The sequence below is a fragment of the Tamandua tetradactyla genome, chromosome 5 (genome assembly GCF_023851605.1).
Source record: "Tamandua tetradactyla isolate mTamTet1 chromosome 5, mTamTet1.pri, whole genome shotgun sequence".
In the NCBI taxonomy this organism is placed as follows: Eukaryota; Metazoa; Chordata; class Mammalia; order Pilosa; family Myrmecophagidae; genus Tamandua; species Tamandua tetradactyla.
Window position 1 is genome coordinate 107,654,133 of NC_135331.1, and position 288,358 is coordinate 107,942,490.

Below are 288,358 nucleotides of genomic sequence, written 5' to 3' on the forward strand. Positions count from 1 at the left end.
TCAAAGGCTTGAACTAGGATACTGATTTGAAATCTTGTCATGTATATCTGGTTTCTCCTATGTCCTGCTGCTAAATATTCTTGAGGCCTAAGCAAAAGCTACTCTTGAACCTGGGTTTGATCTTCTCCAGGAGCAAATCTTCTAAGGAGCATTCAGACTTCAGTTGCTGTGATTTACTTGTCTTATTCTGTAGTTTTAAAACCAAACCTGAATTCTAGACTCTGGAATACCAACTTCTTTAGTTAGCTGTTCCCTGGTAGATATAACAGGGTAAGGGTTACACTTAAACCGTGCTTCAAGGGTATTCTTTTGACTCCAGTTCAAAACAATCTTCCTTCACCAGGCTTCTTTTGTAGGGTATCATTTGTGCTGGTCAAAATTCACATTGGGAAGAGTCACCTGGATTCCACAGAGATTAGTAACCTGTGCTTCTGACTTTTAACCATGCACCTGGTATCATCCTTATCCCTCTGTATAATGGTTTTTCCTCTGGATGCTTTTAAGATTTTCTCTTTATCATTTATTTTGAGCAATTTGACTATAATGTGCCCTGTTTTCCTCCGTGTTTCTTGTGCTTGGAGCTTCTTGAGTTTAGATCTATGGTTTTATAATTTTCATCAAAATTAGGAAATTTTTGGCCACTATTTCTTCAATATTTATTCTGCCTTCTTCTCTTCACTTAAGGAACCCTAATTTCTTCCTGATTATGCTTCTCATTTTAAAAATTCTTTTTCCCTCTGTGTGTTTCATCTTGAATAGTTTTTATTGCTATGTCTTCTAATTCACTATCATTTTCTTCTGCAATGGGTAATCTGCTTTTTGTCCCTTCCAGTTTAGTTTTTCATTTCAGACATCACTAGAAGTTTGATTTGGGTCTTCTTATATCTTCCATGGCTCAACTTTTTGAAAAGATGGAACACTATTATAATAGCTATTTTAAGGTCCTTCTCTGTTAATTTTAACATCTATATCAGTTCTGGGGTAGTTTGGGTTGTTTAATTATCCATTTATTATTGGTTATGTTTTCCTGTTTCTTTTCATGCTTGGTAATCTGATTGGTTGCCAGACACTGTGAATTTTACCTTGTTGGGTGCTGGATATTTTTGCATTCCTGTAAGTATTCTTAAGCTTTTTCCTGGGGTGCAATTAATTTATTTGGGGAAAGTTTGATCTTTTGGAACTTGCTTTATGATTGGTTAGGCATGTCCAGAGCAATCTCAGGTAATGTTAATTATTTTTCCACCTCTGAAGCAGGACGTCCCTGAAAATTTCAACCAATGGCCCAAAAAGTGTGAGTTTTTTCCTCTGGATAGTGGGATTAGGCACTATTTCCAGCCATGTGTAAGCACCAGACACTGTTCTCTCTAGTCCTTTGAGTAATTCTTTCACTGGCAGTTTCCCTGGTACTTTCTTCATGTGCATACACTAATCAGCACTCTGTTGGATATACAAAATGAACCTTATGTAGATCATAATGAGTCCCTTTCTGTGCAGTCTTCTCATTTCTGGTACTAGCTGCCTTATCTTTTTGGATTTTCAGAATGCATCCTCAACTCAGATAGACTGCTGGTCTCCATCTGGGTTTCCTCTCACTATAGTACAGCTTGTAAATTCTGTTAAAGCAGTAAGCTGTGGCAATAGCATGACTCATCTCATAAGTGTCTTATCTTCCAGGAATCATTGTGTTTTGTTGCCTGATGTTCACAATTTTGTCATATTTATTTTTCCATTTGTTTGTTTTGTTCAGGTAAATTTTGAACCTGTTGATCTATCTTAGCCTGGAGTGGAAGTTGGAAGATGTCTAAAATACATTATTAAGTGAAAACATAAACAATATGCAAAAAAATATGTATAGTATGTATAGTATAGTATCATCTCAATTGCACCAAGGGAAAATAAACATAAAAATTATGTAGCTGTATACATTAGTTTTTATGCATAAATGTTTTTGGGTCTGATTACACTATTAGTTGTAGCAACATCTGTGAGGAAGAGCTGGGCATCTGGGTGGTGGTTCAAGAAAGGGAGGCTTTCACTTGTTATTTAAAAAATTATTTAGTACTAATGGATTTTTTTTGCTATATACTATCATACATATGTCTTATTTTTATAATTTAGGAATGGTTAAAATTTTAGAAGTTGCTGTAGAGTTGAGAAAACTGGAAAGGAAACTCTTTAGTTTCTTCTTCTTAATCCAGAATAAGGTAAGAGTTTGCATGTGTGTGTGTGTGTGTGTGTGTGTGTGTACATATGCACATGGGTGATGTGACAATTAGGGATGTGGTATTAACTCTGGAGAAATAGTGTGTGTATGTTACTATGCTTGCAAATTGATGGAGCATGGAAGGTCACCCCTCAAGGCTGATAATTTTGATAACCTGCAGTATGATTGTTTATCATTGCCACAGTAACAATAAGAAGAATAGTAATAATGCTTGTTAACATTTACTGATAGTTTACTATGTGTTTGCCCTATTACTAGGTACTTTTTATATGTTTATAGAGTAAACACAATTAGCCTATGAGAATAGGTATTTGTTTTAGTTTGCTAATGCTGCCAGAATGCAATATACCAGAAAGGGGTTGGCTTTTATAAAGGGGATTTATGAAGTTATAAGTTTAGAGTTCTAAGGCCACAAAAATGTCCAAACTAAGGCAGCCATAAAAAATGCTTTGACCAAGAAAGGCCAGTGGCATCCAGAACACCTCTGTCAGCTAGGAAGGCTTGTGGCTATGTCTGCTGGTTCTTTGGCTTCTGGTTTCAAACAGCTTCCACAGGGGCATTTTCTTTCTGCACCTCCAAATATCTCAGTCTGTGTCAGCTCTGAGCTTTTTTCCAAAAGGGTTCCCTTTTTGGACTCCATTAAGCAGATGAAGACCCACTTTGAATGGGTGGAGACACATCTCCATGGAAAGCACTTAATCAAAAAGATCCCACTCACAGTTGGATGGATCACATCTCCATGGATGCAACCTGATCAAAAGGCCCCACCCTAAACTAAAGCTCTGCCCCCAGAGGACTGGATTAGGAAAAAGAACATGGCTTTTTGGGGGTATATAACAGTTTCAAACCAATATAGTACTGTTATCACCATCCTTGTTTAGCAAATGGGGAAACTGAGAGCCAAAGAAATTAAGGAAACTGCCCAAGGTTATACAACTAATTGGAGACAGAGTTGGCATCCAAACCCAGGAAGTTTGGCTCTAGAACCCACACTTTTTTTCCTTCAAATATATATTTTTTATATATACATATTTTAATTACAGAAGTTGTAGCTTTTCAGAAAAAAAACCCCACACTTTAATCATAACATATTATTCTTCTCCCAATTGTTAAAACATCTTGCCCAGCAATGATTTCATCTTGGATTTAAATAACAATCACCTGGAGTGCTAAAAGTTGGCTTGGGTGTGTGTCAGGATCTAGAGTGGCAGTAACTCTACTTGACCATGAGCTTCAGTATCTGAGAATGAAACCTAAAGTGGCTGGTTCTGGGTTAAAAATGGATTTTTAAGCCATGATTTTACAATGAAGCCATCATCATATAAAATTCCAACCAGATAGGAGGAATCAAGGTAAGAAGCAACAGGATGAAAATGGAATAAATTTGACATGCAAAATTGGAAGCAGAGGTAGGAAGGAGAGCCTGGAGCAATTTCCTGAGCCAGAGCTTGTGGTTGCAAAAAAAATTAAGGCACAGGTAGAAAGTGATTAGGTTTCCAGACTTACCTAGATACAGGCCTCTAAAGTGGAATTTTCTGAGCTGAGGTTGATGAGAAAGATGGTTTATTGTTCTAGTTACCTCTTCTCATATTTTCCTTTTCTTCATCAAAGGAGTGTGTGAAAGGGATATCAAAGCTCTGTTTATACTTTCTTTTTATATTTTAAATCTGTCATGATACTCATTACTATACTATTCTGATTATATGTTTATATAGACAATGACTGATTAGAAACATACCTTAAACTCAGCCACTTTTACAAATTAAAACATTTCAATCATAATCTTGTGTGGATTCTGAAAATATAGCCCCAAATTCTTCTTCCTTAATCCCCAATATTACAGCACAGCAGTGACTTTCTGAACCTAAGGAGGGTCTGATGCAAAGTGAAAAAAGCATAGCGAAGAAAGAGATCAGATCTGAATCTAAATAGTTTAGGTTTGGTTCTGCCTCTTATGATGTCACTTGTAGGAAGCTACTTAAACTCTTTATGGCTCAATAAGTAATATTATTCACATGGGAGATTCATCGAAATTAAAATAAATATATAAAAACAATCTAATTTATTGATAAGCTGTCCATCTTTATTAATGATTTAGGACATATTTTCCGCATTTATAGGTCAGTGGATCATCAGAATTCCACCTTGAGAGCTAGACAATTTGAACCCCAAATATGACCCACATTGGTGGGTTGCTGTGGATATAAATTAAGAAGGTGAATAATTGGTCCTAAAGTTGATAATTAATCTGTGTACCTACCTCTCTCATACATCCATGACTACAAGCCATGTTCTTCTTTTTGTACTTAAGAAGGGACTTCTGTAAACCATCTATAGCACACCAAGATATCAAACATCCTCAAGACTGTTTCTCAGGGGTCAAATACAGTTTGAAGTTAGGTGATCCAATGATCTGTAGATATGAAACGTATACCCAGTTATTTACAAAGGTGGCCACCTGTTCAATAAGTTAGGGCTCTTTTATATATTTATTTTAGTTGTGATAAAATCCCTTAATGAATAGTCTTAACCTTCTCTCTCAGTTATGCAATAAACAGCTGGAAGTCTATTGGTGAAAACAAAGGCTGGTAAAGAGAAAACATTTCAATTTTCATCAAGCTGTCTGTAATTACAGTCAGTAATTATAAATTAATCTCTTAGATTTGAATGTGAACCAAAAACAACAAAAATGTACAGAAACAGACCATCTGAGTAGAGTTTGAGATTTTTAATCAAATCAGCCAACCAAACTAAATAGTATTATTTATCACTTTAAATGATTTTTGGAACAAGTATAAATAATCAACAGCATTGGGTAATTTGTCCTGAGCCAAAGTAAATAAAATAGTCCCTGGTTCCTTGTATAAGGTTAAAAAGACCATTCCAAAGTAAACTAGAGATAATGCCATAATGAAAGTCCAGAAGATAGAGTTTTCTCAGAGTGGAAGGTCACTATTCTATATTCTTCCACCAGAAACTTCAGCTCTTTTTCTTTCTCTTTCCCTCACATTCCTTCTTTTGCTGAACAATAAAGGTCTATAGCCATAATTTGGGGTAGATCAAGGTGGGTGTCCACACCTGACAGTGGGGTGCATGATGGTTCTGAGCAGGATAGGATGTTGGAGCCTGAATATGGTAAAGAGGGTTTCCATGCAAGAAGGCTATTGGCTGGGGAGAATAAGAGCCAAAATAGTGTGGAAGGTGACCACATGGAAGGGTGTCTGGAGTGAATGGCCATAGCCTGGTGCAGGGTGAGATGGTCCATGAAAAGGAATGTGGTGATGGAGCCTGAGTATGGTGAGAAGGTGTCTGAATTGAATGTAGGACAGCAGTAGTGCTGGGAGATTGGTTACACACAAGGGATTGATGATTAAGTAAATATGTCAAGGATAACAGGTGCTAGATTTCTCACTGTTTAAGAAGCAAGATTCATATATAGAAAGGAGAAAACTACAATAAATTCTGTGGTGTTGGAATGAAATTAAAGTGTTTGATTTTGTAGATTTGAATAATCAGTTCTTCTATAAAATACGTATTCTGAAAAATTATTTGGCCAATAGTCATACAATAAAACCACAGGATTTTTGAAAAATTGAGTTTGAGGTACACTTGTATCAGTCAGCGTTCTCTAGAGAAACAGAAAAAATAGGAGATATCTGTAAATATGAGATTTATAAAAGTGTCTCACACAACTGTGGGGGTGCAAGAGTCTGAAATCTGTAGGGCAGGCTGTGAGCTGGCAGCTCCAATGAAGTTCCTCAGTGAAATCCCCAGGAGAGACTGGCTGGCTGAAGCAGAGACAGAAATTTTCTCTTCTGAATTCTCCTTAAAAGCCTTTGGGTGATTAGAATGTGTCATTCATTGTAGAAGACATTCTCCTAAGGTGACTGCAGATGTAATCAACTGTGGATGCAACCAACGTGCTCATTATTTAAGTCCACAAAATGTGCTTACAGCGACAGATAGCCAGTGCTTGCTTGACCAGACAACCAGGCACCATCTCCAGGCCAAACTAACACATGGACCTAACCGTCACAATCCACCCCTTGTCAACTTGGCAGCTATACACATCACTCTAAACCATACTTAATGTCTAAACAGAAAACAATGAGAGACACTTTTATTTTTAGCCTAACAATACTGAACTCTCTTGTGTACAACTGAAAATGCACTAAATCTCTCCAGCATAGGGTGCAAGTCCTTGGGTATTATTCACTCTTAAACTTGACAACCTATAACTTAAATACTATAGTATGAGCAACGTAACTCATGTCACATGATAAAGGGGATAAGACAGAGAGGAAAACAAAGGTATTTGCTTTATGTACAAATACAAACATACTCATTACAAATCAAGGAAGAAATATTCATACCATTACAGTCCTCAGTTCTGTAACTGGTCACATGGTCGTAGTTCATGTTTATCACTACCTTCTTCCACTACCCACTCCATTTCCCTTTACCTTAAAGAAGTACCTCAGCTGGCCATGGTTCTTTGCTTGGTGGGGTGACCCTTCATTCCTGAAGTTTCTGGGCCATTGCAATCCTGCTTGGATTGGGTTGTTGCAGTTTTCCATTGATTTTATCACAGGGCATGGTAATACTAAGATATGCCCTAGGGGATCATTGTATTCCAGGAAAATGCTTCTTTACCTCCATTGTGGAGCTTCAGTTCTATTTCCCCTTGAGAGTGGGGGGGGGTGGAGGTGGGGGGCAAGTGTAGCTCAAAGTGGCCAGGTGGCAGTCTTAGCTTCCAGTTCAATGGAATCATTGTTGTGTTTCCTGGTGGAAGCACTCCTCCTTCTGGAACTAAGACCTGTAGACCAACCAGAGTTCAAGGTTACAGGGATAGGAAACAAAAATTTTCCCCGTGGATCACTAGGGGTAATAGTGAGTGGTGTCACTCCTATTTCCACCCTTAATTCCTGGACCCATGAATCCTGGTATGGTAGAAACAGCACTATAGAGTGGATGCTGATTCAGAGTATACATAGCCTCCTGGAGAACATTGCCCCAGCCCTGCAAGGTACTGTCACCTAGTTGGCACTGTAATTGGGAAAGGTCATTACACTTTTTTTATCAATCCAGCTACTTCAGGATGATGGGAAACATGGTAATACCAGAGAATTCCATGAGGGTGTGCCCATTACAACACTTCATTTGCTGTGAAATGGATTCCTTGATAACAGCAATGCTGTATGGGATACAATGATGGTGAATAAGACATTCTATACGTTCACAGGTGGTAGTTTTGGCAGAAGTACTGTATGCAGGGAAAGCAACCCATATCCAGAATATGTGCGATTCCAGTTAGAACAAATTGCAGTCCCTTCCATGATGGAAGTGGTCCAATGCAATCAACATGCTGCCATATAGCAGGCTGTTTATCTCAGGGAATGGTGCCATATTGGGAGCTGAGTGTGCCCAAGGCAGAGTGTAGCCAGGTTGGCCTTGGTGAGTGGAAGTCCATGTTGCTGAGCCCACACATAGCCTCCACTCCTACCATCATGACCATTTTGTTCATGAGCCCATTGGGCAATGTCAAGAGTTGCTGGGGAAAGAGGCTGAATGTTATCCACAGAATGGGTCATCTTATTCACTTGATTATTAAAACCTTCCTCTGCTAAAGTCACCCTCTGGTGCACATTCACATGGGACTCAAATATCTTCATATTTTTTGCCCATTCAGAAAGGTCTATCCACATACCTCTTCCCCAGAACTGTTTTTCATCAATTTTCCAATCATGCTTCTTTCATGTCACTGACCACCCAGCCAAACCATTAGCAACAGCCCATGAGTCAGTATATTAACACACCTCTGGCCAGTTCTACTTCAAGCAAAATGAACAACCAGGTGCACTACTTGAAGGTCTACCCACTAGGAGGATTTCCCCTCACCACTGCCTTTCAAGTGCATCCTGGAAATGGACTGCAGAGCTGCAGCTGTCTGCCTTTGGTTGGTCCATGCATATCATGAAGAGACATTGGTAAATCAGGCCTGAGTTTTCTCCTACTCAGTCAACTTATTGTAAGGAATTCCCCAAGAGGTCATAGCTTTGTGCTGGAAAAGAGAAGATAATATGGCAGAAGTGGGGACCATGGACATTTGGGCCACTTCTGCATGTAACTTTTGCTTTCAGGACCTGCTCAGGCCCTATCTCACATATACCATTTCCATTTTATGATGGAGTGCTGCTGTGCATCCCCAACATTATGACTTGGTGGTTCAGACAACACTCAGCTCATGATAGGCAACTCAGGTCTCATGGTAACTTGGTGGTCGATGGTTAAGCACTCAGTCTCTACTAAGGCCGAGTATCAGGCCCAACACTGTTTCTCAAAAGGAGAGTAGTTATCTGAGAGGATCCTAAGAGCCTGAACTATGATTCTCCTACAGAGGCCTCAAAGATTCCAGCAGTATCTCTATTTGCCACTGACATTTCTAACACCATTGGATCTGCTGGATCATATGGTCCAAGTGGCATAGCAGCTTGTAGAGCCTGGGTCTGTCACAGAGCCTTCTCTTGTTTAGGTCCCCACTCAAAACAAGCACCTTTGTTGTAAATGGGCCACAGTCTACCCAAATGGTGAATATGCTGTCTCCAAAATCCAAAAAGACCAACTAGGCATTGTACCCTCTTTTTTGGTCATAAGAGGGGCCAGATGCAACAGCTTATCCTCACCTTAGAAGAGATATCTTGACATGCCCCACACCACTGGACATCTAGAAATTTCACTGAGGTAGAAGGCCCTGTATTTTTGTTGTGCTTATCTCCCATCCTCTGACACACAAATGCCTTACCAATGAGTTAAGAATTGTTGCTACTTCTTGATCACTAGGTCCAATCAGCATGATATCATCAATATAATGGACCAGTGTGATGTCTTGGGGGAGGGAGAGATGATCAGGACAAGATTATGACATAGGGCTGGAGAGTTGATATACCCCTGAGGTAGGACAGGGAAGGTATATTACTGGCCTTACCAGCTGAAAGCAAATTGTTTCTGGTGGTCCTTACTAACAACTAATGAGATAAAACATTTGTCAGATCAATAGCTGCATACCAGGTAACAGGGGATATGTTGATTTTCTCAAGGATTGATACCACATCTGGAATAGCAGCTGCAATTGGAGTTAAGACCTGTGTGGTATTTAGGTTCAGGTGTCAACCTGGCCAGGTGAAGTTGCCTAGTTCTCTTGATGTGGACATGAGCCAATGGTATGTGAACCATTGTTGTTCACATCTGTTGTTCATTACATCTGCAGTTGGCTAGGAGGCATGTCTGCTGCAATGAATGAAGTTTATTTAATTGACTGGAAGCTTAAATGAGAGAGCTCAATGTAGCACAACCAAAAGTAGCTCAGCATACCTCATCTGAGCACATGCAACTCAGCCCAGGCCTTTGGAGATGCAGAAAGGAATCACCCTGGGGAAAGTTATTGGAACCCAGAGGCCTGGAGAGAAGTCCAGCAGAGATCGACCTGTGCCTTCCCACATAAGAAAGAACCTCAGCTGAAAGTTAGCTGCCTTTCCTCTGAAGAAGTACACATTAACTAAATAAATCCCCCTTTATTGAAAGCCAATCTGTCTCTGGTGTGTTGCATTACAGCAGCTAGCAAACTGCAACAACCTGGTTAGTTTTACCACAATCCACTATTACCCTCTAAGATTCATCTGTTTACTCCATAGGCTAAATAAGAGAGTTGAATGGGGGAATGGGTTGGGAATCACCACTCCTGCATCTTTCAAGTCTCAAAGAGTGGCACTAATCTCTGCAATCCCTCCAGGAATCTGGTATTGCTTCTGATTTACTATCTTTCTAGATAGGGGCAGTTCTAGTGACTTTTACTTGGCCTTTCCCGACATAATGGTGCTCACTCCATGAATCAGAGAGTGAGTTGGACATGTGCTAAAACTCCATTGATCACTTGACTTCCATAAGCCCCTGTCCGACTGGTGGACCAGTGTGATGTTTGGGTCTCCTGGAATTAATGTCACTTTTGAACCAGTGTCTAATCCCAAAATATCTGATCATTTCCTTTTCCTCAGTGCACAGTTACCCTGGTAAAAGGCTATAGGTTTCTTTGAGGAAAGTTGGGAGGAAGATTAATAGTATAGATTTGTGGCAGTGTAACAGGATCCTTCCTTGAAGGGATCTGGCCTTCCCCTCATTCAAGGGACTCTGTGTCTGTCAACTGTCTCAAGTCTAGGAATTGATTAAGAGGCCATGACTCTCTGTTTTTGCAATTCAAGTTAGACTTTTGTTCACTTGACCTAGAACTCTTCTGCTTATACAGCTCAAATGAAGAATTTAGTAGTCTGCCTATCTATGATATTTCTAGGTCCCATAATCTACTAGCCAATGCCATGGTTCTATGTGACTCAGAGTATTTCGACTGCTGCTTTGAATCTGCTGTCCATTTTGAAAGCCATGCCCTCCTTGTCTCAGGTGATTAAGTGCTGCCATGTGGCTTTTGACAATTTGGGATCCAATCATCCCCATTGTGTTTAAGGATTCCAGCTCAGTAACAGCAGTTTCCTCAGTAATATTTGACCTAAACAGAAGGATGACTACAGAGCTCTTCAGAGATGATGAAGCTAGTCTCACAAATTTATTCCTCACAGTTCTAGTAAAAAGTGTGTCCTCTGAACATTCCTGGGGTGTGTGAGCAGGCCTTCCATAACAAATCCACTCTAACTTTTTAATCTCTCTAAGCCTTTGGATCCCCTCATCTACATTATACCAGGGTAGTTCTGGCATTTCAATCTCAGGTAATGTCAGCCACATTTTGTTCCATATTTCAACTAACCACCCAAAGAAACTGTTAATGCCCATTCTAACTCTTTGAGCTACAACACTGAATCCAGAATACCTGTTTAGTGAGCTCATATCAATAAATTCAGTCTGATCCAACATTATTTTCTTTCCACCATTATCCCACATCCTTAATATCTCCTCCCACACATATCCCCCTGATTTCTGTCTATATATAAATTAGAAAACTCATGCCGTTGTTTTGGAATATAGCATACCTCCTCACGAGTGACACTTTCCATCTCACCTTTCAGGCCTTTTGTGACTTTAGTTTGGTTATAGGTCTTCAAGAAAAAAGGGGTGGTGGGGGTGGGTCATGAAAAAAATTAGAAATGTCTTTCAAACCAGTTACCTCAGGGCATTCCCTTACGATTTCATCTGGTAAAACAATGAATCTGCTGGGGGGAGGTCTAGTAGGCACTGAAGGGTGGACTGGAGGTTGCACAGCTGTTTCCTCAAGGCAGGCTGGATATTGGGTAGCTCTTTTCTCAGAGCAGGCTGGGTGTTGTCAGGTAGCTCTCTCCTCAGAGCAGGCTAGAGATGGGGCAGCTCCTTACTCAGTGCAGGCCATTACAAGCTTATCTAGAAAAGATTCAGGAGAATCTAGGGTTTCAATGTCCCTGCTGCCATCATTATCAATCCATATGTCCCCATCCCAATTATCAGGATCCCATCCCTTTCCAATCAATGCCCTCATTTTAACAGCAGGCACCCTTCAAGGTTGAGATTTCAGTTTACATTGTGTATCTGCTATTTGAACAATGAGATTCTGTGTCTGTTTTTCAGAGTTCTTAAGTCTGTGGCCATAGGAAATAAGATTTTCCTTCAGGAAACACATAGAAACTTTTACATCTTTCATATAGTGCTTAAGCTGTAAATTTGAAGCTGTGTGTGGTGTGTGTTTGTGTGTGCATTTTTTGTATATTATTACAAGGCTTGTTTCAGCTGAGTGTAGTTTTCTGTGTACATCTTGTGTTTATGGAAAATGAAATTGTGCATAAACAGGCATGATATTTGCACTATGCTGAAATGTGTTCAGAAAAATTCATGTTTTCTAAAGAAGCATTAGAGCAGAACTCATTATATAGAGAAATATTTAGACACCAAAATAATTATGGATGCAAATGATATGCACTTTTCTCTAGTTTTGACCACTGAGAGCACCGGGAGAAGTAATGCCCTGATAGCGATGAGCGCAACTGACTCACAGATCTTGCATTTTAAATACCACCGAAAAAAAAAAAAAAAAAAAAAAGCAGGAGTTGCAAAAAACGGCTGATGCCAGGGCTGAAACAGAGAAAGTATGAGACAGGTACATACAAAAAAGACACAGGAATCAGCTTGAATGGGCTACCACTGGCCAAATCTTGGATATTTCAGTCATCACAATAAACTGCAATTATAATGTATTTTAACCAATTGAATTAGGAAATCATGAGTTTATATTGATATGAATTAGTAAATGAAGAAATTGAAAGGTTGAGAAGGAATGGGGTATTTACATATTTTTACACTGCTTTCCCACAAAATAACATTAACTGTAAAAGAAAGAACAAGAAATTTTAAAGTGGAGAAGCTCAGCAAACATAACTTCATGAATGATCAAAGTGAACCTCATCAATAATGAAGGTCAAAGACAAGTTCTGCCTGATATGATGCAGTGAGAAATACATAGGTCCTCTCCTGAGATATTGCTGTTAAAGATGCATAGCCTAAATTTAATCCTGAGGAAATATTAGACAAACCCACATTGGAGGCTGTAGTGGTTTGAAGCTGTATGCACCCTAGAAAACACGTTCATAAATCTAATCCATTCCTGTGTGTGTAAACACATTGCAAGTGGGATGAGGCTACTTCAGTTATGGTGTTACCCACCTCATTAAAGGTGGGATTTATCCTATTATTGGAGTCATTTATAAATGGAAAAAATACAGAGAGAGAGAAAGCCATGGAAGCAAGAAGCTGAAATCAAAGAAACCTGGAAGAGAAGGAAGAGACCAGAAGATGTCTCCATTTTCCTTGCCATGTGGCACAGGAGGCAAGGACCAATGGTAGCCAGTCTTTGGGAAGAAATCATCTCTTAGATAATGCCTTAAATGGATATTTTCCTGGACTCTAACTCTAAAAAATGTATCCGTGTTGTTCAAACCAAACCATTTCATAGTATTTGCTTGGAGCAACTTAGGAAACTAAAATAGAGAACTTTACAAATAACTTGCCTATAATCTTCAAAAGCATCAAGGTTATGAAAGTCAAATGAAGGCTGAAGAACTGCTCTAGAAAGAAGGAGACTAAAGAGACATGACAACTAAACCAAAATATGATTCTGAACTGGATCCTTTTGCTATTAAAGACATAATTGGAACATTTGAAAAAACTTGTGGGGTTTGATGATGATAATTCATCAATGATAATTTTCAGATTTTGATGGTTGTATTGTTTGTAGGAAATATAAACACAAATGTATTCAGAGATGGTAATACCAGAAATTCAAATTGTCCAGCAAGAAATAATTCTTTGTATTGTATTTCAAACTTTTCTCTAAGCTTCAAACTTTTGAATAAAATTATTTTTAAAATTAGCAAAAATTCTTTGTTATTTCAAAGCGGTACTGAGCAAAACATGTGTTTCCTGAGGATATTTGCCCTGCTTTACTATGTTGTACTACAAGAGGAAAATAGCATAATATACACAGATAGATTTACATTTAGATTCATGTTAATCTTTAAAATTCACAAAATTATCAACAACTTTAGAATGAACCTTTTTGTTGAATTTATTGTCTTACATATTTAAATTAACTCTCTGGAGAAAATTGGAGATTTAATCCCTGTAAAGGAAGGGGCGAGATTTTTTCTTTTAGTGCTGATTACATGTGTGCTGAGTATTGCACTAGGCACATCTATATATTAAGCAAGATATAACTCTTTTTATTGGGAGCAGAAATGTGAAAACTTGACCCTGAGAACTGAATTGTCACGTGTTTGTCCTTTGTTTCTATGAGGCAATATTTTTCTGTTCATTGAAACTCTACCTTTTTGTTGAAAAGAGAACTTTTCAAGAATGAATAATTTCCAGAGTCAGTACCGATACCTTTTGTGACCAGAAAAGTAACTCCTACTTCCATCATCATTTATCTAATGCATATGTGGAAATCAGTAATTGGACAAAGTTTGAAGGGTTGCAAATTCAGATTTTTAATTGATAGAAATGGCTATCAGTCCTGCTAAAAAGATATCTATATTTCAAAAATAAATTGTATGTCTTCGGGTTAAAACATCCCGACAAAACTCATGACTCAGACAAAAAGCAGCAGAATGCTCAAGTTTAAGACCTTTTGCTCCAGGTCTGAGGTAATAGAGTAGTTGCTGATTATGCACTGCTGAGTTCACACTCCCACAATCTTTCCACTAACACTTGAAATTCTACCAATCGAGATTCGTTTCTCTTTGTATTTATACACTTATCTATTTAGTTATCTTTACCAGAGTTCTTTATTTCTTCATATGGCTTACAATTATCTTGTGTCTTTTTATTTCAGCCTGAAGGGCTTCCTTTAGCATTTCTGTAGGGCAGATTTACTAGGAATGGCATTCCTTAGCATCTGTTTACCTGAGAATATCTTAATTATTCCTTCATTTTGGAAGGACAGTTTGCTGAATATAGAATTCTTGGATGACAATTTTTTTTTTCTTCTAGCACTTTAAATATATTATTTCACTACTTTTTCACTTCCATAGTTTGAGGTGAAATTTGGCTGTTAGTCTTATTGAGGGCCAATTTTATGTGATGAGTCACTTCTCTCACTGTTTTCTAGATTCTCTCTTTGGCTTTTAGCAGTTTTTATTATAATGTGTCTTATTGTGGATCTCTTTGAATTTATCCTACTTAAAGGTCTTTAAGCTTCTTGGGTGTATAGGTTCATATCTTTTATCAAATTTGAGAAAATTTCAGCCATTGTTTCTTCAAATGCTCTTTTTGGCCTTTTTTCACTCTCTCTTATCCTTCTAGGAATCACATACTGTGTATATCGGCACACTTGATTGTGTCCCACAGGTCCCTTACCCTCTGTATACTTTTCTTCATTCTTTTTTCTTTCTGGTATGCAGACTGGATAATTTCAGTTGTCTTATCTTCAAAGTTGTCGATTCTTTCTCATTTTGTTTGACATCATTTTCCTGGTCTTCTTTAGTTCCTTGTCCATGGTTTCATTGAGCTATTTGAGCACATTTAAGACAGTTGATTAACGGAATTTGTCTAGTAAGTCCAATGTCTGGGCTTCCTGAGGTGTGGTTTCTGCCAATTTATTATTTTACTGTGAATGGGCTATACTTTCCTGTTTCTTTATGTGTCTTGTGATTTTGGGGTGAAAACTGTGCATTTTGGGTGTTATAATGTGGCAATTCTGGAAACCAGATTCTTCCCTATCCCTAGTATATGCTATTGTTGGTTTTTGAGGGCTGTAGTTATTCATTTGCTAGTGACTTCCTCAAACTTTTTTTTTTTTTTTTTTTGCAAAGATTGCATTCCTTACCATGTGTGGTCAATGAAATCTCTGTTATCTTAACTCAGTGGCCAGCCAGGAACCTGACAGAGATTTCCTTAAATGTTGGAGTCCAAGAAAAGTAAACAAAAAAAACATTACTCTTCTGGTCTTTGTACTTTGGCTGTGAGCTGAAGCACTTCTTCAGTGTTAAGGCAAGCCACCTATATCTGGCCTTAGCCTTCACTTCCTGCTTGTGTAGGCCCCAGAGATCTGCCAGAATTGCAAGCCTAGGGTCCTCTCAGGTATTCTCTGAACACGTGTGTGGTCCTGGGCATGTACAATGCACACTGTTTTCCTCCGTATATGTGGTGGCTCTTCCAAACACTTATGCCTCCAAGAAACTTCCTGCTTAGCCTTTACCAGGGATTTTGGATCTACCTACTGCTTCTAATATCCTCCATTCCTTGTCCCAGGTGGGTACAGGCAGTGTGTCTTAAAATCTTTCCCCCAACACTGCTGCCACCCACAAAGCCACTTTACCCAGAGTATGGGTGCAGTGAAAAAATAGTCATCTTTGCGGTGGTCCCCCAAATAAAAATCCACCAGAATATTTAAAGAACACTATCTCTATTAGCCTCCTGGCACCAGAAATATAGGCCAGGAATGTAAGCGGCCAACCCCAAGGTCACCACTATGTTGGGTAATGGGAGGTTGTATACAGGCCAGTGAAAACTGCAGGAAACTCTCTTACCAAAATTCAGCAGCCCTTTTCTTCTTTAAACAGTCACCTGGTCGCTGTGAAAACTTGGCTTACATTCCAGAGTTCTGAAAATGTTGATTCTGTCAGCCTTTGTCAGCTTGTGGTTGCTTCAGCGGAGGGGCTTATTCTCTGAGTGCCCTACTCGACTGTTTTCTGTTATATCACTTCACCATAAATTTAATTTTTAGAAGAAGCATCTTAGGTTGATTGAAAAACAATATTTAAGTAAAGAGACCTGAGTTTGAATCCCAGTTGTCTTTTAATAATCCTTTAAATTAGAACAAATCATTTAACCAGAATCTTAGTTTCTTTATTGATAATATTTTACTCAGACGATCACTGAAAGGATTAAATTGGATAATTCATGAGAAAGCTCCATGTTAATGGTACATGCCTTAAAAATTTAAAGAATCATTAAGAAGATTTAGCTTTACCTTTTTTTTGAATGTTCCTCAAAAAAAAGTTTTCAAAAACTTTACCCTTCATCCTCAAAATAACTCTGCAAAGTAGCTATTATCTTCTTTTATAGGTGAATAAAGACACTCAGAGAGATGTAGGATTTTGCCTAAAATCACTTAAATATTAAAAGACTAAGCAGGGATTAAATTCAATACCTGCCACATTAATTTGCATAAAAGGAAGGGAGAAAGACTTTGTCAATAAGGTGACCAGTTGGACTTATACTTGTTCTCAAATTAAATCTAGGAATTCTCTGTGTCTGGATCACAAGGCCAGAAAGCACTGCTTTCCTTTCAGCTGCTAGCCTTTAAGTTGACTAAGTCTGAATAGGTATTATTCTGAAGGATATCCAATGGGCTCCTATAAAAATAAGGCCAGGATAAAATCTAAGGTTAATAGAAGGATAAGACTGGATTTTGTGTCCTGAAAAAAGGAAAGAACTTAGGATCTAGGTATCTTAGCAGCTGGAACTTAATCTTCAAACAATAGTCAAAAGAAATTGACAATTTATCTTGGATTCACAACACCAAGAGTGCAGCAAATAAAGAGAACACACAAAATATTTGGTTTCTAATAAACAGAACTTTTGGAAAAGTCCTCCGCAAATTATCAGAGCTCTTTTACCTTATGCAATGAACGGCTTAAAACTGTTGGTTAATACAAAGGCTAGCAAAGCCTGAAAATGAGCTCAGCTTTCAAACAAACTTGTCTGGAATTGCGGTTAATAATTATGGGCCAATTTTTCAGATTTAGATGAGAACAAAGAATAACAAAAACTTCCTTAATCAGATCATCTAATTAGAGCTTGGGCTATTTAATCAAATAAAACATCTAACGTAAATAGTATTATTTGCCATCTTAAATGATTTTTTGGAACAGACAGGGTATAAATAATGTTTTTTAGGTGTTGACAGACTGGGCTAGACTTTGAATTTGGACTTGAACAATAACACTGCTTCCCTTTCCCCAAACAGAATTATAAGTCTTTAAGGAGTTTCTAGCATAGCATATACATATGCATGCTCATGAGTGCACACACACATACACAGCTTTGCTGGACCTGCAAAAATGAGCTCTGGTTTGCAAACAAACACAATCAATAGGTTAATTGAAATGGCACATAATTCTGTTCAGACTAATGAAATAAAGATAGGAAAGATACTAGATCTTGGTAACAGTTCCAGCAGACTTTTCCTGTGAATAACAGGAGGGTTAGAAGAAGAAAAAAGGTACAGATAGCAGAAAGGAAATTATTAAATTATAGAAGGCTCTTTACTTGAGCAGAAGAAAGACTCAAATTTATACATTAAAATGCTTCACTAAATCCCAGGTAGGATAGATGAAAACAGATATGTAGTATCGTGGAAAAAGACCACTAGTTCAGAATTTAGAAATAAGACTTTATTCTTTATAAGAACTGCACTGCAGGAAGGCAGAAGGAATGTGTTCACAAGCCAGGAGTTTGTGACAATTAAAACCAGGTTTCTTAGCACATCAAAATAATATGCTTTGATACCTGAATATGTCCAAGGTTGTCTGACGTTTGGCTTATGATCAGCAGGGGAAGTGAGGTGGGGATTGGGGAGTGGGGGTGGGGGCATGCTTAGGACACCCTGGGAATGAAGATGATTTTTTTTTTTTTTTGATGATCAGTGGAAGAGTGGAGAGTGACATTTATGTTTGTAAGTGAGCATACTTAAAAAAGTCTATTTGAAAAAGTTCCCAATGCACATTTGAAAGAAGTTACCTGCTTCTAGTAAAATATTAGGATCTATAAATGAATTATACTATTTTTCTAGGAGGGTAAAATATTAAATAATCTGTTAGTGTAAATCTTAAATTAAATTTTTAAGTTTTAGGGAAAGTTCTATTAATTACAGAAAAAAAGATGATTTCCATCTCAATACTAAGGTACCACCTGGCAAGATTCTAGTACTCAGTGGCAGAAGAAAAATCTTGAATCCTTCAGAGACAAATAAAAGAAAAAATTCATTGATTCCCCTAGAAATGGTTTTATATGATTGTTCCTTGGCTTTTCTGAAAGTGAGTTCTTTAAAAATTATCCTACATCATAAGTGACTTTAACTAGATTTTTCTTAGTAAATATGTGATAAGTAACATGATTTATTTGGATTGAGTTTCAACTATTATGAGGACATTCGTGTGTGTATATGTGCTTGTTACTAAAAGAAGAGCTGGAGACTAATATTTTATTTTATTATAATATTTAATTCATTAAAATTTGTATAAAATAGACTTATCTGAAAGCATTTGAACTCTTCCTGTAAATAGTAAACATGCAAAAGGAATTAAGCATAAGAATATTCAAAGCGAAAACATAATATTAGAGTATTTTAAAAATCAATGAAACCTACCCAGAACATATTACTGCTTTTATACATAGAAACATTAAAATTTTTTTCTTATATAGATTTCTTACAAAGATTGTTGTTTCAGTTTTTTAATATTTGGGATTGAATACTTATCTACATTAAGAAACTGACATGATCAGAAAATGTTAATGTAAAGTATCTCTATTGGCAAAAATACAAAAATATATAGAGAGTATTCAACCCGTACCGACCCTCGGGCAAGGGTGGTCTGGGAGCCCTAGATACAATGCATTTGGTCATGTATTTTATGAGTCACATGTCTTTAAACAAATAATCATTGAAAATCAAGAGATATCACCAAAAGTAAAGATATTTTTACACTGCCTATTTGGGACCTGGGGTCTATTCACTATGGTTCATCTTCTCTTTTGATGCTGCATTTTTGTTCATTTAAACTTATACTAGACAATGGATAAGGAAATTGGAGTACAGAAATGGTATTTAGACTTCAGGTTCCAATTGGTTGTGGTTGTCATGTTCATGGAAGTGATTGTCATGTTCTCTCCACCTAGGAACCTTTAAAGAAAACAAGATTGGGGCACATTATAGAGTTTCTCTCACTGGGCCTGTGAGAACTTACTATTGAAACAAAGGTATTTTCTATAATTATTATCCAAGCTTAGATATAACTGAGAATAAAAATTGCTTGAAGTAGCAAAAAAATAAAAGAACTAAGATATTTATACCATCCACATTGACTACATTCCCTCTTTTCCAAACCTGTTCTCATTGAAAATCCTGCTGAACACACCCAAACATCTGTTACTCTTAAGTCTTGTAGAAAATAATTTGGGAGAAAATGTTATTGGAATGAAGAAGCAGAAACTGGAGGAAAAGAAGTACCTGGTGTTTGCTTCTCATAGACTATCTGTGATAATACCAACCTCTTGATGAGTACTCACTGAGATTCTTCAACCTACTATATTCTATCTGCTTCTGTCTGCTTTGATATACAATATAAAACCTCACACCCATTGCCCAGGATTTCCTATTATTTTTATGAACAGTTTTTTTTTTTTTATTTCTCTCAGAGGAGGAGAAGGGTATTTACCACTTAAATTCTGTATTTCTTCATCTAGTTTCTGCTTTGGAAAATACCATAACTTCTTACGTTATCTGGCTAGACGCATTGTAAATAAATAATGTATACATAAATAGGAAGTCCATCCAATTTCATCACATGGATCCCATAAAGACATCTAAGCTTGAAGTGAGCCAACTTTCACAAGTGGGTCATCATTTACACCCTTGTTTAGCATACTGTACAGTACCTCCCAATAAACAGAATCATCATAGCAGTGCTGGTCAGGTGGCTGTCCCCAGATGGGTAACTTTAGAATTAAACCTGCAAAGGTAGAGGAAAAATAAGGCATTATGATGTAAAAAGGAAAGTCTACTTGCATAGTAATTAAAATACTGTTTTGGTAAAATACTATTTGGTAAATGAAAGTTTATTTAAAAAATACCATTATAAAATCATCTGTTTGCGCTTACATGGTTAAGTTACATGCCAGAAGTTTAGAACATTTTAAGAATTTACCATGTGACATTTCCTAATCATCTATTATGCTGAGAAGTGTTTACTTTTTAATGCTGACCTGTAATCAGTCCTCCAACAACTGCTGTTCCGATGGAAGAACCTAGTGCAGCTGCCTGCATGATTATGGTATTCCTAAGAAACCAAACGAAAAGAATTATGATGCTTTTCTTGACTTGGGCAAAGTTCACCTCCTGTGGGCATGGATGCCTGCCATCTTCAGGTTGAAGTGCAGCATTACACACCAACAAGCAAATAAACATTGCAATTTTTCTTTTCTTTCACATTTTCATTAGCATTTAAATTCTTGGGCAGTATTAAAAAGATCATAGACGCATTTAATCAAGAACCATATTTTGATGTAGCTTTAGGAGTGATAAGAAGAGTTTCATCAGAAAAGGTTTAGTCCTGAAAAAAACATGGTACCAGGTGTGTTCCCCATTTTGATTAATTCAACAAATATTTATTGAGAACTTGGTCTGTGATAGCTTCTCTTCTAGGACAGAGTGATATACAGAACAAACATGGGCTTCCATCTCTCCTTGCCCCATCCCAAAGAAACAATTACAATGAAATTCAAAATGTATCAGTAAGGTCAGAGAAACTAATCTCTTTACCGACACTACAGCTTTCCCATTTCAGTATATAAAGCCTAGCCCATTTCAGCATATATATCTATATGTCAACTTAGAAGCAACTACCCTAAAATGAAATGAGTAAGAATACCTCACAATTTTGGGGATGAAAGAATGTGATAAAAGACTAATGAAATGTATCAGGGTGTTATAGGAGTGACAAATGAACTAGGAATGTAGGAAACTCCATTGATTTTAAATACAATGCCATACTCATTGCAAACAATTAGTAAATAGTTGTTGAAAGATTGAATGAGTGAGTCCAGGAAAGTAAACTTTTGAAAAATTAGCGTTTATTGGTGTTTCAGCCTCATAATTCAAGACAGACAATGTTTTAGAGACATATTTCTTTTTTTCCTTATTTGAGACATTTAAATTTTTCTACTACATAAAAATTGCACAGGTAACACATGATTATTGTAGGAATATTAGAAAACAGAAATGAAGATATGATAAAAAACAATATCCCATAAATTTCACCACTATAAAAATGTAAACTATAAACGTGCATTTTAATAAAAATGTAATCATAGTGTAACACTGATTATTAAATATGGCCTTTTATGTCAGTAAATATAGACATGTATCATAATTTCAATTGCTGCAGAGTATTATACCATACAAATATACTTACTTTAAGTATAGTGCTATAGATCGGATATTAGATTGCTTCTATTATTTCATATTTTTAAAATGCTGTGAGAACACATCTTTTATAAACATCTTGTGGACTTGTCCAATTATTTCTCCAAAATAAATTCTATCCAGAAATGAGATTATTAGGTGAAAGTTTATACAATAAAGGACAATACTTATGAACAGGGGCCTGAATGGCAAAAGACAAAGCTGTCCTGTGATTGGATTGTCTCACAAAGTGAGAAAAAGCATCATCTGAACTTGGGGCCAGGAAAACTCATTCTTTCACTCACGTTTCAGACGCATCCATGGCTACTGCCACAATGCCAGCGAGGCCTCCTATGATGCCAGGTAACCCGTGGAGGCTATGGACCCCACATGTGTCTTGGATCCTCAGTTTAGTAGCCAAAATGGGCTACAATTTTGAAAAGAGAAGTGTTTATTATTTTAATAGACATACAGAGTTCCTGAAAGTAAAAAGACTGTGGAGGGTTAATTTTTTTCTATAGGCAGTTGTCCTATCATATTTTGAAACACTTACGTCAAAGATTCTGAACACACTGGTGGCAAAACTGCCCATTGCAGTCTTTGAAAGATGGGTTTAAACGTGATGATTTCAAGTCCCTCCTCACCTACTGATGATCTGAAACCCCTTAAAAAGAGTACTCAGTACTTACACAAAACAAACAATGACCATAAAACTTCAGTGAAACTGCCCCTGAGATTAACAAGTACTTAAACAGTCAGTTCGTGCTTTTATAAATAACTAATACCAGATTCTTAGCTGCACCCACAAAGAGCAGAAAACTTTGGATCATGGAAATGGGAGCTGTGTTTCTGAAAGGAAGATAAATGTCCCCCAAACAAGGGGAGGCGCTTATAAAATAAAACTTCACAGCTTTGATCTGCTAGTGGGAGAGGAGGAGATGCTTTGTGTGTGTGGGGGGGGAGATTTGAAGTTTGGCTCAGAGCATCTGTCGTACTTACAGTCAGGAACTTGAACCCAAACACGCAGACCATTCCCGCAATGCTACCAATGATCATAGAACCGTATGGGTGAATCGCCATGTCTGCGCAAGTGCCCACTGCAACTCCTCCAGCAAGGGTTGCATTCTGAATGTGAGCCTGTGTGAAGGACGGAAATATGAATGAGGTGAGCTGAACTGAAGCAGAGTACTGAAGGATGGGCGGGGAGTAGGGGGCCAGAGAGTGGGGGGCGGGATTTATAGTTTAGTGTATCCCATGGCATATTCTTCACTTGAAAGAGTTACTGATTTTTTTTAAAAGAGAGTTCTTCTTTACAGAAGACACAGTAAGCCATGGGTAAAGACTAGAAACCGGAAGTTGCCGGAAGCAAGACGTCAATGGGACCGGAAGAGAAGCGAGAGGGCATCACCTTGTAACCGGAAGTATGCGTACAAGCTTAGAAACCCCGAGCGTCGCTGGCAGCTGGCATTCTGCAGCATAATGTTACAGACTTTGAGGAGAAAGTTTCGCTTTGCTGGTGCCTCAATTTTACACTCTCCTAGCCTCAAAACTGTGAGTGAATAAATTCCCGTCAATATAGCCAGGCCATTCTGTGGCCTTTGTCATTACATCCCGACAAACCAAGACAGATATCTTTTTTTCCTAGGGCTCCTTGGTAGTGGATAAGTAATCAGGCTAATAAGACCGCGGCAGGAGGGGTGTGAGGAAATTAAAGGGAGAAGTTCCATTGGCAGGGTAGGAGCCTTTAGAGCAAATATCCTAGCAGTGTTTTGCCTATTTATACTATTCTTGGACCCCGTTTGTGGTTATCTTGAACCAAAGGAGGTCTGTAGCTGTTGTGTATCTTTTAGAGTCTGTGATATTCCAATATTCAAAGAGGGAATGTAGAAACTTTGAAATGTTACACTTGAATTGTTTGTTAAACTTGAAATGTTTGAAATATAAAAAAGAGAGCCCCTTATTTGGTTGCCACCACACTGAGGATACGTGAGGATGGGGAACTGATTTTGGAATTTCCCGTAAAAGTCATATCCTGTCTGTGCTACCTGAGAAGGAGAGGTTATCAGCACTTTTAAAAGAGAACCGCTAAGATGTACATGTTTGATTTTTGCTTTTCATTGTTTTCAATTGTTTCTCCTGAGACAATAGAAAGAGGATTGAAGTAAATGTTCTTTACCATGCTTAAAAATAAACTATTTTTCACCCCCAAGTTAGAAAAGGAATGTGTTTGATCTGTAAATTATTCCTCCTTCACTCCCATTTCTCTAGCTCAGAGGCAAGAAACTTACAACACTAACTTGGGAGGGATATGTTTTTTTTTTTAACTTTTAATTTTGAACTATCCCACTATCTTTTTCTGCTCTTGCAAAGTACTATTTCTTAAAGAAGATTTTCTAAGAATTTGGGGGCAGTTTATTCTATCATTAAAGGACTGCACCTCAAATCTTTGTTTTTTTAAATCTGACTATAATCCCCACTAGACTGTAATTACTTGAGAATGCTTTTTAAATTTGCTAGAGAACTGATTTGATGAGCACATGAGTGAATGAATCATTTTTCTTATTTTCAGAATATTCTCCAAGTGTTGTTTTGCTATCTAAACAGTAATGCATACATGATTGATTCATCTAAGCAACTGTCAGTCTCACTAAGTGAAATTTCCACAAGATTTGATATTGCACTTACCATATCGAGCTTGCCTCGATGCTCCACAAGGCTGGAAAATGCAAAGGCTGTGAGCACACAGGCAGCAAGAGAGAGATATGTATTTACGATGGCCCTATACTGCTTTTCTTCAGCTTCAGCAATGGCAGAATTAAAGCTGGGCCAAAATATCCATAGGAAAAGAGTCCCTGCAGTAAACCACAAAAAGGGTTATTACTTCTGAATATGGAAGGCAGTCCAGGAAAGGCAGTTTGACTTGGGCACGGAGTTATTTCTACTTTTAAATTTAATTATCTAAGCTTCAGTGGAAAGGAGGAACATCAAGTCAGTCTAAATTAAGCAGTCTTCCAATGATATTTCTCCTGAAATGTATTCATACCTATGTTGAAATTAACCTTCCCTTATGCATGTCCAAAAAGACAAGAATCAGGCAAATTTATCTGTACTCACCAATCATTGCAAACAAGTCTGAGTGGTACACAGATTCTTCATTGTCATGCCCCCTTCTCAGGCCAGATCGATATAAGACGCCTGCTACGGCCAAGCCAAAATAGGCCCCAAAGGCATGAATGGTCATTGATGCCCCAGTATCAGAGGCCTAAGGGAGACAAAACACATTGACATAAATAGGGATGAAACTGAATCTTGCTACTAGAAGAAAGTCAATGAAAGACCAGTTTCATTGGTTTTAAACTTTAAGAAAGGCGAGAGGGAAAATAATGTAAGTGAGGGGGAAGATAAAACAGGGCAGTAAAATATACAAACTATATAAGTTTGGCGCCATGCAGAATTGGCTTTTAATCCTGTCTCTGGTATTTCGTTATTATATGAATTTGGACAAGTTACTAAACTCTGAATCTCAGGTTCTGAAAAATGGGGAAATATTTCTCACTTAATGTGGTTGTAATGAGACTTAGATGTGCCCATGTTTGTAAAGTACTATGGTCCTTATTGGGAAGTCATACATTTTTAGGTTATTTCTCCAGGTCAAGCAAAGTCTCAGTGAAAATATTGTATACTACATTTGATACTAAATAAAGATGATTTGCATTCCCTTGACGTTGCATATTTAAAGCTCACTTAATTGCAGCTCAAAGACTTGAAGCATCAAAAAACCAGAGTTTTCCCTCTGCTTACTGTATAATGACACAAAAACCATCTGAGGTCCAAGATTCATTTGGAGAAAGATATTTTAGGTCATTGTTTAGGTTGCAGTATGGATATTTGGCCCAGTTTTGTTCATTTGGTGCCTGTCCAGGACTGTTTTGTATCTGTCTCCACCACTAAACTGTAAGCTATATAAATACAAGGACCATAACTATTTTGTTCATGACTGAATCACCAACATATGACAGCTAGAAAATTGTCAAAAATATTTGCTCTTTAATTAAATGTTTAATAGAGGAATAAGCAAAATATTGGAGCATGCCTGGAAGTATTCTGTTTATGAAAGAATCAGTGAGATTTTCATGAGGGAGAAGAAATTTGTTCTGGATTTCAGTTGAAATATAAAAATTTCAGCTACCTAATAGTTGAAATGTAAATAGTAATTTATCAGTAGGGTGTTATGAAAAGAGTTGTAGGGTAGAAATATCACAATTTGAATACAGATCCAGGAAAGTCATCTAATGTCCGTGCTAATAGCTTCTTTGTCTGTAAATGGCAACAACAATAATACCTACCTTTAGAGTATTGTGAAGATGAAAGTATTTGTAAAACCCTGGTTTATAATAGGCACTTAGGCACTCAATAATTGATGGCTATTATTATTACTTGTTATGGAATCACTCCCACAAAGCTTTAAACCCTGGTATCAGGCAGGGCTTTGTTCATGATAGGGTAGACAGTCTGCATTGTGGAGTTAACTTATGCCCAAAGCTAAGTAAGTATAAATCCTCTAAGCCTTACCTTAAATATCTCACCAACAAGATATTCATTGCCAGCAAAGACAGCAATTTCTATAACTGTCATGATTAACATTTGGATTGGACTTGTTTTCCCCAAGACAGCTCCAAAAGAAATCAAAACTGTGGCTGTGCTGAAATCTGCATTTATCATGCTGAAGAAAAAAGAAAGAATAAAATGAAGAATAATGCACATCTGAAATAAAACTGAGCTATAATGAATCTTAACCACAGTTCAAGACCCCACTCCCCATCAATTCCAGTCAGCTTTGCCCAGGATTACTCTTACCCCTCCTATTTCTTTGCCCCACTTCTCTCCCCCTCACCATAAAATTCCTTAGTTGCTCTAAACATTTCCTTTATTTTAATTTACCTGTCCTTTATCTCTTTTTCAGGATCTTACCTATTTTTGTTGATCTGACAAATGCATTGTTTCCTAGAGTGATGGTTTGTTGTTATACAACAAAAAGAATGTTTAATTTCAAAAACAATCTTAGAAAAATAATTAAAAGGGATTTTTTTTCCCCTGTAGCTGAGAAGGAAGGAATAATTATTTTATGAAAGGGGATTTCTTGTACTCTTAAACTCAAATCCGAGATATCATGGGCATAAATGTATGGTGCCGCTCAGTGGAGCAAAGCATTGATTTAGATCCTTGGATATCGACAACCTTCTGTTGCCTAATGGAGACATTTTGCCAGCTGGTTCAGAGACCAAATGACAAGGGACTAAGCAGAATAAAAATTGTTTTGAAAATACAGTGCTTGGAAATAAGGGATGCTCACTTTTTTATTCCAATGTGAATTTTCTGTCCATGGCTGTGCAGGATTCCCTGTACAATTGTTCCCCATTGGAGGCCAAGAGCAGCAATGAGTAGGTTGATGCCCACACTGCTGAAACCATATTTTTTCAGGAAGGTCATGAGGAAGCCAAACCCAAAGAATATCATAACGTGCACATCTTGGAACACTGGAAAAGAGCAGAGAAAAAAAAATCTGCACTAGGGGAACACTAAGAAGGTATTGTATCATAGTATATCCCATGTATTAAATGCTACCTGGTATAAAAATGCTGCAAAAGGAAAACATTAACCTGGAGGCAAAAGACTGGATTCTAGTACCAATGTGGCTACTTAACAGCCATGATACCTTGGGCAAGTTATTCTGTATTTGAGCCTTCTCCTAGTATACTGAATACCAGTGTGACTTTGATCCCTTCCTGAAGAAGTTTTCATTACTTTCCACCAGAGGAAATCTTTGCAAAGCACAGTTCAAGTATTACCTTCTCTTACAAACTTTCCCAAAGCTATTAGGGAAAGGTAAATGTTTGCTTGTCTTTCATACACTTTTTTGTATATAACCTCCCCTTTAAATTAGTCACTCTGTATTAGCATATATTTAATGGGCATCACAGTGTAATTGTTAGTTAATTGATAAAGCATGCATTTCCTGTTTTAGATTGTGAATTTCTTGATAAAGAGATTAAGTTACATGTATTTTTTTGCTCCTCCTGAATTTGTTGTGATGATCTGCATATTGGAAATGAGGCAATAAATATTTGATGGATGAATGAGCATGTGAATGAGTCACTGACTCCACTCTAAGATGGGGATAACATACCAGTCTTGGAACTTTCACAAGTCATTATTTGCGTCAAATGGAATAATGTCTTTATTAGCACTTTGTAAACCATGAAACACCAAACAAACCTAAGGAAGGATTTTATCCTCTTGAGGAAAGAATACTTGACTTGGTATCACAATTCTTGGGCTTAGGTACCCCCTTTTCTTATGTGATCTTGGATAAATCACTTATTCTCTATGAACTTCAGTTTTCATCTATAAGATTGAAAAGGTCTTATTTCACAGGGTAGCTCTAAGTGGGACAACCTATGTGGGAGTACTTGTATGCGTAAAACACTATACAAATAAAATGGATGATCAAATGTGAGTATGAAAACACAAGTTCTTCCCTCAAAAAATTTACAGTTTACTTGGTGAGATATATACTTGGTTTGAATGTATGAAGTTTCAATTTTTAATAGGTTGAAAATGGTCGACTATGGGCAATTTCATAGGCTCATACTAATAGATACACAGAGAAAATTGAGATCAAACTGGGAACAAATACAAAACAAGAAAGAGAAATGAAAACATTTAGTGTTCAGTTAGCATTAAGCACTGTAGACAGAGGTTTAAATGGAAATATGCAGGATGGAGGACACGCCTAGAAAATACCACCAGAGGAAACTGACAGAGGCCAATTAATTTGTCCAAAGGGTGGATTCAGGATTTGAATTCAGGCCTGACTCCATTGATATCTCCATTTATTCAGCACTGTAGAGGTGCAAAGTTAAACATGATAGATTTCTAGCTTCCCAGATACTCAGAGACATGTTATTATTCTTTGGCTCCTCTCTGCTGTATTATATCTTCAGCCTCAGGAGATAGTGTATTTGATGGTGGTAGGCTATGGGTCTTTACCCAGTACTACTGTAGTGGACACTATGATGCACTGCGCAGTTAACCTTTCAGGATTAAAAGATTTATTCCTCCCATTTACCCCAGCTGTTAAGAGTGCTGCCAGATGACAGTCCTCCACTCTCAATCCTTTCTGGAAATGGCCTTCTCTTGCTCAGGGTCACACTCCTTCCCAAGTTTTGTCTACATCCGATGACTGATTCACACAGATTTCTCCTTGCTTCATGAAAGGACTACACTGAATCCAAGTTTCAGAGCTTCCCGTAGGGTCGGACTTTTATTTACTAACTTTGATTTTAATAAACCTTCCTGGAATTGAATTTAAACCTCTTTAAAGGAAGTTTTGGATTAGATGAAGTCCAAATCATCTTCTAGGTGTATCATTTGTCTTATTTATACATTTTGTTTTGTTTTTAAATTAGGAAATTAAGAATCAGAGAAGTTAGGTGTTTTGTCACAAAGCTAGAATAAAAGTCAGTATCTGGTTTTACTGACTTGACGTTATTTTTACTACACCAATTTGTTTTCCTAAATATTCTTTTATCTTAGAATACTCTTGTTTTTCCTGTAATCCACAGATTTTAAAATATTCAGTAATCACCCATTTTAAAAATAGTTTTATCTAATTTTGTAATGTCTTTGGGAATAATTCTTCATATTCTTTCCCTCTTTCCCTTTAAGAGAAGGCATTTTATATGACGGGAGGAATTTCATGTCTTAACTGTCCAGTGTTTTTCCTCTGTTCTAATGTTTGCTATTGTTTTTCACCACAAGAGGGCTTAAGCACCTCACCTATTAGTTAAGTTGCTAAAGAGACCTTAGAAACTTTTTAAAGCTCTTGACAGATAATGATTCTGTATAGAAGGTGTGGATATAAGGTTTATAAACAATTAGGATTATATATTATCTTTCATTTAGCTTTTAGAATTTGAGTACGACGGGAAGAGGAATAAGGTGTGAGGAGAGCAGAGAAAGGGCTATGAATTTAAGTCTGTGGTGCAAGACTCTGCTATTAAAGGACGAAGGTATCCTTTTTTTTTGTAGAAAAAAAGTGATTTCTTTAGTGGTTTGAACTTTGGGACGTCTTCCTACAGATTTAAGGGTTACCAAATGGTAGTCTAAATCCGAAATTCAGACATGGGGTGATTTTTAGTCCTCCCACCCCCTTTCAGGACATTTGAGAGTGTCTTGGAGACATGTTTTGTTGTCACCATTAGGGGGCGAGGGGAAGGTGTTGCTATTAGTGGGTAGAGGCCAGGGATGTTGCTAAATAACCCATTGTACAAGACAGTTTTTCCACAACTAAAGATTACCTGGTTCAAAGTGTTACTAGTGCCACTGTTCAGAAATCCTGGTTTAAATATAACAATGCCTTTAATTATTCAGCCTGCTATAGAATTTTCCTTTTTTCTGAAAATTCTAGATGAAAGGGGAAAATACTGGCTTGATATACTTAGTACTTTCAATGCCCACTAGCACAGCAAATTTCAGATTCTGTTTTGATCTAACATAGAAATGGAAGATCTCCAGGTTCCCAATTCTTCCTTGCTTCTTACTGCTGCCCCTTAAAACCATAGTAACTCTGTTTTAATTTCAAGTTTTCTTGAAAATTTCTAAACAGAAAACAAATGGAGATATGAAAGTGGAAAAAAATTAGGTATTAAAATCTTACAGTATAATTACATTTCTGGTCTCCCTGACTGAGATGAGTTTGTGCCCTTCACATTTGGGGAAAGACTCATACTGATTAAGAACACTGCTTAGGTCTGTGACAGTTAGTAACTCATGTTTCATTTTTTGTTCTTTACCAGCTCTGTGCCCTTGGGTAGCACACAAATCGCTCTGAACTTCCTCATTTGTAAAATGGGAATAATCCTCATAAGTTTCCATGAGGTCAAAGACTTTGTTATGTTGCTCTCCTAATGTGTTAGTACCTGGGACGAGGTGCATGTTAAATAAATACTTACTGAATAAATATGTAAACCCTGGTACCTGCATAATACCCAGTAAGACTTTATGTTTTAGTATTGGTATGTATTAAGAAGATGATCACATTCAGGTTTGATATTAAAGTATGCCGTAGTTTTTCACCATTTTCAAATAGCCACCCTGTTTCTTTTCCTATTAGTTGATGATGTGCTGAAAAACCCCATTTCATCAGCATCTTAAAGAAATGAGTCATCTAAATATATGAGGCCTCACTTTAATCCCACGGTACCTTATCTGGAACCTTTAGCAATTGCTCTGAACTCTGCAATTTGTTCAGAATATAGGAAATTAAGATCACTCATCTTATTGTTTTCACTGGGGAAACTTATTATCCCACAAAGAATATATTTTTGATCTTTTAAAGCTGATTGATGCCAATGGTGGCAAAAGTATATTTTCACAAATCTGTTGGAGATTCCATAATCACATGTGTAGCCTAAATTCTTAACTAATAGAGGACAGCCATTACAATGTAGCAGGTTAAAGTAAAGATTTTGTATTGGGGTTGGAATCCCACTGCACTCTTTTACTTACTAAACATTTGACCTTGGGCAGATTGCTTAATTTCTCTAAATCCCCGCATTATCATAGGCGTCTCTTCTTAATATCTATACTAAGGGTTGTTTTGAGGATTAACTGATGAATACAGAGTTAGTACAATGCCTGGAACACAGTAAGCATTTATTAATAGTAACTTTTGTTATGATTCAAAATTTGTGCTAGATTTGCTTCTAAAAAAGGATTTGGATTTGAAGTTGGGATCCAGAGCCTGTATTGTCATCGTCATCATCATCATCATTGTCATCGTTGTCGTTACCACCACCACTACCACCACCACAGTCCTTTTCATTAATATAGTGTTGTGTTAGATTTAGTTGTCAACTTGGCCAGGTGAGCATACCTAGCCTTGTTACTGCGGACATAAGCCAATGGTACTTGAACCTTATCTGTTGCTAATTACATCTGCAGTCGGCTAGGAGACATGTCTGCTGCAATGAGTGACGTTTGACTTAATTGGCTGGTGCTTAAATGAGAGAACGCAACGTAGCACAGCTAAGCAGCTCGGCATTCCTCACCTCAGCACTTGCAGCTCAGCCCAGGCCTTTGGAGATGGAGAAAGAAATCACCCCGGGGAAAGCTGTTGGAACCCAGGGGCCTGGAGAGAAGACCAGCAGAGACCATCTTGTGCCTTCCACGGAAGAAAGAACCTCAGTGGAAAGTTAGCTGCCTTTCCTCTGAAGAACCAACAAAATAAATCCCCTTTTATTAAAAGCCAATCCGTCTCTGGTGTGTTGCATTCCGGCAGCTAGCAAACTAGAACAAGCGTGATTTCTTTTATTTTCTTATTATTTTTCTATTATTTTTCCAATTTATCATCCAGTAGGATAACTTGCAATCCCTGAGAACTCAACATGTTAAAATTCAAATTATTATTCCAACTCATACTCTACCACCAAAGAAAAAACAAAGTGAAACAAAACCTTCCTATTTCCTATAGATGTGTGCTGCCTAGAATGCCTTCCCCACCCCATACCTAATACCTCTTTGCGTGACAGAAATTATAGACACTCTTCAAGAACCAGATTCTCTACCCATTATTAGTGGATCCAGCTGTAACATTGTGCATAATATTTCATTGTGTTTTTGTGTTTATTTCTTTCATTTATTCAAATAGGCTATTGAACAGACAATGTCAGCCAGGCACTCTTTCAGGACAAAGTGAATGTCAAGGTCTGAAGGTAGAAGTCATAAGGTAGTTTGTACCTATAGAACTTAGCAGAAAGTCTGGCACCTGTACTTGTTCAGAAAATGGTTCAGTCCATCATGATTAAATGGATCCCTGGTGAGGGCCAATGAGAAATCGTTTAATTGGCACTATGGCTCTTATTCAGAAAAATTGTATCTCTAAACAAGTAGTGGAAAAGTGCTCAGCCCATTCTTTGATTAGAGAGTGGTTGGTGTCCTTGTTTTCTTTGCTAATGATTTAGAGATGACAAGGTAATTTGCCATACCTATTTGCCCAGCGAGTTCCAGTCTTTTGAACCATTGAGGTTATATTCTGAATTCATCTTTTCTCAGAGGATGTCATTCTGAGGTTAGTATCTTCCCTCCAGTGACTCAGATATTTCAATTTGATGTATTTCATATACATAAAAGTAATAGTATAATGAACCTATGCACTCTGTATGTGTATTATCACTTGATAGTGTTTTCCGTATTTGTGCACTCTCTCTCGCTATAGCATGGCTCTCCTAAGCAAAGAGACATTAGCCTATAAACCACAATATCATATCATCTCTGAGAAATATAACATCGATACAATATTGTCTAATATAGAATTTGCATTCAAATTTCCTCAACTATCCTTTTAAGGAATTTTTTGATACCATGTCCAGTCATTCTCTAGGTATTTCCTTTGTCATGTCTTTAGATTCCTTCAATTTGGAGTAATTCCCTCACATGTTTTGTTTCTGTTGTTGTTTTGTCTTTTATGTAAAAGGTACCACAATCTGGATTGCTTTATTATTTCGTTATGATTAAAATCAGACTAAATATTTTTGATGAGACAATTATATAGGTGATATTGTGTATTTCCCATTGCATCACATCAAGGGGCACGTATTTTGTCTCAATATTGGCGATGCTAAGTTTGATCACTTGGGTAAGACTGTGCAGTCAGATCTCTTTGGCATAACTGTACCTTTTTTATCTTTGTAAGGAACAATCTCTGGAGTGATAGTTTGTAATCACATGACTTTCCTGTTCTCCCAAACTTTTCACCTAATGGTTTTAACATCCATTGATGATCCTTGCTGAAATACAGTTGTTACATTGGTAATAGCAAAATTTTAAATGTCTGTATGTATTATTCTTTTTATATTTATTAGTCAGCATTCTTCTGTTAAGAGTTCTCCTTCTTTCTCCTCTTGCCCCTTTTATTTAATATTTTGATGGGCTCTGAATCCTTTTTAAAAAATATTTCAATGTGTTTTGATCCATTACCATCATATCATTATTTTTGTTTTTTGGTTTTTTTGCATGGGTAGGCACCCATTATTGTTTTTAATGTACCAGTTCTCTTTAATTTGACTTCTGGTACCCCTTCAATCAGGATCCTGTCTCCTTTTAGCATGTCCTCATGAGTCTTTAAGCGCTTTTTACCTTGTGCTATTTTTGTCCAGACCTGGAATCAGCAGTTTCTCCAAGGAGTCTGTGAGTCGGGAATAATATTAGAAACCAAGATTTGGGTTCTAGTTATGTCCATTGCTTCCAGTCCTTTTAGGTAGACACAAGTATTCAGTTCAAATCCAATACGTAGTTTTGGGTGTTAGCTTATAAACTATAGACAGTATTTGTTAATTCAAGCATTGTAACAATCCCAGGTAATACTTATAATGGCAGGAAACAATTTCTTAGGAATAGTTTACTTTGCACAAATTCGTTACCTTTTTTCCTATAATATATATCTAGGTTTGCTGAGTCATTTGATGGTAAAAAGACTGGATAATATCTGAATAATGTAGGGACAGATTTTTAAATCTATATTTCAAAAATAAATCATTTTACTGAAAAGTTTGGAAATTCATAAAATAATTTTTAGCACTTTATAGATTCATTTCCGGTTTACCTACAGGTTCTGTGGTTCTCAGTGTGATCCTCAGACCTCTAGAGATCCTTGAGACTCTTTTGGAAAGTCTGAGAGGTTAAAATTATTTTCATGATAATTCTGAGGTATTATTTGCCTTTTTCTCTATAGTGGTATTTCCACAGATGATGCAAAAGTAATTGTATGCAAAATTGCTGGTGCCTTAACATGAATCAAAGCAGTGGCACCAAAGTGTACTAGAACTCTTGGTATTTTTTAGCACAACACACTTGCAGGGAAAAGAAGGTAATTTCAAATAAGATTTCCTTGATGAAGTAGTAAAACTTATAGTTTTATTTGTTATTGACCCTCTCATACATGTCTTTTTACTATTCTGTATGAATCTGTATGCTGAAATGCAGATACACGTAAAGCACTGTCACTGCTTCTGAAATGTTTTGGTGAGTTGTATGAACAACTTTTTCATGGAACTCCACTTTTACTTGCTAGAATAACTGATGATAAATTATGGTTTTTCAGACTTGAGTACTAGGTAGACATTTTCTAAAAAATGAATGAAGGGTGCCTATATTGTTTCAGTGAAAACAATTGATATTATTTGTTGCCATTGACACGATTTGCATTTTTAAGAAAAAATTAGAATTTGGGGAAATTTATATCTGCCACCATGAGCTTAATAGCTTTCCAATATGTCACAAGATTCTCTGGTGAGATAAGATTTTTTTTAGTATTATATGATGAAATGTACTAACATATAGAAGATTTGCACAACTGAGTGAATTGATATTTTTCAAGTACTACAAAATCACGCATGGACAAAGATACATTCTAAGTGCAAGATAGAACAATGGACTTTAACAGAGTAAAAAAGTTTATTGATATGGCTTTAGTGTCCTTCAGGTATTTGTAGAATCTCTCATACCAGGTAGAGTCTTCATAGGGCTCTCTCCTTAAGTTCTAATGTTCTTTGGACAGTTTACGTGTTAGCAAGTGTTAGTTGGCAGTCATGGTCAAGCTTTCAGCCCTTGTTAGATTATTTGCCTCAGTAGAGAGACTGATACTTTGCAAGGTGCAATGAAACCTAAAAGTCGTAGGGTAGACTGAGTTTTTCAAATGAAAATCTCTAGAGTAATTCATGCCATGAAACATAAAATTCAGGCATGCCACACACTTCCCTAGTTTTGCCCAGGATTGTATAGCATCTTTCCTTTCTCTTCTCTTCAGGAAAGCATATTAAAATGTCAGTCAGAGAGAGGGTTGATATTTTAGGTAAAATCTTGTATCTGTTTTAATTGTCTTAAAAATAAATTAATGGCCTACTTTATACTTACTGGTGAAAAGCTCATAACTTACATCACATTGCAATTGAGAACTGTAATAAAGCACTGTGAACTTCTTTGACTGGCCTTGAGTCCCTGCACTTGGCTCAGTGCATGGCACTAAGTAGGCATCCAAAGGTGTTTGTTGATTTGATTTGAATATTGTTTCCTCATAGTGACTATAAATAATCTTCCCTCTATTGACTTCTAAGTTTTGTGTAAGTCAATTCTTTGAAATATAAGAAAGCAAAGTATTTATGTACAACATAAATGTTATATTTATGTATTACGTATAAATATGATGTTTCTCAGGTTATTCTACGAAATATTTTTGATCAGAGATAATGTAGCTGAACTGGTACATCACTACTAGCCTGAGCTTTAGTTCTTAAGAGCGGCCTTGCAGGAGGGAGAACTTTTAATTGTGTGTAGACTGCGTTACGGACATTTTGAATGAATGAAGACTGACTTCTACATAAAGTTCCACTTTCTATTCTTAATGCCCTTCTTCTCGGTCTCCAGTGGCCTGCTACATTTGAATTAGACCCAGGCCCCCAACCCCATCCAAGCGTCACTGCCTGTATGGGTGGGGAAAGAGGTCATGGTGCTGTTTCTGTGTGTGTTGGCTGTTTATAAGTAAGAAACTTGTGTTGGTTTCATGTGCAGTATATAGATTGTTAATCATGTATTATTGACAACTGAGATTTAATATTTCTTTAAAAAGTGTCCAACCTGGATATCATCTTTGATTCCTTTCTTTCTTTCCTATTCCACACAGATGATATATTGCAACATCATGTTAGCTATACTTTCCAGTTGTGCCAGAACTTGATCATTTCTTGGTATTTCTTCCACCACTACCTTAGTTCAGGTTTCTATCATTCCTTTGCTAGATTACTGAATTGTCTTCCTAATGTGTCTTCCTGATTAAGCCCTTGGTCCCCTACAGTCTTTTCTCTACTTAACAGCCAGAGGAATCTATTTAAAACATGTTACATCTTATTCCTTCCTTCAAGTCATCCAGTGGGTTAACTTACTCAGAATAAAAACAAAGTGATTATAATGGCCTTCAAGTCCCTGTAGCATCCAGCCCCTCATGCCCTGACTTCATCTCTTACTATTCTCCACACTTGCTCACTACACATATTTCATACCCTGGTGCCTTTGCATTTGCTGTTTCTTCCACATAAAATATTCTTTCCCCCAGTATCCATGTACTTCACTTTCTTACTTCTTTTAGTGCTGTTTAAATGTCGCTTCTTATCAGAAAGAACTTTTTGGACCATCAGTTAACTGCTTTTCTCAACCGTGTTTCTCATCTAAACCATAGCACAAGAAAAGACAATTTGAGCGACTTTTCTGAATTCTCCCACAGATGGTAATGGTACAGGATTAGTACCTTTCTTGATGCATAGGAAAGAAGTTAATTCACTACATGCATAGATGCCTTGTGGTATGGAACTTACTATTCTCACATAAACCTGGTTGAGAAAAAGTAAAAGGTCATCCCTCCCTTGCTCAGAAGCGTCTATTTCTCTAATCTTGCTTCGTTTATTGCTGAGGCATTTTATACCATCTAAGTGTGTGCATATCATCTATGTAGGGTAAAGAGAATTAGACTTGGAGTGTGAGTCTCTGGCTTATGGTCTTCTGCTCTTGTAACTGTGCATTTTGGCTAGGCCACTTAGCATCTCTAGGTCATAATTTCTACCTGAGGATAATGATTTCATTAATTCCTTTAAAAAGCTCTGGGGGTGAAAACAAATATTAAATTATTCTTAAAAAGCTTTGAACCTAGGCTGTAACATTATAATAATTAATATTGCTACTATTTTAGTTATTTTATAAAATTTTAAAATTATTTGAGCCTCACTTAAAAGACAAAACAATAAATATAACATGTACATACTACTACCTCCTTCCCTGATTAATGAGGTAGTTAATGTGCCTGGCTTATCATGTGCATTTAATAAATGACATTCATTATTATTATGTTAAATATTTCATAGCCTGACCTTCCAGACTTGAAAATGAAATCTTTCCTTTCCTCAGTCACCATTCCTGGAGAAGGATTTTCTTTTAAAATATGTTTAGGTGCTCATACTGTTCTTCTCCATCTAATATATAATTTCCATCACAAACTGTGTTCCTCTCAGGATACTGTAAAACTCTGAAGACTTCCTTTTCAACTAAAATCCATTAACTTTCCTACGTCTTCCTAAACAGCTCTTCTCTTTGGGGGATTTTTTTTTTACTACTTTGCAGAGCTACTGATCAACAATAGGGAGAAATAAACTCATTCAGCAGGAGGGAGGCAATACAAAAACTGACAATTATTTTAATTTTCAGCTTCTTAATCTGATATTAGTAGAAACATACCTACCCAAACGCAAAACAGAAAGAAGACCATATGTCACAGCAGAAACATATAATACCCTTAGCATGTATAACTCCCACATAATTCTACAGGGAGCTCATATGTGGAGCTCAGATGGCTACAGTATTCAATGATTGTACTTTCTCAGAACCTGAGGAACCCAAATATGTAAAACAAGAAGTAGATTGCTTACTTACAAGAATACAACTCGAGGAATCTGTTCTTGTCTGATGGCTTGGTGATATTGGGCTTCTGGACATTTTCCTGCTCTATTTCATACTGAACAAATAATCCAAATAAAACAGTCATGGCAACCTCCAGGCCAATGGCCACGAGAGGGAATTTGAACCTCATGTTTGTAGTAAAGGCCAGAGGAACACTAAGGGCTTTGCAGACTGTTACTGTTGAAGGTTGATAATAGAGCAATTGCTCTGTGTGTGGAGTTAGGCTGCATGCACAAGGAACCCCGATGACTTGGCAAAAAAAAAAAAAAAAAAAAAAAAAAAAAAAAGGAGGTTGAAAGGCCCTACCCAAGAGGGAGAACCATGTTCTGAAATCTAGTTATTCTGAATGCTAATCTAAAGAATATACCACATACATTGGGTTAGAAGAAGCAAGATGATGAAGTTCATCTGTTGTGTGTATGTGTCTAGAATTCAATTTAACTTAATTCAGCCTCTCTTTCTGCAGCACCTAATTTAAAGAGAGCATTTGGTTTGTGTGGTATTACTGAGCTGTCCAGGAAAATGGTTTAAGGCTACAGAACCTACTGTGGAGTGAGAAAGCCTGAAATTAGTGCTGCTCAGTTTTCTGGGGCTCCTGAGGCCAATCCCTTCTGTTCATGGTGGAGTTATCAGGATGACAATGTACAAGATGCTTCTATTCCAGCCATAGAAAATTCCACCCTAAAGACTCCAGGGACCTGAATGGTAGGTGGAGCCACAGGTCTGGAATGAAACAAACCCTGCTGGAATACTAGCTTTACCACTTACTAGTTGGGGGACCTGGAGAGTTATGTGACCTACTCTGTCATAGTTTCTTCATCTGTCCCTAACTCTGAAGGCTTTTAGGAGGGACAAAGCCTTTAAGTCATCAGCACAATGCCTGGAATACTGGAATTATTCTAAAAAAATAGGTATTCTCATCACCCTAGACAGTTTTCTATGGAGCCAGGTTGCTAGGGGTGGGACTGATCTCTAGATGTACCCTAGGTCCTAGTCTGCTGTCTAATCACGCAGCTGCTTAGCCAAGGCTCCCCCCTCAACCCAGCCCCGCCAGCTCCTTAGGCAGAGCTGGTGGTGGAGACTCCTCTTGCTAAGTGATTTACAACTCTGGGCTTCAGCTTCCTTATCTTTAAAATGGGAGGTGAAGCATTAGAAAAATTGTTGTCAAAGTCTTCCTGGAATTCCCCCTGAAATCTTTTCCAGGTACCTGGGGAGGGGAGGGACAAGGAGGAAGAACACCAAAATGAGCCTGAGGAGGAGAAACGCTGTGGGCAGAGGGGTGTTTCCAATAGATGGGCTTTGACTGCTTTCCCAGATTAGTCAAAGTCACAGTGCTAGGGCTGGGAGGCACCAAAGGCTATGAGTTGACACCTTTCACCTCACGGAGCGGAAATGAGTGGCTGGGCAATGTGCAGCATGCACACATTAGGACAGTAGTAGAGTCTGGGCTGGAACCCAGATCTTCAGGCAGGTGTAAGGAATATCTTGATTTTCTAGTTTACAAGTTTTTGAAAATACAGTGCTTAGTTCCAGCTTGAACTTCTTCAGTGACTTATTTTCTTTGGAGAACCAAATCTAGATCATGATTTAAGAGTGAATCTTAGGGTGCAAATCAGTACAACTCAGCTTCATGACTTAGCCCCAGTACTGTTGGAGGAGTAATGGGGTCGGGATTGCACCTCCCTGTAGGTGGTGGTAAGAAAGGAGGAGAACTTGGGCATCAGCTCATCTTTTATGGCAGCAGCTGCCCCAAGGACTGTGAGGACATGGCAGGGTGAGTGGACGGATTCTCCAAGCCCACCAGCTTGTGCAGCCTCAGTCTCTGGGTAAAGGAGGAGCAGAGTCTTGCTGTGAGACTCAGCTGACATCACTGATGGGGTTCCTGGGGCTACCCATCAGTCTCTCATACTTGCCCTCCTTTGCTAGGGACTGGTCCCTGGACAGGTGGGTTAGCAGCTGGTGGTGCAGCCCATTGGAGATGGTGGTAACTGTCAAGAGAATGAGGAAGCTGAGGCTCTGCAGTGGGTGGAAGGCCTCCCAGCCTACTGCCAAGCTCAATACCAGAATTTTTCTTAACTTGATTTAGCAGATACTTCTTGAGTACTTATTGTTTGCCAGGCACTGTGCTAGGTAGTATAGGAGACACAAAACTAAACAAGATAAAGAATGAGTCGTTGAGGAAGTTAAGAATATAGTAGGAAAGACAGAAATATAAGCATATGATTCTACGAAGAGATAAATAATACAATAGTGGTTATAAAATATTAATTAACATGAATAAAACAACAATTCATTTTGCCTTTGACCAAGAAAACTAGCAGGGAAAATAACATTGAATATAGGCACTGAAAAATCAATATACTTTCTCCAGTTAAACAGAGAAGCAGAACAGCAGCAGGCCTGGAAGAGCATGGCATGTGTGAAGAATAGCAATTAGGCATAGCTGGAATTCAGGGGCAATGGGGAGGGAAAGGAAGAACTGGTTGGAATACAGGGGTGAGGGAGAGTATAAATGAATGCTAGGCCAATGTCTGTATCACAACGAATGCTTGTTAAAGCAGTAGGTTTTGAAAATCTCTCTGGTATGTTTTTCCTTAAAAGAACATAAGCTATTAGTATTAAATTATCTCTTACATTTTATGAATATACAAAGACTTTGAAATCGTCTGTTTCCATTGTTCCTTACAGCACAACACAATGGGAATGAGCTCACGTGTTACCTGCAGGAATATATGTGTGCATTCCACACTTTGATTTTTGGTTTTGCAGTGGCCCAAAGAATGTTCATGAGAACTCCATAAAATCATAATTGCAAAATATTTATATTGATAAACTATATACAAGCTTATACAAACCAAGTAACATAATTTTACATTACCAGAATATCTAAAGAACATCATAATGTGTTTTGGAACTATTCAATAAAGTGATAAAACATATTACATTCTTGAAGATCTATTTCATCTCTCTTTCTCTGTGACACTTCCAGCAGTTCAGGGATCACTCAACACATTGAAAGTAGAAGACAGGTGTGACTGTCTCAGGGTTTGACTTCAGTCTGTTTACTTTGAGGAGTTAAGATACATTGTCTCTCTTCTGAACATAGACCTTTGTATTAATTAATTCTGTGGGCAAATGAATCCAATCACATACATATCAGTAAAAATAGTTATTTCTGTCTTTTAGCTTCTCAAGCAAGCTGTCTTTTCTTGCAGGTTCTGTAATTGGGAGCACTCTTCTTGCAGGTTCTATATTTGGGAGCAGTTTTCTTGCAGGTTTGCCTGCCCACTCTCCATCCCCCAGCCCCATGATCCTTTAGTTCTCATATAAAGTGTCACTTCCTCAGCAAAGCCTTCCTTGATCTGCTATTTTAAATTAGATTTCTCATTATTAATAACCCTCATCAAATCATGGTCTTTTATTTTATTAGAATTTCACAGTTGGTGGTTTATGTTATATTTATGTGATTGTTATGTTTATATGTTTATATGTAATTTGGGGGGATGGCTTTTTCTCACTAGTCTATTAGCTCTGTAAGACACGTGCTCTGTCTCTTTTGCACATCACTTATTATCTTAAGTTAATATTGTGTCAAACACATAGTAGACAATTGATAAATATCTTTGGGTGACTTATTTTTAAGGGCAGACTTGAAGGCGGGTGGGGGGGGATTCACAGTGCAATCCAAGTGGTATGAAGAAGAAGGGACAATCTTACCTTAAAAAATCTCACTTCAATTATGGTTACATAGAACTCCAACCGTAATTTTAGTATTACTGTCCACTCTTTCATCCCAATCAGTGAGGGCTTCTCAGGATCTCAGTGCTGTAAACAAAACTGAGATCAAGTTCAAGTTATGAAGTTTGGGAGGAGCAAACATCTGGCAGGACTAGACATAAGACAGTGACTCTGAATTCAGCAGTTTAAAAAAAATTCTCTCTCCTGACAGTCTGAACCACAAAGAGAACAGTAGGAAGGATGGGAATGTTCTAAAGTGGAAATTGTTTACCTGTTGCCTTGTTTGATTCTGAAGCCACAGGAACGGCTCTCTTCTAGTGCCTTCCTATGCTTTCTGTAGTTGAGGTAAATTTGAAAAAAATCCGTAATGGTAAGTCACTTTCTCATCGTAGACTGATCATTAACTTGCTGTATGGGGCTTTAGGAAAGTGTCAGGAATTTTTCATCTTAATTTCTGATTATACATGAGATAGGGCTAATAGTTATTACTAGGAACTTCAATTTGAGTTTGCCTATTTTTATTGGTAAAGAGCGATTGAAATAAGATCATCACTGCTTTTAAATTCTCTCTCTTTCTACCTGGCATCATTGGCTTCGAATATTTAAATAGCTACTCAAACACCTGACTGCCATACTGATCTGAAGTCTAGTGGCTCCCTTTTATTTTACTTTTCTTAATGTTTTACTCTAAAAAGAAATCTTGGGCTTTATTTAATCTAAGAGGATGGTCAGTCCAACTTCTCTTCTAAAGAAGGGAGGAGGCGGGATCATTTTTTGCTACCATATGATCTCTGATGAAGAAAAGATTCTTCTCGTTCCTGCAAAGGCTGTTTCCACCTTCTCTAGGCTATGGTTGGATGACCTAGAGCCCTTTCCTAAAGATTCCTCTTCAACCTACACTGTTGTGTTCAGCAAACTGAACACTGGCAATGAACTGGGATACTTACCAGAGGAGTCAGCACTAGCGCTCTCAAAGCAGCTGTCCTGGAGCTTTAGCCCTTGTCTTTTTTTTTTTTTTTTTTTAATATTCTTATTGAGAAATCTTTACCCACGTACAGTATATCCACAATATACAATTGAGGCTCACAATATCATCACAGAGTTGTGTATTTATCACCATGATCATTTTTAGAATATTTGCATCACTCCAGAAAAAGAAAGAAAAAGAAAAAAGAAACAAGTCATACATCCCATACCCCTTACCCCTCCTTCTCATTGATCACTAGTATTTTTCACTCTACCCAGTGGTTTTTTTACCCCTTACCCTCGCTATTATTTAGCAATTTATTTTTCCTTATTTTTTTACTCATTTGCTCATACCCTGGACAAAAGGGGCATCAGACTACAAGGTTTTCGTTGTCACACAATCACATTGTAAAAGTTTTATAGTTATACAGTCTTCAGGAATCAAGGCTACTGGAATACAGTTCGACAGTTTCAAGAACTTCCCTCTAGCCACATCAATACACCATAAACTAAAAAAGGTTTATCTATATAATGGATAAGAATAACCTCCAGGATAACCTCTCAGCTCTGTTTGAAATCTCTCAGTCATTCAAACTTATTTTGTCTCATTTTTCTCTTCCCCCTTTTGGTCAAAAAGGCTTTCTCAATCCCAGGGTTCCAGCTCATCCCTGGGAATCCTGTCCAGTGTTGCCAGGGAGATTTATACCCCTGGGAGTCATGACTTTGTAGTGGGGAGGGCAGTGAATTCACCTGCCAGGTTGGCTTAGAGGGAGAGAGGCCACATCTGAGTAGTAAAAGAGGTTCTCCACTTGTAGGCATAATTATTTGTAGGCTTAGCTTCTCCTTTGCAGGAATAAGTTTCATAGGGCTGAATCCAAAAATCAAGGGCTTAGCCTATCGTATTGGTTGTCCCCATTGCTTGTGAGAATATCAGGAATTCCCCAGATGGAGAAGTTGAATATTTCCTTCTTGCTCCTGCAAATACTTTTTTTATTCTCTGCCCAAATTACTCTGGAATTATTTGGGGCATCACATTAACTTGTACAAACCAACAAGATCTCACACCCTATTCAATATCTCACACCCTATCCATGTAATTATAGTGTCTAAATAAACTGCCCATACAAGTTAAATTAGATAATGTGCTACCCAAAATAAAAAATTTTGCACCAAATAAACATCTCCTTTTGGTTTCACACAGAAGCTGAAGTTTTAAAATATGGACGATATCATCTTTTACCCTGTATTCTGATTTACCTTAGTCCTATCTGTATTGGCCCGTGTCTTAAAGCAGGCATTCTTAACATTATTTTGGGCTGTGGATACTTTTGGAAGTTTGTTGAAGCCTTTGAGAAGCCTAAATACCTTCTCAAAATATTTTTAAATATACAAAATATAATATATAGAATTGCCAAGGTAGCTAGCTGTATTAAAATATATTTATCAAAATATAATAAAATCCAAATGTCTAATGTAGGTTCTTCCTTAAAATGTGTACATTAACTGCATCTAAGTTGTTTCTAATAGCTACTACAATTTCATAGTAGTAGTAATGGACATAAACAATATTTTGAGGTAATTGAAGCAGGTATAATGTGAGAGAGAATAACTTGTGATTTCTACTGGTAACAAAGTCATAAATACGGCTAACTGTACTATCGCTAGCTTCCTACATATACTATGTTAAGAAAATGCTAAACTTCAGTTAAATGCACATTTTTTTCCTATTCAAATATATAGACTGCCTGAATTCTATTCATGGACCCCAGGATAAGAATGCCTGTTTTGTCCTTCGCAAACAACCATGCTTTCCATTTTCTTCATTATAATTTTATCTCAGGAGTCTCCTTATCCTTTTTTACCCTTGGTAGTTCTCGGGGCCACCTTAGCTTATGCCAATAAAACTCCTTAACTCTGAATCCCAGAACCAATTGAGGGATAGCTGTCAAAATCTTCCCAGGAGACCCGTTGCTCCTTAGAAAAGTTAAGTCAGCATCTCCTCTCACTCCTTCCCATCTGCTTTATTTAAGAAGGGTTAGAGGGTCTCTGAAGTGAGCCTTAGTAGTCATAAAATGAACTTCTCCTGGTTAAACGAACTCTATAAAGATATGATAAACTGTCTCATCTGATAAACTGGCTCAGAGAGTTTTTAGCAACTTTCTCAAGGTTGCATAGCAGGTAGAAGGCAGCACCAGGCCAAATAACAGTTAATTTCTAAATTTAACTTTCAGCTATAACATGTTGTTTTTCTGTGTAAAATAATATCTACGTTTTCTGGGTAAGAAACTATTCACAGTTACTTCAAGTTACTGAAAATATTCAAGAAACTTCTAAAACATCAAAAAAAGGTAATTTTAAATTTTAGTTCTATTTTATTTTATTTTACTTCAATTTGGAAAGTGCTATCAAATTAAGATTTATGTCGACTTTGTTACTTGGGGCACTAGTTTTCCTAGATAAGCTAGACAATAGAGAATTTTGTGTGTCTACATGTAGTTATTCAACAAATGTTTTAGGACTTTGTGCCTGAGGGGTAGTGAGTGGCTCTGTTGCAGAATTCAAAATTGATATGCACTTCAAGCTTGGCAGGAAAAAATATGCCCTATATAATTTTCAAGTCAAAGTATATGGAAATTATATCTCAATTGATTTATGTCTATATCCATATATCTATATATCTCTATCATCTATATCTATCTATATCTCTATCTCTATCTATCTATCTATCTATCTATCTATCATCTATCTATCTATCTATCTATCTATCTATCTATCTATCTATCTATCTATCATCTATCTAAATAATACACACACATATATAGTAGTCTTTCCTCTGGAAAGAGTGGGGAACCCTAACATGAATTTACACCCACATGTATATTAAATGGACAAACTCTCATCAACAGGTACAAACAGTCTTCAGATCTGGTCATTACCATGTCTCAGAGTCAAGCCATAGTTAACGTTTAATAAAAGCACTTCCTTTTACGGTGGGCCACACCTTGCTCTTCACACTTTCAGAAAATTTCAGAATGAGAGATCTTACTAATAGCAAGGGTGGATGAAGCCTCAAAAGTACCAGAATTTTTGCTGAAGGTAAGCATTTTATTAAACAAATGACTAATGTCTTTTCTGCATTATATCATCTTGGTCAGGTATTGTTTAAATAAAGAAATGTGTCGTATATGTAGCATGCATATACATGTTTCTTTCCTGACATGAAAATGAGAGTAATTGCCTGACCTATACAAGGCAAACCTATACCCTATGATTGTTACAGGGTAAAAATTCCAGTCTAAAGCATTAGGACACTCGAATATAATTTAACTTTATGATTTAACAGAATTATTTTTTAATTATTCTTTACCTTCTCTACTAGATTTGAGCACTCTGAGGGAAGGTGTGCATTATTCATTTTTAATTTCTGGCCTGTTGCATGGTGGGAGGTAAATTTTTTAAAATGTTGAATTGCACTAAACAAGGCTCTAGTCAAGACTTTTTCACTAACTCACATACCTGAAAGGGAATCTTTTAAACTTCCTGGTCATCAGTTTTCTCATCTTTAATGTGGCAGTGATGGGTCTTATTTTGTTTACATCAAGAAGTAGTTGTAAGGGCAAGGTGAGAAAGTGAATAAGAAGATATCATAAAGAGAAGAGAAGGCTGTAATTAAAGAATTACTAAGGTGGCAAATGTATGACGTGTACTTTTTGGAAAAATTGAAACCTCTGTATAACTTTAGTGAATTGTAATAATGAAGATAGGATTATTTAAATAATAAGGTTATTGAAATGGTAATATGCTGTCAACATTAGGTATCATGTTAAATAATTTTTAATTTTGAAATATTTGCAGAAGAGTTGCAAAGATAACAAAGAGTTCCTGATTACCCTTCATTTGGTTTCCACTAATGTTAACATCTTACATAACCATGGTACAATAATCAAAACCAGGAAATTAACATTGGCACACTACTACTAACTGTACTCCAGACTTTTCCACTAAGGTCTTTTATCCATTCCTGGGTCCAATCCAGGATCCCACATTGCATTTAGTCACATATTTTCTCAGTCTCCTATAATCCATGACAGTTTCTAGATCTCTCCTTGTCTTTCATGACAAGGAATCGTTTGAAGAGTACTGGTCAGATGTTTTGTAGAATGTCCCTTAATTTCACATTTGTTTTATGTTTTCTTACTATCCTGAGATTATGAATTTTGGGGTTGAGTATGACAGAGGTAAAGTGCCTTCCTGAGCATATGATATTGGGGGTATGTGATAGCAGTGTCTTTTTACTGGTGAAATTAATCTTGATTGTTTGCTTAACCTGGAGAAGGGTTTTAATGTTTAAAAATATTCAGTCTCCACAACGTTGTGAAGGAAGAATTATGTCCCAAGCATGTTTACCTAAATTAAATAATAGAATGACTGTGGTAGCCACTACTTACCATCTACAATTAAAATGAAGAATGAAAGTAGGAAGAGATAGAGAAGGAGATGGAGAAGGTATGAAAGGAGGAGAAACAGCAGCAGTAGCAGCAGCAGCTGCAGGAGGAGGGCCAGGGACAGAAATTTGCATCTGGGTTCTAGGGAGATCCCGCCTGATTAGTCTCAGGGGCTGTGGGCCCATGGGAGTACACAGCTTTAAAAATGGAAAGTCTCACAAGCCAGGCAAGGCCTTGAGCAAGCTGCTTTACAAAGATAAGGTGAGAACTGAAGGGCCTCCTGGAAAATATTACAGGCCTTATTTTTTAACTTCCAGAACTTGGACTCTTTCCACACCACATTTTATCAATGCGCTTCAGCTGGCTGAGACTTAGGCACTATGTGTTTTCAAAGTAAACTTTTAGTGATGTTTCTAATAATGACTGGCACTTAAAACCTTCCAGGCTTTTTACATATGTTAACTATTACACTTAGAATAGTCTGGCAAGGTAGGAAGTTTTCTTATTGTCATTTTACCAGTGGGAAAACCAGGAAAGTAAGTGACTTCCACAGCCTAATGCCATTTAGAAAATTCCAGAACCAGAATTGAAATCCAAGTCTGTCTGCTTAAACACTGTTATGTTACCATTGTTTTTCTCTGGCTAAATGATTTTGGTGCTCTTCCACTATAAGACTTTCAGGTATTACCCACATCTTAGATAAAGTGCTTCCCTTCATAAATATTATCAATTATGTGTAGACATTTTAGGTATATATTTATAGTTTTGAAATTATAAAAGCAATATACGAATGTGTTCATTTTAAATGATTCGAAGTCTATAGAAGTTTATAAAGTAAAAAGGAATATCCACTCACCTACTCCCACTCTTTTGTCAATAGTTTATTGTTCATCTTTCTGGTCTCCTTCTTTATAATTATATGCAAGAATGTGCTTATATACATCTATCTTATTTTATTAACATCCGTTAACACTAATAAATGTAGTCTTTTTTTTTAACTTAACTATATACCTTGGAATATTAGTTTTGCCTATTTCTTTTTAAAGATGGTAAAAATATTCAGTATTATGGAGGAACCATATGTATTGACATATTTTTAAAAAATATTTTTATTGACACATCCTCGCACAAATAGAGTCCATGCACAGTGCACAATTAGTGGCCCACAATGTCATCACATAGCTGTGTATTCATCATCACAGTCATCCCTAGAATATTTGCATCACTCCAGAAAAAAAACAAAAGTGAGGAAGAAGAAAACGTATACATCTCCCACCTCCTGCCCCTCCCTTTATCGACCACCAGCATTTCCATCCACCCAATTTATTTTACCACCCCCATCTCCATCATCTATCCGTTTCTTATCCACATTTTTTATCTGTCCATACCCTGGTTGAAAGGAGCATCAGATATACGCTTTTCACAACCTCACAGTCACATTTTAAAAGTTATATCTTTATAAAATTGCATTCAAGAATCAAGGCTACTGGAACACAGTTCAACAGTTTCAGGTGCTTCCTTCCAGCCACTCCAGTACGGCATAAACTAATAAGGAATATCTTTATAATACATAAGAATAACCATCAGGATAACCTCTCAACTCTGAAATCTTTTAGCCATTGAAACTTCATTTTGTCTCATTTCTCTCTTCCCCCTTTTGGTCAAGAAGGCTCTCAATCCCATGATTCTGGATCCCAGCTCATCCTGGGAATTCTGTCCCATGTTACCAGGGAGATTTACACCCCTTGGAGTCATGTCCCATATATGGGGTAGGGCAGTGAGTTCACTTGCTGAGTTGGCTTCGAGAGAGAGGCTACATCTGAGCCATGAAAGAGGTTCTCTGGGGGTAACTTTTGCACATAATGTTTTTTTTTTTTGACATGGGCAAGCTGTGGGAATCGAACCTGGGTCTCTGGCACAGCAGGTGAAAATTCTGCCACTGAGCCATCAGTGTACCACCCACATGTAATTTTAAGTAGGCTTAGCCTATTCTTTGCAGGAATAAGTTTCATAGGGGTGAACCCCAAGATTGAGGGATCATCTTTTGATTTGGTTGTCCCTGCAGCTTGTGAGAATTATCAGAAGTTCCCCAAATGGGGAGTTTGAATATTTCCTCCTTTCCTCCCAGTTCTCCAAGGAGACTGCAAATACTTTATTCACTGCCCAAATTACTCTGGGATATATCAAGGCATCACATTAACCTGGACAAACCAACAAGATCTCACGCTCTATTCAAGATTCTGTGTACTTATAATTAAGTAAGCTGACCATACAATTTAAATTAGGTAATGCACTACCAAAAATATAAATTTTGCACCAAATAAACATCTTTCCCCTTGGTCTCACACAGAAATTGAAATTTTAAAATACGGATGATATCAGCCTTTACCCTGTATTCTCATCTACCTTAGTGTTATTCAGATCAGTTTCTTTCATATCTCTAGTTGAAGTCTGATCTCTTTTTCATTTTAAAAAAACTGTTCCTGTATGGGGTACTGCTGACTTTCATAGCTTCATATCTCTAACTTTGAGCCTCAGTTGTCACATAAATATCCACAGTTTCTGGAAATGACCAGTTTTTATACAAACAGCTCATTATCTCAGAATTTAGAAATAGCTGTTACAACTCCTGAGTATACGTGACTGCTGGTAAGCACTTACAATCTAGGACTCTTACAGTAGGCCCCAATCTGATAATCTATGCTCTCGACTTCAGTTCATTGATTTTTTATATTATAGTTAGTCCATATGAGTAACGCATGCTTTTTATTTCTTACATTGGTTTTTTTTTTTAAAACATGGGCAGGCACTGGGAATCGAACCCGGGTCCTCTGGCATGGCAGGCGAGCATTCTTGCCTGCTGAGCCACCGTGACCAGCCCTTGCATTGATATTTTAATAGGCGATTACTCAAGATTCTTATGAGAGGATTACAATTCAAAGGAAACAAAACAAAACTGCAACTCTGAAATTTCAGGCATTATAGCAGTTAGGAAAGAGCTGTTTGGAGGCACTTTGGAGCGTGCAGTATAGATCAATGCTCAATACCTCATGTGTTGAATCTAGACTACATGGTTTCCCATCCAAACTGCAATTATGACTTGGTACATGAACTTGGGTACGTCAGAAATTCTCTATGATTTGATTAATTCTCTAAAAGTTAGGAATAATAATAGTATCTATTTCATAGGACCAATATGAAGTCAGAATGAGATTCATAAATGTACGTGCATGTGAAAGACTTAGATAAAAAGCCTGGGACATAGGTGAAACACACCTGTAGCTATTTCTTTATTATTATTTTTAGCTACCCATATCCAAGACCCTTCCTATATTGAGGGAATTTAGAAATAAAGGCCTTGCTTCAAACTGTGGAAAGTTACGCTGGGCATATATTCTCTATCTCACCCCCTTGGCAATTAAAGGTTGTGATTGTGTTTTGGTCATACAGGAATTTAGAATTTTTGAGCAGTTGTGTAGAATGTACGGGAATCAACAACTGGGGTGCTGTTCATGACACTAGTTAGTAGTTTTTCTAACTAGACTGTTCCTCTAGTGTTCTCTGGCTATGTCTTCAGCTACTTTGTGGGTTTCTAGCCTTCAGGTGATTTTTTGAGCTGCCTGATACCCTTCTAGTAAATCCCATTGTTCTAGTTTGCTAGCTACCGGAATGCGACACACCAGAGATGGATTGACTTTTAATAAAAGGGGATTTATTTTGTTAGTTCTTCAGAGGAAAGGCAGCTAACTTCCAACTGAGGTTCTTTCTGATGTGGGAAGACACAGGGTTATCTCTGCTGGCCTTCTCTCGAGGCTTCTGGGTTCCAACAACTTTCCCCCAGGGTGATTTCTTTCTGCATCTCCAAAGGCCTGGGCTGAGCTGCAAGTGCTGAGATGAGGTCTGCTGAGCTAGTTGGGCTGTGCTATGATGAGCTGTCTCATTTAAGCACCAGCCAAGCCAATTAAATCAAACTCATTCATTACAGCAGACATGCCTCTTAGCCTCTTAGCCAACTGCAGATGTAATGAGCAACAGATGAGGTTCACATACCATTGGCTCATGTTCACAGCAATAGAACTTGGCATGTTCACCTGGCCAAGTTGTCACCTGAACCTAAGTACCACACCCATTTTCTCCTTAGAGAAGAAATTTGCTTTCTGAGTCTGTACCAAGAAACTACAAGAAGCTACATGTTGGGTACTGTACCCAACATGTAGCTTATTTAGTCTATTTTTAAGTTAGATCTTTTATTAATAGCTTTACTGAGGTATAATTGATATAAAATAAATTGCATATATTCAAAATGTGTAATTTGATAAGTTTTGACGTGTACACTAATGAAACCATTTCCACAATCAAGGTAGTGAACATATCCATCATCATCCCCAAATGTTTCCTCCTGCCCCTTTTCAATCTACCCCCTGTTCCTTCTCTGTCTACTGGGTGTGCAAATTAAACTAGTGGTATCATGCTGGTTTTAATTTACATTTCTCCAAGGATGTTTCTTCATATACTTATTTTCCATCTTTGCATCTTTGGTGACATGTTCTCTCAAATCTTTTGCCTATTTCACTTGATGTTTAATAGCATCACGTGAGTTGAAACATTTTTATAAACATTTTTAACTGTGAAATATATATAAAAAGCAATAAATTTTAGAGTACATTTTCACAATTAGTTATAGAACAGATTTCAAAGTTTGTAAGGGTTACAGTTCCCCAGTTTCAGGTTTCTCCTTCTATCTGCACCAAGACACTGGAGACTAAAAAGAAATATCAATGTAATGATTTAGTGATCATACTGATTTTGTAAATCCTAACTTCTCTGTTATAACGCCTCCTTTTTCTTTGATCCTTCTCCTGATCTTTAGGGATATTTGGGTAACTTTTTTCATGTTGAAAAGGGATGTTGACAGTATGGCGTGAAGGGATGAAACTGGTTGATGTTCTTGGAGAGACTGGCACCTCTGGGTTTCGGGATTTATCTGGCTTAGGGTCTATCTGAAGGTTTGACGTTTCTGAGAAGTAAAATTAGTGCATGCAACTTTTGAAGGATCTCAGAGTATTAACAGAAATGATGTTGTTTGGGGTTTGACAAACCTTGGCGATTAGAAATAATCTTACTGAAGCTTGTATAATAGTAGCCTTCAGAAAAATCTCTTGACTCTGTTTATACTCTCTTAGCCACTGACACCTTATTTTATTACATTTTTCCCCCTTCTGATCAGTGAGGCATTGTCGATTCCAGATTGCCCGAGAGATTCACACCTCTGGACATCATGACCCACACTGGGGGGAGGGGTAATGATTTTACTTGCAGAATTGGGCTTAGAGAGAGAGAGGCCACATCTGAGCAACAAAAGAGGTTTTCTGGAAGTAACGCTTAGGCATAATTATAGGTAGGCTTAGCTTTTCTGCTACAGAAACAAGTTTCATAAGAACATGCCTTAAGAACAGGGGCTTGGCCTATTAACTTGAGAGTCCTTAGTGTTTGAGAGAGTATCAGGGGTTTCCTAGGTGGCAAAATTTAATAGTTCCATATTTTTTCTCCAGTCCCTTAAAGGATTTTGTCAATACTTTAAAATTATCTGCCTAACATACTCTGGGATGTATCTGGGTATTACATTGAACTATACAGAATTACGAGCCCTCATTCCCATTCTGGGTGCCATGTGTTTGTTTAGGTTGTTCAAATGAAATATCTAGACAGGTTGAGTTATATTGTGTGCTATAGAAACTTTAGGTTTTGGACAAAATAAAGTTCTTTTCCTTTGGAGTCATACAGTAGCTGAAGTTCTAAAATATAGACACTGTCTTCCTTCACTCTGTTATTTTAATTTATCTTAGTCCCAACTAGATTGACTTTGTTCTTGTCTCTAATCAAAGCTTGATCTCTTTTTTGTTTCTTTAACAAATGTTGTATTTAGCAATGCTGACTTTCACAGCTGCAGAACTCCAACTTTGAGTCTTAGGTATCACATAGGTACCCAAAGCACCAGGGAAATACCAGGTTATACACAGAAAGCACAGCATCTCAGAATCTAGAATAACACAAAGCTCAGAAATAAATGTGTTTGCTATAAGAGCTAACAATCCAGGCCCCAATTTTCTTAAAAAATACTCTCTAAAAGAGACTAAAATATTTGTCCTTTCTTTCTACCTTATTTTGCATACATAATATCCTCAAGATTCATTAACCTCGTTGTCTGCCTCATGATTTCGTTCCTTTCTTTATGTGCATAATATTCCATCATATGTGTACGTCACAGTTAGCTGTTCTGCTTCCGATCATTTTACCCTTTGGCCACCTCCATCCACTGGGCTTCATGATTAATATCCAGAGTAAACAATCCATGTCTCACAGTATCTTCACTTAGTTGTACAATCATCATCACTCTCAATTTTAGACAATTTTCATTGCTCAAAAAATCAAAAACAAAAAACAGGTAAACCCACTCTTACCAAAGAGAAAATCCAAAACTTCCTTTAATACTTGTCCCTCTCCCTAATTATTTACCCCTAGTATTGCTGTGGTACTGGTGATGTCTTCCAGTTAAATAGAGGCTAAATCATGCCATGGTAGTTTTCCCCCTGTACTTCTCTATTACTGACTCTTTGTACAGGATTCATACCTTTGAAGTGGTTCATGCAATAATTGATTTATATTTATAGTGTTAATCAGTGAGATACATGGCTCTATACAACCCCCTTCAGTCACGTTCTCCTTCAGTATGGCAATATTACTTATAAACTCACCAATGAACTACCATCATTTCTATCCATTCCCATACATTTAAGTTCATCCTCATCAGGTAACCATTCACCTACCTCTAGCTTTTGTGCATCTCTAGGCCCCCTATATGCTATATATAAGACTCTGAGTTTACCTTTACCAGGGTCATCTTAGTGAAATCTATACTTTTATATCTGGCATTATGTCAGGGCTCATCCATGTTGTCATATGCTTCAGAACCTCATTTCTTCTTACTGCTGCATAATATTTCACCATATGTATATACCACATTTTGTTTATCCACTTATCTGTTGATGGGCATTTGAATTGTTTCCATCTTTTGGCAATTGTGAATAATGCTGCTATGAACACTGATGTGCAATTATCTGTTTGTGTCAGTGCTTTCAGTTCTTCTGGGTATATGCCATGTAGTGGTATTACCGGGTTGATATTTAGATTTTAGAGGAACTGTCAAACTGTCTTCCATAGTGGCTGTACAATTATACATTCCCACAAGCAATGAATAAGTGTTTCAATTTCTCCGCATCCTCTCCAACATTTGTAGTTTGCTGTCTGTTTTCTAACAGTCATTCTTATAGTATGAGGTGATATCTCATTGTAGTTTTGATTTGTATTACCCTTATAGCTAATGAAGATGAACATCTCTTTATGTATTTTTTAGCCATTTGTATTTGCTGTTCGGGAAAATGTGTATTCATATCTTTTGCCCTTTTGTTTAAGTTAAATCATTTTTCGAAGATACTTATGTAATTATGAAAAATAGAGATATACAACCGTCATAGTAAAATTTGGAAAATTATGAAAGTGGGGAAAATAAAAATAAATTGCCCATTATCTCACCAAGATTCAAACATGATTTCACTGCATTTTGTTCTATTTTCTTCTAGTCTATTTCTGTGCATTTTAAAAACAGGTCTTTTGTTAATTTATTCATTCAACAAGTATTTTTTGAATCTCTGTTGAATGCCACTTGCCCTGTGTGCAGCAGTCTCAGCAGTGAATAAGCTGCTGTGTCCATGGAGTGGACACATATTGACCTTACAGTGCTACAAGTCTTTGAATCTTTCCTTCACCTAACATTTTATCATGAGCAGTTTCATAAGCTCCTCTATGAATTTTCAATAGCGCTATGAATTTCATTATAAATAACTACTGTAATTATCTACCATAATTTACTTGTCACTTGTTTTTCTCTCTTTCTTTATTAGACATATATTTTGTACATAGGCCCTCTGTATAGAGTTGTAATCTGTATTTTGGATTATTTTTATTAAATGGTTTCCACTAGTAGGGTAGCCTAATTGAACATTTTTGAGACTCTGATACATTTTGCAAAATTTTTTTCCAAAAAGGTTGTGTTATAGTAGCAGTGCTTAGCAGTATTCTTGAGCAGTGGATCGAGATTGGATCTTTATATGATAATAAAAGCAAGAGGTTGATTGCTGGGCTTCTTTGCCATTCAGTCATTTGTTGTTTGTGCAGAAAGGCTGATCGCAGAGGGCATGTGACTATGTAAAGGACTGTGAGTGGGGAGCTGCCAGCCAGATTGTCATATGTCACTGCACCCCTCTCATCCTCTGTAGGCCTTGAACCTGGACAGGTCCCTGTTTCTGCTATATGCCTTCAAGAACTCCCCCAGACTCAGTCTCCAGTACCTTTACCTGTTTGATTGCATGGACACTTTTCTGCCATTCATCCATACTGTCTGGAGAGGATATCATCACCAAACTTCTGGTAGGTCTGCAAAATCAATATGCCATCCCTCAATGCTGAATGGAATGGAAGGTGATAGCTGGAGTCGCACAGGAACTGCCAGTCTTTACGCTGCCAGAAGAAGCGCTGCATCTTGGGCCTGCAGGTGGCCCTTTGTAGCAGTAGTCGTGGAGATGGCAGCACTGGTCGGTAGCATGTTGGGGCTGGCTGTGGCCGCTTAGGGCACGGTAGCAGTTGTAGCTTTTGCAGGCCAGGGTAGAGTGGGTGCTTTCACACTGCAGGGTCCCTGCCAGCTCCCAGACCCCCTGGCCATGCACATGTGACTTCTTTGAGGCTGCTCCAGGTCCTGGACCTGGTAGGAGCAGCAGCAGCACTGGTGGGCACGGGACTGCGGACCCATTGAAGAGTGGCAGGTGGGGGACATAATCTCACTATTAATGTAAAGTATATATGAAGGACTTCCTATGTATTAACAGAAAAGCTAGAACATGTAATATTGTTCTTCTTTAACAAATTTAAAAATATACCTAGGAAAAATACATTCATGCTTGTATGCCCTGATTAAACTACAGTGGATTTCAGGATCTGAAATCCTGGACTTAGAGTGTTTTTGCAGGTCAGAATCATGAAATTGTTTATCTACATGCTTCCAGGAAAAATGTCACTTTAGACAAGAAATTGTTAAATGGAAAAAAAAAATTATGTGGCTGTTAATCAGTGTTTGAGAAAGAATTTTTTGAAACCTGTAAGTTTTTCACAATCATTTTGATTATAGGAAAAGCATATCATCAGGCCATTGTCCAGTATAATAAGTTAGCAATTTCTATGTATGTTTGAGTTTCTGTGGTGACTCCCTCCCAAAGGAGCATAGGATCATTCTTACGGCCGTGTACAATGGCTTCAGCTTAATGAGATGCTACCAGTCTAAGACTCTCTCCCTGCATCCAATTCAAACCTGACTGACTATTGAAAGAAAATCTCAGATTAAATCTGCTTATAGGAAAAGGTTTTTGACCTGACCACCGAGGAAATAAATGCCCTCTCCCTTTTTTGAATATTTACAGTGAAGTTTTTAATGTGTTTTATATTTCAGAATCTGTTATTAGACCTATCTAAATAAGACTTTTAGATTTGTTCTAGGCTGTATTATTTAATCATGAAAAAAGATTTGCCAGGCTACTTATCTTTCCTTCAGAAGATTTGGGTATTTTTGTTTGTTTGTTTGGTTTTTAGAAATGAGAAAGGCACTTTTGTCCTTATAAGTAGAACTGGCCCTAGAACATCACCAGGTCAGTGTTATTACTATGCAAAAACCTGGGAACTCTGGGGACATAAGCCTCATTCTTAGGCTTGTTGGACTCATAAGGCCACTCAACTTGGGAGTTCAGGTGACTTTCTGGGAACCCAGCTGGCCCCAAGCACCAGCCTCTAACTGACTCTGAAGTTGAGTTTCTCCATCTGTAGTTATGAGGAACAGTTCATGTGGTAAAGTAGCCTTTAACCAAATTCACTGACCAAAGAAATATAAAGACAGCTTGAGAGTATGTGTATGTCTCACATTATTCTCACTTAATTGTATAGTCATCAACACTCTCATTTTTTAGACAGTTTTCACTGTTCCAAGGAGAAAAATAACAGATAAACACACCCTCACCAAATAGAAAGTCCAAACCTCCCCTTAACTGTTGTCCTTACCCCCTGTTATTTACCCTTGGTATTTCTGTAGTACTGGTGATGTCTTCCTGTTAAATACAGACCATAGCATGCAATAGCAGTTTTACTACTATGCCCTTCTATTACTGACTCTCTTTGCAAGATTTGTACTTTTTCAATAGTTCATGCAGGAAATTATTTATATTTGTAGTGTTATTCAGTGGGATACATGACCCCTTTCAATCATGTTCACCTTCAATATGACAGTATTCCTTATAAATCCACTAATGAACTGCACCACTTCTGTCCATTCTCATTAGCTAACTGTCCACCCATCTCTAGATTCTGTGTGTCTCTAGGTCCCCTATATTCTATTTTATAGACCTCTGAGTTTAGCTTCACCATGGTCATAATAGTAAAATCAGATGGTATCTATCTTTTTGTGTCTGGCTTATTTCATTCAGCATTATGTCCTCAAGATTCATTCATGTTGTCATGTGCTTCAGGACTTCATTTTATCTTACTGCTGCATAATATTCCATCATATGTGTATACCACATTTTATTTATCCACTCCGTTGATGGGCACTTGGATTGTTTCCATCTTTTGGCAATTGTTAATAATGTTGCTATGAGCATCGGTGTGCAAATGTCTGTTTGTGTTACTGCTTTCAGCTCTTCTAGGTATATACTGTGTAGTGGTATTACAAGGTGATAGGATAACTTGATATTTAGTTTTCTAAAGAACCGCCAAACTGTCTTCCATAGCAGTTGAACCATTATACTTCCAATCAACAGAACATAAGTGTTCCAGTTTCTCCACATCCTCTCCAACATTTGTAGTTTCCTGTTTGTTTAATAGCAGCCATTCATATAGGTGTGAGGTGATATCTCATTGTAGTCTTGATCTGCATTTCCTTTATAGCCAATGAAAATGAGCATTTCTTCTTATGCTTTTTAGCGATCTGTTTGCTCTTTGAAAAAAATGTCTGTTCATATCTTTAGCCTGTTTTATAATTGGGTTGCTTGTTCGTTTGTTTTTGTTATATGATTTCTTCATATAATCAGGATATCACATCTTTATCTGATATGTGATTTCCAAATACTTTCTTCCATTGAGTTGGCTGCCTCTGCATGTTTTTGACATAGTCGTTTGAGGCACAGATACTTGATTTATAAAATTATTGTTACTACTTTTTCCATTAATTTTTTTCATTTAGATGTGCGTTTACAATCAACTTTTTTTGTTTTTTCCTTTTTTTGTGAAAAATAACATATATGCACAAAAGCAATAAATTTCAAAGCATAGAACCACATTAGTTGTAGAACAGATTTCAGAGTTTGGTATGGGTTATAATTCCAGAATTTTAGATTTTTATTTCTAGCTGCTCTAAGATACTGGAGGCTAAATGAAATTTCAGTATGATGATCCAGCAATCATACTCATTTGTTAAGCCCTACCTTCTCTGTATAACCCCAAATCACCTTTGATCTTTCTCCCACTCTTTAGGGGTATTTGGGCTATGCCTATTCTGACTTTTTCATGCTGCAAAGGGCTGTTGATAATGTGCGATAGGAAGATGGAACTAGTTGGTGTTCTGGAGAGGCTAGCCCCTCTGCATGTCAGGATTTATCTAGTCTAGGGACCCATGTGAAGGTTGTAGGTTTTTGGAAAATTACCCTAGTGCATGGAACTTTTGTAGAATCCTATATAATGCCCTATGTGTTCTTCAGGATTGGCAGAAATAGTTTTGGTTGGGATTTCTCAAGCTGTGATAGATATCAATGTCTAACTGAAACTTGTGTAAAAGTGACCTCCAGAGTAGTTACTTTACTCTATTTGAACTCTCTCAGCTGCTGATATCTTATTTGTTACACTTCTTTTCCCTCTTTTGGTCACGATGGCAGTGTTGATCCCACAGTGCCAGAGCCAGGCTCATTCCTGGGAGTCATTGCCTATGCCACCAGGGAGATTTTCACCCCTGGATGTCATGTTCATGGGGGGTGGGTGGGTCATGATTTCACTTGCAGAGTTGGGCTGAGAGAGAGAGAGAGAGAGAGAGAGAGAGAGAGAGAGAGAGAGAGAGAGAGAACGAGAACATGAGCAACAAAAGAGATACTCCAGAAGTAACTCTTAGGCATACCTATAGGTATGCTTAGCTTTTCTGCCACATACACAAGCTTCACAAGAATAATAAACCCTCAAATCAAGGGTTTGGCCTATTGATTTGGGTGTCCCAAATGTTTGACACAGTATCAGGGGTTTCCCCGGTGGTAAAGTTTAATAGTTCCATATTTTTTCTCCCATCCCTCAAGGGACATTGCTAATACTTTTTTTTTTTTTAACTTTTTTTTAATTGTATAATGTAACATATATACAAAACAAAGAAAGAAGCAATAGCTTTCAAAGCACTCTTCAACAAGTAATTATGGGACAGATCCCAGAGTTTGTCATGGGCTACAATATCATCTCACATTTTTCCTTTTATCTATTTCAGAATATTGGAGGCTTGGAGGAATAGTTTTTTTTTATCATCGCAATCAACTTTTTCTTCTTTTTTTGTGAAAAATTACATATATACAAAAAAGCAAAAAATTTCAAAGCACAGTGCAACAATTAATTGTAGAACAGATTTCAGAGTTCGATATAGGTTACAATTCTACAATTTTAGGTTTTTACTTCTAGCTGCCCTACTATATGGGAGACTAAAATATCAATATAATAATTCAGCAATCATACTCCTTTGTTAAACCCTACCTTCTCTGTATGATGCCACCATCACCTTTGATCTTTCTGTCCAACTCTTTAGGGGTATTTGTGTATGCCATTGTAACTTTTCATGTTGGAAGAAGCTGTCAATAATATGGGGCAAGGAGATGGAACTAGTTGATGTTCTGGAGAGGCTGGCCACTCTCGGTTTTAGGACTTATCTGGTCCAGGGACCCATCTGGAGGTTGCAGGTTTCTGAAAAGTTACCCTAGTGCATGGAACCTTTGTAGACTCTTATATATTACCCTAGGTGTTCTTTAGGATCGGCTGGAATGATTTTGGTTGGGGTTTTGGCAAGTTATAATAGGTAGCAATGTCTAATTGAAGCTTATTGTAAGAGTGACCTCCATAGTAGCCTTTTGACTTTCTCTATTTGAACTCTCTCAGCCACTGATACCTTATTTGTTAGATTTCTTTTCCCCCTTTTGGTCAGGGTTACATTGTTGGTCCCACAATTCCAGGGCTGGGCTTATGCCTGGGAATCATCTCCCACATTGCCGCCAGGGATAATTTTACCCCTGGAGGGCATGCCTTATGTAGGCGGGAGGGCAATGATTTCACTTGCAGAATTGGGCTTAGAGAGGGTGAGGCCACATCTGAGCAACAAAAGAGGTCCTCCAGAGTAACTTTTAGGCATACCTATAGGTAGGCTATGCTTCTCTGATACATACATAAGCTTTACAAGAGTAAGCCTCAAGGTCAAGGACTTGGCCTATTGATTTGGGTGTCCCTAATGTTTGACACAGTATCAGGGTTTCCCATGTGGTAAAGTTTAAGAGTGCCATGTTTTTTCTCCCATTCCTCAAGGAACTTTGCCAGTACTTTTGATTATACTGTTTAATGCATCCAGGCATTACATTAAGCTGTATTATACAAAATTAAAGATTCTCATTCTTTTACTGGCCTCTCTGTGCTTCGATTGTTTAAATAAATTGTTCAGACAGGTTGAGTTAGATTATGTGCTACATGAAATTTAGGTCCTGGAAAGAATAAACCTTTCTTCCTTTGGTCTCAAAGAGGTTCTAAAATATATACAATGTGTTCCTTAAGCCTGTATTCTGAATTGCCTTAATTGTCACCTGATCAGCTTCATTCTTATCTCTAAATACCATCTTATACATATATAAAACAGCCTCTCAAAATCCAGAAATAACAATTACCACTCTGGACTAAATATGACTGCTATAAGAGCTTGCAATCTAGGCCTCTGTTTTCTTACAAGTATTTTCTAAATGAGACCATACAATAATTGCTCTTTTGTTTCTGACTTCTTTTGCCTTAGCAAATGTCCCATAGGTTCATTCACAGTATTGCATGCCTCACAACTTCATTCCCTTTTTAGCAGCACAATATTTGATCATATGTATACAACATTGTTCACCAATCTAGTTTTCAGTCACCTCCATTCATTGGGCATCATGTATATTGTCCAAAATCAACAGTCCATCAACACTCTTGATTTTAGATAATTTCATTCTTCTCAAAAGAATGATAACCAGTAAACACATCCTCATGAAATCGAAAATCCAATCCTCCTCTTACCTGTTGTCCCACCCGTTACTTACCCGTGGTGTTGCTGTGGTACTGTTGATGTTTTCCTCTTAAACATAGCCCATAGCAAGCAGTAGCAGCTTTTCCCCTATACCCTGAGCTTACATACTCTTTACAAGATTCATTTCTTTTCTGTAGTTCATGAAAAACTTATTTATATTTGTAGTGTTAATCAGTGAAACACATGGGTCTATACAACCCCTTTCAATCATGTTTGCCTTCAATATGATAATATTACTCATAGACCCACTAGTGAATGCTTTCACTTTCATCTATTTCCTTACATTTAAGTTCAACCTCATTAGTAACCATTCACCCATCTTAAGCTTCCATGTATCTCTAGGTTCCCTATATTCCATATTATAAGCCTCTGATTTTACGTTTACCATGGTCTTAAAAGTGAAATTATACATTATCTGTCCTTTTGTGTCTGGAGAAGCATTTGATTTTGAAGAGTTTCCATTTATCTATTTCTTCTTTTGTTACTTGTACGTTTTGTATAAGGTTTAGGAAGCTACCTCATATTACTAGATCTTGAAGATGTTTCCCTGTATTTTCTTATAGAAGTTTTATGGTATTGGCTGTTAAAGTAGGTCTTTGATCTACTTTAAGTTAATTTTTGCGTACAGTGTAAGGTAAGGATTCTCTTTCATTCTTTTGGTTATCCAGTTCTCCCATGCCCATTTAATGAAATGACTATTCTATCTCAGTTCAGTGGATTTGGGGACCTTGTTGAAGATCAATTAGCCATAGATTTGGTGGTCTATTTCCATACTCTCAATTCAATTCCATTAGTTCTGTCTTTGTGCCAGTACCATGCTGTTTTGACCACTGTAGCTTTATAATAAGCTTTAACTTCAGCAAGTATTAGTTGTCCAACTTCATTTTTCTCTTTAAGGATATTTTTAGCTATTTGAGGTCTCTTTCTCTTCCAAATGAATTTGATAACAAGCTTTTCCAAGTCTTCAAATTCCAAATTGGAATTTTGATTGGTGTTATGCTGAATCTGTTGATCAATTTGAGTAGAGTTAATGTCTTAACTACATTCTGTCTACCTATCAATGAGCAGGGGATGTTTTTCCACCTATTTAGATCTTCTTTGATTGATTTTAGCAGTGTTTTGTAGTTTTCAGTGTACATGTCCTTTTACATCCCTGGTTAAGTTATTCCTAGATACTTGATTATTTTAGTTGCTGTTTTGAATGGAATGTTTTCCTTAATTAACTCCTCATTTAGATCATTGCCTGTGTGTAGGAACATTATTGATTTTTGCACATTAGTCTTGTATCCTTCCACTTTCTGAATTTGTTTATTAACTCAAGAAGCTTTGTAGTAGATTTCTCAGGATTTTCCAAGTACAGTATTATGTCTGGGAATAATGAAAGTTTTACTTCTTCTTTTCCGATTTGCCTGACTACTCTAGCTAGAACATCTAGTACAGTGTTGAATAGTAGTGGCGACAGAGGGCAAGGGGGAAGGCTTTCATTCTGTCACCATTGAGTATGTGCTAGCTAAGGGCTTTTCATAAATGCCGTTTATCATATAAAGGAAGTTTCCTTTGATTCCTACCTTTTGAAGTGTTTTTACCAGAAAAGGATGCTGAATTTTGTAGAATGCTTTTTCAACATCAATTGATATGATCATGTGATTTTTCCCTTTTGATTTGTTAATGTGCTGTATTACATTGATTGCTTTTTTGTGTGTTGAACCACACTTACATTCCTGGTATAAATCCCACTTGGTTGTGTTGTATAGTTCTTTTAAGTGTCATTGGATTCAATTTGCTACTATTTTGTTGAAAAGTTTTGCGTCTATATTCATTAGGGAGATTCGCTTATAGTTTTCCTTTCTTTTAGCATCTTTACCCAGGTTTGGCATTAGAGTGATGTTAGCTTCATTACATGAGTTAGGTAGTGTTTGTTTTTCCTCAAATTTATGAGAGTTTCAGCAGGATTGGTCTTAGTTCTTTTTGGAATATTTGATAAAATTCCCCTGTGAAGCCATCTGGCCCTGGGCTTTTCTTTGTAGGAAGATTTTGATGACTGATTGAATCTCTTTACTTGTGATTGGTTTAATGAGATGCTCTATTTCTTCTTGAGTTATTATAGGTAGTTTGTGTGTTTCTAGGAGTTTGTCCATTTCATCTAATTTGTCTAGTTTGTTGGTGTATAGTTGTTTATAGATCCTCTTATGATTTTTGTTTCATTAGTGTCCGTGGTAATGACCTGCCTCTCATTTCTGACTTTGTGTATTTACATCCTCTATGCTTTTTTCTTTATTAGCCTAGCTAGGGGTCCATCAGTTTTATTGATTTTCTCAAGGAGCCAATTTTTGGTTTTATTATTTCTATTATTTTGTTTTCCAGTTCATTTAATTCTGCTTTAGTTTTTGTTATTTCTCTACTTCTATTTGCTTTATGGTTAGTTTGTTGTTCTTTCTTTAGTTCCTCAAGGTGAGCAGTTAAGTCCTCAAATTTTGCTCTTTCTTCTTTTGTAATATAGGCATTTATGGCAATAATTTTCCCTCTCAACACTGCCTTACAATCTCCCATACATTCTGATATGTTGTATTCTCATTTTCATTTGTCTCCAGATATTTTCTCATTTCCCTAGCAATTTTTCTTTGACCTACTGATTGTTTAAGAGTGCATTGTTTAATCTCCATATATTTTTGAAAATTCTGGTTCTTTGGTGGTTACCGATTTCCAGCTTCATTCCATTGAAAAAGTGCTTTGAATAGTTTCCATCTCTTAAAATTTATAAAAACCTGTTTTATGCCCCAGCATATGATGTATCTTGGAGAAGGTTCCATGAGCACTAGAGAAGAATGTATATCCTGGTGTTTTGAGGTGTAATGAACTAAATATGTCAGTAGGTCTAATTTGTGTATCAAATTATTTAAGTTCTCATTGTCCTTGTTGATCCTCTGTCATGTTGTTTTGTCTATAGAGAGAGTGGTGTATTGAAGTCTTTCGCTAATATTGTTGAAACCTCTGTCACTCCCTTCAGTTTTGCCAGTGTGTTTGCCTCATGTCCTTTGGAGCTCACTGATTGGGAGCATAAACATTTATTTCTTCTTAGTGAATTGTTCTTTTATCAATAAGTGGTTTCTTTCCTTGTCTCCTAGGATGTTGTTGCATTTAAAGTCTGTTTTGCTGATATTAGTGTAGCTACTCCTGCTTTCTTTCGGTTACCGCTTGCATGTAACATCTTTTTCCATCCTTTTGCTTTCAATCTATTTGTATCTTGGGTATAAAATGAGTCTCTTATAAGCAGTGTATGGGTGGATCACATTTCTTAACCCATTTTGGCAATCTGTATCTTTTAATTGGTATCTTTGGTCTGTTAACAAAATTATTACTGTAATGGCATTTCTTGAATCCACCTTCTTATCCTTTAGCTTTTATTTGTCAGGTCTATATATTCTTTTCCCTCTTTTTAGCCTTTAAGTTACTCTTTACTGGTACTCTTTAATTTTGTGCCCTCTTCCAGACCTTTCTTTCCTGTCCTGTTTTTCTTTTTTTGCCAACAGAACTTTAATATTTCTTGTAGGGCCAGTCTCTCGTTGACCAGTTCTCTCAGCCTTTGTCTGTATGTGAAAATTTTTATCATTCCCTACTTTTGAAGGACAACTTGGCTAGATAAAGAATAGTTGGTTTAAAGTCTTTATCTTTCAGTATCTTAAATATATCTTGCTATTGCCTTCTTGCTTCCATGGTGCTTGTTGAGTTATCTGAACTCAGTCTTACGTGGTTTCCTTTGTATGTGGGAGTCACTTTCTTCTTGCCAATTTCAGAACTTGCTTCTTCTTTTCAGCATTTGACAAGCTCATTAGTATGTGTCCCATAGTAGGCCTGTTTGGATTTATTGTATTTGGGGTTCATTGGGCTTCTCTGATTTGCATATTTATGTCTTTTATGAGGGTTGGAAAGTTTTTTCCCATTATTTCCTTAACAGTCTTCCTGGCTCTTTACTCTTCTCCATAATTCTTTTATTTGTGCACTTTATGTTGTCCATCATTTCCCTGAGATCCAGTTCAAATTTTCCCATCTTTATGCCATTTGTTCTTCTGTGCATTCAAATTCAATTGTCCTATCCTCCACTTCACTTATTCTTTCTTCTGCCTCTTCAAATCTGCTGTTGTGTGCCTCAAGTATATTTTCAATTTGGTTTACAGTATCTTTCATCTCTGTGATATCTGTTATTTTTCTACATATCTTCCAAATTCTTCTTTAGCTCTTCTAGTGTCTTTTTCAAATCCTTCATGTCATTACAAACTAATTGAATTTTTTAGGACAGTTTTATGAATAGTTGTTTTAAAGTCTGTCTTCTCCAGTGTTCTAATTTGGTCATTTGGTTGGGCCATATCTGTCTGCATCTTCATATGCTTTGCTGTTTTCTGTTGATTTTGAGGCATTTGATTATTTTGATAGGGTTATTTTGAAATTTATTCTTCCTCATTCATTCATTTATGGTTTTGTATTTGCTTGGATTTGTATTTGTCAGTAATTCTCTGCCAAACCAAGACCTGGACCACATGTTGGGGATGCAGCTCTAATTGAAGATCTGTTTGAAGTTAGATAGATAGGCCATTTGCCAGACTACACTTACCGTTTCTTCCCTGAAGATGGTGATCTTGGACCTCCTCTTCTCCTCAGGTCCACTTCTCCCTGACTATGGCAGCTAAGTGAGGTGGATAGACACCCAGTGCAATACTGGTCATGTCTGCTGATCCTGGTGTGTACTGAAAGCCACCAACCCCAGGACCAGGGGGTGGACAGTATGCACCCCAGCAGAGATTCTGTATGTGGGCCTGATGGGACTGGTGGCCTCCGTTCCTACTTGGAATGTTCTTAAGCTGTGGGACTGGGTATGTTAGCGGTTCCTGTGCACAGCCAATCTGGAAGTGTCTGTTTGGAAGGTGTGGCAGAGGGTGTGTAGCACAGTGTGGGGGCATGGGGCAGGGCATGTAGGCATGTGTTGTAGGGAGTGTGGCCTGGGTGTGACAAGGGGTCATTGGGGTATGGGCATGGGTCAGGAGTTGTAGGGCAGGATGCAACATGGGGCAGGCATGGACTGGGAGGTGTTACAGATATGGGTGTGGGAATGCCTGAGGCAGCATATGGTCTATGGGTGTGTAGGTTCTCAGGTCTATGGGGCATGGGGGTGCATGGTCACTGGGGTGTGGGGTAGGGTGTGGGGTGTGGAGTAACTTGCTTCCTCTTCTCTGCCTCCCTGTCTGTGCAGTCCTAGGGCTCTGGGTCCACATGGAAAAGGGAGTGGTAAGTGCTATACACTCACTGGATGGCCTCTGTCAGCAGGGAAATCAAGTTTACTGGCTTTCAGTTTCCCCAAGTTTGCTGAGGGGGCTGATATCCCAAGCTAGCTGCTGTAGCAGGCACTTCCCTGGGTGCAGTCTTTTGTCCGTGGTGGTTTCTCAGTGGAGCCCACTCACCCCATTCTCTGTGGCCCAATTCCTCAGGGTTTTCTTCCAGGACTCGCTGTATAGTCTAGATGACTCTCTCAGGTCACTCACACCTGTCCACGTCCACTGGTCCTGGTGCACACTGAACTGCTGTCCTGGTCATTTTTCTGTCACTTTTCTAGATGTTTCTTGGAGCATCTTAGGAGCACACCTGAGTTAGGTGTGAACTCAGCCTATCCTATTTTGTCATCTTTCTGTTTTTTATTTCGAGGAGGTCCCATTTATCTATTTTTTTCTTTTCTTGTTTGTGCATTGATGTAAATCTAAGAAACCATTGCCTAACAAGATTCTGCAACTGCTTCTTTCCATTGTCTTCTAGCAGTTTTATAGTCCTGATTTTTATATTTAAGTCTGTGATCCATAATAAGTTAAGTTTTGTATATAGCGAGATATGTGTCTTCTTTCATTCTTTTGCATATGGGTGCCCAGTTCTCCCAGCACCATTTTTTGATGAAACTTTCTTTCACAATTGAATGGAATTGACATATGTATTAGTTAGGGTTCTCTAGAGAAACTGAACCAACAGGAGATATCTGTAAATATTACATTTATAAAAGTGTCTCATGCAACTGTGAGAATCCAAGAGTCCAAAATCCATAGGGCAGAATGCAAGGCTGGCAACTCTGATGAAGGGTCTTGATGAACTCTACAGGAGAGGCTCACTGGCTGAAGAAATAGTGAAAATCCTTTCTTCTCCCTTAAAAGTCTTCAGCTGATTGGCTCAAATCCAACCAATTGAATTATCTCACTTGTGGGAGACATGTCCTTAGTTGATCATAGATGTATTTAGCCACAGATATAGTCAACTGACTGATGATTTGATAAACCAACCTTCTGGTTTGAACTTTCATTTCAGGAATGGCTAGGCCAGTGCTTGCCTGACCATAAAACTGGGTATCATCACCTGGCCAGGTTTATACCAGAACATAACCATCACAGCATTCTTGTCAAAAATCAACTGGCAATAAATGTGAGGGTCTATTTATTCTATATTATGAATTTATGTGAGGGTCTATTTATAAATTCTATTTATGAATTCTCAGTTTGATCCATTGGTCAATGTATCTGTTCTTGTGCAGTGCTAATGCTGTTTTGACAACTAGCTTTGTAATAAGATTTAAAGTCAGGACAGGAAGTGAGTTCCTCCAACTCTATTCTTTTTCAAGATGTTTTTGGTTATTCAGGGTCCCTTACCCTTCAAACAAATTTGATAAATGGCTTTCCCATTTATGCAAAGTAGGCTGTTGGAATTTTGATTGGAATTGTGGTGAATCTGTTAATCAATTGGGGATAGAATTGACATCTTAATGATATTTAGAATTCCAGTTTATGAACATGAATGTCCTTCCATTTATTTAGATCTTTGATTTCTTTTAGGAATGTATGGTAGTTAGATTCAGTTGTCAACTTGGCCAGGTGAAGAAGGTGCCTATATCTATTGCTGTGCACGTGAGCCAATGGCGTGTGAACTTCATCTGTTGCTGATTACATCTGCAGTTGGCTAGGAGGCATGCCTACTGCAATGAATGATGTTTGATTTAATTGGCTGGTGCTTAAATGAGAGAGCTAAACATAGAACAGCCCAAACAGCTCAGCATACCTCCTCTCAGCACTCGCAGCTCAGCCTTTGGAGATGCAGAAAAGAATCACCCTGGGGAAAGTTGTTGGAACCCAGAGACCTGGAGAGAAGGCCAGTAGAGATCACCCTGTGCCTTCCTGCATAAGAAAGAACCTCAGTTGAAAGTTAGCTGCCTTTCCTCTGAAGAACTAATGAAATAAATCCCCTTTTATTAAAAGCCGATTTTATCTCTGGTGTTTTGCATTCCAGCAGCTAGCAAACTGAAACACAATGTTTTGCATTTTTTTGTTTACAAATCCTTTACATCCTTGGTTAAATTCATTCCTTGATATTTGATTCTTTTAGTTGCTATTTTAAATAGAATTAAAAAAAAAAGATTTCTTCATTAGCTTGTTCCTTTCCATTGTATAGAAACACTGCTATTTTTGTGTGTTGATCTTGTAACCACCACTTTACTGAATTTGTTTATTGGCTCTAAATAGGATCATGTCATCTGCAAATAGTGAAAGTTTTGTTTCTTCCTTTCTGGTTTGGATGCCTTTTATTTCTTTTTCTTGCCTAACTGCTTTGGCTAGAATTTCCAGTACAGTGTTGCATAACAGTGGTTCGAGTGGACATCCTTGTCTTTTTCCAGCTTTAGAGAGAAAGCTTTCTGTCTTTTACCATTGAGTATTATGGTAGCTGTGAGTTTTTAATATATGCCTTTTATCAGGTTGAGAAAGTTTCCTTCTGTTTCTGTTTTTCAAAGTGTTTTTATTAACAAAGATGCTGGATTGTCAAAACCTTTTTTGCATCAATGGAGAGGATCATGTGTTTTTCCCCACCATCTTTTTGTTAATGTGGTTTATTACATTAATCGAATTTCTTATAATATTGAACCACCCTTACATACCTGGGATAAAACCCACTTGGTCATGTATATGATAATTATTATTGTTATTTTAGGTGCATGGTCTAGGAATCAAACCCAGGTCTCCCACATGGAAGGCAGGCATTCTACCACTAAACCACCCATGCACCCCATGTGTATAATTATTTTTAATGTGTTGTTGGAGTCTATTTGACAGTATTTTGTTGAGGAACTTTCTAGCTATCTCATTTACGTTGTGAGGGGAGGAGCCCAGAGGAGCAGTTGGAGCAGCTAAAAATCCTTCCATTGGCATTGGTTTGGTGTGAATAGCTTTTAGCTTGGAAGAAATAAACTTGGTAAGAAGGTTAAAAATTTGAGGGCCAAAAAGTTTTTTATGTCTAAAACCTAAATTTTCTGAAACCTATAATCTAAATGAACATGTCTGGATAGTTCATTTATACAACCCAAACTCCTGGAATCCAGAACAGAAATGAGGCCTTGTAATTCTGTATAGCTTAATATAATACCAGGATACATCTCAGACTATGGTGGGCAGATAATTAAAAAGTATTGGTAGAGTCCCTTAAGGGTTTGAAGGAAAAAAAAAGAAATTATTAAATTTTCCCATCTGGGAAACCCTGGTACTCTCGCAACAATTGGAGACTTGCAAGAAAATAAGCAAAACCCTGTATTTTGAGGCTTTTCTTTACAAAACTTATTTCTGTAGGAAAGAAGCTAAGACTACCCATAACGGGGTCTAAGGATTGCTTCCAGGAAGCCCCTTTGTTGCTCAGATGTGGCCTTTCTCTCTCTAAGCCCAGCTCTGCAAGGAAAATCATTGCAGATTTTCACCCTACATGAGACGTGCCATTCAGGGGTTAAAGTCTCCTTGAAAATGTGGGGTGTGACTCCCAGGGATGAGTCTGGCCCTGGAACTGTGGGATTGATAATGCCTTCTGGACCAAAAGGGGAAAAAGAAGTGTAATAAAATAAAGTGTCAGTGGCCAAGAGAGAGCTAATGGAGTCAAGAGGCTATTCTGAAGGCTACTCTTATGCAGGCTTCAGTTAGATAGTGCTAATTGCCATAGTTTGCTAAATCCCAGTTAACATCACTCCTGTTGACTCTTAAGAACACCTAGGGTTAGAACTGAGACTCTGTAATGCACTAGGTTTCCTTCCTGGTACCTGTAATTCCCAGAGGGTTCTAGGTCAGATTATTCTGCAACCCAGAGGGACCAGCCTCTTCAAGATTGCCAGTTAATTACATCTCCAGCCTCCCAGACCCGCACACAGCAGGGTCCTATCCCTCAGACCCACACAACAACACAGCCACATCCTCCACATCCATGCACCAACCTGTTGGCCCCTGCGTCCCACCCCCCAGCACAAGTGCCCTGCTACTATACCTTGCAGGTGCTCATGTGCTCATCTGTGTCACATAGTTCCTCCCCTGTGCACACGTGAACCCCTGCCCCCTGCCCTGCACCTGTGCTCCTGCACCAGGACCCTGCTCACATGACATCACCCACCCCTGACCCACATCCTGCAATCCTTGTGACCTGTACCCCACTCTTGTACACTTGTGCATGCATATCCTGGCCCCTCTGGATCACTCCTCCTACACAAGGACATACCCACGCCCTGCTCTCCCTGTGCCCTGACAAATCTGTGCTCTGTACCCAACACTCTGATACTCATGACCCCCGTGCTCCACACACCCACCCACATCCAGCCTGCACATCAGCCCCTGTGCATTTCCGCTGCCCACCCACCCTCCTCTGTGCCCTACCTCTGTGTCCCTCATGCCACACCCTGCTCCTGAACTCCAAGGCCTGCCTGAGCTGCACCCTTCCCCCACATTCCCCACATCACACCTCCACAACCCTACACCCCATGCTCACAGGCACCAGTGTAGTTTCCTAAACCTGTGCCTATACCTGCACTGCAACCTGTCACCACACTGTTGTGCCCTGCCCCATGCCTTCCATCCTGTTCCACACCTGTCCTACAAATGCAAAACTTTAGGCTACTGAAGAAAATCAACTTCCAGAGTAACCCTATCAAGATATTTACATGCATTAAAGACAACTGAAGATCACTAAGCATATGAAGATGCAGACAGATATAGCCCAGCCTAATGACCAAATTAGAACACTAGAGGAGACACAGACTTTGGAACAACTAATCAAAGATCTTCGTATAATTCTACGAAATAAAATCAGTGGGATGGCTAATGACATAAAGAAGATCAAGAAGATGCTAGAAGAGCATAAGGAGGAATTTGAAAGAATAAATAGAAAAATAGCAGATAATAGCAGATTAAAGATGCTGTAGACAAAATAAGAATATGCTAGAGACATATAACAACACATTTGAAGAAGCAGAAGTAAGAATAATTGAACCAGAGGGCAGGACAACTGATTTTGAACGTGCAGAAGAGCAAATGGCAAAAAATAAAAAAAAAAGGAAAAATTTGAATTGGGTTTCAGGGAAATGATGGACAAAATAAAGCATACAAATATGATAATCATTGGTGTCCCAGAATGAGAAGAGAAGAGTAGAGTAAAGAGCTAGGAAAATTAGTTGAGGATATAATGGGGGAAAACTTCCCAGCCCTTATTAAAGACATAAATAGGCAAATCAAAGAATTTATTTTAGAGCTGGAGAAATTTAATTTTGAGTTTTAGGTGTCACATAGCTACTTAAAGTTTTAGGGAATTATTAGATCATACAAAGAATGAAGCATTTCAGAATTGAGAATGACACTTAGAGCTCAGGAGTAAATTTGACTGCTAAAAGAGTTTACAATTTAAGCCTTAATTATAAGTATTTTACATGAAGCTACTTTTAGAAATAAAAACATTTGACAGTTCTTTTGTATTTATGTTATTAACACAACCAAAGCAGAAGTTTTATCTTTATACATTTAGATGGGTTGTTAATCAATGGTTAGAATATAATTTATATACTTGCCTTGTTTCTTTTCTTCTTTTGGTAAAGAAAAAAAAAGCAAAGTAGGTATTGTAAGTCAGGGCTAAGAAGTATACAAGAATTCATCCTTAAAATCTAGTGCTGAGAACAAGGACTGAGAATCCAGTAGCAGGAGTTGGTTTTTAAGGAATTTTTATAATCGGTTAGAAGCGTTTTGCTTTCCAATTTAAAGGGATGTTGCTTTTGATGGGGAAAGGTTACTCCAGACTTGACCTGAATGCAGAAAGGGCTCCTTATCCCTGGGTGTCCCTGGGGTCCTAAGAGACTCAGGAGATGAATGGCCTAGTAACATCCCAAAACTGCTGAGCTGACCCATTCGTTTTCCTGGGTATTAGTGCACTTAACTTACTGCCTAGAATACTGACTAAGAGAATAGAAAGGATCTGCCACAAAGAAACTTTGGGAAGGGGATCTCTTGGGTGCCAGCCCTGGGTATGACCATGATCAAGCTAGAGGGAAAGAACATGAACAAGAAAATTAGGCTCCTTTAAGAATGGGCTTAGTATGCTTTTCAGATAATTGGAGAGCTCTAGGTATGATCTAAACCAGAGGTGACTCTCTAAAATGTTAAAGGCAATACCTTGTTTGGTATAAGATTCCTTACTCCAGAATTTTGTGTTTCAGCAGATGGAATGTTTTATAAGGCATTGAAAGCCAGACAGAGGAGAAAGGGAAATTTTTATGCAGGTAGTGGAGGGGACTTCTGTGGAGGTGAGAAAAGGAACAGATTTAACAGGAGAAAAGGTCTGGGTCCTCAGAGGGGAGGAAAAGAGAGTGGAGAGGTATTGGACATCTGAGGAGAGGCAGAGAAAAGGAGGGGAGAGGGAGACGAAGAGGGAAAGAGAGAAAGAGAGATTTGGTTTCCATTGGACTCCTTATTGACATGAGAAGAAGCTCCCATTCAGGTACCAAAGGGCAGTATAACCCACCACCCTGAGCCTCCTGGGATAGCTGGAGGAGCCATGTGTACTTTAGAAGCTGTATATCCTGCTGTTTTGGGGGTACCATGTTCTGTGAATGTCTGTTCTTTCTAGTTCAATGATAATATTTTTCAAGTTTCCTATTTCCTTGATGATCTTCTGTCTTGATTTCTATGTGTTAATGATAGTGGTATATTGATGTCTCCAACTATTATTGTAGAAGTGTTTATTTCTTCCTTAAATTTTGTCAGTGTTTGCCTCACGTGTTTTAGGCCTCTAGGATTAGGTGCATAAATATTTATGACTGTTATTTTCTCTTGGTGTATTGCCCCTTTTATTAATATTCATTTTCCTTCTTTGTCATTTATAACAGGTTTTGACTTAAAGCCTATTTTGTCCAATGTTAGTATAGCTACTTCAGCTCTTTCTTTTTTTACTATTTGCGTGGAATATCTTTTTCCAGACTTTCGCTTTCAACCTATTTGTTTCTTTGGGGCTAAAATGATACTCTTTGCACAATGTATAGTTGAATCATGCTTTTTATCCATTCTGTCAAACATCCTGTTTTAATTGGTGAATTTAATCCAGCAGAATTCAATGTTATTACTATAAATGCAGTACTTCAACCATTTTGCATTGTGGTTTTTGTCATATGTTTTTTTGTTGCTCTTTTCCTTTATTGCAACCTCCTTTTCTCTATAGTTGATCTTTTGTGAAATATTCTAACTCATCTCTTCCTCATTTCTGTTTTTGTATATATTTTTAAAAAATTTATTTGTGCTTACCCTGGGATTTATGTTACACAACCTACATCTATAATCTACTAATCTGAAAAGATACTAATATTGCTTCAATAGCATACGCTTTCTCTGTTCTCATATCCCTCTGTTTCTCCTTGTTATGTTGTTTTTGTCCATTTTTACTCTTTTATATTTTTACATGTGCATTACCAGGAAATATGCTTTTAAAAAAATTGTATTCTGATTCTTACAGGAATTAAAGAGAAGAGTTGTATATTGCGGTTGGGGTTCACATTTACCCTTTTAGTTACCCTTACTGAAGATCTCCATTTCTTCATACTACTTCCAGTCACTTCTGTCTTCATTTCAACCTGCAGAACTCCCTTTAGTAATTCTTGTAGGGTAGGTCATTTGTGGATGAACTCTCTCTGTTTCTATTTGTCTGAATATTGTTTAACTCTCCTTCATTTTTGAAGGTCCATTTTGCTGGATAAAGAATTTTTGACTAGTACTTTTTCTCTTTCAGTACTTGAATTATATAGTTTCCTTCTTGCCTCCATGGTTTCTGATGAGAAATTGACCCTTAATCTTATTGAGGATCCTTGTACGTGGTGAGTTGCTTTTCTCTTGCTGCTTTCAGAATTCTCTCTTTATCTTTGGCATAGAACATTCTGATGAGTATGTATCTCGAGTAAGTTTTTTAGGGTTTATTCTCTTTGGAGTAAGTTGTGCTTCTTGGATTTGTATATTTATACATTTTATGAGAGTTGGGAATTTTTTTTTTGCAATTATTTCTTCAAATATTCTTTCTGCCCCCTTTCCCTTCTCTTTTTCTTCTGGGGCACTCATGATGCATATGTTTTTATGCTTAATGCTGACACTTAAGTCCCTGAGACCCTGCTCATTTTTTTCTTTTTTCTTTTTTTTTTTTATTTTTTTTTATTAATCAAAAAAAAGAAAAGGAATTAACACAACATTTAGAAATCATTCCATTCTACACATGCACTCAGTAATTCTTAGTATCATCACATAGATGTATGATCATCATTTCTTAGTACATTTGCATCGATTTAAGAAAAGAACTAGCAAAACAGCAGAAAAAGATATAGAATGTTAATATAGAGAAGAGAATTAAAATAATAATACTGATAAAATATATATATATATAAAGGAAAAAGAAAAAAACAAAAACAAAAGATACAAACACACAAACAAACAAAAAACCATATTTCAGGTGCAGCTTCATTCAGTGTTCCAACCTAGTTACATTACACTTAGGTATTATTGTGCTGTCCATTTTTGAGTTTTTGTATCTAGTCCTGTTGCACAGTCTGTATCCCTTCAGCTCCAATTACCCATTATCTTACCCTGTTTCTAACTCCTGCTGGTCTCTGTTACCAATGATATATTCCAAGCTGATTCTCGAATGTCGGTTCACATCAGTGGGACCATACAGTATTTGTCCTTTAGTTTTGGGCTAGACTCACTCAGCATAATGTTCTCTAGGTCCATCCATGTTATTACATGCTTCATAAGTTTAGTCTGTCTTAAAGCTGCATAATATTCCATTGTAGGTATACGCCACAGTTTGTTTAGCCACTCGTCTGTTGATGGACATTTTGGCTGTTTCCATCTCTTTGCAATTGTAGATAATGCTGCTATAAACACTGGTGTGCAAATGTCCGTCTGTGTCTTTGCCCTTAAGTCCTTTGAGTAGATACCTAGCAGTGGTATTGCTGGGTCGTAATCCATTCTGCCATTCTATGTCTTTTGATTGGGAAATTCAGTCCATTAACTTTTAGTGTTATTACTGTTTGGATAATATTTTCCTCTACCATTTTGGCTTTTGTATTATATATATCATATCTGATTTTCCTTCTTTCTACACTTTACTCCATACCTCTCTCTTCTGTCTTTCTGTATCTGACTCTAGTGCTCCCTTTAGTATTTCTTGCAGAGCTGGTCTCTTGGTCACAAATTCTCTCAGTGACTTTTTGTCTATAAATGTTTTAATTTCTCCTTCATTTTTGAAGGACAATTTTGCTGGATATAGGAGTCTTGGTTAGCAGTTTTTCTCTTTTAGTAATTTAAATATATCATCCCACTGTCTTCTAGCTTCCATGGTTTCTGCTGAGAAATCTACACATAGTCTTATTGGGTTTCCCTTGTATGTGACAGATTGTTTTTCTCTTGCTGCTTTCAAGATCCTCTCTCTCTTTGACCTCTGACATTCTAACTAGTAAGTGTCTTGGAGAACGCCTATTTGGGTCTAATCTCTTTGGGGTGCGCTGCACTTCTTGGATCTGTAATTTTAGGTCTTTCATAAGAGTTGGGAAATTTTCAGTGATAATTTCTTCCATTAGTTTTTCTCCTCCTTTTCCCTTCTCTTCTCCTTCTGGGACACCCACAACATGTATATTTGTGCGCTTCATATTGTCATTCAGTTCCCTGATCCCCTGCTCAAGTTTTTCCATTCTTTTCCCTATAGTTTCTGTTTCTTTTTGGAATTCAGATGTTCCATCCTCCAGTTCACTAATTGTAGCTTCTGTCTCTTTAGATCTACCATTGTAGGTATCCATTGTTTTTTCCATTTTTTCTTCTTTGTCCTTCACTCCCACAAGTTCTGTGATTTGTTTTTTCAGATTTTCTATTTCTTCTTTTTGTTCAGCCCATGTCTTCTTCATGTCCTCCCTCAAGTTATTGATTTGGTTTTTGAAGAGTTTTTCCATTTCTGTTCGTATATTCAGCATTAGTTGTCTCAGCTCCTGTATCTCATTTGAACTATTGGTTTGTTCCTTTGACTGGGCCATATCTTCAATTTTCCAAGCGTCATCCATTATTTTCTGCTGGTGTCTGGGCATTTGATCAGATTTCCCTGGGTGTGGGACCCAGCTGGTTGAAAGGTTTTTCTGTGGAATCTCTGGGCTCTGTTTTTCTTTTCCTGCCCAGTAGGTGGCGCTCATGGCAGTCGTTTGTCTGCGGGGCAGTCAGCCCGTGAAACCGTGCATGGAGGCGGGGGTCGCTGGCCGTGGCTTGGGGGAGTGCCGGTCCAAATTGCCCAGCTGGCCCGAGACGCTAAGCGTGACGGGAGGGCCCCGCTATCCAATGTTCCCAGTCAGACCGGGAGGCCACGTGCGTGGAGGGGACCCCAGTCACCAGCCGCCCCGGCCGGGAAAACGTGCGCCCCTCGGGTATCTCACTGCAGCGGATTCTCCCTGCCCGTTCAGCCATTCCAGAATGGGTAACGCTGTCTTTTTGGTCTCTGTCGTGACTCCGGGAGCTGTTTCGTATTGTTTCTGTTTCTTTAGTTGCTTTTCTGGAGGGGGAACTAAGACCCGCGCATCTTACTAAGCCGCCATCTTCTCCGGAAGTCCCTCATTTTTTTCTTGATCTTTTCTTCTGACCATATGATTTTGATTATCCTGTCTTCTAGTTCCCTGATTCATTCTTTTGCCTTTTTAGAACTTCTGTATGCCTCTAATATATTTTTAATCTCACTTATTGTGACTTTCACTCCCATATATTCTGTTGTGTTCCTTTTTAAGCTTTCAGCTTTTTCTTTCTGCTCACATATTGTCTTCTTAATATTCTTTAGCTCCATACCCACCATTAGTTTTATTTCTACCCATATTTTGCTTCATCTCCTTGAATTGATTTAGGATATTTGTTTGAATTTCAAACAAATTTGGAATTAGTTATTCTAAATTCTGAGTTTTCTTTGAAGTTTTAATTTGTTCCCTTGACTGAGCTATATCTTCCTGTTTCTTAGTATGCTTGCTAATTTTTTGCTGATGTCTGGGCACTTGATTATTTTGATGTGTTAACGCTGATGGTCCATGTCACCCTCTTACCTACAGTTTTGTTGTTGACTAACTTTGTTTTAAGTCTCTTCTTTAATACTTGGCCCAATTTATTCTAGACCTTTACAGTAGCCTTTGTTTAACTGTTCAGATTTTCTCAGCTCTTCTGTACCTGATTCTAGCCCTGGATGTGTGGTACAGTTCTTAAGATGGTCTTTTTTACATGGCAATTGTTTCATTGATGGGAGAGTCTTGATCTGTTCTGTTTGTTTTTGTGCAGAATATTTTCTCCAGCACATATGATTTTTAAAAATTATCTTCCTCATCCAGTGCCCCATTAGCATTACACTTTTTATTTCTGGTTTCTAGGCTGCCTCATAGCAGTTCACTCCCCTATCCTTGTCTTTTTTCCACAAGGTTTTTCTCCTTCCAGTTTCTTCCCTTAAAGGATATCTAGCTGGGGTCAACTGAGGAAGGTCCCTTTAGCATTTAGGTGGTCCAGCAAGCAGACTGGATTGGGTATGTCTGTGTACTTATCAACTCTTTTGCCATGGTCTCTTTTTTCCTGGGGTCACTTTTGTATGTGGCACCCCTCAGCTACTTGTGTTCCACCCTGGGTCTCTGTGACTTGGATCCTATTCCTGGATATCCAAGTGGTTTTAACTCACTGCTTTGAGTGGATCTGTGCTCTGCTAGTCTGCATCTATGGCAGGAGGGACCTGGGCTGTATTGTCTTTGTGAGACTCTTAAGCTGCATGGGACTGAGTGAGGTTGAGGAGTCTGGACTGGTGGGTCTGATACGTAAATCTCCTACTTGATTTTTGTGTTTTTATGTCTTTTTCTTCAAATCAGCATTTATGGAGCATTTCTACCATCTCTACTATTCTGTAGAGTTCCAAGCAAGTGGGATTTGCCCACAGTCAGTTGATTCTAAGAGGAGACCTTTCCAGGGAATGTCTTTCCAGTAATGTCAGGATTCTTAATTCATTGTGGAGGGTTCACACTCAGTTCATTCAGTTTAGTCAGCTTATTAGAAAACTTGTTAAAAATAAATTTGGTTATTTCATGGAGGTATTACAAAGATAACTCCATCATTATTTTAAAATAGATGTTGGATCTATATATACAACTATATTGGTATTTTTTTTTTTTGATATTGGCTGATCAATTTAGTTAAATAACCCAGTGAGTTAGTCTGAAGTTACTCTCGTGAACTCAGCTTATCAAACCAGTTAAGAGACTCAACATAATCATAGTCTGCTTGAGGCTAGCAGGGTTAGGTAAGCAGGATTAGGTGAGAAGAAATTGGTTCTTTTAGAGAAAAGGTACAAAAAAAGAAGAAGAAAAAAGGAAGATTAAAAAAAAAGAGAAAAATGAAAAGTATCTGTTGTGGGTTGAAATCCTAATCCCTGATTCCTGTGAATGTGACTTCACTTGGAAATGAGGTGTTTCTATATGTAACAAAATTAGGAGAAGTCATACTGTATTAGAATGAGCCCTAAACCCAAAGACTGGTATCCTTATAAGGAGAGAGATTCAAAGACACAGGGGAGACACACACAAAGGGAAGATTACCAAGTAAAGATGGAGGCAGAAATTGGAGTGATCCAGCTATAAGCCAAGGAATGTCAATAATTGCCAGCAAACACTAAAAGCTCTAGAATAGAGACATGGGAAAGTTTCTCCCTCAGAGTCTCCAGAAGGAACAAATCCAACCAACACTTTGACTTTGAACTTCTGGCTTCCAGGCTATGAGAGTCAGTCTCTTTTGTCTTAAGTCACCCATTTTGTGGTACTTCTTACTGCAGCCCTAGGAAACTATTACATCAGCTGACTAAGTTCATACTTTCTCTGTTCTCATTATCAATGTAAAGAGGATTTTATTACTGAATGCCCTTACATATACCCATCAGGCCATACTGAAGACATTTCTGTCCTTTCCAGAGAGACAACGGATCTGTTATTTGGGAGATCCCTAGAACAAATCTTTATTCCAGAATTTACCACAGATAACCCAAAACATTTTAATTTAAGTGGTATATGAGGTCATACTAGGTATATGAAGTCATACTTCTAGTATATAAATTTCCTTGAAAAGTTTTGCCAAGTTAAATTCTTTGCATTTACCCTGACAGAGGAATTCAGTCTCCTGCAAATTCTCTTCAAGTATTTTTGGGTCTTTCTAGGTAGTTTTCATATGCACTGTTGAATAAAATTTTCCTACAATTGCCACTTTGTTCATGAGCTCATTGCGCAATGACAGGAGTTGCTGGGGAAACAGGCTGACAGGTATTCACAGAATGGGTCATCTTATCCACTTGATTATTAAAACCTTCCTCTGCTGAAGTCACCTTCTGATGTGCATTCACTTGGGACACAAATATCTTCATGTTTTTAGCCCACTCAGAAAGGTCTATCCACATACCTCTTCCCCAGACCTGTTTGTTACCAATTTTCCAATTATGGCCTTTCCAAGTCCCTGACCACCCAGCAAACCATTAACAACAGCCCATGAGTCAGTATATAAAAACACCTCTGGCCAGTTCTCCTTCAAAGCAATGTGAATGACCAGGTGCTCTGCTCGAAGTTCTGCCCACTGGGAGGATTTTCCCTCACCACTGTCCTTTAAGGACACCCCAGAAAGGGATTATAGGGCTGAACTGTCTGCTTTCAGGTGGTACCTGCATATCATGCTGAACCATCTGCAAACAAGGCCTGAATTTTCTCTTCCTCAGTCAATTCACGGTTAGGAACTCCCCAAGAGGCTATAGCTCTGGTCTGGGAAAGAGAAGTTAATGTGGCATGAGTGAGGGCCAGGGACGTTTGGGCCACTTCCTCATGTAACTTACTTGTGCCTTCAGGAACTTCTCAGGCCCTATCTCATATAAACTATATCCATTTTATGGTGGAGAGTTGCTGTGCATGCCCAACTTTATGGCTTGGTGGGTCAGACAACACCCTGATATAATGATAGGCAACTCACGTCTCATGGTAACTTGGTGGCCCAAGGTTAAGCATTTGGTCTCTACTAAGGCCCAGTAACAGGCCAAAAAGTGTTTCTCAAAAGGAGAATAGTTATCTTCAGCAGATGGTAAGGCATTGCTCTAAAATCCTAAGGGTCTGGATTGTGATTCTCCTATAGAGGCCTGCCAAAGCTCCAAATAGCATCTCTATTTGCCACTGACACTTCCAGCACCGTTGGATCTGCTGGATCATATAGTCTAAGTGACAGAGCAGCTTGTACAGCAGCCTGGACCTGTTGCAGAGCCTCCTCTTGTTCAGGTCTCCACTCAATATTAGCAGCTTTCCTGGTTACTCAATAAATGGGCCAGAGTAGCACACCCAAATAAGAAATATGTTGTCACCAAAATCCAGAGACCAACTGCGTGTTGTGCCTCTTTTTTGATGGTAGGAGGGGCCAGATGCAGCAACTTATCCTTCACCTTAGAGGGGATATCTCGACATGCCCCATACCACTGGACATCTAGAAATTTCACTGAGGTGGAAGGCCCCTGTATTTTTGTTGGATTTATCTCCCATCCTGTAACACCTCTAACACCCAAATGCCCTACCAGTAAGTCTAGAGTAGTTCCTAATTTTTGCTCACTAGGTCCAATCAACATGATATCATCAATATAATGGACCAGTGTCTTGTGGGAGGGAGAAACGATCAAGGTCATCCCTCCCACATAGGGCTGGGGATTTGATATACCCCTGTGGTAGGACAGTGAAAGTATATTGCTGACCTTGTCAGCTGAAAGCAAACTGTTTCTGGTGGTCCTTACTAACAGCTATTGAGAAAAAAGCATTGCTAGATCAATAGCTGCATTCCAGGTACCAGGGGATGTATTGATATACTCAAGCAATGATACCACATCTGGAACAGCAGCTGCAATTGGATTTACCACCTGGTTGAGCTTATGATAATCCACTGTCACATTGTAAGACCAATCTGTTTTCTGCACATACCAAATAGGAGAATTGAATGGGGATGTGGTGGGAATCACCACCCCTGCATCCTTCAAGTTCTCAGAAGTGGCAGTAATCTCTGTAATCCCTCCAGGAATCTGGTATTGCTTCTGATTTACTATTTTGCTAGGTAGGGGCAGTTCTGGTGGCTTCCACATGGCTTTTCCCATCATAATAGCCCTCACTGCATGAGTTAGAGAGCCAATGTGGGGATTCTGCCATTGCTCAATATGTCTATTTCAATTATACATTCTGGAACTGGAGAAATAACAACAGAGTGGGTCCAGGGCCCCACTGGACCCACTGTGAGGTGGACCTGAGCTAAAACTCCATCGATCGCTTGACCTACATAAGCCCCCACTCTGACTGGTGGACCAGAGTGATGTTTTGGGTCCCCTGGAATTGATGTCATTTCTGAATCAGTGTCCATTGTATGGTGCTGTTTCTCCCATAGCCAGGATCCCTGGGTCCAAGGGGTCGAAATGGGAGTGGCATCACTCACAATTACCCCTAGTGATCCACTGGGAAATTTTTTGCTTCCTGTCCCTGCTACCTGAGCTCTGCTGGTCTATAGGTTTTAGTTCCAAAAGGGGGAGTGCTTCCACCAGGAAAAACAACAATGATTCCATTGAACTGGAATCTAAGACTGCCACCTGGTCACTTTGAGCTACTCATGCCCCTGGATCAACAAACCAAGAAAGGGATTACATTACTTGCTGGGGTGATTGACCCTGACTATCAGGGGAAAATAGGACTACAACTACACAATGGGGGTAAAGAAGAGTTTTCCTGGAATATAGGAGATCTCCTAGGGCGTCTTTTAGTACCACCATGCCCTGTGATTAAAATCAATGGAAAACTGCAACAACCCAATCTAGGCAGGGCTACCAATCGCTCTGAAACTTCAGGAATGAAGGTTTGGGTCACCCCACCAGGCAAAGAACCACGGCCAGCTGAAGTGCTTGCTGAGGGTAAAGGAAACATGGAGTGGGTAGTGGAAGAAGGTGATGATAAATATGAACTATGGTCATATGATCAGTTACATAAATGAGGACTGTAATGCCATTTTGTTCATGTTTTACTATTTAACTTGTAAGATATCAAGTTTAAGAATGAATATTACCCAAGGAATTGCACCCTGTTCTGGAGAGATTTAATGTATTTCCGGTTATATGCAGGACAGTTGAGTATTGTTAGGTGAGAAAAAAAAATGTGTCTTTTATTATTTTCTATTTAGAAATTAGGTATGGTTTAAGGTAATCAGTATAGCTGCCAAGTTGACAAGGGGTGGACTGTCATGGTGAGGTTCATGTGTCAACTTGGTCAGGTGGTGATACCTGTTTGTCTTGTTGGGGAAATGCTCCCTGTCTTTTGCTATGAGGACATTTCATAGAATTAAATCATGATCACATCAGGTACATCCACAGCTGATTCCATTTGTAATCATCCAAGGGGAGTGTTTTCTCTGATGAGTGATGCTTAATCTAATCACTGGAAGCCTTTTAAGGAGTATTCAGAAGAGACAGGCTCTCTTCCTGCTTTGGCCCGCGAGCCTCTCCTGTAGAGTTTGTCCAGATCCTCCATCAGAATTATCAACTTCACAGCCTGCCCTACAGATTTTGGACTCTGCGTTCCCATGGTTACATGAGACACTTTTATAAATTTTGTGTTTACGAATATTTCCTGTTGATTTTGTTTCTCTAGAGAACCCTAACTAATACACCACTTTTCTGTTCCATATGACAGAATAGTAATAATTCCAGTGGGTTCTGTAGTCTGTAATAGACAGCTACTACTACGTCTGTTCCCTCTCTCACATGCATTCCTTTCTTTTGCTTCTTAAGCAACTTGCAATTTCCTGCTGTGGTTACCTGCCTCAGTGAATATGCTTGCAAACTCATGCCTCTTAGTTACTGCTGGTGTGAGACACTTTCTTAGATACTATTACTATCATGCTGTTCTTATAAGACAACAATTCCTGTTTCCTAAGGAATTGCCGAGTACAGAAGTTCCTAATAGTTACTATTTCTCTTTCATTGTGTTGCCATTTTTCTCTTTTCTACCTGGGTATGTTGTCCATCCTGCTGCTTTATCAGTTTTAACTGTGCCTGCTGTTGACCAGCACTGTTCTACCAGACATGGCAGGAGCCAAAGCTACTTCATCAGGTGTGGAGAAATTCCACCTGTGATGCTTTCTATTGGGAGTGTTCCTGAAATGCTGCTTACCATAAAGTTTTTGGAATTCAATGAATCAGATTTCTCATTTTTAACTTAATGGACAGTTACTGTCTTTATTCTGTTGAGAAGAAATCAATAGAAGTGGAGGCATAAAAGATAGTGGAGAAGGAGTAGATAATTGATGACACAAACTCTAGGAGAAGACAGAGAATATTTAGACCCAGAAAATTGGATAGTTTTGAATGGGAAGAAAAGTCACTTTGCTGGAAGAGAGGAGGGAATCTGTAAGGGAGAGATTTGCATAGCAGTTGGACACATGAGTTTTGGATTTAGAGCCTGGGTTCAAATCTGAATTTCATCTCTTATTAGATGAGTACTGTGGGCACAATTTCTAATCTGTTCTTATTTATGAAGTTTAAATAATAGCTGTCTTATTATGTTGTTGGAAGACGAATGCATGTGAAACAACGCATGTAATTAATGCATGTAGCATGATGTCATGAGAAATGGCAATTAAAGTGCTTAGTACAGGGCTTAGTGCATAACCAGACCTCCATGAATGTGCTATTTTTAAGGAGAGGTATAGATACAGAAAAATTAGGGCAAAAATCCTGCTTCCTTATCCCTGTTTTCTCTGTGAAATGGAGACAAACTCTTAATTGAATATAAGCCTAGCAAGATTGTTTTATGAATCAAAACAAAACAAAACAAAAATGCCTTAATTGCTTTAAAAAAAGTGAATCAAGGTATTCTCTACTGGAGCAGATTCTGCTTCCTAATTTAAGACCACACCAAATATGTAACAAGTCAGCATGTTTAACACAATATCATCATAGCACATTTTAATAGAACATTTGAAATAATTCATGGAATAATTCATGGTTTAAATTAGTGTCTGTAGGGTAGGCTGTAAGTCACTGTCTACAGAGAAACTGATTGAAGAATAAGGGATGAAGGAATATAGTCCATGCAAATCTTAGTGAAAGGACTTAACTTTGTCCTTGATTCAAGTGAAGCAACATTCATGAGGCCAGAAAGGTAGGGAGTAATCAAATATGTTTATTATAAACATAGAAAATTAAGTTGTATTTGTAAATGGAAGAGGAGTCGTATCTATTGAGGGCCTGTTATGTTCTAGGTATTTTAGCAGTTGATTCTTCATCTTTTGCTTATGGGAAATTCTCATAACCAATGGGATTTATGTGGCCTGTAATTCAAGGCTTCTTCAGAAGTAAGTTAGGTTTTCAGATGGTTATTTGTATTCTTCCTCCCACTTCTCATTCATCCAGAGCACCGGTAGAAAGTAGAAGACACAGTCATACTGTGGGATCCCATACAATGGAATAGTGAAGAATAACTAATGAGACACTATTTACAGAGGTGTGGATGAAGTGAAAAGAACCTGACCAGATTGTGATGTACTCGGGAGCTCTCCTGAGGTCTGAAGGACCAAGAGTAACAAAACTGAGTTATTGGAGCTTGGGGAAATTGGGGCCTTGTCAGATGGTCCATCCAAACAGATGGGGTTATAGAGGGACACAATCACTGCCTGAACCCAGACCCAAAAAGATGGCAGAAGTGATGATGGGGGAAGGTATTTCTGACCTCTCTTTCCTTCCATTTTCTGCCTGCCTATGTAATGTGATATAGTCTGTCCATAGGTTCAGGCTCTCCAGAGTCACAGAGCAGGTTATGAGCTCATACATGAAGAATGAATCTGACATATAAACAGGGAATGACCAGCCTGTCCCTTTGTCTCTCATTAAAAAAAACAAAAACAAAAACAAAAAAAACAAACCCAAATCCCTCACATTGAAGTATAAGAAAGTAATATTGGCACAATTTAGAAAAATAAAAACAGGCACAGACTTTGGTACTTTAAATATCACACATATTAAAAATTATCTGGATCTCACAATTTATCTTGATATCGTAAGGTGAGAAAATTCTATGTTTTTATGGACATTGTCTTTTATTGTACATTCAAACAGGGATATATAAATTTCTTGGTGTTATTAATGTTTCTAAACAACTGAACAGTTCAATCAATGAGTTAACTGTTTGCTTTACAATTGCCATGTGCAAATTATTATGTCAGTAATGATGGATGGAGGAAATGTTGCAAAAAATACACTCAGCCTTCAATATTTGGACTATTTGTGCTCTTTGTAGTCAACTCCCATGCCCAGACACCCAGTGCAAGCTCATCACAACCGCTGTTCTGTTTTCTGAACCTATAGTTTATATAAGCTTGTTGCAATGGACTTAATCTAGAAAAATAATTTTTTTTCTTTACTACAAGCACCTAGAGTCAAAGTCATACCCTTTACAGATTTTGAAAAGTACTTTCACTCTTCCCCATTCCCTGTTTATTGTTCATTGTGTGCAGTGAAGTAAAAAACATGACTGGGTGAATTGACCTTTCAGTGAATATCAGGTGCTATTTGGTAAATATCAGTTGATTCCTGTAATTGGAGACAAAAGGATATTATAAATCCCTATCATAACGTCAAAGCAAACTCAGAGACGAATTTGAGCAAATAGCAAAGTCATTCTTTATTTGTAATGTTTGCAAGTGAGTCCAGCTTTCTTAGAAAAAACCCAAAGCATTGCTGTTAGTTTGTTGATTATTCTCACTGGTGGAAAAACTACATAAAGAACATAACCAAGGTTTATTTAAACATATTAAGAGTTGTGGGTTTTAGAAAAATAATTTTAGACTGCCTTTTATTTCTTTAAAAGTCCATGAAGTGGGCAGGCAATGGTGGCACAGTGACAGAGTTCTCACGTTGCTATGCCAGAGACTTGGGTTCGATTCCTGTTGCCTGTCCATGCAAAAAAAAAAAAAAAAAAAAAAAAAAAAAAAATTCCATGAAGCCCTTTGCAGGGATGGGTTGGTGGATAGGCTTGAGCTGACCCACTGAGCTGCAGCCACCCTTTGCCTCCTCTTGACCCTCCCACTTACATCATGTCTTGTTCCTGCTAGCATTTACTCTAGACAGTGTGGTTGGAATTCATTGGGCTCAGAGCTATGATGCACCAAACCTGGCTAAAAACCTTAGATGCCAAGAAGAAATCCTCTAGTACCTGAACCTGATTCCAACTGCCTTCTGTCTATACTGATTCTACTGTCCTTAAGGGCCTCCTTTGCCTTCTGAACTGAAAGCTTTTGTTTTGCTCTCCAGGCTCAGTGGTTTTCTTCTCTGCTAGATGTTGAATCACCTTAGAGCAAAAATAGGGCCACAAGGACCACAAGTTAAGAACTGCCTTTTATTTTCCAAGGTCCTTTTCCTGTCCTTCCAACTACTTGGGAGATTCTAAGACTAGAATTACGGTGCTAGATTAGTGAACATGACCTTTATTGGTAGTCTTTGTGGTTTCTGCTACCCTTTTAAGAGAAAAATCGATGAGTTTGTGTAGTTGATCAGATACAAATAATGCTAATTGCACAATTGTAACAATTACAATGGGTGCTTGATAAGCATTTGACACTAATGTTGTTTCAAAGTAATTAAAGTTAATATCTAGAAACCAGTTTCTCATGAACATCTATTTATTTTATACTGTTGTCAGGCAGCTTCATAGTTGTTATTTTAACCAGTACAAATTTTACTCTTCATTAATTGAGAAATTAGATTCTAAGAATTGTCAGGAATTGGGGAATGTAAAAGCGTATAAAATCATGGTCTTGGTCCTCAGTGTGTTATAGTCTATTTAGTATGCTTGTTTTTCCTCAAAGTTTTATTTAATATAGCTCTTTTCCCTCAAAAGAATCATACTTACTTTAAGGGATTACAGGTATAGTTGAAATTACATAGTAGGCAAATGAGAAGTGGTCTATCAAGAAAAATTTATGCCTCTTCATATTTAAAAAAATAATTTACACTATAACCTTACTGAGAGTCTTAGAAGAAAAATTTGGCCCAAATGTACAGTGGAATCAGTACCTTAAGTAGGAGAATTTCCATTTCTCTCTGCCACTTAGCTTTTTTTTTCTCTAACCAAAATGACCCTATAATTTGTCAAATGTATTATCCAGTTTACAATGTTTGGATAGCTTTTCCAATGGATCAAGATAAAAAAATGATTTAGTGAGAAGAGTCTTTTTCCACTTCTGTTCTTGTGCCTAGTTCTTGTCTTTGGAAGCATTCGCTGTTACCAGTTTTCTGAATATTTTTCCAGAAGGAAATACTTCTGAATATTTTTCCAGTGAGAATAGGCCTAGAAAAATATCCATATATCTGTATATGGGCATTTTACACAAATGATAACAAACCATGTATCTACTTCTGTCCCTTGCCTTTTTTTTTTTCTTTTTTCTTCTTTTTTTAGAATCATGTATTAGTTTGTTAAGCTGTTGGGATACAATATACCAGAAATGGAATGACTTTTATAAAGGGAATTTAATATGTTACAACTTTACAGTTCTGAAGACGTGAAAGTGTTCAAATTAAGACACCAAGATTACCTTCACTCAAGACAGGCTGATGCCATCTGAGACACTTCTGTCAGCTGGGAAGGCACATGGCTGGCATCTGCTGGTCCTTGTTCTGGGTTCATTGTTCTAGCTTCTGATGCCAGTGGTTTCTTCTCTAAGCATCTGTGGGCCTTCACTCATTTCCTCTGGGTCACAACTCAGGGTTCAGCTTACTTAGCATCTCATGGGAAGGTACATGGTGACATCTTCAGGGCTCTGCCTGTATCTAGGCATCTGTTCTCTCTGTGGACACTCCAAGCATCTCCAAACACCTGTGTCTGAAGTAACTGTTATCCAAGTATTGGCATTTGTTCTGAAGTTTCTTCAAAATGTTTCCCCTTTTAAAGGACAGTAAACTAATCAAGCCCCACCCTGAATGGGTGGAGTCACATCTCCAGCTAAACAAAAGGTAACACCCACAGTTGGGCACACTGCAGCTCCGTGGAGATAATCTAATCAAAAGTTTCCACCCTGGGCAGTACAACGGTGGCACAGTGGCAGAATTCTTGCCTGCCATGCCGGAGACCTGGATTCTGTTCCCAAAGCCTGCCCATACCAAAAGCAAAAACAAAAACAAAAAAAGAAAAAAGGAAAAGAAGAAAAAAGCTTCTGCTTTACAGTATTGAATCAGGATTAGAAGAAATGGCTGCCCCCACAAAAATGACTTTTATGGGTGTACATAATAGCTTAGAGTGGCACAAATGGAGATATACCATATCAGTAAGAAAGGAACAGGGATCTACAGTCATCTTTGGCTAAATAAAATTCTATTGAATGAATATACCATAATTTATTTAATCTGTTATGGATGAACATTTAGGTTGTTTCTGACTTTTGCTATTACAGTGATAACTTTGAACCCAGTGTCATTCATTATACATGGCTGTACTGGTATATCTATAGGATAGAGTCCTAGAAGTGTGATCTGTGCTAAATATAGCTAAATTCTCTTTTAACAGGGTGTTTTGTGTCTGAGGGCTTGTTGGCCAGTTTTGATGATAATGTCTTTTCTGAAGATATTTTATCAGGATCAACGAACTAGAAGAATCATTTAGAGACACCTTATTTTTAGACAGTGATGATATATCACGAAAATCCTCTAAAGCCTTCATAAGATGATGTCAGTGATATTTGGTTTCTTTAGGGATGTTCTAAGACATTTGAAGTCCTTGAAAAGTAAAAATCTATGTATGGGTTATGATATATAATTTAAAAAATATTTTTATTGACAAAACATAACAGCATACAAATACGAACATTCTTAACATATGAACATTCCATTCTTGGTATATAATCAATGACTCACAATATCATCACACAGTTGTATATTCATTACCATGATCATTTCTTAGAACATTTGCATCATTTCAGAAAAAGAAAAAAGAAAATCTCATACATACCATACCCTTACCCCTCCTCATTGACTGCTAGTATTCCATCTACCCAATACATTTTGACCTTTGGTCCCCCTATTTTTTTCTATACCCCTTACCCCTCCCTTTCATTGATCACTAGTATTTCAATCTACTCAATTTATTTTAACATTTACTTATTTTTAATCCATATGTTTTACGCATCTGTCCACAGCCTAGATAAAAGGAGCATCAGACACAAGGTTTTCACAATCACACAGTCACATTGCAAAAGCTATATCATTATACAGTCATCTACAAGAAGCATGGCTAGTGGAACACAGCTCTGCAGTTTCAAGCACTTCCCTCTAGCCTCTCTAATACACCTTAAACTAAAAAAGGGATATCTATATAATGTGTAAGAATAACCTCCAGGTTATTCTCGACTCTGAAATCTCTCAGCCACTGACATTTTATTTTGTCTGATCTCTGTCTTCCCCTTTTCAATCAAGAAGGTTTTCTTAATCCCTTGATGTTGAGCCCCAGGTCACTCTAGGATTTCTGTCCCACATTGCTAGGGAGGTTTACACCCCTGGGAGTCATGTCCCACATAGTGAGGGGGTGGTCAGTTAGTTTGCTTGCCATGTTGGCTGAGAGAGAGATAGGCCACATCTGAGCAACCAAAGAGGCTCTCTGGGGGTGACTCTTATGCCTGATTTTAAGTAGGCTTAGACTATCCTTTGTGGGGATAAGTTTCATATGAACAAACCCCAAGGTTGAGGGCTCGGCCTATTGATTTGGTTGTCCCCACTGCTTGCAAGAATATCAGGAATTCTCCAAATGGGGAAGTTGAATTTTCCCGCTTTCTCGCCATTCCTCCAAGGGAACATTACAAATACTTCTTTATTCACTGTTCAGATCACACTGGGATTTATAGGGGCATCACACTGCACATGTACTTGTGGTGTTCAATTAAACTGACTATATGAGTTAAATTAGGAAATGCACTAGTCAAAATATAAATTTTGTACCAAATAAACATTTCTTGCTTCAGTCTCACACAGAAGTTGAAGTTTTAAAATATGAATAACCATCTATTTTCAACACCCTACAATATTGACATTCCTTTGTTCTTCCTTATGCAAAAGAATTTTTTAATTTGTACATTTGTCACTATCATTGTACACTCTAGGCATTCCTAGATTATACCATCTCAGTCTTTATTGTCTATCTTTCCTTCTGGTTTCATATGTGCCCCCAGCCCTCCTCCCTCTATCCTTCTCATATTCAGCTTCATTCAGTGTACTTACATTATTGTGCTGCAATCAGGTAGTATTGTGTTATCCACTTCTGAATTTTTACAATCAGTCCTGTTGCACAATATAATGTATAATTTGATCAACCAGAACATTCTTTAGTGATTCTCGAGAACTCAGAATAACCAAACTATGTGATAAATAATCTGGTAAGGAAAAAAAAATCCTTTTCTGGGAAAGTAAGAGACTCAGGCTCTAGTCCTGCATGGACCATTAACTTGTACTAGATTATATGAGAAATATGTCCTCCTTTTCCATTTTTTTCTCCATGTGGGATTTACATGCCATCGTCTTACATAAAGGATATTACTATGTGTTCCTTTTATCCAAAATTTGGATATTCTTAATATGATAATGATATGGGTGAGAAAGTAGAAATGATATATGAATAGACAAACAATATGAAAAAGAGACAATAAATGCACACTTTGAAGTGAAAGCATTGGAGTATAAGGAACTTTTAGGAACCTTTATCTGTTTATAGGAGGAATAGTGGAATTTTATAAAAAGGGATATATTAAAAGTTGGCCGGGGTGAAGAGCTTGATGATTTAAAATCCAAATATGATAAAGTGTAAAATAATGAATGATATTTGGGAAGCTGTAAGAGTAATAAACTATTCCTGTGAGTCAGTGGGAAGGAGGTGAGGATGGGTGAAAATATTCAAGAATTTGGAGCCAAAGAGGAGAAAAAATTAGATAGTTCAAAGACAAAAAAGTCACTATTATTTTTTCCTTTTTGAATAGATAATGAAGTAATCTTCTAAAAGCTGGTTCCTTTCAAGGCAGTGTATTGAGAGGAGAGGCAAAGTGACTTTTGGATTACACCATATAACATTCATAAAGAAATAGTCAGTGCTTTCCACTATTCTGAATGATATAGTGATGGAATGGGGATCTTTTAATATTGTCTGACTTCTGGACTTGTGTAGAAAATAGTAGAGAGCTACAGATCCTTTTCTAGAAAGGACAGTTTTCAAGGCATCGCTAATGATGTACAGCTTGTGGTCCTCTGGGACCTCCTTATTACTTACCATTAATTTCTCTTTCACTTGGTAAACTGTTTGCCATCTTACATGTGTCTACTGTGGCATGAGCTGATGAAGTAAGTAGTTTCAGAACTCCATGCCTTAATGTGACACAGAAATGTGACTTGCACATTATATAACAGAGAAATAATGTACATTCTATATTTGGCCAAGAAAGAAAATTTGGCCAAATAATTTTGGCCAAAAAAGACATGTCAGGACTCCTGACAAATGCCAGTCTCCTAATTTACACCAGATTCCTCATTTCTCTCCTTATTAAATTCTTCTCATTCTAACCCTCTTTCTATTCTCTTAAATATTAGTTTTGTATTACAGTACTGTCTTAAAAAACTTTCACTGTTTACTTCAGTTTCAAAGTCTTAAGTATGAGAATGACATCTCCAAAACCTGGATCTTCTCTGCCTGATCAAATTGTTATACATAACTACTTTCTTAAGTATGCTCTTGACAATCTAGCTAGGTTTGCACTACTCTTTCCTAGTGGAAATACTCCCAGTGTTTAAAAAGGCCATGGCTATCCTTATTATAAGCTAAAACCTATCTGTTCATCATTGCTCCTCCCTCAATTTTCATCTCCTTCAAATGCTTTCTTAATTATTCCATTCCCCTTTTCCTTCAATGAACTCCTACAACCCTTGCTTTATGCATCATTCACTTTTAATACTTTAATCATCACCACTTGGCATTGTTGGCTATTTTGTGTATATAGCTAATGCTCCAACTAAGTTTAGAGCACTTGAGAAGCATAAAATGTGCCTTACCTTCATATTGAACTGCTTGCCCTGGACTAGAAATTAAGTATAGCATTTTTTTTTTTTTTTGCATTTCTCAGTGCTATAAAAATGACTGAGCTCACACTGATTCAGATGTGGGGGAGGGGGTGGATAATTAGCAGTGCTAAGCTATCCAGAAATTCCCATCTTTTTTTTGTGGGGGCCGTTCATAGGTCTTTTTGAGAATCTGATGAAAGCTATATAGCTCTTCATAAGAAGATGGCACACACTTGTATCTTCAATATTTTGCTTTCAGTATGAAGAGGTTCATGCATTTTATAGATTAACCTGTCTGTGAACTTCAGGATAAAAGCCCCTAGGATATATCATAAGGTAAGAAGTTCTTGCTCCATAATCTTCAGATGACCTGCACAATTTTTCTCTATGCTTTGGGGCTATTCACATATCACCCATGGAACCTGCTTTGAGTCAGGATTGCTCTAGACCTAGGTTTCTTTTTATACTTCTTAGGAAGAGCTCTTTAATAACATTCATCAGAGAGGCAACTCCTTTTTTTAAAAGATATTTTTATTAAGAAATCTTCACATATACAGTTCATACATGGTGTAAAATCAATGGACCACAGTATCATCACTTAGTTGTGTATTTATCACCATGATCATTTTTAGAGCATTCGCATCACTCCGCAAAAAGAAAAAAACCATATATTCCATACCCCTGAACCCTCTCTCTCATTGACCACTAGTATTTCAGTTTACCCAATTTATTTTACCCCTTAACCCCCTATTATTTATTTATTTTTCCACATATTTTTACTCATCTTTCCATTCCATGGATAAAAGGAGCATCAGACACAAGGTTTTCACAATCATACAATCACATTTTAAAAGGTATATAGTTATATAATCGTCTCCAACAATCAAGGCTACTAGAAACAACCCAGCAGTTTTCTGTTATTTCCCTCCAGCCATTCCAATACATCATAAACTAAAAAAAAAAGATATTTATATAATGAGCAAGAATAACCTCCAGGATAACCTCTCAACTTTGTTTGAAATCTCTCAGCCACTGAAACTTTATTTTGTCTCATTTCTCTCTTCCCCCTTTTGGCCAAGAAATTATTTGGCCAAATAATTGGTCAGGACTCCAAAAATTGGTCAGTCCAAAAATTATTTGGCCAAAAAATAAAAAAAACTCATACATACCATACCCCTTACTCCTCCCTCTCATTGATTGCTTGTATTTCCATCTACCCAATTTATTTTAACCTTTCTTTTCCCTATTTTTTTTCTATATCCCCACCACTCCCTTTTATAGATCACTAGCATTTCAATCTACTAAATTTATTTTAACATTTGCTCCCCCTATTATTTATTTATTTTTAATCCATATGTTTTACTCGTCTGTCCACAGTGTAGATAAAAGGAGCATCAGACACAGGGTTTTCATAATCACAGTCACATTGTGAAAGCTATATCGTTATATAATCATCTTCAAGAAACATGTCTACTGGAACACAGCTCTACATTTTCAGGCACTTCCCTCTAGCCTCTCCACTATACCTTAACTAAAAAGGTGATATCTGTATAATGCATAAGAATAACCTCCAGGATAACCTCTCGACTCTGTTTGGAATCTTTAAGCCATTGGTACTTTATTTTGTTTCATTTCTCTCTTTCCCCTTTAGGTCGAGATGGTTTTCTCAATCCCTTGATGCTGAGTCCCAGCTCATTCTAGGATTTCTGTCCCATGTTGCCAGGGAGGTTTACACCCCTGGGAGTCATGTCCCACATTGTGGGGGTGGTGGTGGTGGTGGTGCAATGAGTTTGCTTGTCGTGTTGGCTGAGAGAGAGAGGCCACATCTGAGCAACTAAAGAAGTTCTCTGGGGGTGACTCTTAGGCCTAATTTTAAGTAGGCTTAGCCCATCCTTTGTGGGATAAGTTTTGTATGTACAAATCCCAAGATTGAGGCTCAGCCTATTGATTTGGTTGTCCCCACTGCTTGTGAGAATATCAGGAATTCTCCAAGTAGGGAAGCTGAATTTCCTCCCTTTCTCTCCATTCCCTCAAGGGACTTCACAAATATTTTTTATTTACTATTCAAATCACTCTGGGATTATCAGGGCATCACTCTGGACAAACCTACAAAATCTCATGCCCTATTCAAGGTTCCATGTACTTATGGTGTTCAATTAAACTGTCCACATAAGTTATATTAGGGAGTGCGTTAGTCAAAATATAAATTTTGTTCCAAATATACATTTTTTACTTTTATCTCACACATAAATTAAAGTCTTAAAATATGAATTACCATCTGTTTTCAACACACTGCAATATTGACATTCCTTTGTTCTTCCTTATGCAAAAACATTTTTTAATTTGTACATTTAATCACTATTACTGTGCACTCTAAGCATTCCTAGATTATGCCATCTTAATCTTTATTGTCTATCTTTCCTTCTGATTTCATATGTGCCCCCAGCCTTCCTCCCTCTATCATTCTCACATTCAGCATCATTCAGTGTACTAATATTATTGTTTTACAGCTAGGTAGTATGGAGTCCCCTCTTTTAAGCATGATGCTAGATTGCCTCTGTGATTTTGAGTGGCTCTGCATTATATAACAGAGAATTTGTGCACAGATAGGAAGTACAAACTCCATTACCTACTCTTTTCCCCTTGAATATATTTTTATTGTGGAGCCAAATATACAGGAAATCTTGGCAGAACCAGTGAACTCTAGGTATCACGAAACAGAATTGTGTTCACTTAGGTAGAAGACTTTTTTTTCCTAGTCCATTTCTGGTACCTATTATTCACAGCCCTCAATTTACTATTTATAGAAAAGCACTGCCATTCCTGTTCCCAAATTGTTCCTTGCCACTGAAGGAGAGGGAAAGTACCAGCAACTTTTCTCAATACCCCAGAAAGCTAGTCAGTATTCTTTAATGCTAAGAATACCTTCTACTTATGAAGTATTTTATAGTTTCATTTTTCTTTCATACAACACTGTGCATAAGACTGCCAATACTTATTTAAAGAATAGAAAACTTAACAGGCAATTGAGAGGCCCAAGCCTTGAACCAAGGCCTCTTAACTTCTGCATTCTCTGGGCCCACTAGCAAATGGAGTAAATCCATCTTTAAAAGAAGAATGATCTGTTTTATTACATTTCTGCTTATCTTTAAGAATCACTCTGAATTGTAATTTCTCAGCAGCAAGTGCTGACAGTCACCCTCCTCCGTGTGGTGCATCAGTCACCCTTACAATTTTACATAACCCCCCTCACAATCAATTCAACACTCACCTCATTATTCTCTGCTGATAAGTCCAGGCTGCATTGTTCTCTGTCCTCAGTATGGTATATATCTCTTTATAGATACCAACAGAAAAAGCAGTCTTTCTTCACAACTCCTAACAGTTTTTTTTAGCACTTGATACACATGATTTAAAAAATATATTTCTTGCAGTTTTATTTAGTATAGCACAATGTTTCTCAAAGCATGATCTATAGACAGTCTACATCAGAAATAGCCAGGATACTTATTAAAATGCTGACGCATAGACCCGCATAATCAGAATCTCTGAAGGTGAAACTCAAGTGTCTGACTTTTAAACAAATGTCTCAGATAATCCTTATACATACTCAAGTTTGATAACTACTTGACTAATACAGTCAGATCTTGATGTGCTCACCTTCTTTCAAGCCTGTCCCTCAGTCATGAAGTTAGTTACATTTGCATGTGATTTGCAGTAATAAATCCACATTACACCTGGGTTATTATTTGGATGGTTAAGAGTTCTGTAGCAGTCCCTTTTGCACATAGGTTTTGTTTTCTTTATTTTCTAATGCATGTTTCCTGAATTTAATTCTTGAACACTAGCCATGTGCTATGTGCTAGTGACACATAAATAAATATCCATAGTTCACTCAGGTGGATTTTTGAAATAAATTTTATCCTTTTTTCTGGCAAACTATTCATTTTCCATCTTTTAAAACTAGGTTGGAAAAGAAAATTACTGTCTTCAAGATTGTGCTTCCCACCCTTCCTGCTTGCATTGTAAAACAAAAAATCTAATGGAATACCTATTGAGAGATAAGATTACGGAGTCATTCCGTAATGACTTAAAACATTATCTTCGACCACATTATCTTTAAGCCTCGACCACAGGCTTAAAACATTATCTTCTTTTGGCAGTACCAAAGACTTGCTCTGAAGAGCCTTCAAAAGCTCAAGAAGCAAAGAGAGAGATTATATGTAAAGCAGAAATTTCCCCTAAATCCTTTGACACAGTATTTACTCCTACTTTTGTCATTAGAGCAGTTGTAGGTTTACAGAAAAAATCATGCAGAAAGCATAGAGTTCCTAAATACCCTCTCCAGAGTATTTCCTATTATTGTTATATGTTATATATAACAATATTATATTATTATTAACTATAGACTATAGTTTATGTTAGGGTTCACTTTTGTGTTGTACAGATCTATGGTCTTTAAAAAATTTTCATTCTGGTAACACGCATACAACTTATTTCCCTTTTAACCATTTTCAGCATAAAGTTCATTGGTATTAATTACATTAATAATATTGTGCTGCCATCAATACCATATATTACCAAATCTTTTCCATCATGCCAAACAGAAGCTCAATGTGAACTAATCTGTATCTCCTAATTCCTTATCCCTACCCTGGTCTCTGGTAGCATGTATTCTAATTCTGATTCTATGAATTTACCTTTTCTAATTATTTCCTATCAGTAAAATTATACCATATTTGCCCTGTTGTGTCTTATTTCATTCAACATGATACCTTTGACACATTTTTAAAATATAAATGACAGATATATAAAATCTTTAACTTGGATTCTCACCCTCCCTTGTAAGAGTATAGAACTTAGGTTGGTATAATGGGAAAAGTCCTGAACTAGAGCTGAGAGATTCAGATTTTTCTCAGCACTGCTATTAACTGGCTGTGTGATATTTTAAAGACAATATCCCTGATTTTAAATTTTCGTCTTCCAATGAAGAAGTTGGACTATTAAAATTCTGCAACAAATTTGTGATAAAATAACAGAAAATTAGTGCCTATCTCTTACAGCTATTTCAGTTTTAGAAATTATCAGAAGCCTCAAGAAGACCCCTAAGCATGTTCCTCATATTCCCCTAGTTTTTTATCTAAATGCAGCTAGAACTTAAATTAGTGTAAATCTGTAAACCCTTTTTTTTTCCTCAGCTGCATTGCACAACATTTTTATATTCACAATTTTTGGAGGCAACAGTAGGAAATTTATAGGCACTTTTTCTTCTTTGAACAATTTCAACTTTCCTGATTAGGTGAATGGTAAAAATACTCCAGGCTGCATTTCAGACATTTTCATTTTTAATTAAGTTGGGAAGTTTGGGCATTTGGGGAATTTCTTTTTAATCTCAGTTTTCAAAGGACAAACAGTCTGCTGAAGTCCTTTGAAAAGGAGTAAGTGGCACAACTTTTCAGCCAACAAAATGTCACTTTTATGTGGTAATAACCCACCTACAGAGAATTTTTGTAACAAAATAATCTACATCAGAAAAAAGCTAGAAGTCAGTGAAACCCAGTACTAGGAAGAGAAAGGAGAGGACATTGCTATGTGCATCTCCATGTTGCGGAAAAGCCAAGGACCCCGAGGATTGCCAGCAGCCAGCACCAAATCACCACAGTCTTTGGGAGAAAGTGTTATCTTGGCGCCTGATTTGCATTTCACCTAGCCTCAAAACATTAAGCCAATAAATTATTGTTGTTTAAACCAACTCATTGTGTGGTATTTGTCTTAGCAGCCTAGGAAATTATGGCTCATGGTGTCTTGTGGCTCAAAATTAGCCTGTTTTAGGATGAGGAAAAGAGCTAAATTTTCTTTCCTTGATTAAATTTCTTTAATTAATTAATTTATTTTTATTTTTTGCATGGGCAGGCACCAGGAATTGAACTCAATTTCTTTTAATTTAAAAAGCAAAATGTTTTCCCACTATTTTACATTTATGAAACAAAATCTCAGTACTCTACAAAAGGTTAGAAAAATGGTATGACAGCTTTCCTTGAAAAGAGCACTAAAGGATCCTAAGATCTTGAAATTTCTCATTGTTGGCACAGGATTTGGGCTAGCCTGTCAAAATGGTTTATCAAAACAAAAAGTAGTAGGGATTACCTGATTATTGCTAAAAACAAAACAAAACAAAACAAAAAAACACACTACAAAAAATTTTGCCCCAATTATAAGATTCTTTCCTCCTGCACACCATCAAAAAAAATTATACTTTTTTCTCACTGTTGCTCTGGAATTTTTCCCTGGAAAAGCTTTCTTGGATAAGCCTCTTAAAATATTTTTTTTACTATATGGTTGTGAATACCTCTTTTAGCTAACTGTCAACAGACATTTTTGTGGAGGAGCATTGATGGGTGAACATGGTAGGAGGTGGGATGGGATATGGGGAAGACATAATTGGTAATAGATGTGGTTTTGGTGGGTTATATGGTAACTCTGTGTTTGACATTTTGAAGAACTTGTCAACACTTTTTCGAAGTGATTGTATCATTTTACATTCCCACCAGCAAAGTATGAGTGTTCCATTTTTTTCACATCCCTACACCAGTTATTGTCCTTCTTTTTTAGTGTAATCATTCTAGGGGGCAAGTTCACATCTTACTGTTGTTTGAATTTGCATTTCCTTAATAATTAATGATGTTGAACTCCTTTTCATGTGTTTATTCACCATTTGTATATGTTCTTTTGTGAAATGCCTATTCAAATTTTTTGCTCATTTTTAAATGGATGAATTATTTTTTTATTAAATTACCTATAAGATGCGTGATCCTTTATCTTTTATCAAATATTTGCAGATATTTTTCCCTTGTCATTTCATTTTCTTAATGTATTTTTAAGAACAAAATTTAAGAATTTTTTTTTTTTTTTTTTTTTTTTTTTTTAAAGGAAAGACAGAGAGAAGGAAGGAAGGATAGAAGGAAGGAAGGAAGGAAGAAAGGGAAACATCTTTAAACATTTTCTTGTTTTATTGTATTCTGTTTCTCCGTTTTTGTTACATGGGCTGGGGCCGGGAATCGAACCGAGGTCCTCCGGCATAGCAGGCAAGCACTTTGCCCGCTGAGCCACCGCGGCCCGCCCAAACATTTTCTTGTTTTTTTTTTTTTTTATTGTATTCTGTTTCTCCGTTTTTGTTACATGGGCTGGGGCCGGGAATCGAACCGAGGTCCTCCGGCATAGCAGGCAAGCACTTTGCCCGCTGAGCCACCGCGGCCCGCCAAGAATTTTTATGAAGTATAATTTATGTCTTTTATGGCTATTTCTATAATTTTCATATTTAAGCTTTTTTTGCCTAAGGTTAAGAAGTTTTAGAGGCTTAGCTCTTATATTTAGGACTATTATCCATATTGTGCTCATTTTTATGTATGGTGTGAGGAAAGAACCTAAGTTTATTTTTTCACATATAGATATCCAGTTGTCCAAGCATCATTTGTTGAAATGTCATTGAATTTTGTTAGCACCTTTGTTGAAAATCAATTTGAACATAAATATTTATTTCTGGACCCTCAACTTGGTTCCTTTGAACAAGAGTTATATTTGACAATTTTATCTGACTTTCTTATCATTTTGTTGAATTTGCTGAACTTTTCATTTTGCTATTCAGGAAGGCTCTATGTGTTGTTAAATAATAAAATCACTCTTTTATATTGTGTTGAATATTTGTTGTGAGGCCTAAAACTATGTGATTTCTCACTTAATACTTCCAATTCAGGCAAGCACAGATTATTTTTTCCTTATCCCTACTGCTGTATCTGACTTCTCTTATGTCCTTGTATGGTTCTAGCATTCCCTCCACATCCCCGCTATCTATCCATTGCTGTTTCTTTCTAAATGTCTCTCTTTTTTTCCTCTTATTCCTCTACTCTGTGAGCATTAACATCTGGGTATCTGTGTTAATGTGGAGAGGGGTGTGGGTGGTGGTGGGGAGAAGATTAAATAGCACAAGAAGGATAAGTGCACCAAGATAAGAATTGTATTGTCTGAGATGTTAACTATTGGAAAGCTAAATAAAATCCTTTGATAAGAATGGTCATAGCTTGATATGCTTAGATATATAATCTAAGCATTTTATTGTTCCATGGACATTTCAAATGAAATTTAGATTATGACTACTGTCTCATTGGATAGATATTTCTTTTTAAAAAAGTTTCCAGTGTATTAGAAAAGCCAGAAGAAAATACTTGAAATTGTTGAACTGTAATCCAGTAGTCTTGATCTTTGATAATGATTGTATGACTATGTAGCTTTTATCTTGTGACCATGTAATGGTAAAAACCTTGTGATTGACACCCCCTTTATCCAGTGCATGGGCAGATGAGTAATAAAATAAAAATGTGTAGATAGGTTGGGAATATGGGGAAAATACCCCTATATAAACCATGGACAATAGTTAGTAGTACTATTTTAATAATCTTTCATCAATTGTAACAAATATAATTATTGTTAAAGATAGTAGAATTACAAAAAAGTGTTATCAATTATAAGAAATTTTTCACAGTAATGTAAGTGTTGGTGCTGGGATGGTACATGGGAATCTTTTTTTATCTCTAATAAGGTTTTTTAGGTTAAAAAATAAATTTAAAAGCATTTTAAAAATAGATTAGATAAAAGACAAATTCACTTGCAGTTCAAAAGAATTTAAACCAAGGTCAAAGTGAAAGAGGTTGTAAAGGTTGGTTTGTGGTTGTTTCTAGGATTAAAATGTACTTTTTTTTTTTCAAAGAGAGAAAGAGTTTACTACTATGCACGTATAGGAGAGCAGATGGCCTAATGGCCCAAAATCTGAATCCCCGAACTGCAGTAATTTGGGTAGTTTTATTAGGTGGGCAGTGTTTAGGATAATGAGTACAGTGGTCCTAGATGATGTAATTACAGGTGATCTAATTATTGAGCCTGTGCGGATTGATTCCATGCTTAGTCACTGAGTATATGAAAAAAAATGGCAGAATGAGGTATAGGTGATTTGTAGATTAAAGTCTAAGCTACTGTGCATGTCAGGTGGGCCCGCTTAAGTTAAATCCAGTCTTAGTTATCAAGATAATTTGGGGCTTGGGTGGTTTAGTTCTGGTCGGGCCCAAGACCCTTGATTAACAGCCTTTAAGGGCTATCTTTAGTGATTTACAAGACTCTAAAGTTGAAAAACTGAATACCTAGGTACAGATAAAGGTTAGTTACAAGGTTTTTATCGCAAGAGCAGAAGATAAAGGCTATAAACCATTTTCAGAGATCAAGGAAGCTGGATTACAATTCAGTATTTCCCTGTCTACTCTGATATGCCAGAAAGCAAAAAAATATATTTATATAATGATTCCTAATCAAAATCGTTCCTTAAATTCTGGTTTCTCAGTTGCAATTCCTCCCTCTTGTTTGATACTTATTTTTCAATCTCGAGGGATATCTGGGCAGTGACTCTTCTAACTTCTTCAGGGCTGAAAGGGGCATTGTTATTAAGAGGCAAATGAATGAACAATGAAATCAGTTGCTATTCTTGGAGAGTCCAGTATCTCTGGGTTTCAGAGCTCCTCTGGCATTGGAACAATCTGGAAGTTTCAAGTTCTGAAAAACAAACTTAAGTAAAATTTTATAGAGCACAGGATATCTTTCAGGGTTTCCAGGAACACTGTTCGTTGGGGTTTGCCGTATTGTGACAGTTTGCAATATCTGGCTGAAACTTGCATAAGAGTAACCTCCAGAATGACCTTTCAACTTCATTTGAAATCTCTTAGCCATTGAAACTCTATTTCTTTTAACCCTTTTGGTCAGTGCATCCATGATGTCAGGGCCTGGCACTTGCAACTTATGTCTCACATTGCCAGGGCCAGTTTTGTCCTGTGATGCCAGAGTCAGTTATGCTTCATGCTGCCAGTGCCAGGCTTACACCCCTGGAAATTATGTCCCATGTTGGGGGGCAGCTCAGAGTTTGCCTTAGAGAGTGACCACATTTGACCAACAGCAGAGAATTTTGCTGGAGATGTCTCTTAGGCACTAATCCTAAGTAGGTTCAGTTTACTATTACAGAAATAAGTTTCATAAAGGCAAACCTCAAAATTGAGGCCTTGGCTTATTAAATTGGGATCCCATCTTGCTTAAGAACAATGTCAGGAATTCCCCAGGTGGGGAAGCTCAATAGTTCTATCTTTCCCAGTCTTTTAAGGGACTTTGCAAACACGTTTTCATTTTCTGCCCCAAATACTCTGAAATGCATCATTGCATGACATTAACTTGTACAGAACATTAAGATTGTGTCCCTTATTCCAGGTTCTATATCAAGTAAAGCTGAACCAGGTTGTTTGCCTAGACAGATTAAATTAGATAGTGCAAATTTTGGACAAAATAAAGATTTTTCTTTTATCTCACACCAAAGTTAAAGCTTTAAATGCAGACACTATTATTCTTTACCTTGTATACTGACTTACGTTAGTTTTAACCAGATCAGTTTCATCACGTCTGTAACTGGAGTTTGATCTCTTTCAGTTTTTTTTAACCATTGCTGTGTGGACCCATGCTAACTTTGAGAGCTGGAGAACCAAATCTGAGTTTCAGGTGTCACACAGACACTTAAAGTTCCAGGAAACTACTGGGCTATACAAAGAGTAAAGCATCTCAGAATTTAATGATAACGGTTAACACTTACAATCTGAGCTTTAATTTTTAGAAGCATTTTTTTCTTTTTTTTCCACATGGGCAGGCACTGGGAATCAAACCTGGGTCTCCACATGGCAGGCTAGAACTCTGCCTGCTGAGCCACTGCAGCCTGCCCTATAAGTATTTTTCAATGAAGCTTCTTTCAGAAATGAAAATATTAGACAGTTGTTTGATATTAATAAATCATAGCAGAAGTTTTGTTCTTTTCATTTTTGCACATTTACCGGAGTTATGTTATTTAACAGATAAAATATAACATATATATATATACACACACTTGTCCTGCCTTTCTTTCAAAGTTTTTCCTTGTTCTAGCTGGAGCTATGACCTATAGTTGACCACATATACTTTTAGAGAGATATTAGAGCAAAGCAGTGCAACTGACAATTGGGCTGTTTCTATGATCTGTAGCCTTTTATGAATAACAACATATAACATGGATAGTGAGAACATTGTCAAATTTTTAGAAATTTTATACAATCTGTAAATATATAATATATTACTATACAAATTTAACCAGCAAACGGGATAGAAAATCCCTTTTAACCACTGTAATACTTCCCAAACACCTCCTATGCAATAGGTTAAACTATTTTAGCACCTTACTTATGCAAGGTGAACAAATTATTTGTAACAGTTTTTCTCTTAACAGTGAGAAGACTTGTCTTCTGAAATAAAGGACAATGCCAACATAAACATTAACAAGGATATTATTCTGATGTCCACATTATTTGAACAGGGAGAAAAGGAAACTTTAGTTTTGAATGAATACTCAGCTTAACACAAAAGCTCTCTTTCTTTTTTTAAATATATGATACACAAAGCTTTTGAACCTGCATACTTCCTTCCAATAACAGTATTCATGAAGGGGGAAAGGGACAGAGATATTACAAAGTAATGGAAGAAGGAAGAGATTTATGCTTGGGTTTGGAACACACCCTATATACTTTGTACTCAGAATACACAAATGGTTACTTTATAATATACCTAAAATCTCTAAGTCCAATTTAGTACTACCTTCAGAGGTTAGAAAAACCCCAAGTTTGAAATATAATTAGCTTTCTTATATTTAATGGAATCCAGAAAAGAACTCAAATTTTTCTCAACATTATTCCCAACTCATAAATAATGCCAAGAATGTATTAGTTTACAAAATTAAGTTATGGTTTCTAAAAACTAGTTCAGAGTTTTATTTGTTCAGATGCTCCTTTCTTATTTAAAGGTCTTACACATGTCATCTCTTCTATGAGGACTTCTTAGGTTATTCTTTATGTATTTGCTTAAATTCTTCTAGCATTTTTGTTACTTTGTTACCACTCTCTTATATTATGCCTTAATACATGTATAATCTAACTAGAATATAAACTCTTTGAGGCTAAGACTTTTATGTCTTCTTTTATTCATAACAGACTGACATTAGCAAAGCCACTACAAATTCAAATTCTTCCACCTACTGAGGTAACAAATGGCCAAGCAACAAAAAGCCAGATTCTTTGAAATCCAGGTAATCAAGATTATAAAAAATACACTTATATTTAAGTTTCTTACTAAACTTAACCAATTTCTTAAAATAGGGTATATTTGAAGCATCAGCATATTCTTATTTTCGGTAAGTATCAGGTATGTTGCTCAGTTCATGTAACTTAACCTATCTAGTAGGGCTAGCTTACTTTGTCAATAAGCTTGTATAAATTTAGGGAGAACATACCCAAGCAGGATAAAATTACATTTGTTTAATTCAAAATTTATCATAAAATTCCTTTTATTCGAGGTTGAAAACTATCTTTGTTTCAATAATATCTTACAATACAAAGAATTTTAAAAGTACATTGACTATCAAATTCTGGAAAATAAGTTGCAATTGTTTAATTTGTCCTAAGTCTAAATTCAGGGAAAACTTTTCCATATCTCTCAAAGATCTATCATTTTACATACTGACATTTGATAATTAGATTTTATTCAGTTAGTCTTATCCTAAGGCTACTTATATTTTAAATCATAATCTGATTACTAGTTACCACTGTAAATATAATATAGCCTATTCTATAGCATTTTTATGCTTACCATTTCTGATCTCCAGGTCCAGTAAAAAAGAATTCTAAACCACATCTTCCCATATCTTCCTGTGCCGTGCCGTGCCCTCCCCCATAACTACTTTAGGTGGTTGGACCTTAAGGCAGGGATTGATTGCACAGACAGAAAGATATCAGGTTTTTTGAGTTTGGATTTGAAAGTTCTAGGTGAGGGCCATGGGATTTTGAGAGTTCCTATGCCCTTCCTTAACTATTTTCAATTATTAGATCTATTTTACCAAAAGCTGTGACCAGGACCATTGGAAAAGGTCTTTGCTTTTTCCACAGGCAGCCCTTTGGCAGTTTTCTGCTGCCTTAAGAAAATTCCAGGGACAGTTTTTTTTTTTTTTTAATGTCCTAGTTTGTTTGCAGTAATTATAAAACTAAAGTTTTGAATCTTGCCATTCAAAGTGGCTTTTTTTTCTCTTTACTCATTTACTTCAGTAATATCAATTTATTTATTTATATCAAGCACCTAATTGTTTTAAGCAGTTCAAATAGAGCTCTTTAAGAATTTTCTTATTAATTTGCCATTGTCATCTGGAGGTATGAGAATCTATACTGATACAGGCACAAGTAGAAAATTAGTTACATAAAAAACAGAAACACAGAAATGCTTTTGAGAGGGATAAATAAAGGATTGAATATATTATCTCATCTCATTTCTACCTTTTGGCAGAACAATTCTAACTGTAATATCTTTAACTATAATGGTAGTATTTTCATTTTAATTCATATTGAGGCCAGGATATGTTTCAGAAATAAACCTTTTTTATAGATTCATATCCAAAATCTTTTCAATTTTCAATACAGCCCAAAGGTTCTCTTTTAAAAAGAATTTCCATAATCAGTAACTAGTTAGGAACATTTCAGCAATAAAAACTCAGGAACATACCAATTAATAACTAGATTGAACTAGATTGAACTAGATTGAACAGCATTTAACACACCAATTAACTATTAAACATCAACTTTTACTATATCCGGATAATACACTGGCTAGCTTTTAAACAGGCTTACTTAACTTCATTAAATACCAATTAATTTTGGGTTACTCGTTTTTTAGGGGTATAGTCAACAGACAAAATTTAGGCCAGGGCCTCAGATCCTGTACAGAACACACACTGAATGCATCAATTAACAATTAAACAGACATAAAACACTTATCACACCAATTTAACTGTAGCGCGAAAACCAGGGAAGAGGCCAGAGGCCTCCGGGAATGTTTCATGAAATTAGAACAGGCTGAAACCAAGAGTCTGTAGTTTCGGGATGCAAGTGATTTGTTAGCTCGTGTGCATGGGGCTCAGCCAAGTCACGTAGAAAGTCTGAGCCCTGAACAAAAGGCAACCTTAGCTTTTATAGACTGTATTACATGTTACAGATGAGGTAAGCTTGATATGGTGACTGGTGATGTTCAAGGAAAAACAGTTGGTTAGTTTAAGGTGCAAAACTGGGTTACAGAAGCAGGTTAGCTGTTAGGGGAAGGGTCCCCATCCCAGGAATGTGTCTTATCTCTCCTGCCTGCAGTTTCACCTGTTCATGAAAGTCAGGAGAGGGTGTTTGGAGATTTTCCACAGAGGAGGCTGCTGAACAAGAAAAAGAAGGCAGGGGGAGATGCCTGCCTGCTGCAAAGCCTGTTTGCTACATTTCCCCTCTTTGATGCTTACCCCGACTTACAGGGAGGGGTTATAGCCTCACTCTAGGTTTAGCGGTTTGTACATTTTCATTAGAAGGATTCATGCTGTGGCTTGACAGGTTGTGGAATCTTCAATGCATTTGATGAGGGCTCTGATTATACACGGACCTAAGGTGATTAGAATTAATAGTGTAAATAGAGGACTGCCTAGTGGCAGGATCCAGTTGGTGTCCAGGTTTTTGGTTCCCAGTTCCACCAGGTTTCTAATTCTTTGTCCCAGTTTCGGACCCACTCTCTGAGTTCCCGAACCTTAGCAGCAACTATGCCAGACTGGTTTACAAAATAACAGCACTTCTCCCCTAAGATACACATTCCTCCCTTTTCTGTGGTGAGCAAGTCTAAGGCTCTTTGGTTTTGGAAGGCCACTGCTGCTAGGGAGTTTAATTGGTCTTGGAGGGAGACTAAGGAATCTGCCATCCACTCTAAACCTTTGTTTAGTTCTTGAGACAGTTGTATTAGAAGCTTATGGAGGAGCCTAGTCCTGCTACTCTTGCTCCTGTTCCTGTGGCAATGTCAGCTCCAATTAGAACTGAAGCAAGCACGGCCCTCTTTGGTCCCTTATGTTTTCCATGCTGCCTGGGTCTTAGGGCTTGCTTAAATTCCCTTTCAGTGTAAACGGATACTTCTGGAGCTAAGTAAACTGGGATTAAACTTCCTGTCCGGTTGGCTATTAGACACCTATAAGCAGAGCTTCCACATAAATAGAACACCCCGGGAAGACTATACTGTATTTTGTCAACTGGGAGGGTCTAGTTTCTGCTACACAGATGGGCAGGGATGGTCCCCAATGACACGCTCTCTGATGAAGGGCGCCCCTGGAGACAGGTTTCATTATTCCCCAAGATTGCTGACCGAACATCCTGGGCAACTAGGCCCATGAGTATGGTTTGGCCCTCAGCTAGTAGTTGTGTATGGTTCTGGGAGGATTGAGAAAGGATACCTATAAAAGCATTCCTTGCAAGGGGAAGGCAGAGCCAGCATGCATTAAGTTGTGTACTGGCATTATGGAGGAGTGCATAGGTTGCATTCAGCACGCATGTTATTTGGTATGCAGGATTTATGGATTGGCTGAGATGGTCAAGCCCTGTCAGGTTGGCTCGCATATACTTAGGACCTTGCACTAGTGACACAGTCACTCTTTAATTTTTTTCGACCTTTTGGTCCCAGGCTCAATTTTGTACTCCTCCCCCATCACTCATGCCTATATGTGCATAATAGTCCAGCAAATAGGCTGCCCATCCCTCCCATAGGTCCTGCTGTTCCCCCCATACTTAACCTTACCTGTCCAATATTTGTTTTTGTCTGGGCCTATGCAAAGTTTGGCTTCAGAAATGGTGTAACAGGATGCTGGCATGTAGGTTCGGGCAGAGAAATACCTTGATTTATTTGTCCCTCTGTAGCAGCTGTTGCAGGGTGGGAGGCTATTGCTACTGAGGGACCCTAGAAGGGCACACAGGACAAGATACAGATAAATCCTACACAACACAGGTATGTTAGGGCAATCAGGACTTTTTCTATCAGATTCCAGTCTTGGGGAGCTACTGCTGCTAACTCAATACTAAATAGTAGAGCAAGAAGCCTAATCGGGAGCAGGAGCCAGCAATTCATGTAGCAATATGAGGACTACTAGGAACCATGGCTAGGAAAACACAGGGGAGTTTAGGGGGTGCACTCGAAGTGTAGGAGCACTTATGAGGGGAGGGAGTGGATACTCAGGCTGGTTTGCAGCTCCTCAAGCTTCGGCCATGCATAGATCAGTCAGCTTCTGGGGGTGAATGAAGCAGGGCTTGACGATCTCCTCAAGCTTCGGCTGTGCATAGGTCAACTGATTCCAGTTGTGTGGGAGGGGGACGCAATGGCTTCTGGAGAATAATATGGGTCGGGTGTCCAGGAACAGGGGTACACTCCAAGAGGTCATCTGCTGTGGTTTTCTTGACCCAGGAGTGATGGATCCATGGAATGATCTCTGCGACTTTGACAGCTGTAGGGGTAGCTAAGACAACACAATGAAGGCTTCTCCATTGAGGCTGGAGAGAGCCTTTTTTTCCAGTCTTATCCACACTAAATCCCTTGGCTCAAATTCATGTATGAGTGGGTAGATGCTCAGGGGTTTGGGCACTGCTTCTAATACTTTCCCTTTTAACTCATTCAGGACCCATCCCAGCTGTGCTAGGTGTTGATTTAAATTTTGATTTACAATTTCTCTGCGTTTTCCCTGTAGAACCCTAGTAAGGGCGGCGGCCTTCCATATATTAATTCAAAGGGAGAGAATCCCATTTTTTAAAATCAGGACAGACCTGATTCTAAATAAAGCTATGGAGACCACCTGTACCCAGGTCAGTTTCGCTTCTTGCCAGATCTTTGTTAATTGTCCCTTTACAGTTTGATTCATCCACTCCACTTTCCCACTGCTTTGTGGCCGGTAAGCAGTGTGGAGTTTCCAAGTTATCTGTAAGGCTTTTCGCAGTTTTTGAAGGGCCTTGGCCGCAAAAGCAGGGCTGTTGTCAGAGCCAGTGGTAAGTGGCATCCCATATCAAGCAATGATGCCCTTCAGGAGGGCTTGTGCTACTTCCTCAGTTTCTGAATGGGTGGGATATGCTTCTACCAATCCTGAGCAGGTACAAACAAATACCAAGAGGTATCAATATCCCTGGACCTGCGGCAGTTCTGTGAAGTCTACCTGTAGGTTTTTGAATGGGCTGAGGCCTGCCAGCTGGTTATTCAGACCCGTAGTTTTGTGCTGGGCTGCTTGGCATTGTTTTTTTGACAGGTAGTACATCTTTTTTTTTTTAAAGGAAAGACAGAGAGAAGGAAGGAAGGAAGAAAGGGAAACATCTTTTAAACATTTTCTTGTTTTTTATTGTACTTCATTTTTCCGTTTTTGTTACATGGGCTGGGGCCGGGAATCGAACCGAGGTCCTCCGGCATAGCAGGCAAGCACCTTGCCCGCTGAGCCACCGCGGCCCCCCTGACAGGTAGTACATCTTTTGCATGCTAGTTTTAACCAGGAGGGAAGCCTAGGTATGTAGAGGTGAGCACTCAGGCTGGCCGTGAGGGCTTTTCCCTGAAGTGAGTTTGGTGGTGGGCATGCTTTACTAAGGGCTAAGCTAAGTTTTCAGGAATTACAATGTGTCCATCGTGCAATATCCACCATCCCTCATGGCACACTTTTCCTTTCCTGCATAACCAGTTGCTTTCCAGCTTTGAGTAGTTTGGTTTTTCTTCCACCACTGTAATGGATTGGGGATGAGAGGGGCGACAAGCAGTTTGTCTTTTGGGGAAAGTGTTAGGTGCCCTAGCGCTGCCTGCTTGGAGGCTGAATCTGCTTTTCTGTTACTTCTTGCCATTAAGGAATTGCCTTTTTGATGACTGCGAAAATGAATAACTGCTATGACGGTGGGGGCCCACACCACTTCCAGCAGAGCTAGAATTTCGGGCCCATGTTTGGCATGCTTTCCCCCTGCTGTCATTAGCCTCCAGTCTCTGTGTAATGCCCCGTGTACATTTAGGGTTGTGAACGCATACTTTGAGTCAGTATAAATATTAGCTTCCTGTCCTGCTGCTAATTGTAGATTCCCGTTGAACGCTATAAGCTCGACTTTCTGAGCTGATGTTCCTGAAGGCCAGGCTTCTGCCTCTAAAATGTCTGCTAAAATAATGATGGCATATCCAGTGTAACGCACTCCATCTTTTATCATACTGCTTCCATTGATGAACAGTTCTATGTCAAGATGTTTTAATGGTTGGTCTTTAAGGTCAGGTCAGCTGGAGTAGACCACGCAGTTGTGTTCTGGGGCTCCTGGCCCCATAGGCAGCAAGGTCAGAGTTGAGGGTCTGATAGATCCCAAGATGTAAGTCTGGAGTTTCACATAAAGTATGCTGGTACTCAGTGAGCCTCTCATTTGATAGCCAGAGATGCCCTTTTTGTTCCTTGAGGCTGGTGACTGAGAGGGGGACTAGCACAGTTAGCTTTTGCCCAAATATGAGCTTCCTGGCTTCATGGACCAGGAGGACGGTGGCTGTGACAGCTCTTAGGCAGGAGGGCCATCCCAGTGCTACATTGTTTAGCTGTCTGGAGAGATAGGCAATGGACCTTTTCAGTGATCTAAGGGTTTGGGTTAAAACCCCAATGGCCTTTCTTTCCCACTCATGAACAAACAGGGTGAAAGGTTTTTCTAAGTCTGGGAGGCCTTAACTTGGGACTTGCATGACCAATGTTTTTAGATGTTGGAAAGCATGCTCCTGCTTAGTTCCCCATTGGAATGGGTCCTGGTTATCCCCCTTTGTGGCTTCATAGAGGGGCTTGGCTAAGAGTGCATAGTTCATAATCTAGACTCTGCAGAACCCAGTGTTCCTAAAAATTATCTGATTTACTTTCAGGAGATTGGTGTGGGGATTGCACAAACTACCTGCTTATGCTCTGGCCCAGGCTTTGGGTTCCCTGTTGCAGGTAAAAACCTAGGTATTTGACCTGCTATTGGCAGAGTTGGGTCTTTTTTTGAGACACATGGTAACCCGCCTGATCTGGGTGGTGGAGGAGACGCTCTGTCCCTTGCTTACAGTCATTGAAATACTTGGTGGTGAGCAGGAGGTTATCTACATATTGTAGGACAGTACAATTGTAATTTTTGTCTTGGAATGATTCAAGACTTTCCCCAGTGCTTGCCCAAAAATAGTGGGAGAATTTTTAAACCCTTGAGGCAGGCAGTTCTAGGTATATTCCCCCAGAGGGCCTTTCCCGTTCAAAGGCAAATATTTCCTGGCTAACTGGGGCTATTCATATTTAAAAGAAGGCATCCTTCAAATCTAAGCATGAGAACCATTTGGCTTTTCCAGGGACCAGACTGATTAGGGCATATGGATTTGGAACCATAGGATGGATGGTTTCTGTGGCTGCATTAACTGCTCACAGGTCCTGGACGGGATGGAATTCCCTGGTTTGAGCCTTTTTCACAGGCAGCAGGGGAGTGTTCCATGGAGAGTTGCATGGCTGGATGATTCAGTGGGATTCTAGCAATACCAAATGGCTCTGAATCCCTTCGAGGTCCTTTTGAGGGATTGGGTACTGTCGTACTGCCACGGGGCATGTCATGGGTTTCAGAGCAGTTACCACCAGAGGGCAGTTTTTAGCTAAGCCTGGTGGGTTATGCTCTGCCCAGACACTTGGTATGTCTGAAAATGGCAGGTTAGGGGAAATTTTCCCTCCTGTTTCAGACTTCTCGTGTAGTCACCACTCTTCTCTTGTTGGTGTAGTTAAAGACAGGATTTTCTGTGGGCCATTAATTTTTAGCAAGGCTTTTCCTCCAGGGCCAAAGGTAATCTGGGCATGCAGCTTTCTGAGGAGGTCGCACCTCAACAATGGCAGTGGACATTCATGCATCTATAGAAACTGGTGTGACACAGAGTGGCCCCCAATGCTGCACTCTCTGGCTTTCAGGAATAGCCTCTCTCATACTATACCCATGGCACATGCAATGTCTATCATTTGGCAAGAAGATGGGCAAGTATTCCCAAGGGGCTGAGTCACTTCAGAGTGTTCAGCACCAGTATCCACCATGAAATTCATTGTTTGGTCCTCTAATTTCACTTTGACCATAGGTTCCTGGGGGGCCTAAAAATATGGAACCCAGTCTGTCCTAGTTGGAGGGTTCATTGGCAACCATGGCAATGGTGTCAGGGCCCCGACGAGGTCTGGGGCTAGTGCCCACCTCCTTCTACCTGCTAGTGAGGCAGTTTTATTGGGACACTCGTTTTTCCAGTGCTTTCTTCTTTGCAATAAGCACACTGATTCCGACCTAGGGGCACTCAGACTCACCACATTGTCCTTGATCAGGGCCCTTGGTCCCACTTCTTGAAGGTAGTAGCAATTATCTGAGCTTTCTCCCTGAAGTCTTGCTTCCTTTCTTTAGCTTCTACCTGGTCCTGATTGACAAATACCTTTGTGGTCACCTTTCTCAGTTGACTTATGTTCATGCCTGCAAACCCATCCAGTTTCTGGAGCTTACACTGAATGTCAGAGGCTGCCTGTCCTACAAAAACGGCATTATTAGCATCTGGCTCTTGGGGTCTCAGGATCAAACTGTGTATATTGGCAGAAGGACTCCATCAGTCGCTCAAGAAATTCACTTGGGGGCTCATCTGGCTTCTGCAAGACTTCTTTGACTTTGGTCATGTTGATGGCCTTTTGGCTGCCTTTCTGGAGGCCCTGGAGTAGGGCCTCATGGAACCATTGAAGGGACTGCGGCTCCGCATCACTATTTGGGTCCCACGCTGGGTCCTTTCCTGGAAAACTGTGGGCGGCATATTGGGCTGGTCTAAGGTGCCATCGGGGGCACTTTCCTCCAGGTGCTTCCATACTTTCGCTGCCACGCATTGACATTCCTCAGTGCTGAGGAAAGTTATAAGTAGCTGGTTGCATTAGAGCCAGGTGGGCTGGTGGGTCTGGACAATGGACTGAACAGGTCAGTTATTGCCTGGGGCCTCTCAGTGTAGAATGGCGTACAGTTTAGCAGATCAGTAGAAGTGAAAGGAATATATATGAAGTTTCTTTTCCCTTCCTGAAAGTCTCCCTGGGCATCGATAAAGGGAGGTCCTCTGGTCTCTCTCAGAGTCATTAAGGGCATGGCTGTGGGTGGAGCAGCTGCACCCGGCCTGGGCCGCAGTTGCTGTGGCTCAGGGGGTCCAGGGATTGCTGGGCTCAGTGGAGCCTCAGGCAATACCTCTGGGCTGCTGGTGGTGGGGGGTCGGGAGTCGCTGTGCAGGAGCTTGGCAGGGCCGTGGGTGTTGGTGGTGCAAAGTAAGGCAGGGAGTTTTCTTCTTCTTCTGGTGCACTGGATAAAACTGGGACCTTGGGCTTGCCGCCTGGTTTCTTGTAGGACTTCTCTACCACTTTGGCGAGAAACACCTGGCACTATCCGTCAAGGCAAGTCTTTATCCACCCTAGCTTCTTTGTGACTTCCAGCCAGGTGGCAATGTAGGGAGACTGATCTGGGTGTCTAGGTGTCCCTGACACTATATGATAAACTGCCTTTACTTTCTCTAATTTAAAAGTTCCCTCAGGCAGCCAATCCTACCCCAAAGGTGGGCCATTCTAGCATACAAAATTTCCTGAGTTGACTGGGGCTCAGCTTGACTCCCCAGTTGTCAGTAAAAGCCTTCTTAAAGTTGGATATCATGCACTGCAGTGGTGTCTTACTAGAGTCCCCCATATCAGCGGAGCCAACAGCTAGGGTTTACAACAAAGGGATTTTAGACAATCTAGTGCTTCATTTGGCATAGCCGCACCCCTAGCAGGGACGTTGGGCACTTCTTGGCTTTGGTGGTCTGGTATAAACCCCTGGCCAGCCCCCTTTTTGGGGTTGCCCACTCTTAACCATATGAGGATTGCCACAGACTTACAGAATCTGAACTCACGCGTTGCCTGGTACTCGGCTCCAATGGCCCAGGACTTCCATTTACTCATTCAGTCATGCACACTCAATTGACATTCCTGCCTCACCGCCCTTCCCTAAACCGAATCTGAAGACTTCCGTTCCCTCTGATCCTCTGGATGGAGACCGGTATTCAGAGAGCCTTGAGGGTTGATCAAGCCCCATTCCACTCAGGCCCCTAGCCGTCTATGAGTGGGCTGATAACTTGACGCACTCGAGTACTTACCAGTCAGGTGGGCGGTGTTCCTGATGCTTGGTTCCCAAAACCATCCCATATTCATCACTGCTCCAGCAGTGATGAGTGCCATGGCCAGGGACGTCAGGAGTCCAAAAGAAGGGAAGATCCCAGTGCCGGCACTGGGTTCCATTGGATGTCCGGACTGGGTAGTGTCGCCACTGGGCAAGGAAGGTGAGAATGTTGCTGCCTCTTAAATCCTGGATGAGCCCCCAGAAATATAGTGTGAAAATCAGGGATGAGGCTCCAGGAACACTCCAGGGAGGCCTCCAGGAATGTTTCACAAAATTAGAACAGGCTGAGACCAAGGGTCCATAGTTTTGGGAAACAAGTAATTTATTAGCTCATGTGCATGGGGCTCAGCCAAGTCATCTTGAAAGTCTGAACCCTGAACAAAAGGCAACCTCAGCTTTTATAGGCTGTATTACATGCTAGAGATAAGGTAAGCTTAATATGGTGACCAGCAATGTTAAAGGATAAACAATTGGTTAGTTTAAAGGATAAACAGCTGGTTAGTGAAAATGGGTTATAGAAGCAGATGAGCTGTTAGGGGAGGGTTCCCCATGGCAGGAATGTGTCTTATCTCGCTTGCCTGCAGTTCATACCCATTCCTGGAGGCTAGGAGAGGGGGTCCGTATTGCAGGACTGTGTCTTATCACATTTACCTGCAGTTTCACCCATTCCTGGAGGTCAGAAGAGGGTGTTTGGGGGATTTTCCACAGAGGTGGCAGCTGAACAAGAAAAAGAAAGGGGCGGGAGAGGTCTGCCTGCTGCAAAGCCTGTGTGCTACATAACCATTAACCAACATCTAGGTAATACACTGGCCAACACTTAAACGGGCCTACTTAATTTCATTAAATACCAGTTAACTGTTGGATTAGATGGTACCCAAAATCAGAAGGTATAGAGTTCAGAGCAAAGAGGATTGTTCTGGACGTGTGACCCTGGCCTAGGTCAAGGTGACCTGAACCACCTATTTACTCCCCAGTTCACGTTTACCCTAATGACCCACTCACTCAGTCAGATATCAATTTATTGCTAGATTATGTGGCTTCAAACTTTGTTTGGTACCCAAAATCGGAAGGTGTAGAGGTCAGAGCAAAGGGGATCATTCTAGAAGCATGACCCTGGCCTAGGTCAAGGATACTCAAACTGTCTGTTTACTCCCCAATCCTTTTTTACCCTGATGACTCACTTACCTAGTCAGATGTCTGGACATGGAACTGGAAGCAGTTTCTCTCTTTGAAACTTTCTTAAGGCACCAAAAGTCTCTGGAGTGCCAGCAGAATAGAGAAACCCCAGTTGCCAAGCCTCTAGACTAAATTCAATATAGTGGCCACAAAAGGCTTGCTTACCTGGTTTACTTGCTCTGCTGGGGCTCCAGTGATTTGGGCATTTGTTGCTTCATGGTCACCAAATTGCTACTGGACAAAGCCATGGATTCTTGTGCTCGACATGCTGAATAACCAATTCTTGAGACACCAGGTTTCAAAGAGAGAAATAGTTTATTACTATGCACATAGTAGGAGAGCAGATGACCTAATGGCCCAAAATCTGTCTTTAAAATGTACTTTTTAAAATTAAAGGGTTAGACTTCCAGGAAGATGGCCAACTAGAGTGGCTCAAGATTAGCCCTGCTCCACGGAAAGTTTGGAGAGGAGAGAGGAGGATGACTGAGTTGGCAATTTGTGAGTGCGGTTGACATGGGAGAGCTTTCTGCAACAAATGCTGCAGCTCTGTTGCGGAGGCTGAGGAACTGAGAGGCAGAAGACTATTAGCCTGGTGCAGAGGTGCAGAGCTGCAGAGTCCGTGGGAGTGCACGGAGTGGAGCACAGGACTAGGAAGCAAGCCAGGCTGCATTCCTTGGGTGCACTACCCTTACCAGTGCATCCCCCTGACTGGCAACTCACCCCACACCCCGTGCACCTGAATCCCATCATCTGCTCCCATTCCCCATGCTCCAGGTGCTCCCACCCCAAGTACAGCACAACCCACCTCTCCTGCACACCTCCCGAGCACCACCTCCCCCTCCCTGTTCCCTGAAGGCTGTTGCCAGTACATAAACATTGCGAGCACTAACCTCCATACCTAGTCTACCCTCGCCCCCCACTCATAGTGTCACACAGCCTCACCCCGCCCTTCCTGAGCTCCACACATTCCTTTACGGCACTCCCAGACCCATGCATGTGCACAGGCCCCAATCACATCATTCAGCTCTGGGAACTGCACTTGGCAGCAATCTTAGAACTGTGCGTGCACATAGCTTTCAACCTCATTTCCCAGCTCTGAGAAAATGCCGGCCTGTGCAGCTGGGTCACATCTGCCCCCAATCCACGAAGTCATAATGCTGACCTGCTGACACAGCTCTATGCATGTGCACAAAGGGCCCCTGTGCCTTAGACCAGCACATACTAGGGTTACAGCTCCCCCAGAATGCCTTAGACCAGCACATACTAGGGTTACCCCCCCCCCCCCCCAGAGCAGTGCACCTGCACAGCTACATCCTCCCTGGCCGCTGGGTACCCATGCTCACGAACATTAGTGCGACATCCCCAACCTGCACCCAAACCTGCCCTGAAACAAATCACTATAGTGAATGCTCCACCCTGTGCCTTCCTCCTTGATGTACAACAATTCCACAAACACAATGCCTTAGACTACTGCAAGAAATCAACTCCCAAAGTAAATCAATCAAGATATTTACGTGCAACAACAACAGCAGAAGATCATTAAGCATATCACAATGCAGACAGATATAGCCCTGCCTAATGACCAAACTAAAACACCAGACGAGACCCAGATGTTGGAAAAACTAATCAATGATGTTCATGCAACTCTACTTAATAAAATAAGTGAGATAGAAAATGATATAAAGGAGTTCAGGAAGACAGTAGAAGAGCACAAAGAGGAATTTGAAAGAATAAATAGAAAAATAGCAGAAATCACAGAGATTAAAGACTGTTGACCAAATAAAAAACATACCAGAGGCACACAACACCAAATTTGAAGGGACAGAAGAAAGAATAAGTGATATAAAAGACAGGATAATTGACTTTGAAGACTCAAAACAACAAATGACAAAAAAGGTGGAAAAAAGTGAATGGGTACTCAGGGAAATGATAGACAAAACAAAGAGCAAAAATGTAAGAATCACAGGTGTCCTAGAAGAAGAAGACAAGAGTAAAGAGCTAGGAAGAGTAGTTGAGGATATAATGGGGGAAAACTTCCCAACACTCATAAAAGACATAAATATACAAGTCAAAGGAGCCCAAAGAACTCCAAACAGAATAAATGCAAATAGACCTTCCCCAAGGCACATACTAATCAGTCTGTCAAATGTTGAAGAGAAGCAGAAAATCCTGAAAGCGGCAAGAGAAAAACAATCTACCTCATACAAGGGAAATCAAATAAAACTGAGTTCAGACTACTCAACTAGCACCCTGGAGGTGAGAAGGCAGTGGTATGATATATTTAAGATCCTGAAACAGAAAGATTTCCAGCCAAGGATTCTGTACCCAGCCAAATTGCCCTTCAAAATTAAGGGAGAGACTTCCAGAGAAGATGGCGGCTTAGTAAGGCGCGCGGGTCTTAGTTCCTCCTCCAGAACAACTACTAAAGAACTAGAAACAGTATAGAACAGCTCACGGAGCCACGACAGAGACCAGACAAACAGCATACCCCATTCTGGACCGGCTGGACCGGCTAAGAGTCTCTGCTGCGGTGAGGTCCCCGAGAGGCACGCGCTTCCCCAGGCCGCGGCGACTGGGGGCTGGAGCTCCCTCTCTCCTTCCCGGGCCGGCTGGGAGCTCTGGATCGGGTTCCCCAAGCCGCAGCGGCCGGCGCCCCTCCCCACGCGTGGCTTCCTGGGCCAGCTGGGAGCCTCGGAGCGGTGATCCCCCAACCCGTGGTGGCCGGTGACCGGAGCCCCTTTCACACACGCGGCTTCCTGGGCCGGCTGAGAGCTCTGGATCAGGTTCCCCAAGCCACGGCGGCCGGCGCCCCTCCCCCATGCACGGCTTCCCGGGTGGGCTGGGAGCCTCGGAAAAGTGGTCCCCCAAGCCGCGGTGGCCGGTGACCGCAGCCACTTCCACACACACAGCTTCCCGGGCCGGCTGGGAGCATCCGAACAGTGGTTCCCCAAGCCACGGCAGCTGGCGCCCCTCCCCGACAGGCGACTTCCTGGAGGGAAAGGAAAGAGTCTCCAACAGTAGTAGAGACTGAGCCCAACCAAACACCAATAGTGGCATTAATGAACAACTTCTGACTACTAGAAATAGGCCCTCAGCTCAAGTGAAACTGATCAAGGCGGAAATCGCTGATTGGGCTAACTGAAAAGGAGGAAAGGGGGCGAAACAGAGCCTTCTGCGGCTGTTTCTACAGAGGCTTCATTGCCTCTGGGCTCAGCGCTGGGATTACATAGGTTACAACTGCCCCGAACGCAGAAACAGGCTGCTTTCAGGGCTCTCTACCACCTGAATCTTCCCCACGGGAGGGGTGAAACACAACTCAGATGGATTCCCTCTCTCAAGAAACTCAGATCCCAGGACTTCACAATTTGAAGCCATTAAAACCAACCTACAACCTTTCCTCTGTCTCCACCACACACCCAGCAGCGAGAGTCTTCCAAAGTTAAAGGAGCCACAACATCTTTTGCTGGTGGGACCTGCAGACAGACAAGCACCACATACTGGGCAGGATAAGAAAAACAGAGCCCAGAGACTTCACAGGAAAGTCTTTGGATCTGCTGGGTCCCACACTCAGGGAAATCTGATTAAATGCCCAGTAGCCAGCAAAAAATAATGAATCACACCAGGAAACTTGAAGATATGGCCCAGTCAGAGGAACAAACCAATAGCTCAAATGGGATACAGGAGCTGAGACAACTAATTCTGAATATATGAACAGAAATGGAAAACCTCTTCAAAAACCAAATCAGTAAATTGAGGGAGGACATGAAGAAGGTATGGGATCAACAAAAAGAAGAAATGGAAAGTCTGAAAAAACAATCACAGAATTTATGGGATTAAAAGACACAGTAGAAGAGATGAAAAAAACAATGGAAACCCACAATGGTAGATTTAAAGAGACAGAGGATAGAATTAGTGAACTGGAGGATGGAACATCTGAAATCCAAAAAGAAACAGAAACTATAGGGAAAAGAATGGAAAAATTTGATCAGGGGCTCAGGGAATTGAATGATAATATGAAGCACACAAATATATGTGTTGTGAGTGTCCCAGAAGGAGAAGAGAAGGGAAAAGGAGGAGAAAAACTAATGGAAGAAATTATCACTGAAAATTTTCCAACTCTTATGAAAGACCTAAAATTACAGATCCAAGAAGTGCAACGCACCCCAAAGAGAATAGACCCAAATAGGCGTTCTCCAAGAAACTTACTAGTTAGAATGTCAGAGGTCAAAGAGAAAGAGAGGATCTTGAAAGCAGCAAGAGAAAAACAATCCATCACATACAAGGGAAACCCAATAAGACTAGGCATAGATTTCTCAGCAGAAACCATGGAAGCTAGAAGACAGTGGGATGATATATTTAAATTACTAAAAGAGAAAAACTGCCAACCAAGACTTCTATATCCACCAAAATTGTCCTTCAAAAATGAGGGAGAAATTAAACATTTTCAGACAAAAAGTCACTGAGAGAATTTGTGACCAAGAGACCAGCTGTGCAAGAAATACTAAAGGGAGCACTAGAGTCAGATACAAAAAGACAGAAGAGAGAGGCATGGAGAAGATTGTAGAAAGAAGGAAAATCAGATATGATATATATAATACAAAAGGCAAAATGGTAGAGGAAAGTATTACCCAAACAGTAATAACACTAAATGTTAATGGACTGAATTCCCCAATCAAAAGACATAGACTGGCAGAATGGATTAAAAAACAGGATCCTTCTATATGCTATATGTTTCTACAGGAAACACATCTTAGACCCAAAGATAAACATAGGTTGAAAGTGAAAGGTTGGGAAAAGATATTTCATGCAAATAACAACCAGAAAAGAGCAGGAGTAGCTATACTAATATCCAACAAATTGGACTTCAAATGTAAAACAGTTAAAAGAGACAAAGAAGGATACTATCTGTTAATAAAAGGAACGATTAAACAAGAAGACATAACAATCATAAATATTTACGCACCGAATCAGAATGCCCCAAAATACATGAGGAATACACTGCAAACACTGAAAAGGGAAATAGACACATATACCATAATAGTTGGAGACTTCAATTCACCACTCTCATCAATGGACAGAACATCTAGACAGAGGATCAGTAAAGAAACAGAGAATTTGAATATTACAATAAATGAGCTAGACTTAACAGACATTTATAGGACATTACACCCCACAACAGCAGGATACACCTTTTTCTCAAGTGCTCATGGATCATTCTCAAAGATAGACCATATGCTGGGTCACAAAGCAAGTCTCAACAAATTTAAAAAGATTGAAATCATACACAACACTTTCTCAGATCATAAAGAAATGAAGTTGGAAATCAATAAAAGGCAGAGTGCCAGAAAATTCACAAATACATGGAGGCTCAACAACACACTCTTAAACAACGAGTGGGTCAAGGAAGAAATTACAAGAGAAATTAGTAAATATCTCGAGGCAAATGAAAACGAAAACACAACATATCAAAACCTATGGGACGCAGCGAAGGCAGTGCTAAGAGGGAAATTTATTGCGCTAAATGCCTATATCAGAAAAGAAAAAAAGGCAAAAATTCAGGAATTAACTGTCCACTTGGAAGAACTGGAGAAAGAACAACAAACTAACCCCAAAGCAAGCAAAAGGAAAGAAATAACAAAGATTAGAGCAGAAATAAATGAAATTGAGAACACGAAAACAATAGAGAAAATCAAAAGACCATAAGTTGGTTCTATGAGAAAATCAATAAGATTGATGGGCCCTTAGCAAGATTGACAAAAAGAAGAAGAGAGAGGACGCAAATAAATAAGATCAGAAATGGAAGAGGAGACATAACCACTGACCTCACAGAAATAAAGGAGGTAATAACAGGATACTATGAACAACTTTACGCTAATAAATACAACAATGTAGATGAAATGGACAAGTTCCTAGAAAGGCATGAACAACCAACTCTGACTCAAGAAGAAATAGACGACCTCTACAAACCAATCACAAGTAAAGAAATCGAATCAGTCATTCAAAAGCTTCCCAAAAAGAAAAGTCCAGGAGCAGACGGCTTCATATGTGAATTCTACCAAACATTCCAGAAAGAATTAGTACCAACCCTGCTCAAACTCTTCAAAAAAATTGAAGTGGAGGGAAAGCTACCTAATTCATTCTATGAAGCCAGCATCACCCTCATACACAAAACCAGGCAAAGATATTACAAAAAAAGAAAACTACAGACCAATCTCTCTAATGAACATAGATGCAAAAAATCCGCAACAAAATTCTAGCAAATCAAATCCAGCAACACATTAAAAGAATTATACATCATGACCAAGTAGGATTCATCTCAGGTATGCAAGGATGGTTCAACATAAGAAAATCAATTAATGTAATACACCATATCAACAAATCAAAGCAGAAAAATCACATGATCATCTCAATTGATGCAGAGAAGGCATTTGACAAGATTCAACATCCTTTCCTGTTGAAAACATTTCAAAGGATAGGAATACAAGGGAACTTCCTTAAGATGATAGAGGGAATATATGAAAAACCCACAGCTAATATCATCCTCAATGGGGAAAAATTGAAAACTTTCCCCCTAAGATCAGGAACAAGACAAGGATGTCCATTATCACCACTATTATTCAACATCATGTTGGAGGTTCTAGCCAGAGCAATTAGACAAGAAAAAGAAATACAAGGCATCAAAATTGGAAAGGAAGAAGTAAAACTATCACTGTTTGCAGACGATATGAACTGTACGTTGAAAACCCGGAAAAATCCACAACAAAACTACTAGAGCTAATAAATGATGTACAGCAAAGTAGCAGGTTACAAGATCAACATTCAAAAATCCGTAGCATTTCTATACACTAGCAATGAACAAGCTGAGGGGGAAATTAAAAAACGAATCCCATTTACAATTGCAACTAAAAGAATAAAGTACTTAGGAATAAATTTAACTAAAGAGACGAAAGACCTATACAAAGAAAACTACAAAAAACTGTTAAAAGAAATCACAGAAGACCTAAATAGATGGAAGGGCATACTGTGTTCATGGATTGGAAGACTAAATATAGTTAAGATGCCAATCCTACCTAAATTGATTTACAGATTCAATGCAGTACCAATCAAAATCCCAACAACTTATTTTTCAGAAATAGAAAAACGAATAAGCAAATTTATCTGGAAGGGTAGGGTACCCCGAATTGGTAAAAGTATCTTAAGGAAAAAAAACGAAGCTAGAGGTCTCAAGCTGCTGGACTTTAAGGCATATTATGAAGCCACAGTGGTCAAAACAGCATGGTATTGGCATAAAGGTAGATATATCGACCAATGGAATCGAATAGAGTGCTCGGATATAGACCCTCTCATCTATGGACATTTGATCTTTGATAAGGCAGTCAAGCCAGTTCACCTGGGACAGAACAGTCTCTTCAATAAATGGTGCCTAGAGAACTGGATATCCATATGCAAATGAATAAAAGAGGACCCGTATCTCACACCCTATACAAAAGTTAACTCAAAATGGATCAAAGATCTAAACATTAGGTCTAAGACCATAAAACAGTTAGAGGAAAATGTAGGGAGATATCTTATGAATCTTACAATTGGAGGTGGTCTTATTACCTTAAACCTAAAGCAAGAGCACTGAAGAAAGAAATAAATAAATGGGAGCTCCTCAAAATTAAACACTTTTGTGCATCAAAGAACTTCATCAAGAAAGTAGAAAGACAGCCTACACAATGGGAGACAATATTTGGAATTGACATATCAGATAAAGGTCTAGTATCCAGAATTTATAAAGAAATTGTCCAACTCAACAATAAAAAGACAGCCAACCCAATTACAAAATGGGAAAAAGACTTGAACAGACACCTCTCAGAAGAGGAAATACAAATGGCCAAAAGGCACATGAAGAGATGCTCAATGTCCCTGGCCATTAGAGAAATGCAAATCAAAACCACAATGAGATATCATCTCACACCCACCAGAATGGCCATTATCAACAAAACAAAAAATGACAAGTGCTGGAGAGAATGCGGTGAAAGAGGCACACTCATCCACTGTTGGTGGAAATGTCAAATGGTGCAACCACTGTGGAAGGCAGTTTGGCGGTTCCTCAAAAAACTGAATATAGAATTGCCATACGACCCAGCAATACCATTGCTAGGTATCTACTTAGAGGACTTAAGGGCAAAGACACAAACGGACATTTGCACACCAATGTTTATAGCAGCATTATTTACAATTGCAAAGAGATGGAAACAGCCAAAATGTCCATCAACAGACGAGTGGCTAAACAAATTGTGGTATATACATATGATGGAATATTATACAGCTTTAAGACAGAATAAACTGATGAAACATGTAATAACATGAATGGACCTAGAGAACATTATGCTGAGTGAGACTAGCCAAAAACTAAAGGACAAATACTGTATGGTCCCAATGATGTGAACTGACATTAGAGAAAAAACTTAGAATATGTCATTGGTAACTGAGACCATCAGGAGTTAGAAACAGGGTAAGATAATGGGTAATTGGAGCTGAAGGGATACAGACTGTGCAACAGGACTAGATACAAAAACTCAAAAATGGACAGCACAATACTACCTAATTGTAATGTAATTATGTTAAAACACTGAATGAAGCTGCATCTGAGCTATAGTTTTTTTTTTGTTTGTGTGTTTTTTATATATACTTTTTGTATTTTTTATTTTTATTTTTTTCTCTATATTATCATTTTCTTTCTTTTTCTGTTTTCTTACTATTTCTTTTTCTAAATCGATGCAAATGTACTAAGAAATGATGATCATGCATCTGTGTGATAATAAGAATTACTGATTGCATATGTAGAATGGAATGATTTCTAAATGTTGTGTTAGTTAATTTTTTTTAATTAATAAAAAAGAAATTAAGGGAGAGATTAAAGTTTCACAGACAAAGAAGTCCTGAAAGAATTTCTCAACAAGAGACCAGCACTACAAGAAATACTAAAAGGAGTTTTGCTGGCTGAAAAATAAAAAGACTGGAGAGGAAGGTCTGGAGGAGAGCACAGATTTGAAGAGTACCACTAAGTGTAATTTAAAGAATACGAAAAGAAAGAAGAAGAGAATATAAACACCTGACAAATAAAATAACAAAGATAAGATGGTGGAATCAAGAAACACCTTTTCAGTAATAACTTTGAATGTTAACAGACTAAATTTACCAATTAAAAGATAACAGATTGGCAGAATGGGTTAAGAAATATAATTCAGCTATATGCTGCTTATAAGAGACTCATCTTATACACAAGGATGCAAATAGATTGAAAGTAAAAGGATGGAAAAAGATTTTACATGCAAGTTGTAACCAAAAGAAAGCAAGAGTATCAGACAAAATAGACTTGAAATGTAAAGACATCATAAGAGACAAAGAAGGACAGTATATACTAATTAAAGGGTCAATTTCCCAAGAAGATATAACAGTCATAAATATTTATGCTCCCGATCAAGGAGTTCCAAAGTACATGAGACAGACATTGTTAAAACTGAAAGGAGCAATAGATGTTTCAGCGGTAATAGTAGGAGGCTTCAATACACCACTCTCCTCTATAGATAGAACAATCAGACAGAAAATCAATAAGGAAATAGAGAAGTTAAATAACTTGAGAAATGAGTTAGACATGACAGACATATATAGGTCATTGCACCCCAAACCACAAGGTTATACATTTTTCTCCAGTGCTCATGGAACAGTCTCCAGGATAGATCTTATGCTCGGGCACAACATCAGTCTTTATAAATTTAAAAATACTGAAATTATTCAAAGCACTTTCTCTGATCACATTGGGATGAAGCTGGATCCCAATAACCACTGAAGAACATGAACATTCACAAATATCTGGAGATTAAATAATATACTCTTAAAAAAAAAGTGAATCGAAGCAGAAATTGCTAGAGAAATCTGTAGCTAACTGGAGATGAATGAAAATGAGAATACAACTTATCAGAACTTGTGGGATGTGGAAAAGGCTGTGCTGAGAGGAAAATTTATTGCCTTGAATGCCTATATTAAAAAATGAGAAACAGCAAAAATCAAGGACCTGGAGGAACTTGAGAAAGAACAGCAAACTAATCCCATAACAAATAGGAGAAGAGAAATGACGAAGATTAAAGCAGCAATAAGTAAATGGTAGAACAAAAGAACCATAAAAAGAATAAAACCAAAAATTGGTTCTTTGAGAAAAATCAATAAAATTGATGGGCCACTAGCAAGACTGACAAAGAAAAAAAAAGAGTCAGGATGCAAATAAACAAAATCAGAAATGAGAAGGGGTGCATTACCACTGACACTGATAAAATAAAAGAAATCATAAGAGGATATATGAACAACTATATGCCAACAAATGAGACAACTTAGATGAAATGGACAAGTTCCTGGAGATACACAAAAAATCTACACTGACTCTGGAAGAAATAGAAGATCTCAACAAACCAATCACAAGTAAAGAGATTCAATCAGTCATGAAAAATCTTCCCAGGGCCAGATGGCTTCACGGGGGAATTTTATCAAACATTCTAGAAAGAATTAACACCAATCCTGCTCAAAAGGAAGAAGCAATTCTACCTAACTCATTTTATGAAGTTAATATCATTTTAATACCAAAACCAGTAAAGATGCTATAAGAAAGGAAAACTACAGGCCAATCTCCCTAATAAGCATAGAAGCAAAAATTCTCAACAAAATATTAACAAATTGAATCCAATAGCACCTTAAAAGAATTATACACCATGACCAAGTGGGGTTTATACCAGGAATGCAAGGATCATTCAATACAAGAAAATCAATTAATGTAATATAGCACATTAACAAATCAAGAGAAAAATCACAAGATCATCTTGATTGATACCAAAAAAGCATTCAACAAAATTCAGCATCCTTTTCTCATAAAAGCACTCCAAAAGATAGGAATCAAAGGTAATTATCTCAATATGATAAATGGAATATATGAAAAACCGATAGCATATATTCAATGAAGAGAGACTGAAAGCCTTCCCCTTAAGATCATGTACAAGACAAGGCATATATAGTCCATACTTGGTGCACAATATCATCACATAGTTGTGTATTCATTACCATGAACATTTTTTTTAATTCAAGAAGTGAAATATGAACAGTTACTTGTGACCAGTAAGATTTGCTGTGTTATAACCTGCCCCTCCTTTATTTCTTCTGTGGGGTTGGGGGAGCTGTAATTGTGGAGACAGCAAACATGATAGCAGCAGGATTTAAAATGAGGTAGGTAAAGAACAACAACTCCAGCCTGAGATCATTGTCACATGTTTTTCTGTTAGGGCCAACCCTCACCCACATGCCTCTGATGACAACACCCCAAACAGAAGCAGCACTGAGTCAGCACTGAGTCAGCACCTTTCCCACTTTAGATCCTCCCACCGAGATTTGTTATCTGTGTAGGGAGACAGCACCAACTATAAATTTGTGCAGTACCACGACCAAAGCAAGTATGTGAATGTCTCTGACTGCCAAAAATTTATTATGGAGTTAAAATTAGTCATGCTAAGTTCTGTGGAATAATGCAGTATTGTTGTCCCAGTTGGCTCTGTGAAATGTCCTGATGGATGAAATAGTTTTTAAATGCCTCACCTCCATATTAGCATCCTTTGGACACAAGTTCAGGTCCCTGTTAAAATTTGATATCCACGATAATGGAACACAAGGTTCTGGTTGTGTTCTCAACAGTGAACAGTAGAATGGACATTTATGTGTCTGGACTAAATATTTTCCTGTAAACGTGGGCTAGGCCTGCATTAGCACTTTAGTAGTTCTTTCATATTGTTGTCACAAGTCACTTTTGCAATAAAAAAAACTCCAGAACTTTTCCAAATAAAATATTCCTGTACCAAGTATTACTTAATTTTTCCTTGCACAATTGATTTCTGAACTTAAATCCCATCTTAGTTACTGTTACCTTCTTGCTTTTCTGTATTTTCTACCCCTGTTCTCACATTTATGGTAATCGCCATCTGCCCAAGTTTCGTATGATTGAGCTCCCCAGTTAAGGGCTCTTCCTTAACAGTGACAGGGTAATTAGAAGGTTAGATATTCGATGAAAAGGTTACTTTTTGTACATAAAATGAGAATGAATGGGAAATAGAATTGACAGTTATTTCATTTAGGTCATGGTGAGCCTAATGATAGATTCTTATCCTATGTTGTATATCCTCCCGTAATGACTGCACTGCTAAATACGTAGTCTCCCTTTCCTATTTCATGCCTTAGAACAGTTGACCCAAACTTTAGTGTGCTTTTGAGTCATTCTAACAAGTTCCCAAGTGAGGTCGATGCTGCTGGTCCATTCCCAAGTGAGGTTGAGTCTGCTGGTCTTGCCATAGACACACTCTTTAATTATATAGTCTTTCCTTTCTAAATACCATTTAATAAATTGTAATTACATTCCAATATTATCTCCAGGAGAATACATCTAGGTTACCTTGACTGGAGTTTTGGAGCTTCCCAGATATTTCAGTCGAAATTGAAAACATTACTTGATTTAACTAAGAAATAAAATTTATTTCCAAATTCTTGGGGGGCAGCTCATTGTTGCCCTATTGCACTGCCTAATTGCCCACTTGCAAAGAAATCCTCATGGAAGCATTGATTAATAACATCCAAAGAAAGACATCTTATGCTGAACAAATATAAAGAACTATAGATTGACATCTCCCCCTCTAATTAGCATTTTCTGCCAACTTCAAATAACCATAATAATATTACTAAATAATCCTCATGTTTCAATATGCATTTAATGAAATTCTGATACACATTTAATTGAAATGTGGATACACTCACATATCGTTTCATAAAATGGGATCTCTCTTGATTTACATGCATAGGAAACTATGAAAAAGAGAAACAAATCAAGACTAGCACAATTTCTAAAAATGTATGTGTTCATTTCTTACTCTGTTTTATTTATGAAACCATGGTTCAAGAATGTTAACTTGTAAAAAGTAAATGCCTTGAATTGGAGGAATTTCCCACAGATTAATATCAAGTTTTCAAGGTTTTCTTTTTGGCACCTTCCATTTGTCACACATCAAAGTTGACTGATAATTGTTCCATGATGACGTCTAACAGTTTTTCAATCTCCTCTAAACATTCAGATGAATTGTGACTATCTCCTCACAGATTAAATAATTTTCTCCTCCTTTAGATAATTGTGCTGGGCTATAGAGTTTAAAATTCATCTTGACATAAGATTTTTTTTTTAAAGGAAGAAGGTAGTAAACTGTCTCTCTGCTATCCATTTACATGATAATATTTAATCTTTCTCATTCTTCTACTGTTTTTGACACTTTTGGTGGTGTTCACATTTTTTTTTAACCCACAAATTTCAGCATACTGCTTCATTCTCTAGGAATCTCTTGTAGAATTGTGGCTTTTGATGATTCCCTAATTTTTCCTCTCCATTCTAGAGTGAATCTCAGATAATATTTTCACCTACTTTCTCCACATCACCACTTTTTTAACGTGCTCCAACCTGAACACCTTCCCCAAACTTGCTTCTTCCTCCATGCCACACTATTGTAATCTACTTCTCCTCTCCTCATCTCTTCATCCCTCCCTCCCACCTTCCTTCCTTTCTTCTTCATTGAATCTTTCTTTTTCCTTGCTTCTGTTTATTCTTTTTTAAATTGAGAGGTAATTTGCATAGAATAGAGTTTGCAAAATTTTAAGTATATAGCTCATTGAATTTTTACATATGTATACAACCATATAACTAAAACACCTGAGGGCTCCTCATGTTCTCGCTCAATCAGTTCCCCTCCAGGTTTAATCTTCTTGCAACCTTTTTTATAATTACAGAATAAGTTTTTAAGATATTAGAAGTGGAAGTCAATAGGCATGAGTCACTTTGTAATTTATGCAGTTGTAAGAGGAACTCTATGCTTGATTACTTTTGAACTACAGGTCCTAAATGTCACATTCTTAAAAAATAAACATACATCTCCATGAATATAGAGTAAGTACTTTACTTAAGAGCATTATACAAAGGAACTTTTTCTTTTCAAGTTAAATCCTCAGTATGAATAATTTTTTTATCTAAACTGCCAATTAATAATAATCCAGATCAGGAAGTAGCATTGGATCAGATTTTGAGTCAGACTAAATCTGGGTTGAGTCAACATTGCGATTTACTGGCTGTTTGGAAATAGACAAGATTTCTTCCTATTTCTGTTTATTCATCTATGAAGTGCATACAGAGGAGGTACTTAGTCTTCCTATTTCTGTTTATTCACCTATAAAGAGCATACAGAGGATGCTTATGTGGATAAAGTAAAATAATTAAGGAATTCTGCATAACGCCTGGAATGTGGTATTTTTTTCTAATTAACTTAAGGGAAGTTAACCAAGGGGAAGCAGAAATGTAAATTAGAATTTATTGCATCTTAGAATTATTAGTGTCTTTTACTCCTGAGTATTATATATTATTTCATTTAATCCAAAGAGAGAAATTTTCTCAATTCAAAATATCCAATGACATTTATGAATTATTTACATAAATCAAGCCTACCTTACATAACCATATCTCCCACTAGCAGGGTTTAAAATGATTTTCATTGATTGTTATATATATTTATAGACACACATATACATATATACACACAAATATACATGTGCACGTATATATCATTACATATATATATTAGGTCTTCATCTTTATCTGCTATTGAAAGAGTCATAAACTTTAAGCCTTTAACCCAAATACTACTGCATATACCTAGGGATTTTCTCATGTGTACTGACAGATCTTGTTTACCTCCCCTATAACATCTGCCGTTTTCTTACTCTTCTACTCCAGCCTCTTTCATAAATGTAGAATGTTAAGGCCTCCGATGCCTGAGAACTCTGTGAGCACACTGCCAGTAGCTCCAAGTTTCAAAAATGAGTTGCTCTTTTGGACTCTACTGCAAACTGCCATAGCCTCTGCCTTTGCTGCTGGCTGCCAGTTTGCAGTGATAAAAATGGATACCTCATGTTGTTACTGGACAAGGGCAGTGGATTCTTCTGCTTCACGTGCTCAATAGCCAATTCCTGAGACACTGGGGTTTCAAACAGAGAAAAAGTTTATCACTAGATGCGTAGTAGGTGAGCAGATGGCCTATAGACCTAAAATCTGTCTCCCTGAACTGTAGTAATTCGGGTAGTTTTATTAGAGAAAAGGTGGGCAGGGTTTAGGACAATGAGCACCGTGGCCCCAGATGATGTGATTAGAGGTATTCTGATTACTGAGCCTATGCAGATTGATTACCTGTATGAAGGCAAATGGCAGAATGAGGTATAGGTGACTTACAGGTTAAAGTCTAAGCTATTGTGCATTTCAGGAGGGCCTACCTTGGTTAGATCCAGTCTTGGTCATCAAGATAATTTGGGACTGGGGGTGGGTTAGTTCCAGTTGGACCCAAGACCCTTCATTAATAAATGTTAGGGGCTATCTTTAGTGATTACAAGGCTCTAAAGTTGAAAAACCAGGTAACTAGAGGAAGGTTGTCACAAGGGTTTTTTAAAAAACCCCTTATCATCACAGAGGCAGATGATAAGGTCTATATAATCATTATCAGAGATCAAGACATCTGGATTACAATTCAGAGATTTCAGGCATTTCCCTGTTTACTCCAATATGCCAGAAAGCAAAAAGGAATATTTATATAACGATTCAGTAATCAAAATCATCCCTTAAATCTTGATTTCTCAGTTGCAGTGTAGTCACATGAAATAGTGTTTTCTGGGATCTTCTCTAACTTTGTACATTTTCAGTATGTTCCATTGAAAAGTGGTAAGACTGAATTTCTTCCTTTGATGTTACATTTTGTGTTTATGACTAATTTTTTTTGCATAGGCAGGCACCAGGAATCAAACCCAGGTCTCCAGCATGGCAAGGGAGAACTCTGCCTGCTGAGCTACTGTGGCCCACCCTGTGACTCATTTTTATCATCTTAATGATCTGTGTCCCTAGTGGCTGATGTAAGATATCAAAGCCAAACAACAAACATCATGGAGTTCTTAGCCCTCCTCACCAATGGCTGAGGTTTCCTTCCCATTTACATCAGTTCTGAATCTCTATTTCTCTTCACTTAGATGGACAATTTGCCAGATCCTTCCATCTTTTATACAGACAGATTTCTGAAAGGCTGCATCCACCCATGTTACACATATGCTCATATCTATCTAAATTCTAGTAATAGATGTACTTTGGTTTATTTTATATGTTTACACTTTAAAAACTAAAGAGTTTTCTAAAGAAACAGTTGTCCACATAACAGGCCTTTTTATGATGTTGAGGATAAAATTTGTATAGGCAAGGAAATGCAAGAATACTTTGCTTTCCAAGTCTCCTTTTCTTCCCTCTAATTCTATGTGTGTTGTAAAAATATTTCTTTATATATACATACATATGAAGAAATTTGCCATTTAACAAACCTGGGTGGGGTGTATATGTATATATATATACCCAAACACACACACACATGTATATGTAGTATGTATATACTGGAATATTCCAATAAATGTCTGTTTCACTTTATTTGAGTAGGCACATGGCTTGGTTGAATCCTTTGGATTTATGATATTTGATGCTTTCAGAATATCTCTTGGATTCATGGGTGGTAGAGTTTTAAAATTAAGGGACCTGGGTTTAATTCACTAAGAAGTACCAGTTCTGAGAGATGTTAAACTCTATTCTGAAGTTAAAGTATTTCAAGGACCTATGAAAAAAGCACATAGCAAATTCCCCTCCAGAATATCACAATGTGTGTAAGCATACTAAAGAATCAAAGATTATAGATAGTTCCACAGTGGGAGGGCAGGAGTATTAAGCAAATTAATCATTTGCTTAATTCTTGAAATAATTTATTTAAAAAAGAAATATTTTTCTTAGACACATCTATTAACAATTTTTTTTCCTTAATGTCATTTTAAGAACCAACCCCTTTATTTTATTCTTACAGAAGATCATAGTGGTATAATAACTTACCAATGGAAAATTACCTACATTTTGAACTGAATGTTATTCCTCCCACAAATATAGATCTTGCCTGATTTTATTGAAAAAGCAGGTCTTTTCTTTCTTCTGTGATTTCTAGTAGGATATATGTAATAATAAAGTTTTGAAAATAAGCTTCAAAGACCCAGAAGTTGTCTGAATAGGAGAAATTGCAGCCTAAATTTATAACAATAATTTTAAATTTGTAAAATTTAATTCCCATTTGAGATATAGACAGCAATTTTTATCTTCAAATGCCTTACAATACTTTCCATTTAAAGTTTCCATTTTATCTCCATTCATCTTAGGATAAATCTTTGATTTTCATTCCCTTTATCTGTCTCCCACTTTGCTTCTCTCCAGTCATAGCAAAGCACCTTAAAAGAGTAATTTGTCATTTCAAGTTGTCTGTTCACTGTTCACCTTGCTGCAATTAGTATTCCAGACCCCCCAAAATGACTTTGGCAAAAGTCATCAGATTCAATTAGTATGTTTTCATATCTTCAAATTACATTTATTGGCAGGAGATAACTAATTTTTTATCTATACTCTAGGTTTCAAGCCTGAAGTTCTAAAGACCATCTCAACCTGGAAGTTTCACTGTTACCTTCAACTCAGAATACCCTAAACAGAACTCATAACCTTCCCCTACTTCCATCTTCCCATATATCCAATATAAAACATTTATGCTTTGTTGTATTCTTAGTATCCGTCTTTCCCCACATTCCTCCTACTAGTAATCTTGTGGAATCCCCTTAGCCATTTATACTGCTTCATCTAAATGATTGGAAATGGATACTTAGCTTTTACATTATTCATTCTACTACTTCTGGAGTGATCTCATAGATATACAAATCTGATTATATCTCATGCTTTAATCTTTTACTGGTTCTCTACCTCCTTCTGTGTAGAGTTCAAACTCTTGAATATAGTTAGCCAATCTCATCTGATTTAATGCCTGCTTACTTTTTAGCTTTGCATTCTCATTAGGTGCCTTACCTTTCAATTCCATTAGAATAGTTTGAAATACTGTGTTTTTTTAATGCTATCTTTGTGAGTTGTCCTCATTTTTCTCTGAGATTCCCTGGCCTTCCAGCCCTTACCTACTTAGTAAAATGTTCATTTATCAAGAAGCAGTTGCATAAAACCTTCTCTGGCCTTTACAGGAAAAACTAGGTAATTCATTACTCTTTTATAAATTCATCATTTAATTATCTGTATTGTAAAAGCCATTTAATTTTTCTCCATTTCTTTAATTTGGGAAAGTTTTAAAGAGAAATGGCCATATTCTATTTTTTATCCTAAGTTTTGTTGTATAAATTTTCAAACCACAGAAAAATTAATGAGGTCAACGAGCATGTGTATACCACCACCTAACTCTAATTGTCTAGTGTTTCAATATATTTATTTTGCTAATCTATTTTTGCTAAAATATTTTAATGTAAGTTGTATCTGCATCATTTTCTATCTTCTTTCCTCATTTAAATTTCCTTAAAATACTTATCATTACCTGATCTTATATTGTATGCATTATTGTCTGCTTTTATTTTCTTGTCTCTCTCATCCGTAATGTAGGTTCATGAGGACAGATATTTATTTATTTTATTATTTTATTTTTTCTTCATTGTTACAGAAATTGTAAGTTTACAGGACAACCATGCATTAAATACAGGATTCCTATTTACCATCGATTATTAGCACCTTGCTTTGGTGTGAAATATTTGTTACAACTGATGATAACACATTTTTATAATTGTATTATAAACTGTATTCCTTGATTTTTTTTTTTTTATGTAAGTAGACCTGGGTTTATTCTTCTCACTTGACAGATTCAGATTTTAAAGTACAGCAAGGTTAGGTGAATTGCATAATGTCACACAGAAAGATGATAAAAAGATAAGGAGCAAAGTTTGGCCGTTTCTCTTGCTTTCTTCCTTAAAAAAATAGACAACAACAACAAAAAAACAAACTTTGACATTACTAAGGCATTAAAAAACTGTAGCAAACCAAGAACATCACAGCCCAAGTACAACAGCAGAGCTAGGCAGTTATTTGATTTAGTCAAACAGTGTGAAGAACCATGAATGAAATCAATTAAGGAGAACGATCATAGGCATATTTTCTAAGAGACTTGTTCTGAAAAGTCTAGATATCAAAGCTGCAAGTGAAAATGAGCTAAAATGCATTTATATTTGCTTTGTAGGAAGGGACTAATAAATGCCTGAAGATTCAATTGGTCTTGGCTAAGATATTCTGGGAAGTAATAGAGATCATAAGCTCCCAAGAAGCCATGGGGGAATTATATCAGCCGTGGGTAATAAACAATGAGGGTAATAAATGAAAACAACCTTATCTATTTCACAGTTGGGCTAAAGCCTAGTTCTATAAGAAGGAAAATGTTTAAGTTGAACTAAAAAAAAATCATATCTATTTTAACTTCTCCTAAAGAGCAGTCTAAATAGGGTAATTTATTACTAAATTTTATGCAATTGTGACTGCTCAAGCTTTACACTCGATCAATAAACAGAAAAGTCTTTCTTTAAAAAGAAAAGTTCACAAAAGAACTACTTGCTTCTATGCATGGTCAAGCTAGTCAATCATTTTTAAAAAAAGTTAAAATTCACACTTGAAAGTTGTTTCCTGCAATGTGAAAAACAATTATGGGTACAAAGCAAGCACTTGATAAAGGACTCTAGGGAGAATGTTAGGTCCATACAATAAAATAATATAATAAAATAACAATATAACTACCACTCTCTCCTGATGTTTTGACTCGTTTTAAAGAACCTATTACTGTCTCTATATATTCATTTTAGTCAAATTATACTTGATTAATTTTTTAATCTATAAATTTAATATTTGTATGTATATATTTCTAGTAATAACATCTTGTTTTAATTTATATTCTTAATAATTTCTTATTATTCAAGTGAAATATAATCAGAATTCCTAAATTCTGAGCTTTCCAATATAATTAAGAGCCTGATTTTTTTTAAGAGGGCTTAAATACATTTTTATCTTCAAAATTGACTTTTTTCCTTCTTTTTTTTTGTGAACAAGAACATATGTACAATAAAACTATAAATTTCAAAGCACAGCACCACAATTAGTTGTGGAACATATTTCAGACTAAATGGGTTACAATTTCACAATTTTAGATTTTTACATCTAGCTACTCTAAAATACTGGAGACTAAAAGAGATATCAACTTAATGATTCAGCATTCATATTCATTTGTTAAGTCCTATCTTCTATGTATAATTCCACCATCAACTTTGATCTTTCCATACCTCTCATTGGGGCTGCAATTCTAAATTTTTAATATTGAAAGGGTCTGTCACTCATATGGGGTAGGGAGATGAAACTGTCTGATGTTCTGGAGAGGCTGGGCTATAGGTTTCAGGACTTATCTGGACCAGGGACCCATCTGGAGGTTGTAGGTTTCTGGAAAGTTACTCTAGTGCCTGGAATCCTTGTGGAATCTTATAAATTGCCCTAAAGTTTCTTTAGGATTGGCTGGAATGGTCCTGGTTGGGAATTGGCAGGTTATAATAGGTAGCAAGGTCTACCTGAAGCTTGCTTAAGGCCAACCTCCAGGGTAGACTCTCGACTCTATTTGAACTCTCTCTGCCACTGATACTTTATTAAGTACACTTCTTTCTCCCTATTTGGTCAGGGTATAATTGTTGATCCCATGGTGCCAGAACTGGAATCATCCCTGGGAGTCCTCTCCCATGTCTCCAGGGAAACTTTCATCCCTGGATGCCATGTCCCACATAGGGGGGAGGGCAATGATTTCACTTGCAGAGTTGTGCTTAGAGAGACTGAGGCCACTTCTGAGCAACAACACAGGTCATCCGGGACTATGTAGCCCTTGATTTAACTTAGGGTTCACTGTTTGTGTAGTGTAGTTCCATGGATCAAAAAAAAAAAATTATTCTGTAACCATATATTCAATCTGACATTTCCCCTTTTAATCACATCAAATATATATGCATTTCAGTGCTGTTAATTGTATTCACAGTGTTGTGCTATCATCACCATCATCCATTATCAAAACATTTCCATAATTCTAAATAGGAACCTTATGCATTTTAAGCCTTAACTTCCTATTTCCTATCCTTACCCCATCCCCTGGTAAACTATATTCCAGATTTTGACCCTATGAGTTTGCTTATTCTAGTATTTCAAATCAGGGAGAGCATACATTATATCTCCTTTTCACTAGCTTGTTTCACTCAATATGATGTCTTCAAGGTTCATCCACATTGTTACATGTATTAGGAGTTCATTCCATTGTAAGATTGAATAATATTCCACCATATGTATATATCACATTTTATTAATCCATTCATCTGTTGATGGGCACTTGGGTAGATTCCTTCTTTTTGCAATTGTGAATAATGCAGCTATGAACATTGGTGTGCAAATATCTGTTCAAGTCCCTGCTTTCAATTCTTTTGGCTGTATACCATATGGTATTGCCAGTCATATGGTAGTTATATACTTAACTTTATGAGGAACCAAGGCAGCCAAACTGTCTTCCACAGTGGTTGCACCCTTTTGCATTGCCACCAGCAGTGAATGAGAGCTTCTATGTCATTGTTTCCTCTCCAGCACTTATTTTCTGTTTTTTCGTTGTTGTTGTTTTGTTATTGTTTAATAGCAGCCTTTCTAAAAGAGGTGAAATGGTGTCTTATGGTTTTGATTGCATTTCCCTGATGGCTAATCATGTTGAGCATCTTTTTTTTTCTTTAAAAAAATATGGAACTCTTCACAAATTTGCGTGTCATCCTTGCACAGGGGCCATGCTATTTGAGCATCTTTTCATGTGCTTATTGGCCATTTGTATATTGTCTTTGGAGAAATGTCTATTCAAGAGTTTTACTGAGCTTTTAGTTTTGTTATTGTTGTTGAGTTGAAACATTTCTTTGTATATTCTGGATATTAAACTGTACCTGGATATGTGGTTTCCAAATATTTTTCTCCCTTTTTGTAAGTTGTCTTTTTCTTTTCTTGATGAAGTCTTTTGATGTACAAAAGTTTTTAATTTTGATAAGGTCCCATTTATCTATTTTTTATTTTCTTGTATGTGCTTTGAGCATAAAGTCTAAGAAACTGTTGACTATGACAAGATTCAGAACATGTTTTGCTATGCTTTCTTCTAGGAATTTTATAGTTTTGATTCTTTTAGGCCTTTGATCCACTTTTGTGTATGGTGTGATGTAGGGGCCCATCTTCATTCTTTTGCACATGGATATCCAGTTTTCCAAACACCAGTTATTGAATAGACTATTCTTTCCCCCAGTGAGTAGCCTTGGCACTTTGTCAGAAATCATTTGGCCATAATGTGAGGGTTTATTTCTGAGTTCTCAATTCAATTCCATTGTTCTGTAAGTCTGCATTTGTGTTAGTACCATGATGCTATTTTGATCATTGTAGGTTTATGATGTTTTAATATCTGAAAGTATGAATCCTCCAACTTTGTTCTTCTTTATCAAGGTGATTTTTGCTATTGGGTCTCCTATCCTTCCATATACATTTGATAACTGGCTTTTCCATTTCTTCAAAAAAATACTGTTGGAATTTTTATTGGAATCATATTGTTTTTGTAGATCACTTTGAGTAGTATTGACATCTTAACAATATTTAGTCTTTCAGGACACAATGATAGAATGTCCTACTTTTGATTTAGATCCACCTTTGATTTCTTTTTGCAGTATTTTATAGTTTTCTGAATATAAGTCCTTTATATTCTTGGTTAAATTTATTCATATATATATATTCTAGTTGCTGTTGTAATTGGAAATTTATTTCTTGATTTCCTCTTCAGATTGTTCATTACTAATATGTAAAAAAGACATCTGATATCTGCATGTTGATCTTTTGCCTTGTCACATTTCTGTATTCATGTATTATCTATAGTTGCTATGTTGCATATATCACAGGCTTTTCTGTATATAGAATCAGGTCATCTACAAATAGGTAAAGTTTTGCTTATACCTTTTTAATTGGATGCCTGTTATTACTTTTTCTTGCCCAACTGCCCTGGCTAGAACTTCTTGTAAAATGTTGAATAACAGTAGTGACACTGTAATCTTGTTCCTGAGGTTAGAGGGAAAGTTTTTCAGTCTTTCACAATTAAGTATGATACTAGTGGTAGGTTTTCATATATAACCTTTATGTTGGAGAAGTTTCCTTTTATTCCTAGTCTTGGCATTTTATCAAGAAGGGCTGCTGGATTTTGTCAAATGCCTTTTCTGAGTCAATTAAAATGGTCATATAGTTTTTTCCCCTTTCCTTCTAATATGGTATACTCCCTTAATTTTCTTATATTGAACACCCTTGCATATCTGGGATAAATTCCACTTGATCGTGGATTATAGTTCTTTTAATGTGCTTTTGGATTCTGTTTGCTAGTATTTTGTTGAGGATTTCTGCTCTATTTTTGTAAGTGATGTTGGTCTGTAATTTTTGTTCCTTTTAGTATGATTATCTGGCTTTGTTATTACAGTGATACTGTCCTCATATTGTGGCAGGATAGAATAGGCCATCTGGGTTTGCTCGCTGGTCCTCAACCTGGTCCTGAGAGAGTTAAAAGCTTCACTGCCAGCTCCCCAGGATGAATTAAGACATGATCTCAGCATTAGCTGTCTGTGAAAGTTCCAAACTAATTTTCCTTTGGGGCCAACATTTGAAACAATGCTATAAGCACATACCAAGAAGGCTGCAAGTACAGATGGTAATCAACTCTTTTGAAACAATATGAACACCTGACAAAAAAAAAAAAAAAAAAACATAGGGCAGAAATCAACATTATTGTGGGCTAAAGCCCCTAGAAAACCAACTGACTTTACCCGTGGAAGTGAGTGTCTCTTTTTTGAGTACACCCATGCTAATTCCTTTAGTATGTACTCCCATCAATAAAAACTTGCTGTTTACCTTTACTTTATTACTTGTCCTTGAATTCTTCCTCATGGTGAGACTCTGAACCTGGCACAGGGCTCAGGTCTGGTGCTGGTGGAGCTCTGGTTACAATATAATGAGTTAAGTGTTACCACCTTTTCAATTTTGGAAGAGTTTGAGCAGGTTTGATGTTAATTCTTCTTGGAATGTTTGGCAGAGTTCAGCAGTGAAGACATCTGGTTCTGGCTTTTCATTTTGTTGGGAGGTTTTTTCATTACTTAATCAGTCCTTTATTATTGTTCTGTTGAGATCTTCCATTTCTTTTTAAAAATTTGATTCCTTCCTTAAAAATGTGCCATCTCTTAAAAAGGATATCCTTTATGGATAGATATTATTACCTGAAATTTCTGTAAAGCATTTTATACTTCTGGAATTAATTACTCACATACAAATCCCACTGAATGAGGCAAGAAAATGTATAAGCTGTTTAAAGTGATAAAGGCAAATAATATATAACTCAAGTAAACCTTCCAAAAAAGGAAAATAACATTCCCCCATCCCTATTCTAAACCTAATATCTACATAGAAGAGACAAAAGTGTAGAAAACAAAAATATAAATCATTCAGATTTACCCCTAGTAGGCATTATTCATCTTTAACATTTTCATGACTATCCTTACAGGTGTGCATGTATGTGTCTATGTATATCAAATATACAAATAATTGTGTACAATTTTATGGATATGCACATTACATGTTTATACAATGCAGTCATCTTTCTCAACATACTAGTCACATATGTGAATGTGTATATGTACATACACACATTAAGGCATTTTGTATTTAATTATATGAATGAAATTATATGCTAAGGGTATTCTGCAGCCCTTTTTCATTCAAACGTGGGTCACAAAGATCTTCTCATGCCATTGAATACAGATGTACATCATTATTTTAAAATCTGTGTAGTATTTCTTTGTGTAGTTATACTTGGATATACCTAATAAGCCAAATGGCAAAGGCAGCTCTCAAATGGGCTTTGGGTTCAGTGAGTGCTCTGGCGTTGAGAGTTTGTGGAAGCTCCTTTGGGGGCATCAAAAGGCAGTTGAGAAATTTAGGAGTTAAGTGGCTTTTACTGTCAGACTTGGTTTTCTCTGGTGACTCTTAGAATTAGTGTCAGTGGGAAGGGAACTTCCAGTTAGAGAGCTCAGGGAATTAATTTAATTGTGGAGTATGGGGCTTAAGGTATGAATGACAGGGTTAACTTTAAGGCTTTAAGTCAAAGGAAATTAGGAATGTTGGATTGGAAATGGCAGAGAAAATAATGAAAATTTTAAGGCCATTTGGTTCAGGTCAACAGAGCAAAATAGAAAATAAAGGAAAGCCTTATTAGTTGTGGAAAGAAAGAGAAGTTTTCTTTGAAAATATTTTTACTGAGAAATTTTCACACATATCCCAGTCCATACATGGTATAAAATCAATGGCTTACAAGATCATCACATAATTGTATATTCATCACTATGATCATTTTTAGAACATTTGTATCACTCCATAAAAAAAAAATAAAAAGAAAAAAACTCATACTCGCATACTCCTTATCCTCCCCTCTCATTGTATTTCTCACTAGTATTTCAATCCACCCATTTTTTACTCTTATTCTCCCCATTATTTATTTATTTTTTATCCTTATTTTTTACTCATCTGTCCATACCCTGGATAAAAGGAGCATCAGACATAAGGTTTCAACAATCACATGGCCATATTGTAAATGTATATAGTTATACAATTGTCTTCAGCAATCAAGGCTATTGGAACACAGCTCAGCAGTTTCAGGTACTTTCCTCCAGCAACTCCAATACCCTATAAACAAAAAAGGGATAACTATATAATGCATAAGAATAATCTCCAAAATAACTTCTCATTTCTGTTTGAAATCTCTCAGCCACTGAAACTTTATTTTGTCTCATTTTTCTCTTCCCCCATTTAGTCAAGAAGGCATTCTTAATCCCATAATGCCAGGTCTTGGCTCATCCCGGGAGTCCTATACCATACTGGTAGGGAGATTTACACCCCTGGGAGTCCTGTCCCATTAAAGGGTGAGGGTAGTCAGTTTACCTCTGGAATTGGCTTAGAGAGAGAGGCCATGTCTGAGCAACAAAAGAGGTTCTCTGGGGGCGACTCTTTAGGCATAATTATAAGTAGGATTAGCGTCTCCTTTGCAGGGATAATTTTCATAGGCCCAAGATTGAGGTCTCAGCCTATTGAATTGCTTGCCTCCACAGGTTGTGAGAATATCAGGAATTCCCCAAATGGGAAAGTTGAATATTTCTTACTTTCTCCCAAGCCCCACAAGGGTACTTTGCAAATATTTTTTTATTTTCTGCCCAATTTATGCTGGGATATATTGAGGCATCATACTAATCTGTACAGACCAGCAAGATCTCACACCCTATTCAAGATTCCATGTACTTATGATGTTTAAATAAACTGGTCATACAAGTTACGTTAGATAATGCACTACCCAAAATATAAATTTTGCACCAAATAAACCTCCCTTCCTTTGGTCTCACACATAGGTTGAAGTTTTAAAATCTGGACCACATCATCCTTTACCCTGTATTCTGATTTATATTAGTCCTTTCCAGATCAGCTTCATTCAAACCTGTAGTTGAAATCTGATCACTTTTTCAACTTTTTAAACATTTGTTGTATGGGATAATGCTGAGTCTCATAGCTTCAGTGCTCTAACTCAGAGTTTTATATGTCACATACTTACCCGAAGCTTCAGGGACTGACTAGGTTATACAAAAAAAAAGCTCAGTATCTCAAAATTTAGAAATAAAAGTTACAACTCTTGACTATATTTGACTGCTGTAAGACCTTATAATCTAGGACCCTTTACAATAGGTACCAGCCTGATAACTCATGCTCTCTACTTCAGTTCTCCAAGTTTATACATTAGGATTAGTCCGTATGAGTGAGACATGATAATATTTGTCTCTATCTCTGCCATTTCATTCAACATACCGTCCTTAAAGTCCATTCATGTAGTTGCATGTTTCACGATGCCATTCTCATAGCCACTCAGTAGTACATTGTATGTCTACACCTCAGTTCCTCCTCCCCTCAGTCATTGTACTCTTGAGCCACCTCCATTGTAAATGATGAACACTGCCACTATCAACACCAGTGTGCAAATGTCCATTTGTGTCTCCATTCTCAGTTCCTGCAGGTATATACCTATCTTCCATTTCTTTTTAATTTAGACTGGGTAGCTTGTGTGGTGTTAGAAATGTTTCCATTTCATCTAGGTTATCTAATATTTTGGCAGACAGTTGTTCATAGTAACCTCTAATAATCCTGTTTATATATGTGGACTTGGTAGTGATGTCCCCCCTTTCATTTCTGAATTTGAGTCCTCTCTCTTTTGTTTCCTTTCTCTCTAAAGTTTGTCAGTATTTTCAAAGAACTAGCTTGTAATTTTATTAATTCTATTCTTTTTCTAATCTTCCTTTCATTTATCTCTTTTATAATCTTTGTTTCTTGCCTTCTGTTTGCTTTGAATTTTACCTGATTTGCTTTCATTGTTCCCCAAGTTGTGAGGCTAGGTCTCTGATTTGAGATTTATTATCTTTTTAAATGTATCTGGAGGTATAAATTTCCCTTTCAGCATTCCCTTTGCTGCATCCCATAAGTTTTGATGTGTTTCATTTTCACTCATTGCAATATTGTTTCTAATTTCCCTTGTGATATTTTCTTTCATCCATTTGTTATTTGAGTGCACTGTTTAATGTCACATATTTTTCAATTTTCCCTCTGCTATCGATTTATACCTTCATTTTATGGGGGTTAGAGAACATGCAATTAAATATTTAAATTTACTGGGTCTTGTTTTGTGACCTAACATATGGTCTATCTTGGAAGATGACGTAGAGAAGAATGTGTATTCTGTTGTTGTTGGGTAAAATGTTCTATTTATATGTCCATTAGGTATAATTAGTTGATACTTTTTTTCAAGTCTTCTCCTCCTTCTTGATTTATTGATATGATGTTCTATCTATTAATGAAAGTGGTCTATTGAAGTCTCCTACTATTAATGTGCCACCATCTATTTTGCCCTTCAAATCTATCAATATTTGTTTTACATCTTTTCTAGTTCTGCTGTTAGGTGCATAAATATATATATTTATAATTGTAATATCCCTTGTTGAATTGAATCCCGTTGTCAATATGTAGCATCCTTGTTATTTAAAAATTTTTTACTTAAATACTATTTCATCTGGTATTTCTATAGCTACCTGAACTTTCTGTTTTAAGTTTTTAATTATTTTTATTTATTTTTGAAATTTTTATTAAAGAAGTTGTAGGTTTTTCAGAAAAATCATACAGAAGAAACAGACTTCCCATATTACACCCCCACCATTATTAACAACTTGCATTAGTTTAGTGCATTGGTTACAGTTGATGAAAGAATATTATCATAATTGTACTGTTAACTGTATGTAGTCCATAGTGTATTTTTGGGTTCCCTGTTTGTATTGTATTGTATTGTAAAGTTCTACAGTTTTGTTTTTAAGGCTTATTCCAATAGTACAACATTGTGAACAAAAATTAACAGCACTGGATTATAAATTTGAATGGTTTAAAAGAGGACCATTTAAGTTTTATATATGTTACTTGAATAAAAATTTAAAATCCAAGCTCTCTTTTGGGTACAATTTGTGTGGATTTTCCCTTATCTTTTCACTTTCAACCTATGTGTTTCTTGACCACAAGTTGGGCTAGGCTTTTTTTAAAATCCAATGTATCTATCACTTCCTTTTTTACTGGAGAGTTTAATCCATTTACATTTAAAGTAACTACTGATAATGCTTGCTTTTCTCCTGCTGTTTTGCCATTTTGTCTTTGTAAGTCTAAAACCTTTTTGTCTTCAATTCTTTCATTAATGTCTATTTTCAGATTTATTTAATTTTATTGTATCATTTGAATCTCTCCTCATTTCTCTCTGCAATATTTTTCAGATATTTCTTTTGAGGTTACCATGGGGGTTAAATATATCATTACAATAGTACTGGTGTTTATAATGACCTATATGATTCCCTTTTCCAGAGATATTTATTTCTTTAGGCCACTTTTTTTTCAGTCTGCAGAATTCCTTTTAGCATTAAGAAAATTCAACATAAACAAAGGCAAGGAAATATGAAAATGAATAGCCTGACTGAGCAACAGGGAAACATCAGAAATATTTGAAAGCATGAATAGATATGGAAGAAAATACAGCTGAATAGTTAAGATGTGACCAAGAAGAAGAACTTTTACATCATGCTTTTGAGTTAGTAATGATATCATAATGTTCTTTGCAAGTATTCATTTTGGAAAAAAACTCAGCAGGTTATAAAGTCAAGTATTTGTAGATATCTGGGGTTCTATGAATTATTCCACCATAGTGTGGCACTGGGCTCTTTATGAAGACATTTCAGTTTAAATTTGGACATTTCATTTTTTTTTAAATCTGCAATATAAAGTCTGTCATCAACATTTGGACAGACTTGGATATCTGCATAGTACTGCTTATGTAAGGAGACAAAACATACAATAACAAGACAGTTATTCAATTTAGAGGGAGAAAAGCTCTCACTGAGTGTTTTAATTGCTAACTAGTAATTCCATTTTATAGATTGTAAAATAGAGTTTTTCTTATTTTTGACTTCTCAACAGCTACAGGTGCTAGATATAATTTAGGAAAGCCATGGAAAGTAGTGAAAGTTTTCCTAATACAGAAAAGCATTTCCAAAGTCTTTTTTATACAGTTAGTTCTGACAAGAAACATATCTTTCATCTATGCAGGCTTATTAATCTTAAAACAAAATCCTGAGTGCTAAAGGAAGCTCTGTATTTAAAACCTTTCAGATACCACCTCAAAAACTGAACATATGTCATGTGAAAAACCAATTCAGTGAAGCATTCTGAATGTTTCCCCTGTCCACTGTCACTGCACCTCTGTGCTCTTACAATTACAAAAATAAATATCCTATTGTCTTACCTCAAATAGGCATAAATGTGCCAACACACACTTTATGAGACAATTGCCTCCTTAAGATTAGGAAGAAGAAATAATGTTCTTGTGGAAGAATCAATTTCCAAAGAAATCCATGGGGAGCTATGTACACAATGAATATATGCCAGACAAGCAGTGTACCTTTTAGAAAAAACAGTTTAATTTTTTGTTTATTCTAGTAATTATAATCCAAGTTTTCAAATTCAGGAACGGCTTGGAACAAAAGCTTGTGTTTAGTGTGTGGTCAAATTTGAAAGAAGCCCAGATAGATACTTTAATTCTAGAGCACTGAACCAAAAGGCAGAAAGCAGAACTCAACTTTGGCCTTTGCTGTTAGGCTCACTGTTGAGTTCTATACCATCTGTGTTGCTATATGTCAGTTTCTCTTGTCTCTGAAAAAGAAACCCTGATTCATACTTCTTCTTGGTCCTCAGGGATACTTTATGAAGAAATTATATTTAAGAGGGCTTTGAGAAGTACCAATAGAGAAGACTGAATATAAAGTCAGGATATTGGTCCTCTAATTAATTTGTATTGCTTCTGTGATTCAACTGCATATTAAAACTTCATGTGAATTATAGATGGCATTAGCTATATCTACTTTTAACAGCACTATATTTTTCCATGTTTAACTTTACTATGTATGTCATTAGTCAATAAGTGATTTGATTGTGTTTAACTCAGATACTAAGGGAAATTAGTTGGGATAATTTTTTTGTTTCTCCTATACTTCTAGAACAATAGACTGGCCTTGTGTTTTTTCTGGCTTTGATTCAAGGATGGTCAGGCATTATGTATTTGGATTTTTAACTCATCTCCTTGGGCAGTCATGAGAATATCCTTCTTTACTACTTAATTATATGATTTTGTGAATTCCTATTTGACACAAACCTAATATATTTCCACTGAGATTTCTCCATAATAATAATAAAACATTTAGCAAACTCTAATGACATGTTAATTGCTTACATATATCATTAAATTTTCCCAGATATCCTCTGTGAGTTACATATGATCATTATACTAATTTTCCAGATGAAGAAGTTGAAATCTGGAATGTTAAGTAACTTGAACATTGTCACAAGCCAGAATTCAGAGTACAATTTCTGTGGCTCCAAAGCTCACGGTGTATTTTCTCCTACATTACTTTTCATGTACAGCATGTCATCCTTTTTTTGATCACTTTGTCTTTACATACCTGTACTATTAAACCATCCTAGGATTTTTTTTAGAAAAAAAAAGGTTTGTTTTTTTCTAAAAAGCAAATCTCAGATATTTGTTTTCTGACAAATACAGTCAGAAAGTTCTAAAGAATACAAACCAAATTCTTTCCTATCAAATAAATAATTTTAGCTCTATTCTCTCTGAAATTTCTGAATAACAGGTAGATATTTATCTAAAATACTAAGTCATCCTTAAATTTTTTTTCTGCCAGGCTAACCAGCTTTTTTATGGGTTTTTTTTTTTTTGCCCCTTATTTTTCTGTTGTGTTTTATTTTTATTGTTTTATTTTTCTTATAATTCTGAGCTTTTATAAGATGTAATGTATTATCTCAACAAAATAGTTTATGATGAGATATGGTGGTTGTCAGATGATGTGTTGAAGTTTTCAAGTTGCCTTCATCTGTTCTTGACTAGGAATAGAAAAAACAAGGTTAAAAAAAGAGAAGGAAATAAAAAATAAAGACTCATTTAACAAATACTCATTGAATTCCTACCATAAGCTAGACACTTTAAGATGTGTCATTACATATATCTAAAAAAGTAAAAAAATACAACTGAATATGACATGGCATCAGTGGTAAGATGCAGCATAATTTTAGAGATTTTAAGATGTCAAAAGAATCTTTTTGGGGTGGTCAACAGTGGTGGCTCAGTGGCAGAATTCTCGCCTGCCATGCTAGAGACCCAGGCTCGATTCTGGAGCCTGCCCATGCCAAAATAAAAAAAAAGAATCTTTTTATGAAATGTGTTAAATGGAGAATAAAGCAGGGAAAGGGGCCTGAGAAGTTGTAGGGAAGATCTATGGGATATTAAATAAATAGGATGACCTGATAAGTCTTCAGTTAGAGTTGTTTGGGGAGGTATAAATTAATAGAGGTTCAGTTTGAATATATTCAGTTTAAAGTGCCTATCAGGAATCCAAGTGGAGATGTCAAGTATGCAGTTGGATATGCAAGTCTGGGGTCTGTGGTAGAAATTAGACTGCACATAGAAAATTTGGGAGTTGCTGGCATATAAATAGCATATAAAACAATGAGATTGGGTGATGTCACCGTAGAAGCGAGTAGAGAGTCCAAAGAGAAACAAGGGCTGTGATCTGGGGATGCCAGCTTTAAGAGGGTCAGAGAAAAGAGGAGGTACGTGCACTGGAACCACCACCAGTGAGGCACAAGAAAAACCGAAAGTGTAATTTTTCCAAGAGTCCTGAAGCTATATAAAGAAATTGTATTAAGGAAGATGAGGGGAGCACCTGTGTCAAATTCTGCTCATAATTATTAAGGTGAGGACTGAGAATTAACCTTTCAAGTTAGTATGTAGAGTTCATTAGTGATCTTGACAAGAGAAGTTTTGGTAAAGTGATGAGGGTGAATGCCTAATTGGAGTGGATTTAAAAGTGAATGGACAGCCTCCGAGACACTGCTGCTGGGAGCGCAGCTGGAGACCTGAGCTGACCCTGGGGGCTGCCCTCAGGCCCCATACTCTTTCGATGAGTTGGAGGAGTCTCCTTGTATCAGAGTAAGATGGCCGGTAGCTTTGTGGTTATAGTGAGCTGGAGCCACTTGATCACTAACAAAAGACATCTGTTGACCAACAGCAGCTAGAGCTTCCTGTTAAAATATATAGCAACAAAGGAAGAAAAGAAGCAAAACAGAAATAGTGCTTGCCAGTCCCTTAGAACAATGCTGCTCAGAACCAGTCCAACACTGAATATATCTGCACTGTGAGGATAATGTTCAGAGAAGCCTGTTCTGTGCATATCTATTCACATTTTTTGTACATGTTAAATCATTTATCACAAGTAAATCTGAGTGCATAGTATGTCATTGCATTCCATTTGAGTTTCTTGAGTATTTTCCTTAAATGTCTGCAGGAACATTTCTTGAACTAAGAGCACTGCAATCTTTTTAATTTGCAGTATGAGTAGAGCATTTTGAGCTTTAACTCTAAGGGAACACAATCGTCTGGTGGGCATATACGCAACAAGAAATCATCTTGCTGTGGAAGCAAAACTATTTTTCTTCTCCTGTTTTGAAAGATTTTTCTTTTTGATGCCAGTTTTCTTCCTTGTTTACACAAGTTCAGTAATTCAAAAGGAAGAGACTTACAATTCAAAATGTAAGGGTTTCAAAATGGTAGAGAAATTTGAAAGTCTCATGAACAATCATGGTTTTGATCTGGGCTCTAGGTATATAGATTTATATATTTATATGTTGGGTTATGGAGGCAATGGCTTGTTTTTTTTTCTGCTGTAGACAATGACTGTGACAAACTAGTAGCCATCAAGAAAACTGTCCTTACTCTTCCTCAAAGTGTCAAACATGCTCTACATGAAATCAAAATTATTAGAAGACTTGATTATGATGATATATGAAAGTGTTTGAAATTTTTGGTTCCTGTAGGAGCTAGTTAACAGATGATATGGGCTCTCTCACTGAACTGAACAGTATTTAGCTTGTTCAGGAGTACATGGAGAGAGACTTGCTAATATGCTGGAGCAGGGCCCTTTGCTGGAGAAGCATGCCAGTCTTTTCATGTATCAGCTGCTACGTGGACTTAAGTGTATTTATTCTGCAAATGTACTGCACAGAGATCTCAAACCAGCTAATCTTCTCACTAATATTGAAGATGTGGTGCTTAAGATAGGTGATTTTAGTCTTGAATGGATCATGGATCCCCATTATTCCCATAAAGGTCATCTGTTTGAAGTATTGTTACTAAATGGTACAATCATTTACTTTCTCATAATGATTATACTAAAGCCATTGACATATGAACTGCAGGCTCCATCTTTGCTGAAATGTTGACTGGTAAAACCCTCTTTGCATGTGTACATGAGCTTGAACAGATGCAGCTGATTTTGGAGTCCATTCCAGTTGTATACAAGGAAGATTGTCAAGAGCTTATCAGTGTAGTTCCAGTTTACATTAGAATTGACATGAGTGAGTCACACAAACGTTTAACTCAGCTGCTTTCAGGAATTAGTCGAGAAGCATTGGATTTCCTGGAACAGATTTTGACATTTCAAGCAGTGGATTGCTTGAAAGCAGAAAAAGCACTCTCCCATCCTTACATGAGTATATATTCTTTTCCAATGGATGAGCCAATTTTAAGTCATCCTTTTCATATTGAAGATGAAGTTGCTAATGATTTTGCTTATGGAATATTGAAGATGAAGTTGCTGATAATTTTGCTTATGGATGAAACTCAGTCATATTTATAACTTGGAAAGTTACAATGATTGTCAATTTTCAGAGTAAGATTGGCCTATACATAACAACTTTGATATTGAGCTTCTTGACCCGAGAGCTCTGTCTGATGTCATTGATGAAGTAGTAGTACAATTTGATCCTTGAAGATATTTGGATGAAGATTGTGACAAGTAACTGGAGGACCCTGCTTTTGATACCAGTTAACTCTACTGAGCTTTGTTGGCCGTACCAAGATCATCATGAAACAAATATTGTTTGTTTGATCTGGAGTGTAGCCATACTTGCAACTACAAAATAAAGTCATATCATATTTAGATAATTTAGTTTGGAGAGAGAGTAAAGTTAATCATTATTATCACTCCAAGATCTTTCCAATTGGGAAGAACAAAGCAAAGAAAAATCTGATAACAAAGGCAAGTCAAAATGTGAAAGAAATGGATTGATTAAAGCCCAAATAGCTCTAAAGGGAGCATCACAGCAACTGGCTGAAAAAGAAATGGAAAAGAATCAGGGATTTGATTTTGATTCCTTTATTGCAGAAACTATTCAACTTAATATACAACATTAGCCTACTGATGTTGTTGATGAATTAAATAACTTGAATAGATCAATGTCTCAACTAGAATTGAAAAGTTTGATATCAAAGTCAGTAAGTGAAAGAAAAGAGGAAGAAAGAATGACGAGTTTGACTCAATAGAGTCAAATATAAACCTTGTACTGGTCTTCTCGGGATAGCCAGTTTGTAAGTGGTTGGGAAGACTGTTTTTTTTCATAAGTCAGTTTTGTTGTGAGGTAAGGAAGGATGAACAAATTGAAAAGGAAAACACTTATACCAGTTACTTGGACTGGTTCTTTAGCAAGAAAGATGCTGAAATGCTAGAAACTGAGCCACTACAGGATGGGAAACTTGGGGAGAGAAAATGAGGAAGGATTCCTGAACAATGGGGAGTTCCTCTTTAATAAGCAGCTTGAATCCATAGGCATCACACAATTTCACAGTCCAGTTGTGTCACCGCTTGAGTCAATACAGGCCACATTAACACCTTCTACTATGAAATCTTCCCCTCAAATTCCTCATAAAACATACAGCACTATTCTGAGACATCTGAACTAAAAACACTCAGCAAACATTTCTTTGTATTCATCATGAAATGTGTTTTGTCTTTTTTATTACTAATGTTTAAGTCATTTTTTTTTACTTGAATCAGATGGTGTCACTTTAGTAGGGATTTCATTAGTTTGTGTTTTTTTTTTTTTTTTAAGAGAGAGGGAGGAAGGGAAGGAAAGACAGAGAGAAGGAAGGAAGGATGGAAGAAAGGGAAACATCTTTTAAACATTTTCTTGTTTTATTATATTTTGTTTGTTTGTTTGTTTCTTACATGGGCTGGGGCCGGGAATCGAACCGGGGTCCTCCGGCATAGCAGGCAAGCACTCTTGCCCGCTGAGCCACCGCGGCCCGCCCCTAGTTTGTGTTTTTTAAGATCCAGACTTACTTTCTACATGTGAGATAGTTTTCATTTTAACTGACATGTCATTTGCACACAAAAAATTTAAAAATAGAGCAAAATAATGCAATGCAGGCAGAGACAAAAGAAATGCACTAAGAAAAGTAAAAATGTTCTCTCAGAGAACAATGATCTGTTTTACATGAAACAAAAATATTGCCTTGAAATTTACAGTGAGACTGTACATAATTACATGTACATATTTAGTTTTTTCCTAAAACGTTTTTTCATTCATGAGCATTTTCAAGTTTTTCATGCTGTACACATTTCATAAAACACATGATACCAACAGCAACTGAAAACGAATGCCAAATTTGGTACATGTGTTATCTGCCTCCAGGTAACAAAGGATGTGGCAAAACATATACCACCTATAATGCTTTGCAATACACACTTCTATTTAGCCAATGTTTTTTGTAGGACTCTAGTCTGAAGATTCATTCATTGCTTATAAATGTTCTGGTATGCATTCTTCACAGTGAAGTGTTAATACATCACATCTTATTTATTTTAGCAAATCAGTATATTTTCTGCATTTAACTATAGAAAGTTAACTTATTTTTGTATGTGTGTGTATATATGCTGTGTGGCAGGGATCACATTTCATTCTTTTTTCCATGTGAGTATCCATTATTACTGTCCATTTGTTGAATTTTTGTTGATTTGTTGTTTTGGGGGAAGTGCATGGGCCAGGAATCCAACCCAGGTCTCCTGCATGTCAGGAGAAAATTCTACCACTGAAGTACACCTGCACCACCTGAAAGTTAACTTAGTTTTTAAAATTTATTTACAAATGCACTTTTTCCATTTGGCACTATGGTTTGTTGCCTACCTAGCTGCATATATAATGTCAGCATATTCTGGGGTTGTCCACCTACTTAATTTACTTAAGTGCTCATTTTAAGTAAAGTGCTGACTGTGTCTAGGAATTTGTATTTTGGAGGAGCTTCATCTATATACAAAGAAAAATTAGGAAGTACTTTATTATAAAATGCTTCTAAAAGTCTTAATTGTGTTTATTTTTAAAAACAAGCTGTAATTTTAAACTTGTGTGCATGGAAGTAATTAAGGTACATTATTATTGCAGTTTAAATGTTGTTCATGATAAGACATATTTCTTATTCTGGATGCTTTTACTGAATGATCTTTTTCCTGGCCCAAGGAAAGCATGAATAAAACTAGGTTAAATGTAGCATGTGAGAAAAGAAAAGAGAATGGACAACATGTTTGAAGAATTTTATTGTAAAGGTGGTTTTATTGGCAAGCAAGAGGGGAAATCAGATTCAATAGAAGTCTTTTGAAAATGTGAAATAACAGCATCCTTTTATTCATATTGGCAAAGTTTCTTTAGGGAGGAAAAATTAACATGAGAAGAGTGTGAAACCTAATGGAGTATTGTCTTTCAGCAGGACAGATGGGCTGGGATTTGAACTTTTAAAGAGAAGCATAGATATTTCAGCAGGTAGAGAGCATATGTGGGTGCAATGCTGGTAGTTGGGTATCTGGGTGGTAATTTTCTTCATTGAGTTAGGGAGCCAAGGTGATGGGGGAATTTGGGGATTTGAGGAAAGATGAGTGGGTGTGGAGTAGTTTTATAGGAGAGTGAGAGAGACTATTGCAGGTGATCTAAAGAGTCCGAGGAGGGGATGCATGAGATTGAAATCATGGAGGTGTTTCAGCTGTTCATTGTAACAAAGGTCTGGGTTTTGACCCTAATAATGAAAGACTGAAGCTGGGTAGAAAATCGGATCACTGGAGGTAAGCAGTTCAAGAAGAGAACAGTCAGCTTATTGGAAGTATCATCTATGTATTTAACTGCCAAGAATAAAAATAGGATTAGTATTGTTGGAATAATTAACCAGTAAGTAAAAAAACAGTGGAGAAATAAGTGGAATTGACCAGGGATGATAGAAGACAGCAAAAAAGAAAGGTTGTGGATGTTGTAATCTGACAAATTGTGCAAATTCAGGGATTCTTAGGAGATGGTAGGGAGAAATGAGTTCGAAGCAGCACTGCACAGTTGGAGGGAGGTTAGTAATGAATAAGGAGGACAAATATCTAACCTCTAGAGCAGAAACATGAAGGGAGTGAAACAGAACATACATTTCTACTAGAGCAAAAGGTAAAGGGCATACAGGGAATACTGAAAAGCACCATGATTCTTTTTTAAAGCCATCTACTTTTGCCTACTGGAGAAGTCTTCTAAAATTTTTTATTTGATTTTGTGCTTCTTTAATTCCACTTCTATGTAAGAAGTTATGAATTTTCCCCATGAAGTGTGTTTGGGACTTTATAAACCCTTTCAATGTGAGCTGTTAAATATTCCATTAAAAATTCTGAAAAGATTAATTATACAAATATTCTCTATTCTCAGTGCTTTAATGCAGCTCCTTTTGTACAGATGTTGATACTTCTAATTTCATTCTCTAAACCTCTTATATTTTACTGATGCCTTTCTGTAAGATGTACTATGTTGTCTTTCCAGCTTTTTAATTTTTCATGGTACCCATTGTGCTCATCTACCCATTTACTGAGTTCTTTAAAATATTATCTTTTTTTTTTTTGTATGCTGTGTGGCGGGGGCAGGGGGGCACATTTCATTGTTTTTGTGAGTATCCACTTATTGCAGCACCATTTGTTGAATTTTTGTTTGGTTTTTTCATTTATTTGTTTGCTTGTCTGTTTGGGGAGTGTCCGTGTCTCCTCGCTCAACGTCGGGCCCCCGGCCGGCGGAGGGTACGACAAAAAAAGGGGGAGAGAGAAAGAGACGCAGACAAACCGGTCCTGGCGGTAGAAAACGAGTCCAGAATACGCAGCAGTTGTAAGCACAAATCTTTACTGGGTCTAAGCTTGCATTATCTATAACTTTCCCCGACCGGGTGAATACATCCCGCGGGGGAGCGACCTCTGTGCGGCCGTCAGGCACGGCTCCTTGTGGGTCGTTCCCCCCACCTCATCCGGGTAACATCTTATATACATAATCGGGGTCCAATGGGCTGACGCCACGTATACAGTGGTGATAGGTGGGCACGGTTGGCGGATATGTACGTCATACACGGAAGCAGGATGTGAGCGCCATCTTGGCTCACTCGATGGGCGGGGGGAACTCTGGAGCAGGCTGCAGCGCGTCCACTAGGCCTGACCCGGGTGGCGGCTCTCCACATCTCCCCCTTTTTTACTTATTTTGACCCGGTGTCTCCATTGATGAGTGAGCTCCCGTGGGCCGGAATGGCCCACTACATGTTTTGGTGCTTTGGGGAGTCTGGACTAGGCTTGCTAGGCACCAACCAGAATGCCTCCTCATATAGAGACCGGAGGGCCCGTGAACCGGAAACCACGTGACCCTCCCTGCAGTGCTTCGCCTCGCAACCGGGTTATGAGGGGGGCAGGAGAGCGGCAACCAGAGTCGAGAGTGTCGTAGGTGTCTCTGTGCAATGGCTTAAGTCTGGTCTGGCCAGGACCGCGACTTTGCCTAGAGACCCTCTTTCGACCAAAATTATGACTTCTGGTGCCGCCACTTATACCTGGGATACAGCCATGGGCTTTGCGGCAGACCTTACTTTCGAGCGTCCCGCCTTGAGTGGCCGTGACGGGCCACGCAGTGGGGGGGAGGACAGGGCTACGGTGCGGGTGTTGCCAGGGGCATCAGGGGCAAGTGACATAGCCAACATAGTGGTGACGCGTAGCTGTTGCTGCGTCTGGAACAAGCGTTCTAACAAACATTTAACAATGAGCAGAGTTACTAAGAGTCCCACTGCTAAAAGAATCCAAGTGGTCAACCTGGGCCAAGAGAACCATGAGGTGACTTGGTCCCACAGTAGCTCGTAGTGGGAAAAGTGGGGTTAAAGCTAATTTCTCTTCTACTCGGTCGGAGGGTCACTTGCACTGTTGTTGTCATCTTTTCAGTCGTCGCCATCATCAGTAGGGCTGGAGACCGGGCCTGATGGTTCAGGTCGAAAGCTTGCTGACTTGTCGGGCAGCAGTTTCTCGGCGCCCCCGGGCGGTGTCACGGTTCTCACCAGTCTCTCCGGAATCCACACCGGCTGGCGTCCTGGTTCCTGGGGAAAGACACAAACAGAGCCTCTGGCCCAGCTGAGCACCGGGTCAGGGCCTTGCCATTGTCCTGACAGGACATCTTTCCATCGCACCAAGCCTCTATGTTGAGGGCTCGGAGCGGTGTGCTGAAGGGCAGGTGTCATTCCTTGTGAGTTTTCATTTAGAAAATTATATGTAAATAAAGCCACAGATAGTTGAGCTTTTGGAGACAGGCCATGGCTTATTCCCTCCTTCTGTTTTTTAAGGAAGGTTTTGAGGGACCTATGTGCTCTTTCAATGATTCCCTGCCCTTGGGGGTTATACGGGATGCCATGCTTCAGCTGTACTTCCATATTTTCACAAAATTTTTGGAAGGTTTTGCTGGTGTAAGCAGGTCCGTTATCTGTCTTTAATATTTTTGGCTTGCCCCAAGCCGCCCAAGCGGCGAGGCAATGAGCAATAACCCGGTGGACTTTCTCTCCTGTTTCAGCAGATGCGAATATAATTTGAGAACATGTGTCTATTGACACATGTAGATATTTGGCTTTGCCATACTCTGGATGATGAGTGACATCCATCTGCCAAATGTCCCCCGGGATGAGGCCCTTGGGGTTAACTCCAACTGAAGGGACTACCCTCTGTTCTGCACAATTATTGCAGGCTCTGACTATATCTCTGGCAGCTGCACGCGGTATGTGAAACCGTCTGGCTAAGGTGCTTGCATTGACATGAAATTTAGTATGAAACTCTTGGGCCTGTTGATACGGTGTCAGCGCAGGGAAGATATGTGGCTGTCGAGTGGCCACATCCACTACGTGATTTCCCTGTGCCATGGGGCCTGGCAGGCCTGTGTGGGCTCTAATATGGGTTATGAAGAAAGGACATCGTCTGGCATATATTGTCTCTTGAAGTTTGAGAAAGAATGGTCTGACTGAGGAGGAGTGGTTTATAATTCCCACCGTTTCTAAAATTGCTACAGAGTTCACTACATAAAGGGAATCGGATACAATGTTTAGGGGGTCGGTAAGTTCTTTCAGGACTGTGATAACAACTTGCAGCTCTACCCATTGAGGTCTCTGTGGTTGGAAGAACACAGTTTTAGGAGAACCTCCTTCTACGCAATATGCTCCTGAACCGGAGCTGGAACCGTCTGTGTACACGGTGAGAGCGTTCGCTAGTGGCTTAGATGAAGTCACCTTAGGAAAGATTACTGGGTGACGGGTGACGAATTGTAAGAGGGGATCTTTTGGGTATTGGTTATCAATTTCTCCCCAAAAGGTACATCGGAGGATGGCCCATTGATCTATAGCTCCAGTAAGTATTTCAAGTTGTTGGGTAGAGTAAGGTACTCTGAGGTTTTTTGGTTGTTGGCCAAAATGCTGCACGGCTTTTTTGACGGTCTCTAATGCCAGCCCTGCAATCGCTGTGGGATAGTGCTCTAAACTCTTTTTAGGTGAAATTCCAGGGTGGATCCAGAGTAAAGGCCCCTGTTGCCATAGCACTGCCGTGGGCTGGAATTCTGTCGGCAACAAGCAGGCTTCGAAGGGCTTTTGGGGGTCTATTCTTTTTAAAGCAGCGCTACTGAGTGCCTGTTCTACCTGGCTAAGCGCTTGTCTCGCCTCTAGAGTGAGGCACCGGGGCGAGGTTATGTTCGAATCTCCTTTCAGCAAGTTAAATAGGGGCGCTAGTCTGGCATTGGGCAGCTTTAGGTACGGGCGGACCCAATTGATATCTCCTAAAAGTTTTTGCAGATCGTTAAGGGTATGTATGTTATCTAGCCTGAGAGACACTTTCTGAGGGGAGAGATGAGTAGGCGTGATTTTTGCTCCTAGGAAGGTGGAAACTTCTGCCATCTGAATTTTTTCAGGGGCTACTTCTAGGTTGGCTTTTCTAAGTGTGAGGACTAAATGTGATAGAGCTGTCTTGAGAATGTCAGTGTTTTTATGGGTAAGCAGAATATCATCCATATAGTGAATGATTTTTACTTGGGGGAACTGTTGTCGAGTGTTGGCCAGCTTTGCAGCAACATATAGCTGGCACATGGTGGGACTATTAGTCATGCCCTGGGGCAGGACTGTCCACTCGACGCGGTGGCATGGCTCCTCATGGTTAAGAGAGGGCACAGTAAACGCAAATTTTGGAGTGTCTTCGGGATGAAGTGGAATGGAGAAGAAACAGTCCTTAAGATCTAAGATAAAAACAGGCCAGTGTTTTGGCAGGGCCGAGAGGAGTGGCAACCCCATTTGAACAGGTCCTAAGGACTCCATGCAGTTGTTGATGGTTCTTAAATCATGCAACAGTCTCCATTTACCTGATTTCTTTTTTATGACAAATACGGGAGTGTTCCAAGGTGATGTGGAAGGAATGACGTGGCCCTTTTTTAGCTGTTCTGATACTAGAGCGTGGAGTGCTGAAAGTTTTTCCTTTGGTAAGGGCCACTGAGGCACCCACACCGGAGTGTTGGTTTTCCACCTGAGTCTTATAGGTGTGGGTGGGAGTCTCCCCTCAGTGGCCCCTAGGAAAAACCCAGGCCTCGTCTATCAGAATTGGGGGCAGCCTGTATGGGCGCTGTATGCCCTTGCAATGAGACTCCCAATCCTTTGCCAGGGACGTATCCCATTCCTTTTAACAGACTTTTTGAGGTTGGAGAACAGTTACTGGTCAAGGTAACGTCCATTTTTGCTAGAATATCTCTTCCCCATAGGGACACGGGCAAGGCTAGTACATAGGGTTGAAAATTACCTTGATGTCCCTCTTCATCTGCCCAATGAAGGGCAGTTGCACTCAGCATGGGTGCTGAGACATGGCCTATTCCTCTAATGGTTTCTTCCGCCTTGCACGTCGGCCAGGCAGGGGGCCATTCTTGCTGTCTTATAATCGACCGATCGGCCCCGGTATCTAGCAGGCCTAAGAAGGGTCGGCCTTGCACTTTAAGAGTCAACATGGGTCGATTCTCTAAGGACATATGAAGGCCTTCAAAAATCCCCTCGGTAGATTTTTGTTCCTTTTCCATTTTCCTCCTGTTTTTGCTCGGAAGGAGCGCGTGTAAGCTGGGAAAGAGTAAAAGTTGTGCTATTTTATCACCCTCTTCAATAACCAGGGTGCCTCGCATAGATTGAACCATGATCTGGACAGTATTTGTGGAGTTAGGGTTGATAACACCTGGCACAACTGCCAATCCTTTCAGGGTTGTGGACGCTCTTCCTAACAGGAGCCCCACAGTGCCTGGTGGCAGAGGTCCTTTAAAGGAGGTTTCTACCAACCGAACTCCTTCAGATGGGGTCAGTATGAGTGTGGAGGTGGCACAGAGGTCCAGTCCTGCTGACTCATGGGAGGCACGGACTTGGACTGGTGTTGCATCATTGTATTGCCAGCAAGGGGGTCCACCGGAAAGGCGGACCCCCTCTGCCCGTTTTTTGGCGCCTGCTCCGGGCGGCCAGAGAGGCGCTTGCCGTTTGCATCGAAAGCTGATCTACAGTCCTCCGCGCGATGGGGTCCCTTACGGCAACGGCCACAGAGCTTGGCCACCTGTTGAGTGTGGGTTAGCTGGCTCATATTAGGACAATTTCTTTTAATGTGTCCTGGTTTTCCACATTGGAAACATCCTTTCTGCCTCGCTCCTGCGTTCTTAGCTTGTTCTGCATTTACTCGCAGTGAGCTAGCCAGCATGGCAGCTAGAGTTGTACTAGTTAGTGGGCTGCCAGCGTCCCTGCATAAACGAACCCAATCGGTTAGGCTTTTACCCTTGTTCTGCACTAGGATTACCTTGCAGTCTTTGTTGCATTGTTCAAATATCATTTGTTTGACTACAGTTTCTGCTATCCCTGGGTCGGTGAAAATCCTTTCTGCTGTGTTTTGCATCCTAGCTACGAACTCGACAAATGGTTCAGTGGGGCCCTGGTGTATGTTACTGAGAGATGCTTGAGCTTCTCCCTGGCTCGTTAATTTCTTCCAGGCGCCTATGAAGCAGCGGAAGATCTGCCCATAGACTTCTATAGGGAACCCTGTTTGATTTTGGGAGTGGGGCCCTTTCCCTAGGAGCATGTCCGCATTCCAGGCGCCACGTCTAACCGCGGCGTTTTTCGCGGCTTGCTCTTCAGCTAGCTCTTCAAACCAGGCCTTCCAGTCTATATATCGACCCGGTGGCAAACAAGCACGGGCTAGCTGGTATATATCTGCGGGCGTGTGGTTTAGGGTGGCAAGATTTTCAACTAAATTTAACGTAAAAGGAGCATTGGGGCCATATTGATGGACGGCTTGCCTCAATTCCCTCAGAACTTTATAATCATAGGATTCATGCTGATTACCACCTTGGGGATTGAGAATAACCGGATACATTTCTGAGTCTGGTTCTGATTTAACCGGCTGGTATCCGCCTAGAACTCCGAAAGGTCTAAAGGTAAATGAAGGGGTCCATTTCCAGAAATGCCTTTTACCACTGCTTAATGAGATGGAGTCCTGAGGGCCTGCATACGCAGGTGGGGGATACAGCTGTGGCTGCCCCTCCCCTACCCAGCTTCCAGGGAACTCTGGGCTGTGCAAGGGCGGGCCAGTGCAGCCCGATTCGGCCACCAGGGGGAGCCCTCGGTGAGGTTTTTTTGGCGGGGTCGCCGTGACCACTCGCCGAAAACCACCGCGTACTCATTGGCGGGGCAGAGGGCTGCGTGGGTGAGGCAGGGGGCTTCTCCCAATCGATCAGCGGAGGTTCGTCTACACCCTCATTCTGATCATCATCCGACTCAGAGTCAGAGGTGTCTGAACTATCGCTGGACTCTGGCCGTTTACGGATTGGCGGCTCCCCTTTACAGGAGCCATCCGCAGACGAAACTGATTGAGTTTCCCGAAGCGCGCCCCGTGCCTGCTGCAGGACGAGGGACGGGCCGAGGCCCGTGGCAGCCTCTGCCTCAAGACAAGCGCGAACAGTTTCCCAAACGGGAACTAGGATTGGGTCCAGACATCGGCCCGTCCGGCGCGCTCGGTCTATGTCGTGGCCAAGCTTTATCCAGGAGGGCAAACTAAGGCTCCCAGTCTGGGCGAACCAGGGGGCAAAAACTGTAACATCATCAAGGAACCTTAGGAGAGAACTTTTCTTAACTGAGAGGCCCCGCTGTTTCAAGAGGGTCATTAGCGGAGCTAACAGGGGTGAGCTTTCAGACTGCCCCATGATTGCAGTCGGCGCTGTCTCTTAACCACTCGGGGAGCTCTCCCGAGTCACCGGGGCTGCCTGAAAACCCGCGGCCCTTAGTTTCCACGTAAAGAAAAAGTACTTACCTCTCCGCGATGATCAGGCGCGGAAAGACAACCACAGACTCCGGAGGCACGTCCTCATCAGCTCGCGGATGCAAAGGGAGGTTCCCCGTACGGGCCACCACTTGTCCGTGTCTCCTCGCTCAGCGTCGGGCCCCCGGCCGGCGGAGGGTACGACAAGAAAAGGGGGAGAGAGAAAGAGACGCAGACAAACCGGTCCTGGCGGTAGAAAACGAGTCCAGAATACGCAGCAGTTGTAAGCACAAATCTTTACTGGGTCTAAGCTTGCATTATCTATAACTTTCCCCGACCGGGTGAATACATCCCGCGGGGGAGTGACCTCTGTGCGGCCGTCAGGCACGGCTCCTTGTGGGTCGTTCCCCCCACCTCATCCGGGTAACATCTTATATACATAATCGGGGTCCAATGGGCTGACGCCACGTATACAGTGGTGATAGGTGGGCACGGTTGGCGGATATGTACGTCATACACGGAAGCAGGATGTGAGCGCCATCTTGGCTCACTCGATGGGCGGGGGGAACTCTGGAGCAGGCTGCAGTGCGTCCACTAGGCCTGACCCGGGTGGCGGCTCTCCACAGGGGAGTGCATGGGCTGGGAATCGAACCCAAGTCTTCTGCATGGTAGGCAAGAATTTGACCACTGAACTAACCTTGCACCCCCTAAACTATTATCTTTTATGCCAAATATCTTCTGCCTGGTCTTTCTCTATGACATCTCAATCCCATTTCATGCTTCCAATATCCTCTCTTATATCTTTGAAAGTGTTTAATGTACTTATATTAATTCCTTTTCTTCCCAGATCCACTAATTTTACTTTTCCTAGGACAGTGCATTAAACTTATTGTATTTATTTTATAGGCTTCCTCTCCTCAAGCAACCTAAAATTTATTCACTATGCATTTATGTATTTATTGTAAGTTCCTATTTCAGGGGAGTTTTAGCCACCTTGTTTAATGATATGAATGTAGAATGAAGGGCTTAATCTTAGGCCTTACTTTGTGGTTTTTCTGATGGTGCTAGGACCTACTGTATGTTTGAATATACAGGGTGGGAAGGATGGACATGCCTGAAAAACAGGGGTCAGAGGACTTCATAAATTAAAATTTGTCCTTTCACCCCAAATGTTTTTATCAAGAGCTGTCTTCCTCTGTTGGTATCATGGAGGTATAAGGTAAGAAGAAAGTAGGTGGGCTAGAGTACCCTGAGACAGAGGCTGTTATTATTATATATTCTTTTAAGCCAGCTCATCTTGAACATAACCTGGTATCATTCTAATATCCCATCTGGCCTTGGGTTAGTGTAATTCTTTTCCTGACTCCTAAAAAGAAAGTGATGGTCCATGATTTTCCCAAGAACATGTTGGAAAAAAGAAAGGAAAACCTAAAATTCTTGCCCATTTTTTCCTAGTGCTCTTCTACTATAGATAGCCTATTTCAAGACACTGAAGTCCCTGGCATTTATCCTATTCCAATATACCTAAGACCACCAGAAACAATCCCGTAATACAAAAAGTCAGAATTATTGGCTTGTTGCAAAGAAGACCTCATACAAAAGGAATTGTAGGCCTCTCACAAAACAAAGGAAAAGATAGTTGTTTTAGGATTTAGAACAATAATTTTAGGTAAAATTTAAATAAAGCAATATTCTTTGGAAAACAGGGCTGTGTGGAAAGGTCTGGACTGATAAGTAGAGCTAGGGTTCTCTAATTTGGTACTAGAAAGTTAATATAAATTTGGATCCCTTTATCTGAGATGTTGCTACTGTGTTAGAAATTGTCTGCTTCTCTGAATAAAAGTGGGATGTTTAATTCTTATTGATATAATTTCAAAGTGTAAAATTTCGGGTAGTCTATGATTTGATAGAAGAAAGCTTCTCATCTATGAAATCAGTACTCATTCAAAGAAGGGGTTTGTTATGACAGTTTAAAAATGCAGCATGTCCTTTGGAGGAATGTAGTTTCCTAATGAATTTGTAGTTAGTTTTATATGTGCCACTTATTCCAGCATGATGAGTGGCCAGGCAGATTTTTAGTACATTTGCATGCATGTATATATGTGTGTATGTATGTCTGTCTGTATGTATTTATATTACATGCCATTTTTAAAAAACAATTTTATTGAGGTATAATTGACATATAATAAGCTTCACATATTTAAAGTGTACATTTTTATTTATTTTGATGTATGTGTACATGTGAAAAAGTATCCTCTTAAATCAAGATATTGAAAATATCCATCTCTCCCAAAAGTTTCCCTGTGATTCTTTTTATCTCTTCTGTCCATCCCTCCGCACACCAGCTTTCTTTTAGGTGATCATTGATCTGCTTTCTGTCCATATAGTTTTTTTAAAAGTTGGATATAAATGAAATCATATATACTTTTTATGTTTTCCTTCTTTCAAACGGCCTAATAATTTGGAGATTCATCACTATTGTTGGGTATATCAGTAGTTCATTTCTTTTAATTGCTGAGTAAGTACTCTATTGTATAGCTATACCATATGATTATCTAGTCATCTGTGGAGGAGGGTACATTTGAATAATTTATAGGTTTTGACTGTTACAAATAAAGCTGCTATGGACATTCAGATACAAATCATTGAACAAACATATTCTCTTGGGTAAATAGTCATGGAAAGGCAGATCATATGAAAGGTGTGTAACTTTTTTAAGCATCTGCCAAATTGTTTTTAAAGCAGTTCTGCAATTTTACATTTCCCTGAACAGTGTATGGTGATATCAGTTCCTCCAAATCCTTGCCATCGCTTTGAATAATCAATCTTTTAAATTTTAGTCATTCTAATCAGTGTGTAGTGGTATCTCATAATAGTTTTGATTTGTATTTTTTCCTAAAGACTAATAATATTGAACATCTTTTTCATATTCTTATTTGCCATCTGTAAATTTACTTCACTGAAGTCTCTGTTCAAGCCTTTTGCCCACTTTTCATTGGATTGCTTGTTTTATCATTACTGAATTTTAAGAGTTCATCATATAGTTTTGATACGAGTCCTTTTACAGATAAATGTTTTGCAAATATTTTCTCCCCATATGTGACTTTTCTTTCATTTTCAACACTTTTTTTGGAAGATAGAATATTTTTCATTTTGATGAAGTTCAATTTATCAATTTATTCTTCGCGAGTTGTATTTTTGATGTATATGAAAGATCCTTGCTTAGTTCAAAGTCACAAATATTTTTCTTATGATTTTTCTGTACTTTTATAATTGTTTTTTGCAAGGGTAAGCACTGGGAATCGAACCCGGGTTTCCAGCATGGCAGTTGAGAACTCTGCCTGCTGAGCCACCATAGCCTACCCTACTTTTGTAGCTTTTTATGGAGGTCTGTGACCTACTATGAGTTATTTTTGGTATAAATTGTGAAGTTTAGATGGACATTTTTGTTGTTGTATGTGGACATCCAATCTTTTCAACATTTGTTGAAAAGACTATTTTTACCCTACTGATTGCCTCAGCACCAATTGTCAAAAATCAATTATCCATATATATGTGTATCTGCTTCTAGATTCTCTATTCTACTCCCTTGATCCAATGTCTAATATTATACCCATACTGTACCATTTTGATTATTGTGGCTTTATAATAAGTCTTTAACTCAAGTGCTATCAGCCCTCCAAACCTGTTCATCTTTTTTCAAGTTTTGGCTGTTATAGATCCTTTGATTTTTCATATGCATCTCTGAATTGGCTTGTGAGGGTTTTGATTGGGGCTGCATTAATTAATTTGGGAAGAATTTACATCTTAACAACTTTGAGTTTACCATCTCAAAAACATGGAGCTATCAATCCCCTTATTGAGGACTTGTTTAATTTCTTGCTGCATATTTTGTAGCACCCACTGTACAGATCTTTTTATATTTGACCTTAAGTCTTTCATATTTTTTATGTTATTGCAAGTGGTTTTTTCCTTAAATTTCAATTTCCAATTATTTGTTGCTATTATATAGAAGTGCAATTGATTTTGTATATTTATCTTATCTCCAGAAAGGTTGCACTGTATAGATGATCTATCTATCCTGTCTTCTGTGCATAGGGACAGTTCTTACTTTCCCACTGGATACCTTTGTCTTGCTTGATTGCACTGGCAGGAACCTCCAGTACAGTGACAAATGGAAGTGGTGATACTGAACATACTTGCCTTATATCTTATGTTAGGGGGAAAGCATTCAATCTTTCATTAAGTATGAAGCTAGATATAAATTTTGTAGCTTTTCTATCAAATTAAGAAAATTCCCATCTATTCTTAGTTTACTGAGAGTTTTATCAGGATTGGATATTGGATTTTGTCAGATGCTTTTTCAGCATCTATTCAGGTGAACACTTCTTCTTTAGTCTGCTAATGTGGTGAAACACTCGCTAAGTTCTGGATGCTAGGCCCACTCTGCACTCATGGAGTAAGTCTCACTTGGTCAGAACATATTATCCTTTTATATATTATTGGATTAATTTATTAAATTTTTGCTTATAATTTTTTATCTATGTTCTGCATGGCTATAGATGTGTAATTTTGTTGTTTGTTTTCTTTTGTAATGTCTTTGTCTGGTTTTGTTATTAGGATAAGGCTGGCCTTAAAGTATGGGAAGTATTCCTTCTTTAATTTTATGGAAGAGTTTGTGTAAAATTGGTGCCAATTATTTAAATGTTTTACATTACAGTGAAAACATCTAAGCCTGGTAATCTCTTTTTTGGAAACTTTTGAATTACAAATTCAATTTTTTTTAATAGTTATAAAAGAATTCAGATGATCTTATTTCACCTTGGGGGCATCTGTAGTCCATGTGAATTCACTATCTGTTAGGCTGAACCCATTTTCTAATTACTTTTACTCCCTGATCATTTAGATTTTTAGTGTATGTTTTCTCATCTGTAAAATGGGCCTGTTTCACCTTGTTGTTATCAGTGTTAAATGAGAGTGTAATAAAAGACATAAATGGTAAAGGTGTCTAAAATATGATCCTAGTTCACTTCCTTGGAGGTTATATTTGTATATGATGTAGACTAATGCACCTCCTTTTTTTTTTTTGTCACCTAAACCAGTAGGAGATCAAAGTGTTTAAAAGAAAAAAGCAAGTAAAAAAAGAACACTTTTGCATTTTTGGTTAAAATTTAGTTGAATAGGAAAATATTTTAGAAATTTTGCCTTGTATAAGTCATTTGTGTTAACATTGTAGAAATGTTGCACAAGAATCACATCCATGTAGTTGCTTAAGACAATTTCTTTATTCTAAAAGCTGATTACATTTGTTCAAAGAGAGGGCCATAAAGACAATCATGGATGTAAATCTTTGAATTAATTCTTCATACAGGTGAAGAATCATGTAGTAGGAGTGACAAAGATGCTTCAGCCTTTAGTTTTTGAGCATTTTGTTTCAGGAAATACATAACTCAATTTGATTCCAGAGTTCTAAGTTCTTTGGTTATACAACTTTCAAAATCCTGAACTTAATTCAGTACATTAAATTTAAAGTGCCCAATTCATGTCAAAATCCAAAGTTGTAATCATAGACTATGTTACATTTTTTAACCTACAGAAAGATTTCTATAAAGAAAAATCAGATCTAGGAGAAAACAATTTGTGACTCTCTGGAATCAAATTTATAACTAGCATGCCTAAATTTCTTTCTTGGTATATGTCAATTAAGTGTAAGCAGATGATTTGGCCCTTGTCCACTTAGACCCACACAATGCGTGTTGGGCCTTTTAGTAAATTTTGTTTTCACAATTGCAGGTAGCCTTGCACCTTTTTTTCAATAATTCATGTTTACAGCCAGCTGTAACCTTCAATTCTGCACAGTTGCTAAGGAAATCTTCATACTCACAACTGTTAGCTGTAACAAAACAGATTAGTCATCTCATTATCTCTTTCCTCCATAGCATCAAAACAACCCATAAATTAAAAGTTGATAAGGGAGAATAATAGGAGACAAACAAGTTAGCATCACTGTGACTGTGAAAGCCATTTCACTTCTTGAGAGATTATGAGGTATCTTATTTGAGCTCACTGATTAATCCAGTCTTTTTTTATTTTGAACTTGGTGACACGGTTTTGAAAATGAATTGACTTACTTTCCTCCCACAGCAAATGGAATAAAATGAATGCAATTAAGTCTCAATACCTGCAGAGTCCAATATGGTAACTACTAGCCACATGTGGTTATTTAAATTTAAATGAGTCAAATTAAATTAAATGAAAATTTAGTTTGAGTCACACTAGCCACATTCCAAGTGTTCAAAGGTCACATGCAGGTGGTAGCTACTCATAAGACAGTGTTGATAGAGAACATTTCTATCATCTCCCTCAATTCTTATGAACAGCACTGTTCTAGAGTGTAATGCTACCAGACTTTCCTTATGGGATAAGCTGTATTTATGGAAAGATACAGAGGTAAAACAAGGGGAATAATCCTGTTTACACTTGGTCTTGCTATTTGGATGTTTCTGCAGGGACTCCAAACTCAACAAATCTGAAACTAGTGTCATCATACTACTCAAAAGCCTGACAGTTCTTGGATATGGCCTCCCTGCATTCCTCCTCCTCAATCTTGGTGAAACTGCCCTCCAGATGACTCAGTAATTCAAGCCACAAATTAGATATCAGCCAGGACTCCTTCCTCTTTATTTTTTTTTCTGCAGCACTTCAATACACACAGATAACTCAACAGCTACCTCCTTGGCCTCCATCTAATGTTTCTTCATACTACTGCCAGAAAGCTTTTACAATCACAGTTATGAACTTATCACTCTTCTATTTAAATTTTTTATTTGGCTGTTCATTACTCAAAGGTTTAAACCCAAGCTCTTTGTGCATTTAGCAAAGGTTAAGTAAGTTTTTCTGCTTTAGTTGATTTATAGCTATGATATAAATATTTTGAATTGTGACTTATGGTTCATTCAAAAGAATACTAACTAAATGTGGATGCAGGGGAAAGGTAAAATCTCAGTGAATGAGTCAGCTGCTTTGTGCATAATGATTCTAATAAGGAATCCCACTTCAGAAAACCAATGGTATTTTTGCTTCTATTCATGATAACATTGGAAATGAGATACATGATCTTTAATTTATTCTTACTTTTTGTGCCAATTTATTTGCAAGTTTTGTGAGCTAACACTATAAGTTGGATTTTGTCATTAAAAATGTGCACAAACACTACTGTCAACCATAAGAGATCATTTATTAAAGCAAATACTATGATTTTAATTCCTCTATGTGGAAAAAAGTGAGGAATTCATCATGATGAATCATGCACAAAAGAACTAGTATTGTCATCCTGCTCATATTGTCATAATATAATTTCACACCCTTATAGTTATATATTTTGATTTTTAAAATTACTGCCTTAGGTATAGTTATATTAACCTTGATGAAATAAATGATTCCACCAAATATATGTGTATTTATGTTAATACTAATGGGCTTAGCCTAGTCACAAAAACTTATCAGTTTCATTATGTTACATACGATATTATACTTTTCATAAAAAATAACATTTAGGTCACTGAGGTGTGTAAAATAATTACTTAAGCACATCTTTTGTTAAGTAACTTTTTCATCATTTGCATAAAGCAGTTATTTAAAGTGTGTACTTTCAGGATATTTCTTAATCCTTTAAAAGAAAAAAGAAACATAAAGTCTATTATAATAGAAAGTTATCAATTCAAACTTACTGCATAGGCCATTTTCACAGTGATTGGGGCAACGAGCACAGGGTGTTCCTTCTTCATAAGGGATATGCTTTTTAGTCACAATATTACCCCTAAAATTTGATATTAAAATGTCAAATACTTTACATTTTGCTATTTAGCTTATATACCAAATTAGCATCAGTCACCAAATATACATATATTTTAATACTTTTAATTATGTAAAAAACTGAAAAAATTAAAATTCCCAATGTGTAATTTAGATAATCCAAAATAAGAAAGTTCTATAGATATTGACCCACTTCTTTGACCACAATATCATAGTCTGAGCAACTTAAATGGGGGAAGTAGGGTATAAAGCTTTCAGAATACATTTCAATATGGCAATATTTTTTCCATCTCCCAATAGACTCAATATAATTGCTAAGACTGTGCACCCCCAAGGTGACGGCTAGGGATAGAACACACCCTTTAGGGAGACAGGAGAAGCCCCTGGGAGGAAGGGGGTCATAGTATGGAAATATAATACTCAATATTACAATAAGGTTTATGTTTAAAAGATGAAAAAATACCATAAAGTTTATAATATGAATTCATAAAGGTACAGCTCCATGATAATATGTTTATTGCTTTTAGACTGCAGTGGTGGTTTTCAAGTGTGGGTGGTGTATTTAGGGTGAGAGTTTAAGAAGCTTTGTGAGTTTCTAGAGATGTTTTGTGGGAGTTATATTGTTTACCAAAAGGGAAAGTTGATTTTAAAAAAAGTTTGATAAACACTAATTTCCAGAATGTGTTGGTCTTACAGTGATCAGCTTGTACTTCACTGATGATAAATTATTATCCTCTTGGCCATTTTCATCATAAAATGAGAGGGAGCCCAAATCTCAATAGGTGCCAAATGGGCCAATGCAATGCATCTGAATTCAGTCTCTGTATACAGAATATAACTGTATGTGTGTGGGCCTTGAATATACTGTGAAGTAGATATAAAAATACTTTGAATGTTACCTCCCTCTTGCTTTCCCTCATTACTCAGTCCAAGTCTCATTCCATATACCTGGCATAGATGTCCCCCTCTCACAGCCAGGCACTAAGATTGTGTGCATTCTCTAAGAACCTTTCACTTCTCTCTATGTAACCACAACAGATTATTGCTTCAAAATGACTTTGAATGTTATACTTCTCAAGCGTATGGACACATATGCTCTGGATTATCTACAACCACAAAGTAAGTCATGTAGGAAGCCTGGATTTGAGGGTTCCCCTGCCTACGATGTTAAGGACTTTAAAACATTACAAATTATATGGCTATAACATGTAAATATATATATATATATATATATATATATATATATAATCTTCAATGTATCCATATAATTTTTTATGGATAACTTTAAACATATTGCTCAAGTGAGGGTATATTTCCAGATATAAATCAAGATTTAAAGAGGTGATTCATTATGAAGTTTACTGTGAAAATTTTTGAAAAGCAAGACATAGGATGCCACCTTTCTCTGGGCTATTTGAAATATATTGATTCTCCTGAAAAGTCTTCAAGGCCAAAAATAATTAATAATAAATGTCAATATGTAAGGCATCTTAAATAAGTAGGAGTAGGCATATTTGGGCAGAAAGGACTGGAATCACCACAGTATATGTTCCCCCATTTGCTACATTAGGCATACTAGACTAAGCATCAAGCCTCCACATTTGAGTGTGTGAACTTAGCAAGAACTGATAATATCAAATCTAGAGAATTGCATACTATATATGCTCATGGAGTAACCCTAAGTCTAGGGAAATTCATTTTAGAGGGAAGACAAAATATTTTGGACAAGAAAGAAAGCTTCAGCATTTAATCTTGGAACTAAGTTAGTGTTCTTTCTGAGAAGTTGAATGTATCTTGAATTTAGAAATCATCTCTGAAAATTTATCCTTCCCTTTTACTGAAATATACCTTTTATTCTGGCTTGTTTTTGGCATGAGAAGTTTTAAATTTTAATCACAGATGTCATTATTGACATTAAACTCTATAGTGTATACTTACGCAGGACAATATTGGCAAACATAGTAGTATTTTAAAAATTCTTGATTGGGACAGTAGGCAATTCCACATCCAATTTGGAAAGATGAGTACCAAACAAGCTACATTGTGAGTGAAGATATGAGAGTACATTAGAGAAGATAAAAATCTGAAAAAAATGTTACTGTTATTGTTTGTTGCAATATAAGTTAGGGAAATATTCAGGTAAATTATTGAAGCTAAGTCACAAATGTTTAAAGTACTAATTTTTCATGTACATTCATGATTTAATCCATTTAGACTATTGGAAAAATACAAAATATGCATCTCAATCGGGAGTTTTGCAGGCCACAGATACAAATATGACAGCTTATAGAAGAAATACCAGTCAAATGTAAAGACTATAACTACTCAGGCTGTTCTCCCAAATTGAATATTGGAATCAGTCCAAATTTGGAGGTTTCTATATCAGGGTATTTAAGATAGAGCTGATTTCATTTATTCCCCTTACCTGAGTATAATGTCCAACAACGGCATTGGGACTTTTTGGCCCTACACCATGGATAAAATTCTGATCCTCATCATACCAGCTTTGGATTGCAGTTGACCAGGAAGTAGGGTCAGATGACATATAAAGATTCTCACCACATTTTGTTCCTAAGAAGGAACAGATCATTCATGAGGAATGCAATGCTATAAAGCATTCAATGACAAAAGACTATGTAAGTACAAAGAAGAGTAGCTACTCTTCAAACACAGTGCCCATAGTCGCTAACTATTGATTAGTATATATGGAGGTTGTCTCAGTTCCTTCACAGCTATTCAGCTGAAATGTGCCAGATGTCCCTAATGGATTGATGCAATAGGCTGGACCCAGCTTGGAAAGCTTTGAGTAGTTTGAGAGGTCCTCTTTAAAAATCTCTCTCTCTCCCCTGGCCTTTAAAGATACATTGTTTTACATGATAAATTTCTCATGTGTGTATGCCTTGTGTGCCTGCAGCTTTGTATTTAAGCTTGCTGACAGCAGAGACCAATTCTTATATTTTCCCTCCTGCTCTTGTGCATTCTCATCAGAGATTTTTGTACTTACAGGAATCTGAATAAATTTTTATGATTATGGTTTTTACAAGAAATTTGATATCAAACTTTACAGTCATTTTTTAAGACCATAACTAAAAGGCAGATGACACCACAAGGTTCAGCATTTTCCATTTTATGGGTCTTTCCTTAATCATCAAAGGAGATTTTTTTATTGTGGAAGCTTTTCTCTATTTGTTCAATCCCTGCAATTAATGTTTACATTTGGCATCGTTTGTAAAGAAAGTATAAACTACTCTGGGTATTTCTTTTAATAGAGATAAAAAAGAAACTAAGAATCTAAATGGTAGACTTTGGTCTTTTCAGACCATTAATTTCAGTCTTCTATGTAATCATCACTCTTCCATAATTCCTTTAAATTATACCTCCAAATATACAATAGTTAGCCTACTGAAAAAGAGGGAAATTATAATTCTTACATTAAGCATACCTTTATGTATATAATTTTTGAAAATAAAAGTAACATATTATTTGAATAGTAGAGGTTGTGTCTTTTATATTTTTTAGTCTAATATTGTACGTGTTATATGAACACATACATACAAAATATTTGACTGATGTAAGAAATTAAAAAGAAAGTAATAAAAAATAAACATAGCTAAAAATGGTCATTCTGATTAAAATGTGTTTAATATTTTTAGAACAAAATTCAGGTACATTTTAACATAATTCAACATATTTTATGAGTACCAAAAGTAAACATATTTCACAACAAAAGAAAGGCTACATAATATCTCAAAAGGGCATTGGCTTAAAGTCAGAAAGCTTGGTGCAGTTTCAAATTTCAAATATACGACATGAATTTTCTAGGCATGTTCATGCATAAGCCATTTTCCTCCCAAGTCCTGGTTTTCTAATATTTAGAATTAGAAAAATGTTAATATATGACCTGCTATACTCATGGGCTGATTACAAGGAACAGATGAGATGCTATGTGAGAAATTATTTGTAAACTGTAAATAATCAAAAAGCACAAAATGGTACTTCTTATAATTTTTCTCTATATACAGATACATTGATTTTATAATGACAGCAATATAATCAACAAATATTTGAGAACTATGCAACATCATAAAACAGTCTATTATTACATTATTGATTCATTTATTCAAGAAATATTTAGTAATTTACATACTGGTTTTTCGGTCATCTATTTTACTGTGTTCTAAAGTGCACTTGTTTGCCCACTTTTGGGCATTTGCTGTTGCTTCTCTGCTCCATTCCTAAATGTCATAAAAAAATAAAAGATATATATGTATATATATTTAATAGCTCAAACACAAAGAAGCATATGCCTTATAATCAGATGAGTAGATTGATTTGCAATATTTTAAAACTTATGTATAAATATCATCTAATTATCACTAGCATTGAAACATGATTTTTGCTTGTTTAAAAAAATTTTTTCTGGTGTTTTTTCCTGCCTTGTGCCAGTTTCCATTCAAAAAGAAGTATCTAGGTAGTATGTCTGCAGTTAAAAATTTTAAGGCACATAATATTTGGAGTATTTATGATAGCACGGCAGCCACATCTAATGTTTTTTAAAAGTAATTATTTTACTTTAAATAATGGTAAATGTGGTATATTCTAATTATATTCCCAATAGTAATGAACTGGCCTAGGTAATTCCCAGCTCCTTTTGTAGCCCACTACACAAATATGGGAGGTACCTGGCTCAAAGTGACTATGCCTAAGGCAGTAGGCTGTTTATCCCAAATGGCACTGATTCTAAACGGAAAGGGTATTTTTTTAAGCCTATGCTAGGACAGCGAATAGAAAAATGAAACGGCTTTATAATGCGCATCCAAGATTTGGCTTCTGATTCTGTCTCCCCAATTTAATAGTTCTATAACCTTGATAATTTACTTACCCATTTATAAAGTAAAAATAAGAAATACTGTTCTGCTCACATAACAGCGCAAATAAAATAGCAAATTAGAGGGAGATATTGTAAACTACTAAGTTCTTAAGATATGTTAGTTGCCAGCTGCCTGCAAGTTCAGAGCTCATGTTCATACCACTTTCATTATATTACTGCATCTTACCATCTTTAACATGTTGCTGGCAGGTGGAGAAACTCCTCTCCTAAGTTCATTGTGTTTATTTACAATCTCCTTTTGGACCTGAGTTTGGGTGGTTAGCAAACTAGCAAAAGCTGGGTCCTAAAGGGAAATAAAATTAGAAATATTTTTAACATACCTGAAAATTGCAGGTAATGGGTAGTTTTATATATTATAAAAATCACCAATGCAATGTGGAGGGAGCAAAATATCCAGTCACTGGACTATTACTGACTTTGATCTTATTATTAACAGAAGTATAACCGACAAGTTATTAAATCAATTGCTGTTTGTTTTGGTTTGTGTGTGTGCATGTGGGGGCAATTCTAGGCCATAAAGGGGGTGGGGGTGTCAATTACCAAATATCAGCAATTTGCTTATCTAAATCTACACAAGAAAATGATGTTATATGGGGGTTCAAAGTTTTAAACATTAATGTAAATCTAAACTAAGGGACACTGTCCTTCTGGATTTTCCCCGACACCTTGGAACAAGTTGCCAAGCTCCCCTTTCCATACTGAGTTTCCATAAGGCCATTATCTACTTAATTGTTCATTTCTCTTGCCTGCCTGTATGTTCCTAAGTACAGGGTCAGCTAGTGAGTGCTATTGCATGTACAGGATCTGGTACCCTCCTAACTTCATTGGAAGGGATGCACATTTGATTATCAGTAGAGGCTAGTCTCTGCTTCACATGACGATGTAAAATAACTGCCTGGATATTTCCTACTGAACTCTAAAATCCGCTTAAAGATTTAATATAAAACACATAAAATGTCGATTCTCTTCAGAGGAGAATTAAATATCTCCTGCTTCTTGCTCCATCTAAAATTATGGATAAAAATTCTGAGGAGATGTATTTATTGTATTTTACAAGTATCAGAAAGCTTTTATCAAAAGAAAAAAAAAGCTTTTATCAGATGATAGGAAATATCCAAAATATTTGATAGGCAATTATGGCATGAATAAATACTTATAATTCCAATTGATGAGTACAATTATAGGAGGAGTCTACTAGATATAGAGGAAGGAGGGATAGATTCTTCTTGCCTGAGGTCAGGACAAGCTTCACAAATGAAAAATCTGGATTGACATTTTGAAGTAGGAGTGTTCCAGGCATTGTGAGAAGGGAAAGAAAATCATTGTGGGCAGAGTGTATGTAGGGCATCTGATCAGGACACATTTAGTGGTGATGAAGACTGAATAATACCCCATTTAAAAATAATTTTATAAATGAAGAACAGGTGATGGATGAGATAGATAACAGGGTACTTCAAAGGAGTATGACAGAAAATCTGATTTGGGGGAAAAACTTGGAAAGAGAGCAGACTATCTGAATGAAGCCTGAGGTGAAGGGTTGATAAAATTGTTTCCAGATTATCTGATTTCAGTAACATACTGACTGTATTTCTGAATGCCAAATAAGCTTTGAACCCAGTGTCAGAATTCTCTGGTTGGAAAGCCTAAAGCTAAAGAGGGGTATGGGAAACAATAACCGAAACTCCTCTAATTCAGAGGCTTTCTGATCAGGAGATAAACACTTTCCATAGGTACATACACACTCCACAGTTGAAGTGGATGATTGGCTCTATTGCTGGGATTATTAAAGTAAAATAGCATATTAAAAATAGAGCATCTGAATTCAAGATCTGGCTCTTGCACGTACTAATTTTAAGTCCTCGATAAGAATAAAAAAACAAAACCCTAATACAGTTAAGTTTTTTTGTTGACATACATTTAGTCTCACACAATAACTATAAAAATTAAATTCTACGCATACATTGTAGTGTAGAAATTGTGTTAACTTAAGCATTGTATAAATATATTGCTAATTTTCTATATGATCATATTGAATGGATTAAATAGAAGAAATCAGAAGAGATCTTGGGGCAGGAGTAGTGCTATCAGTTTTTCAAATCTCTAGACCTGTGCCGTTCAATTGAAATGTAATTCATGCATCATGCATAATTTAACTTTTTGGTGATCACATTAAAAACAGAGAAATATGTGGTATTAATTTTAATAATACAATTTATTTGTAGTGGGTTGAATGATGCTTCTCCATCCCCAAAATAAAAGGTGATATGTCCACAACCTAAACCTCAGAGTCTGTGAATGTGGCCTTATTCGGAAAAAGTTCTTTGTAGATGTAATCAAGAGAGAACATAGTAGATTATCTGTGTTGACCCTAAATCCAATGACAAGTATTCTTAAAAGAGACTCACATAGGAAAGATATACAAAGAGGAGAAAATCATGTGAAGACAGAAGCAGAGATTGGAAAGATGTGGTCACAAGCCAAGAGCACTAAGTACCGCCAGTACCCACCAGAAGCTAAGAGAGAGGTATGGAATGGATACCCACCCTGGAGCCTTCAGCATAAGCATAGCTCTGCAGACACCTTGATTTCAAACTTCTGGCCTCCAAAATATGAAAGAATGAATTTCCGTTGTTTTAAGCCATCAAGTTTTTGGTAATTTGTTACCAAGAACCTAACACATTATTTAACTAAATATTCAAAATGTGATTTCATTTCATCATGTACATATTAATGAGTTATTTTATCATTGGGTTTTTTTGTTTGTTTTTTAAGAAAACTGGTGCATATTTTATACTTACAGCACATCTTGATTTGCAGTTAAGTACCTCTCAATTGTACAATAGGCACACACTGCTATTAACTATTGTATTTGGATAGCACAGCCTTAGATTTTCATCTAGATAATCATGTTAAGTGTAGTGAGTGCTAATGAGTACTTTGTGATGTATCAGACACTCTTGCCCCTTCCACTCTTGAAGATATTTCTAGTAGCTTGGCAATGGTTGGAGCTGTCTGTACCTCAGAAAAAACATATTCTTAGATTTAGTCCATTCCTGTGGGTATGAACCCATTGTTAGTAGGACCTTTTGATGATGCTGTTTCAGTTAAGGCTTGACCCAACTCATTCAGGAAACAGAAGCAAGATAAATAGAGAATAACATGGAAGCAAGAAGCTGAAATCAACAGAACCCAGAGGAGAAGGAGAGACCAGCAGATGCCACCACATGCCTTGCCACATGGCGCAGGAGTCAAGGCCTTTGGGAAGAAAGCATTGTTTTGATAATGTCTTGATTTGTACACTACCCTGGATTCTAATTGTAAGCAAATAAGTTACCATTGTTTAAACCAAACCATTTCATGGTATTTGCTTAAAGCAGCCTAGGAAACTAAAACACCTGGCAATCCACAGAGTGCCTGTCAGTGGTGAAAGATTTTTTACCTTCACCTTACCTTTCCATTGGCAGGTAAAGATGTAAACAGCACAGCAGCCAGAAACATCACCACTTGGAGTAAAGCCATTGCTGGGAAGCAGGTAAAAGGGAACAAAGGACTGCATTGAAACATTTAGTACATGGACTCTGACTAACAGGGGAAAAACAATGTAATAATCTTGGCTATTCCAAAGAAACTGATTGCCAAGTTCATTAATAATGTACCAAGAGAAGAACTGTCTTATGGTGCCAGTAGAATCATATTAGAGCCATCCATGTTTCTAATAGAGATGGTAAAGAACAAACTAAAGAACTTGATTGATGCCCTTGAGTTGCAACTATATAGACCAAAGACATGCTGGATTCATTTTCACCTAGTTCCATCACTCCCATAGACATGAAAAAGAAAATGTGAAAAAATGGATTCCTCCATAGTCAGTGATAGTACTGTTATTCATTGTTTTCCTCAATTTTTTGAAGAGTTTATTTTCAGTGTGTACCATTCTCTTAGTTTGTGTGACAGTTAATTTCATGTGTCAACTTGGCTAGGTTAAGATGTCCATTTGATTGGCCAAACACTGATCTACTTGTTATAGTGAAGGTATTTTGTAGAAGAGATTTGCATCTATAATCAGTTGATTGCATCCACAATCAGTTGATTGCTTCTACAAACAAGAAAGGAGATTGCTCCCAGCAATTTGGGTGATCTCCTCACGCAATCAGTTGGAAGTCTTAAAGCCAGAATTGAAGGTTTCAGAAGTAGAAGGAGAATTTCTGTGTCAATTTGAGCATGGGCTTTTGCAGGAACTTCCAGCTAGCTAGTTTCCTCTATGGAATTAGAACTAAGTACTTTACCATCACCCTTATCCCACCCCTTATAGTCATGTGAGCCAACTCTTTATTTTTTATATATATTACATAATACATATAGGTACACACACATACATGTATATATATATATGCATACACACACACACACACACATATATACATCCAGTTGGCTCTGTTTCTCTGGAGAACCTTGATTGATTCTGTTTGCTACTCCCCATGAAGAGTAGGACCAGTTGTCCTTTTATTTACACTAGACTCTAATCAAGATTCCAGGGTTGTGATTATACAGAAATAAATGTACAAACATTTTATTGGTGGTTATTCTCTAATGAAGAGATTAAAATTTGTTTATTTTCTTCCTTACCTATATTTTCAAATCATGGAAAAGATGCAAATACAATTAATGTTTTGAAAATGTAAAGACTGTTCAAGTTTGCCCACCCTTAATTTGGCACAAAGGTTCTTTTATTTAATAGTTTCATCATTTTTTAAAAGACACTCAGCATTTGGTTGCCAATGTCATCCTTTTCTTTAATGTGTCAAAAAATTCTAACTCCTTTAGATAAGCAACAAGACCACTTAGAAAGCATTCCTCTTCCTTCCATTAGTCATACAAATTGCTTACTTTGTAAGTTAAAGGAAGATGTCTTGATTTGTTTTTTGAATGTAATTGGAATCTCCAATTTCCTGGAGGGAAAGAAAATGCCAAACAATTTATTTGAGGTCCTTCTTAGGCCTCATTGATTTGCAAGTAGTAGACAATGCCTGTTTGATGTATTCCCTTCATCCTTAATGAAATTCTTCTCCCTTTCATGAGCATTTATTGTTGGTGTATGGTAAAATATGTATAATTACATGTATAATTACACTGCCACAACATTTCTCCTTGGCAGGTATGACTATATTTTACTGATAAAGAAATGAGTCTCAGAAAAGTTAACCTATGCCAATGTAAATTCTAAAGTAATGTCAGAAATTAGCCTGGGCATCCAATTATGAATTTAAAGATAATGCACATTGAAAGAGACAGTTTCAACTGGGAAAAAGTGATCATTGTTGCAACTCAATGGAGACACTCTGTTCTCATTTCCATAATCCTTGTATTAATATATAACCATATGTGTTAATAGCAATAAAAATCTTAATAAGGAAGTGTATATAAACATATACACAGACCTACTTTTTCATTTTTCTATTAAAGGTCATTATAGTACATGTCAATGCCAAATAAATTGAAGTCCAAAAGATCTTAAAGCTTGCAATTGTTACCTTTTTGAGAATAGAGTCCAAACAAAAAGGTGTAGCAAAATTGTTTCAAAACATCACAAATATAGGAATAAATTATAATTATTTTAGAATGAAATATAAAAACTTCATTTAGACATCAGATATTAAAATATTTTAGAATAATAGTAAATATCTTACTTTAACTTTAAAAGAGTAAAATTACCTTGTAATCATTTCCCAATGAAAATTTGTCACTGGAGTTTTAAAAATCATGGATATTGTGAATTACTGATTATGTATGTTGTTTTATTTTGTTTATTTTTTAATTAATAAATTTAAAAAAGCTAAAAAATTATGGATAAATTATTAAATATATCATTTTACTATTGGTAAGAAAAAACTGTATTGGTATGACAAAATGTCATTATTCAAATAAATTTAAGTCATTGCTTACTTTTGTTTTTGATGATGTATCTCCTTTATCTGTAGGAAGAAGGAAGGTAGAGAGAAAGTTACAGTATTATATATATATATAGTAAACCTGTTCCCTATTAGGGCAAATTTTGATCAAGCAAGTAAATGTAAGTTAACCAGGCTCTGAAACAGGATTTTTCATACCAATAACTTCAAATATTATTGCTAATTGTCTTACATTGTTGGCATTGTTTCCCACACATAGTTTTTAAATATGAACACGTTAAGTATGCCCTCCATTACCTTACCAGCCTTCCCCTCTTAGGCATACCTGAATCTGCATGCAGCTTCTTGGCCTAGAATTTCTACACTGACGCCCAAGGCTGCTTAATTTCTGTGATTGTCATGAGGATCCAGCTTTTTAGTTAAACTCTCATGGCTCAGCTTTCTGTGACTTTTTCTTCCCAGTTACCAATTATTTACAACTTATTGATTAGGAGCACAGTCTTTGGAAACTGTCAGATCTAAGAAATCCTCTCTGAGCTTCAGTTTTCTCCTCTGTTAAATATGAATTATCACATCATAGGTTGACTTTGAAAATGGAAAGCATAATTTAAATGAAACAGTTAATACAATGCTTATCACATAATAATAAATAGAAATATTAATATTTTTATTATTTTCCTCTGCAACACCTCATATTTTGCTGACCTTATAAGATCTTCCCATAAATGCATGTTGTTAATTCAACTGCTAATTTTAGGCATGTTTATAAGACTCATTTTTCCTACTAGATTTTATACAAAAAAAAAAGTATAATCAGAGATTCAAGTGTTCAAGGCCTGGTTAATCAGAGACTCTCTAGCTAAACCTAGGAAAATGATCTAACAACACACAAGATTGAAATTTTTATACACTCAATATGTTTGCATTAGATGACCCAAAATTCCCTAATTCAATCCACCATAATGCCACTTACTCCCCTCTGCCACTTTTCTCTTCCTATCCCCACTCAACCAACCCTAATCATCTTTGTTGCATCAATAAATAATGCTTTAGATGAAAATATGTTCAAAGAAAAATACTTCTTTTCATTTTTATGCTTATTTTTTATATATTTAAACCATACTTATACACAATTGAAAAATTGCATTTTTTCCCCTGCTACTTACTATTGGACTGTGCACTTTCTTGCAGGTGTTCTAAGACCAAAATGATGTGGTTCTCCTAGTTGTTTATAGGAGAAGCATGAAGGATGGTTTCATAATCCTGGGGCAGGGAAGCAAAGAATATTTTAAATAAAGATGTGAAGAATACCTTATAGGCAGTATCTATAACCTCTGTCACGTACTAATACTTCATTAAATTGTTTAGTATTGTTCTTTAATATTTTACTGTACTTATTTGATCTCACCAGTAAGGCCATAATTTCCTTCTGAGAGCAAACTGTGTTTTAGTATCTGATATTTCCTTCAAAATCTAACACAGAGGTGGGCTTCTTTCCTAGAAAATCTCAGCATTTTTTCAAGACTCCGAACTCCCTATCTAGGACTCCAACCCATACCATTCTTTAGAAGATAATTTCTATAGTGAGCATTGACTGCATGGATTTGGGATCATGCCTTTATCTTTTCTTTGTGGCTTTTCATGGGAGCTAATAGATGACAAAAAGTCCAGAAAAGTCAATAACCACAATTGTAATTGTTATATACAGTTTCTAATAAACATTGACTGTAAGTTAAAGTTCTTAATTTGGCTTCATGAAAGGCCAGATTCAGAAGTTTCACACTTCTGCTAGGGCTCAGAGAGTCTTGTGTAAATAGAATATCTTTTAAGGTAGGTAAGGAGTTTCCATAGGATAAACGTAGGGCGGCATGTTGAAAAATCTTTGGTGGTGGTGGCTTTGGCGGGAGCATTGGTAAAACAGTCCATCTTTCTCCTGTCTCCACCCCACATCTATGGCATTGCCCTGGTCATTTATAACCCTCCAACCTGCTCTAATGCTTACCTTGGCTCCGGAGCCCAGATCTTAGTGTTGCAGGGCCAGAGCCCAGAGCCCAGGTCTGGCTCTCCTGCGGGGATTGTAAGCCAGAGACCCGCTGGGTCCGGCTTTCCTAAGGTGATTGGAAGTCCCCACCCCGCCACGTACTGGCGACGTCACCCGACTTTATGCTCTCAGCGCTGTCATTGGCTACGTGGATTTTTCTTGAACTTCACTATCTACCTCCAGAACTGCGCTGAGAAAATCCCACACCTTTTCCATTGTGAAAAGCAGCGTTTTTCTGTCATTACTGCCATTTGGTGAGAACATTAAATGTCTGCTTGAACACCTGGGCAGTATTTTCCAGGAGGGAGGAGTTAGTAGAAGGATTGGAATGTCCAGGGGTGGCTGAAAAAAGGGGCGCCTCCATTCCAACAAGATCACCTGGAATTGTGGCAGTTCAGAATTTAAAGAGCAGATTGAAAAGTTCAAAGTTTAAGTTTGCAGTGCAGACGCCTTTGAGGTGCTAACAGCGCACTCAAGGTCATGTACATAAAGTAGGCAGTTTGCAGGTTCGCACATAAACAGTTTGCATTCCTGTCTTTCTCAGTAACAGTTTTGTGGTCAGGAAATACAAGAAGAGTAACAGGAACAACTGTTTTAGGTGCTACCTATAATTCGTAACCCAAAGCTGTGGGCTTCGAGTTCAGCAGGAATAGCAGGCATTGGCTGAAGATGTTGTGCCTTTATCCATGCAGGAGGGAAGAGTAATGGATGCATTTTCTTCTATGCTTAGTTGTTACCAAGCCATAAAGGAAGGAATAAATTCATTACCTAGAGAAAACGTTGGGTCAAAAGATGTCAAACCAAAGATTAACCTCCATTACCAAATAGCTGTCTGAAACCTACTAGGAAAGAGTCTCAAAATTTCTCACATCAACCTTTAAGACTCAGTATCCCACCTGCAACTATGTGGCAAACTGCCGTGTTTCCTAATGCTGAATACCATATTCTCTTTGTAGTATTATAAAGCAATTCCAAGTACCCAATGCACAGACATTGTTTTAATCCTCTTTTGCTTCTTATTTCAGTTCACTCAACACTGGCTAAACATATTTGGAATTTAGAAGTCATCCTAGATGGCTTTACTCACAGCTGCATCCAAATATAGGTCACTCCTGTTTGCTTTTCTACTTTCTTTCACTGCTATAATTATGATCACCATCTTTTTCCTAGACTATTAATTTAATTTTTCAAGTACTTACATTCACAAAATCTCTGACTAACTTTTTATAAAGAGAATTACTTAGTATATTTTATTCTTTTTTCTAGTGCAAAACAATTCATTTATAATTTTATAATAGTCTATTATTTAGTGTGAATGTTTTATTTTTCTTTCTTGGAGACAACATACTTGTAAATATCACCTATTCCTTTCTTACACAAATGATGTCAAAATGAAAGCAACTCAAGTGTTCTAGTGATAGTTATTATCAGTGAACATATATTTGAGAAGGTAAGTATTGCCTGTCTTGATCATTACTGTATTTCCAAAGCCTAGCCTAATACCAGTTACATAGTTGTAAATTTTGAGGGAATAAGTACTGTCATGGCCAACATTCTTAGGGAATACAAAGAAAAGGACATCATGTCTTTCTTCTGGGAGTCGTAATATTATTGTGGGAAGTACAATTACAAATAAATAAATAATATTACCTGGTAGTGAACTTTAATATGTGCATTAAACTGTGAGTTGATATGGTCTGGGTAAAACAATTTGGGTGACATTTTCAATGGCTTTAAATAATGTGTGATTTGATTAGGAAGAAAAAAAGTTTGGCATACTAGGATGAAAGAGCAGAAACAGAAAAATCAATACATCACAAGGTATATTGAAGTCACATTGATAGGCTGTTGAAGATTGTAGAAAAATTTGTAAAGAAGTCTAAGAAGATTTGTCCCCATTTAATATGGGAAAGTGGCTCCATTAATGTTTTAGAGGGTTAGGAAATTATATGATCAAAATATTCTTTGATCAAAATATTCTTTCATAAAGCTACTGGATAGCACTGTGCAGGGTGATATGTAAAGCCGAGAAATTGGTGGTATAGAAAATGAGTGTGGTGATAATTTCTCAGACTGACTTTATGGCAATTGATATAGGACAAAAGGGTAGATGTGAAGAGGTAAAAGCATTTTGATGATGGATTTTATATGAAAGTCAGTTACTGAATAGAAGAATGCTTATAGGTTTTGACCCTATATGTGTAAGAGAGCATATAGTAGGCACATCTCCATTATTGAGAAGAATGATCGTTTTAACTATTTATGTAAATCCGAACATTAACAATGTGCTGAAGTGAAAGGAGCAGTGATGAAATAAAACTCCTGCCTGCATAGAATTTAGTGGCTTTGAATCTGATATCCCTTCAATTTCAAAAATGCAAATTCTGTATATATGTTGGTTGTACTGGAGAGCAAAATTCTGCACTTTTGTAGAAATTCAGTCTCTCAAAATTATGTACCTTTTTTGTGGCAAAACATACTATATATCCTGTTTGAATTTAATGTTTAAAAATTTGTATTTTGGTAACACAGGTATAACACAAAATTCCCCATTTTGATGACTATGGTGTTTACAATTCAGTGATATTAATTATATTCACAATATTTTGTTATTACCAATATCACCAACCATCACCAAAACTTTCATCACCCCAAACAGAAATTCTGAATACATCAAGCAATAATTCCACACTTCCATCTCAACCTCCCAGCCCCTTAACCTGCATCTTCTCTGCCTCATTGTATTCACATATTATAGATGTGCCATGTATGTGAAATAATATAATATTTATCCTTTTGTATCTGGATTATTTCATTCAACTTGATGTCTTCCAGGTTCATCTCTGTTGTAGCATGTATCAGAATTTCATTCCTTTTTATGAACGAATGATATTCCATTGTATGTAAATATATTTTTTCTAATCTATCTATCTGTTGATGGATACTTGGGTTACTTTCACCTTTTGGCTGCCACGAATAATGCAGCTTTTCAACAGCAATAAATATTGATGTACTGAGAGCTTTAATTTTTTACTTTGAAGTACTTTCAAACTTATAGGTCAGTTACAAAAATAATACACACCCTGTATGGAAAACATTCAGTGATTTATCATTACCTTTTATGCATTTGCCTTTTAGATCCTGTAAGAAATAAAAGTGGAATTACAAACCAAATATATCATAATACTTTTGTATTTTCCCTTGTTGTTACCCTTACCTGAGATATCCATTTCTTCATATGACTTCGAACTACTATCTGTTATCCTTCCCTTTCAACTTGCAGAACTCTCCTTAGCATCTCTTATAGGATGCTGGTGGTGATGAATTTCCTCAGCTTTTGTTTATCTAGGCCTATCTCAAGAGCTCTCTGATTTTTGAAAGAAAGTATTGATGAAATGTAGAATTCTCAGTTGGCAATCTTTTGCTTTCAGTATTTAAATGTCATCCTATGGCCTTTTTGCCTCCATGGTTTACAAAGAGAAGTCTGCAATTAATCTTTGTCATGGCTTGGAGCTCTGTACCCTAGAAAAACTTGTTCTTAATTGTTTTCTGTGGGAGTGAACCCCTTGTAAATAGAACCTTTTGTTGAGATTACTTCAGTTAGGATGTGGCCCAATTGACTCTTAAGGATGGGTCTTAATCCTATTACTGAAGGCCTTATAAGAAAGGTCACACACGCAGAGAAAACCACATGGGAGCAGCCAGAAACTGAAGTCAATAGAATTGAGAAGCCAGGATTATTGGCAGTCAGCCCCAGAATACCACTGGGAAAAAACATCACCTAGATGTCACCTTGATTTTGGACTTCTCTTAGCCTCAGAACCATGAGCCATTGTTTAAGCCAATCATTGTATGGTATTTGTTTTAGCAACCAGGAAACTAAATTGGAGCATGGCTTCTCTCTCTCTCTCTCTCTCTATATATATATATATCCCTTAATTGCTGTCTTTAGGTTAACCTTTGTCCTGTGACTTGTGGTCAGATTTTTATTACCATCTATAATTTTGCTTAAAATAATTCCCTCTCCTGATTTTGCATCATGATGTGCTTTGTTTATAACTTCCGATTTTTTCGTTTGTACACTTTTCAATTCATATACTCTTGTTCCTTATTTCTAACTCTTTTTTTTGCATGGGCAGGCACTGGAAATTGAACCTGGGTCTCTGGCATGGCAGGCAAGAACTCTGCCTGCTGAGCCACGTGGCCCACCCTAACTCATTTTCTTTTGAAAGCAAAGACCTCAGTCAGAAGATTTTCCATCCAAATAGCAGAAGATTCCCAGAAAAGCTGAAGTTCTCAAAATCTGGAAGTGCTGAACATAAATAAAACATATTGTCCATATTTGAGCAGTTATTTTACTATCTGAAATAAAAGAGGAGGATTTAGAAATTCTGATCTGTCTCTAGTTCTGTAAGCTATTTAGACTGAAAGCCATCTTATTTCTGTCTGCAATTCACATTTCAGTGCTGTAGTGTTTGCTTCCTTAATAAGCATCTACAAAATTTCTGAATGAATAAATGATGTATATATCCACTGATGCCCAAGAATCTTTATGAAATATTTCCAATTTCAATTTTTCCTCTCTCAATTGCTTCCATAATTATTTATTTTTATTTGTTTTATATTATAAGTTATAGCAAGCAAAGAGGTAATCATGTTTAGTTGTGAAGGGCATGGGCTTTAGTATAAAGGGATTTGGAGTAAATGCTAGTTTAACGTTAGACAAGTTCCTCAAATCTTCACTCTCCTTTTCATTAAAATGGGAATAATGATAGTAGGTGTGGCAGCTTAAAAGTATTATGTACCCCAGCAAAGCCATGTTTTAATCCTGATCCAGTCTTGTGGGAGCAGCCATTTCTTTTAATCCTGATTCAATACTGTAGTTAGAAACTTTTGATTAAATCATCTCCATGGAGATGAGATATGCCTAATTGTAGGTATGACCTTCTGATTAGATGGAGATGTAACTTTGCCCATTCAGTGTGGGTCTTGATTGTTTACTGTAATTCTTTAAAAGAGGAAATATTTTGGAAAGAGAAACGAGAGAAGCCTCACAGCTGACAGAGAGAGCAGATATAGACACTTGGAGAGCCCTTGCTTTAGAGAACAGAGACATGGATGTTTGGAGATGCTTAGAGCCCAGCAGACATCCATGATACAACCATAAGATGTTAAGCAAGCCAGAACCTGGAGAGAGCCAAGGGAAGCCAAGATATAAAAACCAAACCCAGAGAAGCAAAGAGAGGAACCCAGGAACAGAGGTTGAAAGCAACAGAGCCCAGGAGCAAGGGACCAGCAAATGCCAGCCACGTGATTTTCCAGCTGATAGGGGTGCTCCTGACCCATTGACTTTTCTTGAGTGAAGGGAACCTCTTGTTGGTGTCTTAATTTAAACACTTTTACTTCCTTAGAACTGTGAACTTGTAATTTATTAAATTCCCCTTTTAAAAGCCATCCCAGTTCTGTTATATTGCATTTCTGCAGCTTGCAAACTAGAACAGTAGATAAGCCATAGCAATACACTGAAGAGTATATCAAGTATTCAGGTTCTTAGTAATAACTGACACATAATAATTACTCATTAAATACTAAGCAATATTGTTCAGAAACCAAAGAATGAAATTTTAAAAGATGGGTTAAGCATTTATATATCATCCTTAAACTAAGAGATTTGGAAAATCTAGAGACACTGACCCCATTTATTGGGAAGGAATAAACCAATGATTTTGGCAAGAACCCTTATGAAGAAAAAAAATAGTGTTATATTTTAAGGCATTATGTTATATATAGTGTTATACAAATTTATAATATTATATAATAAAGTCAAATCCAATAAAAACTTTGTAAATATAAAATACTGTGATTTAGTTTGTCTGAAAGCTTTAAATATTGGTGCAATATTTTCAAAAATAAAAATCATGCTATTAAGAACACTGATTATGGTAAATTAACAATTGACAGAAATAACACATGGTGATAAATGCTGGATTGACACTATTATTTACCCCCCTGAAAAGCCATATCCTTTAATTCTCATTCAGTGTTGTTGGGTGGGATCTTTTTTATTGTTTCCATGGAGATGTGATCCACCCAATTGTGGGTGGTAACTTCTGATTAGATGGTTTCCGTGGAGATGTAGGTCTCCACCCATTCAAGTTGGGGTTGCTTACTGGAGCCCTTTAAGAGGGAACCATTTTTGAAAAAGTTCAGAGCCAACAGAGCTGAGAGTGCCCACATAGCCAATGATCTTTGGAGATGCAGAAGGAGAACACCCTTAGGAGAATCCTTATGAAATGATACACCAGGAGAGAAAGCTAGCAGGTGTTGCCACGTGCCTTTCCATCTAACAGAGGTGTTCAGGTCCCATTGGCCTTTCTTGAATCTTTCATTGGATACCTTAGTTTGGACATTTTCATGGCCTTAGAACTGTAAACTTGCAACTTTATTAATCTTCCCTTTTTTAAAAAAATATTTAATTGACAGATCTTCACACACACAGTTCATGCATGGTGTATAATCAGTGGCTTACAATACCATCACGTAGTTATGTATTCATCATGATGATCATTTGTAGAACATTTGCATCACCCTAGAAAAAGTAAGAAAAAGTAAAAAGAAAAAAACTCATACATCCTCTACTCCTTACCCCTTCCTCTCATTGACCACAAGTATTTCAATCTACTCAATTTATTTTACCCTGATCGCCTCTATTATTTATTTTATTTTTATCTTTATTTTTTACTCATCTATCTGTACCTGGATAAAGGAGTATCAGCCACAAGGTTTTCACAATCACACAGTCACAATCACACAGTCACACTGTAAAAACTATATCATTATACAATTGTCTTCAAGAATCAAGACTACTGCAACACAGTCCAACAGTTTTAGGTACTTCCCACCAACTACTTCAGTATGCCATAAACTAAAAAGGGATACCTATATATGTGTGAGAATAACCTCCAGGATAACCTCTTGACTCTATTTGAAATCTCTCAGCTACTGAAATTTTATTTTGTCTCATTTCTTTCTTTCCCCTTTTGGTCAAGAAGGCTTTCTGAATCCCATGATGCTGGGTCCCAGCTCACCCTGGGAGTTCTGTCCCACATTGCCAGGGAGTAAATTCCCCTTTTTAAAAGCTATTCCATTTCTGATATATATTGCATTCCGGCGGGTTACAACACATTGCTGGAGAGAATCAGGATTTTTTCAGTACTGAGTGTACTGAGTCTGCCTTATAAGCTCTATGATCAAACCACAGTGTTTAAAGGGCTCATGTAAGATTCTGGAAATGGAGGGAAGGATCAAAGTTGGAGGGAATGTTCATAAAATCAATGAGAGCAAAAGACTGAATAATAAGAATGTATTGTTTTTCCTGAGCCTTTGAGTCGAAGGGGGTCCTGAGCAAGTTGTCCTGAGTCTGGCATTTGATTACTGGAATCAGAGAGAGTAAGAAAAAAAAAGCTGTTTTATTATTCAGTCCTTTAAAATCAAGTTCTTCTCAGATCAAATCTAGTAAATGCGAAGTATTTTTCTAGAAGAATTATTTCTTCTTCTCCTTCTTCTCTTCCTTCTCCTCTTCCTCCTTCTTCTTCCTCTTCTGCTTCTTCTTCTTCTTGTTATTGTTATTATTGTTATTATTATATTATTCATCTTCTTGGGAGAAGGTATATATTCTTATAACAACGGAATGTGTCAGTAGAATTCCCAAGTAATTTTTCCTCACAATTTTACCTGCTCACCTTCTTATCTTTGTACATGTCCTAGCACATGTACAAATAGTTGGTAGATTGTAGAAGTTTGTGCAAGTTTATCAGATATAAGAAAATTAACAATGAATAATTATTCTTGCTTAAGAATCACTATATTTTTTGTTGTTCTAACAGCTTGGATTGTAATCTTATTTTTTTATAGCAGTGTTACAAATCGCTCAGTTAATACAAGATAATAACTAAAATAGCAATTAATCTGCTGTGGTCAGTGGTTATAATCCCTTCTTATTTTTGTTTATTCTTCAATCTTGAGGGATTTGAGATAATGACTACTCAGGCTGCCTCAGACTGAAGAAGGACATATAAATTATGGGGCAGAGGAATAGAATTTATTTGCTTGCCATTGTAGAATTTATTTGCTTGCCATTGAAGTTACTCCTTGCTTTTGGGATAGTGCCGATCCATTCTTCTCTTTTTGTTAGTTGCCAGGGCAGACCAGAAGAACTGGAGAGTGGGAGTTGACCACCCACTTGCTGGGTTTTATGGTTTGTCTTACTATGCATAGTCACAGTCTGGAAGTTTTAAGTTTCTGAGATATAAACTTAACAAGTAAATTGAACGTTATAGTTTCAAGTAAAAGAAGTAGGAGAACCATATTATGAGATTTATAGCATTTCAAAGACTCCCAGATAGAGCCTGCTAAAGTGGTATTGAGTTCATGTAGTCATGCGGCTTGCCTGTGTTGTCCAGATATCCCTTTGGCCCTCACGAGCAGTTAGTTAGCTTTGAGGCTTTGAATTCTATGCAGTTTGTGTAATCTGGCATAAGAGTTACCTCCAGAATGGCCTCCAGACTCTATTTGAAATATCTTAGATATAGAAATTCTACTTGATTTAATTGTTCCCCCTTTTGGTCCAGGTCTTTCTCCAAATGCATCACTAATTAACATTTTGTTAACAATCCCTCAATGCCAGGGAGGCTCATCTCTGGGAGTCATGACCTATATTTGGGGATGGTAGAAGTTTATTTGCAGAGTTTGGCTTAGAGAGGCCACACCTGAGCAACAAGGAAGTTTTCAGGGGCTTACATTTAGGCATTAATTAGAATTAGGGTAAGTTTTGTTGTTTCAGAAATAAAGTTAAAAAAAAAAAACTGATACAAAAGCAAGGACATTTATATCCCATAGAAGCATGTAGCTATATAAAGTTCAAGATGTCCAAAAAGGCCTTGTCAGTCAAGACACCTGAATTTATCACAACTTTACATTCTTACTAGGGTTATGCTAATTTACAGGTAGTTATGCTTCTTGTGTAATTTTTTTTTCTAAATATGAAGCTTTGACTTTCAGCTGACTGCATACACTTTCAGAAAAGCATTAGAATAGAATAGTTTAACTAACAAGTAAATTTGATTGTTATTGTAGCATGTAACATTTTTCTAGGAATAAAAATTGCAGCATTCTCATATACCCTCCTATTGTTGACATGTTGCATTTGATCCAATTGATGTGAGAATATTAAAATATTGATATTAACTAAAGACCATATTTTGCTTCAGGTGTTTTTTTTCCTTTTACTACCCTATTATTAACACATTGAAATAGTGACATACATTTGTTCAATTCACTTAAGAATATTAACCACATTCAGTTCCACAACAGGGTTTGCTGTGTTATACAGTCCCATGTTTCATCTTTTAGCTTTCCTTCTAGTGACATGCACAACCCTAAACTTCCCCTTTCAACCACAGTTACACACACAATTCAGTGTTATTAATTTTACTTATGATAATATCCTACCATTACCTCTATCCATTTCCAAATATTTATAGTCAACTTTATTAAAAATTCTGCAGAAATTAAGCATTAGCTCCCCATTCTCTATCATCATTCGATCTCCTGGTAACCTATATTCTAGATTTAACTCCATGAGTTTGTTCATTACACTTAGTTCATATTAGTGAGATCATACAATATTTATGCTTTTGTGTCTGGCTTATTTCATTTAACATAATGTCCTCAGGGTTCATCCATGTTGCCTCATGCATCAGGACTTTATTTCTTCTTAGAGCTGAATAATATCCATAGTATATACATATCACATTTTGTTTATCCATTCATCTGTTGATGGACACTTGGAATGTTTCCATCTTTTGGCAATTGTAAATATTTCCAATATGTACATCAGTATGCAAATGTATGTTCATGTCCCCTTCAGTTCTTCTGAGTATATACCTAGTAGGAGGATTAACAGATCAGATGGCAGATCTATTACTTAGCTCCCTAAGTAACTTCTAAAATGTCTCCTCTCCCACAGCAGCTGTACTATTCTTCATTCCCACCAGCAATGAATAAGTATTTCTGTTTCTCTACATCCTTATCAACACATTGCTTTCTCTTTGTTTAATAGTGGCTATTCTAGTAGGTGTGAAATGATATCTCATTGTTGCTTTGATTTTCATTTCCCTAATAGCTATTAAAAAGCAGCTTTTCATGTACTTTTTAGCCATTTGTATTTCTTCTTTGGAAAAATGTCTATACAAGTCTTTAGGCCTTTTTTTTTAAATCAGAGGCAGCCACTGTTTTATTTCTTTCTCATGAGAAAGGGCACCCACCAGGAAAGTGGAAGCAGGCAAGTGCTCCAGCTTTGCGTAGTAACAAAGATTGTATAGGCCCCCTGAGGCAATTGCTCCCTCCCCCTGCTCACCCATCCTCCATTGACTGGGAGTTGTGGGTTTACAGTCTTGAGCATGAAAGCTAATCCAGTTAGGAAGAGACACAACCCTCTCTTCAGGAAGGTCTGAGGTTATAGTTACAACCCCCTTGTGGATGTGGATAGGTCTGAGGTTATAGTTACAACCCCCTTGTGGACATGGATTTTGGGAAATGGACTGCCCTAGAGGAATGCGAAATTTAGCTTGTGCTTATCGGGACTTAAAGAAGGAACCAGGATGTTGGAGGTTGGGCAAGCAGATCTGAGCCATTTTGTTTCCTGAGAAGAGTCCATTTTCCCTATTTCCCTCAGTCCTCCCTCTTGTTTTGATAATTTATTGGGCTTTTCTCACACCGCTTATTATAGGTGGCTTCAGCTATTTTATTTAGGTCTAGGTAATCTTCTTTTTGACCTTTGTTAGATTTGGTGGATGCCCGTTCGAGCAACATGATTGACTTAGGCCTTCCTCTCCCACCTATGGGAACCACATACATATTTTGTACAGTTCATTGAATTAGAGAGATAAAGCAAGGAATTAAGTAAGGTAATATAATAAGTATGCCAAAAATTCCAACAGCATCTGGAGAAGAAGGAATCAAACAAGCTGGTCCAAGAGGTGGTATCCACACCAGAAGTTTTAGCTAATTCTTCTGAAAGGGCTGTAGGTCCTTGTAATGCTCTGGTGACAGATCCAGTGGTGCTGTGTTATTTGGAATAAAAGTACAGCAGCTTCCTCCTATCATAACATAGAGTCCTCCCTTTTCTAACGATAGTCTATTTTCCCAAGCCATTTGACTTGTTGCATCCAATTGTTGAGAAAGACCCCATATTGCATTTGTTGTATAATTTATGAACCTTTGTTGGTTATAGTAAATATAATTAGTCCAATCTACATTTTAATTTATATTGACCCACCAAAACAGAAAAGACTTGAATCCTGATGCAATTTGGTTGTGAGCTTTATAATCAGGAACTCCCCTTGGAATTCCTCTTGCATCTATATAAACATTTGTATCAAAAGAAACTTTAGGGACCTCTTATTTATGGTGAGTTCCCAAAGTTGGTTCTTAGTTGGTGGTTTGGTTCAGATATACCATGGTAAAGGGGATAGCAATTTGTACTAGGGCACATGACCTGTGCCAGTTGACTAGAATTTGTCTAAGTGTGACTCCTCTGCACATCTACCAGAGATCTGCCTTTGGCACTGTTAAGTTGTGGTAGGAGGGATCCTTAGCAACATTCCATGTCTGGGCACAGGTGAGGTGGTGGGTTGGACTCTCAGCCACATACTGTGAGATGCACGTGGTGTGATTCCAGAGGGCCCCTTTGGTCAGAGGAATTCCCTTACTCCCACTCCTGTTTGGAGGAAATAAGGTTGCCAGGGCACTTCAGTTAGTCTGGTTTACAGAGCTAGAGAAGAGGGAGACCACACATCAAAACTCTGTAGGGTGATACTCCATTCCCAAGGGAAAGGGGACCATCTGAGCCGGGATGGCCTGTTGTACAAACATAACAATCACTCTTTCCAAGGCTTTCCACGGTATATCTTACCCAAGATAATATACTTACTGGGTAAATAATATCCTACCAAGATATTTGTTTCATTGTATCCTGCTTCTATTTTTAGACTATCCGTTGCACTTTTGATAGTTATGATTTTGACATTTGGAGCCTTTGTAGGGAACAGGGGTTCTAGTTCATTGGAAGATTTTGTGGGGCTTAGGGCAGAGGTAGAAGGGTTATCCCAAGGTGGAGCCACTAAAATTTTAAATTGAGTTATTGCATCTGTGCTGGTTATGTCTACTCTAATTCCAAAGGTGTAGTTATACCTTTGGTTTACTTGCCCTGGCAAGATGACAGTGAGGGGATTACACTGGTTTATGTGACATTCACCCTTCACATGCCCCCTACAGAATGTGAGGGATTATAATGAACTACAATCTTCGTGTTTGGCTTGAAGGCCACTCCCAGTTATGCCCTGGCTGCTGACATACTTTAAACTTAACACCCTGGGGCACCATTGTTGATGGGGTAAGGTCCACCCCCTGAACTGTGCAGTCTACCACACATCTTACCAGGACCAGCAGAGGTTTCTCATCTATCCTGCACCCCTGGCTTGGGGGCATAAGTATTTTTCATTAGGGCTTTCTAATTTTCCAACCTTCCACAACTGGTTCCTGCTAGGGTACAGAAATCGAGCTAGATAGTTTGGGAGTTTTTCCTTCTTCAACTGTTATATTCCTGTGGGAGGACGTACCACCGCAATTGCTGTTTTCTTCCTGTTTCTGGATCTTCCCACTCAAAGGTGAACAAGTCCCTGCTTTCCTCGTGAAGGTGATAGGCCCAAAAGGCACCTTTTAAATCAGTTTCCCTAAACCATGCACTGCTGTGGGGCATTTTACCCAGTAAAGTATAAGGGTCAAGGATCACAGGGTGTGAGGGCAGAACAATCTTACTGATTTCTCTCAGATCCTGAACCAATCTATATAGTCCATCACTCCTCTGTACAGGAAGGATGGGAGTGTTGTATGGAGATTGACAAGGTTCTAAAAGATCTTTCTCTAGGAGTGTTATCACCACTGGCTAAAGACCTCTTCTACTCTTAAGAGATATTGGGTGTTGTCTCATTCTTACTACCTGTCCTTGTTCCTTCAGTTTAATCCTTAGAGGGGGTATATGTACTCTGCCCTATTTCGGGATCTGGCCCAAACCTAAGGGTTAATTTGACCTTCTTCTTTCCTCAGGACACATAGTCGAGGGGGCAAAGTTAGAATAATTTTTGTTCCTTTTACAGTTAGGCTAAGAACCAGTTTTGTAATCATATCTTTACTTAACAGATTGATCCCTGTTTCTGGGATGAAGAGAAACTGCCTCAGATAGGACTTTTGATTAAATTCAATTTGTAATGGTTTTACAAAGGGAACAACAAAATTTTCCCCTTTTACCCCTGAGACTATGAGCTTTTCTTTACTTAGTCCAGCCCCTTGAGGCAGAGAGGTAAGGGAGGATCTTGCTGCTCTCATCTCAGTTAAAAAGGTCATATTGTTTTTTTTAACTCCCCACCTTAATATTTATCAAGGGTTCTGGGTGGGGATCTATCTAGGACCCCTGACCTCCTCAGTCTTCTAACTCCCCAAGAGAAATTGTTGTTTTCTCTTTTCTGTCTCCTTGGCTTTCTTCTTCTTTGGCTGACAGGGCAAACTGTCCTGACTCAGGAAACTGGAGGGTAGCTTAGGAATGTTCTTCCTCACATTTGGTTGCTTTTCATTCATGTGTAAATTTAGAGCCTGGCAAATCTAGTCCTCTGCAGAGCCGAACTTTGGTCAATGAACCACTCTGCCCTTAAGGGGAACTCCAGCCCAAATTAAACAACAATATTTTATCATGGTCTTTTTACTTTCGCCCCTATATTTTGAAAGATCATCCCGATTTTTCAGTTTTGTCCCTAATGGACTCCTGTCTGGTACCTTTGACAAAGTTTCCTGCTGTCTATTTTTAGAATTGACTTTTCCTATTTTTACTCCTGTGAATTCTGAGGGATTACGGGCCCTGACTCCTACTTCTTGCCTTGTGTCTTGTCCAAGGTGTCTTGTAGTACTCAACCTCACACACAACAGGACCTTTCAGAATCAAGTTGCCCCCCTTTTCACCTGAGTCACCCAGGCCCCAGACACAAGGCCCCTTACCTGGGTCTGTGCACAGACTTATATGACTCCTCTCATCTCAGTTTTTCTCTAATTTTATGGTCTGGACATTTTCTGTGTCTATTTAAACCTCTGCTTACTTTGAGTTTGACAGCCAGGAGAGGCCTCTGAACGTTCCTGTGCCAAGGGCCACCATAAAACTTTGGTGGGACATCCTGCCAATTGAAGAGGGGGTTCAAGGGCTTCTCCCCGGCCCCTGGATCCCAGATGAGCCCTCAACTGAATAGGATGACAGTTGTCTACACAAAAGAAGATTTCTGAAGGCAAGATATTAAATCAGAGACAGCCACTGTTCTATTTCCTTCTCATGAGAAAGGGCACCTGCCAGATAAGTGAAAGTAGGTAGTACCCTTTAGCCTATTTTTAATGGGTGTTTATTTTTTTATTGTTGAGTTGCAGGATTTCATTATATAGTTTGGATATTAAACCCTAATCAGATAAGTGGTTTTCAAATCTTTTCTCCCATGTGTAGGATGCTGTCATGGCCAGGTTCATGTGTCAACTTGGCCAAGTTGTGGTACCTGCTTGTCTGGTTGGGCAAGTGCTGGCCTGTCTGTTGCAATGAGGACATTTCATAGAAGTAGAGCATGATCACATCCACAGCTGATTCCATTTTGTAATCAGCCAAAGGGGAGTGTCTTCTGCAATGAGTGATGCTTTATCTAATCATGGGTAGCCTTTTAAGGAGGATTCAGAAGAGACAGGTTCTATTCCTGCTTCGGCTGGTCAGCCTCTCCTGTGGAGTTCATCCAGACCCTCCATTGGAGTCATTGGCTTCACGGTCTGCCCTGTGGATTTTGGACTCTGCATTCCCATGGTCAACTGAGACACTTTTATAAATTTTATATTTGTGAGTGTTCCCTGTTGATTCTGTTTCTCTAGAGAACCCTAGCTAATACAGATGCCATTTCACCTTCTTGACAAAGTTCTTTGAAGCACTAAAATATTAGATTTTGAGGAGATCTGTTTATCTATATTTTCTTCCATTGCTTGTGTTTTGGGTGTAAAGTTTAAGGAATCACTTCCTACTGCAGATTTTGAAGATCCTTCCCTACATTTTCTTCTAGGAGTTTTATGGCATTGGCTCACATATTTAGGTCTTTGATCATTTGAGTTAATTTTTGCTTAAGGTATGAAAGAGAGATCCTCTTTCATTATTTTTCATATGGGTATCAAGTCTTCCCAGCACTATTTATAGAAGAAACTGTTCTGTTCCATTTGAGTGGATATCTATTGTTCATAGATGTGAGGGTCTATTTCTGAAGTCTGTTTGACTCCTTTGATCACTAAATCTATCTTTTTGCCAGTACCATGCTGTTTTGACTACTTTATCTTTGTAATGTACACTAAAGTTAGGAAGTGTTAGTCCTAACAATTTGTTCTTTTTTAAATGTGTTTTTGGCTATTCAGGGCCCCTTACCATCCAAATAAATTTGATAATTGGCTTATCCATTTCTGAAAACTAGGCTATTGGAATTTTGACTGATTTTGCTTTGAATTTGTAAATCATGTATGTTGAATTGACTTCATAATGATATTTAGTCTTGCAACTCATGAATACAGAACATCCTTTCATTTATTTAGGTCTTCTTTTATTTCTTTTAGCAATGTTTTGTTTATTTTCTAAGTACAGGGCTTTTACATCCTTGGTTAAATTTATTCCTCCACATTTGATCCTTTTAGTTGCTATTGCAAATAGATTTTTTTTCTTAATCTCCTCCTCATATTGCTCATTACTAATGTATAGAAACATTACTTATTTTGTGTATTAATCTTGTGTCCTGCCATTTGCTGAACTCATTTCGTAGCTTTGTTGTTGATTTTTTGGGATTGTCTGAACGTAGAATCATGCCATCTACAAACAGTGAAATTTTTACTACCTCCTTTCTGATTTGGATCACTTTTATTTGCTATTCTTGTCTAATTGCTCTAGCTAGAACTTCTAGCACAATATTGAATAACAGTGGTGGGCATCCTTGTTCTATTTCAGATAAAGCTTTTATTCTTTCACCATTGTGTATTATGTTAGCTGTGGGTTTTTCATATATGCTCCTTGTTGGGTTGAATTACTTTCCTTCTATTTCTCTCTTTAAGTGTTTTTATCAATAAAGGGTGCTGGATTTTGTCAAATGCCAAGATAATCATATGGTTTTTCCACTTTAATTTGGTAATGTAATGTATTACATTACTGATTTTCTTGTGTTGAATCACCCTTGCATACCCGTCATAAAAACTTGACTGTAGTTTATAGTTCTTTTAATGTGCTGTTGGATTTGATTTGTAAGTGTTTTGTTGAGAATGTTTGCATCAATATTCATTAAAGTGATTTCTCTGTAATTCTGTTTTCTTGTAGTGTTATCTGGCTTTGATATTAGGGTGATGTTTGCTTCATTTATTGAGATAGATAGTGTGTTGGCTAGGTTCTGGTATCAACTTGGCCAAATGATTATGACCAATTGTCTGGTCAGGCAAGCACTGGCCTGACCACTGCGGCAAGGATATTTAATGACTGGTTGATAAACCAGAAGGCTGATGTATTAAGTCATCAGTCAGCTGATTGTGTCTTTGACTGATTATATCTTTCATCAAGTAAGGTGTATCTCCCACAAGAGATAACACAATAAGTTGAAGGCTTTTAAGGAATAAGAGAGACTCTTTCATGCCTTCTTCAGCCAGGGTGCCTCTCCTATAGTTTGTCCAGACCCTTCATTGGAACTGCCAGCTTCACAGTCTGCCCTACAGATTTTAGACTCTTTCATTCCCACTCTTGAATGAGATACCTTTATAAATCTCATGTTTACAGATCTTTCCTGTTCTGTTTCTCTAGAGAAACTAACACAGCTTGGTACTAGGAGTGGTTCTTGAGAAACAGAATCTTAAAAATGTTATATTTCAATTGGTTTTCTACTCTGACTAGAATCAGAGGCACTAATGACTCTGTTTCAATATTCAAGATGACACTGACAGTCCATGGGGTGAGTTGGCAAAAGAGATACTCAAAATATCACCATTAGATTCGGCTAATTGCATGCTTATATGAGGTAAGTCTCTGGGTGATGATGTTTTTGGTGCTTTTAAGGAGTTTTGTGGAATCAAGAGGTATAACGAAGTTAGCTGTTTGTTGTTAGATACACTGAATACAGTGATGAGGGAAAGGGATGAGTTGAAGGCTTCAAATTTGAAACTTCAGTGCCATATGAATGATGTAAAAATTCCCATGTGTCCTCTGACAGAAAATCTTATTTTCCTGTGGTCACAGACTTGAGATCTCTGAAAATCAGACACAAAGTCTCTTTGTGTGATTAGCAGATTTACAATGTAAACTAAAATCTCAACCTTGTAGAGTGTCTGCTATTAAAGTAAGAACTTTGATTGGAAAAGAATGGGATCCTGAAATGTAGGATCAAATGGCTTGATAATTATGGCAATGGGGGAACTGGACGATGAGCCTTTGCTAGAAAGATCTGTAATGGACTGCCTTGAGGAGACAGTTTCCTGGCCTCCAGTCTCCTCAGAGGAGTCTGCCTTCCAAAGCCCACCTACTGAGAACCCTTCACTGCCTTTTAATCCTGTGACCACCTCCTCATTCCTCTGTCTGGGGCAGCTAATCCTGTTTTACCAGACTAAACTGCAATGGAATGCTTGAGGTAATTGGCTTGAAAGACACCTCTATTTCTTTTTATGACAACCCCTACAACACTTCTTTTGTTCAAGACTTATAACTAGACTAAACATCCAACAGGCCCTGAAAGGTGAGGTACAAAGAGTGACCTATGAAGAGGTACACTATATTCCAAAAGAACTGCATGAGTTTTCCTATCTATATAGACAGAAATAAGGGGAATAGGTGTGGAAATAGATTTTAAGGGTGAGGGATAAGCTGGAAGGAATATAAAGTTGGATCAAGCTGAATTTATTCATATGGGCCCACTAAGCTGGGATTCTGCATTCCATGTTGTAGCTCGAGGGGTTAGAAAGGGCATTAACAGTTTGTTTGGATGGTTGGCTGAAATATGGTTTAAGAGGTGACCAAAATTACCTCAGGTAGAAATGTCAGAATTGCCCTTGTATAAAGCAGATGAGGGAATCCAAAGATTTAAAAAGATGGGCATTGACAGGAGGGGCCAAGATGGCGGCTTAGTATGGTGTGCGTGTTTTAGTTCATCTTCCAGAGCAACTACTAAAAAACCAGAAACAGTACAGAACAGCTCCTGGAGCCATGACAGAGACCAGACACACAGCGCACCCCAGTCTGGACCAGCTGCACTGGCTGCGAGACTCTGCAACAGTGAGTTTCCCAAGCTGCGCGCTCTTTCCCAAGCCGCGGAGGCCAGCGGCTGGCACCCCTCCCTCACAGGTGGCTTCCCGGACCGGCTACGGGTCTTGGAAAAGCGAGTTTCCCAAGCCGCGGCAGCCGGTGACCAGCTCCCATCCCCCACCCCCCACGGGCGGCTTCCCGGAGGGAAAGGAAAGAGTCTCCAACAGTGGCAGGGACTGGGTCCAACCAAACACCAATAGTGGCATTAACAAATAAATTCTGACTGCTAGATGTGGGCCCCCAGCTCAGGTGAAACTGATCAAGGTGGAAGTCGCCTATTGGGCTGACTGAAAGGGAGGAAAGGGGATGAAGCAGAGCCTACTGCAGCTGTTTCTGCAGAGGCTTGGTTCCATCTAGACTCGGTGCCGGGATTGCACAGGCTGCAACTGCCCTGGGCGCAGAAACAGGCTGCTTTCAGGGCTGTCTACCACCTGAAACTTCCCCACGGGAGGGGTGAAATGCAACTCAGGCGGAATCCCTCTCTCAAGAAATTCAGATCCCAGGGCTTCACAATTTGAAGCCATTAAAACCAGCCTACAACCTTTCCTCTGTCTCCACCACGCCCCCAGCAGGGAGAGCCTTCCAAAGTTAAAGGAGCCACAACATATTTTGCTGCTGGGACCTGCAGACAGAAAAGTGCCACATACTGGGCAGGATAAGAAAGCAATCTCCAGAATAAACTAATTAAGGTAATTAAATGTCCAGATGCCAGCAAAAATAACAAATCACACCAGGAAAATTGAAGATATGGCCCAGTCAAAGGAACAAACCAATAGTTCAAATGAGATACAGGAGCTGAGACAAATAATTCTGAATATATGAACAGAAATGGAAAATCTCTTCAAAAAACAAATCAATAAATTGAGAGAGGATATGAAGAAGGCAAGGAATGAACAAAAAGAAATGGAAAGTCTGAAAAAACAAATCACAGAACTTATGGGAATGAAAGATACAGTAGAAGAGATGAAAAAAACAATGGAAACCTACAATGGTAGATTTCAAGAGACAGAGGTTAGAATTAGTGAACTGAAGGATGGAACACCTGAAATCCAAAAAAACCCAAAAACTATAGGGAAAAGAATGGGAAATTTGAGCAGGGGCTCAGGGAATTGAATGATAATATGAAGTGCACAAATATACGTGTTGTGGATGTCCCAGAAGGAGAAGAGAAGGGAAAAGGAGGAGAAAAACTAATGGAAGAAATTATCACTGAAAATTTCCCAACTCTTATGAAACACCTAAAACTACAGATCCAGGAAGTGCAGTGCACCCCAAAGAGAATAGATCCAAATAGGCGTTCTCCAAGACACTTACTAGTTAGAATGTCAGAGGTCAAAGAGAAAGAGAGGATCTTGAAAGCAGCAAGAGAAAAACAATCCATCACATACAAGGGAAACCCAGTAAGACTATGTGTAGATTTCTCAGCAGAAACCATGGAGGCAAGAAGAGAGTGGGATGATATATTTAAATTACTAAAAGAGAAAAACTGCCAACCAAGAATTCTATATCCAACAAAATTGTCCATCAAAAATGAGGGAGAAATTAAAACATTTTCAGACAAAAAGTCACCGAGAGAATTTGTGACCAAGAGACCAGCTCTACAAGAAATACTAAAGGGAGCACTAGAGACAGATATGAAAAGTCAGAAGAGAGAGGTGTGGAGAAGAGTGTAGAAAGAAGGAAAATTGGATATGATATATATAATACAAAAGGCAAAATGGTAGAGGAAAGTATTACCCAAACAGTAATAACACTAAATGTTAATGGACTGAATTCCCCAATCAAAAGACATAGACTGGCAGAATGGATTAAAAAACAGGATCCTTCTATATACTGTCTACAGGAAACACATCTTAGACCCAAAGATAAACATAGGTTGAAAACGAAAGGTTGGGAAAAGATATTTCATGCAAATAACAACCAGAAAAGAGCAGGAGTAGCTATACTAATATCCAACAAATTAGACTTCAAATGTAAAACAGTTAAAAGAGACAAAGAAGGATACTATCTACTAATAAAAGGAACAATTCAACAAGAAGACTTAACAATCATAAATATTTATGCACTGAGCCAGAATGCCCCAAATTATGTGAGGAATACACTGCAAATACTGAAAAGGAAAATAGACACATCTACCATAATAGTTGGAGACTTCAATTCCCCACTCTCATCAATGGACAGAACATCTAGACAGAGGATCAATAAAGAAACAGAAAATTTGAATATTGCAATAAATGAGCTAGACTTAACAGACATTTATAGGACATTACACCCCATAACAGCAGGATACACCTTTTTCTCAAGTGCTCATGGATCATTCTTAAAGATAGACCATATGCTGGGCCACAAAGCAAGTCTCAACAAATTTAAAAAGATTGAAATCATACACAACACTTTCTCAGATCATAAAGGAATGAAGTTGGAAATCTATAATAGGCAGAGTGCCAGAAAATTCACAAATACGTGGAAGCTCAACAGCACACTTTTAAACAACCAGTGGGTCAAGAAAGAAATTACAAGAGAAATTAGTAAATATCTCGAGGCGAATGAAAATGAAAACACAACATATCAAACCTATGGGACGCAGCAAAGGCAGTGCTAAGAGGGAAATTTATTGCCCTAAATGCCTATATCAAAAAAGAAGAAAGGGCAAAAATTCGGGAATTAACTGTCCACTTGTAAGAACTGGAGAAAGAACAGCAAACTAACCCCAAAGCAAGCAAAAGGAAAGAAATAACAAAGATTAGAGCAGAAATAAATGAACTTTAGAACATGAAAACAATAGAGAAAATCAATAAGACCATAAGTTGGTTCTATGAGAAAATCAATAAGATTTATGGGCCCTTAGCAAGATTGAGAAAAAGAAGAAGAGAGAGGATGCAAATAAATAAGATCAGAAATGGAAGAGGAGACATAACCACTGACTCCACAGAAATAAAGGAGGTAATAACAGGATACTATGAACAACTTTATGCTAATAAATACAACAGTGTAGATGAAATGGACAAGTTCCTAGAAAGGCATGAACAACCAACTTTGACTCAAGAAGAAATAGATGACCTCAACAAACCAATCACAAGTAAAGAAATTGAATCAGTCATTCAAAAGCTTCCCAAAAAGAAAAGTCCAGGACCAGATGGTTTCACATGTGAATTCTACCAAACATTCCAGAAAAAATTAGTACCAACCCTGCTCAAACTCTTCAAAAAAATTGAAGTGGAGGGAAAGCTACCTAATTCATTCTATGAAGCTAACATCACCCTCATACCAAAACCAGGCAAAGATATTACAAAAAAAGAAAACTACAGACCAATCTCTCTAATGAATATAGATGCAAAAAATCCTCAACAAAATTCTAGCAAATAAAATCCAGCAACACATTAAAAGAATTATACATCATGACCAAGTAGGATTCATCCCAGGTATGCAAGGATGGTTCAACATAAGAAAATCAATTAATGTAATACACCATATCAACAAATCAAAACAGAAAAATCACAAGATCATCTCAATTAATGCAGAGAAGGCATTTGACAAGATTCAACATCCTTTCCTGTTGAAAACACTTCAAAGGAAAGGAATACAAGGGAACTTCCTTAAAATGAAAAGGGAATATATGAAAAACCCACAGCTAATATCATCCTCAATGGGGAAAAATTGAAAACTTTCCCCCTAAGATCAGGAACAAGACAAGGATGTCCACTATCACCACTGTTATTCAGCATCGTGTTGGAAGTTCTAGCCAGGGCAGTTAGACGAGAAAAAGAAATACAAGGCATCAAAATTGGAAAGGAAGAAGTAAAACTATCACTGTTTGCAGACGATATGATACTATACGTCGAAAACCCGGAAAAATCCACAACAAAACTACTAGAGCTAATAAATGAGTACAGCAAAGTAGCAGGTTACAAGATCAACATTCAAAAATCTGTAGTGTTCCTATACACTAGCAATGAACAAGTTGAGGGGGAAATCAAGAAACGAATTCCATTTATAATTGCAACTAAAAGAATAAAATACTTAGGAATAAATTTAACTAAAGAGACAAAAGACCTATATAAAGAAAACTACAAAAAACTGTTAAAAGAAATCACAGAAGACCTAAATAGATGGAAGGGCTACCTTGTTCATGGGTTGGAAGACTAAATATAGTTAAGATGTAAATTCTACCTAAATTGATTTACAGATTCAATGCAATACCAATCAAAATCCCTACAACTTATTTTTCAGAAATAGAAAAACCAATAAGCAAATTTATCTGGAAGGGCCGGGTTCCCCAAATTGCTAAAAGTATCTTGAGGAAAAAAACCGAAACTGGAGGTCTCACGCTGCCTGACTTTAAGGCATATTATGAAGTCACAGTGGTCAAAACAGCATGGTATTGGCATAAAGATAGATATATCGACCAATGGAATTGAATAGAGTGCTCAGATATAGACCCTCTCATCTGTGGACATTTGATCTTTGATAAGGCAATCAAGCCAACCCACCTGGGACAGAACAGTCCCTTCAATAAATGGTGCCTAGAGAACTGGATATCCATATGCAAAAGAATGAAAGAGGACCCGTATCTCACACCCTATACAAAAGTTAACTCAAAATGGATCAAAGATCTAAACATTATGTCTAAGACCATAAAACAGTTAGAGGAAAATGTAGGGAGATATCTTATGAATCTTATAATTGGAGGCGGTTTTATGGACCCTACACCTAAAGCAAAAGCACTGAAGAAAGAAAGAAAGAAATGAGATCTCCTCAAAATTAAACACTTTTGTGCATCAAAGAACTTCATCAAGAAAGTAAAAAGACAGCCTACACAATGGGAGACAATATTTGGAATTGACATATCAGATAAAGGTCTAGTATCCAGAATTTATAAAGAGATTGTTAAACTCAACAACAAAAAGACAGCCAACCCAATTACAAAATGGGAAAAAGACTTGAACAGACACCTCTCAGAAGAGGAAATACAAATGGCCAAAAGACACATGAAGAGATGCTCAATGTCCCTGGCCATTAGAGAAATGCAAATCAAAACCACAATGAGATATCATCTCACACCCACCAAAATGGCCATTATCCACAAAACAGAAAATGACAAGTGCTGGAGAGGATGTGGAGAAAGAGGCACACTTATCCACTGTTGGTGGGAATGTCAAATGGTGCAACCATTGTGAAAGGCAGTTTGGCGATTCCTCAAAAAGCTGAATATAGAATTGCCATATGACCCAGCAATCCCATTGCTAGGTATCTACTCAGAGGACTTAAGGGCAAAGACACAAACGGACATTTGCACACCAATGTTTATAGCAGCATTATTTACAATTGCAAAGAGATGGAAACAGCCAAAATGTCCATCAACAGACGAGTGGCTAAACAAACTGTGGTATATACATACGATGGAATATTATGCAGCTCTAAGACAGAATAAACTTATGAAGCATGTAATAACATGGATGGACCTAGAGAACATTATGCTGAATGAGACTAGCCAAAAACTAAAGGACAAATACTGTATGGTCCCACTGATGTTAACCGACATTAGTGAATAAACTGGGAATATGTCATTGGTAACAGAGACCATCAGGAGATAGGAATAGGGTAAGATAAGGGGTAATTGGAGCTGAAGGGATACAGACTGTGCAACAAGACTGGATACAAAATCTCAGAAATGAACAGCACAATACTACGTAATTGTAATGGAATTATGTTAAAACATTGAATGAAGCTGCATGTGAGGTATAGGTTTTTGTTTTTTGTTTTTTTTCTCTCTATTATCGTTTTATTTCTTATTCTGTTATCTTTTTATTTCTTTTTCTAAATCGATACAAATGTACTAAGAAATGATGATTATGCAACTATGTGATATTAAGAATTACTGATTGTATATGTAGAATGGAATGATTTCTAAATGTTTTGTTAGTTAATTTTTTTAATTAATAAAAATAAAAAATAAAAAATAAAAAAAAATAAAAGATGGGCATTTTAGAGTGGGTTTACCATGGAAGACCTACTCACACACTCCAGATGTCCAGAGGACACATCTTTCACCAGAACCTTGAGAAATAAATTTGTGCGACAAACTCCATCATTCCTGAAGAACTCTGTTTTTTCCCTTCTCTGTAAGTTAGATATTGCTGTGGGAAATGCTACTTAATTCTTGTTTGATCAGTATAAGCCAAAGAATTGTAGGTCAAGTTGAACAGAAATCTAACCTGAATCACAGAAACATGGAATCATGGCTCCTAAATATATTCCCAGACTTGAGACAGTTTACAGACCCTGAGCCCCTCGAATGAGGGGAGGGCTGGGTATCTTTGGGGAAGGACCCTTATACATTGCCCAAAATCTACACTACTAACCTTATTCCCAGCCTTCCCCAATGAGACCTACAGCTTTTTACCAGGGTGACCATACACTGGGGAAAAGGAAATGATCACATATTTTGGGATTATTAGCCACTGGCTCTGAATTGACACTAATGCTAGGAGACCCAAAATACTACTTTTTTCCACCAGTCAGAGTAGGGGCTTATGGAGGTCAGGTGATCAATGGAGTTTCAGCTCAGGTCCAGCTCACAGTGGGTTCAGTGGTTCTCCGGACCCATTCTGTGGTCATTTCCCCAATTCCAGAATGCATAATTGGAATCAACATACTCAGTGACTGTCAGAATCCCCATATTGGTTCTATGACTTGTGGTGTGATGGCTATTATGGGAAGAAAGGCCAAATGGAAGCTGCTAGAACTGCCCCTACCTAGCAATATAGTGAACCAGAAGTGATATTGTATTCCTGGATGGGTTGCAGAGATTTGTGCCACTCTTAAAGACTTGAAAGATGCAAGGATGTTGATTCCCTCCACATCCCCATTCAACTCTCCTATTTGGCCTGTGCAGAAAACAGATGGGTCTTGGAGGATGACAGTGAGTTATTGTAAACTTAATCAGGTGCTTAATTGCAGTTACTGTCTCAGATGTGGTATCATTACTTGAGCAGATCAGTACATTGCCTGGTACCTGGTATGCAGCTATTGATGTGGCAAATGCTTTTTTCTCAATAGCTGTCAGTAAGATCTGCTAGAAACAGTTTGCATTTAGCTGGCAAGGCCAGAAGTATACCTTAACTGTTCTGCCTCAGGGTATATCAATTCTCCAGCCCTCTGTCACAATCTTGTCTGCAGGTGTCTTGATCGTTTCTCCTTTCCACAAGACATCACATTGGTCCATTATATTGATGATGTCATGCTGACTGGATCTAGTGAGCAAGAAGTAGCAGTTACTCTAGACTTATTGATAAGACATTTGGATGTCAAGGGATGGGAGATAAATCCAAGAAGAATATAGAGCCTTCCACCTCAGTGAAATTTCTAGGTGTCCATTGGTTTGGGGCATGTTGAGATATCCCTTCTATGGTGAAGGTTAAGCAATTGCACCTGGACCCTCCTGCTGCCAAAAAAGAGACAGAACACCTAGTTGGCCTCTTTGGATTTTGCAGACAACATATTCCTCATTTGGGTATTCTGGCCCATTTATTGAGTGAGCAGTAAAGCGGCTAGATTTGAGTCAGGACTGGAACAAGAAGAGGCTGTGCGACAGGTCCAGGTCATTTTGCAAGCTGCTCTGCCACTTGGGCCGTATGATCCAGCAGATCCAATGGTTCTGGAAGTGTCAGTGGGAAATAGGTCTGGAGTCTTTGGCAGAACCTTACAGGAGAGTCACAACATAGACCCTTAGGATTTTGGAGCAAAGCCTTACCGTCCACTGCAGATAACTAATCTTTTGAGAAACAGCTTTTAGTATGCTACTGGGCCTTAGTAGAGACTGAACATTTAACTATAGGCCACCAAGTTACCATGAGATGTGAGTTGCCTATCATTAGAGCAGGGTTGTTGTCTAACCCACCAAACCATAAAGTTGGGCATGCACAGCAACTCTCCATCATGAAATGGATATGGTTTATATGAGATAGGGCCTGAGAAGGTCCTGAAGGCACAAGTAAGTTATATGAATAAGTGGCCCAAACGTTCCTGGCCCTCAAGAGAAATTCCAAGAGAAATCAGTAAATGTCTTGAGAACACAACATATTAAAACTTAAAGGTTACAGAAAAGGCAGTGCTGAAGGGGAAATTTACAGCAATAAATGCATAAATTGAAAAGGAAGAAAGTGGGTGGGCCACGGAAGCTCAGCGGCAGCGTTTTCGCGTGCCATGCCAGAGACCCAGGTTGATTCCCAGTGCCTGCCCAAGTGAAAAAAAGAAAGAAAGTGCTAAAATCAAAGACCTAAAACTGCAAACCTGGAGAAACTAAAAAAAACCAGAAAACTAGTGAATTTTTATCAAGCATTACAAGAAGAATTAAAACTAATCCAGCTCAACTGTTCCAAAAAATTGAATTGTAGGGAACACTATCTGTGTTAGTCAGGGTTCTCTAGTGAAAAGGAACCAACAGGAGAGATCTGTGAATATGAGATGTATAAAGGTGTCTCATACAACTGTGGGAATTGAAGAGTCCAATATCCATAAGGTGGGCTATGAAGCTGGAGGCTCCAATGAAGAATCTGGATGAACCCCGCAGGAGAGGCTCACTGGCTGAACAAGCAGTGAAAAGAGTCTCTCTTCTTCTTTAAGAGCCTTTAATTGACTGGATTATCTTCTTGAGCACTCACACAGGACACAAATATTTTCAAGTTCTTTGCCCACTCAGAAAGGTCTATCCATATACCTCTTCCCCAGACCTCTTTGTCACCAATTTTCTAATCATGCTCCTTCCAAGTACTTGACCATCCAGCCAAACCATTAGCAACAGCCCATGAGTCAGTATACAAACACATCTCTGGCCAGTTCTCCTTCCAAACAAAATGAACAACCAGGAGCACTGCTCTAAGTTCAGCCCACTGGGAGGATTTCCCATTACCTTCTCTTTCCCAGACCAGAGCTATGGCCTCTTGGGGAATTCCTTACAGTCAGCTGGCTGAGGAAGAGAAAACTAGGTTCTGATTTACAGATGGCTGTGCAAGATATGCAGGGACCACTTGGAAGTAGACAGCTGCAGCACTACAGCCCCGCTCTTGGAAGTCCTTAAAAGACAGTAGTGAGGGGGAAATCCAGTCTGTGGAGCCAACTAGGAACCTTATTGGAGGCAAGTCTTGTGGTGGGGGGTGGGCAATGAGAAGGGTAATTTACTCACAGTTTGTGCTTCATCTTCTTATTCACCTTGTTCTGCTCTTTCCTGGGTGCTCTATGGCCTCCAAAACCCAGCACCATTGATTCAGACAGTTTCTGCCTATCTACTAGCTGTTTCTCATAGGAGAAATGTGCCCTTTTGTCCTGTACGCCGCTGTCTTCCCCAGAATCCTAATATATAGTACAACTCTGATAGCAGCCTTCTCTCGCTTTCCATAGCTTACTGTTCTCTAACGCTTAAGGAAGTGCTGATGGTCTGATTCTATATATGTAGAATTGTCTGCTTAAGGTTACTTCTCAGACATCAGCTGAAGCTCTGGCTTTGGGGGTCAGCTTACTTGTCATTTATGCCTGTTATTACCAGTTGCTTCTTACACTATCAGGCAATGGCCTATTAGCATATCTAATTGATTTACTTAATATCATTTAAAGAGTAAATAAGTTAGGATATATAATTTTGCTCTACTGGATATACTGTATATTGTTTCAGTGTGCTAAATCTAAAATGTCAGTTTGATTTTTAATAAACATATCATTTCTCCAAAGAATTCTATAACAGATAAATTCATATCCATTATAATTCTATATGTATATGTATATATGTGTATATAATTCTATATATATAAGAATTTTTAATGGATAAGTTCATAAGGAGAACTTATGAAAAAACACTTTGAAAAAAATTAAGCAGTTTTCATCTTGCCCTTTTTCCAAGTTTTGTATCATTTCTCTTGCACAGTCCTTAAATGTTTACAGGTATTACCTTGAAAGGAACTCTGCCATATTGGTGAGGTTAATTCATCTTCCCTGCCACATCCCTTTCCTAAACATATGCCTCATCCCTAGAAGCAACAAGAATTGCTTTCAGAGTTGTCAGTCATTTGGTGCTCGAATAGTTAGCGGTTTATTATTTTTTAAAAAGGGAGAAGAAACACTGAAAATGTATAAGGTAGTTTCTTTTAATTATAAATAAAAAATTAAAAGGTGTTTTGAATCAGTTTCATATAATAAAATTTTTTCCTGGCCCTATTTTCTGTGGCTGGTTAGCCAGTGTCACAGGGACAAATTATCAGTATAAATATTTCAAATATTGGCAGTGGATCAGAGTATTCATATTTCACACTTCTTTACAGAATCTCATTTTCTTGTCATTTTATATATATGTCTTGGTTGAGGTCCTTTCAATTGTATAATGACAAATTCAGATGCTGATTTCTCCCTGTATATTGTTTTGCACTGGGAGAGTTTCCAAACCCATGAATCTGTTGGATTGCATCAAACCTTCATTCAACAAGGTACACTAGCAAAGGGGCTGCAAAGGTTTTCATGCTGTGATTTCCATTCGGGTAACACATTGCTTATTTTCAGGTCTTTACTTTCCTTTTATAAATCATGTAAAGTCACTGAAGTCATCTCAAAAGAAGGGGAGTAATTGTAATAAAGAATTAAATTCCATGTGGATGGCCTCAAAAAGAGGTTGTTACTGGAATGGATCTCACAGATCTTGGAGATAAATTTTGATCTTAGATTCAATGAAACACTTGATTTAAGCAGCAAAAGTTTATGGTCATTGATGGTAGGCCCAGTCATCTGACTCACATAACTCTGCTGTAGCTTTGGCTTTGGAGTATGCCCAAATTGACAGGATAATAATCGTTTCTTAGTTTCTCCTTTCAAAACATCCCTGCCCTCCCTTTCTCTTTATAAAGGAAAGAATACTATATCTATTCTGCAACATATTTGTTTGCATTGTTTCAAAACCCTTGGCATGCTAAAATGAGTAGCAATCAATGGTGAATTTATGATGAATCTAAGGAAGTTTAAATTTCAGATCCTTTACTTGCCTGTACCCCTTTCAAGGTCCTTAGGAGAAATTCCAGCAATATGTTCATATGGTCACTTAAAAAAGTTTTTCTTTCTGTTGTAAAATTAAATCACAAAGCCATTGTCTCTTTCCACTTCTGGCTCACTTTCAACATACTTCTGCTTGTGTTGGCTGGGATTGGAATGATTGTGGGTGTTTGGAGGTCCAGTAAAGAGAAAGTTGAGTTGGGGTATATACAAATTGGGTTTACTGAGATATAGCACTGTAGTTACCAGACATTTCTGTATAAAATAAAGTTGTTGTTAACTATGATATTGTGGAAATGACCTCCAAGAATACCGTTAACTGTACTTTGCCAATTTATCCTCATCTGATGTAAAAGTACTGGTCAGAGTTCACAGAAAAATATAATTGTGCCGTTGTGCTAGCCAAGATTAGAATTGTATTGGTAGAAGAGGAAATCAAGATCTTAAAAGTATGGATAAAGAAGTTTGTCTATTGTATATTCTTCTAATCATGTAAAATTGTTAGTGAAGTTTACAGTTCTCATTGATGACTATTACTTGTCAGAGGTTCATCCATATTTGACAACCATTTAAATATTAACATTACATTACCAATACTGAATTGTGGAGCAGAAATTACTTTTCAAAACTATCAATAGTAAAATTAAATCTCGATCTTCCCTGCTAAAGATGTAATTGTCTAACTGTTCTTTCTGAAGAAAATTGTAGCATATTTGTTGACAGTAAGGAGGTAATCAGGAGAATGGAAGCAAAAAATATAATAGGTAAACAAGAGATATGCCACACAGTTAATAAATAATAATATATATATTTTTTGGATTTTGAGGAGCTTGTGGTAATTATCTGATTTTATATGTTTGTAATTTGTAGTGATGTTCTTTCTCATTCAAAAATAAATATTGTCATACTTACTACTGTATTCATAATTTTTAAATGATTGTTTCTCAAAGAGGGCTATTCTGTAGGCTTTGAAATTTACTGGGGTGTTAATAGCATCAGTTATTTTTCCTGAGTGCTTTCTTTGTCTCCTCTCCACCCGCAACAGAAGAGACTTCCAATTTTCTGCTAAGTAGGTAAATGTCTGTCTGTCTAGATTCAAAAGGAGCTTGAAAGTCTTCTCAATTGGCTGTCATATGACCATTTAATCCTCCTGCTTTTGTGTGGTGCCTAGGAGCTCATCTGACCTGGAATTCTCCAGTCCACAAATCCTCTGTTTACACTCAGCAAAGATAAACTTAAGATTTCTTTGGATATGTAAAGGTGAGTAGAAATCTACCAACCTCATAAGCAGCTTTTCTCAATCTGTATTTTGACTACCTCTTCACCATGAGTTCCAGAGGTATTGAGTGCTTCCAGTGCCTGAATCTTCTAATAACTGTGAAAAAATCAGGTTATTTCTTAGCTGTTCCCAGTGCTGCTTAATATTTGACTTTCCTAGATCTCAGACCTGTATGATGCCTCCATCACTTTTTCAGTTTTTGCTGTTTGGTTGCTTTTAAGAAATTTCTTTCTAATTTTATTATCCTTATGAGTTTCTATCTCCATTTATTCCTTCTTTATTCTCTTTTTAAAAAATCTAGGTTTGAATTTTCTGGCCTATATTATCTTACTTCTGTCTGACAACATATTTTAACATTTCTTGCTGAGCAGGCCTGCTGATTAAAACATTCCCTTGGTTATGCTTTTCTGCGAAAATCTTTATATCAAATTCACTTTTGAAAGATAATAAGGCTGGATTTCTAAGTTGATTATTTTTCTTTCTAAGTTGATTATTTTTCCTTCCATACTTAAAAAATATATGTTTCACTTCATTCTTTTCTTCCTTGAATGGCCTACATGGTTTCTTATGAGATATTCACTGAAATCCTTATTCTTATTATCCTACAGGTAAGATGTTTTCCTCTTTGCTTTCATTCAAGATTTTGTTTGTGGTTTTCTGCAGTTCAATATGAGAGGCTTAGGTAAATGATTTGTGGTATTTATCCTGCTTGGTGTTCTCCGAGCTTCCTGGATCTATGGTTTTGTGGTTTGATGTTTCCCTTTGATTTTAGAAAATTCTCAGTCACTCTTACTTCAATATCTCTTCTGCTCTATTCCCTTCTCCTTCACCTTCTGATATTCCAATTAAACACATACACCTTTTTGAAACAGTTCTTCAGTTATTGGATTTTCTGTTCTGTTCTTTTCAATTGTTTTCTTTTTTGTTTGCATTTCAGTTTGCAAAGTTTCTCTTGACCTACCTTCAAACTCTGGTGTGCTTTTCTTGACTGTGTTAAGTTGACTCATGAGCTCATTGAAGACATACTTAATTTTCATTATGGTGGTTTAGATTTCTAGCATTTCCTTTTATACTTTCACAGAATACATCTCTCTGCTTTCATTTACCATCTGCTTTTGTACATTGTCTCATTTTTCCCATTAAAGTCCTTTACTTATTAATCATACTTATTTTGCATTCCCTGTCCAGTGATTCCAAAATCCTTGCCATATCTTAATATAATTATAATGTTTGATTTGTTTCTTTAGGCTACATATATTTTTCTAGCTTTTACCATGCCTTACAATTTTGTTGTATATCAGGCAATACGAACTGACTTAAATAGGATTTTACTGTGAGGATTTATGTTAATATAGGTAGGATTTGTACTGTGTTTAGTGTCTGCTGTAGCTATAGGTATGAGAGGCTTGAAATTCTTGTAGTGACTTTGTTTCTTCCCTCTTGACTTTGGGCTTCCTTATGTACCCCTCCTCAGAGAGAGTGTGCATTGTAGCTTTTGAGATATTATACCATTTTTATATATTAGCTCTGTTGATCTGGTTGTAAAATGTGGCAAGGGTAGGGAGAGTATTTTACAATCTTTCAATTACATCTTAGTCTTTTAGTGAACCTCTGCTGTGGTTCTCCTCTCCAAACCTGGCTCCTGTTGATCCACTATTTTATTCTCTACTTAGGTGAGACAGGAAGGCTAGAGTGGCTAGAGTGAGAGCAGTGCCTTTCCTCTAGCTGGGACAACACTCTAGCAAAGTCTTTTTCCCTGGAGAATAGGCTTTTGTTATGAAGAAGTCTCTGGGCATACTTCCGTTGTCCCTTTCAGAGCTAACAGGAGATTTTTGTTAGATGTTCACTGTGAGAACTTGTGGAGTTCCTGCAGGTAAAGCCCATAACAGTATGTCACCCCAGTCCCAAATGTGTGGCCGTGGAATGTTTCACTCTTCTGCTAGTCTACTCTCAGCTTTCAGTAATTGGAAAGAATTACCAGGAGAGTGTCCCTGCCTGCTTATGACTCCAGCAATTTGTGCTTGTGGTAAGCAGATCTCAGTCTGTCTCTCCAGATTTTAGGATGGTGGTTTGCCTTGTGATCTCAGTTCGTTGACTAGTCTAAGAAGTGATGTTGGTTTCCATTTTGACAGGTTTTTTTAATTGTGAGGATGAGATAAGATTTTACACCTCTTTATATGTTAAAATCATTGGTAAAAATTGCAGTGCATTTTAAAATAAAATGTGTATCTGTCTTCTTTAATTTTGTCGGGAATGTTTTGTAGTTTTTATAGAAATCTTCTTTTGTTAGATCTTTTCAATTTTTCTTCTCTTGTGAATGGAAGTGTTTCTTAATTTCACTTCCAGATGCTTATTGATAATATCTAGAAGTATTACTGATTTTTGCATATTAAGATAATATCAGGTGACCTTGCTAAACTTGCTTATTATTTCTAACAGCTTATTTGAGGATTGTTTTGGATTTTCTACAAAAAATTATTTTGTCTGTGGATAAAGTTTTACTTCTACCTTTCTAATCCCTATGTCTTTCATTTTTTTCTTTTATTTAGCAAAATGTTGAACAGAGATGGTGCAAACTGACATCCTTACTTTGTTCTTGATCTTAAGGGGAAATTATTCAATTATTTAGTATTAGTTTTAAGGTTAACCGTGGGTTCCTATAGATACCCTGTATTATGATGAGGAAGTTCTATTCAATTCCTTGTTTCCTGAGAATTATTATCTTCTCCCTTAAAGGGAGTTGAATTTTGTCGCATGCTTTTTTTATATTTTTGTGACAATCATACCTTTCTTTTCTTTTATTAATATTTCACAAATAGATTTTTAATGTTTAAATATCTTTACTTCCTGGAGAACCCCACTTTGTCATAGAGTTTATTCCTTTTTATATCTTGAAGCTATGTTCATGAGAGATAGCAGTCATTACTTCTTTTCTTCTTATGCCTTATTCTGACTCTTGTTTAGGTAATGCCAGAAAGAGTTGGGAAATAGTTTCCTTGCATTCAATTTTCTGAAATAATTTGTTTAGTATTTACATTTCTTTCTCAAATGTTTCAAAGAACTTTCAATGAGTGTCTTTGGTGCTGGCACTTTCTAGGTGGGAAAATGAAAAATTTTAATTAAATTTCTTTCACTTGACAAAGGTAATTTTCTAATTCTTTTTGAACGAGTTTTTAATTTTTTTAAAAATATTTTTATTGTAAACCTTAACATATAAACATTCTTGACATATAAGCATTCTATACATGGTGTACTGTCTGTGGCTCACAATATCATCACATAGCTGTGTGTTCATCATCATGATAATTTTTTGAACGTTTGTATCTCTCCAGAAAAAGTAATAAAAAAGAAAAGAGAAAAAACTCATACATACCATACCCCTTACCCTTCCCCTCATTGACCACTAGTATTTCAATCTACTCAATTTGTTTTAACCTTTCCCCCATTATTTGTCCATTTTTATGCATATTTTTTACTTATCTGTCCATACCATAGATAAAGGAGCATCAGACACATGGTTTTCACAATCACACGGTCACATTGTAAAAACTATATCATTATACAATCATCTTCAAAAAACATGGCTATTGAAACACAGCTCTGCAGTTTCAGATACTTCTCTTTAGCCACTCTAATACACCATAAACTAAAAAGGGAACATCTATATAATGCATATGAATAACCTCCAGGATAACTCTCGACTCTGATATCTCTGAGCCCCTGACACTTTATTTCATCTCATTTCTCTCTTCCCCCTTTTGGTTGAGAAGGTTTTCTCAATTCCTTGATGAAAAGTCCCAACTCATCTCAGGATTTCTGTTCCATGTTGCCAGGGAAATTTACACTCCTGGGAGTCATGTCCCACATAGAGGGGGAAGGGCAGTAAGTTTACTTGCCATATAAGCTTAGAGAGAGAGAGAGGCCACTTCTGAATAACAAAAGAGGTTCTCTGGGGATGACTCTTAGGCCTAATTTTAAGTAGGTTTAGCTTATCCTTTGCAGGAGTAAGTTTCATAGGGGCAAAACCCGAGATTGAGGGCTCGGCCTATTGATTTGTTTGTCCCCCCTGCCTGCGAAAATATCAGAAATTCTCCAAATGGGGAAGTTGAATTTTTCCCCCTTTCTCCCCATTCCCCCAAGGGGAACTTTGCAAATACTTCTTTATTCACTGTTCAGATCACTCTGTGATTTATTGGGGCATCACACTAACCAGGATAAACTGACAAAATCTCATTCCCTATTCAAGGTTCCATGTAGTTATTGGTGTTCAATTAAACTGACCATACAAGTTAAATTAGGAAATGCATTAGTTGAAATATAAATTTTGTACCAAATAAACATTTTTTGCTTTAGTCTCACACAGAAGTTGAAGTTTTAAAATATGAATGACCATCTATTTTCAACACCCTGTAATACTGACATTCCTTTTCTCTTCCTCATGCAAGAACATTTTTAAATTTGTACATATAATCACCATCGTTAAGACACTCTAGGCATTCTAAATTATACTATTTCAATCTTTATTGTCTATATTTCCTTCTGGTTTCATACTTGTTCCCAACCTTTCTCCCTCTATCATCTCACTTCCAGTTTCATTCAGTGTACTTAATAATTGTGCTGTAATCACGTAGTATTGTGCTATCAATTTCTGAATTTTTACAGTCAGTCCTGTTTGACAATCTGTATCCCTTCAGCTCCAATTGCCCAATCTCTACCCAATTTCTTTCTCCTGATAACCTGTGTTCTTAACTGAAATTCTCCAAGTTCACTCACTAGTGTTAGTTCATATCAGTGAGACCATACAATATTTGTCTTTTGTTTCTAGCTAGTTTTACTCAGCGTAATGTCTTCAAGATCCATCCATGTTGCTACATGCTTCATGACTTTATTCTGTCTTACAGTTGTGTAATATTCCATTGTATGTGTATACCACAGCTTGTTTAGCCACTTGTCTGTTGATGGACATTTGACTATTTCCATTTCTTGGCAGCTGCTATAAACATAGATGTGCAAGTGTTCATTTGTGACCTTCCCCTCATGTCCTCTGATTAGATACCTAGAAATGTGATTGCTGGATCATTTGGCAATTCTATACTTAGCTTCTTGAGGAACGGCCAAGCTACTTTCCACATCAGTTATACCATTTTACATTCCTACCGACTATGAATGTGTGCTTCTTTCTCCATATCTTCTCCAGCACTTATAATTTTCTGTTTTTTTTTTTTTTTTTTTTTTTGATAATGGCCATTCTGGTGGATGTAAGATGATATCTTATTGTGATTTTGATTTGTATTTCCCTAATAGCCAGTGAAGTTGAGTATCTTTTCATGGGCCTTTTAATCATTTGTATTTTCTCTTCTAAGTATCTGTTCATGTCTTTTGCCCATTTTTTAATTAGGTTTTTTGGTCTTTTGGTTGTTGAGTTTAAGAATTTCTTTATATATTCTGGATACTAAACTCTTATCTGATGTGTAGTGTGCTGGTTTGAAAGGATTTATGTACCCTAGCAAAGCCATGTTTTAATCCTAATCAGTTTTGTGGGAGCAATGGTTTCTTCTAATCCCTATTTAGTACTATAGGTTGGAAGCTTGATTAGGTTATCTCCATAGAGATGTGACCCAATCAATTGTGGGTATTAAACTTGATTAGATGGAGATGTGTCTCCACCTATTATACGTGGGTCCTGGTTAATGTATTGGAATCCCATAAAAGACGATACATTTTGGAGAGAACTTCAGAATGACAGGAGAATGGGAGGAATGATGGGAGAAAGATGAGAGAATGAGGAGAATGATGGGAGAGCAACAGAGCAGTCACGAGAATGATGAGAGAGACACAGAATCCACTAGCCAGTGACCTTTGGAGATGAAGGAGAATGCCCCAGGGAACTTCATGAAGCAAAGGGCCTGGAGAGGCAACTAGAAGATGTCGCCATGTTCACTATATTCCCTTCCAGCTGAAAGAGAAACCCTGAACCTCATTGGGCTTCTTGAACCAAGGTTATCTTTCCCTGGACGCCTTAGATCGCACATTTGTATAGACTTGCCTTAATTGGGACATTTCCACAGCCTAAAAACTGTAAAGGAGAAACTTACTAAATTCCCCTTTTTAAAAGCCATTGCATTTCTGCAATATTGCATTCCAGCAGCTAGCAAGCTAGAACATGTTGTTTCCAAATATTGTCTCCCATTGCATAGGCTGCCTTTTTACTTTCTTGACAAAGTACTCTGATGCACAAAAGTATTTAATTTTGAGGCCTTCCCATTTATCTATTTCTTTCCTCAATGCTTGTGCTTTGGGTATAAGATCTAGGGAACCATCTTCTACTACAAGTTTTATTTGTAGATTTTCTTCTAAAATTTTTATGGTCTTAGCTCTAATGTTTAGATCTCTGATCCATTTTGAGTTAATTTTTGTATAACGTATGAGATTTGAATCCTCTTTCATTCTTCTGCGTATGGACATCCAGTTCTCTAAGCACCATTATTGAAGAGGCTGCTCTGTCCCAGGTGAGTTGGCTTGATTTGCCTTATCAAAGATCAGTAGATGAGAGGACCTATATCTGAACCTCTGTTTGATTTTGTTGGTCAGTTATATCTATCTTTATGCCAGTACCATGCTGTTTTGACCATTGTAGCTTCGTAATACACCTTAAAGTCAGATAGTGTGAGACCTCCAACTTAATTTTCCTTTCTCAATATATGTTTAGCTATTTGGGGTGCCCTGCCCTTCTAAATAAATTTGGTTATTGGTTTTTCTATTTCTGCAAAGTAAGTTTTTGGGATATTCTTTGATATTGCATTGAATCTATAAATCAATTTAGGTAGAATTGACATCTTAACTATATTTAGTCTTCCAATCCATGAACACAGTATACTCTTTCATTTATTTAGGTCTTCTGTGATTTCTTTTAGCAATTTCATGTAGTTCTCTTTGTAAAGGTCTTTTGTATCCTTAGTTAAATTTATTCCTAAGTACTTTATAGTTTTGGATGCAACTGTAAATGGAATTTTTTTCTAGATTTCCTCCACAGATTGCTCATTACTAGTGTATAGAAACACTACTGATTTTTTTTAACATGGGCAGGCACCAGGAATGAAACCCAGGTCTCCAGCAGGGAAGGTGAGAACTCTGCCAATGAGCCACTGTTACCCACCCACTACTGATTTTTGAGTATTGATCTTGTACCCTGCCACTTTGCTCTACTCATTTATTAGCTCTAGTAGTTTTGCTATGGATTTTTCAGGATTTTTGACATATAGTATTACATTATCTGCAAATAGTGAGGGTTTTACTTCTTCTTTTCCCATTTGGATGCCTTGTATTTCTTTTTCTTGTGTAATTCTCTGGCTAGAACTTCCAACCCAATGTTGAATAACAATGGTAACAATGGCCATCCTTGTCTTGTTCCTGATCTTAGGGGGAAAGCTTTCAGTCTTTCCCCATTGAGGATGATGTTAGCTTTGGATTTTTCATATATTCTCTCTATCTTGTTGAGGAAATTCCCTTCTATTCCTATCCTCTAAAGTGTTTTCATCAAGAAGGGATGTAGACTTTGGTCAAATGTCTTTTCTGCTTCAATCGAGAAGATCGTGTGGTTTTTCTGCTCTGATTTGTTGATATGATGTATTAGGTTCATTGATTTTCTTATGTCGCACTATCCTTGCTTACCACTAGGGGGATAAATTCCACTTGGTCATGGTGTATAATTCTTTTAATGTGCTGCTGGATTCAATTTGTAAGAATTTTGTTCAGGATTTCCGAATCTGTATTCATTAGAGAGATTGGTCTGGAATTTTCTTTCCTTGTAGGATCATTGTCTGGCTATGAGGTTTCATAGAATGAGTTAGGTAACCTTCCTTCCTCTTCAATTTTTTTGAAGAGTTTGAGCCGGATTGGTACTAATTCTTTCTTGAATGCTTGGTAGAATTTACACGTGAAGCCCTCTGGTCCTGGACTTTTCTTTTTGGGGAGCTTCCTGATGACTGATTTGTTTGTTTGAGGTCATCTATTTGGTTTGTTGAAGTCATCTATTTCTTGTTGAGTCAGTCTTGGTTGTTCGTGCCTTTCTAGAAAGTTGTCCATTTCATCTATGTTGTCTAATTTATTAACATATAGTTGCTCATAGTATCCTCTCATTACCTTTTTTATTTCTGTGGGGTCATTGGTTATGTCTCCTCTTCTATTTGTGATATTATTTATTTGCATCCTCTCTCTTTTTCTTTTTGTCAACCCTGCTAAGTGTCCATCAATTTTACTGATTTTCTCAAAAAACCAACTTCTGGCTTTGTTGATTTTCTTGATTGTGTTCATGTTCTCAATTTCATTTATTTTGGCTCTAATGTTTGTTACTCTTAACTTTTGTTTTGTTTTGGGGTTAGTTTGCTCTTCTCTCTAGTTCTTCCAAGTAAACACTTAATTCCTCAATTTTCGCTCTTTCTTCTTTTTTGATATAGGCATTTAAGGCAATAAATTTCCCTCTTAGCACTGCCTTTACTGCATCTCATAAATTTTGATATGTTGCATTTTCATTTTCATTTGCCTCAAGTTATTTACTGATTTGTCTCATAATTTCCTCCTTGACCCACTGGTTGTTTTAAGAGTGTGTTGTTTAGCATCCATATATTTTTTAATTTTCTAGCCCTCTGCCTGTTATTGATTTCCAACTTCATTCCTTTATGATCTGAGGAAGTGTCTTATATGATTTCAATCTTTTTAGATTTATTGAGACTTGCTTTGTGATCCAGCATGTGGTCTGTCCTTGAGAATGATCAATGAGCACTTGAGAAAAAGGTGTATCCCTCTGTCCTGGGGAGTAATTTCAATAAATGTTAAGCTTGGTTCATTTATTGTATTATTCAAATTCTCTGTTTCTTTGTTGATCCTCTGTTTAGATGTTCTATCCATTGATGAGAGTGGAGAATCTCAAACTATTATGCTTGCGGTATCTATTTCTCTTTTCAGTGTTTGCCTCATGTATTTGGGAGTAGTCTTGCTCAGTGCATATTTGTGATTGTTATGTCTTCTTGTTGAATTATTACTTTTGTTAATACGTAGTGTCCTTCTTTGTCTCTTTGAATTGTTTTACATTTGAAGTCTAATTGTTGGATATTAGTATAACTACTCCTGCTTTTTTCTTTCTCCTCATATTCCCTTCTCTCCTCCTTCTGGACACTCACGTCATGTATATTCATGCACTTCATGCTGTCATTCAATTCTCTGAGACCCTGCTCATATTTTTTTCAATGTTTTCCTTATATTTTCTTTTGTGCACCAGATTTCAGATGTCCAGTCCTCCAGTTCACTAATCTTTACTTCTTCCTCTTTCAAATCTATCATTGTAGGTTTCCATTGTTTTTTTCTCATCTCTTCTACTGTGCCTTTCATTCCCATAACTTCTGTGAATATTTTTTCTAGACTTTCAATTTCTTCTTTTTGTTTGCCCATTGGCTTCTTTATATCCTCTCTCAACTCATTGAATTGATTTTTGATGAGATTTTCCATGTCTGTTTGAACATCCTGAATTAGTTGTTTCAACTCCTGTATCTCATTTGAATTATTACTTTCCTCCTTTGACTCAGCCATATCTTCCATTTTCCTAGTATGACTCATTATTTTTTGCTGATGTCTAGGCATTTGATTTCCTTAATTAGTTTATTTTGGAGATTGTTTTCACTCTTTTACCTAGAATTTTCTTGCTGGATAGCTTTGTTCTCTAGTTGTTCTTTGACATTCAATTCAGTTTATTCTAGACTTCTAGCATAGGTTTTGTTTAATGGATCAGAATTTTTCAGTTCTTGTTTTTTCTGTTTCTTACCTTGCCTATATGGAGTCTTGTTTTTTTTTTTTTTTTTTTTTTTTAGTAGGGTCAACTCAGATATTATTTATCTGACCCTAGTCAGATTTTCCCAGACCAGACTGGCCTCCTCTCAGAAGGAAAAAGTCACCTGCATCGGTTTTTCCCTGAGGGTGAGACCCAGCACATTGACAGACTTCCCTTCCAAGTCACTTGGCTCTGTGTTTTTCCTGTCCTGCCTAGTATGTGGTGCTTGTCTGCCTGCTGCTTCCCACCAGCATAAAGTGATGTGGTACCTTTAACTTCAGCAGACTCTCCCTGTTGGAGGCATCGTTGAGACAGAGGAGAGGTTGTAGGCTGGCTTTAATTGCTTTAGTTTTCCAGTTCCTGTGGTTTGAATTCCTTGAGGGAGGGATCCATCTGAACTGGGCCCGACTCCTCTCCTGGGGAATGCACAGCCTCCAGGGAATTAACTCCTTTCACCTGATCAGCCACTTTATCTCTCAGACAAGCTTAATTCCACCCTTGCCTGCCATACTTGGAGCCTGAATAGCCTTGCAGTTCTATCTTATGAGCTGCTAAGTAGTAGAAACAAAACAAAAACATTTATTCCAGAGCAGGACCCCCATTCCTTGGGTTTGTTAATGAAGAGCCTAAGTTGGTACTGGTACATTACTTGACATATCTTCAGGCTCTATGTGCTCCTCCCTCTTTAAGGTTCCAGCCCTTTTTTCAAGTACTTTTTGCTGTCTGATCCAAAAAAAGCCTCTGTTTCCCTCTCCCACCACCCCCTGGCAGCCCTGCTCCCTCTCTGCCAGGTCAAAAACTTCTAGTACCTTTAGCTTCTATTCCAGGTTTATCTGAGCTGGGGGCCTACTTTTAGTAGTCAGAATTTGTTAATTAATTCCACAGTTGGAGCTTGCTTGAGCTATGCACCTGCTGTAGTAAAGTCTCTTCCTTTCCCTTTAGGGAACCAGGCTGCTGTGTCCATGGGGGAGTAGCAACAGCCTCCATGGCTTGAGGAACTTATAGTTCTGTATGGGGTCGCAGCCAGTCCAGCTTGTCCAGACTGTGTATGGTGTGTGTCTGGTCACAGATGTGGCCGAAGCAGTTGTTCTGTACTGTTCCTATCTATTTACTAGCTGCTCTGGAGGACAAACTAAATTCCACACTTCACTAAGGCACCATCTTGAAATCATCCCACCCCCATCCCCCACCAACTCAGTTTTGATAATTAGTACCTTTCTATTAATTTTTCTATTTATCTTTGTTTTTGTAATTTGTTCATAAAATGCTGTTCATAATATTTATTCCCTTATGATCATTTAAATTCTCTAAGGGCTTTAGTCTTGTCCCTTTTTTATTTGTTGATTTTGCTATTTTTTTTATCTTCCCTCCTTTTTTTCTTGGCCAGGCTATCTAAGTTTTATCCATTTTTAAAATGTTTTTTCTTTCTTTTTTTATAGTTCTCAGGAACTTGGGGAGAATTTGTCTTCCCTGCAGTGAGTGGCCATTAATATCCAAGATCATTTTCAAAATTGCTATTTTATCCTTTAGCCTGACTTCCTGAGGGTTACCCATGTTTCTGATAGCTTAGTGGTAAGCTGAAATTTTGGTCAGAGGTTGTGCTAAAATACATAGAGCTTGTAAGGCTTCATGCTCTGAAATCCATCTGTGAGAACCCTATCTAATAAACACAGTCACGTTGTAAATGTTATATCTTTATACAGTTGTCTTCAAGAATCAAGGCTACTGGAACACAACTGAAATACCCCCCAAGGGAACTTTGCAAATATTTCTTTATTCCCTGCCCAAATTACTCTGGGATTTATTGGGGAGATACCTGTTTTTCTTACCTGATACTCTAGCAATGTTTTCCAAAAACTTGCCTATTTGTTTTCTGCTTTTGGTAAATTTCCAGTGCTCTGTAATGGTTGTTCTTTTTTCTTTCTTTCTTTTTTAATTGTGAAATATAACATTTATATAAAAAAGCAGTAAATTTCCAGGTACATTTTAACAAGTTGTTCTAGAGCAGATTTTAAAGACTGGTGTTGGCTACAGTTCCACGATTTTTTTTTTTTCTTCTAGGTGCTCCAAGACATTGGAAACCATAAGAAATATCAATATAATGATTCAGCAGTCATGCTCATTTATTAAATCCCATCCTCTCTGTTATATATCTCCTCTCTTTTTGTGAAAAATAACATATGTATAAAAAAGCAGTAAATTTCAAAGTACATCACAACAATTAGTTGTGATGCAGATTTCAGAGACTGATATGGGTTACAATTCCACAATATTAAGTTTTTTACCTCTAGCTGCTCTAAGGAACCAGAGACAAAAAGAAATTTCAGTATAATGATTCTGCACTCACACTCATTCGTTAAACCCTACTTTCTCTGTATAACTCCACCATCACCTTTGATTTTTCTCCCACTCTTTAGGGGTATTTGGGCTATGCCTATTCTAACTTTTTCTTGTTGGAAGAGGCTGTCAGTAATATGAGATAAGGTGATTAAACTAATTGATTTTCTGGAGAGGTTGGCCACTCTGCATTTCTGGACTTATCCTGGTCCAGGGATCTAGCTGGAGTGTGTAGGTTTCTGGAAAGTTCCCCTCGTGCTTGGAACCTTTATAGAGTCTTATATAATACCCTAAGTATTCTTTAGGATTGGCAGGTATGGCTTTGGTTGGAGTTTGACAAATTGTCATAGGTATCAGTGTCTAACTGAAGCTTGCATGAGAGTGAACTCTGGTGTAGCCTCTCAACTCTATTTGAACTCTCTCAGCCACTGATACCTTATTTGTTACACTTCTGTTCCCCCTTTTGGTTGTTGTTGATCCCATGGTGCCAGGGCCAGGCTCATTCCTGGCAGTCATCTCCCATGCTACCATTAGAGACTTTCACACCTGGATGTCATGTGCTACATAGCGGGGATGGCTATGGTTTCATTTGTAGAGTTGGACTTAAAGAGAGGCCACATTTGAACAACAAAAGAGGTCCTCTGGAGGTGACTCTTAGGCATACCTATAGGTAAGCTAAACTTCTCTGCTACATACCTAATCTTCACAGGATCAAGCCTCAAGATCAAGGGATTGGCCTATTGATTTGGTGTCCCTAATGCTTCACACAGTATCCAGGGTTTCCCCAGTGGTAAAGGTTAAGAGTTCCATATTTTTTCTCCCATTCTTCAAGGGACTTTGCAAATACTTTTTGATTATCTGTTTAATATACTCTGGAAGTTATTCAGGCTTTATATTAAGCTAGACAGGGTTAAAGTCTCTCATTCTTACTCTGGGCTCCCGCTGTTTCATTTGTTTAAATGATCTATCCAGACAGGTTGAGTTAGATAATGTGCTACAGAAAATTTGGGTTCCAGATGAAATAAACCTTTCTTCCTTTGGTCTCAAAGAGTAGGTGCAGTTCTAAAAAATAGACAATGTCTTCCTTACCCCTGTATTCTGAATTACCTCATTCTCGACTTGGTCAGCTTCATTCTTATCTCTAAATATCAGGTTATACAAATATGAAACAGCCTCTCAAAATCCAGAAATAACAATTACCACTCTGAGCTAAATGTGACTGCTATAAGAGCTTATAATCTAGGCCCAAGTTTTCTTATAAGTATTTTCTGAATGAGATCACGTAATATTTTCTCTTTCGTTTCTGGTTTATTTGCCTTACTGCATGTCCCACAGGTTCATTCACATCATTGCATGCCTCACAACTTCTTTCCTTTCTGTAGCAGCACAGTATTAATTTGCCAATCTACTTACCAGTCAGTGCATCTTTCAGTCACCTCCATTTGCTGTGCCTCATGTGTAATGCCCAAAGACAATAGTCCATCAGCACTCTCAATTTTAGATAATTTCATTATTCCTAAGAGAAAGATAGCCAATAACACACCCTCACTAAATAGAAAATCCAAATCTCCAATTAACTCTTGTCCCTCCCCCATTGTGTACCCCTCGTATTACCGCATTATTGTTGATGTTTTCCTGTTAAACATAGTCCAGAGCACGTATTAACATTTTCTCCTCTATACCCTGAAATTATACACTCTTTGTACAAGATTCATACCTTTGCAGTAGTTCATGCAAGAACTTATTTATATTTGTAGTGTTAATCAGTAGGATACATGAATCTATACAACCCTTTTCACACATGTTCACCTTCAATATGTTAATATTACTTATATACCCACTAGTGAATCATCTTCAATTCTATCTGCTCCCTTACAATTAAGTTCAACCTCATTAGCTAACTGTTTACCCATTGCAAGCTTCCATGTATCTGTAGGTCCCTCATATTCTTTATTATAAGCCTCTGATTTTTTACCAAGATCATAGAAGGAAAATCATACAGTATCTGTCCTTTTATATCTGGCTTATTTCACTCAGCATTATGTCCTTAAGGCTCATCCATCTTGTAATGTGCTTCAGGATGTCATCTTGCCTTCCTGCTGCATAATATTCCATCATGTGTGTACACCACATTTTGTTAATCCATTCATGTATTGATGGCTACTTGGATTGTTTCCATCTTTTGGTGATTGGGAATAATGCTGCTGCAAAGATCAATGTGCAAATCTGTTTGTATCCCCACTTTCAGCTCTTCTGGTTATATACTGAATAGTGGTACTGCTGGGTCATAAGGCAACTCAATATTTAGTTTTCTGAGAGACCACCAGACTGTCTTCCATAGCAGCTGTATCATTATACATACCCACCAGCAGTGCATTTATGTCCATTTCTTCACATCCTCTCCAACATTTGCAGTTTCCTGTTTGTTTAACAGCAGCCATTCTTAGAGATGTGAGATGGTATCTCATTGTAATCTTGATCTGCATTTCCCTTATAGTTAATGAGAAAGAGCATCTCTTCATGTGCTTTTTTCCATCTGTATTTGCTCTTCAGAAAAATGTCTATTCATATCTTTACCTTTTTTAAAATTGGGATGGTTGTTTGCTCTTTTGTTGTGTTGTATGATTTCTTTATGTATATAGACTATCAAATCCTTATCTGATGTGTGTGTTTTCTCCAATAGATTTGGCTGCTTCTTCACCTTTTTGACAAAGTATTTTGAGGGACAAAGCATTTGATTTTTTAAAATATTTTTTATTGTCAATCCTTAATAAACAAATATACAAATATTCTTGACATACAAACATTCTATACATGGTGTACAATCAGTGGCTCAAATATAATCACATCGCTGTGTATTCATCATCATGATAATTTTTTTGAACATTTTTTATCTCTCCAGTAAAAGAAATAATAAAGAAAAAGAAAAAACTCATACGTACAATACCCCTTACCCCTCCCTCTCATTGACAGCTAGTATTTCAATCTAATCAATTTACTTTAACCTTTGTCCCCCCTATTATTTATTTATTTATTTATTTATTTATTTATTTTTTTTTAAAGGAAAGACAGAGAGAAGGAAGGAAGGAAGAAAGGGAAACATTTTTTAAACATTTTCTTGTTTTATTGTATTCTGTTTCTCCGTTTTTTTTGTTACATGGGCTGGGGCCGGGAATCGAACCGAGGTCCTCCGGCATAGCAGGCAAGCACTTTGCCCGCTGAGCCACCGCGGCCCGCCCTATTTTTTATTCTTATTTTTTTACTCATCTGTCCATACCTAGTCAAAAGGAGCATCAGACACATGGTTTTCACAATCACACAGTCACATTGTAAAAGCTATATCATTATACAATCATCTTCAAGAAACATGGCTACATAACACAGCTCCAGTTTCTAGTACTTCCCCCTAGCTACTCCAGTATACCATAAACTAAAAAGGAACTATCTATATAATGTGCAGTAGCCTCCATGATAACCTCTTGACTCTGATATCTCTGAGCCACTCACACTTTATTTTGTCTCATTTCTCTCTTCTTTCTTTTGATCCAGAAGGTTTTCTCAATCCCTTGATGCCAAGTCCCAGCTCATCCCAGGATTTCTGTCTCACATTGCCAGAGAGTTTTTCCCCCCTGGGAGTAATGTCCTACAGAGAGGGGGAGGGTGGTGAATTTGCTTGCCGTGTAGGCTCAGAGAGAGTGAGGCTACATCTGAGCAACAGGTTCTCTGGGGGTGACTTTTAGGCCTAATTTTTTTTTAACTTTTTAAATTGAATAATGTAACATATATTCAAAGCAAAGAAGAAAAAAGCAATAGTTTTCAAAGCACTCTTTAACAAGTAGTTAGAGGACAGATCCCAGAGTTTTTCATGGGCTACCACACTATCATCTCAGATTTTTCCTTCTAGCTGCTCCAGAATATAAGAAGCTAGAAGGAAGAAATATATTTTACCATCACAATTGAGTTTTTTTTTCCTTTTTATTGTGAAAAATAACATATATACAAAAAAGCAATAAATTTCAAAGCACAGCACAGCAATTAGTTGTAGAACAGATTTCAGAGTTTGGTACAGGTTGTGATTCCACAGTTTTAGGTTTATACATCTAGCTGCTCCAAATATGAGAGACTAAAATAAATATCAATTTAGTGATTCAACAATCATGTTCATTTGTTAAACCCTACCTTCTTTGTATAACTCCACCATCACCTTTGATCTTTTTATCCAACTCTTTAGAGGTATTTGGGCTATGACCATTCTAACTTTTTCATGTTAGAAGGAACTGTCAATAATATGGGATAGGGAGATGGAACTAACTGATGTTCTGGAGAGGTTGGGCCCTTTAAGTTTCAGGACTTAATTGGCCCAGGGGCCCATTAGGAAGTTGTAGCTTTCTGGAAAGTTATCCTAGTGCATGGAACCTTAGTAGAATCTTATATATTGCCCTAGATGTTCTTTAGGACTGGTTGATATGGTTTTGGTTGGTGTTTGGGAAGTTATGATAGGTAACAATGTCTAACTGAAGCTTGTGAAGTGACCTTCAGAATAGCCTCTCAACTGTATTTGAATACTTTCTCAGCCACTGATACTTTATTAGTTATACTTCTTTTCTCCTTTTTGGTCAGGATGGAATTGTTGATCTCACAGTGCCAGGGCTAAACTCATCCCTGGGGGTTATCTCCCACGCTGTCAGGGAGACTTTCACTCCTTGATGTCATATCCTATGTAGGGGGGAGGGAATGATTTCACTTACAGGATTGAGCTTAAAGAGAGTAAGGCCACATTCAAGCAACAAAAGAGGTTTTCCAGAAGTAGCTCTTAGACATACTTATAGGTAGGCTAAGCTTCTCTGCTACTAACGTAAGCTTCACAGGAGTAAGCCTGAAGATCAAGGGCTTGCCCCATTGATTTGGGTGTCCCTAAAGTTTGACACAGTATCAGGGGATTCCCTGATGGTAAAGTTTAATAGTTCCATATTTTTATTCCCATCCCTCAAGGCACTTTGCCAATACTTTTTGATTATATGCTTAATATATTCTAGGATGTATGCAGGCATTACTTTAAGCTATGCAGGATTAAAGACCCTCATTCTTATTCTGGGCTCCCTGTGTTTCAACTGTACAACTGAGCTGTGAAGACAGGTTGAGTTATACTTTGTGTTACAAAAAATTTAGGTTCTGGACAAAATAAACCTTTCTTCCTTTGGTCTCAAGAGTAGGTGCAATTCTAAAATATAAACACTGTCTATACCTCATGTGAATTACCTTAACTTTGACCTGATTGGCCTCGTTCTTATCTCTAAATACCAGGCTATACATATATAAAACAGCCCCTCAAAATCCAGACATAATAATTACCACTCTGGACTAAATTTGTCTGCTATGAGATCTTACAATCTGGGACCTTGTTTTCTTATAAGCATTTTCTAAAGGAGACCATACAATAATCGTTCTTTTGTTTCTGGCTTATTTTGCCCCACCAAATACAGGTTCATTCACATGGTTGCATGCCTCATGACTTTGTTCCTTTTTGTAGTAGATAATATTCAATCATATGTATACACCATTGTTCACCAATCTACTTCTTAGTCAGTGCATCCTTCTGCTACCTGCATTCATTAAGCATCATGTATAATGCCCAAAATCCACCATCCATCAACCCTCTCAATTTTACATAATGTCATTATTCTCAAGAGAAGATAACCAATAAACACACCATCACCAAATAGGAAGTTTAAACCTTCCCTTAACTCTTGTCCCCCCCCCCCCCCCATTATTTACCCCTGCTGTTGCAGTGGTACTGCTGACATTTTCCTATTGAACATAGTCCATTGCATGCAATAGCGGTTTCCTCCTGTATCCTAGACTTTAACCATTTTTGTGCACAAATCATACCTTTAAAGTAGTTCTTGCAAGAAGTTATTTATATTCCTAGTGTTGCTCAACGGGACACATAGGTCTATCCAATGCTTTTCAACAATGTTTACCTTCAGTATGTTAATATTACTTATAGACCCACTAGTGAACCACCTTCACTTCTATATATTCCTTTCCATTTGAGTTCAAACTCATTAGCTAACCATTCACCCATCTCTAGCTTCTATGTATCTTTAAGTCCCTATATTTTGTATTATAAGCCCCTGATTTTACCTTTCCCATAGTCATAAAAGTGGGATCATACAGTATCTATCCTTTTTGTGTCTGGTTTATTTCACTCAGCATTATGTCCTCAGGGCTCATCCATCTTGTCATGTGTTTCAGGACATCATTTTGTCTTACTGTTGCATAATATTCCATCATATGTTTATACCACATTTTGTTAATCCACTTGTCTATTGATGGCCATTTGAATTGTTTCCATCTTTTGGTGATTGTGAATAATGCTTCTATGACCATTGATGTGCAAATATCTGTTTGTGTCACTGCTTTTAGCTCTTCTGGGTATATACCAAGTAGGGCTATTGCTGGGTCATAGGGCAACTTGATATTTAGTTTTCTGAGGGACCACCAGACTGTCTTCCATATACATTCCTACCAGCAGTGCATACATGTCCCAATTTCTCCACATCCTTTCCAACATTTGCAGTTTCCTGTTTGTTTAATGGGAGCCATTCTTATAGGCTTGAGGTAGTATCTCATTGTAGTCTTGATCTGCATTTCCCTTATAGCTAATGAGAATGACCATTTTTTCATATGCATTTTAGCCATCTGTGTTTGCTCTTCAGAAAAATGTCCTTTCATATCTTTAACCCATTTTTATATTTGAATTGTTTGTTCTTTTGTTGTTGTGTTGCATGACTTCTTTATGTATACAGGATATCTGTATGTGTACTTTTTATCTGATGTGTGATTTCCAAACATTTTCTCCCATTAAGTTAGCTGCTTCTTCACCTTTATGGTAAAGTATTTTGAAGGACAAAGCATTTGATTTTGAGGAGTTCCTATTTATCTAGTTTTTCTTTTGTTGCTTGTGCTTTGGGTTAAAGTTTAGGAAGCTACCTCTTATTACTAGGTCTTGGTGATGTTTCCCTACATTTTCTTCTAGGAACTTTATGGTATGGGTTCTTACATTTAATTTTTAGATTCAATTTGAGTTAATTTTTGTATAGGGTATAGGGTAAGGTCCTCTTTCATTATTCTGTCTACTCATATCCAGTTCTCCCATGTCCATTTATTGAAAAGACTGTTTTCTTCCAGTTCAGTGGATTTGGGGGCCTTGTCAAAGAGCAGTTTACCAAAAATTTTGTGGTCTATTTCTGCACTCTTGATTCGATTCCATTGGTCAATACTTCTATCTTTGTGCTAATGCCATGCTGTTCTGACCACTGTGGCTTTATAATAAATTTTAAAATTGGGGAGTGTTAATCCTCCTACATTCTTCTTCTTTTTTAGGATGCTTTTAGCTATTCGGGGTCTCTTTCCCTTCCAGATGAATTTGGTAACTAGCTCTTCCAAGTCTTCTCAGCAGATTGTTGGAATTTTGTTTGGTACTACATTGAATATGTAGATCAATTTTGGTAGAATTGACATCTTAACTACATTTAACCTTCTTATCCATGAGTGGGAAATGTCTTTCTACCTATTTAGATCTTCTTGATTTCTTTTAGAAATGTTATGTAGTTCTCTGTGTACAAGTCCTTTACATATCTAGTTAAGTTCATTCCTAGATGCTTGATTCTTTTAGTTGCTATTTTGAATGGGTTTTTTCCCTTATTTGACACCTTGGTTAAGTCATTGCTTGGGTATAGAAACATTACAGATTTTTACACATTAATTTTATAATCTGCCACCTTGCTAAATTTGTTGATTAGCTCAATTATCTTTGTTATAGATTCCTCAAGATTTTCCAAGTATAGTATCATATCATCTGCAAATAATGAAAGTTATGCTTCTTCCTTTCCAATTTGGGTGCCTTTTAGTTATTTTTCCTGCCTGATTGCTTTAGCTAGAAGTTCGAGTACAATGTTGAATAATAGCAGTGACAGAGAATATCCTTGTCTCCATCCTGATCTTAGGGGGAAAGTTTTCAGTTTCTCACCATTGAGTAAAATGCTGGTTATGTGTTTTTCATATATGCCCTTTATCAAATTGAGGAAGTTACCTTTGATTCCTGCCTTTTGAAGTGTTTTTTCCAAAACATTGAGGGAAAAGGAACACTACCAAACTTATTTTATGACGCTAATATCACTTTAATGGCAAAGCTGGGTAAAGATACTACAAGAAAGGAAAACTACAACCAATCTCCCTAATTAACATAGATGCAAAAATTCTCAACAAAATATTAGCAAAACAAATCCAACAGCACATTAAAATAATTATACACATGACCAAGGAGGGTTTATATCAGGAATGCAAGAATGGTTCAACATAAGAAAATTAGTTAATGTAACATTAACAGTTTGAAAGGGAAAAATCATGATATCTTGATTGATGCTGAAAAAGCATTTGACACAATTCAACATCCTTTTCTGACAAAAACACACATCAAAGGAATGTAAAAATGATATAGCTGCTATGCAAGACAGCGTGGTGGTTCCTTAGAAAGCTAAGTAATGAGTTGCCCTATGACCTGGCAATACCACTACTTGGTATATAACCAGGAGAGATGAAAGCAATGACAGAAACAGACATTTATACATTGATGTTCACAGAAATATTATTTACAATCACCAAAAAATGGAAACAATCCAAGTGCCCATCATGAGATGGGCAGATAAACAAAATGTGGTAGACACATATGAAGGATTATTATGTAGCAGTAAGATGAAATGCTGTCCTGAAGCATAAGACAACATGGATGAACCTTCAGGACATGATGCTGAGTGAAATAACCCAGACACAAGAGGAGAGTTACTGTGTGATTTCGCTTTTATGACCATGGTAAAGGTATTCTCAAAGGCTTGTTATATATAATATAGGGGACCTGCAGATACATGGAAGTTAGAGATGGTTGAATGGTTTACTAATGAGTTTGAACTTAAATGTGAAGGATAGAAGTGAAGGCAGTTCATTAGTGGGTTTGTAAATATTGAAGTTGAACATGTTTGAAAGGGGTTGTACAGAGCCATGATCCCCCTGATTAACACTACAATTATAAATAATTTCTTGCATAACTACTTCAAAGGTATGAATCTTATCCAAATGCTTTATAATATCAGAGTATAGGGGGAAAGCTACTATTGCATGCTATGGGTTATGTTTAACAGGAAGACGTCAAAAGAACCACAACACGCCCATGTGAAAAAAAAAAAGGAAAAAGAACTGCAGCAATACTAGGGGTAAATAATGGGTAGGGGAGGGACAAAAACATGGGGAGTGTGCTGGTTTGAAAGGATTTATATATCCTAGAAAAGCCATGTTTTAATCCTAATCCCATGTTGTAAAGACAGCCATTTCTTCTAATCTCTATTCAGTACTGTACGTTGGAAACTTTAATTAGATTACCTCCATGGAGATGTGACTTAATCAAGTGTGGGTATTAAACTTGATTAGGTGGAGACACATCTCCACCTATTTTATGTGGGTCTTGATTAGTTTACCAGAATCCTATAAAAGAGGAAGCTTGTGGAGAAAGCTTCTGAATGACAGAGCCACTAAAGCCACAGCAAAGAATGTTGCAGAACCATGAAGCAATCCACCAACCAAGTGGCCCTTTGAGAATGATGAGAAAGCCATAGAAGAGCTGAGCAGAGCTACGAGGCCGAGAGAACCACAGAGTCCACCAGCCAGTGACTTTTGGAGATTCTGAGAGAGCAGAAAATGACAAGAGCCACAGCCTATGCTGCCACCTGGAAATGCTTCATTAAACAAGAAGTCAGAAGAGAAAGTTAGCAGACTTTGCCATGTGCCCTTCCAGCTCAGAGAGAAACCCTGAATGTAATTGTCCTTCTTGGAAGCCTTAGATTGGACATTTCTATAGACTTGTTTTAATTGGTACATTTCCTTGGCCTTAGAACTATAAACTAGCAACTTATTAAATTCCCCTTTTTGAAAGCCATTCTGTTTCTAGTATATTGCATTCCAGCAGCTAGCAAAATAGAACAGGGAGGTTTGGATTTTCTATTTGATAAGGGTGTGTTATCAATTATTTTTCTCTTGGGAGCAATGAACATTGTCTAAAGTTGAGAGTGTTGATGGACTGTCGACTTTGGATATTATACATGATGCCCAAAGGATGGAGGTGGCTGAAGGATGCACTGACTGAGATCTTGAATAGTGAACTGCAGTGTATACATATATTGAATACAGTAATGCTACAGAAAGAAATGAAGTCATGAGGCATGCAACATTGTGAATGAATGTGTGGGACATTATGTGATGCAAAATAAGCCAGAAACAAAAGAACAAATATTGAATGGTCTCATTTAGAAATTTATGAGGAAATTGGAGCCTAGATTGTAAGCTCTTATAGCAGCCACTGTCGCAAGCAGTAATTGTTATTTCTAGATATTGAGAGGCTGTGCTATATATATATGTATAATCTGGTATTTCTCTGGAACTTTGGGTGCCTGTGTGACACCTAAGCCTTAGAATAGGAGTATTGCAATTCTGAAGATCAGTATTGCCACATACATTAACTGTTAAAGAAATTGAAAATGAGATCAGGCTTCAATTAGAGATAAGAACGAAGCTGATGGGCTTGGGACTAAGGTAAATCAGAATACAGGGGTAAGGAAGATATTAATTGTATTTTAGAATTTCACATATTCTACGAAGCCAAAGGAGGAGAGGATTATTTTGTCCAAAAGGTGAATTTTCTGTAGCACATAATCTAATCCAACCTGTATGGCTAGATCATTTAAACCACCCAAACACAGGGACCCCAAAATGGAATAAGGGCTTGTAATTCTGTATAGCTTAATGTAAGGCCTGGATACATCCCAGAGTATGTTAAGTAGATAATTAAAAAATATTGACAAAATCCTCTGAGGGATGGGAGAAAAAAATATAGAACTATTCAACTTTGCCACCTGGGAAACTCTGCAACTGTCTCAGACATCAGGGACTCCCAAGTCAATAGGCCAAGCTCTTGACCTTGAGCCTTGCTCTTGTGAACTATATTTATGTAGTGGAGAAGCTACCCCTAGTTATGCCTAAGAGTTACTTCCAGAGGACATCTTTTGCTGGTCAGATGTGGCCTCTCCTTCTCTAAAGCCCAAGTCTGCAAGTGAAATCTTTACCCTCCCCTCTGGGACATGACACCCAGGGGTGAGGTCTCTCTGGCGACATGGGATATGAGTTCCAGGTTTGAGCCTGGCCCTGGTACTGTGGGATCAACAATGCCTTCCTGACCAAAATGGAGAAAATAATTAGAACAAATAAGATATCAGTGGCTGAAAGAGTTCAAAGAGAGTCTAGAGGCTACTCTGAAAGCTACTCTTATGCAAGCTCAGCTAGATATTACTATTTACCATGGTTTGCTAAACCTTAACAAAAACCATTCCTACCAACCCTATGAGAAACCTACAGCCCCTAGTTGGGTTCCTAGGCCAGAGAAGTTCTGCAACCCAGAGAAGCCAGCCTTTCCAGAGCAACTAGTTCCATCACCCTATCCCATATTATCAACAGCCCTTTCCAACATGAAAAGGTTGTAATGGGCATAGCCTAAATAAATACTGGGAGATCAAAGAAAAAGGTGGAGTTTTAACAGAGACGTTAGGATTCAACAAATGAGTATGGTTGCTGAATCATTATCATTTTGTCAGTTTTATGCCTAAATATTTTATTTAGGGGATGCTACTGTAACTGTGTGTTTTTAATTTCAAATCCAGTTGCTTATTGCTGGTATATAGGAAAGTAATTGGCTTTTATATATTAACGTTGCATAGTGCAATGTTGCTATAATAATTTTGTACTCAATGTTCTCTGAAAATCTCCCCCATGCAGTCATCTAATTGATTATTCCCTCGATTCTAGTATGTTCTAGATTCAATTGTACTTTTTCAGAATGGATTTACCTGTCTTATTTAAATTAGAATTAAATTGAGTTCAAAACTCACTCAGCACTACTATTCTTACGTCTTCATCTTACTCTCTTATCTTACCCATTGAGGTGATTACTATGAGGGATGTAACATGGAATTATGAGGGGATGGTTGAAGCTTCTTTTAGATGTTTACTCAAAGGAATCTCTTGGTTGAAATGATGTTTCTCCTGAGACCAAAATAGTGAAGAAGCTAGTCCAGCAAATAATAGAACGTTGACACTTCTAGACAGGACTAATAGCAAACTCAAATTCCCAAGGTGTGAAAATCTCAAGGAATCTGAGAGAATTTAATGGACTCTTAGAACTTGGAGCATAGGAAATAAGGGAGAGTGAAGGAAGATGAGATTGCAGAGGAAAGTATTAAAAGGATCATTCCACTTCTCCCAAATCAGCACCAAGAGTGTTATCCTAAGTACTTGAGAAGCCCAATGAAAGATTTTGAATGGCAGTCATTTAGGAGTCTAAAACTTTTGAGATAAGAAATGTGTTGCAAAGTAGTGCATGGGATCTGTATTAGTAGTCTTGTAAAACTCCTGGCTTTCCTTTATCCTCATGACTACTCATATCCTTTAATTAATTAGTGAAGCTTGATACTGGGTTAGATCTCTGATTCACGTGGCTCAGATTTTATCTGAGAGTCCCATGGAACAGATGAAGAAATAAAACACTGAGCAATAGAACAGAGCAGTTGAAGTTTGGGGGAAAATGTCTGGGAGAAAATGATCAGATTATTTGAGAGAAAATTATGTAGTGTTATTAGCCAAGTTTAAAAGAGGTTTCTTTCTTTATTTTTTTTGAAGACTTTTTATTTTGGATTAGTTTTAGGTTTACAAAGAATTTTCAAAGATAATACAGAAAGTTCCTGTATACCCCTTCACCCAGTTTCAGTTTCCCATAATATTTTCATCTAACATTACTATGGTGCATTTTTCAATACTAATAAATCAACACTAGTATGAACAAAAATCCAGACTTGCTTCACATTTCCCTATATGTCCACTAATGGCTTTTTTCTATTCCAGGATCCTATCTAGGCACCATTTAGCATTGTTTCTCAGCAATGCTTTCATGATTTTGACAGTTTTAAGAAATACTCATCAGGGGTATTTGGTAAAAGTCATTCAATTTTTATTTTTCTGATGATCCATCTGATGATTAGACTTGGGTTAAGGGTTCTTGGAAAGAATACAACAGAGGGAATGCTCTTCCAATCATATCATATACTATCAGGAGGTACTTGAGTCTGCCTGACTTATCATTGGTGACATTTAACTTGATCACCTGGTTAAGGTATAGTTGCCAGGTTTCTCCACTGTAAAGTTACTATTGTTCCCTTTCCAAACTCCATTGCTTGGAACTGAGCATTAAGTCCATCCCAAACTTAAAGGGCAAAGAGACTAATTTCTGCCTTCTTGAGGGGAGAGCATTTACACATATTATTTGGAATTGTTCTTTAAGGAAGATTCATCTAAAGGAAGAAAGTTTTTAAAAGGAAGGTGTGGTCATGTTCTGCTGGAAAACCAAAGTAGATAAAGACTCAAACTTCTACACTGATTTTGGCAAAATGAAAATTAGGATTACTTGAGGAAGAACAATTTCAATTCAATTGTATGAGTAGGAGACAGATAAGTCGGAGGAAATTGAAAGGGAGACGTGGTTAAAAGACTGAGCATGTGCACTCTGTTTTCAAGATGTTTAAGTGTAAAGTAGAGCTAGGAAAAGAGAACTATAGCCCAGGGTTCACATGACAATGCTATTTTAGTCTGACAGAGTTGTACGTTTTGTTTTATCATGATTCTCGGATAAAATACAGAGTTCTAGTCACCTTTGTCATAACAGAACATAACTTTCTGAATCCTCGACTTGATTATACTCATTAAATCTAAAGCACCAAATTTAAATCAAAATCCAAAGTTATTATGATAGATTATGCTACTTTTTTGATCCAAGAAAGAAGAGTCATTGCTGTCTGGAATCAAATTTTCCCACAATTTCCCTGTTAGATTATGTCAAATCTAGGTAGATGATGTGCTCTTTCTTCACTTAGCCCTGCTCAATGTATAATGAGCATTTAATAAATTTTGTCTGGACAGTGGCAGGAAGCTTTGCAGTTTTCCTTGATCACTTCGTTATCACAGTCAGCTGATTCCATCAAATGTGCACAATTTCCAAAGTAATTATCATAGTCACATCTATTTGCTGGAATAAAAACAAGAGATTAGTTACCTTATTATCATTTTTTCTCCATAGTAGGAACACAATCAATAAATTCAATGAATTGAAAGGAGGGAATTGAGCAAACAATTTGGCATTATTACATTATGGTAGCCATTTCATATCTTGAGGGTCTCATAGAAGGTCTGTTAGTAAAACTCACTGAATAAACTATTATTTTTAAAATTTGAGTTTTTGAGATGTTTCTAAAATGAATTGACTTACTTTCCTCACTCAGAAAACACAGAAAAATGAATGTAATTGAGTCTCTAAAACTGCTTCTAAAAAGTAGTTACTAGCTACAGGTGGTTATTTAAACTAAAACAAATGAATTAAAATTAATAAAATTAAAGTGCAAGTTACTTAGTCACACTAGATAAATTCCAAATGTTCACTAGCTAATTCACTTCGGGACTACTTTGCATTATAGTATAAATACAGAATATTTCTATTATTGCAGAAAGTTATTTTCAACAGTGATGTTCTAGACTCTAAGGCCAATACATTTTCTTTCTGGATTAGGTGATCATTTTGAGAAGATGTGGATGAAAAATGTAAATAAGGGTGCAAATGTCCCTATGATTTTTACACATTTTCACTTGGATGTCCTCAGCCACCACAAACTCAACAAATCTCAATTAAATTCATAATTTACCTATTAGCCTGATGTTTCTTTGGTAACCCCTCCTCCTCCTTCTCAATTCACTCTATCTCAGCAAAATGGTACTTCCGTTCACCCAGTAATTCATGCCAGGAAGTAAAAATCAACCCATACTCCTGCCTCTCTTCCCTTTTTAATCAGCATTCAACAAAGCATAGGTAATGAAAACTGGCTATTATACTTCTTTCCTAGCTCTGAAATGTGTCTGTTTCTCTTCACCTGTTTTGCCAGGTAATGCAGTACTCTAGTACAGACTAGAGTCATTACTTTAGTTAGTACATACTTAGTCTCAAATAAGTAAAACTATCAAGTTTTACTATTACTAATCATAACAACATTGGGAATGGGATACTATATGGCATTTATGTTAGTCCATCTTTTTGCTAATGTATTCTGAGGGTTGTACGAAACAGCACCATATACAAATTCGGTTTTTACATTTAAAAATGTGCACAAAACTGCAGGCAGGCAAACGTGCAAGTGATTATTCAATAAAACTTGATTCTCATTACACTATGGAGAAAAATGAGGAATTTAGTATGATGAAATCATTAGTGTATAAGGAATTATAATGTTTAATGTGCCTGCCAGGATGGTGCCATATATTTTTGCATATAATTATGTTTGTACATATTTTCCTTTTAAAAAATATGACCTGTGTTATAATGGCACTAACTTTGATGAAAAGAAGCCTCATGTTTAATTATAAAAAATTATTTTTCCAGAAACATTTTCATATATGCCAATATGTAATTGCTTCAACATAGTGACACATGCTTATTGATGGTAGATGTTTATTTATATTATATCTGGTAACATGTTCTTCAATGACAATACATAGATAACGAATGGTATAAAATTTTTCCTCAAGCACACTGTTGATTTTTTTTGGAGGGGAGAGTACTTAACATAAAGGCATTGCTTTAGTTGGTTACTTTCAGCTTTCTTAATTCTTAAAAGAAAATCAGGTCATTTTAGTATAATAGTAAGCTAATTAATCCAAACTTACTGCATAGTCCATTGTCACAGTAACCAGGGCAACTGGCACAAGGTTCTCCAATATCGTAAGGAAAATTCTTTCTATGTTTATCATTACCACTGAAATCGAAAAAAAAAATCAAATATTTTTCACTGTTCTATTTAGTCTATACCTGATGGGTCATGCCAAATATATATGAATATTTATTCAATTATTTTAATTATGCCCCAAAACTGAAAAACTAACATCCTCAATATGTAATAGGATGACAAACCACAGTAAGTGAATCTATCACAAGTCAACTTGTGACGATAATTCCACAGGCTTCTAGATGGGAGTAATTTACCAAAAAGGAAATGTTACTGAGAAAAAAAAAATTGTTAACATCAATCTGTAAGATATATTGGTCTTACAGTGATTAGCTGTGAATTCATTGTTAGTAGCCCTTTATTTCATTTGAAAATATGTGGGAGTTCAAATTTTAAGAGGGACAAGGGTAAGAGAAGTAGTCTTAATCTCAGTCTTCCCGTACAGAATATATCTGTTTGTGTTGGAGCATTGGAAAAATTGTGAGGTAGATATAAAAGTGTTCTACAACTTCTTTCACCTCTACTTTCCCCCATTACTCACTCCAACTCTCACTTCAGATGCTGGGCTCAAGAAGCCCTCTCTAATAGCCAGGCGTTAGGTTGGTATGTATTCTCTCTCCCAGGACCTTTTAATTATCCTATTAAATCCCAGTAGCTGCTTTCAGAAAAGGTATTTGAAGTTTATAATTTTCAGTGTGATTGCCCATATCCTTTGGGATTTCTATACCCTAAAATAAATCTTGGAAGAAAGTTTGATTAGGGGGCGGAGACATCCTCTTACCACTAGTGGTGAGGAGTTTAAAACATTAAAAGAAACTAGAACTAGCAAATATATTGTGAATATATCTTCAATATGTCCATAGGACTTATTGTGGATCCTTCAAATATATTGCTCAAGGCTTTAAGGGTAGTTCATTTTGAAGTTTTTGTGGAAAATTCTGAGACACAAAGACTTGATGTGTTAACTTTACTTGGGCTATTTGAAATATACTAAGGATCTCTTGAAAAACCTTCAAGGCCCCCAATTTAATAATTTCTAATTGTAATAATATGAAGATTTTTAGATAAGCAGGAGTAGGAATACTTGAGCAAAAAGGGCTGGAATCACTACACTATGCCATCCCCATATGTTACCTCAGTCTTATGCCTGAAATAACCATCAAGCTTCCATGCTCAGGTACAAATGTAGCAGGAACTGATATTAGCAAATCTAAAAGAATTGCACACTACATACTATCATGGAGTAACCCTGAAGCTAGGGAAAGTTAATTGAGAGGAGATGAACAATGGGCATCAAAGAATGTAAGACAATTTTAGACAGAAGGAAAGAGAGCTTCTGGGTTTTATACATGGAACTGTGAAATGGGTATTCTTTTTGAGAAAGTAGGTGTGTCTCAACATTAGAAATCATCTCTGAAAATTTATTCCCTCCCTTTTCTGAAATATGCTTGTTATTCTAGTTTGTTCTGATGTGAACGTTTTTAAATATGAAATTGCTGATGATGTTATTATTGACATTGGACTATATACTTACGCAGGGCAATATTGGCAAACAAAGTAGTATTCCCACTCTTCATTAGGACAGTATGCAATTCCACATCCAACATAGTAAGATGAGTACCAAACAGCCTACATACCCATAAATGAAGATATAATAGTGCATTAGAGAAGAAGAAAAAATATAGAGAGCTTATTTAAATATAAAACTGAAAAGACTGTTATTGATGTAAGTCTGTTACCATATAGCTTACAGAAATAGTTTTATCATTGAATCTAAGTCAAGGGCTTTTAAAGTTTTTATGTATATCTGCTATTTATATATTAAAGGTACTTGAAAAAAATGCTTCTCAATCAAGAGTTTGCAGACTATTGACAAGTGACAGCTCATAGATGAAGAGCCAGCCAAATCCCATGACTATTCAATACCCACTCAGAATCTCTCCTCAAACGAAACCTTGGAATCCATAAAATTGGGAAAGATGTCAAGGCATTTGTAGCAGAGGAATTTATTTATTCTCTTTACCTGAGTATAATGTCCAATATGGTCACCGTGCTTATGTGGCCCTACACCATGGGTAAAGTCAAAGCTCTCATTAGCCCAATTTTGGATTGCTTCAGACCAGTAAATAGGTTCTTTTGACATATAGAGATTCTCCCCGCAGTGTAAACCTAAGGAGGAACAGATCATTCATAAAAGTCAATAAAACAAGTAGTGGAAAAAACAAAACAAAACAAAACAAAAAAACAACTGCGTAAACCTAGAGTGTCTGCCCTTCAAAAACAGTGCCCTTCATAGCTCTCTGTTCATTAATACATAAAAAGGCGCCCTCCATTTCTTATCAGTTATAAAGCTGTATAGAAATCAGTTGTGTTTAAAACATTGGCAGAGTAGGCTGGTCTCAAAATGGAAAAGGTGAGATGATCTGAAAGTCATTTTTCATTAACACTAGCTTTCCACTAGACTGGCAAAGATGCGTTTATTTATATGTCAAATTCCTCACATATCTATGTCTCTTGTGCTCTCAACTTTGTATATTAAGTTTAATGAAAGCAGTGAATTAATCTTGTACTTCCTCTTCTGCTCTCACCAGCCTCACCAAGATTTTTTATATATAAAAACTTAAATAAATGCTTATGGTTTTGTGTAAATTTTGTTACAAACCTTTACAGTCAATCTTGAACTTCAATTAAGAGGCAAAAGACACTAGGAGGGACAACATTTTCCAAAACTTGTAAGTTTTCCTTAATCTACAAATCAGAAGATCACAAGGCTAAAACTCAGGCAATTAGGCAAGAAGTGCCTTAGATTGTAGAAGCGTTTTCCTATTTTTTTCAAGTCCTGCAATTAATATTTACATGCATGTGGCTTGAAATGTAATGTCTACATTATGCTTAAAGAGAGTATAATTTACTATCAGATATCTCCTTTAATAGAGAAAGAATGAAACTAAGAATCTAACAGGAGACTGGGATCTTTGAGACTATTTGCTTCAATTGTATACCAAATCCATTCATCCCTCTTCAAAATTTCATATTAAATGTAGCATGAAAAATACAGATAGTAATTACAGTCCCACCTTTCGAACTGGAGCGTTATTTATTACTTTCAGTTTGTGTTTTCATATATGTATGTCATTTTTGATAAAGCATCTAATACTACATGTGTATGGTATTTTATTTCTCATTTTTTAATGTTTCTTGATGGTAGAGGTCATATCTTACATCTTATTTTTGAGGTTAATATAGTATTGCATCCATTGTAGGGATCTAATTCATAAGAAAGACTTGACCTATTATCACAAATTTAAATGAGTAAAAGAAGTGTTAAATTGGTTAAAAAACATGTTAAATATTTTAAATAAATTTCAGGAACAGTTTGACAATGAACATATTTTATGACTATAAAGAAGTCTTCATAACACAAAAAGTTTACATAATATACTGAAAGGGCACCATGGTATAAGTCAGGAAGCTTAAGTTCAAATTTCCTGTATATCATATACTTTGACAATCATTTTCTTCCCCCCAAAATATTTTCTAACCTTTAAAATAAGGAAAGGTTTGTAAATGATCTACTTTCTTTTAAATGGGTTGATGGGAACACATGTGATAGTGTATGAAACATTTTTTTGTAAAGTATAAAACACTCAGGAAGCATAAGGTGATATGGCTTAGACTTGTGTCAACATTTAGAGGTATTTGAACTTGAAAAAGAGTGCATAGTAAGAAATAGTCACAAAGTTTTCTAACATCATAGAATGGTTCCTTTTTATTTTACTTGCCCATTTATCCAACATATATTTATTAATTTACATACCAATGGTTCGCGTCTCTGGAGCACTGTGTTTAAAAGTGCACTCGTTTGCCCAACGTTGGGCATTTACTGCTGCATCACTGTTCCATTCCTAAGAGAAGGGAAGAAAAAGATGTATACTTAATGACTCAAACTACAAAGCAGTCTAAGCTTTATATTCAGACTGGAAGATTGATTTATAATATTATCAAATCTCTGTAGAAGCATCTTCTATGATCATAGTCAAAAATATTTTTTAGTGGGCTTTATCTTTTCCATAAATAAGCATAGATAATATGTCTACTCTAAGAAATAAAAAAAATCTAAGAGAGATAATGGTCTGGGTGTTTATTATAGCACAGCAGCCACAGCTAAGGAATTTTAGTAATGGTCCCATTGTGAATACTGACAAATGCATGGAGTCAATCTAATTATTTTACAAAATAGTAGTGAGCTTGCTTAGGTCATTTCAAGTTCCTTTTGTTTCATGCTGAATATGTTCAGAGGACCTGTGGCCTTTGGTAATGGGTGCAGGAAAATGGGCTGTTACTTGCCCTAAATGACATTGATTCTAAAGGGAAAGAGTTGTCTTCATTCTAAAGGAGATAGAGAACACAAAAACATAATAGTCTCTGTCTGGATGTCCAAAGACTTGGTTTTAATTCTGCCTTCACAATAAAAACTCCCTGGGACTTTGACAAATTATTTAACCATTTATAGGGTGAAATTGAGAATTACTGACCTGCACATATGAAAGCCCAAATAAAGTACCAAAATAGAGGCAGAACTTTATAAATCACAAAGCTCTAGCTACCTGCTCTTCCACTTTCCTTATATAGCTATCTCTTACCATCTTCAGCATGTTGCTGGCAGGTGGAGAAACACTTCTCCTTATTTCATTGTGCTTGTTTACAATCTCTGTTTGGACTGCAGGTATGGTGGTTGACAATTCAGAAAAAGTTGGATCCTTAAAGGGAAATAATATTAGAAATATTTTAAACATATTTGATAATTGTGCGTAATAGTCTAAGTCAATTCTGCCAGGAGGATAAATATTAAAAAGGGGTGTTATTCATTCTACCAATATCAGTTGTTAAGTGTTGTCTATGATTCTGAGCTGAAACAATGATTTTTAAATTGGAAAGAAATAGTTTGAAACTTGTGATTAGTTCTCTAACTTGATAACTAAATTAGAAACTCCTCTGAGACCACAAATGCCAATTTCTTCTTTCTAGAGAAGTTGTAATGTGATTTTTCCAGACATGTGAGTTTTAACATCTTATAAACACAAAAAAGTGAATGATAGGGATCATGAGACATTTGCATTCACATTCCATTAGGCTGCAGCAAGCAAGTGGTAAGGACGGTGTTATGTGATTCATCCTAGACTTTAAGAACTTCCATTGGATCATATCTGGTATTTAGAGAAAGAAAGCTTAGATCCAGTCCAGTACTGAATGTCTGGCATTCAATCCTGTAAGTAACACTCCTCTATGTATTATGCAGTTGATTCTGTGGGGGTCACTCAACAGATAGTTTACAGTAATTAAAAAAATACAAGGCAGTTGGAGGTAACAAAACCATTCAATTAATGGAAGATATCTGACTTTGTCCTTTAATCAGTAGAAATGTAACCTATAATGTTAAATTGGGTGATGATGTTTTGGTTTATCTTTTTTTGCATGAATGTGCACAGGTAGAGAAGTTCAGGAGAGTGGGGTGAGGGTGTATATGAACTTTTGGCATTGTGAGCAAATTTTTAACCTAAATCTAAAAATGATGTGATGTTATATGGGGAAGGGTAAATTTTTAGAAGTTATTGCTTAGGTCTAACCTAAGGGAAACCACCCCTTGTAGATTTTTCCTGGCAACTTAGGATGTTACACTCCACCCACTTCTGAGCTCACTAAGGCCCATATCTACTGCCAAAACCTGTTTAAAGTTGTTTTAATTCAAAACGTATAAAGCTGGTTACTGGGAAAGGGGAAATATTTCCTGTCTCTTGCCCATCTTGCTTTGTAGATAAAAATTCTACTGAGGAGGTACATTTATTTTTTTTATATGTACCAATAAATCTTTTATTAGGTGTCACCATATATGTAAAGCATTAAGAACAGAATGGATAAAATGGTTCCCACTCTTAAAAAATTGTATATCTGATAGGCAAATATGATATATATAAAAATACAATACTAAATGTTAAATTAAATGATAGGAGGAATCTAATAAAGATATAGAAGAAGGAGGGTCTGGTTTTTCTTGCCTGAGGTCAAGAAAGGCATGACAAAAGATAAATATAGATTGGAGAAGGTGTAGAAAACCACTGTGAGAAAAGAGGATGTAAGCTTCTGATCAGTACACATTTAGTGGTGCCAAAGGTCAAGTGAATTCTAACTTTTAACTAATTTTATAAATGAAGATTAGGAGATGGACATGACATAAAAAAAGGGGGTACTGTAAAAGGGTATGGAAGGGAATCTTTTTTCAGGAAAGAGGATGAGAGGAGAGCAAGCTACCTGAATAAATCTTAATTCAGTGATGAATTGATTGTCCTCAGATTGATAATTTGATTTGGTAACATAATGACTGTATTTTGAATGTCGAGTGAGGTTTGAACCTAGTGTCAAGACTTCTGTTGCCTAAGGGATCCTAACTGACCTGGTAAGCCCATGCATAGGACAGACAGCAACACCCCAAACTGTTCACATTCAGAGATTTCTGACCAGGAGATAAACACCTTATATGGCACCTATAGACCCCATCATTTAAGAGGATAGTTGATCCTATTCCTAGAATTATTAAAGCAAAGTAGCATATTAGAAATAATTAGAGAATTAGTATTCTCACACACAATTTTTAACAGTAATAAAAGAACTCACTAAAATCTTAAAATTTTTTCATTTAAAAAACAATATTTTAATTTTTGCACAATAATATGAAAATGTAACATGGTAATGTATGTGAACCAATTATGCCAACTTAAGAATTATTTAAATATAATTGTTGGGTATTGTTAACTTTATGTGGGGATCATAATGAAATGGACTAAATAAAGGCAATCAAGAAAAGATACTGAGGCAGGAGGAGTGCCATTAGCTTTTCAAAGACTTTATCAGTTTGTGCAATAGAAACTGCATGAATAAAATTTGTGCAGTTTCTATTGCATCAAATAAAATTTTAACTTTGAATGGCCTCATCAAAAAAGTAAAAAGAAACATTTGAAAGTTAATATTACTGATACATTTTATTTAACTGATATATACAAAATATTATTTTTCTTGCAATCTATAAAAATTGAGATATTTACAACCTTTTTTTGTATTGCGTCTTTGAAATAAAGTGTTTATTTTACATTTACAACACATCTCAATTCAGACAAACTGCATTTTCTATGTTTAATTGCCTCATGTGACTAGTGGATGCTATATTGGTCACACCTTTAGAGTTCCATTTAGATCATTCTGTCAAATACCTTGAGTGACAATGAATGCTTTGTGATGTATTTGGTACTCTAGGCTCTTTCACTCTCAAAGATGGATCTACTAGCTTGCCAACACTCAAAGTTGTCTAGATTGCTCTGAAGAGATTTTCAACCTTGACCATACCTCTCCATTAGCAGGGAAGGATGAAAACAGCACAGTAGCCAGGAGCAGAACCACTGGTAGTAATTTCATTGCTGGGAAAACAAAACAAAAGGGAGAAGTTCTGCATTGCAGTGTTTAGTACCTGAAGTTCTGAGTACTACGGAAAAATAATGTTATGATCTCAGTTATCCTAAACAAACTATTTGATGCCCAAATTCATTTGTAATGTAACAAGAGAATTGCCAATGGTGCCAGGCCTCAGAATTTTGCCTACAAGGAGGCAACAAAGAACAAATAGAAGAACTTGACTATGTTCCTTAATCCTATAAATACTAAGAACACATCCTACTTCTTCCTCCCAGTTCCACAGTTTTGTCAATATAACTACTACCTTCAGTTTCCAGGAATAGCTTCTTCACAATTGCCCATTCAGGAGCAGTAATGGCTCCCAACTGTTACTATTTCCAGAGTGCTACATTAGCCCTTGCTGTTTCCTTAATCCCAAACCACACTTTTATAAATATCCCCTTATTAAAATCTTCATATTAGTATTTAGCATGTGCCATTTCTTGGCTACTGGAACTCTGGCTGAGACACTTGTCACTCTTAGCACCCTAGGCAAATCTGCTAAGAAGAAAATGCTTTTCTTTCATCTTTTCACCCATGCTTCTCTTATAGTTTGGCACCAACTCCACCCAAATAACCAGTGCCTTCACTTGTTCATTACTCTAACCTTTTTCTTTATTGCCATACCTCAAATTCAAAAAAAGTCACATCCTTTCTCCTACAACCTGTCTGAATGCAAGTCTAAACTTAGAAGATAGTAATTTGATTCCTTGCTATTAGAGGTTACCAATCCCATTTGTATTAACACCCTTAAAATACTGCTATCCTTTGCCTCGCTAATTAAACCTGGAATCCTAAGGAAATAATCTATTGGAAAAGTTTTTGGCATAGAGCTTTCATCAAATTGTTATTCATAAAAATAAAAACATTACAAGTTAATTACCTGCCCATCAATATTGAGATTAAATGTCTAAATAAATTATAATATGTCCTCTTGTTGTAGGATATTAGACATGAAAATGCATTTATGGTTGTTTTGTAACAACAAGAAAAATCTAGACTTCAAAGTTAATAAAGCAGGACACTAAAGAATATATGGTTGATCCTTAACATTCTCCTACTTAATATTTGAGGATTAGGATTTTTTTTTTTAGTGTGTGACAAGACCCATGACATGTAGTAATTTGAAATCTTCAGCAGGCATAATTCTGCCTTCAAGCAAGTATGTGGGAGGAAGGGCTTTGGATATGGGGTTACCAGCTACCATCTAGCATCTTCATTTCTCAATGAAGGTTTGCTTTTGTCATGAATATACAACAATTCTATGAAGTAGGTATTTGAGCCAATATTGAGAGCAAATTATATTGCATCATGGTATTGATGACCTAAGGAGATCTTGGAATGCATATGTCATTAATTTTGCAGAGGTTAAAAATAAGATCTCACACTTCTCCCATAAAACTAATGATCAGACACAAATCCAGACAAAAACAAAAGAGACTAAACAGCAATACAAGAGATATGATTATCCTCATGTGATAAGATCTTCTTCTCTACATTTTCTATATTGATTCGATATTACTATAAATTAGAATAATTTATAAAGGGGTAAACCCTTATTAAAAGGAGATTATTAATTCTTGGTGAAGTGCTTCTGGCTTTGCAAAAGTTATTATTGTTTACTTTTTAGCAACCCTATGGAAATAATTTTTTAGGCATTATAATCCATGTAACAGAAGAAACAGAGGCATTAAGTAACCTCCAATAGTCTTATTGCTAGCTAATGCATAGTTAGACCGTGTTCTAGTTCGCTAGCTGCTGGAATGCAATATACCAGAAACGGAATGACTTTTAAAAAGGAGAATTTAATAAGTTGCTAGTTTACAGTTCTAAGGCCAAGAAAATGTCCCAATTGAAACAAGTCTATAGAAACGTCCAATCAAAGGCATCCATCCAGGGAAAGATACCCTGGTTCAAGAAGGCTGATGAAGTTCAGGGTTTCTCTCTCAAGTGAGAGGGCACATGGGGAACACAGTCAGGGCTTCTCTCTTGGCTGGAAGGGCACATGGTGAACACGGCATCATCTGCTAGCTTTCTCTCCTGGCTTCCTGTTTCATGAAGCTCCCTGGGAGGCATCTTCCTTCTTCATTTCCAAAGGTCATTGGCTGGTTCTTTCTGCTTCTCATGGCTATGTCATTCTTCTCTGCTCTTTCTGAATCTCTCTCATTCTCCAAAATGTTTCCTCTTTTATAGGACTTCAGAAACTAATCAAGACCCACCCAAATGGGTGGAGACATGCCTCTACCTAATCCAGTTTAACAACCACTCTTGATTAAATCACATATCCAGGGAGATGATCTAATTACAGTTTCAACCCTACAAAATACTGAATAGGTATTAGAAGAAACGGCTGCCTTTACAAAATGAGATTGGGATTAAAACATGGTTTTTCTTGGGTACATATATCATTTCAAACCAGCACAGACTGAATCAGTTTTCAGAACCTCAGTACCCATTTCCCTCCAGATGGCATTATACTCTTTTTTTTTTTTTGGAGGGGGAGGGGAAAGCATAGGTTTCCAGATAAAAATTAAAGCAGTTAATTAACTTTGTGCTTTGACAATTTAAAAACTTATATAAATTATTTTAGCAGCTGTCAAACCACTGTCAGATTACTTAGCAGATCATTTGTGAAAATTAAAAAAACCTAAAAACCTCATTCACAAGTAAATTAATCCTTTTCTACTCCCTTCAGTTATAAAACAGGACTCCTAAGATTTGGAGAATAATAATTCCTTAGAATATTCATTTGAGTTAAAGACATAGTTCATTATGGTGAGCCTTGTTTTATGAATCTCTATTGAAATAATGAGAAACTTAATTGGTTGAAGGACATTTCTGTGAAGGGATGAAATTGGGATAGGAATCTCAAAATTGATATCTTCGTATATGACTTCTATAAGGTTTAACATTTATACTGGTGTTTCTACAATGTTTTGGAAATTTACATACTTCCGTAACTTTCATGTAACTACTCTTGGCAATATGAAAATTTTAATTTTATTTATAGGGAAGTTTTGTGGAGGAACAGAGGAAGAGAATGGAAAGTAGGATGAAAATTTCTAAGAAGGGAAAAAGGAAAAGATGGAAAGAATATTTATACAAAAAGCAAACACAGGGGGGCGTGCGAGAGTAGTTCAGTGGCAGAAATCTCGCCTGCTGTGTGGGAGACCTGGTTTCATTCCCTGGCCCATGCACTTCCCCAACAAACAAATAAAAATAAACAAATGAAAAAGCCAAACCAAACAAAATAAATCAACAAATGGTGCTGCAGTAAGGGGATACTCATGGGGAAAAAGAAGGAAATGTGTCCACCACAATACAGTAGACAAAAATTAAAAAGCAAACACAAATTTTATGTAATGAAAATGCTGTTATCATATCTCCAAGATACCTGGCACCACAGTGAGAAAATCTATACTTGGTTACCTGGCGGTATGATAAAGGAAAAAGAACACTGTAAGTGTTAGCAATTTTATGCTTGTTTTTTGTTGGATTTTTTATTTTTTCAGCTCATCTCTAACTCACTATATAAAATTGAAAACCTTCTTAATTAGTTAAGTAAGAATATGGTGAGCATCCTGCTATATGGGATTTTTGTGAGGTTTGAGGTGACAACTGTTGTGAGAGTAGTTTGAATCCATCTATAACCACCATATTTTTGCAAGTCTAGAGATATTACTATTTTATAATCATTGGGATATTTTCTTCTGCAGCTCTTGGGTGGCTGTCAATAGAAATCTTCAGCTTTCACACACTTCAGGCATTGCACTCGATGAAAACAGCATCCTGGTCCAAGTTCATATTACTTAGCCATGGTAACCTCATCCAGTGGCTGATACACGTGGGGATATAAATGCTTGGCCACTTCCCTACAACAGTGAAATCTCTGAAACATCATCACAGCTTCACTTCAGGACTACTTGTTGAGTTAACTAAAGCTTCCACTGAGATTATATCACAACAAGCTTTCTACCTTTGTCTAACCTTGTGTGCCAGTTTGAAAGAATTATGCTCTCTAGAAAAGCCATGTTTTAATCTTGATCCATCTTGTGGAAGCAGCCATTTCTTTTAATCCCTATTTAGCACTTCAGGTTGGAAACTTAATTAGATTATCTCCGTGGAGATGTAACTAACCCAATTGTAGGTGGTAACTTCTGATTACATGGCTTCCATGAAGTTGTGATTCCACCCATTCCATGTGGGTCTTAACTAGTTTCCTGGAATCCTTTAAAAGAGGAGGCATTTTAAAGAGAGAGACAGAGCCCCTAGACAGCCATGAGAACCATCAGAGCCCATGCAGCCAGAGACCTTCGGAGATGAAGAAGAAAAACGCTCCCATAGGAGCTTCATGAAAGAAGAAGCTGGAGAGAAAGCTGGCAGATGTTGCCATGTTTGCCATGTGCCTGTCCAGTTGAGAAAGAAACCCTGAGCTTCATTAGCCTTTCTTAAGTGAAGGTAACCTCTTGTTGGTGCCTTAATTTGGACATTTTTATAGACTTGCTTTCATTGGGAAATTTCCATGGCCTTCGAACTGTAAATTTGCAACTTAATAAATTCCTCCTTTTTAAAAGCTGTTCTGATTTTGTGCTTTTCATCACATTCATCCTCCAAACTGGATTGTAGCCATATCCTTCAAAACACATTTCTGAATCCCTATCCCCAAGGAAACTCACAGGCTAATTCCAAGGAATACTGAACTTTTTCCAAACAGGAGCATCTAAGTCCAGAGTGCAAGCTTTTCATTATATTCAATTTATTAGATTGTGGTAAAGGATTTTTTTTCCTTTCAATTACTTCATATGTTTTTTTTTTTCCATTATTAGATTGTGAGTTTGGAAATGACAAATGGCCGTCTTCACATCCGTTATATATATGTACTTGGGTAATGATGGTTCAATCTGTACTTGCTCGTGGTGGAGCTGCAGAGCCTCCTAAGTCTCCAGGAGCCTCTTCTACCTAGCCTAGTCCTCTTGGGCACATGCATTGTTCTGGCATTGTCCTCAAATGAGCCTCCCAGAAAAGTTGAGAACAAAAAAAGAAAAATGGGTTGTTCCTTTTTTTGAAAGTTGAGGTCAATCAGGCTTTGATTTTTATTCAGCAGATGTTAACCAAATTTGCATACTTTATTGAGAACAATATATCCCTCCTTCCATGTGGTTTTCTGCTCTGCTTTCTCTGTTGCACCTTTTCAAAGCTATTAGTGTATTTATCCTAAGTATGATAGCAAAAGGACAATTCAGGAATGTCAAAGATTTACAATTTCAAGCATTGATGGTCTACTCTTAACAGATCTACAACAGGCAAATTGTATCTTTCTGAAGCATAAATGTGTGATACTATTAAACTGTAACATATTGCCCCTTTTCACCCTATTTTAGATCACCATTGTGTTTGAAATACTCACTTGAAAAATGAAAATAAATTATTCTCTCTAAAGACGATATCACTGTGTATCCAGCTATAAAAGACATATATTTACAAAAATATTAGAGACACACTTTGTCTTAACAGTTCATTTTGTGGAAATAAGGATTTGTAAGTTAAAACTAGTTGGCATATACTTCCGTGCTAGGAGAAGAACTCATCAGAGTGTCCATTTAAGATATGAGCTTCTAGGCTCTATTCCAACCAAGATGTCAAAACAGGTAACTTTCTTGCTACCATCCAAAATGAACTGTCACACAATGGTGGAAATAAGAGGAATTCCAGGAAAAAAAACTAAAAAGATAGTGAGAAAAGTTGAGGAGAAAAAAGTCACTCATGACTTCCAATACTTGTGAATAGAAGCGTTTGTGGGCATGGGAATGAGGCAAGGGTGAAAGGAAGAAGGATTTTCCATCCTGGGGCAGTGGGTAGTCTGAGGCTTGTAGTGACAGGAAAGCCTTTCATTTCCTCTTCTTATCTGAAGATAATCATGGCTTCCCTTTATTGCAAACTTTTGCAGCAACATAACAAACCACCTGTTCTGATGTCAGTTGTCAAAAAAATAGCATTAGAGAAAGATTAAAACCCTGCTGGTATGAAGAACTGATGAAAATAAAGACACAAAGACTATTCTACAGAATGATTACTATCGTACATTCCTTTCCAACGACAGTATTGTGTGATTATAACATAGGGTTATTATTTCCTCCCAATGCTGTTTCTTCCTAAATGTGTGACTAGACGAGTGGCAGTGAATGAAATGATTCTGGGATTGATTTTTAAAATGGGTAAAGGTAATAGCAAATAATACATAGGCCCATTTCATGAACAAAATGCAAAAATCCTAACAAAATATGAACTTACCAATTTCAAAAAAATATTAAAAATATCATGATCCAGGGGGTGCGAGGTTAGTTCAGTGGTAGAATTTTTGCCTGCCATACGGGAGACCTGGGTTCGATTCCCGGCCCATGCACTTCCCAAAAAACAAACCAACAAGCAAAACAAATGGAAAACCAAACCAAACCAAAAATTTAACAAGGGATACTACAATAAGGGGATACTCACGTGGAAACGAATGAGATGTGACCCCTGACATACAGCATACAAAAAATATATATATCATGATCCAGTGAATTTCATATCAGGAATGTAATGATTATTCAAAGTGAGAAAATTTATTAGTGAAGTTACCACATTAACAAAGAAAAATCTTGTGGGAAAAAATGTTATTAAATTCAATTTCTACATACCACCACCACCACCACAACAACAAATAGAGGAAAACAGAGGAGGACATCATTAATTTGGTAGCAGTCATATATTAAATATCTATAGAAAATATTATAGTTATTGGAGGCACTGGAGCTACAGTCTCTTAAATATTGGGACCAGGACAAAAAAGACCACTAACACTGCTACCATTTAGCATAGCACCCCGGGGGTGAGGATGATATCATGTCATGCTAAATGCCACGAGAAAAGAATAAAATATCTAACATTTTCAGGCTTTATAAGGGAAAAGGTTATGTGTGCTATTTTCAGATGATACAATCACCTGTCTAGAGAATACACTATAATCAAATTTGCTAGATATTAGGCCAACCTACAGAAATACAATTTCTCTTTATCGGCAACACTCAAGATTTAAAGATTTTTAAAAGACCATTCATAGTATTAACAACAATATCACCTCTTAAGTGGCATGTGCTAATATAATAAAAATATCAATCCTAGTTAAGTTAATCTGTAAATCCTTTTAATTCCAATAAAAAAATTTGGTGGTCCATGATTAAATAAGTAAACTTTTAAAAAGAAGTCCTAACCTGGAATATATTTCCATATTAGTTATTTAGAGGTACTGCAAACCTGTGCCCACGAAAGCTTGATAATATTTTCAGAATAGACAGATGGACCAATAGAATATTAATAGATCAAACGAGTGACATAAAACATTGTTGGAGAACAGACAAATAATTTAACATGCAGTATTGGGAAAACTGGCTCAATATATGGGAAAAAATAAAATGAGATCTTTTAAAAGAGTACCTAAATTGTGTAAAGGTTATTTAGTTTGTTAGTTTATATTAGTGAGACCAAACAATATTTGCGATTTCATTTCTGGCTTATTTCACTCAACATAATGTCCTCAAGTTTCATTAACCTAGCTGCATGCCTCACAACTTCATTCTTTATGTATACACCAACAGTTTGCCCTTGTTTTCCTCAGTTACCCTTAGGCCACCTCCATCCATTGGCAATCGTGGACAACAGTGTGCAAATGACCATTCATGTCCCTGCTCTCAGTTCTTGCAAGTATATGCCTAATAATGGGGTTGCAGGATCATACGGCAACTCTCTACTTAGCCTTCTGCTCTCCAGAGGGGCTGTACCATTCTACTTTCCTGCCAAAAATGAATAAGTATCTTTCTTCACATCTTCTCCAGCACTTGTATCCTTCTGTTGATTATTTTTTTATTTTTTTGCATGGGCAGTCTCTGGAAATCAAACACGGGTCTCTAGCATGGCAGGTGAGAATTCTGCCACTGAGCATCATTGCCTGCCCTCTGTTGATTTTTTAGTTTTCTCATACCATACAATCCATCCTAAGTGTACAATCAGTGGCTCCTGGTATAATTACATACTTATGCATTTACTACTACAATTCATATAGGAATATTTCCCTTTCTCCCACAAAGAAAGAAGGGGAAAAAAAAGAAAGCCAAAACAAAAAAGGAGAAACAGCAACATCATAACAAATCCCGTCATGTACCTTATATATACCCCCTCTTATTGGCATTTAGCTTTGGTATATTGCCTTTGTTACAATTAATGAAAGAAATTACAATGTTTTGTTGACTAGAGACACTAGTTTGCATTAATTGTATTTTTTCCATACACCATCCTATTTTTAATACCTTGCAATGGTGAATATTCATTTGTTCTCCCTCATGTAAAAATTGTGTTATTCTTGTACATTTAATCGCTGTCATTATTCCTTCTAGGTTTTGCTAAGTTTTACAGTCCTAATTTTATCTTCTGTCTTCCCTTCTGGTATCGTACATATTCCTTGCCTTTCTCTTTCAACCATACTCACATTCAGCTTTGTTCATTATGCTTACAATATTGTGCTACTATCACACAATATTGTGTTATCCATTTCTGCAGAATCACTTCTTAATTGCCAAAAAATATAAAATTCTGTGTGGCGTTAGCTTCCTTAGATAAAATATACTTGAGATACATAAGTGCTTATATAAACTTGGCTGGGTAGATTGACTTTTAATTGGAGAACTAAAAGTAAAGCCTTTTTTTCTTTTAGATTTGAATGCATTTCATGGTGGGGAGGATCATTACATTTTATGCTGCTGTTCTTTAATAATAATAGTTTTTTATCCAAAATAAGGTTATAACTTAGTTTTGACCACTTGAAAAATATTAGCAATAGCTTATCATTCTTGTTTTAATACTTATACTTAGGCATAACCTTATGTGTTACTATTAGTAAAACTCAGTAAATTGAAAATATACAGATAGGTATAGCCTCAGTTTTTCATTTCTCTATTAAAGGTAGTTCTAATATAATTATTTTAAAAAACCACAAGTGAGGGAATTAATTATATCACTTATTTAAAATGAAAGATAAAAATTCATTTAAAGATCAGTTGGATAATGTTGCTTTTGGAGGGCTGCAAGTTTACCTTCTTAACTTAAAACCAGTAAATTTAATTTAAGATTATTAATCTCAATAATGAAGTATCAAAACAATTTTGAAAATTACAGATAAATTTAAATATAAAAGTTAACCATTGACAAGATTGAAAAGTATTGGCATATTAAATTGTTCACCTTCTGTATAGAGGATTTATCACCGTCAGGTCTCAGATCAGGATGAAGCGTATGCTTTGTCTGTAGGGAGAAGGCATGTGGAGAGATAGTTAGAACCCAATATATATTACTTCTATTTCCTGCTTTGACAAATTGTAATTGTCCAAGTAAATCTAAGTCAACAGGCTCTGAAACAGGATTTCTTATACCAATAATCTCAAATTTCATTGTTGGTTGCCTAACCCAGATTTTGACATTATTTGATGATACCCAAATGTCTTTCAAAATAAACTACTGTATCAAATGTAGCTATTGTCGATTTTATCTTTGGAGGACATATACTGTTACAATTTTCCACATTTATTTATTGATACTAAGTCAATTCTTTTTCTCTTTACAGTAGAGGCTTATTTTTTATTTTATTTTTAATATTTTATTTTATTTTTATTTCAATGGACCCAATTTTAAAATTATTTATTATTAGAGAAGTAGATTTACAAAACAATCATTCATAAAACACAGGAACATTTTTTCCTTTTTATTGTAAACAAAAAACATACAAACATTCTTGACATGGTTACTGCCAGTCACTCACAATATCATCACATAGCTGTGTATTCATCACCATGATCATCTTTTTGAACATTTGAATCCCTCCAGCAAAAGAAAGAAAAAACTCATACATGCCATACTCTTACCCCTCCCTCTAATTGACCACTAATATTTCAATCTACTCGATTAGTTTAACCTTTGTTCCCCCTATTATTTGTTTATTTCTTATCCGTATTTTTTACTCATCTTTCCATACCATAGATAAAAGGAGCATCAGACACACGGTTTTCACAATCACACAGTCACATTACAAAAGCTATATCATTATACAATCATCTTCAAGAATCAAGGCTACTGGAACACAGCTCTACAGTTTCAGGTACTCCCCTCTAGCCACTCCAATACACCATAAACTAAAAAGGGATATCTATACAATGCACAGGAGCAAGCTCCAGGATAATCTCTCAACTCTGAAATCTTTGAGCCACTGATGCTTCATTTAGTCTCATTTCTCTCCTTTCCCTTTTGGTCGAGAAGGTTTTCTCAATCCCTGTGGCCAAGTCCCAGCTCATTCTAGGATTCCTGTCTAACATTGTCAGGGAGGTTTACACCCCTGGGAGTCCCATGTAGAGGCAGGGAGGGCAGTGAGCTTGCCCGCCATTTCAGCTGAGAGAGAGTCCACATCTGAGCAACAAAAGAGGCTCTCTTGGGGGTGACTCTTAGGCCTAAATTTTAAGTAGACTTGACCTATCCTTTGCAGGGTTAAGTTTCATATGAACGAACCACAAGACTGGGGGCTCAGCCTATAGCTTTGGTTGTCCACACTGCTTGTGAGAATATCAAGAATTCAACTTGGGGAAGTTGAATTTCTCCCCGTTCTCATCATTCTCTGAAGGGGGCTTTGCAAATACTTTTCCACTCACTGATCGAATCACTCTGGGATTTATCAGGATATCACTCTGGGCAAACCAACAAAATCTCATGTCCTACCTGAGATTCCAAGTACTTATGGTGTTCAATTAAACTGACCATACAAGTTAAATTAGGAAATGCACTAGTCAAAATATAAATTTTGTATCAAATAAACATTTCTTGCTTTAGTCTCACACAGAAGTTGAAGTTTTAAAATACAAATGACCATCTATTTTCAACACCCTACAATATTGATATTCTTTTGTTGTTCTTCATGCAAAAACATTTTTAATTTGTATATTTAATCGCTATCATTGTACACTCTAGGCATTCCTAGATTATACCATCTTAGTCTTATTGTCTATCTTTCCTTCTGAAAACACAGGTAAATTTTTAATGTTACTAATTTTTTCTCATCACACCATTACAATTTTCAATATTACTTCTTTAAGTAAAGCTAAGCTTTTTACTTTCATGAACTCTAGAGACTAAAATGTTTTCTTATACATATCTAAAATATTCAGAGCCTTGTTGACTCAGATTTACCTTCACAATCTGTTGTACATTACTGCTCTGATCTGAATAAAAGATAATTTAATATTTTATCTTTGTAATTGTAAGACCACAATGTCTTTCAGAACATAATGTCAAAAGTGATAACATTAACTGTTTTATGTTTTGGTTTTATTAAACTCAAGAAAACATTGATCTATACCTTCAATTACCAACATTTGTTACGCTTCATCTATGAAAGGTTTCAATCATTCCAGACTAGTTTCCGTATCTCAAAAATGAAGGGATTAGACTAAGATTTCAGGTCATCTCTACCATTAAAATACAATGGTTTTAAACATGACTTTTTATAAATGAAGAAGTATAAACAAATATATCACAAATAGCACATAGGGAGTGCTAGCAGACATTTCTGGGTGCTCATGTTAGCATATAGATTATACAATGTGGTGGGCAATACAATAACTTCTTTAATTCATTTTCACATTTATGCTTAAGTTTTTCTGATTTATATGGCAAAAAAGCAACAAGAAGAGACCAGTGCCTACTCAATAGACATATTGTATAATTATAGTTAATCAACAAGTTAAATAAATATTGTGCAAATGTTCTTTAAAGGATATTGTAGAACTCTATATAGATTTCACCATAAAATGAAAAACAAACAAAAAATGCAGTTGTGAATCCAACTGTATTCACACAGTGTTTGCTTTCTTTCTGATTCTGTGCAGCAATCATTCTTAATCAGTTTCCGAGTCCAATACTATTCAAAAAGGGAGGAAAAAGAAAGATTTTTTTCTAAAAGGCAAGCTTCTTTAACAAATCAAAAATCAAGGGAAAAATTAATGCTGGCTTTGCACATAATACAAAATTGGCTGGGCTGTAATAAGGAACCAATAGAAGCTGTTATCTACCTGTTTTATCCCCAGTGGCTCACTTGGCTCAACAAAGTAGACAAAGCTGCACACATTGGCAGCCTGACTGCTGAGTAAACCCAAACTAGACATGGGCAGTCTTGTTTCGTATGGAAAAATGCACACAGACTGGCCAAAAACTATGGGAAATATCAGGCTTTATGAAATGTCTGCTCTAAATGTTCATTTCCAAAGCTAACTCATCTTCCCACAACAGTAGAAAGCCAACTAACCTAGCTAGTTACTTCAGATGTATTCTCAAGCTAAACTTTTTGGGTTGGGGGAGCAGTTGGTCATTGGATGGGCTTCATCTCAGCCCTTTCTTGGTGAGAGGTTATTGTTGAGTTTTATTACTATAAAGGAAGAAAACATGGTGATTACCTTGAAATATTAGATATATTATGACCTTAGCACAAGATACTTGAATACAAAGATGCCAGAAAAAGTGATTTTCTTGGGAGGATAATTATAAATTCAACATGCATATCACAGGGCTAAATTAACCCTTTTTAAGAAAACTTATAATGTCAAGTTAAAAATAAGGATCACAGCTGTTGGAAATCTTTTTTAAAAGGTAAAATTTTTAAGGTAAAATTGTCTAAAGGATTAGACAAGCCCCAAACTTATTCAACATATGAATTAATTTTTCCAGAGCCTCATGAAACTGGTAATAAGCAACAAATCTGGTGCTGCCATGTAGAGATTTTGAATTTTAACATGTGAAAAGCAGAGCTACTAGCTATGTGTAGCTCATTTTAAATTCTTATCCCTCCAAATTAAACCTTTGTGTCAGAAATGACATTGAAGAAAAATCTCTACCATCACATCTTCCATCCACGTACATCCATTGTATATCAATATCATTCTACTTATGACACAGTGAGTAATCATATTAGTCTCTTGTGCAAGAAAAGCAAAACTGAATTCCAAATTCCTCATGTCTTCTGAAAGCTTTCTGTGAACAAATAGCTTAAGGGAAACAAACTTTATGCCCCATTTAAGAAAAGGAACTTCCACGTTTAGTAGACTAGCTTTTGACAGATGACTTCAATCATTTCGTCAGGCATAGAATAAAAGAAGGAGCAGCCTACTTGGATGTGGCTAAAACAAGTTATCTGGGGAAAGAGCAGACATGGTTTTTCACACAATAAGCAGAAATGATGCACACGTTCATTCAGTCCCGTGACTTGTGAACCACTCAAACCATCCTTGGGAGAGGGTGCAGAAGGGACAGTGGAATAAAATTGAAATACTGTCATTTGTAATTAGAAAATTTACAGTAGTTCACATCATTTTGGCAGTAAGATCAAAGCTCTTATGTTTCAAGAAATATTTATAGAAGATAACATCACAGGCATTGGGGTGGAAGAGGTTAGCAGTATTGTTTTTTATTAAAGATCACTATATTCTTATCATATACATATTCTGCTTGTGACACAGCATGTGATGTTTAACACAAAATTATTTTTTCTATTATTATATTTTCTCACCTTAGTAAACTATGCCTCTTTTTAGAAAGTTCACTTGCCCTATTACCAAGGTGTATTTAAATTGTTTCTAACTTAAGGTACATGGATATCTGAGAAACTGATGTATTTGATCAAATAAATTCTTCTTCCAAAGGACAAGGTCTCTGTTAGTGTAACTGAAAAAAACTACAGTAAAATTAATATTATATATTATATGTAAAAAAAAGTGGAAAAATCCATATACATGAAACCACAAATGATTAAGATTAAGGTGTTCCTGAGCAGTTGTTTTGTAATGAGTCATTTAAGCTAAGCTAAGGTTTGTTAAGTTTGGGGATTGCTCTTGAAGCTCAGGAGAGACGGATTGACTTACCAAGCAAAAGGTTGGTTCCATTTAAAAAAATGCAACATTTTGCCTTGTGATTTTCTTCAACTTTTTACTCATGGCTTGACTAAATGATTATTGTATGTGCACCATGAGGTATTAAATATTTTACTGGTCAAATACCAGCACCCCTATTTTTAAACTAAATAAATACAAAATAAATACTCATTTTGGGACATAAAATATACCATAAACATGTTAAATCGACCAGATGGACTTTAATCTTCCAGCATCTAGTCCTATGTTTCCTAAACTCCTATGATTACTTTGTCTTTTCTGTATTTATATAGAGCGTAGTCATTGTGAGGGCCTATCCTTCTCAATTTTAGCAATAGTTATCTTCCAGTTCACGCTTATTTGGTAATAGTAACTTTATTAAAAGAGAGAATGGTTTGTTCCTGAGTATACATTTTAATCAAATCCGATTATTCTTGTAAAAAACTTGCTGTGTGACCATTGCTATTAATTCTCCTTCCTCCTTAACCAATGCTCCTTTTCTTGCTACTTTTTTTTCCCTTTTCTTGCTACTTTTTTTTCCCTTTTCTTGCTACTTTAAATGAATCTTCTATTCTTGGGCTTTGATGAATAAACTCTAGCCAGATTTGGGTTTAAATGAACAAGTGTTGCATGCGCGTCCTCCCTAATCAGTCCTCCCCCTTTCCTCCCTAACCAGTCCTCCCCCTTTTTAGGCACTCTAGCAACTGGATGCTACTTCTTTTAATAAGTTATATAAAACATTTTATAACGGTCCTTGCACATAAGTTCCCCATAAATATGAGCAATTATGAATATATGTAAAGTGTTAAGATTACAATAAATGGTGATGAAAACCTATTCAGCTCTAGAATTCTGATTCTAAGAAATTTCATTTTAAGTATAATAAAATTGCTATTTATTAGTATGAAGTTCATAAAAACAATAAATAACTTCTTGAGACTTACATAGTTAAGTATTTCACCTGAATTTTCTGGCATTTAGTGAAACTGACAACTCTCCAGAAGTCAGGAAAGTCAGGAAAGAAGTACCCAAAACTGTGGAGAAGCATTCTTATATTTTACTAAGGAAGTCTTTGACCTTCTCATATTTAATGTCAAGTAATAAAAAATGTATATAAGGGACACTAATATTCACAAAGAGAACACTAGGTTTTTTTTCCTTCATGTCAGGATCTGTCATAAATATTATCTTAGTCTTAAAATTGTTGATACTTAATAGGAATTTAATAAATATTTGTTAAAAGTAAAATGTAGAATCAACAGAAAAGATAAGAGCAGATTTTCCCTAGGAAACTACTCCTTAAAATTCTCCAAGCTCTTTACTTGAAAGTCAAAAGTTGATCTCATGGTTGTATTTCTCATAATTTTAATCATGTAACATATGCAATGACAATGGATTTGAAAGAGCTCTATTTTTCTTTCAAATCACCTAAAATCTAACCATCTAGGAGATAAAACAGTAAACATTTTAGGATAGTTTTTAAGTTTCCTTCAATTTTTTATTTTATATTACAAAGTATGGTTCAGACTTTCTTTTTCAAAGTTAACACAGAAATGTTACATGACTTGTTTTGAACATTTGAAGATGTTTAAAAGATAGGCAGTTTGAAAAAACATCCATAAATGTATTTTTAAAATGCATTTCCTCTAGTTAAAAGTAACTGCTGGGGGTGAAAGGATAATTCAGTGGTAGAATTCTCACCTACCATGAGGGAGACCAGGGTTCTACTTTCGGTCCATGCACTTCCCCAAAAACTAACAAACAAGCAAAACAAACAAACAAGATACAACAAAATTTAAACAAATGGTGTTGCAATAATAGGATTCTCACATGGAAAAATAATGAAATGTGACCCTGTCATACAGCATACAAAAATAAAAAATAAAAAGTAACTGCTTACTGAAATTGTTCAGAAACACATTATCAAAATTTATCCAGCAATAATAATGGTCATTATGTGCTGTTTGTGGTTCTATTTTTGAGACCCAGGAGGATAAAAAGAAATGTTTGTTTAGTTAGCAATCTCCAAGTAGGGTCCAGATCAGAAGCTAGCTTTGGCATTTTTAAGGGCGTTGAAGTGGAATTGAGCACTTTATTTCTCTAAGTGTTTATCAGACGTGGAACTAAGTTCTCCCAGGAACTTTCTCCCATGAACTTTGGCTCTGAAGAATCTGTTTCAAGAGACAAACATCCTAGTAAGGAATGGAAACAGAGAAGAACTGATGCAAAAATCTGCTATTCAAATGCATAATTGAATTAATAAGTTTAGGATCTACAATAAGTAAGGAAATCTCACAAAAAGAGAATATATCATGATTTCCACTTTTTCAAGTTCGTAATTTTGCTCTTCTCGGGTGGGTAGAGTACAGTGTCAGGGAAGTTTTTTCAAGAATGAAATTGAGTGGCATACAAGCCCTTCCATACCTGACATTGCCTTTTTGTGGCTTGTCCATGTTAAACATAACATAGCTTGAAATAATGTTGTTAGGATGCATCACATTTTTTCCTTAGAATTCCTTTAGACATTAAAAATGATTTTTAAAAATAAATAACCTTGTTCTTCAGCTTGAACAATTACTGATGTCTGGGAACCCCCTGCCATAGAGATTATGATTCAATTGACCTGGGTTATATCTTGAATATAAGGGTTTTTACAAGCTTCCCAGATTATTGCAATTTAAGTCAAGAGTGATAACCACTGTTCTAGAGGATATAGTTCCTGAAAAACTAAATCAGTTATTCAACAAGTATCTGTTGAGTACTCTGCCTGACACATCTACTGATAACCCAAGCACTATGAAGATAAAAATTTTCAGTCTCTGAGTAATAAATAATGTTGCCAAAGAGATAAGACTAACACATTGTTTTGGTTTCTTTACGCTGCCAAAATGCGATACACCAGAAATGGAATGGCTTTAAAAAAGGGAATTATTATGTTACCAATTCACAGTTCTAAGGCCTTAAAAAGTCCAAGCTAAGGCATCCAGAGAAAGGCACCTTGACTCAAGAATGCTGATGTCTGTGCCATGTTAAGTCATGTGGCTGGTGTCTGCTGGTCGTTGTTCCCAGTTCTGTTGCTTCCAGCTTCTGATTCCAGTGTTTTCCTAAGTATCTGTGTGCCTTTACATTGCTCTTCTGGGACACATCTCGGGGTTCTGGCTTTCTGAGCATCTCATGGGAAGATGCATGGTGTTGTCTGCTGACCTTTGCATCTCTAAATATCCATCTCTAGGCATCTGTTTTCTGTCGGCCCTCCAAGCAGCTCCAAATATCTCCGTCTCTGTCAACTCTGAAGCAACTGTGTCTCCTGGGGCTTCTGCATTTCAAGCATCTGTGTCTGCATCTGCATCTGAAGTTTCTCCACAATGTTTCCCCTTTTAAATGACTCCAGTAAACTAATCAAAATTTGCCTTGAATGGGTGGAGCCACATCTCCATCTATTAAAAGGCCACACCACAATTGGGTGTGTCACGTTTCCATGAATCTAATCCAACCAAAAAGTCACAACCACAACTTAATGGGTCAATCTCCATGGAAATAATCTAATCAAAGTTTTCCAACCTAAACAATATGTCTGGCTCCACAAGATTGGATCAGGATTAAAGCATGGCTTTTCTGGGGAACACAATAATTTCAAACTGGCATACACATTAACATGTCATTGACAATATATGAGCAAACATGATTGGTTATAATATGTGGGGAACCCATTTCAAAGATTATGGAAATTCAAGAATAGGAATATACTTTTTGGGTAAACATAAGAGGACACGTAAGGAAAAGTGAAAATAAGACAGTCTTGGATAAATTTTTGGAGCCTAGATGAAGTTACAAAACCCGATCTAGAATCTCTTCTCTTACTATTGAAAAGTTGCTCTCTTTTTCATCTTCTTTATGAGTAAACTTGGAAGAGAGTTAGTCCCTGGAACATGGAGGCTTCCTGGAACATGGAGGCTTATACTAAATATTTGTTGTGTTTGATTAGTGAAATGAAATATGTGCTATTACACACATGACTAAGCAATTCCAATGTACCTTATACTAGTGGGATCATTAATCTTTTTGCTTATTATTAAATAATTATTAAATAGTTCAGTTTATAGTTTATTTGGTATAGTTAATCAATCTGTAACAATTTCTTTCTTCAGTAAGATATTGGTGTAAGTCAGAAATTACCTAGACATAGCTTGTTTATGTAGAACCATCCATGACACCATCATTTCATAAATTTTTAAAATTACAGCTGTTTCTGCTCTAGAACAAAATTTTAAAAATCTGAGCTCTGAACTGCTGCTGGAATTACAGGTGGTTTTGGAGCAAAGGGTTAGACACACAGAAATGAATTCCATAGCTATGTTGTATTCAAACATCCAGAACAATTATGTTTGTGAAAATATATGTATATTATGGACACAGATTAGTTCCTAATTGTTGCTGAAAAACTATAAAGATGGCAAATGTGTCTTCTTTCACTTAAGGAGGGAGTTTATAGGTTGAGAACCTTGTAAGCAATAAAAGATGAATGGCATAATGATGAAATATGGTAACTTGAGCAAATATAAACAGAAGTGTTTCCACAAGGATAAAGCAAGAAAACAAAATCAGAAATTGATGGTGAGTAGTTTGCAAAGAAACATTCCAATTCTATGTTCCAATGAATCTTGGCAATAATTTCCTAATGAAGATGACTGTGTTTGTGTAGCCAACGTGGACAGGTGTGTTTTAATAATGCTAATCTCCCTAAAGCCGTGTTTAAATTTATTAATGCGGAATCTGAGTAGCGCTACTCAAGAAGAAATGCTCAGTATCCTTGACCTTGAGAAAGGATTATATTCTATAAGTAATGAGAACTCTTCTCAATTAAATAATATTTGTTCTCCATTCTCATTCAACATTGTTTTCTCTTTCAATATTTCATGACATATTTATCATGATAAAAAATTGATACTCTCAATTTTTTATCTTTGTAGTATGAGTTTAAGTACTGGCTAGTTTATTCAAATAATCTGTCAAAATGCAATAGAAAGCAAAGGAGAAGCTAAGCTTACTTACAATTATGCCTAAGAATCATACCCAGTGAACCTCTTCTGTTGCTCAGATGTGGCCTCTCTCTGTAAGTGAACTTGGCAGGTGAACTCATTGCCTGCTTCCCTACATGGGACATGACTTCCAAGGGTGTATTTCTCCCTGAAAATGTGGGACAGAACTCCTATGGCATCATGGGATTGAGAAAGCCTTCTTGATCAAATGGGGAAAGAGAGAAATGAGACAAAATAAAGTTTCATTTGACTGAGAGGTTTCAAACAGGGTTGAGAGGATATCCTAGAGATTATTCTTATACATTATATAGATATCCCTTTTTAGTTTATGATGTATTGAAGTGGCTGGAGGGAAATATCTGAAGCCATTGAGCCGTGTTTCAGTAGCCTTGATTCTTGAAGGTGATTGTATAACGATATACCTTTTACAATGTGACTGTGTGATTGTGAAAACCTTGTGTCAATGCTCCTTTTATCCAGGGTGTGGACAAATGAGCAAAAAAATAAAGATTGAAAAATAAATAATAGGGAGCATAAGGGGTAAAATAAATTTGGTAGATTGAAATACTAGTAGTCAATGAGAGGGAGGGGTAAGGAGTATGGGATGTATTCGTTTTTTGTTTTTCTTTTTCTGAAGTGATGCAAATGTTCTAAAAATGATCATGGTGATGAATACACAACTATGTGATAATATTATGAGTAATGATGTATGGACTGTAAGGATGTGGAGATTTCTCAATAAAAATATTTTTAAAAATGCAACAGAAAGTTTCACTTGTGTATTTTTTAAAAAAGAAAATTGGTTTTATTTTATGTCAATTTAGAAAATATCAGCTGATTTAGGAATTGCTAGAACTCAGCAAAGAAAAGTCACACTATCATTTATTCTCTTTCCATACCATTAAGCACAGTGCTCTGCACATTCTAGATGGTTGTTCATATATTTTTAATGAATGATGGATATTTCTCTATGTTTGTAGTCTTCCAATAGTCAGAAAATGTTTTTGTCCTAAAGAAAGAAAATTTGTTTAGAATGGAATTAAAACAGTAAAGTATTAGAATTCTTTAGGAGTTTTTTTTATTAAGTGCCATATCTGGTAATGAACATCACAAAAGTTCTGAATATTGGGAAAATGCATGGTGTTTTGTACTAATCTATACAATGAAAAGGAAATGAGAATTAGAAGATAATGTTTTATTTCAAGTCCTAACTTTCCTAACTCTTAGAGTTTGATCTTGGGCAATTCATTTCACTTCTCAAACCTCAATGTAAAAGAAGATTGTAAGACTCAATTGCTTCCAGTATTTCTTCTCTAGTCTCATGTTGGGTATTTTCTTTTACTTATTGACTTACAGGAATTCTCTTTATATTTCATTATGAGTATTTTGTAGGTATGTGTTGCAATATCTGTCTCCATTCCCTTCGTGGTGTACATGCCTTTTAACCAAAAATGTTTATGGTTTCCATAAATTAAAATTTTGTAGTCATTATTAGCAGTGACTTTTGTGTATTCCCATGTGCTCATACATTTCATTGATAAAGTACTTGTGACATGTTTCCAAATGATGGTCACATTTTCTCTGAGTTATTCACAGATGAGTGAGGAAAAGTGGAATGGTGAATGATATTCTTTTATTTTCACTAAAAGTCACAATATCCTTTGCTATCAAATTTCTTAAAAGGAAGATAATCAAAATTTAAAATGGTTGAATTAATTTCATTTATTTCTTTTGGCAGTTTTCTTTCAGAAAAACTAATGAACTTCAAACAGGCTTTTAAAATATATTTCAACATAAACTTTTGAATCAGATTGTTCCCGGTAGGTATGGGGATTACATTAGAAAGTAAATTAACTTTGTAAATATTGACAACTTTATGTTATTGTGTTTTCCTAGATAAAAAATATGTTATGTCATTCCTTTTGTTTAATTCTCTTTAGTTCTTTTAGGAACTTACATTTTTTCTTCATGCAAGGTATTGAATATTTCTTACTAAGTGTTTTCCTATATTTAGTCCTTTTATTTGTCATTGTAAATGTCATCCTCTCTTTGCATCTGTCATTCTAAATACCTATGGTGGTATATCTGTCCTGTTTTTGTTGCCTAGGAAACAAATTTTTGTTGCAAGCCAAAGAGCAAATGAAGAAATATGTCTACCAATTACAGAATATTCATGAATTTTCCCTCTGAAAGCCATCTTTTATTTTTCTTGCTTAGCTCCTTGTGACTCTCAACCATTAAATAATGATGACAGTTATATTAGTTTCCTAAGGCTGATGTAATAAATTGCCACAGGCTTGATGGCTTAAACCATAGATATTTACCTCCTTACAGTACTGGAAGCCAGAAGTACAAGATCTTTATTACTGGGCCAAAATCAAGGTGTTGGCAGGGCCTCAATTCCTTGGAACACCTTAGGGGAATATCTGTTCCTGGCCTCTTCCAGCTTCTGATGCCTGCCAGCATTCCTTGACTTTGTGACTACATCACTCCAACCTTGCCTTGCTGGCAGCATTGAATACTCCTTCTATCTGTAATCTCCCTCTGCCTCTCTCTGTTATAAGGAAACTTTGAAGTGTTGTAGGGCCACCCCAAAATCCAGGATAACCTCATTTCAAAATTCTTAACTTAATCACATCTGCAAAGACCTTTTTTCCAAATAGGGTAACATTTAAAGGATCACAGGATTAGGATTTTTTGGGGGTTGGGTGGGTGGCATTTTCAGCCTACCGTAATAGTCACTCAATCCCATACTTTCTATCTGCTAAATGTTCATGAAGTAGTTGAAGTCACCTTTTCTTCCTTCCTAGCCATGAAGAAGCAGTCATACTCATGTAGTGGCAATTGAATACATTGCCAGTGGCAATTTTGAGAGACAGTTTTCTAGTTGTTCAGTTACTATAAATTTGATCTGGACAAGGCCATTGGGGTTCTGTACTATGGGGTATTATATATCCCCACTATCTAAGCACCCTCCTCTGAACTGTGATGAAATCCAAAGTGCAGTATGACTGCTCCAAACCTGGGGCCATGTTCTTCATGTACATAGGATTTCTGCTGCAATAATTACCAGGTATGGCCACATAAAATTTTACTAGAAAAATGGTTGGTATAGTGAACTATTTGTAAATGTTTTTAAAATTGTTCCAACAATACATTTTTACTTTGATATAAGGAAATAGACCTTACATGTGATTTTACTGTCAGAAGAATATTTGATAAAATAGTTGTGTATATGTCATATAACACATCTAGTTGTTTATGACTTGTTTCTCAAAAAAATTTGAAAAGTCTATTCAAAAGAGCCATCATTATATTAGTAATGTTTCACACTTTCTTGATCCATTACATTTGTTGCAAAATAATTTAACCAATTACACTAGAAGTCCTTAAGTGTTAGGTATGGCATAATATGCATGGTATAGGTAATTTATTTTAGACAGTCAGCTTTGATGACACAAGCTAATATGTTTCCTTGTTGAGAACAATTTTGAAAGGTCAAATTGTTTATTTCTGTGAGGGACAGATAGACCTCAGCCAAGACTATTTTATTTATAGCCCATTAATTACGTTCAATCCTTTATCTCCACAGATTTCTTTCTGCCTCTTAAACTACATGTCACATTCCATATCCAAGGTGCAGTTTTATTACTTTTGCTTCATCTTATTAATGCATTCATCTTGAAGTTTTGCTGGGATCAAATGAAGATGGTTAAGTTGAAAAGATCTTTGATATATGAATATTTATGTATATTCAGAGGAGGGTGCTTGAATAGTGGGGATATGTGATATCTTATACTACAGAACCCCAATATTCTACACGTAAGATACTAGAATATTTGCTTTTAAAATAACAATGTTGCTTTTCTAATAAGTATGGTCATAAAATATTATCAATGTACACACCTGTAGAAATCCAGTGACATAATTATTGTCCCTAATTTTCTGGGCTTCAAATCACTAGAATTTCTTTAATGCTAGCTGGGAAACTGCTGTTAAATTCTCACAAATTAAGATGTTACTAATAAGAACCAGATTATTTCTGATGTATCAACTCTTTCCTTTGTCTTAGAAGCTGTTGAGGAACACAGAAATATCCAGACTTGAATACTAAGGAATGATTTATTTCTGGACAGGAAAAGGAAGGGAGTGAGGAGGGAAGGAAAAACAGCTTGTCCATCTTCTATCTTCTTCAATGACATGTTTAGATTTCCTTATTGCTGAGTGCAGACTTTTTTTTTTTTTTAACAGAAATTCATAGTATACAACCATGGGAGGTCATATCTCTGCACTTTAAATGAAGTTCTCAAGTGATTCTTACATGTTGGTAATTGTTTTGAAACCAATTATGTGTAGAGTCACTTGAAAGCGTTTCTAAATATGGTTAGAATGACCATCTAATTTGTGATACTTTTGAGAATGAAAGAGGACACTTTTAAATAAGTTTTAAAAGTTATTGCTTGATTATCTACATATGCCAGAGACTCTTCCAGACAAACCAAAAACTATCATTTCAATGAGAGCTGAATAGTAGGATATGTATTTTGAAAATGAAATCTGGAACAGACTGCAAGTTTTTGGATGTATCCTAGACCACTGTCTTCAACTTATTCCCATTTGTATCCTATTAATCTTGAAGAACTGAAATTATTCCTTCAAATTACTACTAATATTAGCTCGTCTTCTCTCCAGCATCAGGGTCCTAGATCATAATTTATCCTCCGGACTGTAGCAATGGCCTCCTAACTGCTTTTGTTCTCTACATTTTTTTTCTTCCTTTTATTGTTTCTTCTCTATGATGCCAAAGTAATCATGCATAGATGATCACCCTATTATCCTGCTTTAGATCCATTAATGTTTCTACATGATTTAAGCAATATTAATGTTTAATTAATAAACAATATAAAATATATGCCAAAATCATTATTTGAATAATGTGCTAGTTTGAAAGGATGTATGTACCCTAGAAAAGCCATGTTTTAATCAAAGCCTATTTCATTAAGGTAGAATAATCCCTATTCAATACTGTATGTTTGAAACTGTAATCAGATCATCTCCCTAGAGATGTGATTTAATCAGATGTGGTGGTTAAACTAGATTAGGTTACGACATGTCTCCACCCATTCGGGTGGGTCTTGACTAATTTCTGAAGTTCTATAAAAGAGGAAACATTTTGGAGAATGAGCGATTCAGAGACAGCAGAGCAGAACGACATAGCCACAAGAAGCAGAGTCCACCAGCCAGCGACCTTTGACGATGAAGAAGGACAATGCCTCCTGGGGAGCATCATGAAACAGGAAACCAGGAGAAGAAGCTAGCAGATGACACCGTGTTCGCTATGTTCCCTTCCAGATGAGAGAGGAACCCTGACTGTAGTCACCATGTGCCTTTCCAGATGAGAGAGAAACTTCATCGGCTTTCTTGAATCAAGGTATCTTTCCCTGGATGCCTTTGCTTAGACATTTCTGTAGACTTGTTTTAATTAGGACATTTTCTTGGCCTTAGAACTGTAAACTAGCAACTTATTAAATTCCCCTTTTTAAAAGCCATTCTGTTTCTGGTATATTGCATTCTAGCAGATAGAATTTGTTCTAGCAAACTAGAATAAATAATAAAATATTTAATCTTAAAAATAGCCAACAGAGCCCTTATTTAGCCAGTTCGGACGAGTAGATAAAAATAGCCATTGAAAAATTGCCACTATTCCTAGCCCTTCGTGTGTTTTTCACCCCACTGCAGAACCACTGCCTTTACGACCTCTTGGAATTTCTCATAATCTGGCAGTGAACAAGGCTAAATCTGGCACAGCATTGCCTGCTTGGACTCAGCTCCAGTGCTCTATCTTGAAAAGGTTCAAGTTTCTCAGCTGAGGTCAGTGCCTGTGTTGTCCTATGTGATAGTCTTAATCCACATTCCTGTGTGTTTGAATTCATTTGTAAATAGGACCATTTGAAGATTATTATCAGTTAATGTGTGGACTCATTTGTGATAAAGATCTTCTAAAATACTATTTAGGTGTGGCCAAACTGAATTGGAGTGGGCCTTTGTGCTGGTTTGAAAGGATGCATATACCCTAGAAAATCCATGTTTTAATCCTAATCCTATTTTATAAAGGCAGCCATTTCTTCTAGTCCCTATTTAGTACTATATACTTGGAACTTCAATTAGATCATCTCCCTGGAGATGTGACTCAATCAAGAGTGGTTGTTAAGCTGGATTAGGTGGAGATGTGTCTACACCTATTCCAGGTTGGTCTTGACTAGTTTACTGGAATCCTATAAAACAGGAAACATTTTAGAGAAAGCGAGAGATCCAGAGAGAGCAGAGAAAGGCAACAGAATGCCACAGAACTACAAAGGAGAGAGTCCTCGGGCCAGTGAATTAAAGATGAAGAAGGGAATGCCTCCTGGGGAGCAGAGAGGAAGCTAGCAGATAACGCCCATGTTTGCCATGTGCCTTCCAGCCCAGAGAGAAATCCTGACTGTGTTTGCCATGCGCTTTTCCACTTGAGAGAGAAACCCTAACTTCATCAGCCTTCTTGAATCAAGGTATCTTTCCCTGGAAGCCTTGGTCTGGACATTTCTATAGACTTGCTTTAATTGGGATATTTCCATAGCCTAAAAACTGTTTACTAGCAACTTATTTAATTCCCCTTTTAAAAAGCCATTCCATTTCTGGTATATTGCACTCTAGCAGCTAGCAAACTAGAACAGCCTTAATCCATATCACTTGAGGCCTTTTAAGTAGCAGCCGGAAGCCAGAGAGGGGAGAGATTGCCATGTGGTTGAGGACTGCCAACACCATAGTGCTACCAAACCTGGAGAAAGCCTGGCCTTGCCAACGTCTTTATTTGGGACTTCTAGCCTTTTAAGCTATGGAACAATAAATTCTTGTTGTTTAAGGACAACACACTGTATGCTATTTGTCATAGCATCTCTGGGAAACTAAGACATGTTATGAAATATTTTTAATATCTACCCTGAGGATAAGTAATCTTTTCATGGAATACAAGATGTTTCATGATTTGGCTTCTTCATACTTCGTCTATCCCATGCTGTAACTCCTCCCACTTTGTGCTACCTGCCCTAAAAATTACTGCCTTCTCTCATGTCTTTATCTTGTGGAATCTGCCTCCTGGGCCTCTCTCTCTGTCTCTCTCCCCCTACTTTTCTTCTTCATAAATCTCAGTTTAATCAATATTTTTTTCTTGGTGGTCTTCCCCAGCTTTTGTAGATAGTTTTGAATATTTTCCTATGCTTACATTTTATTTTGTACATATCTTCAGCTGAGTAATTTTTGAAATGTGGATTTTTATTTACATGGTCATCTCCCTTCTGAACATTAAAATCCTTGAAGCCAGGGCCTGTGTGATTTTACCCAGTCCCTAGTCTTTTCCCTGAACAGAGTTTTTGGCATACATATGGGTTGGGTGACTAAAATAAAAATGGGTTATTTTAAAGAATAATTAAATTAGAAAGTTGTATAAAGTTAGTCAAAGAAGGGTTCCTAAATGTGATACATTTGGAGCTAAACTTTGAAGGAAATAATGGACATAGTAAAGTGGAGATGAGGGAGATTCACATTCCCAACAAAGGCATTAAATAAGTGAAATATAAGGAGAGAAATGAGGATACTGGTGAATGGAGAATGGGAAGATTGGGTTAATAAGTCAATATGATAGTAGGAAGAAAATTATTACAACAGTTTTTATGCCAGTCTGAGGAATTTAGACCTATTTCACTGGAACCAGCAAAACCCAAAGTTTTGTCTCCTCATAATTGCCTTGTGTTTATAACAATTGATAGATTGTCCTGCCCTGGGCTTTTTTTTTCCACATCCATACAATGTCACTAGCTATATCCTGAAAGATGAAAACCGTGTTAAGCATTCACTAATACTCCTGTGTGTGTACTTTTCCTTAGTTCATCTTGTTCCTAACTCATAAGTCAACTGCAGGCTGCTTGTTCCTGCTGTTTCATTGTCCCTTAAGTATATGTCTCTGCCAAATGTTAATTTCCCCTATATTCCAGTCCAAAGAATGAAGAAATCCATTTAATGATTTATCTGGATTTTGCAGAATATGGCAATGGTTTCTTATTAGGCATGTGAACTTTTTATGTTTGTTTTAATAATTCAGTGGTGTTTAAAAACCATCTATTACCATTCTTGCCACTTGTTCATACAAACATCTCATCTGCATTTAACATGAAACTTGTGGATTCACTGCAGTTGTGTATTACATACCTACTTTTCTAAGGTCAATAATTGTTTCCAGGATGCTCATAATCAGAGTGTGATAGTGATCTAGACCTCATCAGGCTAAGGCACGTCTAACCTGGATTTTATTATTTCTTCCAAGTTACACAAAATTGAAAGTAATCTACTTGCATTTCATTGTAATCTTAAGCAAAAACAATGTTTTTCCCCCAACATTTGGATCTCCTTCTGGGTATAGAAAACAATTGTAATTATACATTTGAACATGTGAATAACTATGCTGATCCCTTTGGATACTGTCAGATCATTCTAAGTACTTGGGTGATATTGTACTTGGCAATTTGTTTTCTTATATATATGGAGAAAAGAAATTTCTCCCCTGCCTGCTGGAGAATTTTCCACATATAATTTCCACATGCTGTCCTTTAGATTTCCAAATTTTTATCTGCATTGGGTCTCCAGAGATTCTTGGTTATTTATATACTGCTTGAAGGATGCTCTTCAGTCTTTGGAAATACCTGAAAGGAGAACTACTTTCATAAGCGTGACCCTCAGCATTAGTTCTGAGTCAGTGTTCAATTCACTCATTGCTTCCCTGGGAACATTTACCCTCTGACTGTACTTTTTTGAATATTGGAAGCAGATAATTTATAATTTCCACAGGTCTACAGCCAAAAGGTAATTTTCCCTTAGGGCAGGCCATACCTGTAACTTATTTTTTTAAAAATATTTTTATTGATGAAACAACATACAAACACAAACATTCTTAATATACAAATATTCCATACATGGTGTACAGTCAGTGGCTCACAATATTATCACATAAGTTCACTATGATCATTTTTTAGAACATTTGTATCACTCCAGAAAAAGAAATATAAATATAAAACAAAAAACTCATATATACCAAAGCCTCTTACCCCTTCCATTGACCACTAGTATTTCCATCTAACCAATTTATTTTAACCTTTGTTCCCCCATTATTCATTTATTTTTTTATCCGTATTTTTTACTCATCTGTCCATACCCTAGATAAAAGGAGCATCAGACACAGGTTTTCACAATCACACAGTCACATTGTAAAAGTTATATCACTATGCAATCATCTTCCAGAAACAAGGCTACTGGGATCCAGTTCTACAGTTCAGGTACTTCCCTCCAGCCACTCCAAATACACCATAAACTAAAAAGGGGATATCTATATAATACGTGGGAATAACTTCTAGGATAACCTCTTGACTCTGCTTGAAATCTCTCAGCCACTGACACTTCATTTTGTCTCATTTCTCTCTTCCCCCCTTTGGTTTATCAGTCCCTTAATGCCAGGTCCCGTCTCATCCTGGGACTTCTGTCCGACATTGCCAGGGAGTTTTACACCCCTGAGAGTCATATCCCATGTAGATGGGGAGGGCAGTGAGTTCACTTGCCATGTCAGCTTAGAGAGAGAAAGGTCACATCTGAGAAACCAGTGAAATTCTCTGGGGGTGACTCTTAGGCCTAATTTGAAGTAGGTTTAGCCCATCCTTTCAGGAATAAGTTTCATAGGGGTAACACCCAAGATCAAGGGCTCAGCCTATTGATTTGGTTGTCCCCACTACCTGCTGGAATATCAGAAGTTCTCCAAATGAGGAAATTGAATATTGCTCCCTTTTCCCTTACTTCCTCAAAGGGACTTTGCAAATATTTATTCAGTGTCCAAATCTCTCTAGGATTTATCAGAGCATCACACTAGCCTGAATAAACCAACAAAATCTCATGTCCTATTAAAGATTCCATGTACTTATATGGTGTTAACTAAACTGACCATATAAGTTAAATTAGGAAATGCATTACCCAAAATATTAATTTTGCCCCAAATAAGCATCTCTCTCTTAGTCTCACAGAGGAGTTGAAGTTTTAAAACATGGACAATATCATCCTTCACCCAGTCTTCTGATATACCTTAGTCCTATCCAGATCAGCTTCATTCATGTCTCTATTCAATGTCTGATCACTTTTTCAACTTTTAAACAGTTCTTATATGGGGTAGTGCTGGTTTTCATAGATTTGGAGCTCTAATACCGAGTCTCAGGTGTCACATAAATACCTGAAGTTTCTGGAAAGACCATGTTATATACAAATAGCTCAATATTTCAGTATTTAGAATTAACAGTTACATTTCCTGAGTATATATGACTGCTGTAAGGGCTTACAATCTAGGACCCTTTACAATAAGCCCCAACCTGATAACCCGTGCTCTCAACTTTAGTTCACTGAATTTTTTTTAACCTTTAAAATTTTATAATATAACATATATACAAAGCAAAGAAAGAAAAAATCAATAGCTTTCAAAGCACTCTTCAACAAGTAGCTACAGGACAGATCCCAGAGTTTGTCATGGGCTACCATACCATCCTCTCAGATTTCTCCTTTTAGCTGCTCCAGAATATAGAAAGCTAGAAGGAATAATTTTTTTTTTTATAATCACAATTGACTTTTTTCTTTCTTGTGAAAAATAACATATATACAAAAAAGCAATAAATTTCAAAGCACAGTGCAACAATTAGTTGTAGTACAGATTTCAGAGTTTGTCATGGGTTACAATTCCACAATTTTAGGTTTTTAATTCTAGTTGCTCTATGGAGTAAGGAGATGGAACTAGCTGATGTTCTGGAGAGACTGGGCTCTCTAGGTTTCAGAACCTATTAGGTCCAAGGACCCATCTGGAGGTTGTAGGTTTCTGGAAAGTTACCCTCATGCATGGAACCTTTGTAGAATCTTATATATTGCCCTAGGTGTTCTTTATGTCCCCTCATTTTCAAAGGACAGTTTTGCTGGGAATAGAATTCTTGGTTGGCAGTTTTTCTCTTTTAGTATCTTAAATATATCATACCACTGCCTTCTTGCCTCCACGGTTTCTGCTACGAAATCCACACATAATCTTATTGCGCTTCCCTTGTATGTGATGGATTGCTTTTCTCTTGCTGCTTTCAAAATTCCCTCTTTCTCTTTGACATCTGACAGTCTGATTAGTAAGTGTCTTGGAGTATGTCTGTTTGGATCTGTTCTATTTGGGGTACACTGCACTTCTTGGATCTATAATTTTATGTCTTTCACAAGAGATGGGAAATTTTCACTGATTATTTCCTCCATTAGTCTTGTCCTCCTTTTCCCTTCTCTTCTCCTTCTGGGACACCCACAATATGCATATGCATGTGATTCATGTTGTCATTCAGTTTTCTGAGACCCTGCTCATATTCTTCCATTCTTTTCCCTATATTTTCTTTTGTGTGTCAGATTTCAGATGACCAGTCCTCTAGTTCACTAATCCTTTCTTCTCTCTGTTTAAATCTATCATTGTATGTTTCCATTGTTTTTTAATCTCTTCTACTGTGCCTTTCATTCCCATAAGTTCCATGATTTGTTTTTTCAGACTTTCGATTTCTTCTTTTTGTTCAATCCTTGTCTTCTTTATATCCTCCCTCAATTCATTGATTTGATTTTTGATGAAGTTTTCCATGTCTGTTCATACCTTCTGAATGAATTGTTTCAACTCCTGTATCTCATTTGAATTGTTGGTTTGTTCCTTTGACTGGGCTATATCTTTGATTTTCCTAGTATGACTCATTATTTTTTTGCTGGCATCTAGGCATTTGATTTCCTTAATTAGTTTATTCTGGAGGTTTTTTTTCACTCTTTCACCTAGGGCTTTCTTGCTGGATGGCTTTGTTCTCTATCTGTGCTGTTATATTCAGTTCAACTTCTTCTAGGCCTCTAGCATGGGTTTTGTTTAGCTGATTGGCATTTTTCCATTCTTGTTTTTCTGTTTCTTGCCCTGCCTATATGGAGGCTTTTTTGTGTGTGAAGGGTCTCCTCAGATAGTATAGACCCCAGTCAGATTTTAACAGAATAAACTGTCCTCCTCTCAGGAGAAAAGCATTACCTGCATCAGTTTTTCTTCATAGTAAGGCCCAACATATTGAAAAACTTTCCTATGATGCCTCTAGACTCTTGTGTTTTTCCTATCCTGCCTAGTATGTGGTGCTTGCCTGCCTGTGGCTTCCCATAAGCATAAAGTGGTATGGTGCTTATCACTTCAGAGGATTCTCCTTGCTGGGGGCATGGTTGAGACAGAGGTGAGGTTAGTATTAATTGCTGCAGTTTTACAGTCCTTGGGGGCTTAATTACTTGGGGGAGGGATTCCACTTGAACTGGGTCCTACCTTTCTCTTGGGGAAGGTACACCATTTAGCGATTTAACTCCTTTTACCTGACTAGTTACCTTGTCTCTCGGACAAGCTTAATTCCACCCTTGCCTGGGACTGAGAAGCCTTGCAGTTCTATCTAGTGAGCTGTTTAGTAGAAACAAAGCTAAAAAGAAAAGAAAAGAAAAAGATCTTTTTTCAGAGTAGGACCCATTCTCCTCAGGTTTTGTCAATCAAGAACTTAAGTTGGGATGTGGCTCTGTATATTTCCAGGCTCTATGTGGCCCCTTGTTTAGGGTCCAGCCCTTTTCAAGTATTTTGTGCTCTCTGACTCAAAAAGTCTCTGTTTTTGTTTTGTTTTGTTTTCCCTTCAGCTCTGCCCTCTTTCTGCTGGGGCAAAAATTCCTAGTACCTCTTATTCCAAGTTTATCTGAGCTGCGAGCTTATTTTCAGTAGTCGGAATTTGTTAATTCTGCAGTTGGAGCTTGGCTGAAATAACCCTTTGCTACTAGTAAAGCCTGTTTCCTTTCTCCTCTGAGAACCATGTTGCCATGCCCATGGGGGCCGGGCACCAGACTCCAAGGTTTGGGAAACTTATAGTTCTGAATGGGACCTCAGCCAGTCCAGCTTGTCCAGACTGGTGTATGCTGCATGTCTGGTCACTGACGTGACCTCAGTAGTTGTTCTGTACTGTTCCTGGCTATTTACTAACTGTTCTGTAGGATGAACTAAATTTCATACCTCACTAAGCTGCCATCTTGCCCCACCTCCTCTAACTGATTTTGATGAGCTTCTATAATTAATATTGCTACTGAAATGATTTATGGCTTTCATGATATTGTGATGGAATGAATGCATTTTGTGTATGGAGAGAACATGTCTTTTTGGGATGCAGAGGATAGTGTGTGCTGGTTTCAAGCTGTTATGTACTCCAGAAAAGCCCATGTTCATTTAATTCATTCTTGTGGGTGCAGACCTTTTTTGGGTGGGACCTTTTAATTAGATTGTTTCAAGTAAAATGAAACAATCCTTGATGAGAGGATAAAGGGCAGAAAAACCCAGAGATGTTTGTTTGGAGAAAGAGAAAAATAAACACCCAGAGAGACCTTACAGATAAAAGCCCCAGAAGATGCAAGCAAGGACTCGCAGAAGCTCAGAGAGGAGACCTCCGAAACCAGAAGCTGAAAGCAATGAGACTCAGGAGCAAAGGACCAGCAGATGCCAGCCATGTGCCTTATTACCTGACAGGGGAACACCAGGTGCCAGCAGCCTGTCTTCAGAATCCCTCATCATCCCATTGATATCTCAGTTGGAACATTTTTATAACTATAGTACTGTAAATTTTAAGTTAATAAATCCCCATTGTAAAAGCCAACCCATTTCTTGTATATTGCATTCTCGCATCTTTAGCAAACTGAAACAACTTCTAATATAGAATAAATAGGCTAAAGAGGCAGAGCCTTGCTATTCTCAGTTACAGATACTTAAATTGTTTCCAATCTACACTTGTTGTCTCATGCCCTTGTGTACAGCCGTGAGACTGATCCTTCTTCACCATTATCTTGGAAAATGGAAATGTTCCTCTCTCTTTTGATGTCATGTACACTTATTCTTCCATTTATTCCTTGGTCTGGTGTTGCATATTCTCTTGTATTTTTCTTGAAAAGAGATATGAGGGTTACTATTATTAAAAGTATTTCAAAATCCTAGCATGTCTTTACATTTCTTTATTGTATCATCTTGTGTAATTAATGGCTTGATTGGGTAAAGAATTCTAGATTGGAAGACAGTCTAGTTCAGGTTTCTCTTTAATGAAATTGACAACACTTTTAATTATCTTATAGATCATTTTTTGTTGTTCTTCTTGATTTCTCTAAAAATTCACAGGATCTCTCTTTGTCTACAGAGTTCTGAAATTCACAATGGTGTATTTTATCTGTTATTTTGGGCACCCACAAGGCACTTTCAACCTGGAAACTCATAGGCTTCAGTCCTGGAGTTTTTAATTTTAATTATTTTATTGATAATTTCTCCAAGCACTTTATTTCTCCCCTGTTTCTGGCACTTCTGTGTTTGAAGTTGGATCTCTTGTAGGTCTTCTAATTTTCTTATATTTCATTTCCTAATTTTCAAATGTGTATTATTGCTCTAATTTATGGGAGTTTTTTCTAAACTTTATTTTCCAAATTTCCCATTGATTTTTGTTTGCCTTTCTGTTGACAGGTTTTTTGTTTGTTTTGTTTATCTTTTTTATTTTTTACTATAAATACAGCATTTATACAAAAAAGCAATAGGTTTCCAAGTCATTTTAATAAGGAGTTATAGAACAGATTTTAAAGTTTTGTATGTGTTACAGTTCCACGATTTTTCATTTTTTTTCTGGCTGCTCCAAGACACTGGAGAGCAACAGAAATATCAATACAATGACTCAGCAGTCATACTCACTTGTTAAATCCTATCTTCTCTATTGTACTCCTCCTTCTCTTTAAATAACATATATACATTAAGGTAATACATTTCAAAGTATATTGCAACAATTAGCTGTAGAACAGATTTCAGAATTTGGTATGGGTTACAAATTGCACAATTTTAGATTTTACTTCTAGCTGCTTGAAGATACTGGAGGCTAAAAGAAATCTCAGTATAATGATTCAGCACTCATACTTGTTTGTTAAAACCAGACTTCTCTGTATAACTCTACCATCACCTCTGATCTTTCTCCCACTCTTTAAGGGAATTTGGGCTATGCCCACTGCAACTTTTTATGTTGGAAGGGGCTATTGATGACATGGGATAGGGGCATGGAACTAGCTGATATCCTGAAAGGACTGGACCCTCTGCATTTCATGACTTACCTGGTCCAGAGACCTATCTGGAGGTTGTAGGTTTTGGAGTTACTCTAGTGCATGGAAACTTTATAGAATCTTATATAATACCCTAGGTGTTATTTAGAATTGGCAGGAATGGTTTTAGTTTGGGTTTGGCAAGTCATGATAGGTAGCAATGTCTAACTGAAGCATGCATAAGAGTGACCTCCAGTGTAGCCTCTCAACTCTTTTTGAACTCTTTCAGTCACTGTTACCTTATTTGTTTCACTTCTTTACCCCCTTTTTGTCAGGATGTCATTGTTGGTACAAGGAACAGGCTCATTCCAGGCATTATTTCCCACACTGCCAGGGAGACTTTCATCCCTGGATGTCATGTCCCATGTAGGGGGGAGGACAATAGTTTCACTTGCAGAGTTGAGCTTAGAGAGAGAAAGGCCACATCTGAGAAACAAGAGACCCTCTGGAATTGACTCTTAGGCATACCTATAGGTAGGCTAAGCTTCTCCACTACATATATAGGCTTCACAAGAGAAAGCCTCAAGATCAAGGGCTTTGCCTATTCATTTGGGCATCCATAATTTTAGGCACAGTGTCTCGGGATTCCCCAATGTTAAAGCTTAATAATTCCATAATTTTTCTCCCATCCCTCAAGGGACTTTCCTAATAGTTTTTGATTACTGCTTAATATACACTAGGATGTATCCAGACATTACATTAAGCTATACAGGATTAAAAGTTCTCATTCTTATTCTGGGCTCCCTGTGTTTGGATTGTTTAAATGATCTATGCAGACAGGTTGAGCTAGATTATGTGATACAGAAAATTTAGGATCTGGACAGAGTAAAATTTTCTTCCTTTGGTCTCAAAGAGTTGATGAAGTTCTACAATACAGGCAATGTCTTCCTTATCCTTATATTCTGAATTGCCTTAATCTCAACCCAATTGGCCTTCTTCTTATCTCTAAATACCAGGTTATACATATATAAAACAATGACTCAAAACCCAGAAATGAGAATTACCACTCCAGACTAAATATGACTGCTATAACAGCTTACAATCTAGGCCCCAGTTTTTTTTATAAGTATTTTCTAAAAGAGATTATACAATGTTTGCACTTTCGTTTCTGACTTTTTTGCCTCACCAAATGTCCCATAGGTTCATTCACATTGTTGCATGCCTCACAACTTCTTTCCTTTTTGTATCAGCACCATGTTCAATCATGTTTACACCATCACTTGCAAATCTACTTCTCAGGCAGTGCATCTTTCAGCCACCTCTATCTACTGGGACTCATGTAAAATGTCCAAAGTCAACAGTCCATCAACACCTCAGTTGTAGATAATTTCATTGTTCTCAAGAGAAAGATAGCCAATCAACACACCTTCATCAAATAGAAAATCCAAACCTCCCCTTAACTCTTGTCCCTCCCCCATTATGTACCCCTGATATTGCTGGGGTACTGTTGATGTTTTCCTGTTAAATGTAGTCCATAGAGTGCTACACCATTTCCCCCCTATACCCCAAAATTATACACTCTTTATATAAGATTCATGTCTTTGCAGTAGTTCATGCAAGAACATACATTTATATGTTCTATATATATATATATATATATTTGTAGTGTTAACTGGTGGGACACATGAGTCTATATAAGCCTTTTAATAATTTTCACCTTCAATATGGTAACATTACCTATAGACCCACCAGTGAACTGGCTTCCCTTCCTAAAATTAAGTTCAACCCATTAGCAAACTGTTCCTCCATCTCAAGCTCCCATGTATCTCTAAGCTCCTTGTATTTTGATTTATAAGCCTCTGATTTACCTTTACCATGGTTATAAAAGTGGAATCATACAGACAGCTCAGCCTCTCCAGAACATCAGAGAGTACTATCTCCCTACACCATATTAGTAGCAGACCCTTCCAACATGAAAAAGTTAGAATGGCCATAGCTCAAACACCCCTAAAGAGAGGGATAGAGAGAGCAAAGGCGATGGTGGAGTTATATGAGAAGATAGGATTTAACAAATGAATATGGTTGCTGAATCATTAAATTGATATCTCTTTTAGTCTCTAGTATTTTAGAGCAGCTAGAATTAAAAACCTAAAATTGTGGAATTGTAACTGTTCTAGTTTGCTAGCTGCTGGAATGCAATATAACAGAAACAGAACAGCTTTTAAAAAAGGGGGGGTGGGTTAATAAGTTTCAAGTTAACAGTTTATAGGCCATGGAAACATCCCAATTAAAGCAAGTCTATAGAGTTGTCCAATCTAAGGCATCCAGGGAAAGATACCTTTGTTCAAGAAGGCCAATGAAGTTCAGGGTTTCTCTCTCAAGTGGAAAGGGACATGGCAAACACAGCATCATCTGCTAGCTTTCTCTCCTGGCTTCCTGTTTCATGAAGCTTCCCAAGAGGCATTTTCCTTCTTCATCTCCAAAGGTCACTGGCTGGTAGACTCTCTGCTTCTCATGGTTATGTCATTCTCTGCTCTCTCAGAATCTCTTGGCTTTCTCTCTTGTCATTCTCTGATAAAGGATTCTAGTAAACTATTCAAGACCCACCTGAATGGGTGGAGACACGTCTCCCCCTAATCCAGTTTAACAACCACTCTTGGTTGAGTCACATCTCCAGGGGGATGATCTAATTACCGTTTCAAATATACAGTACTGAATAGGGATTAGAAGAAACAGCTGCCTTTACAAAATGGGATTAAAATGTATGTACCTTTTCTAGGGTACATACATCCTTTCAAATCCATACAGTAACCCATGTCAAACTCTGAGATATGTTCTACAACTAATTGTGGTGCTGTCCTTTGAAATTTATTGCTTTTTTTGTATATATGTTATTTTTTACAAAAAAAAGAAAGGAAGTTGATTGTGGTAACAAAAAAATATTTAAGCCCACTCACCTTCTATATTTTGGAGCAGCTAGAAGGAAAAATCTGAGAGGATTGTATGGTAGCCCGTGATGAACTCTGAGATCTGTCCTATAGCTACTTGTTGAAGAGTGCTTTGAAAACTACTGTTTTTTTATTTCTTTGTTTTGTATATATGTTATATCATACAATAAAAAAGTTTTTAAAAATTTTAAATTGAATTGTATATAGTATGAAATCTTTTGGGATTGGCTTTTTTCTGCTCAGCATAATTCTCTAGAGGTTCATCCAAGCTGTTATAGTATCAATAGTTCATTTCTTTTTAGTGCTGAATAATATTTTAAGTATTTTAAGTTATGTATGTTACATATATGCCATAGTTTGTTTCAACATTCATCTGTTGAGAGGCATCTGGGCTATCCCCTTTTTGGGTTATGATGAATAAAGATACTATGAACAAAAAAAAGTTTTTATTGAGAAATCTTCACATGTATACAGTTCATCCATTGTATACAATCAATGGCTCACAATATCATCACATAGTTGTGTATTCATCACCTTAATTACATTTTAGTGGACCAGGATCAAAGAAATGTGAAATAAAGGAAAAAAAGGATTAACAATGTTTAATAAACAATAAATGATATGAAGATATAAAATGCACATCTCCAGCCTTCCTTCCACACCCCAACTATACATTCATGATATAAAACACATTTTTGACACAAAATAACACGTTAATATTTACTCACATACTTAGAAACATTGCTGTATTTATATATATCATCTCATTTAATCCTAATAAAAATGACATCCTTTTGAATAATTATGATTAATCAAATTTAAAACTGAGGGGACTAAAACATTTTCAAGTTTATCCTATTAATTTATTGTAATTAAGATTAAGACTTTGGTTTATCTGGTTCTACCATCAAGTCTATTCTCCTATTAACTATAATATTATCATATTGCGTTGTTGCTAAGTAGTTGACTGTCTCTCACCCCAAACACCCTGTAACTGATCTCATAAAAGATCAGTATTCTGCTTCACCAGTGTGAGGCATATTATAGAGACCCAATTAATTGATCTATAATTAATATAAAGAAACAAAATACTTAAAAATTTCCCCAAATATTAAATAAACAAAAGAGATAAATATTAATGGAGGATAACAACAAATGTGACTAAATTTGAAAATACTTAGGACTTTGGTATCAGTGATTTTCAAATTAGATTAGACAAATCAAAATGCCCACAAAATGTATAGTAATCTCTTACTTTATTAGCAAAAATATAGTGTTAATTTTTATTATAGATTCTCATTTTCATTGCTTAATGGTTTTGATTTCTTTCTTTCAAAATGTTTGATTCTCAACTGATGATTTGTAGGTACTGAAAACCTAAAAAAAGGAACTATTTCTAATTTCATCTCTCATCTTTGGGCTAAAGCCTTATTCATAATTCTTCATAATCACAAACCAAGTAATATAATCTCTTTCCACACATTTTACACTCCATTAAGACATTTTTTCCTTCTCTCAGAGTCCTTTAAATACTACTAAGCTTCTTCAAAAAGCAGCCAACATCTATCAAGTAAGGGAAGTCCTCACATATTCATCTTGTGAAATTTCCTTAATGTTGTTTTTTTTAATTTTGAAGTTTGTTTGCATGTAACAAATGCTAGGCAACCAGCTCAAGTAAGAGTTCAAGATAACTCAATGGATTATTAAAACAGGAGCTAAAACAGCCATTGATCTCATTGATTTTGAAGCTCAAGGGTGTTTCTGGTTTCAAAGTTCCTGTTGGTCCTCAAAAATGGGAATGTATTGTAATTTCACTTCTGTATAAAGAAACTGACAATTCAAGTGATACTTCTAGGAATTGTTCCTTTGTATTTCACCTGCTTCTAATTACAAAGCTTAAGGACTTTCTACCCTCTCACCTTATGGCTCCATATACCGTGGATAAGGGTTTCTTTGGTTTGGTAGAAAACATAGCAGTAGCAGGAATAATACACAGAGAAAGAGAAGATGAAACCCAAAAGGTCTACAAATTACCTCTTCCTAGCTTTCTTGTCAAAAACATGTTTATCGATATTTCCATGATACTTCATAATATGTTTTATCTCCAGATCATAAAGCTTCTTAACTTCTTACCAACAG

The 288,358-nt window shown here is 37.2% G+C and overlaps 3 protein-coding genes, 1 long non-coding RNA gene and 2 pseudogenes across 13 annotated transcripts; 2 read left to right on the plus strand and 4 right to left on the minus strand.

Annotated features, from left to right (window-relative positions):
* Positions 1-18,946: 18,946 nt before the first annotated feature.
* Positions 18,947-97,194, minus strand: RHAG (Rh associated glycoprotein). Of its 6 annotated transcripts, XM_077162037.1 has the most exons (12): positions 96,832-97,194; positions 42,508-42,570; positions 42,216-42,323; positions 27,289-27,472; positions 26,508-26,658; positions 25,050-25,197; positions 24,621-24,787; positions 22,935-23,072; positions 22,241-22,362; positions 20,738-20,811; positions 20,411-20,484; positions 18,947-19,655 (listed from the first exon to the last, which is right to left on the minus strand). In XM_077162037.1, exons 4-12 carry the CDS (start codon positions 27,450-27,452, stop codon positions 19,581-19,583), a joined length of 1,113 nt encoding a protein of 370 aa, XP_077018152.1. In that variant the 5' UTR covers positions 27,453-27,472; positions 42,216-42,323; positions 42,508-42,570; positions 96,832-97,194; the 3' UTR covers positions 18,947-19,580. The 6 variants fall into 6 exon arrangements, with proteins under 6 accessions (XP_077018152.1, XP_077018151.1, XP_077018153.1 ...); XM_077162036.1 differs by lacking the exon at positions 42,508-42,570; XM_077162038.1 differs by lacking the exon at positions 42,508-42,570 and having other exon boundaries at positions 42,216-42,335.
* Positions 23,345-169,565, plus strand: LOC143684764 (uncharacterized). 2 transcript variants are annotated; one of them, XR_013176152.1, is made up of 4 exons: positions 23,345-23,486; positions 93,820-93,896; positions 105,656-105,750; positions 168,565-169,565. It is a non-coding gene; the product is annotated as an uncharacterized LOC143684764 (long non-coding RNA). The 2 variants fall into 2 exon arrangements; XR_013176151.1 differs by lacking the exon at positions 93,820-93,896 and having other exon boundaries at positions 168,565-169,563.
* LOC143685417 (U6 spliceosomal RNA) lies at positions 138,657-138,755 on the minus strand (annotated as a pseudogene).
* On the plus strand, positions 148,736-152,414 carry LOC143682673 (mitogen-activated protein kinase 6 pseudogene; annotated as a pseudogene).
* Positions 167,319-182,813, minus strand: LOC143684763 (cysteine-rich secretory protein 2-like). 4 transcript variants are annotated; one of them, XM_077162042.1, is made up of 12 exons: positions 182,673-182,813; positions 181,837-181,933; positions 180,705-180,733; positions 179,649-179,710; positions 178,212-178,282; positions 177,305-177,361; positions 174,928-175,044; positions 174,018-174,105; positions 172,296-172,441; positions 171,809-171,906; positions 169,786-169,874; positions 167,319-167,948 (listed from the first exon to the last, which is right to left on the minus strand). In XM_077162042.1, exons 5-12 carry the CDS (start codon positions 178,278-178,280, stop codon positions 167,821-167,823), a joined length of 792 nt encoding a protein of 263 aa, XP_077018157.1. In that variant the 5' UTR covers positions 178,281-178,282; positions 179,649-179,710; positions 180,705-180,733; positions 181,837-181,933; positions 182,673-182,813; the 3' UTR covers positions 167,319-167,820. The 4 variants fall into 4 exon arrangements, with proteins under 4 accessions (XP_077018157.1, XP_077018156.1, XP_077018159.1 ...); XM_077162041.1 differs by lacking the exon at positions 179,649-179,710 and having other exon boundaries at positions 182,673-182,812; XM_077162044.1 differs by lacking the exon at positions 177,305-177,361 and having other exon boundaries at positions 182,673-182,811.
* A 55,558-nt stretch (positions 182,814-238,371) lies between these two features.
* Positions 238,372-258,462, minus strand: LOC143684765 (cysteine-rich secretory protein 2-like). The gene is made up of 8 exons (XM_077162045.1): positions 258,329-258,462; positions 248,948-249,018; positions 246,193-246,309; positions 245,367-245,454; positions 243,573-243,718; positions 243,084-243,178; positions 241,491-241,579; positions 238,372-239,805 (listed from the first exon to the last, which is right to left on the minus strand). Exons 2-8 carry the CDS (start codon positions 249,014-249,016, stop codon positions 239,678-239,680), a joined length of 732 nt encoding a protein of 243 aa, XP_077018160.1. The 5' UTR covers positions 249,017-249,018; positions 258,329-258,462; the 3' UTR covers positions 238,372-239,677.
* Between the last annotated feature and the right edge of the window lie 29,896 nt (positions 258,463-288,358).

What these genes read in the sequence shown, in the direction of transcription:
- LOC143684765 (XM_077162045.1), bottom strand. Translation starts at nt 249,016, where the DNA reads ATGAAATTACTACCAGTGGTTCTGCTCCTGGCTACTGTGCTGTTTTCA. An exon ending in TCCAGAGACGCGAACCATTG is followed by an intron (nt 243,719 to 245,366) that starts GTATGTAAATTA and finishes GTTCCTCCTTAG; the next exon opens with GTTTACACTGCGGGGAGAAT. An exon ending in GTTTGCCAATATTGCCCTGC is followed by an intron (nt 241,580 to 243,083) that starts GTAAGTATATAG and finishes TTTCGATTTCAG; the next exon opens with TGGTAATGATAAACATAGAA.
- LOC143684763 (XM_077162042.1), bottom strand. Translation starts at nt 178,280, where the DNA reads ATGGCTTTACTCCAAGTGGTGATGTTTCTGGCTGCTGTGCTGTTTACA. An exon ending in CTTTACCTGCCAATGGAAAG is followed by an intron (nt 177,362 to 178,211) that starts GTAAGGTGAAGG and finishes CATATTTTGGAG; the next exon opens with GCCAGAAGTTTGAAATCAAG. An exon ending in CTTATGCTGAAGGCTCCAGG is followed by an intron (nt 175,045 to 177,304) that starts GTGGGTATCCAT and finishes ATTTCCCTTTAG; the next exon opens with GACCCAGCTTTTGCTAGTTT.
- RHAG (XM_077162035.1), bottom strand. Translation starts at nt 38,628, where the DNA reads ATGAGGTTCAAATTCCCTCTCGTGGCCATTGGCCTGGAGGTTGCCATG. An exon ending in TTGGGTTCAAGTTCCTGACT is followed by an intron (nt 22,363 to 22,934) that starts GTAAGTACGACA and finishes TCAAAATTGTAG; the next exon opens with CCCATTTTGGCTACTAAACT. An exon ending in TGTTGGAGGACTGATTACAG is followed by an intron (nt 20,485 to 20,737) that starts GTCAGCATTAAA and finishes CTACCTTTGCAG; the next exon opens with GTTTAATTCTAAAGTTACCC.